The 249,739-nt window shown below is 44.7% G+C and overlaps 27 protein-coding genes and 1 pseudogene across 42 annotated transcripts; 13 read left to right on the top strand and 15 right to left on the bottom strand.

The window, feature by feature from the left end:
* Window positions 1-934: 934 nt before the first annotated feature.
* On the bottom strand, window positions 935-5,758 carry LOC122624356 (WSCD family member CG9164). Of its 2 annotated transcripts, XM_043803864.1 has the most exons (6): window positions 5,456-5,758; window positions 5,239-5,390; window positions 2,810-2,962; window positions 2,518-2,644; window positions 2,071-2,439; window positions 935-1,947 (listed from the first exon to the last, which is right to left on the bottom strand). In XM_043803864.1, exons 3-6 carry the CDS (start codon window positions 2,942-2,944, stop codon window positions 1,625-1,627), a joined length of 954 nt encoding a protein of 317 aa, XP_043659799.1. In that variant the 5' UTR covers window positions 2,945-2,962; window positions 5,239-5,390; window positions 5,456-5,758; the 3' UTR covers window positions 935-1,624. The 2 variants fall into 2 exon arrangements, with proteins under 2 accessions (XP_043659799.1, XP_043659798.1); XM_043803863.1 differs by having other exon boundaries at window positions 5,239-5,758.
* A 646-nt stretch (window positions 5,759-6,404) lies between these two features.
* LOC122623166 (ecdysone-induced protein 74EF) lies at window positions 6,405-38,379 on the bottom strand. 5 transcript variants are annotated; one of them, XM_043802146.1, is made up of 19 exons: window positions 38,227-38,379; window positions 34,498-34,781; window positions 27,634-27,678; window positions 24,711-24,846; window positions 20,728-20,931; window positions 19,654-19,761; window positions 19,442-19,582; window positions 19,222-19,374; window positions 18,985-19,115; window positions 18,793-18,876; window positions 18,212-18,365; window positions 17,737-18,137; window positions 17,339-17,680; window positions 17,016-17,235; window positions 15,564-15,686; window positions 13,660-15,086; window positions 12,935-13,599; window positions 11,098-11,450; window positions 6,405-11,032 (listed from the first exon to the last, which is right to left on the bottom strand). In XM_043802146.1, the coding sequence occupies exons 1-19, from the start codon at window positions 38,377-38,379 to the stop codon at window positions 10,145-10,147; spliced, it is 6,012 nt and encodes a 2,003-aa protein (XP_043658081.1). In that variant the 3' UTR covers window positions 6,405-10,144. The 5 variants fall into 5 exon arrangements, with proteins under 5 accessions (XP_043658081.1, XP_043658080.1, XP_043658083.1 ...); XM_043802145.1 differs by lacking the exon at window positions 18,793-18,876 and having other exon boundaries at window positions 15,564-15,770; XM_043802148.1 differs by lacking the exon at window positions 18,793-18,876.
* A 79-nt stretch (window positions 38,380-38,458) lies between these two features.
* Window positions 38,459-52,681, bottom strand: LOC122624203 (annotated as a pseudogene).
* An 8,851-nt stretch (window positions 52,682-61,532) lies between these two features.
* On the bottom strand, window positions 61,533-64,797 carry LOC122623495 (secretory carrier-associated membrane protein 5). Its single transcript, XM_043802690.1, has 5 exons — window positions 64,625-64,797; window positions 64,204-64,431; window positions 63,248-63,449; window positions 62,796-62,925; window positions 61,533-62,720 (listed from the first exon to the last, which is right to left on the bottom strand). The coding sequence occupies exons 1-5, from the start codon at window positions 64,685-64,687 to the stop codon at window positions 62,312-62,314; spliced, it is 1,032 nt and encodes a 343-aa protein (XP_043658625.1). The 5' UTR covers window positions 64,688-64,797; the 3' UTR covers window positions 61,533-62,311.
* Window positions 64,798-65,078: 281 nt separating this feature from the next.
* On the top strand, window positions 65,079-67,512 carry LOC122623593 (adenosylhomocysteinase). Its single transcript, XM_043802833.1, has 3 exons — window positions 65,079-65,239; window positions 65,492-65,682; window positions 66,265-67,512. The coding sequence occupies exons 1-3, from the start codon at window positions 65,215-65,217 to the stop codon at window positions 67,345-67,347; spliced, it is 1,299 nt and encodes a 432-aa protein (XP_043658768.1). The 5' UTR covers window positions 65,079-65,214; the 3' UTR covers window positions 67,348-67,512.
* Window positions 67,513-68,352: 840 nt separating this feature from the next.
* Window positions 68,353-70,217, top strand: LOC122623450 (P3 protein). Its single transcript, XM_043802611.1, has 2 exons — window positions 68,353-69,525; window positions 69,649-70,217. The coding sequence occupies exons 1-2, from the start codon at window positions 68,488-68,490 to the stop codon at window positions 69,970-69,972; spliced, it is 1,362 nt and encodes a 453-aa protein (XP_043658546.1). The 5' UTR covers window positions 68,353-68,487; the 3' UTR covers window positions 69,973-70,217.
* Window positions 70,218-70,346: 129 nt separating this feature from the next.
* On the bottom strand, window positions 70,347-77,113 carry LOC122623449 (anaphase-promoting complex subunit 1). Its single transcript, XM_043802610.1, has 8 exons — window positions 75,940-77,113; window positions 75,757-75,880; window positions 75,535-75,696; window positions 74,277-75,480; window positions 72,173-74,217; window positions 71,674-72,108; window positions 71,030-71,612; window positions 70,347-70,972 (listed from the first exon to the last, which is right to left on the bottom strand). The coding sequence occupies exons 1-8, from the start codon at window positions 77,003-77,005 to the stop codon at window positions 70,496-70,498; spliced, it is 6,096 nt and encodes a 2,031-aa protein (XP_043658545.1). The 5' UTR covers window positions 77,006-77,113; the 3' UTR covers window positions 70,347-70,495.
* A 212-nt stretch (window positions 77,114-77,325) lies between these two features.
* On the top strand, window positions 77,326-79,029 carry LOC122625240. The gene has a single exon (XM_043805255.1). The coding sequence runs from the start codon at window positions 77,497-77,499 to the stop codon at window positions 79,027-79,029; it is 1,533 nt and encodes a 510-aa protein (XP_043661190.1). The 5' UTR covers window positions 77,326-77,496.
* Window positions 78,925-81,290, top strand: LOC122625241 (glycolipid transfer protein 1). Of its 2 annotated transcripts, XM_043805256.1 has the most exons (5): window positions 78,925-79,063; window positions 80,222-80,427; window positions 80,499-80,554; window positions 80,679-80,936; window positions 81,008-81,290. In XM_043805256.1, exons 2-5 carry the CDS (start codon window positions 80,295-80,297, stop codon window positions 81,173-81,175), a joined length of 615 nt encoding a protein of 204 aa, XP_043661191.1. In that variant the 5' UTR covers window positions 78,925-79,063; window positions 80,222-80,294; the 3' UTR covers window positions 81,176-81,290. The 2 variants fall into 2 exon arrangements, with proteins under 2 accessions (XP_043661191.1, XP_043661192.1); XM_043805257.1 differs by lacking the exon at window positions 78,925-79,063 and having other exon boundaries at window positions 80,076-80,427.
* LOC122625243 (transmembrane protein 17B) lies at window positions 81,175-82,281 on the bottom strand. The gene is made up of 2 exons (XM_043805259.1): window positions 81,789-82,281; window positions 81,175-81,723 (listed from the first exon to the last, which is right to left on the bottom strand). Exons 1-2 carry the CDS (start codon window positions 81,903-81,905, stop codon window positions 81,304-81,306), a joined length of 537 nt encoding a protein of 178 aa, XP_043661194.1. The 5' UTR covers window positions 81,906-82,281; the 3' UTR covers window positions 81,175-81,303.
* A 109-nt stretch (window positions 82,282-82,390) lies between these two features.
* LOC122625244 lies at window positions 82,391-82,893 on the top strand. The gene has a single exon (XM_043805260.1). It carries the CDS (start codon window positions 82,425-82,427, stop codon window positions 82,788-82,790), a length of 366 nt encoding a protein of 121 aa, XP_043661195.1. The 5' UTR covers window positions 82,391-82,424; the 3' UTR covers window positions 82,791-82,893.
* On the bottom strand, window positions 82,793-86,558 carry LOC122625238. The gene is made up of 6 exons (XM_043805253.1): window positions 86,380-86,558; window positions 85,854-86,324; window positions 85,148-85,774; window positions 84,595-85,094; window positions 83,019-84,532; window positions 82,793-82,957 (listed from the first exon to the last, which is right to left on the bottom strand). Exons 1-6 carry the CDS (start codon window positions 86,485-86,487, stop codon window positions 82,914-82,916), a joined length of 3,264 nt encoding a protein of 1,087 aa, XP_043661188.1. The 5' UTR covers window positions 86,488-86,558; the 3' UTR covers window positions 82,793-82,913.
* A 100-nt stretch (window positions 86,559-86,658) lies between these two features.
* Window positions 86,659-87,370, top strand: LOC122625242 (UDP-N-acetylglucosamine transferase subunit ALG14 homolog). Its single transcript, XM_043805258.1, has one exon. The coding sequence runs from the start codon at window positions 86,725-86,727 to the stop codon at window positions 87,298-87,300; it is 576 nt and encodes a 191-aa protein (XP_043661193.1). The 5' UTR covers window positions 86,659-86,724; the 3' UTR covers window positions 87,301-87,370.
* Window positions 87,288-90,051, bottom strand: LOC122625239 (DNA-dependent metalloprotease SPRTN). Its single transcript, XM_043805254.1, has 4 exons — window positions 89,830-90,051; window positions 89,649-89,768; window positions 89,237-89,593; window positions 87,288-89,107 (listed from the first exon to the last, which is right to left on the bottom strand). The coding sequence occupies exons 1-4, from the start codon at window positions 89,926-89,928 to the stop codon at window positions 87,431-87,433; spliced, it is 2,253 nt and encodes a 750-aa protein (XP_043661189.1). The 5' UTR covers window positions 89,929-90,051; the 3' UTR covers window positions 87,288-87,430.
* Window positions 90,052-90,637: 586 nt separating this feature from the next.
* LOC122624466 lies at window positions 90,638-94,048 on the top strand. 4 transcript variants are annotated; one of them, XM_043804013.1, is made up of 5 exons: window positions 90,638-91,027; window positions 91,102-91,159; window positions 91,965-93,178; window positions 93,249-93,372; window positions 93,630-94,048. In XM_043804013.1, the coding sequence occupies exons 1-5, from the start codon at window positions 90,680-90,682 to the stop codon at window positions 93,692-93,694; spliced, it is 1,809 nt and encodes a 602-aa protein (XP_043659948.1). In that variant the 5' UTR covers window positions 90,638-90,679; the 3' UTR covers window positions 93,695-94,048. The 4 variants fall into 4 exon arrangements, with proteins under 4 accessions (XP_043659948.1, XP_043659947.1, XP_043659950.1 ...); XM_043804012.1 differs by having other exon boundaries at window positions 90,639-91,027; window positions 93,246-93,372; XM_043804015.1 differs by lacking the exons at window positions 90,638-91,027; window positions 91,102-91,159 and adding an exon at window positions 91,684-91,802 and having other exon boundaries at window positions 93,246-93,372.
* Window positions 94,049-94,525: 477 nt separating this feature from the next.
* On the top strand, window positions 94,526-98,561 carry LOC122623332 (arginine/serine-rich coiled-coil protein 2). Of its 3 annotated transcripts, XM_043802421.1 has the most exons (4): window positions 94,526-94,680; window positions 94,991-95,281; window positions 97,040-97,195; window positions 97,265-98,561. In XM_043802421.1, exons 1-4 carry the CDS (start codon window positions 94,618-94,620, stop codon window positions 98,396-98,398), a joined length of 1,644 nt encoding a protein of 547 aa, XP_043658356.1. In that variant the 5' UTR covers window positions 94,526-94,617; the 3' UTR covers window positions 98,399-98,561. The 3 variants fall into 3 exon arrangements, with proteins under 3 accessions (XP_043658356.1, XP_043658358.1, XP_043658357.1); XM_043802422.1 differs by lacking the exons at window positions 94,526-94,680; window positions 94,991-95,281 and adding an exon at window positions 96,482-96,807; XM_043802423.1 differs by lacking the exons at window positions 97,040-97,195; window positions 97,265-98,561 and having other exon boundaries at window positions 94,974-95,199.
* A 316-nt stretch (window positions 98,562-98,877) lies between these two features.
* LOC122624478 (myosin-11) lies at window positions 98,878-122,200 on the top strand. Of its 3 annotated transcripts, none has more exons than XM_043804032.1 (7): window positions 98,878-99,433; window positions 99,499-99,591; window positions 115,015-117,872; window positions 118,525-118,688; window positions 118,750-118,953; window positions 121,110-121,385; window positions 121,451-122,200. In XM_043804032.1, exons 1-7 carry the CDS (start codon window positions 99,197-99,199, stop codon window positions 121,816-121,818), a joined length of 4,200 nt encoding a protein of 1,399 aa, XP_043659967.1. In that variant the 5' UTR covers window positions 98,878-99,196; the 3' UTR covers window positions 121,819-122,200. The 3 variants fall into 3 exon arrangements, with proteins under 3 accessions (XP_043659967.1, XP_043659966.1, XP_043659968.1); XM_043804031.1 differs by having other exon boundaries at window positions 115,012-117,872; XM_043804033.1 differs by lacking the exons at window positions 98,878-99,433; window positions 99,499-99,591 and adding an exon at window positions 110,431-110,872 and having other exon boundaries at window positions 115,012-117,872.
* Window positions 122,201-122,313: 113 nt separating this feature from the next.
* On the bottom strand, window positions 122,314-166,442 carry LOC122624477 (adenylate cyclase type 9). Of its 2 annotated transcripts, XM_043804029.1 has the most exons (6): window positions 165,905-166,442; window positions 152,939-153,470; window positions 131,040-131,317; window positions 127,999-129,198; window positions 127,819-127,919; window positions 122,314-127,757 (listed from the first exon to the last, which is right to left on the bottom strand). In XM_043804029.1, exons 2-6 carry the CDS (start codon window positions 152,945-152,947, stop codon window positions 124,207-124,209), a joined length of 5,139 nt encoding a protein of 1,712 aa, XP_043659964.1. In that variant the 5' UTR covers window positions 152,948-153,470; window positions 165,905-166,442; the 3' UTR covers window positions 122,314-124,206. The 2 variants fall into 2 exon arrangements, with proteins under 2 accessions (XP_043659964.1, XP_043659965.1); XM_043804030.1 differs by lacking the exons at window positions 152,939-153,470; window positions 165,905-166,442 and adding an exon at window positions 132,947-133,286.
* Window positions 166,443-180,148: 13,706 nt separating this feature from the next.
* LOC122623563 (probable isoaspartyl peptidase/L-asparaginase CG7860) lies at window positions 180,149-181,482 on the top strand. The gene has a single exon (XM_043802790.1). It carries the CDS (start codon window positions 180,386-180,388, stop codon window positions 181,379-181,381), a length of 996 nt encoding a protein of 331 aa, XP_043658725.1. The 5' UTR covers window positions 180,149-180,385; the 3' UTR covers window positions 181,382-181,482.
* A 114-nt stretch (window positions 181,483-181,596) lies between these two features.
* On the bottom strand, window positions 181,597-183,122 carry LOC122623564 (SREBP regulating gene protein). The gene is made up of 2 exons (XM_043802791.1): window positions 182,638-183,122; window positions 181,597-182,538 (listed from the first exon to the last, which is right to left on the bottom strand). Exons 1-2 carry the CDS (start codon window positions 182,737-182,739, stop codon window positions 181,987-181,989), a joined length of 654 nt encoding a protein of 217 aa, XP_043658726.1. The 5' UTR covers window positions 182,740-183,122; the 3' UTR covers window positions 181,597-181,986.
* Window positions 183,123-183,302: 180 nt separating this feature from the next.
* On the bottom strand, window positions 183,303-185,570 carry LOC122624061 (CWF19-like protein 2 homolog). Its single transcript, XM_043803490.1, has 3 exons — window positions 184,309-185,570; window positions 183,532-184,254; window positions 183,303-183,468 (listed from the first exon to the last, which is right to left on the bottom strand). Exons 1-3 carry the CDS (start codon window positions 185,524-185,526, stop codon window positions 183,340-183,342), a joined length of 2,070 nt encoding a protein of 689 aa, XP_043659425.1. The 5' UTR covers window positions 185,527-185,570; the 3' UTR covers window positions 183,303-183,339.
* A 139-nt stretch (window positions 185,571-185,709) lies between these two features.
* LOC122623970 (E3 SUMO-protein ligase NSE2-like) lies at window positions 185,710-186,665 on the bottom strand. Its single transcript, XM_043803380.1, has 2 exons — window positions 186,492-186,665; window positions 185,710-186,446 (listed from the first exon to the last, which is right to left on the bottom strand). The coding sequence occupies exons 1-2, from the start codon at window positions 186,568-186,570 to the stop codon at window positions 185,812-185,814; spliced, it is 714 nt and encodes a 237-aa protein (XP_043659315.1). The 5' UTR covers window positions 186,571-186,665; the 3' UTR covers window positions 185,710-185,811.
* A 148-nt stretch (window positions 186,666-186,813) lies between these two features.
* LOC122623969 (dnaJ homolog subfamily C member 25 homolog) lies at window positions 186,814-188,471 on the top strand. The gene has a single exon (XM_043803379.1). The coding sequence runs from the start codon at window positions 187,058-187,060 to the stop codon at window positions 188,057-188,059; it is 1,002 nt and encodes a 333-aa protein (XP_043659314.1). The 5' UTR covers window positions 186,814-187,057; the 3' UTR covers window positions 188,060-188,471.
* A 564-nt stretch (window positions 188,472-189,035) lies between these two features.
* Window positions 189,036-191,108, bottom strand: LOC122623968 (zinc finger protein 184). The gene has a single exon (XM_043803378.1). The coding sequence runs from the start codon at window positions 191,005-191,007 to the stop codon at window positions 189,316-189,318; it is 1,692 nt and encodes a 563-aa protein (XP_043659313.1). The 5' UTR covers window positions 191,008-191,108; the 3' UTR covers window positions 189,036-189,315.
* A 286-nt stretch (window positions 191,109-191,394) lies between these two features.
* On the top strand, window positions 191,395-193,335 carry LOC122623651. The gene is made up of 3 exons (XM_043802925.1): window positions 191,395-192,340; window positions 192,462-192,777; window positions 192,839-193,335. Exons 1-3 carry the CDS (start codon window positions 191,601-191,603, stop codon window positions 193,124-193,126), a joined length of 1,344 nt encoding a protein of 447 aa, XP_043658860.1. The 5' UTR covers window positions 191,395-191,600; the 3' UTR covers window positions 193,127-193,335.
* Window positions 193,336-193,421: 86 nt separating this feature from the next.
* On the bottom strand, window positions 193,422-201,860 carry LOC122623648 (chondroitin sulfate synthase 1). Its single transcript, XM_043802923.1, has 6 exons — window positions 201,171-201,860; window positions 198,164-199,028; window positions 197,966-198,106; window positions 197,745-197,910; window positions 195,389-195,802; window positions 193,422-195,274 (listed from the first exon to the last, which is right to left on the bottom strand). Exons 2-6 carry the CDS (start codon window positions 198,926-198,928, stop codon window positions 194,262-194,264), a joined length of 2,499 nt encoding a protein of 832 aa, XP_043658858.1. The 5' UTR covers window positions 198,929-199,028; window positions 201,171-201,860; the 3' UTR covers window positions 193,422-194,261.
* LOC122623650 (alkaline phosphatase, tissue-nonspecific isozyme) lies at window positions 195,678-197,631 on the top strand. The gene is made up of 2 exons (XM_043802924.1): window positions 195,678-197,307; window positions 197,372-197,631. The coding sequence occupies exons 1-2, from the start codon at window positions 196,077-196,079 to the stop codon at window positions 197,566-197,568; spliced, it is 1,428 nt and encodes a 475-aa protein (XP_043658859.1). The 5' UTR covers window positions 195,678-196,076; the 3' UTR covers window positions 197,569-197,631.
* Window positions 201,861-216,704: 14,844 nt separating the features above from the next.
* LOC122624290 (dorsal-ventral patterning protein Sog) lies at window positions 216,705-246,722 on the bottom strand. Of its 2 annotated transcripts, XM_043803784.1 has the most exons (7): window positions 246,106-246,722; window positions 238,327-239,254; window positions 227,549-227,658; window positions 225,970-226,102; window positions 220,659-220,718; window positions 218,175-220,492; window positions 216,705-218,059 (listed from the first exon to the last, which is right to left on the bottom strand). In XM_043803784.1, exons 2-7 carry the CDS (start codon window positions 238,670-238,672, stop codon window positions 217,859-217,861), a joined length of 3,168 nt encoding a protein of 1,055 aa, XP_043659719.1. In that variant the 5' UTR covers window positions 238,673-239,254; window positions 246,106-246,722; the 3' UTR covers window positions 216,705-217,858. The 2 variants fall into 2 exon arrangements, with proteins under 2 accessions (XP_043659719.1, XP_043659720.1); XM_043803785.1 differs by lacking the exon at window positions 246,106-246,722 and having other exon boundaries at window positions 238,327-239,536.
* Between the last annotated feature and the right edge of the window lie 3,017 nt (window positions 246,723-249,739).

Genomic DNA, 249,739 nt, shown 5'->3' with positions numbered 1-249,739 from the left:
CAGCAAAGGGGAAAGGTGGGGAGTGGCTGGAAGAGGAGTAGGTGGAAGTGGAGGAGGTGGAGGTGGGTCAGGGATAGCCAGCAGGTGGGTCAGTTCCGAAAAGGGGGAGTGGCGGTTCAGAGGCCTAGTTGTTGCAGTGCAACTGTTAAAAGCATGCAGCATGGCAAATCAATTACAGGGTGTCCCGATCGCCGTAGCTTGGCTTACAGGGTGCCACCTTTAAAACCTATTTGTTGTTAAAAGAAATGTTTAAATATCTTAAGTTTATCACCCAAGATAAAGTGCAGCACACATTTTAAGCTAACAATTTAAAAAACTCCATCGTTGTAACTTTTATCTGTTTCAACGTAATAATTATAATTATTATAATAATCTTTTTAATAGTTTTCAAAATAGAAAATATGTAATTTGTATAATAACTATATATTTCTTATTTGAAGAGTAGGTTTTATTTAGTTTAATCCTTTGCACAAATACAAATGTTCATCGAAGTAGAATTTTGATCTGATTAGTGATAATAATATATATTATATATATTAGTATTAGTATTATATATTAGTAATAATATATTATTGTTTTTTCTTTGTTTTTTGTAAAACTTGTTTATTGTTTAGTTTTAATATCGAAATTTAGTCCTGCTGGCGCCATCTGTGGGTCAGTTCCTAATTGTAAAACACGAACGCTGAAAAAGGATTTTACATACCCTTCCAGCTTTCGAGAGCTTTCAAGGACTCTTTACATGAAAAGCTTATGCGAAATCAAACGGAGCTAAAAGTTCACCGAAAATAAAGTCAAAGTTTTAAAAGTTTCGAAAAAACCAAATGTGCCCAGGACATAATAAAAGCTATTGAAAGCCCATTCAAAATCCACCCAAAAAGCAAAGAAACTTCAATTTTTGGTTTTGAAATTCACTTCATTGTTTCTCATTCGATTTTTGTTTTTTTTTTTCGTTTTGTTCGTGTTTTGTACAATTATCTAATAGGCTCCGTTGTTAATATTTCACAAGTTATTGTAGAGTCGTGTATAAAACTTTTTACAAGGATAGTCTAAAATGGGACCTCAACGTGACCAAAGGATAAGTTGCGGATGAGTTGAGTTTTGGTGAGCGATGAAGCACAACATGGCCTATAATGAATTTCATAAATTCGATCAGGAATCATAATACCTTGTTGTATAGCCTATACCAAATACGTACATATATCAACCTAAAGTTATGCGTCTCTATAAAATACCATATCTAATGTTTGTTCGAACATAACAAATTTGAACTAATGCGCCAAGCGAGCAGCAAACGATTGGGAACGTTTTTTTTTGGGTTTGGGTGGAAAAACGGGACTACTTGTTGGGGCATTACTACCTATGTATGTATGTATGTATGTATGTATGTGTTTGCTGACCCCCAGTGAGATCTATGGTCCTACGAAGATGGTCGTGATGATCTGGGGATGATTTGAATTCGCGGCTGCAATTCCATTTGCTTTGTGCATCGTTGTCGTTGCAATTGTGTGTTTGTCAGTTGTTTGTTTTGCTTTTTCTTTGAATTAGTTCCTGTTGGTGGTACGAATTCGATTTCCCTTCTCGTTGCGTTACCCAGAGTTCTTATAGCTAAATGTAGATATATATCCTACGGCTCCTGACGCCCCAGCAATCCGTAGACGATGCGCCGTCGATTCTGCACCTCCGCCCGCATGGACTCCGTGTAGGGATCAAAGGACAGCAGGCGCTTCTTGCGCCGGAAGATGCCCTCCTTGCGCATGATGGCGCACCGCATGAGCTGCTCGTTGATGGGGAACTGCAGGAACTGCAGGATGGAGCGCAGCTCCCGCTCCGTGTGGTGGACCAGGTCGTCGTAGAACACCACCTTGATGCTGCCCGTGAAGTTGCGCGCCCAGCTGAGGTTCATCATCTCCCAGCCCTTGAGCTTGTTGCTCACGAACTGCTGCCAGTCTGCAATGGAAATGCCAAGCAGTTAAAACTATATAATGAATGCATATTTATGCTTGAGCCTAATCTCATAAACTCTCATAATTGGACTTAATTAGTGGATGTCCCCACATGCAAGAGACGTACATTTGCCCTTGGTGCGCTTGTAGCGATCCGGGGATGCGAACCCGATGTGGCCGCCACTCTGGCGATTGAACTCGGCGATGATGGCCTTCTCCGGATCGCGGACGAGGAGAATGGCCTTCGAGAAGGGGGCCCACGCCTTGCCGCCCCACTCGTGGGTCTTCACCAGTAATACTGAGCTGTTGCAGACGTTCTCCGCCGGAAAGCCGGTCTTCAGCAGGCCGTAGTCCTTGTAGATGCTGCCCGTCAGGATGCCCGTGGCCTGCTGGAGCAGGTACCTCAGCCACGTGTTGCCGCTGCCCGGAAAACTGGCCAGGGCGGTCAACGCTGGCAGGGATTGCAGGGCGGCGCTGACGTCACTGGGCAGGGCCGCTACAAATTGAATGGGAATGGAATGAGAAAGTCAGAATGTCAGAGAGTCAGAAAGGTCAAACTCGCAGGGTCACTCACTGTAGAAGTCGGACTTGTAATCCGCGTAGATTGGAAGATCTCGATTTATGTACTTCAGGTCGCGACACCAGCGTATCGTCATCTTGCGGCTGGGCATCGGGAACCGCGGACTATGAAAGCTGGGAAACTGCGGATACAAATGGAGATACAAATGTTGCATCAAATTGGGATAAACATGTGTGCCTGCTATTTTTGTACACTTTCCTTGAAATGCCACCGCCACATGTCAGTCGAGTGTTGCTAAGCGGAAAATTGGAAAACTGTAAGTGTGCGCCATGACACGTGGACTCACCTCGGCGAAGCGTTCGATGCGCGGCCTCTTGGGATGCGATCCGGGTATGTTGTTCATGGAGAGGAACAGGACGCCGCCGATGTAGATGATGATGGTTGCCGAGACACCGAAAAAGCGCCAGCCTTGTAGTGCCATATCGCCGTCTTTGCATTACTGAAATCGGGATTACCAGCGGGCTTATTATTAGCTGCGAATTGTGGTGGCATCATCGATGCCGAGCGCTGCTCGTTTATGTAAAAATATGTAATTCAAATGAACATGTTCGCATTAATGAAGCCAATTATCTGTGTATATTCTGTATTCTGGCCGAGAACAGGAGCGACGACAAGGAAGCGCAATCAATTTGTTGTTCTCTGTTGATTTTGTTATGACAACGAAACAAGTGCGACAGGAGGGAAGGGAAAGGGGGCGGGGAGCAGAGGCCACTTGGCCAAAATGGGCCCATTTGGCCACCTCCCTACCAGCAAGTGGTAGGAAATGGTAACCCCGACAACCCGCCAGTGTCAGTCAGTGAGACAGTCAGTCAGTGAGACAGTCGGCGGAAATGGGGCGCACTTCAGTTTTGGGTTGCAAATGGAAATTGTAAAAAGAAAAGCCACCAGAAGGCAGGCTTTTCCAGCTCAGTAGCATACTCTCATTTCACTTTGGGGCTCCTCAAATGATTGATAACTTGTCATTCGCGTTGATAAATATTAGTCGATGACTAAATACTAATCAACACATAGCACATAATCATCAAGGGTAGACAAATGGACTTTTTTCTCAAAAATGAAATTTATTCAAATATTATTTTAACATAGAATAGTCACTAGTAATAGACTATAGTCTAAGGTCTAGACTAAGAATGAAAATAATACCCTTTTAGGCCATGATAAGAGATAATCTAGAGCTGTTCAGCTAAAAAGCGACTTGTGCTGAAGAACACTTCGCCACAAAGCCCTAAATACCCCTGCAAAAAAAGGGCATCGAGGGGGAAATGAGAATAAGAGAATAAAAGCCTTGTCATGCCTTCAACGGAATTCCTTGAGCTGCATGAAACGCTCACGAAATCCGCAAAAGGACACCCCATAACACACACACACGCACACACATGTTAGGTTCACATACGCACACACACACACACACATGAGCAAGACAAGCAGCTAAATGCGAAAATTTATGCAACAGCTGGGCGAAGAGGCGGCGAGGGGTGCTCGAAGGGTACTCGTCCATGGCCAAACGGATCCTTGAGGCAGCGATAAACTCTGGCCCATCGGATGCCGGCGGAAAAGCCGCTGCATGATATAAGGCATACGGCATACCCTCTTCCTCTTCCTCCACCCCGGAAAAGCGCGGAAGTCGAACGAACACCAGCGAACAGGCCGGAACTTCTCGAACCACCCACCCCTGCTCGAGAAAATCGCGGTGCTCCATGGTGGTGGGCCGAAAACTAGTTCAGCCCTGAAACAAGACGCAAACAAAAACAAAACCCAAGGCGGAAAACAGGAAAAAAGGAAAAGAGGAGAGCGGCATAAAAAATAGGAAAGCTGAACGGAAAGGTGCACTGAGAGAAAGTGGACAGTGATAGTGAAAATGATCAGCAATAGCTACCAATCAATAAGAAACAAAATAAGACAGTTCTTAAATACAAATATATAAACACATTTGAAGTAATATTTCAAATAATCATAATGTTTGATTTTCAGACTTTTAAGGCAAGCGGCAGCCATTTCATACTAATCACGTCCAAAGAAAGCCCCAATTTGATGATGATCTCTGGGTATATTGCTTCTCTCAGTGCACACCAGAGTCTATGTAATGAAATAGCTCGGCGGCCGCAAAGGGGAAATAGAGAAATATCATAAAAAATGGGCACCACCAGCTTCGCAAGAGCGATGCGGCGGTCAGAAGGGTTGGCTGGCAATAATTTGATTGTTTTGCGGCATAAATCAGACAAAAGCCAAGCACATTAATGGAAGAAAAAACAGAAACAGAACCCAGAACCCAGAACCAGAACCCAAAACTCGGAAACGTTGACATCGCAGGTGGAACGGTGGCCCAGCCCACAGGTTTACATAATGCTTACGAGAGGGGTTCCCGAGCAAATGTTCCCTACCAAATGCGAAAGGGGGAGTTCACCATGCCCATTGCCATACACCCATACCCATCGCCATAGCCGAATCACCCAATGAATATGCATTTTGATTGCGAGAGCAAAGCCAAACAAATGTGCACAATAATCAAAAATAAGCACAGCAATGGGGCAATGTGCGATGAAACAATGCATGGGATCGAATAAACAAATGTGGCTGGCAAACGAATTCGTATCTCTGATAGTACATTCCGAATTTTTCTCATTTTCTCAGCGCCATTCGCTTGAATGTAAACAAATCATTTCGTGCGTTTGCTGTACAAATATATAGCAATATGAATGTATAAGTTGTACTTACCGATACCGATTCCGGATCCGGATCCTTGCCCCCCTTGGAACGCCGCTGACAACCACCAACCAGTCGACCAGCCGACCAGCGACCAAACACGCCCAGAATTCGCAGCTACATGTCAATCGACGAATTCGCAGTGACAATCGCAGTGCAGGAAGCTGCTGATAAAAAATGGGGGAATCACCAGGCTGCCATTTGCGGCTGTTCGGCTGTTTGAAATCACCAAGAGCACATTGGATACCAACAATAACACGCACGCACCAAACACTGGCAAAAAAAAATCACTGTGAAAAAAATAAATAAATCCGGTGGCAGCAGCAGCAGCAGCAACAACAATCGCCAACACAGGGCCAAACAAACAACAAAAAAACGGCAGCAAAACAAATGTGAACTATTTATTTGTGCCACTCGGCCCACACGTCGTATGCGCAATGCCTGGGGGCGCACTCGTCGTGAGCTGTGTGTGCTGTGTGTGTTGTGTGTTGTGCGTTGTGCGCCGTGTGCTCCGTGTGCTCCGTGTGTCCGAGAGTTTCTGTTCGGCTCGGAGGAAGTGGCATCCACACAGTACAACCCGCAGCAGCAGCAGTGGCAGCAGCGGCAGCAGAAGAAGAAGCGGCACCAGCATCGCACTGGGGGATGATTGAAAGCTTTTTTCTAGCTGGCGTTGCCACTGACGCGGAAAAGCTCCATTAGCAACCCCTTTTTCTCAGCAGCTGGGCTTGATTGGGGCTCTTTTATGGGCTCTGCGCAGGCGTCGATCTCTCGCAGAGTTTCCAGAAATGCTCAATAGGTGGCCATTGCCACAGTAACGCGCTCGAAGAAATATGTGTTAATAAAATATGCATTATTCGATTGAAAGCAAACTGAACTGCTTAGAGTTCTGCGATTCTTGTATTGAAATATGCCAATATTATTTTGAAATAATATTTCAACTTGGCGCAGGCGCCGATCTCCTCTAGAGTTTCCAAAAGTGCTCAATAGATGGACACTGCCAGAGTTATTGATTATATTTGCAGGAGTCGTTAACAATTGAAATTAATTGAATGGCAACTAAATTTAATAATAAACTAATCCATCGATTAGCATTTAAAGACCACCCATCGAAATGAAATGATTCCTTAGTTTTTTTTTACATTTTCTTCTTTTATTCAAATAAGTTCTGCTTGCCTCGATATCTCATTCAAATTTCACCTTGCCTGCGCGGGATTTGGCTTCACTTGCATTGTTTTGTTGGTTTTGGTTTTTCGTGGTTTCATTTAGTGTTCGAAATTCGAATTGGGGTTCGTATTATTTTGCAGCAACATCATACCTTGTGGTGAGTAAAAGCTGATATGATGTAGATTTGGCACACTACAAAGTAACTTGCAACCGAAGGCAAGTCTGTTGTCATATTCGTTTGGTATTTCACTTTTATTTGCGCTTCATTAACATGTGCTAATTTCTTAGTTTGTTTTCATTTTCATTTTTGCTTTTGCTTTTGCTTTGGTTTAGTTCTCATTTAGTTTAGTTTAAATTATTTGTTTGCGTATAATTTCACTATAAGTACATTCTCTTTAGTATTCGGTCAACATTGCGAAATTAGCAATTAGGAGAAAAAAAAAATGTATTTATACATTCATATAGGATTTTACACTAGACTCGTGGGACTTATTATGCGCTACCTTAAACTAATGTACAAAAATATCGGTAACTTAAGTACGAGCAATTTAAAATTTAAAATCAACAACGACAACAATCCGCGGTATTCAATGCAATATAGTACAATACAGAGTAGGTCATAATCGGGCGGTCATCTGGCATCGGTCTTCAGTTAAAAACAATCGATTAAAAATGATCCATATACATAATTGACTCACAGAGTTTTTCGTTGGCTGACAACAATTGAACCGAGAGTGAGTGGTAGTACGTAAGAAATCAGTTAGACATACTTGCATATATATATAAGGATTTATATATGTATATCGGGAATGGGGCCTATATAATGGGTGCCTGGCTAAGGGTATATCGATGATTATATGATAGCTACCTTCTGGTCAATAACACTCTCCTCTCTTGGGCAATTTGTAATTTTATCATTAACTTTGCTAGGATTTCCTATTGTGTTTACACGTTTATATAAAAAAGAGACAAAAAAAAAGACATTTTGTGGTCCCTGGCGTATGTAATTCAATTAAAATGGTTCTCCAACTTGGCATTCAATCTCGGCCTCCTCAACAAATGAACCCAGTAAACGACTAAATCAAATCCTTATAGAGTTACTCCTGCTCCATCATTCGACTGTGTTTTGAATTACATAAGTAAGTGTTGTGCTTGTCGTTTGTTTTGTCTTATTACATTTAGTTGGACTGCTTATCTGGCTGTGACCCATTTAAGTTTTGCTTTTTTGTGTACTTTTTGGTTTTGGTTTTGGTTGCTTTGGTTTTCTTTGTATTGAACCCATTTGAGAATTCCTTGTTCCTTGAATTTCAGGTTTCTTATGTTGCTGTGGACTAGTTTCGGAGAAATACATATTATTTAAGGAGGAAAAGCATTTTTCTTCGGTTTTTTACAAATACTTCAAGTATTTTAGGGCTAATTTCCCATGCAATTCCCAAAAGTGTTTACTAAACTAATCAATTTCGAGAGGTTTACAAAATAAATCATCTATTGATGATCAAAATAAATCAATTGATCGGGAATATATTTTTTCAAATTTATTTGAGTACCATTAACAAAGTTCTCATAAAAAATCAACGAAATATGCTTAACCTCCAGAAAATGGTGTCAATTTTAATTAATAATCTGTATTTATCGATGTTTTTGAGGAAAGTCACGGATAAATATTGCTTACTCGTTAAAATTTGCATGAATTTAAATGTGTTGCTGCCATAAAAGGTAGGAACACTTTCTCAAGATACTTGAATAGATATAGTATCTCATACTAAAGTTGACATTTTAATTTGTTGTGTGTGTGTGTGGGTGTGTTTGTATTGTGATCGTGTGTGTAGGTTAGTGCGCTTAGTACAGTACGATAGTTATCGATAGCCGAAGTAGCCAGAGCGATAGTAAGTGGCTTGAGTACAGCCTAACATCCTTTTTGTGGCTAGTTGAAACTACGAAACTCTAGAGTTGGGTGTCTAACTTTTGTCTACGGACTCTACCGTCTGATTAGTGAGTGCGTCTAGGGCCTGGCTAGTAACTGTCCTTAGTTAAGCGATTAGTTCGGAGCAACAATAGAAATCAAAGATAATGAAAAAGCAACAATCAATAATCGTGCTTCCTGCCTACATAGTCTTGAGATACATTTTTGTTTTCGGCGGCGGTGTTCGAAATAGATCTTGAACTGCACTAAACTACTTAAGTGCTAGAGTTGCCTTTCTTATGGCGAGATAGTTGCTCTAGTTAGAATTCGAGGATGAGGCGAAGGTCAGAGGTCAAGGGTCAGAGGACAAGCAAGGAATCAGGTGAACAAAACCGAAGGGATGCTGGGACTTGGAACTTTGGACTTTGGAGGCTTAAGGTATATAGAGCTAGTCTAAGTTTTTCGATAGGCTTAACCGAGGGTGTTCAACAAGTAAATCGCTAATCTATGCATATTATAGGCTCTATATTTAGATATTCGTATGCAGGTGTATGCCTTATGTATGTGTTTAGTGTGTTTGTTTTCATTTTCATTTCAATTTCAATTTCCCTTTTTTTTTTGGTTTTAGTTGTGTTGGAAATGGGTTGGCCTGTTCTATTTCAAAACATTTGTCCGAATCGATTAGTATTTAAAATGTTTCTTAAATAGTTTTCTATATAAGTTATTAAAGCTTTCGGTTTTCATTAGACTAGTTCATATATAGATATATAACTATGTATAATTCTGTGTATATATGTACGTACTTAAAATATATATATATATATATATATGTTCCATAGTCTCTAACAATAAGAGGTATATACATCTGTAGAGAGGCCCAGGCCCCCGCCCCCGCCGTCCACGAACTAAACGAGCAACTGATCAATAAACCGATTTGGGTTCGGATCGAGAGGATGGGGCTGCAGATAGGGATACAAATGCCGATTTTCAGAGGTACATACAAAATGAACAAACATGCGCATCGTGGCATGGACGTTTTTCAGGACGGTTTAATGTGGGAATTATCTTCTACGCGCATACATTCTCTCACAGGGCCACACAAATTTGGCAATTTTATTGAAACAAAATTTAAGAAAATATCGACAGACCCTTTAGTACACTTGCATAATGGTAAATCAATTCAAACAAAAAACAAATAAATGAAAAACATTATAATAAACCAATTAACCTCTGTTTAAAATTATTTATATTTAAAAGTGATTTTATGAGGAAAGGAAATAATTAAGGAAATATTATTGTAAATAGCTTGTAATTAAAACGGAATATAGATAAAATATAGATTGAAATATCACCATTTTGCAAGAATATACCATAGGGATCAGGATTACAATGCAGGAAAGCGAAATGATTAGTAATTGGAACCGGGGTGGGAACACTCTCTGGCTATTTGTGTGTTTGTTTCTCGGTTCTTAGTAGTGGTTGTTTCCGTTAAATCTACATGTTTTATATATATATGTATATATATATAAATCTCAATTGGGTTTTGCTTTATATGTGTATATATCGATTCTTCTGCTGGGGGGTTTTCGTTAGGGCTAAACATATATAGAATATAGATCTATATGTCCTGACATCTGCTTAGTTTTGTATATCATATACATATACCTAGTTCTTGTACCATGTCGTGTAATACTGTCCAAATTCCATTGCTTATTGGTTGTCTGCGGTTGCACGTGCTTCTGTCCCCGTCCGCGTTGGGAATGGGAATCGGAACTCGGAACGGGATGGGGACCAGGACCAGGATCGGGACCAGGAGCGGGATCGGGTTAGATTTGATCGTGATTATGGTTCTCAAAGCTTGTCTTTATCACGGTCGATGCTCATTGCTTTAAAGATGCCGCGCCCGATGCCGTAGCGCAGATTGAACTGATCCAGACTGGAGGCCCGTGGTCGCTGGCTGCCGCTTTGGTGTCCCGCGGATGTGGAGCCGCCGGCTCCAGAGCTGGATGGTGCCGATCCGCTGGGCTCCATGGAGCCGCTGGCCGATCTGGCCAACTGCTCCTCCATTTCCGTCTCACTGAATTCCGTTTCCGTGTCGCTGAACTTCCGGCGTCGCCGCAGAAACGTGCTGCAGTGCTTCAGGTCGCCCAGATTGTCGGACAGGGAGTGACCGCGCTTCCGTTCCTGCCGCTCCATCTCGGCGGCCAGCATCTGCACCTCCCAGTCGTTGTGGCTCGCCGAACCACCACCACCAACACCACCACCGTCGTCATCCATGTGCTCCACGTTTCGAGCAACTCGTCCCCTCGGATCCTCCTCCTCGTCGTCCTCATCGGCCATGTTGATCTTGCTGGACGAGGAGCTGGAACTGGAGCTCTCGCCAATGTCGAGGATCACGCTGTCCGACAGGCGGGCCAGATTGCCCGTGACATCCGCCACCATGACGGCACCGCCCGTTCCGCTCCCGCTGCCCAGGTGTCCGGTCTCCGGTGCGTCGCTCCACTCGCGATAGCCACTGCTGCGCCCGCTGCTGCGTCCATTGCCCTGGCCGGAGTAGAAGCTGGGGTGGCTCTGGGCGTGGCGGGAGCTCAGGGAGCCGGGTCCGCCGTAGTAGCTGCTCGGGCAGTTTAGTGCGTTCGCCGAGGCCGCATGATGGCGACTAGGACCCGGCGATATGCTGCGCCTGCCACCTTGAATGGGCGGCGATGAGGTGAACACCGTGTCCAGGGAGTCTCCTCGCTGCAAGCCAGTCAAAGTAAGTTCAATTTCCTGTCTAATTTGGGTGTGAATCAGGCAGAACCTACCATGAACAAAAGTTCCGCTGAAGATCCCGAACTGCTGTTGTCCTCCTCCTCCGGCGGCTCGTCGTCGTCCACCGACAGCTGGGGCATCTTCTTCTGGCGCCGGCTGATGGGCAGCACCATGGCGGAGGAGGATGCGGATGCGGATGAGGATGCCGCCGGCGCCGTGGACTTGCCCTCTATGGAGCGCAGCTTGAGCTGCAGCTGGGCAATGATGGCGTCGCGGCGCCGCACCTCACCGGCCATGCTGGAGAATTGCGTCTCGAACTTGGAGTGCATCTCGTTCATGTGCGTCTTGATCACGTGATTGATGCCGTTCAGGATCTGATTGAAGTAGTCCTGCGCCTCCGGGAAGCCTTTAAATTCAAGATCATACATCGTTGTGAGAACGTTGAACGGCGGATGTGGATGAAATTATGGGAGTGGGTACTTTGTGTCTGGCAAAGGTGAGTTTTCATTGCATTTCGGGTGAGAGGACATTCACAATAGTATTAGTATTTTCCAGAGTTTCACTACATCAAATTAGGCTGTGGGTGTTAAAGCGTTTTTAGCACTACATACTTAGGCTATTAGTACTTCAGTTAGTATTCAGTTACGTGTCAGCCTTAACTATCAAGTACAGTTGACTTCGTGGCACGAAGCTCTGCATACCAATGCAGATGTTCGGTTCTTGCGTGAATGGTTTTTTTTTACACAAAGGACAGACAAAGTAGAAATATCTGCATTGGCATCAATACATACGTACATCGTCGACAATTATTTACAAACGTCACGCATTCTCATTCCCATTACCATACAAATGTTGCACCGGCTCCGTCAAACAAGCTCAGCTGAGATCTCTATATGGTACGCGTATATATATAGGTGTAGATATATATACAGTATCGTGTTATTTAGTGGGTTTTTTTATATATACAAAAGCATTGGTTGAGTGTGACTTTGTGTGTTATGTTCTGTGCTGTTTTAGTTACATGCTCCTAAGAACTTAAGCATCCATCATGGCGGCTGTTTCATTCCATTTCGTTCCCAATGCGTGCGTGACTGTACTTCCGCCCATCACCTGAAAAGTTTCTCCGTTCTATGCGCATTTCGTGTTTTTAGCTTTGATTTATTACTTTTTAGGACTTGAGCTCGGTTTTTATATTTCGGCAAAACCCTGAGAAGGTAAGGGTTAAAAATGCAGGTACAAACAGGGGTAACTCTTTAGGAGAGCTGAAGAAAGACTTGAAGGGATTTGTTATTTTAATAAGTCTGAGGAGACAGTTGTGTTTTATAGCAATTATAAGAAAGGTAGAGTTAAGACATTTACTATTTAAGGGTGGATACGAGAGGAAAACCATATTATATTATCGTATATATGTAGTTCGAAAAGCTCAGGTATGGAAAAACGGAGTATAGAATGTAATAGAATTTAATAATGATTTCACAAATGTATAATAGGTAAATACGTTATAAAATAATACACAGTGTCTGTGTTTCGAAAGCCTTTTACACTTAATGTTATCATGCAAAGATGTAAGTAAGGATTATATCAAAAGCGGTGGCGCAAGTAGATTAGACAAGTAGTTTTGTTTGAAGGGCAGTAGTGGGGGGAGAAAGCAGGGCAAAGCGAGAGAAAGTTCTTATTGTGCGAGTACGAGTGACTCGCATACATGCGCAAGTGTCAGTTTATATAGAAGTATGCTCAAGTAGAGAGAGAGAGAAAGTGATACGAGTTACATAGCGTGTTTCTTAATCTCGAATATGGTTTTACAATCTGGAAGGTGACAAGCGTTGCATGGCATTGCTCTTGTTCTGGATCTTGGATCTATGATGCTCGATCTGAAACAGATATATTTACCTTCGATCCGCTGGATCCCTGGACCCGTTCCGCCCATCGCACTGGTCGTGTTCTGCCTGAGCTGCAAATTCAAATTCAAATCAGTGGTGGACTGGGCATGGAGGATCTGATTCGACGACGCTGAACACTCGACGACATACGAGGCGGACGTGGATGTGGATGCAGATGCGGATGCGGAGGCGGATGCAGTTGCGCCCGCTCCCGCTCCCGCTGGCAACAGCGACGCTGAGGCGCTGCCAACGCCACCAACGATTCCGCGTCCGGTTCCGTGTCCGCCCAACTCCCCCTGCAGTTGGGCGGGAAACGCGAAGCTCTCCTGCGGCGAATTCGTGGGCGTTACCAACGTCAACGTCGGCGACCAGACACTCGACGACACTCCGGGCTCCAATGGCAGTGGCACTGAGCCGGAATGAGCTGGTGCCATGGGTACCGGAAACGGAAATGCCACCGCCGGTGGTGGAGGACACGTATACGCACTGTTGCCGCTCTTGCTCGGATGCGAACTCGAATTAGCACTGCCATCGTTAACCGTACCGTTACCGTTACCGTTACCACTACCGTTACCGCTACCGCTACCGCTACCGTTAGCGCAACCATTATTCACCGAACCGAGCGCCGCAGCACCGCCGAAGGGAGATTCCTCCTCCTTGGCACTGGCGGGCGGGCTGGAAAGAGTGGAATGGAAGGTTACACTCTTCAAGAGCTTACTGTGCCTAGCCACGTACCCTTCCAAGGTCGGCTCCGCCGGCAGGCCCTGCCCCTTTTGGCTGGCACTGGACTTGACCTTTGACCCCGTTCCCATTCCCGCCCCCGCTCCCGCCTCCTCCTGCTGACCACCGCCCATCTGGAGTTTCTTGAGTATGCTCTTCAGCTTGCGCCGCTCCATGGTCTCATTCGATTCGGGACTGAGTGGCAGGGGTACGTACTGCAACTGCCTGGAGTTGCTATCCGATGCGGATGCCGATGCGGATGCGGAAGCGGAGGCGGATGCCGATGCCGATGCAGAGGCGGAAGTATTAGTGGATATCGAGGCGGAGCTGGTGGTGGACTCGTACGTGCTGAGGAACTGCGAATAGATGCCGGAGGTGTCGCTATAGCAACGATACAGCGACTCCGTGATGGGCACCTTGCTATCCGGCCCGGATTTGGAGCAGTCCAGGCTAAAGCTGCGCGTCTGCAGCGCCCGCTCCAGTTCCGCCAGCTTCTGGCGCTCATTGAGGATCTTCAATCGCTTGACGAACGGCAGTCCGCAGTACTCCGGCGACAGATCGAACACGCTCTGGTAGAGCTTCCGCCGTCCATTGCCGCCCAGTTCGGTCAGTTCGCCGTCGGGCAAGTGCTGCTCCGGCTTCTGCAGACGCAGGCAATCCCTCTTCGCGCTGGCCTGGTTCAGCTGGTTCACCTGACTGGCGGTGGAGCCGTTGGTGCTCGTGGAGCCGTTGGGCCCCTGGATCTGCCCCAGCTGGTGGTGGCCATGATGATGGTGATGATGGTGTCCATGGCGCGGCGATCTCGAGCTGCTTCTGGCGCTGCGGTGACGTGGCCGCGGATGCGTCTCCATCTGCTGCGGTATGTTGCTCAGCGAGTAGTTCTTCAGCGGCGAGGCCAGATCGTCCGGCGAACAGTTGGTTAAGCTCGTGTAGCTCGAGGACATTAGGGTGGCCAGTTTCAGCTTGGACCAGGGCTTGATGGGCGTGCCATCGGTGTCCGTGTCGGACTGCAGCGGCGTGGCCACCCGATGGCTTTGAGGCTTCACCAACCTCTTCGATATGGTGGCAATGCCAGAAGCAGAACCGGAACCAGACCCCAATCCCAATCCCAAATCCAATCCGGCTGCGACGACGGCATCCTCGGATGTGGCGTGCTTGGCCACCAGAGCCAGTGATTTGGGTGGCTCCTTCTTGGCAATGGCCCCCGTGCTTGGAGCCGGAGAACTGCTGGCTCCTCCGCCGCCAGCCTGCAGCTGCTGGATCTTCTGCTTGAAGGACACCTTCATGATGGGCTTGATCTGGGCCACCGTCAGCGATTGTCCCGGTGCCGACAAGCCGATGGCTCCACCATTCGAGCCGGGATGCGATCCTCCTCCTCCTCCCGCCTGCCCGGCACCGAAATGCGAATCGATTTTGCTGCTGATGTTGGCCGGCGTGTTGACCTAAGTGAATTCATCGGATTAGGTGGACGTTTGGGGAAAGAAAGATGGTTGGGCATGTTAATAGAAGGTACACGAGGTTAATAAATGGTGCGGGTTCTCATGCTCCTGTTACTGAAACGGGTGATTCTGCTAACCGGAGCATGAGCAATTGAACGTGAAACTTAACCGGCACTTATAACTGGCTTTTTGTTATAATATTATATGTTAATATGAACAGTTTGTACTTAGATCTGCGATGTACAAGAAATCTACATGAGCTTAGCTGGAGGTTAGTTTTAAAGTCTAACTATTGAAGGCTAAACATGAAGTGAGTTCTCTCTGACATATTCCCCTAATGCGATAGGGAAAGTTAAGCACTTGCTCTCTAGCTTTCTAGATCTATAGGTCTTGGATGCTATATCTGGTTATATTAGTTTGTTGTCTTTTGTTTTTGTTTTTTGATTTCGATATGTCTTTATAGTTTTTGTTTTGCTTTACCATGACGACGCCGGGTTCGGCGGCGTTTGCCTGCGGCTCGTTCTTAATTTTCAACTGCTGGAGTCGCTGGATCAGGGGAAAGCCTTCGCTGAACTCGCGTTCGGGCTCCTCCTGGATCGATTCCTGCGGCGATAACGTACACGTTACATGTGAGTGAGGTGGAGATTTCTGTGGTGGTGTGGACTTAACAGCTCGCTCTTCGCGATCCTAGTGCAAGACACATAAAGACACATACAAAACTACTGTTTAGGAGCTGGGGATAATTACATACAACACGAATTTATCTGGATCGGGCGTTAATCATTTCGGAAGCTAAACCAAAACCAAATGATAAATGCAAACGAACTCATGATTTAAGTGGGCAATGTCAGCGATGGTGTATCTTTCACTTTTTGCTTGTATTTGTTTGTATGTTTCATCTGTAAATTAAAATTATACATGTCTTTGTTTTGTTAACCAAGCGAAAGCAGGGGACTATTGAAAGCATCTAGATAAGCTCACAAATTGTTTTGTACAGAGAACAGGCAACCTTTTTGAACTATTCTAGTAGATCTTTTCTAAAGAGTAGGAATTACATAGTTTTTAAATGTAAGCATATAATTCGTTAATCGAAGTTTTTAAATGATCTCTTTGTGTGGAATTTTGCCAATCATGGAAAGCATCTAATCCCTGATCACTGATTTTCTGCTCCAGTTCTATATAATTTCATCTGTATAGTTTGCTATAAGTTATATATAGTTTAAATTGCTTTACGTGCTCGATTGCAATAATGAAGATCTTTGGTAGCAGCACATGTATCTTGGGTGGATTTATCTGAAGGTGCACTAACAACTTGTACAAACTGCATTACATGATGGAGTCGAAACATTGTACACATATGCAAGTGTGGGTGGTGGGTGAATGGGTGGTAAGGTGGCTTGTGGGTGGTGGGTGGTGGGTGGTGGTGAGACTATAAGTAATCGGTATCTCAGATACAACAGGCTTCAGACCGTTTTCCATTAGGCTGTTTGTGTTTGTGTTTTTGTGGGCGTGGGCGTGGGCGTGTTGGTTTGTTTTTCCATTTGTCAAGCTCTGCATTCAATGCTCTGTTTGTCTGCTTGTGGCGAAAAACCATTTAAAGCCTTGCGGATGGCATGTGGGTGTGGGTGTGGATGTGGGCGGGTGTGGGCATGGGCGTGGGCGTGGCGCTTGGTGACTCTGGATGGGTGTGGAGAACCGAGTCGAGCAAAAGGTGAAGCGGGTGAGTAAAAGAAAAGAAAGTGAAACGAAAAATAACAAAAAACCAAAAGAGCTGTGTGGTTTCCAGTGGTGACTCGGTGGTTGTAACTGTGGCTGTAACTGTAACTGTGGCAGTGGCTGTGTGGCTTCTGGCCGCAGGTGGGTGGCGATGTCGATGCCAATGCGAATGGCTTCCCATCCCTGGCCTGGCCGGGCCTGGGCTGGCTAACTCACCTGCTTCTCCTTGAGGAGCCGGAGGCGCTGCAGCAGGGGCAGCCCCGCCCCAATCGGGCTGGGCGTTTTGTCGTGCAACTCGTCCTTGGCCTCGGCGCTGTCCGCATCCTTTTCGTCCGATCGAACGCGCGACATGCGCTTCAGCAGGATCTTGCTGCCGCGCGGCGAGGTGTTGTGCAGCGGCTGCATCTCCAGGGATTCATCGCTTTTGCGCGAGGTCCTGCGGGGGAGAACAAAAGCGGCAGCATTGCCATTTGAAGTTAAAGCAATTCGCACGTTTTGCCGCCTCTCCTTAAAGGGGGTTTTGTTGTCCAGAACCTCACCTGGACTTCTTCAGCACGTTGCGGAATCCCTTGACGTCGTGCTTCAGCTTGTCCACGATCTTCTTGGAGGCACTGTTCTCGCTGCTGTCGCTCTGGTGCACCTGACCCTGGTGGTGGCTCTGGTGGTGGTGCGGATGGGCTGCCGCGTAGGCGGCCGCCTCCTTGTCGCTCTGCGCCTTGGCGTACTTCTTGTTCACGCAGCGCACCTCCATCAGCCGCTTGCGGCCCAGGGTCTGCAGGATCTCCTGGGCATCGGGGTAGTCCTTCATGGCCGCCAGAACATCCTCGCGCGACAGCGAGAAGAGCTCCGAATAGCCCACGGAGCGCACATCCGCTGTGCGTCTGTAAAGTACGCAATAATAAAATTGCTTGCTTCTTATTTTCCACCATTGACTCACTTGTTCAGCCCGTCCAGATTGAGGATGCCGATCTCGCCAAAGAAATCGCCAGCCTTCATGGTGGTGAGCACCTTGCCCGTCTCGCTCAGCACCTCCAGGATGCCATCGGCAATGATGAACATCTCGCGGGCCACCTCGCCCTTGCGGCAGATGGAGTCGCCCGGCGTGAAGATGTAGGCCTTCATCTTGAGCACGAGATCGTGGAGGAACTCGGGCTGGCACTCTTGGAATATGGTCACCTTCTTCAGCACGCTCAGGTTGACATGTAAGGCCAATTCGGTTTTCAGCTTGTCGGGCAGCAGTCCCAGTGCGGTATTGATGTCACCGCCACCCTGTATCCTGCCGCGGGACCAGCTGTAGTCGTACCACCGCAGCACGCGACGCTTCATCCCGCCGGGCACCTAAGGGGATTGGCCAGGATGCACATTACATTAGTTTAACTGGCTGGCTGGCAATGGAGAATGGAGAAACTCACCTTGTGGTGCCGCATATAGGTCTTGGCCCCATCCAGCAGGCGCTCGAACTCCAGGCGATTCGCGTTTCGGTTCGTTATCACATTGCCCACTTGGCCCACAATGGTGGCGAAGATAAAAACACCAATCAAATAGCTAACGATCGTAAAAATATACCTGCGAAGTAGCAATTCAGGGAATGGCAATCAATTAGCAGGGCACATGTAATCCGGAGAGAGACAAGGTGGCTCAATTGAATTAGAAGAAATCCGATTTATGCCACTCATTTTCTCTCCTTGAAGCACTTTTTGCAAGCTCAATCAAAGTTTTCGAAAGCTCAAGGCTGAGGTTGAAATAAACTATTTGAAATCTTTGCTGCTAATTTGTTGGACAAATATCAATGGAACTGTTCAAGGCTGTCGCACGCTTTCGAAAACTTTGATGCCAAACGCTCGTTTCGGGGCAATGTGCAACAGGTATTTATTCAGATATTACAAAATTCCAACACCAAGGCAGACGAATCGGTGGACAGCCCCCAAACAAGTTGCATGATATTCGCTGAATTTGATTGACCTTGCTAACAAAATAATGATTATCATCGTACCCATAGCTAGAGCCAAATTGAAGTAGGCGCGATTTAATGCCACGCCGCGGAATTGATCGTGGGCCGTCCACCGAAAAGTTCGGTCTGATTTCGTGAGATTGGTGGTTGAATGTAAGAGCAGAACAGAATCCCCCCATTTGCCATATATATTCCGATATATGTATATATTTATATTCAGTAATTCTTACTCACTCTGCATTCGTTTCGGGCGTGGGCAGGTCCCCAATGGTCGTCAGTGTCAGGGTCGACCAGTACAGGCTGCCCAGATACTTTCGCGTCAGGGTGGCGTAGTCCCCGGGTCGATACGGATACACCCAGTCGCCCTAGGATATGTCAGGATATATCAGAGGAGTTTTAGATAATGCTTCTCAAAAACATAATTATTATATACATATATACTACAGATCTATTTTCCTTTTTTGTACCCACCTGAAAGCCCTCCGCCTCGGAGAGTAAAAAATAGAAACAACCGAACCAGTGTGCCAGTATTAACAGGATATGAATTAGGTTAACAACGCGCCATAAATTTGGCCAAACTGTTCTACTTTCTACGATGTAATAAAATCTCACAGATCGATAAACCTGCAAAAGGCCACACAAATTAGTACCCACATTAATAATCCCACGACCATCTACTCCAGTTACTGACTTTAAAAAAGCGCGTAAAACGCAAGAGCGGATGTGTGCCCATCTTGAGCTGCAGCAGATCCAATGGTATCAGCGCTATCATATCGAAGATGAAGTCGCGCGAGTGAACATAGTGGCAGGCCAGCTTCCTGTCGTCGTATACCTGCAAACCATCAAAAGCATTGAAAGTTCAAAGGTTGCCACTTCGAAGGTTAAGTTCATGCGGATACTCACCATTAGGCCCTGCTCCAGGTAGCCTGTGCGTAATTGAACTATTATATCTAAGATAAATACAACATCTGTCATCGAATCGCAGATGAGCCAAAACGTGGGCACAGATTGCTAGCCAAAAATAACGCAGTAAATGTAAATACACAGAGCAAAATGTCGAGTTACACATGGTATTACTTATTCTATGAAAAACAGCAGAGTAAATAAAAATAACTGTTTGCCCTCGAAACTTTTCTAAGCCGAAATCAATGTTAGTTGTAAATTTGGTAATTGGACATGATCTGCCATAAAAATAGCTTTTAGCCAAGCATACTCTAAAAGAGTAAAATCAATACTAGTAGTTAGCGGCAATTGTTTTCTGTGCACACTTACATACAACAGAAAGTCGCATTAAGTGAAAAGGGCCTTTCTACGGGCCGCCTGTGCGCCTATTTTTATGGCCAGGTCAAGGGCAATTAAAACGGGGAATGCAGTTGACAATTGCAAATGTGCGGGCTAAAAACAGGATGAGGTTTTGCGGCCGGGTTAAAGGTCAACACAGTCGACTTTTGTTTGGCCACGGTCGGGGTAGCCAGTTCTAATCCGATGGCAAACACCAGCTAACTGGGCCATAAACAAACATTTGCCCAGGCCAAACTGCGTGTCTTATAATTGAGTCATTACAAGCCAAAGAACGGGAGCAAACAGATAAAAAAGCGGATAAGTATTTTTCGGACAGGTGGCCCTCGGATGCTCTTTCCCCCCAATTCTCCCAGAGGTTGGCCAACCTCTAGACAACAACAAAAAACGAGTGTTTTCCCTAGCAACGTGCCTGGTCCGGAGGCTCATTATATGGGCCACGGAGACCCAACTTCCATTACAACCAACTCTTTGGGCCTAATGTCAAACGGGTGTCGCCTTACACAAAGGACGAACAAAGGCCGCCTATCCGCAGTCTTTTCAAGGGCAAATGGGAAGTGGAAAACGGAAGGTGGAAGGTGTACAGTGTACACACCCCAGATAAACAAAACAAAAAAAAAGGGAGACAAAATAAAGGAAACGAGAAAATAATAGAGAAAACTCGGTGGGAAAACTCACCTGCAGTTCAGGAAAGCTCTGCCTCACAATTAGGGTCCATAGATTATATAGAACACATACAGTTAACATCATTAACCAATAGAAGTAAAAATTTTCATCTGGATTAACAACGGATCGTCGTTTCTGCAGATAGCGTCGTCGTCGTTTCACACTCTTGTCGACGTCACCAGAGGCACTTTCTGAACCCGTATCTTCAACAGTTTCCTATTATTAATAATAAGGTACACAAATTGTTATAATTGTATTACAAATATACAACATATACAATAATTCAATCCTTAACAGTGCCCCAAAGAATGTTATGAAAATAACATTGATTTTCTGTTTTTTTGCGATTTAAATATCAGTATTTTGATCAAAACATTCGAAATATTGCTCCAAATATAGAATGTCATATCTCGTTGAATTCGTAATTAAATTTCCAATCAAACTGTGTTTACAGATAAAATTTAATTTTTTTTCAAATTTTTTCCAATTTTTGATGATGATATTTGGATTTTGGCCGAAAATCGGTTTTCTGTGTTTTTGCGATTGAAATATCAGTATTTTGATCAGAACACTCGAAATATTGGTCCGAATATGGAAAGTCATATCTCGTTGAATTCGTAATTAAATTTCCAATCGAACTGTGTTTACCAAAAAAAATGTATTTTTTTTTCAATTTTTTTCCAATTTTTGAGGATGGTTTTTGGATTTTGGCCGAAAATTGATTTTCTGTGTTTTTGCGATTTAAATATCAGTATTTTGATCAGAACATTCGAAATATTGGTCCGAATATGGAAAGTCATATCTCGTTGAATTCGTAATTAAATTTCCAATCGAACTGTGTTTACCAAAAAAAATGTATTTTTTTTTCAATTTTTTTCCAATTATTGAGGATGGTTTTTGGATTTTGGCCGAAAATTGATTTTCTGTGTTTTTGCGATTTAAATATCAGTATTTTGATCAGAACATTGGAAATATTGGTCCGAATATGGAAAGTCATAGCTCGTTGAATTCGTAATTAAATTTCCAATCAAACTGTGTTTACCAAAAAAAATTAATTTTTTTTTCAATTTTTTTCCAATTTTTGATGATGATTTTTAGATTTTGGCCGAAAATTGATTTTCTGTTGTTTTGCGATTTAAATGTCAGTATTTTGATCACAACATTCGAAATATTCGTCCAAATATGGAATGTCATATCTCGTTGAATTCGTAATTAAATTTCCAATCGAACTGTATTTACCAAAAAAAATTAATTTTTTTTTCAAATTTTTTCCAATTTTTGATGATGATTTTTAGATTTTGACCGAAAATTGATTTTCTGTTGTTTTGCGATTTAAATGTCAGTATTTTGATCAGAACATTCGAAATATTGGTCCGAATATGGAAAGTCATATCTCGTCGAATTCGTAATTAAATTTCCAATCGAACTGTGTTTACCAAAAAAAATGTATTTTTTTTCAATTTTTTTCCAATTTTTGAGGATGGTTTTTGGATTTTGGCCGAAAATTGATTTTCTGTGTTTTTGCGATTTAAATATCAGTATTTTGATCAGAACATTCGAAATATTGGTCCGAATATGGAAAGTCATATCTCGTTGAATTCGTAATTAAATTTCCAATCGAACTGTGTTTACCAAAAAAAATTAATTTTTTTTTCAAATTTTTTCCAATTTTTGATGATGGTTTTTGGATTTTGGCCGAAAATTGATTTTCTGTGTTTTTGCGATTTAAATATCAGTATTTTGATCAGAACATTCGAAATATTGGTCCGAATATGGAAAGTCATATCTCGTTGAATTCGTAATTAAATTTCCAATCGAACTGTGTTTACCAAAAAAAATTAATTTTTTTTTCAAATTTTTTCCAATTTTTGATGATGATTTTTAGATTTTGACCGAAAATTGATTTTCTGTTGTTTTGCGATTTAAATGTCAGTATTTTGATCAGAACATTCGAAATATTGGTCCGAATATGGAAAGTCATATCTCGTCGAATTCGTAATTAAATTTCCAATCGAACTGTGTTTACCAAAAAAAATGTATTTTTTTTCAATTTTTTTCCAATTTTTGAGGATGGTTTTTGGATTTTGGCCGAAAATTGATTTTCTGTGTTTTTGCGATTTAAATATCAGTATTTTGATCAGAACATTCGAAATATTGGTCCGAATATGGAAAGTCATATCTCGTTGAATTCGTAATTAAATTTCCAATCGAACTGTGTTTACCAAAAAAAATTAATTTTTTTTTCAAATTTTTTCCAATTTTTGATGATGGTTTTTGGATTTTGGCCGAAAATTGATTTTCTGTGTTTTTGCGATTTAAATATCAGTATTTTGATCAGAACATTCGAAATATTGGTCCGAATATGGAAAGTCATATCTCGTTGAATTTGTAATTAAATTTCCAATCGAACTGTGTTTACCAAAAAAAATTAATTTTTTTTCCAAATTTTTTCCAATTTTTGATGATGATTTTTGCGATTTAAATATCAGTATTTTGATCAGAACATTCGAAATATTGGTCCGAATATGGAAAGTCATATCTCGTTGAATTCGTAATTAAATTTCCAATCGAACTGTGTTTACCAAAAAAATGTATTTTTTTTCAATTTTTTTCCAATTTTTGAGGATGGTTTTTGGATTTTGGCCGAAAATTGATTTTCTGTGTTTTTGCGATTTAAATATCAGTATTTTGATCACAACATTCGAAATATTCGTCCAAATATGGAATGTCATATCTCGTTGAATTCGTAATTAAATTTCCAATCGAACTGTATTTACCAAAAAAAATTAATTTTTTTTTTAAATTTTTTCCAATTTTTGATGATGATTTTTAGATTTTGACCGAAAATTGATTTTCTGTTGTTTTGCGATTTAAATGTCAGTATTTTGATCAGAACATTCGAAATATTGGTCCGAATATGGAAAGTCATATCTCGTTGAATTCGTAATTAAATTTCCAATCGAACTGTGTTTACCAAAAAAAATGTATTTTTTTTTCAATTTTTTTCCAATTTTTGAGGATGGTTTTTGGATTTTGGCCGAAAATTGATTTTCTGTGTTTTTGCGATTTAAATATCAGTATTTTGATCAGAACATTCGAAATATTGGTCCGAATATGGAAAGTCATATCTCGTTGAATTCGTAATTAAATTTCCAATCGAACTGTGTTTACCAAAAAAAATTAATTTTTTTTTCAAATTTTTTCCAATTTTTGATGATGATTTTTAGATTTTGGCCGAAAATTGATTTTCTGTTGTTTTGCGATTTAAATGTCAGTATTTTGATCACAACATTCGAAATATTCGTCCAAATATGGAATGTCATATCTCGTTGAATTCGTAATTAAATTTCCAATCGAACTGTATTTACCAAAAAAAATTAATTTTTTTTTCAAATTTTTTCCAATTTTTGATGATGATTTTTAGATTTTGACCGAAAATTGATTTTCTGTTGTTTTGCGATTTAAATGTCAGTATTTTGATCAGAACATTCGAAATATTGGTCCGAATATGGAAAGTCATATCTCGTTGAATTCGTAATTAAATTTCCAATCGAACTGTGTTTACCAAAAAAAATGTATTTTTTTTTCAATTTTTTTCCAATTTTTGAGGATGGTTTTTGGATTTTGGCCGAAAATTGATTTTCTGTGTTTTTGCGATTTAAATATCAGTATTTTGATCAGAACATTCGAAATATTGGTCCGAATATGGAAAGTCATATCTCGTTGAATTCGTAATTAAATTTCCAATCAAACTGTGTTTACCAAAAAAAATTAATTTTTTTTTCAATTTTTTTCCAATTTTTGAGGATGGTTTTTGGATTTTGGCCGAAAATTGATTTTCTGTGTTTTTCCGATTTAAATATCAGTATTTTGATCAGAACATTCGAAATATTGGTCCAAATATGGAATGTCGTATCTCGTTGAATTCGTAATTTAATTTCCAATAGAACTGAGTTTACCAACAAATTTAATTTTTTTTCAAGTATGATAGTTACCTGTGTTTCGGGTATCTGTCTAGTCGAGAAACGCTTCAGGAAGGAGTCTTCGCGCTTGAGCGGTGGTTTCTTCTGTATCGCCGATGAGATCTGCACGGTGGTGCGTAGCTTCATCCAGCGCTGGTTCGATCGTGTCCTGTTTTATTTGTGGGCACGTGAAAGATGGATATCGGTTAGTTGCGGATATTCGGGAAGTGTGTTTCGCAAGGGATTGTCTCACACAACGAACTACGGTAGCTAATGACTATTGTTTAAGGGGACTTAAGGGGGGTTTTTTAGGGAGCGCAACTGAAAAGATCATTCCAATAAAGCGTGCGCTCACGTTACTCGGGTGCTCTTTATTTATTTTATTCTTTTTAAAGAACGTAATCACTTACATACGTAACATGAAACATCAAACACTTACGCTAGTTGGTGATGACGAAGAAGTATGGCTACGGGTTACGGGCTACAGGTTACTGGTTACGGGTTACGGGTTACATAGTACGGATTACGGCTATGGTTACGCATACTTAGTGGCAAGACAAACATTCATGGGGGAACCCAAAAGACCGTAACGCAAACGCACGCAACGGTAACGGTAACGGTAACGCTAACATTAAGGTGGAACGGAAACGGAAACGCACAACGAAACACGAGGGAAATAGAGAGAGAGATAAATACATAGATGAGGTATATTTGTGCATGCAAAATACGAGTAATCATACATACATATATAACTATAGGTCTAGAATCTAGATAACTGACTACGAAAGCGAGATGTGTTCGAGTCGCAAACGAAATCAACTCAAATCAAATCGAATCGAATCGAATCGAATCCGAATTGAATCAAATGTAATCAAACGAAATAACAATCATAGGCGTTATGCAATCGAGAACAAATGTGGAAAATTGCAATTGGAAAACAATTTAGCGGCAGCAGAAGAGCATTGCAGCGAGACAGAGACAGACAGAGCGAAACACAGAGAGAGAGAGAGAGAGAGAGGGAGAGAGATAGATGTGGTGGATAGCAGGGGGAGCAGGGGAAAAGAGGAAGTGGCGTTCAAGTGGCCAAGAATTTTCCGCCATCGATATAAATAGCTCTTGGCCTCGGGCGAAAAGTGTTAAATGGTCTGCCAGGTGAGATTTTCTCGACGAAACTGAAAAGTTTCTCACAATTAAAAAGAAATTAAAAGAAACGAAAAGTACGTTTACTCCGGCAATCCGAAGCTTAGGTTACTCTTGCAAACTGCATAGAATATATAATTTATTTAAATCTGTTCTGAAACATTTTAAGCACTTGCCATCACATGCCTTCCACGCTCAGTTTCTATACATATTTTATGGAAGGTTCATATCCCTAAAACTTGCCATAATGTGGACACCGAATAAAATCACTTTGTTGCTGTGCAAAAGTGTAAAAGTGTGCAGTGAAAAATGTTCCAGGAAGCTTAAACGGACAATTGAAGTTAAAAATAGCACTGCATACGCTGAGGCAGCCAAAGAAGTGATAGCAAAGCGCCAGTATCATTTCAGTGCTTGTACTAAGCGCTGAAAACCCACATTAATCACGTTTAAAGTCTTGAAATCATTTATAAAGCTTAAAGAGCCGAATTCGTTAAGCTGAAGCGTCATCAATCAATAACGATTGTTCAAAATGGACGGACGGACAACGGATGAAGGTGAAATTTGGCATTACTTTTATTTCAGTAATTTCAGTTTGCAACAGCAGCGCAGCTACACACTACGAGTATATACGAACTCGATCTAGGACTATCGTACGACTACGTGGAGGGGAACTGAGGAAGTGAGGAAGTTCGGGGAAAAGGATCAGGTTTTACCACTTTAAACTTTTGCTCAAGCCGCTCAGGGTCGCCATTCAATCGTCTGTTCTGCTATAGCATCTAGTACTAGGTGTTTATTTGCATGATGTACATGTATGTACATGGATGTGGCTATATATACATATATATATATACATTGCTTATGTACAGTTCGATATTGGGGATGTTGCTGATGCGTTAATTGTTTTTGTTTTTGGTTGGGCTTAATTTATGCACAATTATTATTCGCATTCAGCATACCAAATGCCAGGCTACGGGATAAATGTTTTGTATTTTGTTTGGTATTTTATTTTTGTTTGTTATCGTTTAGGGCTTGCTTGGTTTTAATTTCGAATTTTCTTTTTCGGTTTTTCGGCTTTTTGTTTATTTTGATTTAGCTAGTTTCAGTTGGGTCTATTTACAGCGGTGGCTAAATTATTACGCATACGTCGTGTGGTACACGATGAGGTACGAAAAACGAAAGCGATTTGGTAGCAATGCAGTTAGCTAAACGAAAGACAAATCAAAGGAAAACAATGATAGCTATAGGTGTGGTTGCCGTCAGTGTAGGAGTATAGGTGTGGGTGTGGGTGTATAGGTGTGTGTATGTGTGTGTGTATGTGTGTCGGTTCATTGGGTGGTTGGGTGGTTGTGTATATCCGCCCTACAAAGTGTGGCTTTTTACAGGGTGTCACTGCTGCCCAAAGTCTGTGTGGTGGTGGTGTTGTAGTGGAGCTGCGGTTTTGGAAACTCCGCACTTCGCAAAACGCCAAAACCCTACTCTATTGTTTATATGTTCTATATATGTGTGGAGTTACTTCTATATATGCTCTATATGTATGTCTTGCTGTTTTTGCGGCCTATTCAAATGCAAAGCGCGCACATGCCGATCATCGTCATTATCATCATCAATAACAGCATGACCATCATCATCATAATCACAATCATAACCAAATCAAAAGCAGAACAAAGCTATGCGTGTGTAAGTCTATGTGTAAGTGTAAGTGTGCGTGTGCGTGTCATCTGTTTATCTGTGTCTATGTGTGTGTGTTTGGTGTTTGCGTATTGGTGTGCAGAGACAAAACCGAGAAATCATAAGGAACGCAAGAGAATAAACTTACCAATCGGAATCTGGATCTGAAGCTCCATCTCCGATACGCGATTTCCTAAACGAGTTTTGAAAGTATTTCATTTTCTTTTTGTTTCTTGCTGTTTCTTTTGTACTTTTATTTTTGTTCATTATTTTTTTTTTGGTTGTTTGTTGTTTAACATATTATCGTTTTGTATTTATTTTGTATTGTAATGTTTTCGAGGAGGCAATAGTAAAGAGAACTCGATAGAAATAGATTGGCAAAAAGTCCAAGAGACAGAGTCAGAGATAGAGTCAGAGATAGAGACAGAGACAGAGACAGAGACATGGAGAGGGAGTGAGCGAGAGGGCTGGTGTGGGTGAGAGAGACGCAGAAACACACAGATTTGGAGGCACACACACACACATACATATACATATACATATGCATGGAACTGGGTGATACGGGCCCCCTTTCAGCCCATCACTGTCCATCCCAAGCCAAGCGGAAAAAGGCTTGCTGCACGATAAGATTACCCCGCTCTATACTAAATATAATACCTACACACAGTGGCGTCCGCAGAAAAGGGGGTCTTGGATATTATATGGCTAATCCCCCACTTAAAAGTTGCTTCTCCATAATAAATACCTTTCCAATGATTGAAAACCCTGTAATATATCATATTTTCTGTTTCTGAATCACATTTCTAACCTTTAATCAATAGACGCAGTTATTTGTAACCGCAAAAGCCAAAAGCCCCCTTTAATGGGCCACTGAATGTATGTGTGGAAATGCGTATATCTGTGGATGACCCCATTGTTGTTTTTGGGGTCAGCTGAGCCATTTGTGGACTTTCGATTTAATATAAATTGCGAATGAGCTTGTTAGTTTTGGCGCTTGCCAATGCCCCGTTTCGTTTCGATTCGATTCGATTCCATTCGAGTCGAGTCGATGTGTTTCGGGTTGGTAATCTGGTTCGAAAAGGTTAAAGAGCTGGGCCCGGTATTAAATGGCATTCTTTATTGCACAACAAATCATCCAGCGAAATGTTAAAGGACTCTCCTGTTTGTTCAACACGCGTGTGTGTGTGTGTTTGTTAACCCATATGTGGTTGGCTAAAAGTGTTATTGTTTAATAGCTGCATGATGTCCGATTTGGGGCCGCCTCGGGTTAACCGGCGATTCGGCTCCTAAGCCGGATTTCAATTAACGCCTCCGCCACGATTCTCGGATCCGAGCTCCCTGCTTTCGGTCTCTGGTTTGGCTTTCGGTTCCCGGTTCCCAGTTCCCGGTTATCGGTTTTTGTGGCCATCAACCCGCAGGCCGCAGGCCGTGACCGTCCGGAATGCTAAACCATTGCGTTCGGTTCGCCACTTGACTGACTGGGCACATGGCACATGGCGGATGAAATAACAATTGAAAAATTGCGTCGAGTCATTTGGCCAACGTTCTCCAGCTGCCCACCTCTCTTCCCTTCCCCTTCCCCTGATGCCTGATGCCTTATGCCTGATGGGGATAAATTTATAACCGCCTGGGGACACTTGGCACCCCACAAAAGTATGCTACACTTTTCGCCAGCCAGCTGGATTTTAAAACGTGTCAGGATGTCACGGCAATCTAAGGATGCGCTCAAAGTAATTGTGGCCAGAAAGTTGTAATGTACATAAATCAAGTGGGAAATGATGCTCTTTAACTTTATACAAGGTCAAGGAATTTAAAGGTATTTACTTGTGATAATTTCGTAAAGTTCAAAACACAGAACTAAATATACCCTTGAAATGTTGCCAGTTGATTAAATTGTTTAATTTATTATGCAATACAACGAAGGTATTTAAATAGTTTGAGCTCCACTGATTAACTCTTATGCATAGGCAATATACATTTAAAGTAAAACATATAACTCGCATTCCAATCAATATGATTTTTCAGCAATAAATTGCATAAAAGAATGAAAATTATTCCCCCGAATGACTTGATAAAAATCACGTAAAATTGTAAACCCACCGAGAGACATTTCAGTGACACTTAAACCAAACTCCTGCTCGTAAATTTCCCGACTACAAATTCTCTTCTTTTTTTTTTGCGACACCCAGGGAGCGTGTAGATGGCTTATTAGCCATGGCTAATACCCCAATTATATGGGTCATCCCAGTTAATGAGCAACTGGGGCTGCTGACAATGCAATAAAGACGAAAATATCGGACGACGCCACCGGATGTGAGCCGCATTTCAAGTGCTTGCAAATCGAAACACAATTGCCGGAATCGAACAAATGAATTTGATTGCGAATCAAAGTTGCTTGTAAGGGAATTACTTAGGCATACGACTAGGGTAACATACGGCAGCAGGCTCTGCGAAGGTGGTTTCTATATATAGCAGGCCTCACTGTGCCCGATGCCAAGTGCATGCCATTTCGTTGGCCAAAAAAAAAAAAGGGAAAAGAACAGAAAAACGAGGATAAAACTAGATGGTGACATCCAATCGGACCTGGAGGGTGCATAAATTCTAGGCTAGCATTGAGTGTGTTGTGTTCACTTGGCTTCTACATAAATTTGCAATTTTCTAAATTCAAATTCTTTGTAAGTTGTCAGTCAGAAGGCAATTTCCCATTTCCCATTTGCCATGCACAATGCCAAAGAGAATCTGGGTGGCTGGCGTACTTTGTGGCATTGGCAAATGCATAGGCGCAATGTGGTGCCCGTGCCAGTGGCGTGCGATGGTCCCTTTTTCAAGGGGACTAATTAAAAGGACTAATTACAAAGTTCCTTGAATTCACTTTTTAGTGGTAGTAGTAAAAGGCAATATTCGTTAAATTCACTTGAGAAGAAACAGCTGGAGTGGTCAATGCATTTGCAATACATACATACTTGATGGATAGTAAGAATACAGTAATTTATGGAAGAGGGTTTATGAACCCTCTAACTACGTCACTGTGTCTTCTTTCTCTGTGTGTGTGTGTTGGTGTATTTGTGTCAAAAGTTCGCCTACATTGCAGTCAGCAGCTTAAACATATCGATTCAAACGCACACTGCCAAAAGCCACTTTAACTTTGGCTGTTTGCTGAGATTTTTCAAGCAAAAGTTCCTCCTCTTACACCCTTGAGTGTGTGTGTGTGTGCATGTGTGTGCTTAAGAGGGTGTGCGAGTGTCTGTAAGTGTGTGTGTCTGTTGGCATCAACTTGTTTAGCTAGGACAAACTTTTTAAGTTGCCCTTTGCCAAAAATGAACCGAAACTAGAACAGAAAGTGGTAAAACGTATACCCAGCCAAGACACCTCGTTCCCCCATTTCGCTGCGCTACAGTGGCACCTCCCACCGCATGACCACGCGCGCATATCTTATGCGTATGTCTAATAAATGCAAAATCCCATCAAACGCTTCTCCACACTTAATAAATGAGTTGAGTAATGCGAAGAGAGGAGGGTCGGACTTGCAAAAGTTTTGCAAGAAAACTTATTGAGGCTTAACTGTAGAGAGAGAGAGAAAGAGTGTGGGGGTGGAGGGGGGGGCAATAGGCACAGATCTGGAGCAGAGCGTGGGAGTGGGATAGACTTAGCGAACGAGCGAGCAGGCGATATTTGAGTTGAGTTTTAGTTGAGAGTTTAGTTGAGTTGAGTTGAGAGAGAGAGAGAGGTCTGGCATTCGCTTACACATCAATGATATATGGGTTATATATTTAAGTAGGTTACACATAGGTTCATACACTACGTTTTCGGATTAGTACGTTGTTAGAGCGAGAGCGAGAGAGTGAGAGCATGAGAGAAAGAGAGAGGGCGAGCGATCGATGAGCGTTAGTGGGTGGGTTAGTAAATATCGATTATCGAGGGGCGGATCGAGTACTTCGCTTTCAATGGTGATGGTGGTGAGGATAGCAAGAGTCAGGATTCTCTCTCGCACACACGCACACGCACGCAAAGAGAGTTTACACACACATATATGGGTGCACAGAGAAAAAAACCAGCAATTCTCCAATTGACCACCTTCATTTTCATTATAACAATTCTTTTGCAGGATACTTTGTATTGATCATTAATTAACTATCTTCAAACAATACTATAAATATTTCTATTCCATTTTAAAAAACCAACACTATAGAGGTTTACTACCTTTAACTACTTTAACGTATATTTTTGTAACATCAAGAACCTATTTATTGTTCTAGTTGGTAAAACATTTATAATATTATAATATATTCTAAGCAACTGCTCTTATTCGAGTGGCCAGGAGTGTAGGTGATGTTTTTTTCTCTGTGCAGTGGTTAGTTAGTTAACGCTAGCAAAACGCGGATACGCAATACGGAAACACTGAAAGTGGGACTTGTGGGTGGCAACGTTCCTCTTGATGCGCCGCAGGGAGCAGTAGTAGGCCATCACGGCCCGCAGGCTCTTCCACTTCGTTGTCTGCTGCTGGCCATTGGAGGCGTTGGCAGTGGCGGATGCGGATGCCGGGGAGGAGGCGAAGGCACCACTCCGGGCGTGATCCTCCGCCGCCACAAGATCCTCGGGGTGCTCGCTGATGAACGAGGAGAGGGTCTTCATCGCTGGCAATGGCCTGGGACCCAGCGGCGTGCTGGCGCTCTGGTCGGAGGACGGACTGTTCACATGGAGGCGCACCTGGCGCCGCTGACGGGCCTGGTGTGGATGCGGATGCGGATACGTATGCGGATGTGGATGCGGTTGTGCCGGCGTCAGTATAAGTCTATCCCTCTCAGTGTACCTTAAACTAGTGGTGGTGGTGGTGCAGCCACAGTGGTGCAGTTGCGAACTGGCCAGCGACGAGCTGCCGGATCTATATATATGTATATATATGTTCAAGATCCGATCGAGCGATGCGAAAAGCGGATACTCTGATTATAACATGCGATTTGCGAGGGCATCGACCCACGGCAGCCACTTTTTAATCAAATTATATCTAGCAAATGCAAAGGCTATCTTATTCAAAGGCTATCATTGTATCTTTTTTGCCATCATTTTATAATAATTTAAATAAATTATAAATATTTTAGACAACGAATATTATACGATTGGTGCTAAGGGCAAGAATGTGGTGAAAATGTTTAAAAATTCAAAACAGAATGGAGACGGCAAAAGGAAAGCGAATTGGATTACTTTAGGACTGTTTTCTTTTTTTTTTTGTTTTTTTGGAGGGAATGCGACTCGGCTTATGCTCTTGATTAAATTGTTTGTCCTGGCACATTAGCATTCTGGAAGTGGCGGCCGTGGCTCAGTGTGGTTGTGGTGGTTCATGGTTTCATGGTTTCATGGTTGCGTTCTGGAGAGTGGAGCTGAGTGGATTCGTGTGCCCGAAGATTAGCTCCGCCCGGCGAGGGCCCATTAGGCCAAAGAGTTGTCAACTTCTGTCCCCCGGGAAGGCGGCTCGTCCTCTTACAACCGTCTTTCGTCTTTCGCCTTTCGTCTTCCGTCGCCTTTGTTTGCCTGGGTCGAGTTAATTAATGAAATCATATACACACACACACATACTCCCCGAAAGCCTGACACTGTGACACTTCGACACACACACACACACATAGGCAACAAGGACATGGGCAATCCCGGCTAATTGTCATTGCTAATTTCCTTTTTGCCACCACAATGGCACAATAAACACAAACAAAAGTTGTGCCTCTGTGTGTGTGAGTGTGTGTGTGTGAGTGTGTCTGCCTGAGTGACAGCTCCATTCAACTGCAAAAGCAAGAAAAACTTGAAACCACAGTCTCAACATTTACTTATAATCGACTCTCGGACGGTGCGTTTAAAAGTTGTGGGGCAAGCCTATAATACATAATTAATATAATTTATTTATCATAAAAATGCCATCTTATTATTTCTATGGAAATACAAATAATAAGTATTAATTTATTTAAGCAACTTGGCATTTATAGTGTGCACTTGATAGCTCATGGAAATATAGTAAGCAAAGCTGGCCCTACGGCAACGAAACGCACTGTCCCTGTATCGAGCTTCATTTAGCCGCATATTGGACTCCTGATTAGATTAACCAAAACGCAAGCTGAAAACTTTTGAAGTCCCAACCGCATTCGCAATCACATTCACATTCCCATTCAGATTTCAATTCCCATTTCACAATGCCAGGCTTTTGGCTCCGACCGCAAGGATTCGCATGGACGTAGATGGATATATTCGGGGGCGACTTGCTAATTGGTAATTTAATTTAATTGAATCGGGCTTATTGTTGCTGCTTTTCTTTTCTTTTCTTTTCATTTCTTTCTTTCGCCTTCTGATGGTCCTTGTCTTACGGATACGGATGCCAGTACGGATGTGATGTCGCTTACGGTTGATCAAATACAGAGTACAAAAAGCTGTCAAGGCGAGCGAAGCCCAACAAAGTATGCTACACATTTATCAATTACGCTTACGGCACGTGCCTATGTATGTATATGTAGTTGCTGCACAAGTATGGGTGTGTATTGTGTAAGTGTAGTTGAGTGTTTTTTCAGTGTGTCTATGTGTGTGTGTGTGGGCGAACTGCAGGACAAGCAGCGCCGGATTATGTTTATGTGTTTGGTAACAACTTGGCACGATTTGAATAAATCATCTTTGTTATGCTCCTTCTCGTTTTTTACTCTGCTTTCAACTTGTATTTTACACGTGTCGGGATGTGTGCACTGAGCGAAAACTGCTCTCTAAAATCGGGCTTGCGAGACTTTTCAATTCTAATAAACTGACCTTCCTAACAACACTTTACTAACTTAAAGCAGTTAACATTATTAGTAACTAACTATTTATTTATGCACTAAGCAAAGCCATTTTACTGAAACCAAAAAATTCAATTTCCAATTCCCTACGCACAAATGCCATACCTAATGCCATAATACTGCTCCCTGACTTTAGTTGCAATTCTTTCGCTCAGTGCAGTGTGGGTGTGTTTTCATTGTGTAGGTGTGCGTATCGAACTCACCGCTGGCTGGGACTTTTGCTGTCCGATGAGTGCGCCGCACTGTTGTTGTCGTCATCGCGGACCATCTTGTGGTGCCGCTTGTGATAGCCACCGTCGCTGTGTCCACCGGATCCGCCGGCACCGCCTGCTCCGCCGCCTCCTCCGCCGCCTCCTCCTCCTCCTCCGCCTCCGCCGGAGCTACTGGTGCCCGTGGGACTGATGACGTCCGTGTCGCTGTTGCAGTCGTGCACCTGACGGGCCACATCCTTGACAAACTTGCCCGCCTCGTGCTCGTGCGCTTCCATCTGCAAGGATAATTGTACGTATAAGTTGGATGGGCCGCATTAATTGAACTCATTGCGATGACTGTGGCTGTGGCTGTGTATAGGTATATATATATCTATGCTGACACCCAAGCCGAGGTGTCTCATCAATCGCAATTGAGCGCATCTTAATTGCTAATTATGCAAATTCCGAAAGCCGAAACAGGGCCAAATGTCAATGATTGCAGTACAGCGGTGGGCAAACAAACAGCACCTCAGAACATGCCCCTTATAGGAATTTCCACAGTTATCTTCTCAGAATTTTATGAACCTTTTAGAAAAAGATTTATTACCTAAGATTCATATTAAAGTATTAGTTCATATTTTATTATTAGTGTTATTATAAATATATTAAGTAGCTGAACTAAACTTAAAGATTTAAGCTCTGTTTGAGTGCTATTATTGCGGCCACATGTGTACATATATGGCACCTGTATCGGCAACAGCATCGACATTCGAATCTGCAACTGCATCTGGCACTGAGCCTTTGCCATTTGGCCCACGGTGCATTTTAAATCGAATGATGTTGACGATAATAATTAAACTTTGATTTGATTGCCTGTGACACGAAAACTTGGCCTTCAGGTGGGCGAGAGTTTCCCGGCAAAACTGAAATGGGAAATGGATGGGATGGAATGGTTGGAAAACTGGTAAATGAATTGGGTGGCACAGGACCAGCTATGAGCTCTGAAAACTTTTGTCGAAGCGAGCTTTTAAAATTTAAATATTGCATTATTGATTCCCGTTCGAGTTGGCCGAGTACTGAAATTCACTTTAAGTCAATTTTTTTGTATTTCTGTATCAGATTTTAACACTTGGCAACGGCGGAGATACATTTTATTTAATTTTTAAATACAGCGCTGCGCAGCATTTTAAATTGTCACAAATTTTAATCGTTTCATTATCACAATAAAGCTTACAAAAAGTCTTGATTAAATCGGATTAAAATCTCAATACCACAGAATTATCTTATTAAAATTAAAGAAGAAATCTTAATAAGCTGTGCATTAACCAAACCAAAAAATGAATGGGTCTTGAAACCTTCCCAATCACAGCAGTTGCATAACAACGGCGGATGTTAAAATCAATGGGGATTGGGCCAAGTGAAGGCAAAGTGTGTCCCAAAAATCAATAGGAATTATCCGAGACTAATCACGACATCGCAATTGCAGCCGCAATCGAGTAAACGATGTCGGGGGACACAGGCACTTCGATTGGATCAGTGTCAGAAACCACTTGTTAGCCAAAGCCATTATTAATTTAACACCAATGGCCAAAAACCAACTTAAAGTGAGCTTCATTGGGGCAAGTTGAGGGCGTAAAGTACTTGTATAAGTACTCGAGTGCCGCAAACTTGAAAGCTTCGATTTGACCATTGGGACAGATTGACGCTGCTCGTGTCCATGCTCCCTATTCCGTATCCGTATTCGTATTCGTATTCGTATCCGTATTCGTATTCGTATCCGTGTCCATACACCGCATCCCGCAGATTCGTGTGTGTGGGTGGCTGCATGTCCGTGACAAAACTGGCTAATTCCAGTCGAGGGTTTCAATTTGGCCAACGGTCTAAATAGGGGAAACCGCATAACATATATCCAGCGGGATTTGTGCGCCGTTCCCACCAATTAGTTGACAAATCTGTTCAGTGTCGGATTAAGCTTCACTTGTGAGCCACGCACACCTGTGCCCACAATACTAGTGTCAGCGCTGGGTATTTACTATATTCGAAGGCTCTCGTGTTGCCCACATTGAAATGCCAGTAATAATGTTATTAGCTTGGTTGTTTGGAAGTTGCTTTAAATATATATCCTATTTTATTTCATTTGTAAATGGATTTACTTATTCGGATGACCCCTGCTGTGCATATAGACTTTCGATCCGAGTCACCAGCAGCTGACGCCCGCGGACATGGCAATTAATTGCGCCACAAAACTTGATTGGAATTTATTGTGGTTCTGGCTTCCGGCAACTGGTATTTGGATTTTATATTTCTTATTTTGCATTTTGTATTTTGTATTTCGAGCTGCTGCTCTCAGACTCGAACTGTTAAGCCGCCGTTCTGAATTGAAAGGACAAAAGTGACTTTGGACTGCGTTTTAATTAGCCGGATGTACATATGTATGTAAATGAATATCTATAGTGTATATATTCGAGCGGTGTATTTGCCATTTTTCTGGGCCAATTGCTTGCAGCGAACTTGACGGCAAGATGCAAACTTTTCATGATTGAGCCTTGCTTTTTTTTAATGGCTTTTACGTAATTTACCCAATTGCTTACTTGCGCCGCAAAACTATGCGGTCGTGCTTTCGAAACAAATTAAATAACTTTTAGTCAGTTTGGTCAGTTTAATGAATATTCAGGCTGATCTAGGAGCCTCGTTTTATTGTATCCACTTTATGTTTGAAATTCAGGTAACGAGCTTAACGAAGTTGGCTAAAATGATTTGCACAAAGCTGATGAAATTTGCCCGAATTCCCATTAAAATGAAAACTTGTTTTATTTTATATGTATGTATATGGTTTATCCGTTTGGCAGCACAAAAACGTAAGTTAACACACAATTTTCCCAATTATTTTTCATCACGAATACGAGTAGATATCATTCATACCTTTTTGCCCTCTTTCGGTTTAATAAAAACCAGGCTGCACTTCATGGATATTTGACAATGGTTTTGTGTTGGCCCACTTTAAAACGTAAGCCAGCACTCTTAAAATATTATTTTTACAGTTTGCTGGATTATATTGCATGTGCTGATATGGTTATGTGTTTTTCTTTCTATTTAATAAAATCCAGGCTGCATTTCATGGCAATTTTCCCAAATGGATTTTCAATATTTATTTGCAAGCTGCTTCCGACTGCGATTTTAACCAATGGCTATAGCCTCAATTCCTTTTCATACACCCATGTTTGCACTGCCCCCCCTTGAAGGCAATATCATTAAAATGGACGGACATAACAGTAAAACTCATAATCAAAAATGTTTAAATTTTATGCCTTTGTTTGTCACACAACATTAATGAGCAGCAAAGGGCGGCAGCCCAGCGGTTGGAATAAATTTGGCTTAAATGAGGGGAGCAGAAGGGCGAAACTATGCGATGTATACAATGTGTACAAAAAGTGGATGATAAATGTAAAAAAAATTAATAAATTATACAAAATGGAAGGTAGTAAAAGAAGTAAAGAAGAAGCTTTTTGCAGTGTAACTAGCAATATGTAACTGAAACTCGAGCAGCCAAAGAGTGACAGAGAATGTCCTTCTGGGAAACCAAAATCGGAATCAAAGTCGGACTGCGCTGCACGGAAATGTGCGAGTGTGGCGGTGGCAGGATGTGGGGGGCAGGGACTCAGGGACATCATGAACATCATGAACATCATGGACATCATGGACCAGCATGGAGCACATGCACACTCACTCATGGACACTCACCGTATATAGGCCCGTTGCAGTGGTCCCCGACGACGAGGAGGATGCCGCTGCCGCTCCAGTGCTGCCGTAGTTGAGCTGTGAGTGATAGCCGCTGGAGAGGATCTTCTTGTGTGCGGATGCATGCGCCCGATACGCGCTCACGCTCAGTTTCATCCTGACATCCACTCAGCAACTCCCACCGCCCGCCGCCCACGCCAGCGATACGTGGGCGTGTCCCTGGTCCGTGTGGCCGCTGCTGCTGCTGCTGCTGCTGCTGCTGCTGCTGCTGCTGCTGCCGCTCTTGCCGCTGCTCCTCTAAATGTATCTGTATCTGTATATGTATCTTTATCTGTGCGTGTGCGTATCGTTGTCTGTTGTTGTGTGTGTGAGCGCGGGCGTTTCCGTGGGCGTGGGCGTGGCCGGTTCACTGCTACCGCTGGATGTGCAGCTTCAATTGCTTCAACTGCTGCCTGTGCCACTTGTGTTGCTTTTGCAGCTTTAATCGCAGATGCAGATGCTGCTGCTGCTTCAGTTGCTGCGGCTTTAGTTGATTTTATTGCTGATGCTGCAGTTTGCTTTTAATGCTTTTGTTGCGTTGCGGCTGCTGCGGCTGCTGCTGCTGCTGCTAATGCTGTTTTTATTAATGTTGCCGCTCCTCCGGTTTCTATGCAATATTTTGGGGAAGGTGTTGCAGGTGCTGCTGCTATTGCTGCTTGCCACTATTGTTGTTATTTTATTATTTATGTTGCAGCTATTGTTGTTGCTCCTTCCGCTGTTTTTGTCACATTCAGCAGCTGCTGCTTTTGTTGCCGTTGTCGCTTTCAAGTTGCGTTGAATTGGGCTTAATTGAGTGCCCACAGGCGTCTGACGATGACGATGACGACAAGGACAACGAGGGCGACACCGTTTTCAACGTGGGCGTGGAAGCAGCAGCAGTGGGTGGAGCAGATTCGGGGGTTGGGGGTCGGGGGTTACGGGGTTTACGTCGCCCAAAGAGCGCACACAAAGCAAACTTTTTATTGCCGCCTTCGGTGGCGTTGCCGTTTCTGTTTCACTTTCAGTTGCCGTTGCTGTTGCTGTTGCTGTTGCTGTTTCTGGTCCTGATGCGGAACAAAGACAAAGGTCCCGGCGATGATGGACTGGTGGTGGCCGGTCTCCCTGGCAACCAGGACGAATTCGGGGGTCCTTCGTGGGGGCCGCTGCTCAGTTTTAGTTGGCCATAAACGATGGAGCGGCCATTGAGGCATGTAGATGGCTTTTTTTTTTGCTTTGTGAGTTGTTGTGAGTCTCTGTGCGAGCGTAGGGTCCTTTTCCACTGTATCCTTGTAGCTGTGTGTGCGTCTGTGTGTGTGTGTGGGGGAGGGGTCTGGCCAGGGGGCGTGGCTGCAGTACCGTTGTCAAGCGCTCTCCCTGGAGGATCCTTCCCTGTGCTCGCTTTTAATTGTTTGTAATTTGGTTTTTAGTGCTCTACGGTTGCTTGTTTGAATTTGTTGTAGCTTTTGGTGCTGTCGTGTCCTTTGTTCTTATAGTCGCTGTTGTTGTAGTGCTTCTGCTTGTTGTTGCTGCTGTAGTTGTTGTAGTTGCTGTTGTAGTTGTTGTAGTTGTTGTTTTGTTGGTGTTATTGTTGTTAAGGCCTCATGTCACTTTAGTTACAAGTATCTCTAGCTGCCGCTGTCGTATCCGCTCGAAGTCTCCGTTGTTGTTGCCTGCAGGCAGGGAGGAAAACATTTAGCTAAGTAAACATTAAAGTGGAAATTAATTAAAATGTCTAACAATTTAGTTGCAAACACAACACAGCACCAGCACCAGCACACACTCACACACACACAAACACACACAGGCACACACACAGTGTCACACAAGCACATCATTAAGTGTTTCGCACTGAAACGATTTAGTTTTCAACAAATTCCAAGAAGCAAAAGTCGTTTAAAGGGCAACCACATCGGCATTTGCCACAGCACACAAATACACAGGGAGAAAGGTGTATTAAGTTGGCAAACTGTGCCAGGTGGAATCTGAAGAACTCGACACTCGATAATTAAATAATGATAAAGTGAGGACGTGAACTGATGAAGGTTTAAAGCTTCTACAACTTCTTGAAGCATTCATTTAAATGTAATTTAATCCAAATGCAATCCACTAATGTGGGATGCCGCCTTCAACAACTTAATGTTTTTTATATTTGTATGTATTATATTCAAATAATAATCAATTTAGTCCGGTTGAGACTTAACAACTCCTAGAACTCCCCTTGATTCTGGACAACGAGGGCGGAACCAAATAAATTGAAGAAGAGATGGAATGGAGTGGAATCCTGGCTGACAAAGGTGAGTTTCGGTGAGGGTCAGCGCAAAGTTCATTAACTTTGTGGCAAAGTTTTTGATTTGTGTGTAATTGAACCTTTTCGCACGGACAAGTTGGCCAACTATCCAGCCACTGTGATTGATGGCCAATGATTGACGGGCAGTGGGAGTGGGAGTTGGGAGATATGCGGCCTGGAAATTATCTAATTAGTGATAGCTACTTGACCCCAATCAATCACTATGTTCGCCACTAGATCTGCTTGTCAATTGGTTGAGCTGTACAGTTTGCTACAATCTAATGAGTAGCTATACTAGATTATCTATTTATATTCTAGTTTTTTAATAAATAAGTATAGCATGCGATAAATAAGTTAATATAGCCGTTCAATCAAGATCTTAAACGGAACTCATTGCATATTCATGCGCCGGCAATTGTTTGACACAGTTTTCTAATGAATTACAATCCCTGGCCAAATCGAGCGTAAATTAATCGGAACTCGTTATTCAGCTGTTGAATCGCCTTCAAAGTCCGAGTCCCTATACAACTCCATTATTTGGCCATCAATCGGGCATCATTGCCCATTCACTGACGCACTTATTCGTTCATTCGTTCACTCGTTCATTTGCCAAACTCAAGCACTCAAACACTCAACATTCAGTTGGCATTCACTCGGCATTCAGTACATAGACAATGCCGCACTTTATGCCCCTCGGAAACGGATTAATGTTACGACCACCAACGGACCAATGGTTCCTCTCGCTTATTAAGGCAAATTGACGGAGTTATTTGGCGAACAGGGAATTTTGTGTCTCTTCAGGAGACTGTGAGCTGTGAGCTGTGAGCATGTCGCAAATGTAAATCACAAAAAGTATGAGTGTAATCGCCGCGGGTATCAGATATTGTCGGTCGATTTCCGCGGATTTACATTTTTCCACAGTGGCTGAGGGGAAGTTGCGAGAGTAGGTTGAAGCCAGAAACTGGTTTATACGCCGATTGGCCATTAAACTCGAGCAATTACAACGCTGAATCCGCGGAGCCAAAGGCAAACATTCAATAAAGACTGTAAACTGAATAAACGAAGATGGAGGAACAGGCTCCTCACTTCCCCATGCCTTCTTACACTGCCATTGTAAATGTCTAAACAAAAATCAAATTTTAACAAGCCCACTTCCATTGCAAACTATGTTCAATGGTGTCACAGGAAGCTACCAATAGCTTAAACAAAATGCCACAATATATTTTGTTCTGCCCTCAAATAGCCAAACTTGAATTTTGTTGCAGTGTACCGACAGGCTTTTAATTCAACTCGAAGAGTCGATGGATTGCACCTGTTGGCATCTTATATACACAACGATGGCACATAAAATGTAATTATAAAGCATTCAAACATCCGCAGAGTGGCGTCCTCCTCAAGGAGGACGAGGAGATGGAGGGGGAGGGAGAGGGGCAGGTCAGAGGTCGGGGAAAATCGGGGGAGGTGAAAACAAAGTAAGAGACTTAACACTTTGTGCGAACGCTTAACCAAGCTTAAGGAGCCCAAGGAGCCAAAGGAGGCGAAGGAGTCGAAGGAGTCGCTGCAAGTTTTATGAGTTTTTGCCTGGTCAGAATGGTGAGGCAGTGCCCATCGGCAATCTATAGGCTATACATGTATATGCCGCCTTATACATATACCGGGTATATATATATGTATATATCTCCGTGTATTTGCGCATTTTTCTACATAAAACTCAATGAAGCATCCACCGACTGTCGGGGAGATAAAGAGGAAACTGGCAGCGGCTGCTGCTGCTGCTGCTACTGCTGCTGATGCTGATGTGGCTCATTCCCTTGCTCCTTCCCGATTTCAATTTCAAAATGTACGCTCCATTGGGCAGTGAAGACACCCCACACCCCCCGCAACCATCCACTTCACCCCCTTGTGGCCACAAGCACACACAAAAAGTGACATTAAAAAATGGTAGCCACTTGTCAGGACGAAGGAGCACAGGGAGCACAGGGAGCACAAGGAGCGTCCAGAGGAGGGGAATATTTATCAAAAACTTATCGAGAACGCGTTGTTGCCATCGCCATCGCCATCGCCACAGTGGCAGCGGGCAACGCGGCGTATGCGTCATGTAGAATACATTCATATTTTAGAGCCCCGGCCAGCGAAAAATCAAATCAACAAAAAAGCGCCTACGCATTTTGATTGGTTTTTGGTGGTTAATTAAAGGACACGTGTCCCCGTCCGACATTGAAATGCATAACATTTTCTATTTCTTCCTTCGGTTTTTATTCCCGTCTTCCTTTTTTTTTTTTGCCACGCGTCAGCTGGGGAATTTAAATTATGAGTGATGTTGGTGGGATTGACAGAAGCGAGTAGCTACAGTGGCGGCCAAGACAGTAGTGCAAGAAATAATGTTAAAATAATTATATATAATTTTATAATAATTGTTTTTATGCAATACTAATAATAATAATATGCAATAATATGCACAACTGAAAAGGGGAGAAAAGGAGGAATATCTATGAGATACATGTAGTTGCATGTGTATCTGAATAGGGCATCGATAAATTTGCCAACAAAATACAAAACGCTGACCCACATTTCGCTTGAGAGTTCTTTTATTTTTCTTTATTCGAGCCAATTGCGATTTCAGTTAGGTTTGAACTCGCCCAGATTGTGTTTTGTCCTTTTATTTATCTTATGTTTTTCTCTTCTTTCTTTTCTTTCTTTTCCTTGCTGCGTGGTCCTTTTCGCAGTTTTCTTTACGTTCTTTTTTTGCTAAGCAATCCCTTATCAACGATTATGTCAAATGTTTGGCCACTAAGTAGCCAAGCTGCTGTCCACCAGCCTCGTCCGTCGTCCTTTCGTTTTTTTTCGTTTTTGCGCCAGGACTTTACTTCTCTGTCTTAAGACCGCAACAAGGAGCGAACAGCAAAGGCGGAAGACCAAAAACATCGGCCGTGTATGTTATGAATATGAAGTTTTGGGCTGGCCAAAGCCAAATGTTGCCATTGCCATGCATATAGCCGGACTTAAGTGAATCCGTGGGGAATCCTTGGGATTGGGATTTGGATTTGGAGTAGGTCAAGCAGCTGCTGCCGCTTCCGCCCCCCGGAAAAGCAGGGTCATGTAAATTTTGTAAACTGAGCCGCAGCATAAATTAGGATGAGGCGAGATTTGCATGAAAGAGCATCGCCATGGATGAGCCCTTCAATACCATTTCGTCATCCTCATCTCGGCCTCTGGGGCACAATGTGCTACCCATCGGGTGACGACTATGTGCTACCCACCTGATAATATGATTAATATCGATTGTGTTTGTCCAACACCCACAGCAAAATGCAGCATATACATATATAGATATTATATTTAATGCGATTTATGGCAACAGTAAGCAGTAAGCACACAGATGGTACAAAACATAATGCCCACTAAGTCCAAAATCAACATTATTTCGACTGCTAAAAAGTGACCAATAATAGCCATTGGAAATTTATATTTTCGCACGCCCCGTTTTTTGTGCAACTTGCGGCAGGAGGAATCGCAGATAAAGTATATTTTTATGGTGGAACTAATAATAGACGATGTGCCTTTTTTATGTGTATAGTAAATGTTTGAGTTGTGAATAATAATGCAGGATTTGCCAGCCAGAATGCAAAACTAATGGCCAATTTATAATTTTTTCAGCCATTGTGTGCCAAACCAAATAGAGAAAGACTGTGATTTTTACAGAAATTGAGTGGGAAAATGATTCAATCCAATTGCGATGGAAATTAACAAATAGTTTGAGGCAGTGGAGCAGATAAGCTAATGAAATCACAAATAATAGAATTCAATAACGATATACGATGTATCTTATATACCATACAAGTTCTTCAGACATATCATCTCGAAAGCATAATCGCCGTCGCATCGAGGATACCCTCGATAATCAGGCTGCTCGAGGTGGCACTTTGGTTATGCGTTTTGGCTTTCAGGCAGCTCGTTACGTGGATTGCCTCATGCATAAACATGACACTCAGTCAACGCCAGCGAAGGAGCCACCCTCATCCCGCATCCCTCATCCAGCCCATTGCCATTCCATCTCGGATCCGTTCCACTCTCGAGATGGAGCAATTTGTGCCTCTGTGATTTTGTATCAATTGCCAGTGGCGGCTGCCACGGGGGAATTGCTCATACGCCGCGTAAGCCGGCGGCGTAATAAATTCGCTGGTAGATGTGGCACCTCTTAAACCGATTTATTTATCGCCCGGCCAGAAAACCTAAAAACCAAACCAAACCCTTGCCATTCAGCCACACACACACAGACGCACACACTCGCAATAATAAAGGTCATATATCAGGCGGAGTCGGCAAAGGACTTCATGTCTTCCTGTTTGTCTTGAATTCGAATCGGGGATTGCCTGCTGGTGATTTATATTACCCAACCAGACAACCAAGCAAGCGAGCAAGCAAGGCGATATAAAGGAAACCCTTTGGAGACTATATATGCAAATAAGCCGGATGAGTGGAAGCGAGAGAAGCTGCGTGAAATTCAATTAAAAGAAAACTGTTTTCTGTTTTCCCTGTGAAAGGAATAACGCAATTACGACAGAGGTAGACGACAAGCTCATCCTCTTTTGCCTCCAAGCCGGCCATATAAACCCATAACCAAAAGCAATAAAATTATTAAGCCACACAAAGACACACGCACACACACGCACACAAGCAAACACAGGGAGAAAATGCGAGAGACAGAGTGAATAAAGTGAACTCTGGGGAAATGAGGGCACACATCACGGATCCGGGATCCTGCTGCATGAAACATGATGCAATGAACGCAATCACCAGGCATTATCATCTCCGCCAGCTCCTCCAAGGCAAAGTGAAAAATCATTCGCAGCGACGTTGAATTTTTAATGCACTTTGCCACTCGATTTTTGCGGCTTGCGACTCCTGCTGACTACTGACTCCTGAATACTGAGTTCTCAGTTCTGAGTCCTGTGTTCTGAGTCCTGTGTTCTGAGTCCTGGCTCGTCTAGCTGCGATGGCACTTTTAGTGCTCCACTCTGGCTTACGTAATCATCGACACCCCGGAGTTTGCTTTATTCTGGGTACTGGATACTGGGTTCCGGGTTCTGGGCCACCTGCTTTTGTGAATGCGGATGCGGGAGCTAGTTAGCATTCGAATTGCTCCACCAGGCGTATACGTAATGCGGCGCTTTCTTCTGCGAAATTACTATGCGACCCACTAGGCGTATGCGTATCATAGTACATTCTGGCCAACCAAATTGCCAGGCATAAATTTCGCACGAACTGTATTTTGTGTCCTTTAAATTTCGTGGAATTCATTTGTCTGTCTTAACTGGACGTATACGTAATGTATGAGCAACTAGGGTGTAGAAAAGACACAGCATCCTCACAAAGTGGCTTCTTAATACGGTTATGCAATTATATAATTTTCACTGAAAGTTATGCAAAACGCAGTTGTAAGAGAAAATGTTCAGACATCATGCGTTTTGGTTTCAAGAAAATCTCATTTTGATTTGTTAGTTACTTATGACTGCATATTATGTAGGCAACTTAAGACTTTCAGTTGCAATTGCAAGTGATTAATTAGTTCAATCAGGAATCCGGAGCTGCTAAATCCATTGCCCAGAAGTTCGCCATCGAATGTGGAATGGATGGGATCGTTTTAACGCCGCTTGCAGCTGCAATCGTTCGATAGGCAATAGTGGCAATCGCTGCAATTACCTATCGGCGTCGTCGGCGGGTGGGTGGTGCTGATTTAAGGGCCTGCGCCCACGGGCCTTGCTCCAAATGTGCGCTGGCTTGTCGCCTGGCAAGGAGCGAGGACCGAGGACCGAGGACCAAGGACCTGCTGCCTGCCTGGCTCAACAATTTTTCAATGTCGGAACTTTTCTGTCGCTCCTGCCTGCGCTGCCACAGCTTTTCCTTTTCCTTGGCCACCTTTTCAGCCGCGAGTTTGAAAAATTGAAAAACGTTTTAATGGCAGCGGCAATGGAAATTAATGGCCATGCTGTTGCTGGCTGCCAGTTGGCGGGCGTTTAATTTTGCTCAATCGCATCCAAGCGCCGCGCCGCGCCGCATTACGCATACGCCGCGTGTTCGCCGCCGACTTAATGCAATTTGGTGGCAAAAGCTGGCAAAAAAGGGGGCGGCGTGGAGTCAGGATTAGCCTGAATCGGCTTAACAATGCACGGGCCGGCATAGTAAAACATTCCCAGCGGACACTTCGCTGCGATAACGATAAATTACGAAAGGGAATTGCAGTCGGTTTCGTTAGCTTTAAAGCATTATTCAAATAACATTACTAAGCAAATTATATATATAACTGTGAATAAATTGGGTAATAACGATCAGTTCGATAACAAACGTTACTAAATTATTTTGACTGTTATCTAGTGTCAAATGTATATAATTTATTCAAAATATAGCAAAGTTTACTTAAAATATTGGGAAGTCATAACAAAGTGCCGCATTGCAAAGGCTTCTATTTCAGCTTACTTTGCAACTAAACAAAGTTGGCTTAAAGCTGGCTTTTGTTAAATCGAATAAGTCTGCGTATCAGATTGCATTAATCAAAATGAACACATAAAATACAATTAAAATCCTTTGAATTTAATAAAAGCGATTGCCAAAAGCCCATAAAAACGGATTTCATTTATTTAACAGCTGTATTAAATATTCCACAGCCATGTTCAAAATGCCAAAAAGAACGAAAACCTAACGAATTGTGGGGGAAAAATGCAAACAGCAAGGACGTTTACAAAAAAAGAATAGAGAACGTAGCACATAAAATATGCATGCCAGAAATGGTTCGTCTATCTTTAGCCGAAAAATGTATACAAAATGTATCTGTATGTATTTTAAAGGCAATTGATTTTTCGCCGGTATTTCGGTGCTAACAAAACAATCGCATAAATAAGTTATTGACAGCTACTGATTCGATTGCCGTCTTTTCATTGCGTATAATAATAATCCAATTCAACGCACAATGGCATCCCAGCATCCGCCCGTCACTTTCAACTAACTCACACACAAGTGCACAACACACACACACATGCGTAACCCCATTTCCTGTCCGCCATATTTCTTTACACTCTCAGTTCATTTTGGGTTCATTTCGAGTTTCAGAGTTTCACTTTCATTTACACCGACGTACACTTCGAATGTCTTTGCACCTAATTGCAGCGTTAAGTCGAAAAAGAGAAGGGGGGAGGTTGAAGGGGGAAGGGGGAGGGGTATGAGGCGCGAAAAGCATAAGCGGCATAATTATTTAACGCCTCGCATCAATCAACTTTTGTCTGGCCGTGAAGTGTTGGCTAATTAGCTTAAATATTTAAGTGAGGCAAATAAAATCTGAGTTCGCGTTGAACGCAGGTTACGATCTGTGGGTGTGTGTGTGGGTGTGTGGGTGTGTGTGGGTGTGTGTGTGTGGGAGGAACATACTTTCGCACCCACAGAGAGCGGCACGCACACACATAATTGGCATCAACTCGTTCGCAGGACCAATTCGTCCTTCTCCCCCTCCGCATGTCAATCCAAATTCAAATGATGAACGGTAAACAGTCGAGGGGCGTAGGATGAACGGTGGGCGGGGCCAGGTCACAGTTAGTCAGTCAGTCAGTCAGGACCGCCGCATGTGCGTCAAATTACTTCCGCTGGATTTGAATTTGTTGTTAAGGCTGGTGACACAACACTTGGAGAAATAATAAAAAGTTTCCCTCCGTGGCATCAGTCATACATTTTACACCGGGCGAAAAGTTTAGGGGTGAATTAACCTGAACTATATATCTCATCTTATTATATTTCACATCTACAAAGTTATTCAACACTGTTATTAAAATCGGTTAGCTACCGCAATTAGTAATAAGTAAATAGTAACATAAAAAATACTCAATTGTCGCATAAAATGTTAATTTTTCCTGGTGCAGCGAGAGACTAACAGTAACCAGCTCAACAAGAAACAAGAAGGACTCAGCTGGCTGAGCTTGTTTCCATCAAATGGCGCACGCACACACACACAGCCGTACACGCACACGCACACGGACACGCAATCACACTCACACAATTACGCGAATGACAGGAAAAGTGAGCACAATGCGCATGAAAGCGTAAAAAGCAACAGAGATGGCAAAGTGCCGCAGCAGGATGCTGAAATGTGTATGCAATGAGCGAGGAGAGAAATGGAAAAATTATAAAATATACGCGCACACACACTCGCACACACACACACACCCAGTGAGCAGAACCACCCACACATAAAGCATAGCCCAGCGAAAGGCAAATGAATGCCAATTAAGCCTACACTTGAACCCCAGCGTCGTCGAAGGACGAAGGACGAAATGCGTTGAATGGAAGGCGAATTGCCGCGCACCGTCCCCACTGGCAATCAACAAAAGACGCTCGTCGAAATAATAAATGCGTTAAAAAAGGCTAAACACACTGACACGACAACACATACACATGTCGCACGCACACGCATGCACACACTCGAACACTGGTGCACTGGCAGAAAATGAGACTGCCGAAGGGTGGAATCACATTTGAGTTTATGCGAACTGAGACATACATATGTGCAAAATCACTTTTTACCACTATTAGTAAGTTTATGTGCAGATATTCATTAATGAGTTTGTTTTAAAATTGTATCTGATAAGTTTGTTTAAAAATTGTATCTGATAAGCTAACGTATTTCTTTATTTTCCTCTGCCAATCAACAGCCCAAGATTAAGTAGCTTGTGAGACGAGTTTCGAGCCCATCGATCATTATTTTCAGGCTGATTTTTTTTTGGGTGTACAAGCATCCTGCAGACAAGCTTACATGTGTTCCCTTCTCGCTTTGCTCTTTCCTCCTTTTTTTTTATATTTTTTGTAAAATAAAAGAACAGTGCAGGGGCGTGACGAAGTGCGGCCAAAGGTGACTGGCTGGAAGTGGAGGCGCAATTTGGGGAGGGGGGGAGACTTCGCAGAGAACAAGCCATCTCAAGTCAAGTCGAGGCACAAACACAAAAGAGGAAATTGTAATAAAAATAATTGACAACTATTTGACATGCCTCATGTCCGCACACACGCAAAGGCCATGCAAACACCCAGCCCACCCAAAAAAAGAAAAACAAAGTGGGTTTCGGGTGGGGATGTGTTCCATGGATTTCCCCCTCCCAAAAAAAGGTCCCTGGTGTGCATTTACAGCGGCTTCTTCCCAGTCATTTGGCTGCCCTTCGAGTGGAGGAGCTGGAGTCCCCCAGCTGAGGCGAAATGAGTGGTGTGCCCACATCTTGGGTTCACATATGTGAAAAGATGATATTTCATCGGAAGCTAATTGATGGATGCCTCCCAAATTATGCCTTCCGCATTTTCACGTTCTTTCGCCAACATTTCAAAGCCAACTGGGAATACATACTATAGAGGGATGTAGTATAGGCATTATTTTATTAAAATTTGTATTTGAATCGGAAGAAGCTTCCTAGAAGCATTATGAATGCACAGAAGTTCCTTTTAGCCCGAATGGAATATCAGCTTTTCAATAAATTAGCAACGCACCATCTTACAATGTCAAAAAAATATAATATATACATATATAATATATTGCTTCAAGCTTCGGACAAGGAAACTCTGGTGGAATGGGTGATCTTATTATAGCCTTCGACCCGGGACGGAAGTGTTTTGGGCCAGGGTCTGTAACCCTTTTAAGACGAGTCCCGTGATTGATTGCAGCTCGGCCAACTGAGGCATACAATCAATTTCTCGGCGGCAGCATAATTAAATAAAAAGTGTGCAGAGCGCAAAATAAAACGAAGTAACCAGCAGATTCCGTTTTGCATAGCGCAGTAAATTATGTTTGATTGATTCGCCGTCCGAGATGAAACAAAAAACTAATAAAAAGCCGAGATCCAAGGGGCTGAGTATGTGTGGCGAACCCAATCAAAATGGAAATTAATGGCAAGGAGTGTCTGTTACAACACGGCAAAGCAAAAGCCGCCTGCGAATGGAACACGTTCCGGCTAATAGGCACGTACCACGCAGTTGCCAAGATGCGGCGATAAAGCCGGCTGGCAAATGAGTTAGTTGCCGCTCTTTGTGAGGACAGCTCACGGAATGCGGAAGTGCTGGCCAGAAGTCAGTCCACCCAGTCACCCAATCACCAAGTCACCCCCGACAGCCAGAAGGATCCAAAGGACCAAAGAGCCAAAGGACCAAGGAACCAAAGAGCCAAAGGACCAAAGCACCAAGCGGAGGACCAAATGAAGACGCCTGCCTTCCTGCTTAACGAAGGTAACAACGATTTTTATGGTTCTCGGTATTTGGCTTCACGGGTAATCGAAAGTTAAGGTAAACAGACCCCAAGCCAGCAAAAAAAAAATGAATTGGGGAAGGTAAAATTCAAGTAAATGGGTGTAAGAAGTGGAGCCGAAGCTTAAGTGGGTGATTTTTGGGGGATGGAAGGCGCTTGTTAAAGTTTTGATATGGAGCAGATATTGCGCAAAATAAGATAGTCAACGATTTTTGGGAAAATTTCAACCGAAATGGTTAAGCCACTATTATATATGGATATTATATATGAAATATCTTTCAAAGTTTGCATAACAATAGATTTAAATGAGTAGAAATCATATGTTCTCCATGCACTTGCACATTTGGTTTCCACAGAATTAATTTAAGCCCATTTATCTCTCTTAGTGATTACTACATTTTCTATTTCCCCCCATCAACTTGGCCATTATTCGCACAAAAGCGCATTGTAAAAACATGCAGTGCCCAACTCTTTTCGAAAACGATCAAATCTCGTCCCTTTTTCACACATCCCCGCGGGGCTCTTTTACATTCTCAGCAGCGTAATAACATTTATAAATAATCTCTATAAAAACCTTTTTCAACTTGGCATCCATTACGGACACATTTGTCCGGAGCTCCGTACTCTGGACTCTGGACTCCGGAGTCCGCACACCAGACTCGTTCGCACGAGGACACAGATCCTGGCAGACCATAAAATCAAATCAACTGAAAAGTAACAAAAAACTTGGCCAACTAAATGCAATTTATGAAAAAGCACACACTATCGGTGTCGGTGAGTTCTGTGTGCGCGTGTGTGTGTGAGTGACAGGGATACAATGCAGCAATGCATGCAATGCTCCTTGGGTGTATATATATATACATACATACATAAGTTTGCGTGTATTGGTGTGCCCTGAGTGCATTCTCTGAGTTGGCAGCCCATCGTCGGACTCTGTAATTTCATTAGGGCAGTAGGGCAAACACACACAGCCACAGCAGACACACACACACACACACACACATGGACAGGCAAAAGGAGAAAAAAGCTTAGTCTAAAATTGATAGTCTTGAGTTATTTTATTTTGTATTGCTGCCGGCGAAGAAAACAATATAACATTTTCAAAATATCCTTGCAATAATCTCTATTTATAAAATAATATTTTTAGCACATAAATTACTACTTTTTTTACAAACGCTGTATTTAAATATATAGAGTGAGGATACTAATTTTAAAGAATACGCGGCATTTCTCGCCGTGTACAAATGCATTTAAGTTGAGCGTACACCCACGAACAAAGTAAGGACGTGTTAAGGAGCTGAGCTCGAATTCAGTTCACTTTCACTTTGGGGCACAAGCCGGAAATGCCACCCCAACCCCCGAACCCCCGAACCCTTCCAGCTCTCGCTCTCTCCACCCACCACGCCCCCTTTCCCAGCGCCCCCCCTTTTTGGGCGAGTGCCATTCAATCAATAAAGAGGGAAATCTCCGCCCGGCATGGCATAGTTTTTCATGCCAGCTGCGAATGCACGATGAAATCAAAAAGGGCTTTAACAATACTTTTCGTCTTATGCGCGTACCATATTATGTAATTGTAGGACTCACTCAAACACACATACACTCACACGCACACAGATACAGCGTGAATGCTGTGTGTGTGTGTGTGCGAGTTGTTTGCCTGTGTGGGGGAGAAGCACTTCATTTCTTGGCATTTCCTTTTGGCATTTCGCATAAAGAGAGACCAAGAGACGCGCACACATGGTCTTCTAGGGTTTTATTATTATTGCTGTCACACACACACACACACACACCCACACACACAGGGAGAGAGTCCTTTACACAGATACATTCACACTTACTAGCAAAGATGTCGTCTGCTTGCCATTGTCCTTTCTTACAGTCGGCATCTTTGGCATTTTTCTTTTGCGCTTTCTCGCTCTCGCTGTGTCGCCTTCTCCGCGCTTTCTCTCCCTGCTTTGGCTTATTCTTATTCTTCTACTTCTTCTTCATCTTCTCAAGCATCCTGCGAATGCGAATGTGTGTGTGTGTGTGTGTGTGTCTTACTTTTGCCGCTTCTTCTTCAGTGTTTATTTTGTGAACACATTTCGAATGTGACTGGCCGAGTGTCATTTTATTCTCTCGTTCTCCACCCCCTCCCGCCCTCCTCCTTATCCAGTCACTCTTTTTTCTTCCTCTCTTTCTTATCCCTAATCTGCCAGGATTATGAGTGTGTGTGTGTGTGTGTGTGCAAGTGCTTGTGTCATTGCCATTAATTAAACACGTTTATGGCTCGACCAGTCAGAGAAAGAGAAAAAGAAAGTGGCGAAAAATATAAATAAAGTTGGCTAGGAAAACAGAAATAAAAAGAAAAGTGTATAAGCACACACAGGACCAAAAATAAAAGCGGCCACTTTGCACATTAAATTATCGATTATTACATTCATTCACAGCTCCGAGCGAAAATAGCATCAACAGCAAAATCAGCTGCCAATCTGGGCAAAAAACCTCCTCGAATCCTCGATAAAGCCAAGCCCCCTGTCCATCCACCCATCCAGCCATACAGCCATACAGCCATCCAGTCATCCAGCTATCCGGCCATCAAAGTCACAAAACGACCAGCGGCGAGCAAACAAACAAGCAAGCCAACATTTTCAGGCGGGCGGGCATACACGGCGTATGGGTAACGTCAGTGAGACAGTGCCGTCAATGGGGATTCCCCACGTCCGTCGAATGCGTAAAGCACTGGTCAATGCGATAGTGACCACTGGAAAAGTGAGCTCTGCAAACAGAAATACTGTTTCGTGCTTCATCTTACATCTGTGAAATAAGTTTACTTCGCGAAACTGCTAAACTCATACAAAATATACTTTCGTAAAATGCATTTGGTTAATGGTTTTCAAACTGATTTATTTGATTAGTTGCCAAACAAATTACCTTTGTTAAATGTATTTTCTTGTATAAAAGTGATTTATCAGGTACTTCTCAAACTAACTTTAAAATGGATTCTATGCCAACAATTTGGTGAAGAGATTGGTTGATTTTGAAAATATATATACAAGTCTAAAAACATTGAGTTCTCTTATTAGCAAACCTGTTAAACGAGTTTAAATAGTAAAAGCTCATAACTAAACTTAACCAAAGCTTAAATACGGAAATCAAATGAAATATTTCAAAATCAAGTACATGTCGCTCCTACTATAGTGACCATCACTGTATGTGCCGCAGCCACAGGGAAGTGTGTCCTGCTGAGACAGGCAAATTTATATTCGACGAGCGACAAATGGCAAAATGTTGCTTGCAACAAAGCGAACTTTTCATTCCGGTCATTTTGCAACGCCGAAACGTACAGCGATGTGGTAATTAAATTAAACCCCGATTCGTATATCAAATTAATTAAAATGCAACCATCGGGCTTCAACCACATGCCATTGCATTGTAAACTTGACATCTATGGTGAATTGGAATTATCTTGCGCTTCGAATCGCTAATCAAAGGTCCCAAGAAGTATAGAGTGTCTACCGCATCATTAGTGCCACAAATATGAGCAAATGCACACGAAAATGGTCGAGAATAGGCATTGAATTGCATTTTGGATCCCGAACACTAATTACCAGAAATCAAAAACCAAAACTGAGATGCATTCACAGAATGTCAATGCAAAACCATAACTAGTCAGTGCCTAGTCAGTGACTAATTAGTTCTAAACGTGTGAAATTTACCAACAAGAATTCGTTGATTTAACAATACAGTTTATACAATAATTAAATATTTCATGTTTTCAATTAAATTCAATTTAAAAAGCTAGTCAATATCAATAAATTTAATTAAATGATTTAATGGTTATAAAAAATAATTTAGAACATTTTGCATATCGTTTTTTCTATTTCTAAAACCGAACTTTACAAAAATGCAATGAAAATAAACTAAAACTCATTGCCTTTCGAGTATATACATATTTTTCAACCGTAATCCGGACAACTAGAAAGGGAAAAGCTGTTTGGCAAAAAGTTGATGATTTTCCAAACACAACAAAGGCGCAGAGAAGCACACATGAGGGCCAGAGAAATACGCAAAATTATTGCCCGCATTCCGACACAACACCCATAATCACTCAATTTTCAAGCCAACCCCTCATCAAAATTCCCACATCCCTTCGCCAGCAAATTCTCGACTTTGAAATGCCCATACAAGAAAATATCATTAGGAGCCGGAGCTGGAGCCGGAGCCGGATCCCGGGCAGAAAAGGGAAAACTTTATTAATAATGGAGCTAATAGAGTTTTGAGGACCAGGCCGAGCCACACCCCCCCAAATTGCACCCCCACCCAAAAAAAAAAGAAATTACAGCCAAAGAAAAAAAGGAGAGGAGAGGAGAGGAGAGGAAAGGAAAAGGAAAATTTGGTCAGTGGCTCAAGGAGCTGTAAAAATAACAAGGCGCAGACAAGAGGCGGCAGTGCCAGAAAGGCCTAAATCGAGGGTGGCACACAAGGACTACAAGGACTACTGTCACACAGACAGGGACACTAGCTCACACACACACACTGGCACACTAGCACACTAGCACACCATCGGCGCACACACACCAAAAGCGATTGAGTAATTTTTGTTGCCATCCCCCCACACAACTTCATTAGATGAATTGGGAAGTTGGATGTTGGATGTGGGATTGTTCTCTGGCGTTTCTGGCGGAGATTGGGAGCCGGAACATCGGTGTTATATAAATTATGTGAATAAAAATGCTAAACTGCGGCCAAGGAACTACCAACCACCACTGGCAATTAAATGTTGGCATTAGTTTTGCGTAATCTGTCAACTAATTGGCACAGAAACACACTCGCACACATGGACAAGTTGACTCGTTGACTTTGGCACACAAATTGGATTACAGCCGAGAACTGAATGGTTTCACACATGGCAAATGGAATAAAGAACAAAAAAAAAAAAACCATAGAATAAATTTGAAAACCTTGCAAGCATATATACAATTTTGGTTTAGTTACATATCCTGCTGTGTTTGGTCACATTTCACGCACATTTGCAGCAGTCCTTCATCCTTTTGTTGTGGTTGCTGTAGTTGTTGTCGATGCTGTTGTTATTATTGTTGGATGTAATATATATATTTATATATGTGTGTTGTTGTTGTGGTTGTTCTGTTCGCACTCGTGTTCAAACCGCACAAGAACAAAAAATCTCAAAAAAATTAACAACTGCACGTAGCGAATTTATCCCTCTTTGCATTTTTCTTTTTTTTGGCGCAGGCACATTTATATTAATATATATTTTCCTCAGCTTAGCTGGAAGGGTTCCGGTTTATTCTTTTGTATTTTCCTTCTTTTCTTTTCTTTTCTTATTTTTTTTTTTTTTGGCACTTGAGCACTTTGCTTATTATATTTTTCTTGCGCTTATTTACTTTGTTTTAGCTGCTGGCTAAATGTTGCAATGGAATTTGGTGGAACAAGAACAAAAAATATTTGTGGAGGGCGGTGTTGGCGCTGGAATCCTTCGATTCCGCTGGCCAGAGAGTTCGTTGCGGATTCAGATTCAGAATCAGATGTAGATTCGGACTCGGATTCGGATTCGAGTTGGTTTTGGTTTCGGTTGTGGAATTTTGGCTGTGGCTGTGGCTCGACTGAAGAGGACTGAAAGACCACTCAGAGGGCGATGATGATGGGAGGCGAGCGCACGCTGGCTCCGCACCACATGACCGCACTACACGATTGACAGTTTGGCACTGAGCAGGAGCAGGACCACGAAAAGGACGACTGAGCCAGGACCACAGCTTATCAGAGCCGAGCGGAAACGACACGAGCTGACACGAAGCCCCGAAGGCCCGACGCCCCGAATGCCCCAAATGCCCCTAAGAACCGAGAGTCCTTTGGTGAGTGTGTGTGGGGGTGGAGGGGGAGTGGGGCTTCCTCGCTTAAGGATATGCGCGACTGTTACAAAAAAATGTTTGTAGCCAGGCCCAAAACTCGGCCCTGTCGCCTCCGCATCGCCGCCTGCCGCATATCCTTGCCTCACTCTCCCCTGCCTCCCCCCAACTCATATGTTCATTGAGGAAAGCCCAGCATCAGCAGGAGCAGGAGCAGCACCATCAGCAGCACCATCAGCATGGCACAGGACTCCAGGCGAAGCGAAGCGAAACCCAACGAAGTGAACCGAACCAAGCCAAGCCAAGCCAAGCCAAGTCGAGCCCGAAGCGGGCCAAAAACGAATGCCGAGCCCAATTGCGAGCCGAAAGGACACTACTACCGCTCCTCAGGCGAAACAGCCCGTTGGGAAATGGAGCAATAGAATTCGGGTATTTTTGGGTAATTCACGCATTACGCGTATTATAAAAGCAAATTGATTTAAATTAAGTGACATTAGCAATTATTAAAATCAATATAGAAAATCCATTAGAATATTTAAAGTGTTCTCCAATTACCTACATAAATGGAATACAGAAATTTTCGGATGAAAAAGCAATGAGATAAATCAATTTCTACACATGCTTAATGTAAAGATTTTAAATAGATAACTATAAATATTATTGTGTAAGCAGAACGTACTAAGCTTATATTCTTCACTAAAAAATAACATTTATCTATTGATTTTTTGTTCAATGAAATACATTTGATATACATTTGCAATTCCAAGGTTCTAAACAAATAACCACTGAATGCGACATTGTAAAAAACTGCTTTGTTTGAAGTAACTCAAAGTTTATTAAATGCTAAATGATTTAGTAACTTTGCGACAACCCGGTGCACATGAAATTAACTTCCAGCTATAAAAAGTACATTTCCCTGGAAGATTTCCGCCCCTCAAAATAGTTTTATGGAAATGGTCGGCGAAATGTCAACTCCGCGGGGACTTGCAACTTTCCACGCCGCCCACCTGCATACATTAAAGTTGCAGCTCCCAGTTCCCAGCTCCCAGCTCCATTTGCCAGATGAAACTGGTCCGGATTTCCAATTAAGACAATAGTAGAATTATATCCGAGGACGGGCAAAAGAAAAACCGAAGTGCTCGCTGGTGGAATTGAATTGAATAAAGATAAAAAAAAATATTTGTCTGCCGCGGGCGATGCGCATTTCCCAGCGGGGACAAAGCCAACAGAAGACCCCACAGCTCCGCAGCAAGAACAACAAGAACAACACCAGGCCAGCCAGCACCACAGATAGTAACAGAAAGGGTACACTGAGAACAACTTTGGCACTTCATGAAATGATATTATGCCTCTATTATATATGACTTGTTACTGATTGTAAAACGGAGCTCTTCACTAAGAGCATTGATACACAGTTTGTTGATCCGGTTGGTCAAAAAGATTAAACTTAAAAATCATCAGTAAAATATTAAAGTAAAAAGGAAAAAATAGTTTGGGGAAAGAAAACGAAGACAGTATTATAGGTAATTATAGGTATTATAATGATTTAAGGCTTTATTTTAAAGTGCTTCTACACACCTTACCAGTTTCTAAACTTAGGTACTTTAAAACAAATGACATATTAGAAAACCTTTAAATACACCCTTTTAATATTTTGTTTAATTTCTGGTTAACTTTGCGAAATAACCTATTTGTTTTTCTCAGTGCTGGGACGAAGGAAGCGCCAAGTGCCATGTGCGGCGCTTTGTGTCGGCGTCTGTGTGAGTGCGGCCTTGCGGTGTCCCTGTGTGCGAGTGTGTGTGTATGTGTGTGTGTGTGAGGGGGTACTGTGAGAGCGGCGGTGCGCGGGTGCGGGGGGGGGGGGGGGGCTAAGGACGAGAGGCAGCAGCAGCAGCAGTAGAACCACGACGAGAGCACAAACAGAAAAGGCACAAACAGCAAACGTGATGAGCGCATGTGTTTTATCTTCAATCTCAGCTGAAATCATCTGCACCACCACCGCCCCCTTGCCACCGCCCCCTTGCCACCGCCAAGTAGTGAAGGGAAAGGACCCCCTTCGACCCACGCCCCTGCCGCATTATGAAGGGCAATAGGTTGTGTGCGAGTCCCGTGGACTCGGGTCGCCATCGCCATCGGTGTCGGGATAAAGTTCGGGTTGTCGGGTCGACAAACGCCTTCGGTTGCGACTTAGCTCTGACCAAGTCACTAAGCCAGTCAACCCCGCTATCTGGCAAGGACCTCTTAGACCCCCCCTTTAGATTCCAGCCAATACAAACCCCCTACCCCTCCCCTTCCCGGCCACCCTCACGCTGCGGGGCGTTTCACAGCTCGCTTTGTAACAGCAAGAAATTTGTACTTCCGCCAGTGAAAGAAGATTTTAATTAAAAGCAGCAGGAAATGTGACCCAAATAATACTTCCGCATAGTGTGAAAAATTGGCCAGGAATTCCCCCGAATCGCCATGCCCCCATGCCCGCCAATCCATGGCCATGTCCATGTCCATGTCCCAGCCCACCCACAGTGGATGCCTAATTTGTCGCAGGACCGCCTGCGGAGCGAGCGTTTAGCTGCCGGCGGGCGAGGAAAGTATAATTGAAGTGATTCCTAAGCTGGCGACTGACAAGCGAGCGGAAAGCGTTTATCACTCGAGCGGAAAATGACACGGGAAAATGTGTGTGGCTACTTTGCAAGTGGAAGGGTTAAGTTGGCCCAGTCAGAAAGTATCACTTGTCTGGGAAATGCTTAATCAAAAACGCATTTACAGAAGGATATTCATCAATTGAAGGAGTGCCTCAGAGCTTCGAGCTATTTGCATATTTCGTAAGAGATAGAAAAAGATATTTGTATATTTTATAATATTTTTGGCAATCAAATATCAACAACGAGAAAACAAGCTTAGCAAAAATACAAAAATAATGTAAAAAATGCCAAAATAATCTTCAAATTTAATGAATAACACCAACTGACCAAATATAGAAAAATGATTCAAGCAACGATGAGAAAGCTAAGTTATCATCCTACATTAAGCAAATCCATATTTATAATTGTAGAAATATACTAGTTATAGTACCATCTTTGTACATATAACTAGAAGTTGATGCATTTTCTGAACTCAAAAACATAAAATTTGTTCGCAGATTAAACAGTGATTTAGTGGAACATGACCCTAGTTTCGGTACGGTACCATAACTAGGATGAAGTTTCGGCTAGAAAGTCAGCTGCATTACGTGGCACTACTTGGTTATTCTTGGCGCGACACAAAATCAATATGGTTACCTTGTCACAGCGTGTCCTTTGACTTCGCTCCGTGAGCTCTTGGCACGCAAGCAGCGTGAAAATGCAATCAATAGCAAATCGTTGTCAGCAATTAGCGTCCGGCCCAAGCCCAAGCCCTGAAACCCGATCCCGCCCAGAAATGGGCGTGCGCCCATTTACCAATACCACGCCCACGTGGATGGGCTGGACCAGGTGGTTGGTTGATTGGGAAATGGTTGGATCGGTGTGTGGTGCGGTGGTCATGTGCGGATAGCTGAATATCCAGCTGCAACACGTGAGTGATGCGGGCTTTCCACTGAAGTGGGCCAAAAAGGATTTGCCACTAACGATGCAGTGCATCTGCTTCTGCATCTGCTGCAGCACTCTCGAGCATATTTGCTCATCATGCTCGCTTTTTGTAGACCCCCCTAACAATGCCACACACCCGAAAAAATGGGGTTTCCCACCCACTGTCACTGGCAAACCTTTCCAAGCGATTCTACGATTCTATTCATAGACTGCTCTGCGGCTCTCTCGATTGCCAGCAAAATGGCAAACAAATCGTTGCAAATATTCCCCCAACGTGGCGTATGCGCAATTTTTGCCCAAAACTAGAGACGGGGGGTGGGGCGATAAGTATACATATGTACATATATCTGCACGAGGGGATATATATTCATATATGTTTATCTGTAACTGCTTAGCTCACATATTTCACGGCTGAGTGTGTGCTGTTGATTTAATTCCCCATTTCCGAATCAAATTTGCATCTTTCGTTGACAAACATCACACTTACGGGCCAACCAAATCCAAGTCCATAGCCAGTTCAATCCGAGCTGGTCTCCCAGGATGTGGGCGTGCATCGTCTTAATGCATTTCCAGGAACACTCACTTTCGGCCATCTTCAATCGCCTTAATTACCGGCTGGCTTACGTAAACTTTTCTTCTTTTTAATTGATTTTCCTCTGAATGAGTTCTCAAACTCAAAGGGCGGCGAGTGGTTTTAAAAAGCATTCTATACTTCCTGTTAATTAGGAGACGATGCAGGCGTTAATCCCAACTATTTGCCAGTCATTTGAGGGGCTTCCCATTTTATTTATTAATTGTGTTCAGCTAAACTGATTGCGTTTCAGTAAAAAATCTATAATTAAAGCCTAATTAGGGTAAATTCAATAACTATCCCATCTCCCCATCAATTGAAAAACAATGCTTATTTTACATCTATAAGTATTTTATATTTATTTTGGAATTTATCATAAATTTTGCTTGAATTTCAAATACACATCCATAGATCGTCATTAACTATTTTCAATTCAGTTTTAAATAGGTCGTAACATAAGTTTGACTTGCAAGCAAAACAGAAACGAACAAAATGTATCTAAAAATGTGAATACTTAAGTGAATCAATATTTTATATGCTGTCTTCATGTACATAGATAATATATAACAATTACGATTACAAAAAAACACGACATTTCATGTGAGTGCAGGACAGTGAAGGCGGAAAAGGGGGGTCGGGACGTGGGACATGGACAGGGGACTGGGGACAGGGGGCGGAGGAGCAGAGCTTGGATGAAAAATGAATTTCGCTTTCTTGTTGTCTCTGGTCGAGGCGACGAGAGATAAAGTTCTATAATGTAAGCGTTAAATATATTATTTATATTATGTTTGTTATATATAAGTTCGTATATATGTATGTGTGTGTGTGTATGTGTGTGTTGCGTGTGTGAGGGAGTGGGGGTATTCCTATATCGTTTTAATGACTTAAAGAACTAGAAAACATCATTATCAGCAGCAGCAGCAGCATCATCCTCATCAGTGTCATCCCTTTCGCCTGGTTAATCTGGGTTAGTATCAGAATCCAATTATTGCACAGGACACACACACAATATTTTGGTCTAGATACTCGTATTTGGAGGCATATATCGTGCGATTAAGATGTCCTGTCTTCCCAGTCCGCTGCAGCTGTGTGTCGAAGGCATCGGAGGCCGCTTTAGTTTTCCTTTTGTTTATCATATTTCCCTTTGTTTTTTTTTCCAGTTTCAGTTTAGTTCCAAGTTCGGTTTCGCTCCGTTTATAAATATTGTTAATGCATTGTATGTTTTTGTGTTATCATTACAGTAATTATTTGTAATAAAGACGACGGCATTCTAGGAATTGTTTATGCACAAAAGCAAATAGTTATTAGCTCCATGCTCCAATGCTAGCTTTAGTTTCATGTTTTTGTTTGCTTTTATTTTGTGTTAAGCTATTTCAATGTTTATTTAATGTTCCTTCTCCATCTCCCTCTCTCTGGCGCGGCTATCATCTCTTTCTGTCCCAGTTTAGCAGGATGAGTGCTTGAGTTCGTGGTTGATTGATTGATTCTCCTTTTGATTGGATCAGATCCCCGGAAAGCAGAGCAGAGTGTTCCTTAGTATCTGCTGTTGTTGAACTGCGAGTTAATGGCCGTATTAACAGCCGAGGAGGCAGCCTCCTGGACGTGCTGGTTGCGCAGAAACTCGGTGGTGAACTCCTCCTGGGCCTTGGCCATACTGGCCCCTGTGCTGCGGTAGATCGAGTGAATCTTGGTGATCATCAGCACATTGGCCACGGCCACCGCTGTGAAACAGAAGGCCACGTTAAGGAGCAGAATGCCGACGATAATTCCCGACGCTTTGCCATCGAACTGCCCGATGGCCGTTATAAAGCCACAGTAGCCCATCTTGTTGAAGCCCACCGCCTGCACAATCGAGTACAGCGTTTGAAAGAAGTAGATGAAGAAGAAGACCATGAAATTGAAGCTCGAATCGTTGCGGAACGCCTTGTACGCCGGACGGAACCTGAAAAGAAAGCACACATCACATTATTCATGTTCCGTAAGTCGGGATGTAAGAAGCTTCAAGGTATAAACTCACCAGCAGACATATGAGGCGGGCGAGAAGAGCATCGTGTAGAAGATGGCCAGGAAGAAGGTTTCGAATTCGCCAGCGTGGAACAGCAAAATTAGACCTCCAATCACGTTGGCCAACAACGTCATGGTGTAAACTGTCGGAGAAAGCAATTAAAATAGGCACATACATTAATGGTGGCATAGTGGAATAATCTGTAGGGAAAGCATAGAAATGAATTTCAAAACGATTTTCGTACTGATAACATACAAATCATACAAATTACATCTGCTCTTCGAAAGGGGAATTCTGCACAAAGGCACGCACACCCCCAAGACCATTAGCCATAGCTATGTAGCTATATCTGATTAATCATGGCATCGGTCTGTGGACGACACGCGATGACTAATCCGCAACCTATGGCACCGCTTATCAGCGAAACCATGTAGAAAACACAGCCATAAAGAACCAATACTCACAAATCCAAATGTAGTACAATCGCTTGACCAGTTTCTGGAACTCGGGCGGTATCTCGACCTCGAAGTCCTGGTAGAAGCACGGCTTCACACAGAAGTTATCCGGCAGTGGTGGCCAGTTGTTCAGCTGTGGCACATTGCCCTGCAGCTGCTGCTCGCGGCGGTCCAGCTCGGCGGCCTTGCGGTCCAACTCCTCCTGCCGGCGCTAGATATAATAAAAATCATACTATTATCATCCGTTTTCAAATACATTTTGTATGACTTTATAAAGTTATAAATATATAAAGTTTATAAATGACTAATAAAGTTGTACTTTAAATCTCATGCCCTTTCATCTTTTGAAAAACAAAGGCAAAATACAATGATAGAAGTTCACATCGAAATCTGGCAACAGGCAAACTATTATGTTAAGACATAAGGCATTTGACCTGTAGTTAATATAACATATCTCATTCTGTACAAGAATAAAGAATAATGTACAAACTAAAGCCACCAAATCAAATGTATTTGGGTCTAGCAACTAGCATTCAACTCGTATTTCTTGTATTTTTGTGTAGGGCCGAAGAAGCCAAGTAAAGCAAGAGAAACCGCAGTTGGTACAGTGAAGATTCGGCGTGGCAACCAATAGCCGCCTCTAGTCTCAGCAAGATAAATGCTCCAAAGCGGATACATTGTCTGCAGATCCAGATAAGCCCGGTTATCTTTGTGACACTTAATGGAGAGTAAGATGTGATATGCCTATACGCCCTAATCCGGCACTCTGGCAAAGTGATTACTGTGCCGACTTTAAGGGCAGTGGAACGGGGTGGTGTGGTCTATTTCGGCCTTTTCCGAGTGTACAGTGTACAGACTCTACGAGATGTGGTTTAAGGGTAATGCGGATGTGGCCAAGCCGGCACACCGCAGTGTGCTCACTGTTGTGTGGGCGGTAACGCGAGACGCCCGGCCAAGTGGGTTACCTGCAGCTCCTCCGAGGTGATCTGTATGCTGGTGCTCGGCGCCGAGGCGCCCAGGGAACTGGTCTGCGGGGGCGGAATGTTCTGCGACAGCGGCTGGACCACCGCCGCCGTGTTCGTCGAGTTGATCTGCAGCTGCGGCTTGGCCTGCTCCTCAAACGGATTGTAATCCTCGAGGGAGACGAGGGCGGCGCCGCTCTGGAGGCGTCGCGCCTGCTGGATGGCGGGGTCCTGCGGAGGAAGTCGGGAAATCCCAATCAGAAACCGATTCATTCAACATATGTGACGAATGCACCCAGCACACACACACACTCTCACAGGCACGCACACATACACCCCCACCTTTGCGTACGTGTGCGTGTGTGTGCGATGGGTTTTTTCTTCGGCTTCCGCGCTCTCTTTCCACGCTCTTTTATCGCCTCACCGCAAACGGATTGTCCAGATTGGGCTCCCCGAAGGGATTCTCGTCGAGACCGGAGCCGGACATGGGGATTCTACTTTGGATACGGCTGTTCGATGACCAGGAAAACGCACTGACTCGCACTTTACTTTTCGCTGTGTATATTTTCCCTATGACTCTGCTCTGTTATCGATGTCGGTGTTAGTGGTGGGTCAGCATCGATAAACTATCGATGGAAATAACAGTGTGACCGTCAGCTATCGCAATAATTATGTTATTTACATTTCAAATGTTATTCATTTTATGCAAATATACCAATTAATGTATCTTATAAATACATTTTATAAAAATGGTAGCACAGTATAAAAATTCTAAATATAATTTATTTTAAAACAGCAAGTCTTATTCGATTTTCAAATTTAAATGGCAATATTCGTGTCGAGTGGAACTAGTTCAGCCGAACCAGTTCCCAGCCCTGGTGCCGCCATTCCGCAATTGGAATTCTAGTGTTTTGGGTTGCGATTCGATTCATTTACCGCTGCCCGCGTCTCCAATTCGGTTGTGTGCGATTCTGTCTGCTCCGCATCCAAGTCTAACACCCAATCCTTCCAAGAATGTCGAAGCCCAGCTACAAAGTCGGTGAGTTATATTATAAATAAACCCAATTGGACATGGAACTCTTGAATCAAATCTCCGGCCGGCAACAGGCGACATGTGTTGGTGAATCGCATCCATCCATGAGCACATGTTTCTGAGGTTAAAATAGCGGCAAAACAGAGGAAAGCACGTTGTTGCCGGGGAAAAAACGTACTCAATTCAGACCGTATGGTGTATAAATCAGCAGTGCCCGCTTATCTGACCCTATCTCCCTTTTATTATCCCACTCGACAGCCGATATCAGTCTGGCGGAATGGGGACGCAAGGCGATCATCATTGCGGAGAACGAGATGCCCGGCCTGATGGCCTGCAGGAAGAAGTACGGCCCATCTAAACCCCTCAAGGGCGCCCGCATCACCGGCTGCCTGCACATGACCGTCCAGACCGCTGTCCTCATCGAGACCCTCGTCGAACTGGGCGCTCAGGTGGGTTTCGTGCCTCTTTGGCGCTTGAGATGATTATATGCATCCTAGCATTCAAACTATATGCCCAACTGTAGGGCTAAACAGGGCGGGATCGTACATAAAGATAGCATCATTCATATACTGAAAACCATTTCAAAACATTTGAAGTCAGACCAAAATAATGTAAAATGTGCACTAAAAAAGATCTAAATACCATAGTTCCATTATAGAAAGATACAGTATTTGACTTATTGAGTTCGTACTTCTGTAAAATATGTACAAAGATAGGTATCTCCAAGCATTGTCCAAGGGCTGGTCCCTTATCATCTTTTGTTTACGCACCAATTTGAATAACAAAACTTTCGTTTAGCAGGGGGGCAAGTTCAAGGCGCCCATGATAAGAGCACCAGATTGTTACTTCCTCTGACACAGCACCTTTTGCTTTTCAATCCTCGCACATGGCAACCATTTCGAGCAAAAGCTATATCCTTAAAGTCCCCTTTTAGTGTTTAGGTATTGATCATTGATAAGTAGTATGTACTTATGTACCTGCCCATCCATCCCCATTTCCACACATTGAACTACATTTTCATTTTTCCTCAGGTCCAATGGTCCAGCTGCAACATCTTCAGCACCCAGGATAACGCTGCGGCGGCCATCGCTGCCACCGGAGTGCCCGTGTACGCCTGGAAGGGTGAGACCGATGAGGAATACCTGTGGTGTATCGAGCAGACCCTGGTCTTCCCCGACGGCCAGCCCCTGAACATGATCCTGGACGATGGCGGCGATCTGACCAACCTGGTGCACGAAAAGTTCCCCGATTATCTGAAGAACATCAAGGGCCTCAGCGAGGAGACGACCACCGGTGTCCACAACCTGTACAAGATGTTCAAGGATGGTCGTCTCGGCGTCCCGGCCATCAATGTCAACGACTCTGTGACCAAGAGCAAGTTCGACAATCTGTATGGCTGCCGCGAGTCCCTGATCGATGGCATCAAGCGCGCCACGGACGTCATGATCGCCGGCAAGGTATGCTGCGTGGCCGGATACGGTGATGTTGGCAAGGGCTGTGCCCAGGCGCTGAAGGGATTCGGTGGTCGGGTAATCGTCACCGAGGTCGATCCCATCAACGCCCTGCAGGCGGCGATGGAGGGCTATGAGGTGACCACCATGGAGGAGGCCAGCAAGGAGGCTTCCATCTTTGTGACCACCACCGGCTGCCGGGACATCATCACCAGCGTGCACTTGCTACAGATGCCCGACGATGCCATCGTGTGCAACATCGGTCACTTTGACATCGAGATCGACGTGGACTGGCTAAACGCAAATGCCAAAGAGAAGGTGAACGTGAAGCCCCAGGTGGATCGCTACACCATGCAGAGTGGCAAGCACATCATCCTGCTGGCCGAGGGTCGTCTGGTGAATCTGGGCTGTGCCCACGGCCATCCCAGCTTCGTGATGTCCAACTCCTTCACCAACCAGGTGCTCGCCCAGATCGAGCTGTGGACCAAGTCCGACCAGTACGCCGTTGGCGTGCACGTCCTGCCCAAGATCCTCGACGAAGAGGTAGCCAGCCTCCATCTGGACAAGCTGGGCGTCAAGCTGACCAAGCTGACGGAGAAGCAGGCCAGCTACCTGGGCGTCTCGCAGAGCGGTCCCTTCAAGCCCGACCATTACCGGTACTGAGCACCCGATTCGCCAACCGGTTCTGCACCCGAATCCATAGACGAATCGGACCGCGGCGCCGGGGACGACGGACCCACACTAGTTATCTATTGTTTGCGCATTTCACTGTTCACCTAAGCTCCAATAAAAACCCATCTCACGTACTCTCAGCGAGAGAAAACCCAACACAGCTCCAATGTTTTTCTTTCCCCTCCATAAAGCAAGGCATATGGGTTTGGAAAAGTCGAAACTCTGGGAAACAATATTTTTGGACCGACCTTAAATTGATGGATCTTTTTGTACTATACAAATTTGCGAACATAAAATACTTCAAAATATTCATAAATTTTGACAAACTGTTTCACTAAACAAGAATGTATTAAAAATCATTAAAATGCTTTGTCATCGTTGATAAAGATGCTTTAAAACACCTCTTCCTATTTTAAAGCACGTGTTGACTGTCAAAAACATACGATGTGTGAAGACAATCTGATTAAATAATTACAACTTGAAAAAAACAGTGACTTAACAAATTAAGATTTCTTTTAGAAACTAAGATCAAGGGCGAATTGAGACATCTGGAAGAAATGCAAAATCATTAATTTGATTAGTAAAACTAGGCCCGTCAAATCTACCAAAAGTTTTGTTCCAAATCACAAATACGTAAGCAAATTTGGCCTGATAATGCGAAACTGATATGATTTTATAGCGGAACATGGCTTCAATCTTATCTGCAACTATTTATAAACAATGTTGCAGTGGCTTAAACAGCGAAAACTTTATTAATTAGATTTAATATATATATAGAAGATTATTATAAAATCCCTTTACTTGCATCCCCTTTACATTTTCGACCTACGTCCATGCAGTTTCACGATCTTTTGCTTATCGTTATCGTTATCTGCATCATCCCAATTGAAATGTAGGGGATTCCAGATAAGAGATGGCCGACTCTCGCAGATCCCGTTGATTACCAGCTGGTGGCCGTCGCCATTCCGCTCGCACCCGCAAGTCATATCATGCCGCCATCTCGCTCCCACCTGCAATTGCAACTGTAAGCCGCTGTGTAGTGAGATTTCACGCTCATATCAGTTGGGGCACTTGTTGCGTGCGAAAACATTCCGGCCTACAAATTACATCACCCAAGTGGCGGCGAAAATAATGTCACCGCACAGACATCCTGGTTGGGCATGGGGCTACCTCCTGCTTACCCTGGCACTGGGATTCGCATCCACCCACGGCTGGACGGCCCACTTTCGTCCAGCTGCGCTCACGTTGCAGATGGAGCGCGGGGATCGGGTGCAGCTGAAGCTGGAGAATGTGGCACCGTCCACGCTGCAGCAGCCGGGGCGTTACCACTTTCGCCTGGAAAGTGTGGACACGAATCTGGCCAGTGTGCCAGGGGAGAATGCCACGATATCGCTGGAAGTGTTCAGCACGGAAACACGCGACTGGACGGGTGACATCGTGGTTAATGCCCATTTTCTGGGACAGACCAAGATTCAAGTGAAGCTGTACGATGGCCAGCAAAACACGAGTGAACTGCCCACCAATTGGAGCAACGACAGCACGCTGGACGTGAAGATCAAGCGGCCGAAACATTTGGCGGATGACATATTCCTAGGCACCATCATACTGTTGATGTCGCTGCTGTACATTAGCTTTGGAGCCGCCCTGAATCTGGACGTGCTGAGGGGTCTGATCACCCGGCCAACCGCTCCGTCGATCGGATTCATTATGCAGGTGGTGGGCATGCCCCTGCTCAGCTACGCCCTCGGCGTGTTCATCTTCCCCCAGGCGCCGGCCATGCAGCTGGGTCTCTTCTTCACTGGCATCTCGCCCAGCGGCGGAGCATCGAACACTTGGTCCGCCGTTCTCGGCGGGAATATACACCTGTCGGTGCTGATGACCACCATTTCCAATGTGGCCGCCTTCGCCACCATTCCGTTGTGGACCATCACACTCGGCCAACTGATCTTCGAGCGCGCGGGCATAAAGGTGCCTTACGGCAAGATTGCCTCCTACAGCAGCAGCCTGATCATTCCGCTCCTGCTCGGACTGCTCGTCCAGAAGAGAATGCCCCAAATCGCCAGGGTGCTGGTGCGCCTGCTCAAGCCCATCTCCGCCTTCATCATCCTGTTCATCATCGTATTCGCGATCATCAACAACTTTTACCTCTTCCATTTGTTCTCCTGGCAGGTGAGCTGTATTCTCTTGTCTACTAGTTTCTTGATACAAATCGACACTTTAAGGATATGTATCCCTTTATAGCTTAAGTACAAACTGTATCCACCTATTTGAAGCTTTAACGCTCCTTTGCAGATCGTCGTCGCTGGCATGGCTCTGCCGGGTCTGGGCTACATCTTCGCCTTCCTGGCAGCCAAGCTGCTGCACCAAAATTCAGCCGACGCCCTGACCATCGCCATTGAGACGGGCATCCAGAACACGGGCATCGCGATCTTCCTGCTCACGACCACGCTGGAATCGCCGGAGGCGGACATCACCACGGTGGTGCCGGTATCGGTGGCCGTGATGACGCCGCTACCCCTGCTGGGCATCTACCTGTACAAACGGTGCTCGGGAGACAAGCGAATCAGTGAAGCCTCCGCCTCCGAAGCGGAGCGGATCGCTGGGTCAATACATTAACATTACTAAAGCATAGCATGGCATGGCTATAGCACATCGTTTTTTGTACATATTCGTTATTTGGATAACTTATACATCGTAGTAGCATGTAGACAAGGCTGAGATGTCGGTTAAATTTAATTTGGGACCAAGGTATGCCGCAAATCTCAAGCGTATTATACTCCAGAATTTTCTACACCTAAGTCGCACCCAAACTTGTTGGGATAATCATTTTACAATAAAATGAATTTATTCATTTTTGCAAACGGTATGGGCTATTTCTTTTTAAATATATTTTATACAACGTTTGTGCTAGTTCATATCGTTAAACATTAAGAAACTAGCATACACATTTTCATTTCCAAAAAGTTCCGACTTGATTTTATAACAATTTAATTTCAGGAGTTGGGCGTCAAACTTTTATGCAAAGTTATGATTATCAATGGCGTCACAGAAAACCATAGAAATAAATGTACAATGAATATCAGGCGTAGATATCACTACAAATATTCTTGGTCTAGTAAAAGAGTATTTCCATCGGGGATCATTGGGTGCCCATGGTGTACGCCAGAAGGGCTGCCTCATCCAGAGTCACCACCTCGGTGGCCAGTGATTGAAGGATCTTCAGCAGCCCAAAGATGGTGTGCGCGCTGAGATTCAGTTGGCGGAATTCATATAGAATACGCATATAGTTAACTGTGCCCGTGCTCAAGTCCACTCCATTCAACATGTTCGGCAACAGGTTATAGTAATTGATCACGCAGAAAGCTCGCTGCAAGTCCGGTCCACTGACGGTGGTCACGTAGCTGGGATCCAGTCGCTTTCGGCTGAGGAACTCGCGCAGCGGTAGGCACAACTCGCGCGTCGAGTCCTCCATTTCCTGCTTGAAGAGCTCTTGCATCATTTGGATGAGCTCCACGGAGATGAGCGGATGCTCTGACTCCTGGCTGCGACTCAAATAGGCATCGATGAGCTTCAACTGCCACACATCGATGTTGTTCAGCATGGACTTGGTTACGTGCTAAGATCAAGGAACATTAAATTTTCGGTCAGATTACGCCAAAATGGATCCACTTACATCGTATAGCGTTAGGTAAACTGGCAGCAAATGCATGCGATCCTTAACCACGGCATTGTAGAAGAGCAGCATCATCTGGTGGCGCTTCACCAGCTCTGGGTAACTCAAAGCCGTGCCCTTGGTAGCCAGGCAGCGACTCAGGAACTGCTTAACCATGCGTTCGCTGGCAAACTGCTGTAGATCGTTCATGTCAATCTGCCAACAGATGCTCTGTTCCATCGTCAGTGTCTGGGCCAGCATGCTCTTTAGCCTGTCCGGATCCTCCAAGTGAGAAAGACAGCCCGTACGCTTCTTAATATCAATCGGTGCGCTCATCTCCAGCGCCTTCTCCAACTGATGCCAGTTGCGCGATCGCTCAAAGCACACGGGCCAATAGTTCTCGTCGTCCACCACCACCTGCTGTAGGCTGCTCAGCACCGGCAGGATGCAGGGAGCGATGGGCAGGCGGCGCAACTCGGTGGCACCCACCTCCAGCACGGATATGTTGGCCAGACACAGCTGATTGGTGTCAATGTCCCGGGGCAGGAACAGGCGCGGCTCCACAGCCAGTACATAGAGATGCCTCAGCGCTTGCAGATGGTACCTAAAAAGAATAACAATGGCTTAAGTGTGCTACCACTTTGCTGCTAACCCCAAGTCCTTACCTATTGTCGTTGCTGTGTATGGGGAACTTGGGGAAGAAGGCGCAGACCAGGGCAGCAATCGACTCCGGTGTCTTGGCAATGGTGAAGCGACCCGCGCCGAGGAACAGCAGGCCCAGCGACATGTGTATGGCCATGTGGGAGCCGTAGGTTATGTGCGGATACTGTGGTCCCACTCGCGACCTGAGATACCGAATTATGCGAAGAATTTCGCAGTTGCCGGAGCCAGCGAACACCAGTGAGATCGAGATGAGCAGCACCATCAGGCAACTCTCCACGGTGGTGCGACCGGCACATTCGCCCATCGGCGTGCCGGGGAAACCGAGGAACTCCTTGATTACCGCCCGCAGCGTGGCAAAGGCCACCATGTCCTCAGTGCCCGCGTACTTGAGGCCAATGCAGAAGGCAGCTCCTGCCATGATGTTGCAATACGCTTGCCTAGACAAGAACATCTTAGTCGTATCGGATATTAATTAATTAATATTCAACTTGAGTTACTCACGTGATGGCCTCGTAGTCCACATCATTGTCATCGGCGGTGTGTTCATCCTCGCGCGATGGGAGTCTCAGGTGAACTCGGAGTGTTTGTGGAAACTGTGCCTGGAACCACTCGTTGTCCGGTCGGATATTCTGCCACAGGATCAAGCCCCTGGCAATGGTGCGCAGCAGGAGAAAATCAGGACGCACCATGTCCAGTAGATAGCGGGAATCCGGCGGCTGCATCCATTCGGCAATAGCCGCGTTCCCGGAATTGAAGAACATAAGTCCCAGGGCGAGCGTAGCACCCGGAGCGGTGACATCTATGTTGACGGTATCGCCTTCGCGAACTTGGAACGAAGCCAGTCGGTATTTCTCCTTCTGCGAGCCGCAAATGGGTCGTTTTACTCCACCCACCATGTAGTAGTGAAGCGTATCCGGAAGTTGGAGGTCCCTCAGTCCCGCCGGCGATTCACCCTGGCCGAGGGTAACCAATCCGAGGGATAGACCAGCTGTCATTGCGTACGATTCGCGCTCCACGCTGTTCTCCATCTCAGGACCTGGAGGACGGCCAATCTCCTGGAGCAGCACCTCGGCTATGTGACGCTTTGCTGATCCTTGATAGAGCAAACCAATGCCCATTAGCGCAGCCACCTGTGTGCTTTGCGGTATATCCAATTCCATGGCGGTGGCTGGAAGCAGTGCCTCCAAGTGAACACTCAACAACTTTGTGGTTTTCGTATCCATGGAGCCGCGATGCGCAGCAGAAATGCCCAGCAGCAGTCCCACATTGGTCATCTCATCGCATTTAACCAAATACTTATAGACACTCATGAAGGACAGGGTCTTCAGGTGTCCATTCAAGCCCAAGGCCATGAGGAAACCGGCGTGCTCCAGAGCATTGTTCGCCTGCGTTTTCGGCTTGTTGTAGACAATCCAATTGGAGTCTATGTCCTGAGCCTGGGGCGAGATCTTCAGTCCGGTGGCCACACCATTGTGAAACGATGGCCACATTTGCATATTGGCAGGGAACTCGATCTGTTGCATTTCGATGGTGGTGCCCTTCAGCGGCTCCCTGCCCACCAGGCACAATTTGGGCATGGACAAGCTGTCGCTGGGCCGCGGCATCATCGTTCTCAGGGTGAACATACCTCTGCCCAGGGGCAGCGTCATTGTACGGGCACACAGTGCAAACAATTGCTTCTCCTGCTCCTCAATAAACTCGTGATCACTGGTTCCCGGCGCCTGCTGCACTTCAATGACCACCGGTTCTGAGCTGTTGAGCAGACGGCGCACTTCCTCCACTCGCATGTCATCGGGAAAACGCAACCGCAGCAGTTTTGTGTCCATGTTATCCATGTCGTCGTGGCGCAATTGGTCCGGCATATCAGCTTCGGATCCTCCGTTTGCTGGACACCTCGCCGACAGGGAATCTTCCTTGTAGACGCGCCCACAATGCGGTTGCCCAGTGCTCGTTTCTAGGAACGGCAGCTGTGCGTGAGCCGCCAATTCCGGTCGCAGGATAAGCTCATAGGTGGCCATGCTGCAGCCCATGGGCGGCGAGAGACGTGCCTCCTCCAGAGCCTCCGCTACGATCAGATGCACTGCCGCTGGGAATCGTTCAATGTCGCGCCGTGTCAAACGCATGGCCAGGAGCAGCTCCAGCATTTGGTGGCTGCGCGGAGCATCCGCCGTGATACTACGCTTAGCCCGCCGTGGATAGTTGGCCTGCACGGCATTGGGGATCTCGAGCAGCTGCCACCAATGCTTCAGGCGCTCCTGCCCATGAGTCACTAGCGATACGAGCTGCAGTAAATTGCGACTCCTCTCGTTTACGCACTCCAAAAAGCTATAAGGCATCACCTCCTCCTCGCCGACGATAATGTGCTCCAGTTGGGCAAACACACTGGGCGCCGGAACCCTCAGAAGTTCCTGGTGCAGCATCATTGCTCCGTGCTCAGCGCCCAGCAACGAGAGCTTGCCCGTGCGATTCGAGAGTTCCGGAAAGTCCAGAATGTAGTGTAGCACATAGCTGTCCAGCTGCATATCGATGGCCAGCTGGTGAAGGAACTGCAAGGAGGATATAGTGTAAGGAACCCACCAAGGGATCTATTAAATTATCCACCTACCGTTGCCAGATATGGAAGCGCTGCATAGAAGACAGCGTCCAGTTTGAGATCCTCGTACAGTAAATGCAGGCTGAAGAAGATGGCGGGTATCATTTGAAAGAGCAGCGCACTGATGTTCACGCTGTAGCTGTGGCCATCGGCTCCACAGGGAGCCAGTGTCGTCTGGAGCAGCAGGAACTCCCAGTCGTCGTCCGTGAAATCCTCGCAGTCATTGTATTTTCGCCGTTTCTTTGGCTCATCCTGAGCGCCCAGTGTGGAATTGGAACTGCAATTGGATCCGTCACCCGATCCGGTTGCAGTAACGCCTCCGAATTGAGTGTGCAACGGTGGCGTGGCACATCTGCCGAAGCTCTCGCCCGCATCCACATCCGGGACAGCAGTCAGACCCATTAGGGCGAGCAGAGTGGACCGGAATAGCAGCCATTCCTGCTCTATCGAGTAATCCCTGGATCCCGGCGGATTCCTGGCACTGTACCAACGGATCACAAAGTGCAGGAACTGTGTCGGATTTAGAACCTGCCGTAGAGTAGCCACACATCTGGTGAGCAATCGTGTGTCGTTTAGAAGAGGCAGCGCTATTCTGAGCATTCTGCCCGTGGCATAAACCAGAGTCAATCGATTGCCCGCCGGATCTCTCAGGGATTTGCAGACGTTATGTGCCTGCCGCTGTGTGTAGGACACCGGCTGCGGTTGGATGGGCGACAGCATGTGCAACTCCTCATCGAAAGCAGCCACATCCCCCGGAGCTTTTGTGGGCAGTAGACTGCTTCTTCGCACCTCCACGAAAGAACTGCTACCGGTCGGGTTGCCGCCTGCAGGTCCAGCTGCCACCGGTGTTTTCACAAGAGATGGCGCCGACGGAGGTGCCGCAGCAGCCATGGGCGTTACCAGCAGTGCGGGAATAGAGGTCGGCGCCAACAACGGTGTAATGTGCACCTTGGAAATGAGCACAGTACCAGTGTATAGAATCAAGCTGCCACTCGGATCGAGGACGGCAATCATGTGCATTCTATTGAGACCCACTGCATCCTTGGCGGCCAGCGTGGAGGCGAGTGTGGAGAGCTGCACCTCGCTGCTTCCGTAGCCGGTGAGGCGCACCAACTGAAGGCGGCAGGAGCGGGCCAGCAGGTAGCACAGAAAGGTCTGACCCACCAAGTCCGTGTGGATAAATGCTCGGGTGGCCATCTCGCAGAATTCTCGTTGACTAAGGGACAAACAATTTTAGTACTGAAAGTCACATATTTCTGAGATTACAGACGTTCCGTAGGTGTTCTCCGTCCAGATGTGCTCCAGACACAATTCCGGTTCAATGGGCTTTGCCGGCTTCACGTGCGTAATCTTGCGCATATCCTTTACGGACATGGACTGCTGGCTAATGCTGCTCTGCAGTTGACTCAATGGAGTGCCCAGGGAAGCGCGACTGAACGGGAATAAGGGGAGACCAATATGTAAGTGTTGGATGATAGGGACTTAAACCTACTTGGACTGGCCGAGAACTCCGCTGAATGACTGCGACTGGCTGAGTCCGAACTTGGAGAGGTTGCCCATGCCGGTGGTGGTGTTATTCCTGCCCATAAACGATACATTCGTCGCCTTTGGCGTGGCTAGCGATGAAACACAGTGAATAATTAGAATGCCCTTGCTGCCATTGCAATCAACTCACCTCCAGTTTGCTTGGTGGAATTGAAGCTATTGCCCGCCATCGATCTGGGTCCCAGTAGCGTCTGTCCCAGCTCCATTTGCTGGCTCACATAGTTGACCTCTTCGGGCGTGACCTTACGCAGGCGTGCAACGAAATGCTTGAATAACTTGGCATCGTACAGCAGCACCAAATCCGATTCCTCGGTGGTGTAGACCACACTGTACTCCGGCTCGGTCATGTAGCCGGTGGAGCCTGTGGCCGTCTTCAGGACGACAGGACAGGCCTCGTGCAGCGGATGCGACATAGAGAAGAGCCGCGGCATCGGAATGGACAGGTGGGATATTAAGGCATTGCTGGAGTCCTTCTCCAGCAGCAGGCCATGCTTGGTTTGGAACAGCTGCGACACAGGAAAGTCCAGATTGGCCAGAAAGTCCTCGCCGTCGTTGCAGTACACCCGCAGCGCATCCTGATCCATCACACAGATGGCGGTCAGCTGGTCGTCCTCCGACTGGACAGCCGCCTTCAGTTGCGCCAGTCGTCCGCGCACAAAACTTCGATTCAGAAAGCAGGCGAAGCGGACCGGCGTATCGGTGGTAAAACACATACGCTTGTACACCCCATTCTCGGCATCATCGTCATCGTTGAAGCCCTGCGTCCACACCACCGTGTTCCGGTGCACATACAGCTCCTCCTCGTTGTTCACCATATAGTCGCACATGGGCTCCTCGCGCCGCTCCAGCGGCGGATTTAGCAGGCTATGGGGCAGCGACGTGAGCTGGGTGGCCGCCGCCGCCTGGGGACCACATCGCTTGGTCCGCTCGATCAACTGGCGTCGCCGGGCGGCCCGCTCCTCGGAGGCCTCGTAGTCATCGTACAGCTCCCGGACCGTCCACGACTCCTGGCCGCCCGGTGGGCAGTCCTCGCCGGCCGACGAGATGTTCACATTCTGGAGGCGCTGCAGCAGCAGGTGCTCCGTGGTGGGCAGTTGGTGGCGCGCCAATGGCTGGTCATGTGGACCCGGATGCTCCGCGGACGACTGACGGCCGCGCGGCACAAACTCCAGCGGCGGTTCTGCGACGGCGATCATGTCCGCATCGCCAAGTGCATCCAGAGTTGCGATTGACGAGTTAATTGATTACAGTTTATTATTATCAAATAATTTCACCAATTATTTAAAAACTGTCATCGATTTTGGGTGGCGATAAGTGACTGATTCTATCGGGCCCGGCGGTACTTCGATATAAGTAGCGCTATCGAGAAGCCGATAACGATAGGAAGACCAGAAGAGCGCGTAACAAAACAATTACCCGTACATAACACGATGCGATTGAATAGACTTTACCCAATAAAAGCCTAAAGAAATGGCTTTGTGTATTGAATTGATCAAAAACACTGTATACTATCGATTACAATGCCGGTTGGTGACTTGCAGCAACTAGCTTTGGTACCCTATCGTACCGGTTATTTTCCCGGTATGGCAACACTCTGCATTTGTTCGGCTTTTCCAATTGGATTTAGGAGTCTGGATTTTGATTTGAGCAGAAAAACGGAACCGGAAATCCTGGCGAGAATTTGGCAATGAGCAGCGACACCGCCGGCTGCAAGCGCGTGCACAGCATCGAGGTTGAGCAGCCGCTGGAGTCGGAGCGCCTGGAGCACGGCCTGCTGTTGGTCAAGGGACGCCTGGTGCCCAAGTGTTCCACGGCGCGTCAACTGAAGGCGATCCTCGATCTGCCCCAGCATCTGTCCCAGGAGCAGCTCACCCAGCTCTCGGCCGGCGGCGAGTTTAAGCTCCTTTTCGACTTGGAAGAAGCGGATCGCGAGGAGGAAAGCGCCTGCCTCCTGGAGCTGCGATCCTGCACGGCCACCCGTACGATTAGCTTCAGTTACAGGCCCCGCCGCAGCTCCTACCGGGTGCAGCCGCTCTACCTGCTCTGCCAGGACGAGGAAAAGCCGCTGGAGCAGCAGCACAGGGTGCACTCCCTCATAGATCTCAACCTGCGCCTGGTGCAGTCCATCTACGCCCACAAACTGCACGCGGCCGGCTTTCCCAATCGCACCTTCACACTCAACGGCAATTGCTGCTCCTTCCGCAGCCAATTGACCCGAAAACAGGCGCTAGAGAAGAGCGAGGACGAGCTGTGGCAGCATTTCGCCGGCGAAATCATCGCCTGCCCGCAGTGGGGACACCAGTTGCTCCTCAAGTTCGTCGCCTTTGTGGGTTGCACGCGCTACGACGGCGACGCGGTGGTGGCCAGCGGTGACTCCTCGTACGCCAGTATCCGGCGGCATCTCAAGGGACACGCTGCGCTCGGTGGCGGCGGATTGGCGCTCTTTGGTAGTGCCCACTTCTACGCCTGGCCCACGAGCTTCGCGGAGATCGGCGACTGTGTGCGCAGCGCGCAGCGGGTGGACATCGCCCGTCTGCCGGACGAGAGCAACTACCGGAGGACGTATGGTGGCGTGTATGCCAGCACCTTGGGCGCCGTGTGCCACGAACTGGGCCACTGCTTCGATCTGGGCCACACCAGCGATGGTGTGATGGGCCAGGGCTTCGACTATCTGAATCGTGTGTTGACCGTGGACCAGCCCACGGAGCATTTGCCGCAGCGAATTGTGGACGCCAGAAGGGGCGCCGGTGGCAATACTAACTCATCCGAGGTCGGATCATCCTCCTCCGCCGCATCCGCAGGCAACCGTGCCCGCATCACCAAACTGAAATTGCAGCCCAGCAGCCAACTGCTGGACAACTATCACAACCAAAGACGCCACGATAGCTTCTATTTTGCGCGCAATTGTGCCGTGATCCTGGCCCATCATCGCTGGCTGAACTTGGAACTGGAGCCGACGGCTGCCGCCGACTTTGAAGCGGCCAATATCCAGCTGAACCGCGACACCCGGGAGATTCGGTCCAGCAGGCCCATCCGGCTGGTCGAGCTGCGCTGCAACAAGAACAGCCTGGTGGCCCACTACGAGGAGTTTGAGGAGGCATCCGTGCACCACTTCCAGCTGCCCGCCTCTCTGTGGCATCTGCTCGCGGAGCAGTGCACCCACTACGTGTTCGTGCTGACCACCAGTGGCGATACCAAGCGGCTGTCCTGCGACTCCTAGGATTGCAGCGCGGGTGGCGGAGCAGGAGCACTAGGTGAGTTGCCTGAGTCCCTGGAATATTTATATCATTTCATCTCACACTTGAATTCAAAGTCAGAGTTTCTCAAAAAATGATATCTTTAAATACCTACTAATCGCTTTATAACTAGCAAATGTGCCTAGAAATATGCCCAAGAATAGTGAGAACCTAAGATATCGTTTTGTTTGAACGCAATTCAATTAGGCAGCAATCAATTAAGTTGATAAACATGCCGTGGAAAGATTCCCCCGCCACGCAAACAAATCGCCTGATAAAACCGAAGCCCAATTGCCACCCATCATCGGTGAGTCACTTTCGTTCTATTGCCAAGTTCCTGGTGACGTTCACCTTGGTTGGTTCCACAAAATCAAACTGTCTGACTCTCGCAGTGCTGTCAAAACAAAAAAAAATAGAAAATACACCAGATTAACATAGGAATGGCATAAATTTATTGATAAGCGTTATCAGTGGATCGGTGTTACTGTTATTCGAAAATGCGTGATAGTTAAATGCTCGTCTCATTGTTTTCTTCATTAGTTTTGGTTTCAATCTGTACAATTTGGTTTACAACTTTTCAAAACTATGTTTGAAAACTCGAAAAACGGTGTTCAACTATTTTAAGTTTGCTCCGCTGTAGGATTTATGGTATTTAAAAGCATTACAGCTAGATTTGTTTTCACTTTTATTGTTAGTTGTTCAAACTAAAGAATTCTGTTATTTTTAAACATTTTTTGAAGTCCAATATGTTCAAACAGTCCGAAGTTTGAGCCGCACAAGTGCGTTTCAGCCCATGGTGCACAGCGGAGCTGCGCTGAATCAGGTTTTCGTGCTGCGCCAGCTCGGATCGGATCGGAGTGGAGTGGATTGAATTGAGTGGAGCGCTCAGTGTGGCGCTCAGCGGCTCTCTAAGATCCAAGACGCCAGCTGTGAGGTGGGTTAAAGCTCTGGCCCCCCGCAACCCGTAGCCCGCAGCCCGCCTCTCGTAACCCGTTCCCCCTCCCAAATTGGAACGTACTCGCGCGGCACTTGCTCAGGCCAGTTTCCATTATCGCAGCAGCGGAGTTCAAGTGTCGCACGAATGTAGGGAAATATATTTTTATTCCGCTCCGTTCGATAAGATAAACAGCCGATATTGGTGCACGAAACTGAGCCACTGGTGAACTTCGTTTGCAGATTTACCGATCAGTCGGCGTTGGGAGCGCTTTGGAGACGGAACTAAACAGAGCGGAGCAGAAAGGAGCACACGATGGCAGCCAGCGAGGGATCGGCGCGCATTCAGTTCAAGGCGCTGCGGGGATTTCCGGCTATCGGCGATGCCAGTGATAAGCTGGAGACACAGGCCTTCCTCGCCGCCTCCAAGGAGATAGTAACCGTCATAGGTGATAACAACGCACCCAAAGCAAAGCCAATCAATTCACTCACTGCTATCTGTTTCTTTTTTATTTTGCAGAAAGCTTCGGCAAACTATTCACACCCGTGATCAGCGACATGAACGGAAACATTAACGTAAGTTCAGCTGGGCTGGCTCCAAGCTTTCGGAGATCGCGATCGGAATTGCTTGGGATGTAGCTCTTGGTTTCCCTCAACTACGAAAGAACTCATTTTCATTGCCGTTTATTGCCGCGTTTAGAAACTGACGAAAGCCTACGGAGCGGATGTGTTGAAGTACCAGTATCTGGAGGATCTGATTGTGCTGAATGTGAACGTGGACGACTTTGCTGCCAACGCGCTGCTCTGGCTGAAGCGCGGCCTCCAGCTCATTTGCACCTTCTTCGAGAACATCTACAACGATGCCCAGGCCAAGGAGGCACTGAAGCAGCACCTGCAGGACGCCTACGAGCGCACCCTGAAGCCCTACCACGGCTTCATTGTCCAGAGCACAATCAAGGTGGGTGCATCTCCGACTGCCATTCCATTCGTTGCCCGTTTCGGCTAATTGCGATCATTCCTCGCTTGCAGATCATCTACAGCTGGGTGCCCACGCGCAGCCAGCTGCTGGGCCAGGGAGACGCCCAGGCGGAGAACATCGAGGTGCTAACCACCTTTCTGCCGCGGATGCGCGCCCATCTGGACTCGATCGATGCCCTGCTGAAGGCGCACAATTTGGACGATGCACGGAAGGTGTGATCGGCGATGTTCGCATCGTTTCTTAGCCTAGCCTAGCTTAGCTTAAATAGCTTAACCTACTTTATTATTTATGCCAATGTCCAAGTAAACCTCAGAGCCTTACTTATAAACTGCAGCTGCTCAGCTCCTCACTTCGATTCCGGGGAGCGTCGCACGCGGCGCTTTTGCTCATTGCTCGTGGGCGTTCCCACACTGGCGGACTCCTCCTCCGGCGGCTCCTCCTCTTCCAGGTGCAGCGACATCTTGCTGCTGCCTGGCTTGCAAATGACAAAGTGCACCAGGGACACGATCACCTCGAGTACAATCAGCGCGAACACGGCGTTCGTGATGATGCGTAGCCACAAGCTGCGTCCGGCAGCTGAGAGGCGCAGGAAGACCATGGCGGGCAGCAGGATGCAGGGCGTCACTGTGAGCAGCAGCCACATGGCGGTGGCGCCAGAGCACAGGTTCACAGAGTAGCCGGCGTACAGGCGTACCGCTTCAGCGGACACCGCCAAGACGTAGGCCACCAGCATGGACAGGCCCTCCAGGTTCCACAAGTAATTCAGCTGCAGGAAAGGAAGCGGGTTTAGCTGGCACATCTCCAAGGGGGTAATCTCAACTGAAGACTCACGCGTATGAGCATGTGGATCATGTAGCTCATGGCCCACACCATGGACACGTAGGTATTGGCCTGCAGCAGCATCTGCAGCACCAGGTTGGCCCGATGTGGCGTCACCGAGTACGCCATTTCAATTGGATTGCTTGCAAGCACTTTGTATGCTCGTCAAGGACCAAGGATGTCCCAAGGATGTCCCAGCACTGCTGCACAGATTGTGGAAACGGATCTCGCAAGTAGCTCGTTTGTTGTACTTCTTGCTGGTTGCCAGGGTAACGTAATCAGCTGGCAAGGACGTTTCAGCTCTGACTGCTGCGAGTCCAGCCGGTTGCAGGACCTAAGCTGCCTGCTTTCGCACTCGAAGAGGTCCTGGCGACAAGTCCTTCGGTTTAAATATTCGCCAAGAGCCTGGCCCAACTTTCTTTTCTGTCTGCAAACTATTTTTTACATGTTTAGAACATTGAAAAGGTTACTTTCCTATCAAAATATTTACAATGACCACCAAAATACTTATTAAACAAACATATCAGTGCAATTTCAAGAGATTTAGGAGGGCGGAACAAATTAGTGCCAAGATAACCATGAGAAACCGGCTAAACGGCCGAAACTAAACGAATAAAGAGCGGCAAAAGCCACAGAGACCAACTGACCATGCGGCAGCAAGGAGTGCGCTGGTGCCACCTGGTAGTCGTCGTCTTGGCCATTGCCATACGGCAGGTGTCCCTGGGCCTCAGCTCCAGCGATCGGCGCTTCCAGTGCCTGCAGACGAGCATGAAGGGCCAGACCAACTGCTCGCCATGCGCCGAGCTGTACGTCTTCAATCGGAAGTCCGACTATCGGCGCTGTGAGCACGTCAACGGGCAGTGCTACCCACAACGCACAGTCTTTCCCACCGCCCGCCTGTGCGAGTCCACCTGCCAGCCGTTCATCCGGCGGCCAACGCTGCACGAGGTGACCACGCTGCCACCGCCACCGATCGAGGAGCCCTTCCCTGACAGCGATGAGGAGTTCGAGTGAGGTTTCATTAACAAAATTCACTTTAATTCACTTGGTATGGGAATGTCGGGATTATCGGTAATGGCACTGGTAATGGTAATGGTCATGGTAATGCGCAACAAGATCCTTTGTGGAGATTCATTTCTAATGGGGCATACTGGAGCTGATGGTCTCCTCCAAGGCAGACACTGCAAGACAAAGAAAGAGTAAGTCAAAGTGGCCGGTTTCGGGACCAACACAACCACTTACGGAATCTATGGTCGTTCTGGTACACCAGCGTGTTGAGGATGTCGGCCAACGTGCGGTGGCACCGTATGTACGTCATCTCGATCTCCGCCACCTGGTTGAGCGCCAGGTACTCAAAACTCCGGCGTTCCGATTCGCCGTCATCAATGCCGTCATCCGAAAGGGTGAAGTCCAAGCAAAGGGCATCGTTGACGCCCATGTAGCTGGCGCAAGTGTTCCACTCCATGTCCAGCACGAAGACCAGATGAAAGAGCTGCTCGAGGGCGACGCGAAATGCCTTGAATTCGTCGGTCAGCATGCAATGTTTCTTCAGCCACGACAGGTGCTCGTCGTGCATGATCCTCAACTGGCGGATGTTCTTGCACTTGCCAATCCTGAGCTCGAACTGCTCACCCACAGCCTCCATAATGTGCGTGTGCAGGTTGTTGATGAGGAAAATCAACCAGAAGCGCACAATCTCCAGGCGACGGATGGTCAGGCCGAGCAAATCCAGAGGAGCGTATGGATTTGCCGTGTCGCGGCGCAGAAACTCCAGAGTCTCCAGCTTCCAGACGGCCCACTTCACCTTCAGCATCAGCCGCCACACCAAATTGTAGTCTTGCATGTGCTTGGCTGTGAGGATGCGCTGCATGGCTACTGGCATCTCATAAACAAGTTCAATTGCCTCCAGGGCCTCATAGACCTTTGTTGAATTCGAGTTTATCTGTGATATAACCGCGACATGAAGGCGTTTAGCTAATTGCGGGTAATATGGACACAGCACAGCGCAGAGCATGGAAGTGAGTACTGAGCTCCGTGCCCAGCTATCGTTCCTCTCAATGCGCGCGAAGAGTGCAGTGTAGTGGGGCACGAGTATGTAGTACGCCTCCAGCATCATCGTGTGCCGCACGAATCGCACGTTCTCGGCCAGGTGCAGATCCTTGCAGTACGCTTCCATCGCGTACTCGTTCGCCAGGCACTGTCTCTTTTGCAGAATAACACCCAGCGCCTCCGGCAACTCAGACTTTAGCTGCAGACAAGTGGAGCGCTCCAAGCGCTTCAAAATGTTGGCCAATTGAATGGGCTTCTTTCTCAGCCGATCGCGTTGTCGCTCTAAACGTCGTTGCTGCACCGGCTGGGTAAATATGGCAAAGAGATCAAGATTCCTAATGCCCTGCGCATTGCTCGCAATCAGATCGTCGTGTGACTGCTCTATGTCCTCCTCCGGCTCCGGTTCATCCTCCTCATCCGCATGAACTCTACCACAGTAAACCTCAATCTGGGTAAAAACCTGGGCGACCAGCTCATCGTGCAGTGACGGCGGTTGGCTTTCATTGTTGGTGGTCAGCATCTCGCCCAGCTTATTTACACTGGACAGCAGGTCCTGCGTTTCTCCAGACTCCAGGGCATGCTCCAGCAGTAGCTGGTAAAGTGGGCAGGATTGCAGCTTATTGAAGATCTCTACGACTTCCAAACTTTCCTCACAATTCACACTGCGTTTGCGCACGTAGCTACGGGGCTTTGCGTCCTCCTCGATACTTGAAAAACAAAATAGTTATGACTTCAGCTGGCCACAGTAGTGAGCATCCTTATGGCTTACCATATTTCCACGATGAACTCGTCAAGGCGATCCTCCAGCGTGGCCCTGCGCCACCAGCCGTCGATGATGCTACAGTATATCCTCAGGGAAAAGAGCAGCAGGGCAATGGCCAGCTTCTGGTGCGGCACCTGCGGCATGGTCTGCTTATAGAGTCTGGATAGCAAGTAGGCGCTGCGTAGGTGCGGTGGACCCTTATCCAGGATGACATCTTCGGCCAGCAGTCGCAGCAAACGCAGCTGGCGAAAGTGTTCCTTGAATTCAATCGTAAGATTGATTAGCGTATTTGTCGCGGGATCCTCAATGACACGCTCCTCGTAAGCGATGAGGAGTTGGGAAATGGGCCGGACAAGATCCCTCAGGCCGCATGCAAAGCATTGCAGGGTAATCGTTGTCTTTATGCCGTCGACCTGCAACGTATGAGCCTCGATGATGCGTTGCACTTCCAACATGTCCTCCAGCGCAGGCACCACATTAAGAAGCAGAAAATTTTGCAGCGTGCACTATAAAAGAGAAGGACTTAACAGGGAATTACATGAACGCTTTAAGTTCTTACCGCAGTCACTGTGCAGATACTGACATTCTCGCGCACAGTAATGCGACGAGTCTCTTTGTTGAATATAAAGAAACAACAACTTGATGGACACACGAACATTAAGAGGATCTCCCTTAGCAGACAGGACTCCGTGGTGGTTTTGGGCAGTGGCAGGGCCAAGAGGCCTCGGGCCTGGGAGTTCAGAAACTGCACGTAGCTCACGGCAAAGTTGTCCAGTGGATTTGTACTGGAGGGCAGGGCGTTCAAATGGATGTCAGGACGCCACCAGTGGGCGTGGATTGTACGCAAGAGCACGTCCGCGTTGCTATCACTTTGCCAATACGGAGTGGTTGCTTGGGGCGGTTGGGGTGGCGGCAACTGAAGCAGTTTGCTCCGTCTCAGGTGATTGCCCTCGTAATTGTTGAGACTCAGAACGGATGGTTGCGCTATCCGGAAGACGTTACTCTTGATGACGCGCTGCTCGGGCACGGGCGGCATGTAGATGTTGTTCCTATTTCCATTCGGGCCTGCCGCCTTTATGGCCTGCTTATAAACCATGGCCATGTCCGGGAGGCTTCGCGAGGTGCCTACATTCTCATCGGGATGCAAAGTAGTTGTGGAGTCGCAGTCCGACTCATCCGACCAGTCCTTTTGGAAAAATGGTAAGGGTATTATGACGGTGCAAATGAAACTAGCATTCGGGATGCTTCAGTCTCCAGATGCTTACACTTAAGCTGTCCGAGCTGTCATCCTCTGGCGGATCCAGGAAATCCTCGGCTAGCAGGGCTGCCCAGTCCACCTCCGTTTCGGCGGAATTGATGGCTTCCTCTAGTTTCACCTGTGTCCGTCGCTCGTCCGCCTCCATGCTTTCGATCATGGCCAGACGCTGCTGTTCCATAAACGCCCGGTTGCGCCGGATGTTTTGCACCGGATTATTGGCTATGATGAGCAGGAATTCCAGCATTGGCCCTCCAGCATGAGGATCGGGATGCTGTTGAATTTCATTCATGGCCAGATACTTGTAGGCCATCTCCTTGATGGTATCTCCAAATGATGCCATGCCCTCCACCCGGAAACGCTCCGCCAGATCGTCCAGGCTGCGTTTCACCTCCGTGCCTGTGGGGACCCATTCCCAGCGTTGCTTAGTGAGTATCTTTGATGCCGTGTCCTCCATCCTGCGCAACTTCTCCTCGCTGGTCTGCGTTATAAATTTATTAAATTGGAATAGGGATAACATCTGTTTTACAACTTACCCCCGGTTCCGACAAGTTCCTGACCAGTTTTCGCACATTCTCAGTTATGGCTTTGTCAACCTCCGTCCGGGTCCTGTCTGGCTTACTCTTTCGAGCGGTAGTAGCCATTTAGCTCCGCTTTCTAATAAAAAAAAAACAAATTAATTCTCTAAATGGCGCCCTCCGAAATGGCAACAAAATAAACGGTTCATCGGATAATAATCGATGTAGTTATCGATAACAATGGAACAAGTTCGTGGTTGATTCACCAAGGTGCCAGTTTAATCAATCGATAAATTGCAATCGAGTTGAAATGTAAACAAGCTTTTTGTTGTTAATTTAAATAGGATTTATTCGGAGGACAACATGACGACCAGTACGCCTCAGCCCACCTACGTAATACTGGGCTCAGGCGGCCACACGGCGGAGATGTGCCGGCTGACCCAGGCGCTGCTGCAACAGACAGACATCGAGCAGACGAGGAAGTACCAGCCGGTTAGACTGATCCTGGCCAACAGTGACTCCACCTCCGAGCGCCAGTTCGGGCAGGCCCTGCCGCTGGCATCCCAGGAGGCGGAATTCGTGAAGGTGCCGCGCAGCCGCAACGTGGGCCAATCCTGGCTGAGCAGCATCTTCACGACCCTGTGGGCACTTCTGTGGAGCTGCTATCTGGTCTGGCGGGATCGCCCCCAGCTGATCCTCTGCAATGGACCCGGCACCTGTGTGCCCTTTTGCTACGCGGCTTACTTGTGGCGCCTCCTCGGACGCCTGCCCTCACACTCCAGGATCGTATTCGTGGAGAGCTTTTGCCGCGTGGAGACGCTTTCGCTGAGCGGACGTCTGCTCCTGCCGCTGGCGGATCTCTTTGTGGTCCACTGGCCGGCGTTGGCCACGCGCTATGCAGATAAGAAGAATGTGCGATATTTTGGGCGCATCTTGTAACAGATTTTTAATAACATAAAGTGAAAGATCCTATAACATTAAACGGTTAAGAAACCTATATATAAACGAATTCTGAAAAACTTAAATAATTTATGGTTAGATTAGATGTGTGCTTGAATGACGTGTCGTCCTAGCGCTTCTTGCGGCTCTGGCAGAGAGATCGATGCGCCTCCAGCTGGTGGCCCTTAAGTTCCAGGCCACATTTGGGACAGCCAACGGTCTGTTTGTAGAGATTGCGCTGGCGGCGCTGACGCGGAGTAAGCTCATCCTCGCTGGACAGCAAAGTGGTCGAGTCGCTGGAGGAGCTTAGGTTGAGCTCGGCGATCTCCTCATCTGTGTATCCAGAGTTGCGAAGAATTTGCTTTGATGACGTTGATTTTGACTTGGCGCCGCGTGATGTGGAAGGTCTCGAAGAGGAGGAGTTACTGGTGTCCAAGTCCTTGAAGGCACTTGCTCGGCCGTTTTTTGGCTTAAACGATGGCGGTTCCACGCGCACCGTAATGGTGCAGCCCTCGAAGTGATTGGCCAACTGCGTGCGTTTCATCTTCTCAAAACAAATGGGACAAGATACGATGTCGTTGTCCACATTATTGGCGTAGTTTGAGCCTGAGGGAAGCACGGCGTTCTCACGCTGGAACTCCTTCAGCAGGGTGTCCTCTCCAAAAAGATCGTCAATGATGGATTGATCAGCTAATTCCGTGGCTGCTGTAAGACTGTCATTTGCGGCCGCCTCCTCATCGTCATATTCATCATCAATTAACAGAATATCGTCCTCGCAAAAGGTCAATTCATCCTCCATTACCTCGCGCTTGATGTTCTGCGTGCGCTCCTGACTGCTCATGGTGCTCCTACCAGCTGGCACCTTAAATTCATCCTTCACCGGCCGCTCTCCATCGCTATCGCTGTCGCTCAAGTCTATGACGGGCACATGGACATCCCTGACCATCACATCATCATCGTAGGACTCCCAGCTAATTAACTCGCCATCGCTGGAAAGACGACGCCTCTTTTTGGAATTATCTGTTTCAGAACTATTCTGCTGCTTGTTGGACGCAGCTCCATTAAAACGCTCGAGTCGAATTTGACGAAGTGTTGCAGGATCGGGAGCATCAGTAATATCAATAATTTCCACAGCGCTAGAGCCACCAAGACTGTAGCCCTGTCCATTCATCTCAGTGGTGGCTTTCGAACCTGATCTGGCCTGTTCACTGCCTTCGCCACTTTTGTTGAGATCGCCGAAGCTTTTGATGTTCGCACCACTGGGTCGTGTGGCAGTAGTTGGTGTCTTGGGCATGGCAAACGGATCGGATGAGAGTCCGGGATAAGAAGTCGGAGGCACCGCCTTCGCCAGGTTGCCCAATAAAGCTGTGCCAGTGGCCACTTTCTTGGCTGCCGGCTGGCCAAACCAGTTGCGTATGTCATCCTTGGGCGCGGCCACCGCTGGAGTGGACTTCTTAGCCTTGGCTTTGGACTCCGGTTTGGGCGGTTTCGATGGTTCTCCCACCTTCATGAAGGTGCCGCCACAGTCGCGCTGATGCTTCTCCCACCATTGATCGTTCGGACCGGGCGCCCGGTTGCTGGTCCGCTTCACATAGCCCAGAAAGGGTGTGCGCTGCTGGCAAATGCCCGTGCATCGCCAGATGTGGGTGCGATAGGCAGCCACCTCGTCGTGAAAAGAATGATAAACGGTGATGTTGGTTCCCGCCACCTTGTTGATCGTCCCCATAATGCGCTTAAAGTTGGGACCATGACCACCGTTGCCCTCGCGGATGTTGAGCACAAAGCAGTACGCATGGATCATTTCGTGCTGGAATAACAAATAGGTATAATGTAATACGTAATATCTATGTACATATACTCTAGGCTTAAGATGCCAATTAAGAGGGCAATGCCTAGCTTACTGCGTAATACACATTAACAGTGCAATAATCCTCACCAAAAGCGTCTCCACGAGATCCTTGCGCGGACGCAGCTTTAGCAGCGGCTCACTGAGCCGAATGGTAACCTCCTTGACGAAGCGATTGCCTCGCTGGTAGCAGATTCCAGCACACGAGTACATCTTCTTGCTCCATTCGAGGGCGACGGCGCCAAGGCGCTGCTGGAAGAACTTCTCGTCGAAGCGTACGAACATGGAGAAGATGTCCGGAGTGGGATCAACCAGCTCCCACTGCGGATGCACCAGATTCATCGTCTGGTTGAGATAGTCATCATGGCTGGCCTGAATGGCGCGCACTGGCTGTTTCTTTGGAGCAGGAGCTTTATTGTGTTGGTTTTTATTGTTAGCCATTGCTGTCTGGTTGGGATGTAAGGTGATTCGATTATAACAAGGATTTTCATGGCACACTCACCGATTTTTGTTGATTTGAGGGGTAGACGAACTGGAGACTTGTGTCCAGCTCGCTGGCTCCGTCCTCCTCGCCCCCATCTATGAGGGCCTGAATCCTGCGTGCCAGCTGATAGTCTGTGTCCTGCAGATAGAAGATTACCCAGGTTTTTTGGTTGACCATACTACCATTTCCTACTACGTACTTTGCTGGTATCGGCACTTGCGGCTGTGTTGCTGGGCTCTGCCTCAGCGTTCAGCTGGTTTTGCAGGTTCAGGGCGAACAAATAGTCTGCGTCGGTCATGATGGTCGCGTCGTTGCCGCTGGGCCAATCCTGGGCAGAATTTATATCGCAATTTGGAAGAGCACAAAAATTCTTCGAAAAAAAATTTCGCGCTCCCGTGCAGTGTGGCCAGCCTTTGACGAATATAAATATGCTCGCGATTGGCGCTGGGAATTAAGTATCGATAAATCCATGAACGATTATCGGAAATTCGAGAAGTTATCGGGAAAAGCTCGCATTGTCTAATAATTAAAATACAAACATGTTGCATTTGAAATTGAGACACAGTGATAACTATATTTCAAAACTTTCCGGTAAAATATTACGAAATTTTGGTGCATTTGTGCTATAGAACTTGCTCTTACATCAACAAATACCCATCGTTGCATAATTTAACTGAGAAATTGTATTCACTTTCGTGCTAAATATACGAAATTTAAATATTACGTGAAACGACTTAATCCTTGTTTCAAATATCAAATACACAGTGGCCAGTGTCGCTTCTAGTCCATCTCTAGTTGCAGCGCCTTTTTCAAATAGCTTTCAAAGTTCTCGGAATCTAACTGAAACTACGCATGCGCCACATATCCTGTAGTTGATCCATTCTCGGATTCTTTTGTAGCAGAACATGATTTTGGAAACATTTCGAGCCAATATTACTTGACCCAGTCAATATAAATTAACTACCAATTAACTATTCAGATGTATCGTGTTTTTAGGGAGGGGAGAAGGCGACCCCTGAGCCAAAGGAACTAAAGCCATCGATATCGTGATGTCCTACGTATCGATGCTGCACTGCCATTTAACGGCCCATCGCTCGAGGAAGCGACATTTTAGCTTTGGTAAGTGGACCGGCATCCGTTTCCGGAAAATCGCAAAAACCAGAAGTGCAGTTCTACGGGACAAGAGTTGGAGCATGAAGAAGTTTATGAAGTTCACTAGCAAGCGGCAGAAGAAGCGCCAGGGTAGCCCCGGGCAGCCCCATCCTGGGCCACTGATGTTGGGGCAAAGCAGGGTGCATAACCCACCAGGTTCAGCGCATGCGCAGCAGGCTGGAGCGCCCAGGAATGTGGGGAAGGAGTACAAGGCTGGGAGCGGCCAGAGGAACCCGACACGCATGGTAAGCTTAGCATGCTGGCCATTGGGATCTTTGGATGGCAATCCGCCGGGCTAACTTCAAATTTCTCGCCTCAGGTTGCCACCACAAGGCACTATCCAAACAATCCGAGGCCATTCGTTTCGACAGGCAACGGTAAGCCAGTAGACAATAGTCATTTATGCATTATCTCCTCGTCTGTGCGGCGTCGTAAACAAAATCCGCGGTGTACATATGTATAAACAAATTGGCCATTCAGTAACATAAACTCCAATTTGCTGACCATGGAATTGTGCTTGCCAAACAAATCCACACCGAAAGTGTAATGAAACACGTGCTCCGATTACCATATCGCCTAGCTTCTCCAATCTTCGCGAGAAAATCCAAAAGCAACAAGCTCACGCTCGCATTCCTTTGCAAAATGGCGAAAATGGCGTCCTTCTCTCTTCCTCTCTAGCCATCTCGCTCCATCTCGCTGCATTAGTGTTGGTCAAGCATGTTTGTGCGAAGAATGCGAGAAAGCGAGCCGAGAAAATGCAAAATGCCGAGAAAATATTGAATTAACACGCACACGACCGCGCACGCTACTCCGATTTTTCCCTGCAGGAGATTGGATGTGCAATTCCTAAAGGTGATCCCCAAGCGAAAAGAAAGCAAAAGTAGAAGCTATAAACTTGATGGTAATGTGCTTTTGACAAGTGTTGGAATACAATACAAATACAAGAAAATTATTAGAACTTAAGTGGTGGCAAGTGTAAGGATGGCGAATCCGCGAGCAGACCGCTCTTTTCTTATGTGTGTGAGTGAGTTTCTAAATCCTCGAGATTTTGAGTTTTGGCTCCTTCTCTCACTCGCAATTTTCAAAAACACAAACCCCGCGAGCAAGTTGGGATATCAACATTCTTTATATACATATGTACATATGCATTTGTACTGATCTGTTAACCACTTCTCTGCGCAGATAATCGGTTTGCCCACTTGCAGAGCAGTGGGAGCTACAATAGCAGCATCGAGAGCGGAAATACGATGACTAGACACGCCAGCAGCAGTGGATCCGGAAGTGGAAGTGGAAGTGGGAATAGCTACTACTTCAAGGCTTTGGAGAAGGGCTGTATACCTACTTCGATTTACCACTACCAAAACGCGCAAACCATCACCTTGGGCAGCTTCATCGATGATCAGCTATTCAAGCAAAGCAAGCCAAACTCTGGCAAATCGCAGAAGGCCAAGGAGCAGCCACCGCCAATGGAGTCCATAAAGTCAATGAATTCAATGGAGCCTATGAGTCCTATGGAGGCAATGGGTGAGACGGAGCCCTTCTTTGAGGTCACAGTCAATGCGCCATTGACGATGCCCATCGATCTCGAGGATGGGTATCCCGATGTGCCAGCGTATTACGAGGTACCCAGGGATGCGATGAAGCCACCCACACAGAATGTCGAGGCGCTGAAGCAGTTCTGTGGGTGGGCTTCCGCCAACTTGCGACGCAACCCATTGGGTCTGAAGTTCCTAAACAATGACGACTATTCCGATGATGAGGATACGTTTGCTAACCAAACGCTAAAGCCCATTGGCTACGAAATGCTGATGTCAGTGAAGCGCAGGATCTATATGGAAGGCATCTACCGCAACCAGGTGGAGCAGCTAGTGCTTATGGTGGAGGCCACCCAGTATTTGTGGGAGCACTATAGACCCGATCGCGAGTTTCCGCCAAACAAGACCATTTGGAGTGTGGAGCGCCATCAGCTGAAGAAATTGTCCTGCAATCGTCGCAACTTTATGCAACGAAAGCCAAGATATATGAGAACCAATGCGTTGCCCCAGCAAAATTCTACTTTTTCGATGCCCTCGAACATGGTCAATGAGTCTGTTCCGCGGCACTGGATACCGAATTGCTATCCCATGCAGCTTGGTTGCTGTGGTCCCATTAGTGAGCCGCCTCCTGGAAGACAAATCGAGTCGTGTCCAAACAAGTATCTATATGAGAACTGGTGGGATAATGCCAACTACGTGAACTCCTTTAGGGAGGAGTCCATGGGCTGTCCCGCGTCATTTAGTCAGTTCCAGCAGATAGAGCAGCACCAGCAGCCGTACGTCTATTCATCGGCTGGCCAACAGTTGGGGGGAAGAGTGTCCAGGTCGCAGCCTAGGCGCCCGGAGCAACAGGAGAATCAGGTGGTGATCAATTAATGAACTTACTTGCCTCTTGGTTTGCAAAGTTTATATGCATTGTCTTTCCCAGCAGACCATGCGTTACTCACGAGCTGTAGAGGAAGGACCACGTCCTGGAGGATTTGGTGGATGGGAAGAGGCTGGTGGATGGGAAGAGGCTGGTGGACGCAAGGCAAGTCCTGGTGCAAGGGGTACAAGTAAGGACAGCCATTTTGATACCTTTCTAAATTTCATTTGGTAACATTTGATTGGCTTTTTCCACTTTTAGTTGGACAGCTTGTAGTATTCCAAAGTATTCTTTGCATTTCGCACAGATTCATGCATTTCATGTGCTCAATAGAAAGCTGGTTTTTAATTTTGTATATACTTAGATGAGTAGTATTTAGCATTTGCTTGCCCTGCTTCAACGCGTGCAAAAGATTTAACATTTATATTCACTTGATTTGTACCACAGAACGCCGGCATAATGGTCAAATTGGGTGGGAGTTCGACAATGACCCTATGGAGTGTTGGTGCTAGAGGATCGGATGGACCGAAAGATGATCTCAAAAAACTCGAAGATCTCGCCCTAAATATAACAAATTTCCCACCGCTTCCCGGGCCTTCGAAAAAGTGCAGGACTAAATAATCAAAGATGAAAAAGTGCAGGACTAAATAATCAAAGATGAAAAAGCGCAAGACTAAATAATCAAAGATGGAAAATCTCAGAGGAATAGGACAATCTAGAGCAGAAATCTTTAAAACATCTTTTTGTGCCTTAGATATAGAGCCTTTTTTTGTATCCTTTAAACATATCTATTGTTAACACAAAAATTGATTTTCACTAACTTTTCCTTAATTTCACACTTACACCAAATAAAACAACTAATTTTTAACATGCACTAAATTGCCTAACCTGTAGTAGTTGTGTAGAAGTAGTTAATTTACTAAATTTTATGCAATATTTATTAACCACATTTCAGTGGCCGATCGAATTTGTGTGCCAAAACCTTTTCTTGGACTCCATTTCGTGATAACAAATTTGTGATAGATATTAATGAAAACCTTCCTACACATATTCAGGAAATAAAGCAAAAAAGTTTATTTATTTATATTTATACAAAATAATATTGCACAGAACTAGATAATAAAACCTTTACTAAAATAAATACCGACTTTCAATTTTTAACTTATTGGGATTTACAAAATTGTACGAATTGAAGAGAAGTGTATTTTAAATGTATTGACACAATTTGAATTTAGTTTTTCAGTACCTTTTGGTTTCTTTAAATCTACCGTTATTTATCAATGGAAGCAGCGAAATTATATCGATATATATCAAAAGCCTCTGGCCACACTTGCCATCTCTGACAATAGTTTCACCACTAGTTTCTGCTCAAGCAATTGATTACTTTTTTTTTGGACGCACTCGGGTGCTTAAACCATATTTTTGGCCCTAAAGAATGGAGGCCCTGGTGAATTATAGTAGTGAGGATGACCAGGAGGATGCCGGCTTTCAGATACGGGTAAATATGCCTACGCCGCAAGGCCGGAAGCAGCAGAAAATAGAACAGAATCGTCAGAGCGCATTTTGTGTACACATATGTACATCTTCCATCATTTTTTTCTTCTTCATTTTGCCCTTGCGTATTTGAAGCGTGTGTGTCTGTGTGTGTGCGAATGAGTGAAATGAAGATAACTAATCCTATCCATCGAAAAAACCAAAGAAAAGAGCTAAAATCAAACCACTAATCCTCTAATTTAGTTAAAGTATCCTAGTGCTTTAGTAAAATAATGCGAATTTGCTGTTTCTTAATAGTTGCAAAATTCCCCTAGGCACCACAACAACAACAACTGCAGCATTCGCCGCATGCTAAATCCACAAAAACAACAACTGCTAGCCTATTAAAGCTGAAGAACAACAATAACAATAATAACTACGGCTACGTCGACGCCGGCAGAGAAAGAGACCGAGAACGAGAGCGCGACAGAGATGGCAGCAGCAGCAGTCCGCGCGACAAGGAAAGAGACAGAGAGAAGACAAAGCGCCGCCATCACACTCCGCCGCTGCCGACGTCGCAGCAGCAGCAGAGTCAGAGGAGCAGCAGCAGAGGCCGCATTGATGAGGTAAAGAATTGACGTTGCACCAAATCGATATTTACTCCCCATATACATATATACCAAATGCTATTGTATTACTTACTCCATACATATGTGTGTGTGTGTATTTGGGTTGGAGCGGATGCGAATGCAGATGCGGATGCTGATGCGGATCTTCCATATGTCATATCCACTTCCTTCCGCTGCCGCAAAGGCGACGTCAACGTCGACTGCGCTGCCAGCAGCACTGACAGTGGCGGGCAGAATGTTAGCACAGTCCGCTTCAAGTCAATCCTTTAATTTGTAGATTTCAATGAAATCAAAACCAAGCATATTTAAACTTGAAAAGAAGCCCAGATTTCTGGTACTTTTTAAATGCCAGTTCTATAAATTCCAATAAAAAGAAAAAGTTAATGTAAATAATGAAAGAAAAGTACTTGGGCCAAATAATAGGACACTGCATCAAATCAATAGTGTAGCCTAGTTTTCAGTTTCCTCATTCTTCTGCAGTTCACAATGCGTTGGGCAAATGCCAGCAGAAGTAATAAATATAAACATGGAAGCGGGCAATTCGTATGAAACTACTGCATGACAGTACTTCATCGCTACAACTAAAATAAATTAATGGCAAAAAGAAGTAGGCAAACATAGAGCAGTGCGTTAAATCAATAATGTTGTCTTGGTTCTCAAGCTTATGTTGCACTTAGAAACAAAGGATAGTGAGTAGTTTAACTTTACTTGGTTTATAATTGAAATAATGTTACCTTTAGTTACAGATATAAATAGCAAATCTTGTGCTATTACTTTGTCAGTCCAACTGAAATATTCAATACCTATATATACATTTATATATATATACTGATCTCCACGATCGACTGCATGCGCTCCAACCCTTCCCTTCCAAACAGAAATTGTGTAAATTTAGACACTACCAGATGGTTATGAGCCAAAGCTCAAAAAATCAAAAGAAAGAAATTTCTGTTTTGTCGGTCCGCTTGCGATTACACATTTTGTTGTTGTTGTTCGGCCAGCTTAGTTAAGTTTACAAACTTTATATGCCCATCAATATTTAAATGACTAAACTCTACCATTTTATTATCATTGTTGTTGTTGTTACGTAAACGAAACGAAACCAAACCAAACCGAATCAAAACGAAAAATCATTTTCCAAACAAACCAGTCAAAAACAAAACATGAAAACAAACCTGACCTACGATAGTTGACGATAGACCGATCGTAGTGATCGCTCGATACCCAATAGCTACTTCGATAATGCGACAATCGATCACATTTGTAATGACCACCACTGTGTGTAGTCCTGTGTGTGACTGTGTGGCTGTGTTGGTGGGTGTGTGTGAGCCACCGAAAAAGTCAAGAACAAATAGAACAATCAAACAATTTGCAGGACACACTCACCACACATGCCCGCCCGCACACACACACACAAACACCCACCCACCCACTCACTCACTGGTGGCGCGAAAGCGAGAGAGAGAGAGATAATGCGAAAGAGAAAGAAAGAGAGAGAGAGAAAGATGTCAAGGCGCACGAAAGTGAGTATACAAAAAGCGATCAAATAGAACCTAACAACTCTCTAAGCTATCTAGGACACCCCGGAAGGACCTCGGGCCCCAGCTGGTGGCCCACAGCCCACATCCTCTTTCATTCCTCCCCAGCATCCTAGCATCTAGCATCTAGACCTAGATCCTTAGTCGACAGCGCAGATCCATAGATCCATTCGCTCTAATGTAATTCTCCTCAATGGGTTGCTTTATCCCGTTCTAGGAGCCGCAGCCCAGCAGTCGCCACCGCCAGGAGCGGGACAAGGACAGGGAACGGGACCGCGAGCGTGACAGGGACAAGGATCGCGAGCGGGAGCGGGAAAAACGCAGCGATCCAGAACGCAGTCGCGACAAAGGACGTGACAAGGATCACAGCAAGGTGAGGAAGAGTCTCAATCAACGTAGCAATTCAACATAGCCAAACTAATACCATCTGTTTTATGTATAGGGCGATCATCGCCACCATCGTACCAAAGACGGCAACAGCCACAGGGAGCGCGAAAGGGAGCGGGATCGTGACCGGGAGAGGGAGCGAGATCGCGACAAGGATCGCGACCGCAGGCGTTCGGAGAAGAGCAGCCGCCACCACAGTGGCAAGGAACGCCATCATCATCACAACAACTCATCGTCCTCCTCGTCAGCCGCCGCTGCAGCGGTTAACGCAGCATCAGTCCGTCGCTCCTATGACGACCGCAGTCGTCGTCGCCGGGACTCTCGGTCCCATTCCCGCACACCCACGGGCACGCCGCCCGCTCGTCGCCGCCATCAGTCGCAGCAGTCACGTAAATATCGCGAACGCGAGTCCAGCAGCCGCTCCAGATCTCCAAAGGAAGAACAAGTCACAACACTTCGCGGTGGAGCTGTGGCCGGAGCTCATCTGCTGCTCGGAAAATCAGGCGGAGGAGCAGGATCAACGGCAACTAATGCATCTGCAGCGGCAACGGTTGCAGCGGCCGCTCTGGCAGCTGCCAATGCAGCAGCTGCAGCCATGGCAGCCGGTTCATCTGGCGGAGGCGGAGGCGGCGGTGGTCTCCTGCCGACGCCCAACTATGCACCCAAGATACCCTCGCTGATGTCCCTGGAGCTGAGCACACCAGCGGTAGTAGCACCTGTCGCAGAACCCATCCAGCTGCCCAGTTACTACAATCCCGGCATCATCAATGCCAACCGCTATGCGGAGCAGCAGCAGAAGCGCAAGCTACTATGGGGCTCCAAGAAGAGCGAGGACTCGGCGAACAAGTGGGGCAACGCGCACTTCTCCCAGGACTCGGACGGCAAGGTGGCTTCCAAGTTTATGCGGCTGATGGGGATCAAAAATGCAGGTTCCTCCGGCGATGGCGATGCCAGTGGCAGCTGCGGCGACCAGCCGGAGTCCACTAATGGGAGTGCAGCAGGCGAGGGAAGTGGCGCAGTGGGAGCTGCACCATCGGCAGCCGCGGGCGGAACGAAAGTGCCCACGGACGTGCAGCAGCGCCAGCGAATGTTTTCCAACATGGAGCAGCAGTACGAGATGGCGCGAGCCGCCACACACACAATGCGCGGCGTGGGCCTCGGTTTCGGCTCCCAGCCACGTACTTTCTAGAGGGGATCGGAACGGAGGAGGACCGACTCCCTGCCAGGCTGTAAATACCATGCCACTCACTCAACTCATTAGTCATGTCAATATGTTTCTCCTCAACAACTTTTTGTTTGTGTTGAGCAAATGTTTTTTGATTTCAAATAAACGTTGCAACCGAATTTATGAAGTGACGTGGCTTTCTTTTTGGACTTACGTTGGATATATAAAAAGGGTTGTTAAGTAGACCCTCGGTTTAACTATTTCTAAGTTTCTTAAGAGCACCCAACTACAAAGTTTAGCGGCTCTATTTGTAAAATGCCTGCTGATTAGACTAAATAAAGATATTTTTTACAATTAACGTATGGTTAAGCTTTTGAATTTTGGCACTTGGTTTCGCAGCAGTCAGCTTTTGGCCATGTATCTTGGCGGCCAGTCTGTCTATCGCTAATCGATAGCTGACCAAAAACAATAACAATAACAAAATCAGCTGACGATAGGACGTCGGATATCGATACCATATCACAAAATAATAATAAAAATAATAATAAATAAACGAAATAATACTACTAGAACACAAACAAAAGCATACAAAGCTTGCACATTCTTTATCAAAACAAACAACCAAATTGGATTTCAATTGTGGAACGAAGTATAGAAATCAGCTTGAGTTTGTGCCACTGCCACGCAAAAAAAAAGTATCGTTTCCAAAAACTAAGCAAACTTCATCCGAAGTTCGCGATTAGCTAGCCAAAAACGGAGTGATCTCGACGAGCAGAGCCACGCCCCCCATCCACCCACGCTGCCCAGTAGAGAGCAGCGAAGATGTCGTGGCTGAACAGCAGTCTCAGCCAGCTGAAGGGCCAACTAACCAATCTGGCCCAGGAAGTTCTGGCCGAAACGGCAGGACCCGGCGACCTGGAGTATGAGGGACATCGAGCAGGCGGAGGTGCTAGCGCCCAAGAGGCCGAGCAGCAGGCTAAGACAGCCTTGGAACTACTGGCGGAGACCCAGGAGCAAAAGGAGCAGCTGGATAGGCGGTGCGAGGAGAAGGATCGTGAGGTAACGCCAACTCATAGGCACTTTTGCGGCTTCTGCACTAATGGCCACCCGATTCCCTCTTTCAGATTGCCGCCCTGCGCCGGGAACTGGCTAAAAGCAAGCAGAAACAGGAATCCAAACTGGCAGCCAGCACATCAGCTACGCGGGAACCGCATTTGGTAAGTGATGTTTGATCCGAGGGACCTGCAGCTGGCCCCCACATGGCCATGCCACATCCGGTTCCCACTCCGTCTTCCAGGAAACATTGCACTGCAGCGTGGAGTGGTGTTTGCCCGGCTTTATCTTTCAAATAAGCGATAAGCCCAGCTCTCGCTCTCTCTGTTTCGCTTTTGGCCACATATCCCTGAATTAATATTTAAACTGCGATAAGCTAGGAGTCGGCACTACCCTAGTTTTATCTGCGATTCTCGATTTTACCTGATGCCACATTGTGTCGTCCACAGAGAGAGAAAAGTAGACGCAATGTCATATGGTTATTTTCCTTGGCATGATTACAAATCGCTAGAACTCAGGGATTTCTGTGTCGCCAACTAGTTTCCATCTTTAAATAGTTATGTTAAAGGTGTTCCACATAAGACAAGTTCTCGATTCAGTTTTCGCTACCTTATGCTAACACTAGGCTCAATTTATTTCTTTTCTAAATAAATATATAGTTAACCTGATTTTGCATTTGGTATCCATTTACCTTTTTCCGCGTGCAGCGCATCCATTAGAAAACGAAATTATGAAACTTCTATTTGATTTCACATTCAGCGGTGTTTGGTGCCTTCTATTTACCTGGCTGTCATAAATCCCTGGACTCCTTTTCGATTACCCCATATGCCTGTTGGCCTTATCTGGGCGTGCTGTTAACCCTATCGCTGCCCTCCATTCGTCAACTGCTTGTTCAATTTACCGAATTATTTCTGATTAGGCAAGTTGCTATACTATACCATACAGCGCAACCCCAAGTGCCTGCTATTCCCGCTGAAACTGCAGTGCTACGGGGTTGGTGCTGGAGCCATTTGGTATCACTTGTGGGTTGGAGATCCATCTGAAGCACAACTGTACCTGAGATCGAAAAAAAAAGTTCTTATCTTCCATAGTCGCTTAAATATACAAAAAGAGCGCTTTCAACCCTGTAGAACTAGTTTCAAAAGAATACATGTCCTGCATTCAGAAATACAGGAGATTGTAACAAGAGTCATGTTTATGTTTAATCCTGTTTATTAAACGTGCTCTCATGATTTGCCTGATTTTATTTGCGCTAAGTCTGCATTTTGTTTGCAGCTTAAATAGGTAAATTGATCTTTCTAGTTTGGGCCTTCATTACTCATGTTTTATATTGGTTTCCGATTAGCTAATCGAATATGTTAAAATGAGTTCCTATCAAATATACGGAACATAAATTATAAGGGAAAATTGCATCATTTAGTATTCACAGATAAACCATATATACTCTCTTCTTATCGCAACTGAACAGTAGGCGATTGGAAAATCGATATGGAAATCTGATATACTTTTCATCCTTGGATTTTGATCTGGTTTGGTGGCCTTTTGTTAATTACATTTTGATATATACATAGTTCCTCAAGTCTCCTATTTGTAATCTGCAGCTTCTTGCGTTAGCTAAGCTTTCAATGGCTTGAAAGTTCCTCTTTTTTGTTTTCTATATTTATGGGTATATGTTTTCCCAGATTTTTGCCTCTGGGTTATCTCTCATGTACTATCTTTGGCTATCTTTTGGATCGATAGTTGGGTCACCATATTGTTTTGCATAATTGCGCCAGGCGAGCGGCGATAAGTGTGCCCTCATCCCCATTCCCATTTCTCACATCCCTCATGACCCACCTCCACCTCCACTACCTCCACCACTCCTACTGCTACTCCTCTTCCTCCTCCTCCTCCTCTGTGGATATGGCAATCTGCTCCTGCCAACCATTATCATCCCCATTAGGCGGGCATTTGGGACATCTGCATGGCATGGCACCATGCTCGGGTTATCTTATCCGGGCCAAGCTGGCCAGGATCGAGGGGGTTGGTTGGCTCGATTGGCTGGATACGGGGGCCTATAAAAGCCCGGTTCACCTGCTGGCTGGCATTCATTCGGTTCCGTGTGATCGATTCACGTAGGCCCGCATAAAGTGTTAATTCCTACTCAGTTTCTTTCTTATTCGGTGTGCTCAGTTTTGGCCTGAAAAACTACAAAAAAGAAAAACGCAATTCAAACGCGATTTGCATTTGAAAATCGTGTGACATTTTTCCTCAAAAGAGGGTCAATTTTTCTTAACATTTTTTTTTTTTTTGTTTGTTCTTTGCATTCATTTTTTATTGCCGGAAGTCTCGCGACGACTGCAGTTTTTTTTTCGTGTGTGTTCTGGTGTGTACTTTTTCGCTATTTATTCTGGGTGAGTTGAAACTTCCATAGATGGATGGTGTGTAGTTTTTTGTGTGTTCATTTCCATATGCAACAGGCAAATTAGTCTAATTGTCAAATTTGAAAGCGCAATGATTTGGTGATTTTCGGTCAGGAATTAAAACCCAAAAACCCTCGACACGCACATGGCGTTGATAATGAGCTACAAAAATTGGGCTAAATGCCAAATTAGGGGAGATATTTTGACAAAAGTCCATTGTTCAAAAGACAGTTTATTTAGGCAAACAAGTTTGTCGAAATATTTGGGTTTCATTGGTTTCATTGTATAAATATATTAGTTTACTGCTGATCATGATCAATTAGCTTTTTGTTTGTGATGTAAAAGTATGAAACCTTTATCGCCATTTAAGCACAAAAAGTTGATTAACAAATAGTTTTCTAATGCATCATCAAATCTCAGCTTCAACCAAATTTCGAGCAACAGATGGCGCCACTCAATGGCAACGAGCACCGGAAACGCGCAGTGTTTTTGAAATTGAACCTATACGTTTTGTATTCTAAGCGCCCATTGCATATATATTTTCCTTACTCAGTTTTCCGTATTTATGTGTATCGAATGTTGCGCTCCATGTGCATAATAATCGTAATTATCGTACATATCATAGAACTCCTCTGCTGATGGCGTTCATCTTGCACAGATTTCATTAGAGCGGAAATGCTGATTGGCCGCTTGGTTGGCTCACCTGCCTGGGTCAGTGGGTGGTGGTGGTGGTGGGGGGTGTTCAGGTGGTCCGTTGGTCCGTTGGGCAGTTGCTCCATTTTTCTATATTACATATATTTGATTTTGGACACGTCAACCGTCAAGAGGCAGAGCGAAACCGAAACCGAATCGAGTTCCATTTGATAAACGCGGTTTGTTACGCTCGGCCAAACTGTGTCAAATGTGTCCCAGCTGCACTTGTTACTACCTCAGTTTACCTGGAAAGCCCCCTTGCCGCCATCCTCCACATTCTACCCAATAATCGGGCGACTGTGGGCGTCATTTCCCCATTGGCCACGGATCGCGAGTGCTCCGTGTCCGATATGTCATCATTCTAAACGTTTTCATTCCTAGTTCGCCAACCCCTTTCCAATCCCTTCTTCAAGCCCCCTCAAATTCGAAATGGCATGTTTTGCATTGGGGTCCAGAATCAACTAATTGGAGGAGCTGTGTTGATAGCTTCCTGATAGCTAATGAGTGGCATTCATCGCAAAAAAGGCGAATGTTTCCAAATAAAATGCATACCATTGCCTTGCAATTGATTTAAATGATTACTCTTTAGTTTATATTCATTTTTTAAAGGCATAAATGCTTTAGATTACCTCCATGTGTAGCGCAAGTGATCCACATATTATTTAGAGCCGAACGAGCCACAATTGGTGGCATATGGCATGATTCCGATTGGGGTTCGAAACAAAGATGACGCTTAAAGATCAAGTATTATGATATATGCTGGGCAACATCTCTGAACCTATTAAAATCGAATTTACCATTGCTAGGGTAACTCTTTGTCCATAGAAATCATAGTTTTTGTTGAAAAAGGTATTTAATAATCGGTAGTAACTATTGTTTGGAGCTGTGCTTGTGGTCAGCGAAATCATTCAGCTATGATGCTGATGATGATGATGATGATAATGCAATCATCCCATGTTGTTGTATTCGAGCACGAATGAGAATGACATTTTGTTTTGTTGGTTTTTCGTCTCAACAACGGAGTGCCTGGCATTTTTGTGCAGTTGCTGTCGTCGCCCAGCCACCCACCAAACCACCCACCACCCAAAACCACCCACCAACCACCAACCACCGCATCTGACTCCAGTTTCCAGCAACTGACCCACGGCCAATGGGATGTCAAACGTTGCATGTCGCTAAGTGCAGTTGCAGTTGCAGTTTAAGTTGCTGCTGCGCTGTTGTTGCTGTCAGTGGAGACCTGCAATTATTTAATAACATTTGTTGTTGCTGATGACTGACATTGTTCGGCTGCCCGTGGGTTCCTATAAACAATCAACGAAGCGAGCGGCCAATTTTCACTAACTGCCGCCAACAACTTCAAAAACTCCAACGGCAACGGCCAAACGTGGAAAATGGAAAATGAGCTAGAAAATGAGGTGGTCTTTTTTAAGCACCGCAGCTGCAAATGCTCTCTCCGCAACTTGGCTATCAATTGAAAAGTAATTTCGAGTTTCCAGAAACAACGATTTCTTTCAAGAAGAAACCAGCCTGAATCAAAAGCAGTCTGTTCCCACTATCAAATCACACGTTATCTTGTAGAGGGAATACCTTCTGAAAGAGTATAGTAATACGAACAATGCGGGGGCCTGGTACGCAGCAAAAGTCTTGGTCCAAATCAATTTGCTGCCTGTGAATGGGGACTTTGGTTTCAGCTTCCAACTCATTCTCGTTCTCAGTCACTTCCACTTCCACATCGAAATCCACATCCACATCCACACATCCACAAATCCACATATCCACAAACCACGTCCATTTCCGTTTCCATTTAGCTTCGCGTGCTTCTAACGAGCCGAGTCAGCTTTTGAGGCCTAAACGCTGTCGCTGTCGAGGGGGGTTGCTGCTGCTACAGCTGCTATTCATTTGCCAGAGTTGCCATGGCCACTAGTGAGTTGCTCAATTGGCGTGGCGTTTAACCTTCGCCTGTAATTGCATGTGTTTGGAACCACCTCCTGAGATCTCAGTCATCAGATGCACATGCAGAACTGTGGCGCTGGGCGCAGGGGTGCTCCTTCAGGGGGATAATGTATAATGGGGACAGGATTGATTGATGGAATAAAACCCCCTGCCAGGGTTGCCATCACCATGTAGCAAGCTGTTTCCAAGGCATATGCTTATTTAACCATTTCAACTGTGATATTCGTCATAAGGAACACACTTTAAATGAAACTTGCGGATACATATGGAATGCAGATAGATCTCGTATAGATCTCCATACTGAGACAACCCCATCCCCTTATTTCCTGCCAACGCCTCTGCCCTGAAGCTCAGTTATCGAAATTGGCCAAAATGCATTTGTCACGCAAGCTGCTCGCTCGCAAATCGCCATGTTCTGGCAGATTTGTGGCATTCTTTTGGCTGATTTATATCGAGGATTGACGGATTGCCCGATTGACGGATTGCCGGATTGGCGGTGGCCTTCAATTGGAGCCCCGTACTCGCATTGTCTGAGGCTCAAGAAATACTTTAGCTCTATTCACATAACCTTCCTCTGGGCCACGTTGACAAAACGCTGCTGGCTGCTGGCTGGTGGCTCTAGGTCAGGTGTATATGGCTCCGTTTCCCCCTCTTTAGCAATTACACAGCATACCACCCACACCCCCGTGCCCTGCGAAACAGTGCCCATTTGAATCCGCAGTGAAAAATCTGGCTGAGTGGCGAACAAATGCTAATAAGCATTAAATTATGAAAAGATTTTTCGTTTGCAGGCCAGTCGGGCCGTAAATGACGAAATTTAAGCATCCATATATTTATGGCCCAGAGTTTTTGCACTGGAAAACTACTGTGGCAATCGAAAGGGGGTCGCGGAAATGTGGAAAAGTGGCAAAAATGGAAGGGGGCTGCGCTGCGTTTCGGCGTTCCGATTTTTATTGGCAAGTCGCGCTGTTGCATAAACACCGGTGACCGGCGACTGGCGACCGGCGACGACGCCAAAATGGAAATATGTTCACCTGTACGCCAAGGCAGAAGCCACAAAATGCAGCAACAACAAAGTGTATAAATTTCAAACCACGAAACTAAAAACTGCTAACTAAAAAACGACAGCCCGACGGTGTGCAGGTGAGCACACAAAAAAAAAAAAAAAAAACAGAAAGAAAATTAAAATAACTAACAAAAAACCAAAAACAAGAAGAAAAAAGAAACTAAAAACTAGAACGCCCAAATGGCCCATAGTCCATAAAATAGTCGAACAAATTGAGCGAACGAACGCAGCGATTTCCCCGCCACTCTTGGCATTTTCCAATTAGCCATTTTCCATTTCCACAGCCGCCTTTTCCAACAGGCCCCAAAAATGTTAAAGAAACCAAACTCCATTTAAAAGGCGTTCGTTTATTTGAAGGTTGCAGAAGGCTGAGGAAGTCTGTAGTTTCTCTCGTACAATTTACAATTGTCTTTCAAATCCCAAAAAAACTGTATTAAAATGTATTTTAATATTACCTTACTATTTATCTTAGTTCTTACAAATAAGTTTGTTTGTTTCTCTACTTTTAACGTAGTTTATAGATTTAAACTAAGCTTCTATTCCACTTCAAAATTGCGTTCCAAATTATTTATTCAAACACATTTCGGGTAATTTTCCAACTACGATAAGCATTGATTTCCCTAAAAAACCCACTGTGTTTGCTCTAGCTTAAATGGAAATGGGATTTGTTTGCGCACAAGAAAAGTAGTTTTCCTATTTGCATTTTCACTTAGTTATCGTTAAAGCGATCTTGGTTGGCTCAAAACGAGAACAATTGCAGCGTGGAAACAAAAAATTAGATGCTCGAATATATTTATGATCTATAAAATCTAAAATTTAAAAAGGAATGAGTGAAGCCCGTGAATAATTTGGAAATATCTATACAATATCTTGTGGAGAAGTGATCGAAAGTTTGTTATAACGCGGACAAAATATGTAGAAAGATTTATCTGGCGATGGTTGTATCTGTTCGTTAGCTTCCAAGTATCCGAGCTCCTAATCGGAACTACGATCTTTTCCTGAACTCCAGTTGCTCGCAACTGTATCTGTATCTTCAGCCTCAACTCCATCTCTAAGTACACGGGTTGACTTGTATGTATATGTACCAATATATATATACCATATATTCGCGTCTATGGGCGAGGTGTGCTGTGCATCTTTGCATCTTAAATGGAACGGTAACGAACTGAACCGCCTGTGCGACCGAATTGAAGCGCGTTATTTGAATTTGATTTCTTGTTTTGTCTGAATTTTAACAGCAACGTGTTAAATGAATGCCAACACAAGAAACAGCCGGCGGTTCGGTCTTCATCTTCATCGCCATCGCCATCTCCATCTCTATCTATCTATCTCTATGTCCATTTCCATTTCGAACGTATCCGTTGCCGTTGTCGCTGCCGTTGCCAGGTAACTAGTATCTACCCATCCGGAGATACTCGCACCTAGCCGACCGTCGATTGCCGATCTCCAAGTGCTATGTATGTGGCCTGCTCTGCCCATTTACCTCGTTCTTCAGCGACTTCTTTGCCGATTCCGATCCCGATCTCGATCCCGATCTCGATACGTTCCGATCCGACTCGATCCGATCCGAGCTGCTCCAGATCGAGCTGGATGGGCGACGTCAGAGCTTCGTGCTGTCGTCATCGATCCGATCCGTCGTCTATGAATCGCATCCGTATCCGCCATCCACATCTGGGTCTCCAGCCGCATCTCTCTCTATTCCTCCTTCGGTGACCGCTTTCTTAAACTTATGCACGTACCGCCTTTGTGTTGTGCTGGTACCGTGTTTTCCACATATTGATCGAACGTGTGCAAATAAAATACAATTTAAATATTTATTATCTTTGCAGTTCGTTAGCATCTTGTATCTGCTTGAGGCAGCGGTGTAGTTGGACCCACTCTTGGTGGGGTATTTAACCTAGTTTATTTGACCGGTTTTCAGTTCAGAATCGTCGATATGCTTGTGAAAATATTCACTATGTTTCTATGTGCACAGATCATTTTGAATGGTGTGTAAATGTAGCAGAGAGGTCGTGTAAATGTAGCTTACCAATGTATCTTTACATGTTATATCCTTACAGTAGTTAGCATTTTATTATTTAAAACTGAAGTTCCCTTGTTATAAGGACATTCCCACCCCCCTTTAGTTGCGCCCCTGTTCTGGCTGCGTTTGTGTGGCCTCAATACGGAGTGCTCTCTATTATTGCCGCCCTATAAATGGACATACTGCCCCGCTGAGGAAGGCACAAGATCCGAAGATGCAACCGAATTCGATGCGAGGAAGCATTTATTATACAATCGATCACAACAATTGGCGCCACAAAGACGCTGACTTTTGAGAGGTGTGAAGAGGGGGTGGGTACAGAGGGGTCACTGTAAAGGGGAGGGGGGGTACTGGTACTGTACTTAACGCATGTTAACGCCACTGTTAACTTGCACGCCCGATTGATATGGACGTGGAACAAGGAAGCTAAGTACAAGGGTCCCCCCTTCGAACGATTCGCTTTGCACTCGCAACCGAACGAAATGCATTTGAAAAGCGTACACCAATGTGTGTGTAGCTGTGTGTTCGAGTGTGTGCTGGTGTGTGTTGGTGTTGCGCATTGTTGTGCTGTTGTTACAGTTGCTTTTTTTCCCTCCCATTGCTGATAAAAGAAAAGCCCCCAAAACTAATTAACGCCTGCAACGTGTTTGCTGCCAGTATATAATGGCATATATCTACATTTGGTACATATACATACATATGTACATATATCACCGAGCATTGATAGTGTGCCACCCCGCGTCCCCTTCCCCTTCCCCCCTAACCCCTTTCCTGGCCGAACCAAAAAGGTGCGAAAGAGACGGCCTCTATGGGGCTCGGGGTCTAGACGGCTGTGTGTGCTGTGTGTATTTCTACCTTCATGGGTTGACTGTATTTTTATCTGCTAATTAAACACAGACGCTCGATTGCGCCAGTAACAAATACTGAAACAGAAACACTGAAAACAGCAACTGAAACTGAAACAGAAACTGAAACAGAACAGAAACAGTAACAACAGCCCGCTTAAAGTCAGCGACGTGGCCATATGGAACCACTAGAACCCCCCATACACCATATACAACATAATATCATATTATATCATATATCTTATACCATATGCCATATAGCATATACCAAACGATATAGCCGAAAAAAACTTGGAATTGTGCTTGCACAGCCAAAAGATGAAACTACATGCGTCGGGTGTCGTTTTCCTTCATCACTTGGGAAAGCGAGGGAAAACTCTGCTGGTTATCTGGATGGCACGTAATGTTAATGTCTATGTAGCCAGCTTTTTGTCGCATCCTGCCATCCCTTTCTAAGCCAAACCTTTTTCCCCCGGCGATATCGGGCTTATTTGTTTTCTTTTAACAACTTGCTATCTCCGCGCTCTCCCAAAAGGAACAAAAATGGGGGGCAACTTGGGAGACCCCATCAAATACAGTGGAGTGTCTTGAGCTGGGAAATATTTTCAACTGCAGTACGCTACTTTACTTATTAAATGGGGAATACTCTACCGATGCAAATACTCCTCTATTATGAAATTTAGATCCGAGTTCGAAATAACGTTTTCCTTACTTAGAGTAAGAATAGAGAGAGTTTCGAAAGTGCAGAGTTAAAAGGTCGTGTTAGGGTTGTCGGACTGTAGGTGTATAGGGCGGTAGGACGGTGGGGGGCGGGGCGGCAGAGGCGGTACAGACGACTGAGGCGACCGGAGAGCGGCCAGCAGAGAGCATACAACACTGAGCGCTGAGAACAAACAAAATGAGCAAAATAAGCAAATAAAGCCGTCTCCAGCGGTACAACAACAATAGCGACAACTACACCATCGCACACACACACACACACACACATTAACAATTCTTTAAACAACAAAAAAAGAAAGAAAAAAAACGAAAGAAAATAAATAAAAACAACAACAAACGTCGCTTAATTTCAAGTTAAATAGCCGACGCGCATTATTTGAGTTTTGAAATGGAGAGCAAGTCGAAGTTGCTGGCTACGTGTGCATATCGCTATACACACACACACACATATACATACATATGTACATACGGGTATATCCAAATCCATGTACCCACCATCCATCCCGCCGAGTGAGGTTATGTACGGCTGCCATGATAAATGTCTTTCCATTTTATCCATTAACCCCGTCGGTGCTATCTCCCCACCCAGATCGGTCTTTATCTCTGTTTTTATACCTTTCACATGAATCAGAGTTATGAATCACAGTGGGGCTTATGGGTGGGGCTTATCAACTGCGGGGTCATGTCCTTTGAACTTTATCCTATTTTGAAAATGGGCTCCCAGCTTACCAAACTCATCAACGTGTTTTAAATTATATGAAGTGGTATCCGTAATGTCATGGTTACCAAGCCATAAATGTATAATTCAAACGCGAAAACGCCTATCATATAATGATGTGAAACTCTAACATGACGTGCTGTAATTTGATATGCTGGCAATATGTTTCTGATGGGTCTCAGATAATAAAATTGATATTAAAGCTGGTTTGGTTTATCGCCACGAGTGTAGTTCTATATAATGTTGTATATGAACATAGAGTATCCTTTATATCATGTATCAGTATCTTCATCATCATATGTACCTATTCTTCGTTAAGAACTAGAACTTCAAACTGTTTCAATAGTTCCCACTTCACTTGAGTTCGTTGCGAAGTTATGATGATCCTTGTTCGCGCCATGTGGCCTCTCTTTCGCTCGCTCCCTCGTCGTTTGCCGCCTGCCGTCTCGCTCCCCCGCCGATGGCGCTTCGTGCCGGGCTTCGGCTGACTTCGGCTCTGGCTTCGTGTGCGGCTTCGGCTGCAGTTCCGTCGCATGCGATCGCCAATCGCTATTTCCCGCGGCGCACTGCACGCAGCGATCACTCGTCGATCGTTCGCTCAGCGGATCGGACGTACCGGTATTATCGCTCCTCCGCCGCCGCCTCGGTCGCAGTCGCTGCTCGCGTCGGTGTGGCGTTGCCACCCCCTCGAAACCGAAAGCCCATTATAAAGTTTGAAGTAAACATACATATCCTAAAAACAGAACTAATTTGTTTCCTCTCGTTGCCTTAAAATTGCATCGCGTATTGAAGTGAAAAGTTGATTTACATTTGACTCCTGTTTTTTCTTTTTTTTTTTTGCGAACAAAACCGTTTATTATTTTTTTGATTTGTTTTTTTACTTGTGAAGTACGGAACGGAATAGCTGAATGAACAAATAAAACTGAAAATATTGAGGAAAGCGGAAAATAATTCCAAAGCAGAATTTACTGCCCAGCTGCCAAATCGAAATTGAAAACCGCCGCTCAGCTGACGAGTAAAAAACTGTAAGTTGTTGCTAAATGTAATTGTTGCCGTCAGTTAATAATGCCCATTAACTTGGGGGGCCAGCCGCGTGGTTCAGGGGGTCAGGGTGGGGGGCCAGCGAGATAGAGAAAGAGAGAGAGAGATAGAGAGAGAGGGAGGGAGACGGGGCTAGTCGCAGAGTGACTTGGCTTAAACTTGAGCTAACTTGAGTTATTCCTCGCTTTTTTAGCCCCATCTCGCGCTTTTTTGTTCGTTTAAGCCCGCCTTGACTTTCGACTTTTGTCGCATCTTGACATCTCCTCTTATTAACTATGTAATTTCCTCTTGGTTTTTATTGCACTGCATACACTAAATTATTGTGTTTATTATTGCTCATTTGCCCGAACTCAAATTGCGAAAACATGGCGAAAAATAAAGTGCTCCAAAGTGTGAAATGTAGAGTGGCATTTAAATACAGAATTATTTTGTACAAGTCTATTCTTCCACTACGAAAACGTTTAAACTCCCATTTGAATAGCTCTGCTTAGATCGATTTTTTTCTTCAGTGGAGGATTAGTAAATCTCTCAAACAATTTGCTCCAATTCCCCACGATTGTTAAGTCTGTATTTCGAACTTAGTTATAAATCTTCTTGGCTAAAACACCATAAATTGTGCAGCACTTGAGATTGTGTCATCACGAGAAGAGCACGTTTTCGTAGAGTCATCAATGCAGAATGATATACACTACAGTCTGGCCAAAATGCCGCCAGACAACCGAATTCGAATTGGAGCGGAATGGGGATTGGAATTCCGCAGATAAGCATTTGAAACTTTCCATGGGTTTCCGTATCAAGGTGGAGCACGGGGCACGGAGAACCAACCTAATTGAGTTAGTTCTTATCGTCATTGTTTCGGCCATCTAATAATTTGTCACTTTCGATTATGTTGCTATCAGGCAGTCGCAGGAGATTTCACTTCTATATCTATATGGCAGTTATTATATGTAATATTAATTTAATTTACTTATTTATGTAATCTAATAGTCCATTGTGCAGTGACTCTTAGAGTTTTAAAGTCGCTTGTATGGGCACACAGCGAAGAACTTAGCTCAGCATTGTTCCCAGTGATTTGAGTGATTTGTGGGACCCTCGGAAATCTGGGATTTGCTGACACAGAATTCCCGGTATCGCCAATGTTTGAATTTCGCTGCAAACTGACGAGAGCACAGAAATGAACACCACAAACCGAAGTGCACATATCCACCAATCCAGAAATCCAGACATCCACAAATGGCCCAAAACTGGAGCACATTCTGATAAGCTCCGTTTTGAATCCAAATGCCGAACTCCAAATTCCAAATTCCGAATTCCGAATCCCCCGGCTCGGATTGCGGGATCCTAGACGAAATCAGGAGTGGCATTAACATACTGCTGCAATCGGATCGTATGGTATAATCGCATATAGTTGAGTCGGAGGGCCGTTCCCTCGGGGGAAAATAAAGCACGCCACCCTTTCGCGGCAATCGGTTAATGTTTATTTATAAACAAAGTACGAAATCCCACTGTCAGGAGAATGGGGAGAACTGCGGATATCTTGCTGGCATGGCCCCGATAAGATAAGGAGTCGCCGGGCTCTGGGAAGCAGACGTCAGTGGGGTGGCATGACTAAAGCGAAAGCGATTCAAATTAATATTGATCGAGCAATACTCCGCACACATTTGTTTATACTTCCCGGTAATTGCACACTTTTCGCCTTTGCCATGCACACATGTACACAAATACTCTTTCTTCGGCAAACCTGACTCGCCTACTAGAAAGTCATCAAGTACTGTACAGTGTTATCAAGTTCAAATTCAAGGGGAATCGAGTTCTTTGGAGGCCTATATTCACATGTTTATCAGGAGAAATGTCACCGTAAATATTACAAGGTTGAAATATTCAACGATATTCACTTAGCTTTAAATAGGACTTTGCTGTACACTAAAGCTTAGATTGGCGCTATCAAATTTCAGCTGTAATTTCATTTTCATGGCCGGCGTGACACATATGTGTGCTATTTTATTTGGGAAATATGAATGGCGAAACTATTTCTGGCGAACTTCCGGTTGCTATGCGCACCATACCATACCGCTCCCTTCGAGAAACCCCGAGAAAAGCAGCGAAACCCCAAGAAACCCCGAAAAGCGTCGACAACCTGTTGCTTAACCCCTGTGAAAACACCACCATTTTATCTTATCGCGTCGGGAATTTTCGGTGGGTTTGCTCTCGTTCTTTATGGCTACAGTGCTCAGTGCTCAGTGCGTTTGTCTCTGCCCGACCATATATCTTTCTATACGACCTGCCCATATAGGCGTCCAGATTGTATATGATATCATATCGTATCATACATACATATGTGGCACGACTCGAATCGATGATCGATTGCATTGTGGATCGTCGAGATCGGTGGCACAAATGCTGCCTTCCAGATCGCGGTTGTGACGAGCGTGAATAATATTTCCAATATTTGTTAACAAAACACAAGTGTTATTTCACACCCAAACTACATGGCAGCCATGTTCTCCGTTCCACGTTCCACGTTCTCAATTCTCCACTCTCCATTCTCGGTTCTTGGTTCTTGGTTCTTGGTTCTCGATTCTCAATTCTCCGCAGGCTGTTCGTGTTGATAACCCAGTTTGCACAAGTGTCTTTTCGGCGTTTTCGATACCCTAACCGGGCCGAGAGGGTATAGTTACACACCCATGAGGTGGAAGTGGAAGCGGGAAAGCGGAATGCCGGCCGAGCAAACAAACGCAACGCGGACCGACTTCGGATCGGCGGCTATATAAGTGGATATATACACAGATGCACAGGCATATGTATATTACGAGTCCGAGTTTCGAGTCGAGTTCCGAGTGTGGGAATGGTATTTCTGGTGGTTTCCTCTCAGGAGGACTGCTTGGGTTTGTTTACTCGCCCATGTTATTCGAAGGAATATATGTATATTCGCTCTGGGATCAAACAGTTTAATCAGCACCTTAAACTTCATATTAAGATAAAGCGAAGCGAGTTACTAAAACATTCATTTCCCAAGGATGGTTATCAGCTAAATTCAGAGAGGAGTATAAGCGGTACTACAGTATATGGTAATACCAAGTTAGTTTATACAATACCTGTTGCTTTCTTTTTTGTTTTTAGTAATTTGTTCGTATCTCTTATCTCAGCGCTCATTAGTAGCAGTTATATTGGTTATCATTAGCGAAACTGTATGCCAAATCACTAAGCCTATTCAAATGCCCGGCAATAGCGAACCTTTGTGATTCATCGCCGTAAAAGCGGAGATGTGTGCATAGACACATGCATGCCGTTTGAGGTAATTTTAATTAGCTTGCCATATTTTTTTTATTTTCAAATATTTATTTCGTGGCCCGTTTCCCGTTGCTCGTCGTCCGTCGTCCGTCGTCCGTCGTTGTTAATTTTATTTAACCCATTTTTTTTTTTACGACCGCTGCCATTTTGTTGGCGCCCGCTAAGCGTTCTCGTCATGGGTTTTATGGGGATTTCGTTGCTGGGACCTTATCGCTAGGGTCGCCAGCGTCGCAGTCGCCAGCGGCAGAGGCAGCGGCAGAGGCAGCGGCAGAGGGCAGCCATCTTTGCTCAACTCATCCATAAACTCATTAACGCGCGCATGTCTCACGCGCTGCCTTCTCTGCCTGCCTTTTTTGCCGCCGGTACTTGCACCTGTCGTCCCGCCTGAACCCACCACCCCCTGCCCCCTTCTCCGCCTGCCATTAGCGTCTGCCAATTGACCTGGTTCGCTAATGAGCCAACAGGGGGAGTGGAGGTGGGTGACCAAGTCGGCGACGCATGCGCAACAGGTGCCAGCAGATTGCCATTGGCGGCTAGGATATAACGAGCTCTGTGCTGTGCAAATCAGCCACATCAGCCAGCCAATCGAAAATCAGCTATTCTAGTAGATATTTAATAAGATATGCTGTCTTACAAATGTAGTAACTTACATAACCATCACTTGAGCAGAAAACATTGCAACTTGCAAGCATTTCAGAAAGATTTATGAATCCCCTTTCTCGTAACTAGTTAACTATCTGTGAATAAACATACAACAAAATGACCTTAATTTAGTTGCGACTCTAGTTAATATTTGTGTTTTCCCCACTTCCATCTTTTTCTCTCACCACAGCAGAATGAGGAGCCCAATGTGGAGGACAGCTGGTGCTGGGAGCCCGACGGAGGCGACGAGAAGGGTGCCACAGGCGCAGGATCGGGATCGGGCGATGCGGCGAGGAGCGACAAGGAGTCCGGCCTCGTGGACATCGCACTGGGAAACAACGATGTGGTGCGGCTGAACGAACGCATTGCGGAGCTGGAGCAGCTCAACGCACAGCTGAATGCCTCGCTGGAGGAGCTGGACTCGCAGCATGAGCTGGCCATGCAGGATGTGCTGGAGCACAAGACGCAGCTGGCGGGTCAGGTGGCGAATCTCAAGCAAGTGCAGGCGGATCGCCTGGTGGAGCACGAGTTGGCCAATGCCAGGCAGCAAAAGCAGTTGGACGAACTGCGGCAGACGTCCTCAGTCGCCAAGGAGCAGCAGGAGGAGCTGCAGCGGAGGGTGGAGCAGCAGGAGGCTGAGCTGGTCGAGATGCGAGAGCTGCTGGACAAACGTCGCCAAGACACCGCCGAGCTTATCGAACGCGTACGCCTGGCGGAAACGGAGCGCGAACGGCTGCTCAAGGATCTGGAGGAATCTCGGCAGGCCAAGGAGAAGAAGACCTCGGAGTCGTCATCGAACAGCTCCTCCACGGGCAAGCACAGCGAGGATGAGTTCATTGTGGTGCGCCAGGCGGATGCCACGGGCTCTGGCTCCGCCTCCGGCTCAGATCGCGATCCAGATGCCGACGTCACGTCGCCGCCCTCCAAGGAGAAGCTGCGCGATCGCCTCGTCTCCCTAGAAGCACAAATCTCGGAGCTGACCCTCACCAATACCCAACTGCAGGATGCCCAGCTGGAGAAGCAGCTGAGCATCAACTTGCTGGGCGAACAGCTCGTCGAATTGGAGAAGCGCTTGCGCCTCAGCGAGGCGGAGAAGGAGCAGCTTCAGCTGGACTTGCAGCTGCGCCTGCAGCAACTGACCGTACAGAACCAGGAGCTGAAGCTCCACGCCGAGGCGGAGCAGGAGGGTCACGCCCAGGATCTGGAGGAGCAACTGGGCGCTCTGCGCGAGGATAACCAACGTCTGCGCCAGGAACTGAGTACCAGCATAGCACAGGCCAAGTTCCGACAGGCCATTGCCGAGGAGAAGCAGGAGATTACGGATCTGGACGACGCGGACACGGAGTACGGCCCCTTCGAGCTGGACAAGCTGCGTGAGCTGCTCCAGGCCGAGATGGAGGATCGTCTGGCCAGCTCGTTTCCGCAGCAGAAGCTGGAGCGCGCCTGGAACTCGCTAAAGGATCGCTGGCACCGACTGGAGCTGCTGGAGCAGCGACTGGAGGATGTGCAGAACCAACAGCTGGTCAGCGAGCACGAGAAGAAGACCCTCGAGGCGGACATCTCGCAGTATATCCTCCAGTGCGATGAGCTGATGAAGAACAACGAGCTGCTGCTCAACGAACTGGACAAATACAAGCGCAACAAGCTGGAAACCATTGAGGAGCATCACGAGGAGACGATTGTGCAGCTGGAGGCCCAGTTGGAGGACGCCAGACAGAAATTGGACGCCTCTCTGTCTAGCCAACAGCAGATGGAAACCAAACTGAAATCTAGTCCACAACAATCTCCTTTGGATAGCGAGTTGCTGGCCAAACTAGAGCAGAAGGAGCAGGAATACTTGCTGTTGCAGGAGCAGTTGGCCTCCGCCAACGCGGAACTGGGCAATAGAGCCAAACTGCTGGAGAAGAATGCAGAACAGCTGACCAAACAGCAGCAGCAAAACGTGGCAGATCAAAAGAAATTGGAAGAACTTTCACACACATTGCAACGCAAGGAAGAGGATCTAAAGAAGCTGGAGGAGCAATTAACTGCGGTTAGGCAGGATCTCGATGAGAAATCCGTTCAGATGAAGATCAGTCAGGATCAGCACAAACTCCAGGTAGCCAATCTCCAAAGTCAGCTGCAAGCCGATCAGGAGAAGCAAAGAGAACTGCTCCAGCTGCAGGACAAACTGGAGCAGCAAAAGGAGCTCATGGAAGTCGACCAGAATCAACAGATCACCATGATCAAGAAGGAGCTGGCCGAGACGACCAATCAATTGGGTGAGTGCCAGGAGAGGCTAACAGTCAAGGAAGCTCAGCTGGCGGAGATCCAACAGCAGTTGCAGGAAGTTAACGAGGAAAGGACAACGTTGCAGGAGCAACTCACTAACAAGGAGCAGGAATCCGATCAGGCAAGCCGACTTCACGAGCTTGAGGCTCAGCTGCTGGCCAAGGAGCAGCAGATGCAGCTAGACCAAGCTGAGCTGGAAAAACTACAAGAGACACTTCGAGCAAATGAAGAGCAACTCCTGGCCAAGGAGGAGCAGCTGCAGGCCAAGGAATCCCAAATCCAGGCCCTGGAATCACAACTGCAGGGCCAGCAAGCTGCCGATGAGAGCCAGCAACTCCAGCAGACCATCGATGGCTTGGCGCAGGAGAAGAACGAGCTGATCAAGGTACTGCAGCAAAAGCACCAGGAGAACACGCAGTACTATGCGGAAATCCAGCGACTGCAGCCCTTCGAGCAGCAGGTGAAGGAGCTGGTCAAGGAGCGCGAGAAGCTGCAGGATCAGGTCGGCTTCCTCAAGGAGAAGTCCGACATACTCACCACGAATCTGCTGACGGAACAGACCAACCAGCGACTCCTGCAGCAACAGCAGGCGGAATCCCAGGAGCAGCAGGCCAGCGCGTTGCGGGATCTGGAGCGCCTGCGTGCCCATCTCCTGGAGATCGAGGATTTGCACACGCAGGAAACCGTGGAGCTGCAGCGCGATCTGGACGAGTCGCGCTCCCGTCAAGCGATCCTCGAGCAGCAGGTGTCCAAGTCCAGTACGGCCTACACGTCAGCCAGGTAGGAAAACAGCACGAGTTACAGCTGGGGGTCACCTTGGTTGCCTTGGTGATTGGCTGATATATTCGTCACAACGGCGATAAGCGATCGAAGCTGGCTAATTGCATTCGCCACATGTTCCCACACGATTCCAATTCCAATTGCCATTTCACCCACTGCATCCCGCCGCCGCCGGCGGAATCGGACCATGCAAATTGCCATCCATATTTCCGCATGCCTGGCAGCTCGTCTTATCGCCAGCTGGCAAATCAATTTCGAGCTGGTCGGATATCGTCACTGGGAGCTCTTGCATAAGAGTCCTTTTCTGGTCTGCGGGCACCGCGATGGGGTTCACTCCAGTTGCTAATTTAGAAGGGAGAAGGGCGAAGTCTTCCCAACAACTTGTGGAGTTTCGATTTTGAAAACTCGATTACTTTATTGAGAACTGGCTGTGTGTTATTAAACTAATTAGATGAATGCATTCAAAATGTAATGGAACTGGGCTTGGGAAAAGTGTAGATTGCAATTTTGATGTGAAAGTAAGGCATTCTTAAAATGATTAAGTTACTTGAAAAAATGCAAAAACCCAGAGCAGCAACTTATCTGAAATTCCAATGAGCACTTCTTCGAATTTCCATCGCCACTTATCTTCTTTTCTAATTATCCCCCCCAGCATCCGTGCGAATCAGCAGGCGGAGACGCTCCAGGCGCAGCACGCCCTGCTCCAGCAGCAGCGTGATGAGCTGCTGGCCAAACTGGGCCAGCACGAGGATCGGGAGCTGAAGCAGCAGGCGGCGCTGACCAATCTGCAGTGCGCCCTGGAGCAGTTCCAAAACGGTAAGAGCACACACACTTAGAGCACATCCTCGATGAGTACTAATCCGGGCTGCCATTGCAGACAAGGACCACGACATCGAAATGGCCACGCAGAGGATTCGCCGCGAGATGCAGACCCAGTTGGACCGGCAGGGTCAGCTGCAGCTGGAGATGAGCGGCCTGCAACAGCAGCTGGCGGAGGCCAATCAGGGATTGCGAGCTGCCGCCCGGCTCTCGGATCAACTGGAGGCTGGGCAGCAGACGATCGCCGTGCTGCGGGATGAAGGTGAGTGCCAGCGGAGCAGCTGGTGGTTGTGGCGATATGGGGAGCCAACAACGGGGGGCTCCCCACAGTGTGCTTACGCATCCCCGATCGATTTGACTAACCCAAACAACAAAAACCTGTTGAAGCACCTCCGGGATTCCCGGCATGTTCTTAACCCACGGTGTTGCACCCTTATCAAAATTACATACACGTACCCATTCCCACTAAGTCACGCATTAAACTGGGAAAGCGTTTAGAAAATACTGCAATTTATTTACGTTTGGAATGGGAGAGAAAGTATGCCAGTGTGTGTTTGCTAAAGGAAAGTAATAGTAATTAATGTTAAGATTGAAATTGAAATTGAAGAAAAAAAAGAAAAACAGAGAAAAGTGTCACCTCACACGATTCTCAAAGGTAAATATCAGCTGGTAATTCTGGGAGCTAAGCCTAAATATGAAACACTCGGAATTTCAGTTGGTATCGACTTTTTTGAATTGCATTTGATCACCATAAGCGCAACCAACCGAAACCAAACACCACAAAAAACAATCAACATCAATTTGAAAATAAATAACCACACAGAAAAGTACCACAAAAATCCAAAAAAAAGAATACAAAAAGAAGGGAACTCAATAAAAATTACTCGTTAGATCGCACCTACGGCACGTGGCAAACGAAAATCTGTATTGGCTGTTAACTGCTCACCTCACCACAGGTAAACCAAACTAATTTGTCCGCTTTTGCGTCCGTCACAGACTGCTGAACTAAACCAAACCAAACCAAAGCTCCAAAAAAGTATTACTCCCCAAAAGTAGTCATTTTTAATAACCCATTAATGTTGCACCACCAAAAGCACACGCAAGAACCGGGGAGTTCAACCAAAAGTACACTGAAAACAATCCCAACTAGGCGCCTTTGATGTTGTGAACTAATTAGAACATATTTTGTGTATCCTTAAGTTCGAGTATCTGTGACTTGTATCCTTAGATCTTCATGTTGTTTTAATGTTGTGCAAAACACGCTTGAAAATGTGTCAGAAAAATACAAAATAACTTAAGTGTATACGTATTCTATGCAGTTTGAATAGCTATTTAGTAATTTGTATTTATCTGAACACGTGCACTTTAAAGTAGAGTATTTGAAGCTTTAACCCCTTGTTGCCCTACACTTAGTTACTGAAACCCGTATTTGTTGTTGACCGCTGCTTACTTTTAATGTATCTTTGGCACTTATTATTTTACTTACTTTGATTATAATTTAATTATGATTGTGTACAAGCAACACAATACACATCCAGGGACAAGAAACTCTGTACTCTATAAATCGTATAAACCGTAAACCGTACCATCCGTTATCCGTAATTCGTAACCCGTAATCCGTACCAAAAAGAAATACAAAAAAATATACAAAAACCTGTACCAATTGTATCTGCAGCATTGAATAATCTCAATTTGTAAATGTGAGCGGTTTGAGCCATTTGACGCACTCACTTTGCAATTGGAGATTGCTCGAGACTGCGGCATATGCCACATTATTATGTACACACCTTATGTATAGCCTATATATCTACCGCCTTTACCTAATCTGCATGTCTGCATTTTGCATATATATAAATATATATATATATATCTCTGTACGTATCTATCCCTATGCCTCTAAATATCGTTTGGATATGCTGTCTGATCTGTTTCCGTTGTCGTATCCCCTTGTTCTCTCTCCCTTTTTTAGTTTGTTATTTTGATTTTTTTTTGTTGTGTATCTTTAAATTTGCATTTGAGCGTCCCAAAAGTCGACCAATCCCAGCCAGCTGAGAGCAGAATCAATCACCACTGACCAGTAGACTCTAGGCGAGCCATCGGAGCAGAGCAATCCAACGAGTAGGGAACCATGGCCGCGACGCAGTGAAGGATCGCCTGTACGAAGGAGCAGCGTCTGTACGGTTGAGTATTACATCAGGTACTGGTGTGCCTTAAATCCAACAACCAGTACTTATGTCATACTACGCCGTGCACGGATCGCACAAACCGCATGACCAAACCAACCACGCGCGCGCTTCTCCCACACGGATGTGCCTCCCTCCGAGCTTCACTCACATGTCCATGCCTCTAATTCAACATCCTTTAGCCCAATTCCGGTTACTAATCCTGCAACATATTCTCTCCTTTTCTCTCGCCCAGTGGAGAGCCTGAAGGAGGCGAATGGCCAGCTGGAGCAGCGGCTCAGCAGCAGCGAGAGCAGCCAGACGGACAAGATTGACAAGAGCCTGATCAAGAGCCTGCTCATCGGCTATGTGGTCAGTGGACATGCGGGGGATAAGCAGCAGGTGCTGCGCATGATCTCCTCCGTGCTGGACTTCAATGCCCAGGAGGCGGACAAGGTGGGACTCAATAAGCAGCAAAGCAGCTGGCTGGGCGCCATTCTCGGTGGCGGTCCCGCCCCAGCTGCGGGAGCAGGTAAGCCACCATTTCGAGTTAAGCGCCAAGTCCCCGTATCTGAAATCCGTATTTCCATCCATCAGGATCTTCGCGTGGCAATGAGAACCTGGTGCAGGCCTTTGTTCAATTCCTGGAGCAGGAGTCACAGCCGCAGGCGCAATCGCGACCCACGCTCCTGAGCATGACGGGTCAGATGGATGGCACGGCCACGTCCCCCGGTGCCACCGCCACCGCCACCGCCACCGCCACCTCCACGTCTGCCACCTCAGCCCATCTGCCGCCGGCAGCAGCATTTGCACCGGCGACACCAGCAGCCAGTCAGCAGGATCCTGCGGCTCCAGGCACACCGCCAGTGGGTGGCTCACCACAGTCGCTGGCCATGGGCTCCAACGAATTTGCGCCCACGCGCAACTCCAGCTCGATATTGAAAGACATCCTCAGCGACTCCTGATTGTTGTAGAATAGTCACCTCTTTATGTTGTCGCGTGTTTTTTTATTGAATAATTTTAGCATATTTTAATCCAACTTGTAAACGTGCAATCGTCGCCCGTATTCGCAAACGTATGTCCCGCATATATCTGGCTCCATATATATATATATATATATATATATATATTTAATTATATATATACCCCAAACTGTACAATGTCTGTGTGTGTATATGTGCAACGCTAGCAACTTGTAAATATGTAATATGCAACTTGAACATGTCGAGAGCAGCAGCCAAAGTAAAACCCCATGGTTTTGGCCCGTTTTGCTTGCCTGTGACACGCCTTCACAGCGGCCTTGCTAATGAGTAGCCGCCAAATAATAAAAAGAATTAACTAATTGAACTATACAATGGTATTTGAATTTGAGTTTTCACTTGGATTGTAAGCACTTGGATTCCCAGCCAAAGAGTGAAATGCAACACCATAGTTTTAAGTACATACAATATAAGACTGCTGCCTTGGTTTATTTTTATTTCTACACATCTCGCTTAGTAGGTTTGCCTATAACATTTCGATAAACTCTTTGAAATCGTTTGCTAAAACACACGTAGGACACACGTAGGATCCATTTACATTTGGTTATGGCCATGGATGGCTGCTGTTTGTATCTCAGCGTTAACAACATTTAAACATTTCTACACATCGTAAACAGGACTGACTGCTAGACTTCTCATAAATATCATTCGCTCTTTGAGTTCAATTGTTTTTTTTCTTCAGTTTCGTTTTCGTTTTTGTTTTATAAAAATATACAATTATAAATATAAATATTCATATATATATGTTGTATATATATGTATATCATGTAGTATGTACACTTAGAGGTTTCAAAAAGACAAGAAAAAAATGTACGTCTTTTTAGTTTTTTTTCGTTCAATAAATTAGTAGAAAATACTTGTTTTGTTAATATAAAAATACAATAGGGTCCATAGGTTTCGATACACATACACGTTTACATTGCAATATATTTTCACTGATTTTAGTTTTTTTTGTTTTATTTGAATTTTGTCTTATTCTTTTGTGGCGGAAATAGAGTTTTGCTTAAGTGTACCATTAGAAACTGGCAATTGCATTGCATTGCATTGCACAAAAGGTGTGTTTGTATACAAAACTTATACAAAAGGCTAAAAAATTATTTTTTCCGGCATCTTGGGGGTTGGTGTGTGTGTGTGCGTGTGTGTGTGTGTGCGTGTGTGTGAGTGAGGTGAAAGCTTTTTTTGGTGGGTGAGTGCGTGTCTTTGTGTGTGTATGGCAAGCATTTTGGTGCATACTTTTCGGTCGTTTGCTGGGCTACATTTGATGTAAAAGCTGCATGTCATAACTACATATGTAGATCGTTAAATATAACCATTTTACAACCAAAAAATTAAAAAAAAAAATTAACTACACTGGGAAACCAATTTCCACCCCATTTACTGTAATAGCTATAATCGGACGACACAATGATCAAGACATTTGGTTATGATTCTTCGAAATCAGACATAAGCCCCTGCAGACCAAAAAAAAACCCGCTTATATGGCAAAACAGACCTTCGTCTGCGAGACACAATCAGCAATCATTTAACTTTAGCTAAATACATTTATATACACTCACTGATCAACATTGAACAACAGCCAATACATACAGGTAATATCCATTCGTTGGCTCAAAAAAAATTGTTATTTAGTTACTTATATGCATATGCATATGCATATAGTGGGTTAACTCTATGGTACATTGAATCTACATACATACAATCCACATCTATATTTCGCTACTACCATTTAAAGCCACGTATTTCCATTAGTTTAATTAAGTTTAGTTACAACTATTTGAAAAAAAAAAACAGTGGTAGAATGGAAAGAAAGCATTTCGTTTGGTTGTGCAGATGAGTCAACTGGCTAGTACACTTAAATACACACATATTTCGTATATGCCGAATATTTGATGGTCTGCTTTTGGTTGGATTTGGAATACCCCAAAAAAACGCAGTTATCCACAATCAATCGTTGGATCATTCAACCAATCAATCACTAGCAACTTTAACCCGATTCTATCGTTCCTAACGTTTCTATCTATTCATATTCATTTATATCACAAAAAACACGGTTGCTTTTTTTCATTTTCAACCCCCATCCCCCTGGGAAATCCCTCGCCCCGCCCCGCGTCGCGCCGCCCCTCTGATTTAGTATCCTCTGGATCCGGTTTGGTTTTCTGGCCCCAGCTCCATACTCTTAGCCACTTGTGGTTGTTGGATGGTCTGGTTGTCTGGTTGTCTGGGAAACTTGCTGCCCCACCGTTAGAGTCATTAAATGCAATTTTGAAACCATTTTTCAAGTGCCTTGCTACCCTGCCCCCTGCCACAGTTTTCCTAAGTTTCCACTGGCATTGAGTTGTTGTTGGCCGTTGTTGTTGCGGTGCTGGTGCCAATGTCGTTGTTGTTGTTGCTGCTGTTATGGTTGTTGTTGTTGGCGAGGGTAATGGCGTGCGTGTGGGTGTGGCTGGTGGTTGTGGCGGAGGCGGAGGCGGTGGGAGCCAAGTGGCTGCCACCATTCGCCTGCAGCGATTCCTGCGACTTGAAGAGCGTGGTGGTCTCACTGGAGTGCAAGTCATCCTCCTCCTCCTCCTCGTCATCGTCCTCCTCCTGCTGCTCGTCCTGCACCACATCCTCATCACGCTCCTCGTACTCCTTCTTCTTGGTCGCCAACTGCTCCACCTTATCGGCTTCATCATCATCCAGTGGATTATCTCGTCGTGCCGTGTAGAGGAACACCTCCATGTGATCCTTGCCCTTTACATAGACACTGCCACGTGGCTCGAACTCATAGCGATTGGTGAGGAAGGGCAGGCAATCCTTGCCCACCTGGATGCGATTCGGCAGCCCGGTGGAGTCCATTCTGGAGGCCACATTGACAGCATCGCCCCAAATATCGTAGTACAGCTTGCTAGTACCGATCACACCCGCCGTCACATCGCCAATGTTCATGCCAATCCGCAGGATGAGGTTGAACTCCAACAGATCCTTGTTGAACGCATCCACCACCTCCTGCATGGCGATCGAGAACTCCATCAGGGTGTGAATATGCTCGTTGCCCGTTCCCCGATGTGATGGATCCAATCCACTGGCCGCCATGAAGGTTGACCCAATTGTCTTGATCTTCTCCACAGCTCGGAATTCCGGACGCGAGAGCAGCTCATCAAAGTCGCCAATCAGTTCGTTGAGCACTCGCAGGAACTCCTTGCCACCCAGATAGCTCTCGTCGTACATCTCATTGAAGTTCACGATCGAGGCAAAGATGATGGCTATGTTGTGATGGTTCTCCGAGTACTTGGCCGTGTTCTTCAAATGCTCGGCCACGTGCTTGGGTATAATGTTGTGGAGCAGCATGTCCGCCTGGTTCTTCATGTTCTGCACCCGGACCTTATCCTGGTTGGCCACCGCATTGCCGTAGAAGGTCAGGCGGTAGCCAATCTCGAATTCGCGATTCAGGAACCAGACCAACACCAGGATGAGCAGCAGATCCAGATAGATTTCCACATGATAGTCCTGGAACCACTTGATCTCCTGGATGAAGTTCGACGCCTCCTGATCCTGCTGCTGGTCACTCCGATTGTGACTGTAGACCATCAACTGGGACACTGCAATGCCAATGAAGCAGAGTGCTGCCAAAAAGGCCAGCACATTCCGCACCCAGCAATTGAGCTGTGTGAAATTGCAGAAGTGCACGATGCACACAAAGATCAGGAATCCATAGTGGTACTCAAACGCCTCCAGTTGCTCCAGGTCCAGGAGCAGGAAGTTGGCGATGATCAGCAGCACGGGCATGGCCATCAGAACGGCCAGGCAAATGTGCCACGGATACCAGCTGGATATGGCCTCGAAAATGCGATCGGCACAGGACTCGAAGTGTGGTGTTCCCCCGGGTCCACCTCCACGCTCCTCACGCTCCAAGTCCTCACTGGTCGTCGACTTGGATCTGAATCGATTGCTGACATTGCTCCCGCTCTGCCGGCGACACATTTGTCTGGTGAACAGGAAGAGGGCGAACACTTGGATGCCCGTGAAGCAGGAGAACAGGGTCACCCACAGCCGGAAGCTCGGCGACACCGTGTTCTGGGTCATCAGGAACAGTGAGACGGAGATGCACAGATAGACCGCAATGCCCACGAATATGTCTATGTAGGTATTATAGCGTGGCGTGGCCAAAGTCGGCGGTCCTTCCGTCTCATTTTCCGCTCCAAAGCGATGGGCCTTCGACCGGAAATCGCGCTCCAACTGCCGTGACTTGAAGTACAGACTGAATTTCCGCAACGGCGGCTTCACCAGATAGCTCCTCTGCGACCTGGCATTATCCCGCACGCAACGGATGAGCTGGAGATCCGATTGCTTGCGCAACTGCTGCAGGCAGGCGGCCAGTGGATCCGCCATTTGCGAGGAGCAGGCGGGCATCAGGAGAGGCGGTGGTGGTTGCACCGCCAGCGGAAGTCCCAGTCCCTGCACCTCGCCCAAATTGGAGATGCTGGACGTGGAGCTGGTGAAGTAACCGGAGACCCTGTGTTGACTAATCGCCGTCTGGTTGAGTGCATAGATTTGCTGCTGGATCGAGGATCTGCGCGAGTTGCTCTTGATGCCGGAATCCTTGCGCGAAGTGGCCGATGGGCAGATGCTCGACTGGCGCGAGTGTGTGGGCGGGAAGATGCCACCACATCCGCCGGAGTTGCCCGGAGCTGGCAAGCAGCAGGGACTCGTGGACGAAGTGCCCGGCTCCAGGCTATTCGGTGTGGGTCTTCCGGTAGCCAAAGTGGAGGCTCGTGGCCGCGGTAGTGGCGATTGCTCCACTGGTGGCGCTGCCTGGGAGGTACCAGCTCTTCCCTCGGTCCCAACTCCTGCTGCTCCCGCTGCTCCTCCTGCTCCGTTCACCCCTCCCGTTGACTGGCGGCCACATTGCGATCTATAGCTGCCCGAACGACCGAATGGCGATATGTCGCTCCTTGACTGGCTGATGTAGGATCGCACATCGATGATGTCGTCGTACATGGAGAACTGACCAGGGGAGCAGCATCCCCCGCCTCCACTGACGGCCGCCTCCGGCGATCGGAGCACGCTGCTGGCCAGTGCCGTGGATGTAGCTGCATGATGGAGCACCGGACGAGCGGCCGGGATGTCCAGGGTCTGGGTGCGATGGTTGGACTCTACCAAAACGGGCAGCTGCTGATAGCCACAGCCGTTGCCATTCTGCATCTGGTTGTCCATGAATGCCAACGTCTCCTCGGGATTCAGTTGGTTCTGATGGTGCAGCTCCTCCTTCTCCCGCTCCCGCTCTCTCTCCCTTTCCTTCTCCAGATGAGCGGCGGATGAGATGCTGCCGCAGCTGCTTCTGTTGGTTAAATCCTCGAATCGCTTGAGAAATCGTGGAATTTTCCACACCTTTAGCTTGATCTTCGAACGCGTTTCCGTCGCTGGAGGATTTGCCGGTGGTGGCAACGGTGGACTGACTGGCGGCTGTTCATCAGAGTCCAGGCTGCCGGGCAGCGACTTGGTGGTGATGATGATCTTGGGGCGCTCCCGTACCACAATCACCGGAGGAACGCCCGCGGCCGCCGGATGGATAATGCCACGTTCCACATCGCGGTCGCGGTTCTGCGATTTCTTGCGCATCTTCATGCTCAGCGAGGTGAGACGCGGTCGCATGGAGAGCACCGGCGAGGGATTCAGCGAGCTGGACAGCTGACCCACCGGCGAGGCGGGTGGAACGTTCGGCTGCACCACCGACACGTTGGTGGCACTCTGCGAAAGGGAGGCGCCATGGGCGCCGGGCAAGAGCAGGGAGCTGCCAGTGGCATTCGCCGGCATGCTGGGACTCAGGCTGTTGGTGCGTGTGAAGTCGCGTCGTCTTCCCACCACGAAGTACGTGCGATGACCTGCGGGATAAACAAGCTTTAGGGGATTGCCACGAGGAATTATATGCAAGGGCACACTCACCAAACACCTCCTCGCCCTCCTCCAGATAGTAGGCATCGCCCAGAAAGCTGGATGTCTCCTGCGAGATGTGCACCTGCTCCGGTTTTCCCGAGGATTCCATTCTGGAGCAGGGAGTAGGGATAAAGCAGAGGTTAGGCAACTGTAATGCTTGGCAGTGATGTAGTAGCCATGATAACTTACTTGTTGGCCAGGCTGACGTCGTTGCTCCACACATCGAACTTCACCCGCCGCGTGCCGACGATGCCGCAGAGAACGGTGCCCGTGTGGACGCCCACTCGCATCTTGACGCCCTCGTGGCGCTGGGCGTCGAAGCAGCGCATGGCATCGATCATGCCCAGACCCATTTCCACGCAGCAAATGGCATGATCCGCCCGTGGCTCTGGACAACCGGACACGCAGTAGTAGCAGTCGCCCAGCGTGGAGATCTTCTCGCAGCCACTCAGCGAGCAGAGGTCGTCGAAACGCTCGAAGAGATCGTTGAGTATCTCCACCAGCTGTTCGGCTGTCTTCGTGGAGGACATGCGGGTGAAGCCGACGATGTCCGCGAACAGGATGCTTACGTTCTCCATGCTGTGCATGTGAAAGGGTCGGAACAGGGACTTCACATCGTTGGAGGCACGTGGTCGCATGTAGTGCGATTCCGGTGGCAATCCACTGGCATCCAGACCCGACGGGCCACCCTCATTGAGCAGCATATCGGCCACTTTCGGCGGCATCACCGAGTGTATCATCTTCTCCTTCAGCTGCTTCTCCATCTCCAATTGGCGACGCACGAGGAGATTCTGACCCACCTTCATGAAGGTGCCGCGCATGCGCACCAGATTCATGATCAGCACATGCACGCCCACCAAATGCACACTCAGGTGGGCCATGATCCGCAGGATGAGTATCCTATTGCTGGGATCTCCGTTCGCCTCCACTCCCGATCCTCCCGATCCTGCTGCTTCTCCTGCTCCTCCGTGCATGGGTCCGCCATGAATGGCACTGCATCCGATGACCATGTGCGAGACCATCTCGAAGGCAATCGAATAGCTGATCGCAGTGCTGGCGCCCAGCCACAAGGGCATGGGCAACGCCGTGTAGATCAGCAGGACGATCTCCAGGCAGATGGCGAAGTGGCCCAGCGGACTGAACGCCCTGCCCGTGTAGGTGAGGAAGGCCAAGGAGGCGCCGCAGAGGAGCAGCGCGGTCACCGCCGAGGTCACCGTTCGGTGCTCCCTGTACAGGTCCCAGTGGGTGAAGCACAACGCCATGATGGTGACCAGCGAGAGCATCGAGAAGGAGCTGGAGATGGGGCGCCAGAAGTCCTCCGATCCGCCATCCACCACGAAGTACAGGCACCACATCAGCGAGCAGAGCAGGATGTACGAGAGGGTGAACCTGGAAACAGAAGAATAACCATTAGGAACGAGCTTCCAGCAGCTTCCAGAAGATGGTAACCAAATTGGATATCAAAGCTTTGCACTTTGAAGATTAATGGGTGAAGTGCAGTGCAATATGCCCCAGAAGCCAAGGACTTGACCCAACTGGGTGAGGTGGTGATGGCAAACACTCTGAGATTCTTAGCATCCCATCGCTCATCCCATTCCATTCAACTTTCGCTCGCAGGCAGTGCCATTCATCCTAATTAACGCCAACTGCAGCGAAGAAAGGCGGCTGAGAACTGGAGCGGTAAGCGGAGAAAGCCGCTTACTCGGCTTACTTGCCAAGCTGTCACCATGGGAACCTTTGCCAGTGGAACTGCATTCATCGCCCACTTTGTTCCGCTCCAGGGAGCAGAGGTCATTGCGGAACTAAACGGGTAATGCTGCCCAGATGACGGCCACCACCTGCCCACTAATCTGCGGCCATTGTTGATGGCTTAGCCAGCTGTTGGGACCAGGAGCTGTCGCCATTGTTTCGCGTAACTTTGGTTCGTAGCACCCTTGGTTTCCATCAAAAGTTGCCCAAGTGAAAAAGTGTCAGGAGCAGAGCACTGCGCTTTCCATCTTGGAAAATTCAAGTTTCGGACTTTAAACTTTTCAAGGGTTACATACCAAAAGATGGTGCAGATGGATGGACTTTTCAAGTCGCAGGTCTTAGTAAATGAAGTAGTGCAATTGGCAAATTCCAGGAATCACAGGTGATTCGATTGCAAGCATAAAAGTTAATGTGCCACCAGATTTTTTTGAAAGTTAGCTTTACCTCTAAGCAAACTTAATATATTTGGTTTCAAAATGCCCAAGCTGACAGTACTGGCAACCGAATCGATTGGTTGTTTGCCTTTTTCTGGTTCCGCACGCGAAACTGCTGCAATTGGCCGCCAAATGGCCCGAAATGGCATTGACCTGCAACTAACCCCATGCCGCATGCCCCTTAACCCATTCCTCTTACCCTCTTACCCCTTAACCCTTTTCCGCGGACGCGCCACAAACTTTGGGTGGGCACACGCCAACGGAGCATTTATGGCGGCAATTTTGCCATCCTGCGCAGTTCCCCCCACTAATTTCCCCATGACTTCGGACCTCGGACTCCCGACTCTTGCTCCCCCAGTTGCCCTGATCCCGCCCAGAAACCCATGTTCTTTGGCGTCGTGTTGATTGCATGCAGGTCCGTATGTCGGACTCCCCTGCGATTCCATGGAACCGCACACCTGCAAGGGGCTAGCGAAAAAGGGTCTATCCAGGTGGAAGGCAGTCGTTGGGGTCTTTGGGTTAAACGGAATCTCCGCCAGGTGTCAGCGAACCTGTGACTTTTAAATACATAATTGGTTGTGGCAAACTGCTCGTGGAACGTGTACTCGTACTCGTATGGCAGTAGAGCTGATATAGACACATCAATACATATTCATATTCAAACGAAGCGATATTTAAACTCGTTCAAATCGGGGAGAATAATTGGCGTTGTAAAAGCTTAAAACTGCCTGTATTCCCTTGGTAGAGTTGGCCTATTTGTTCTTTTGATTGCGCTGGCTGACAGCTCGATTTGCATAGTTGAGTACTTGAGTGAGTTGGGTGGGAGCCACGTTGATGGACGGGTTGACCCACTGGCCCCACTGGCTACACTGGCTCCACTGGCTACACTAGCTCCACTGGCTACACTGGCTACACTAGCTCCACTGGCTACACTGGCCCCACTGGCCCCACTGGCTACACTGGCTCCACTTGGATCTAGTTCTGTTTTCCATGCCACCCTTCTATGATTTGAATTACAAGAGCTGGGGGAATTTGAAACACACGCACCTGTACCGCATCCGGACGTGTGGAAAGACGCTGGCCTGGTACTGCTCCTCGAGGACCGGGGAGTCGAACTTGGGGTCCAGCCAGGACTTGGCCGCCGCCCGCTCGAAGGCCACTGGGAGCATCACGCTGCAGCAGGAGTGCCGCCGGCCAGTCTGGCTCAGGTAGGTCTGGATGTGGGGCGCCAAGGCGATCTGGATGTCATCGGTGGAGTTCGCCCGGCTATCGTTGACCAGAACGCCCGGCGGCATCGCCCTGGAGCTCACCGACTGTCGGCGCGACTGCAAGCATAAGATCGAAAAATATATCCAGTTAGAAGGGAGAATCATTTGAAAATTTTAGAAATTTAAAATAGGTATTTAGATGGTATTGCAAGATTTAATGTACCTAAAAAGCAAAACTTAAATGTACAGATCTCTTAATTTAAATTTCTAAAAACAAATCAGATACTGAGCCCTCTTAAAGTATATGTAAATGTTTAAACAATTATGCGACCTAAATAGTCAGAAAATCGCATGGCACAAGGATGGAAGTAAACAAAATTATAATTAATAACAACAAAGGGCTGAAATGCGGGGATTAGCGGATTATTCAACGCAGCAAGGGAGGCTGTCATTGCGAATGGGCGTGGCGGTGGGTGCGAGGTCAAGGGTCACGGCCGTCGGACCTTAAATCTTTGCCATTTCGCAAATGGGTCAGTGGCTTTCCTTGCTGTTATTTCCCCAAGCGAATCGCACAAAATTGCACTGAGAAACTAGCATTTTTATTGATGAAAAATATACGCTTTTTTATATTTTCCGAACTAGAAATTTACTACTTATTGCATACTATATTTCAACTGTGCGATCTAATTTTGAAAAATACTTTATACTTTATGTGTAACCACATCAAACAAACAGTGACAAATCTTCGATTTATGGCCCCTCGTAAAAATGCCTTTTAAACGCTCTTTAATTTTCTTTGCCTGTAGTATTTCCCATTTTTGATTATCACCCAAAATTGCCGCAACGCAAGTCACGCGACATCGGCTCTGATTTCTGATTTCTGACTTCTGATATTTGCCAGCTGATTTGCGATTGCTGATTTCTGGCGGCCTTCGATTTCTGGCAATCTTATCGGGAAATGGGCGAACGATGGGTGGCCAGCAAGCCAAAAGCCAAAAGCCAAAAGAAAGCAGCAGCCAAAGTGCAGCCGAAAATCTTTGTAGCAGCTAGCAAAGTCAAGGAATAAAATCAAAAACGTCAATTTTGGGCGCCCAATCACATCGCGTATACGACCCGTGGGCGGCACTCGAGCGAAACGCCCAAACAAAACGGACAAAGTTGCTAAGTTAATCATAAAAAGCATTCCCCACACAAAGTGACTTGGTCGTTCATTAAGAAGCCGCTAATAAGTCGGTCCAAAAATAGAAGTTGGTGAAATAAAAAAAATAGATAAGGTGCGGAGAAAGAAATCTAAAACCGCCCCAAACACAATCTATAATTCAATAATTTCAATAATTTCCTGAGCTCTTCCAAACATTGTTAACTATGATTGGTAAGTTTCTTTTGGCAAAAACTCTACAAATAAAACAAAATATTCGAGTATTGACTACCAAATCAAGGAGTTTGAATGCCAAACGAAGAGGTATCAAAAGGTTCTGACAAGCTTTTATCATTTGGGTGGGGCTGAGATGCAAGATACAACTTTCTTTCACCTTTTTCCCCTTTGAAGCGACTTTTGGGATAAAGCTAACCAAATCGGTGGGCATATTGGGGTTTCCTTGCCCGTTGAATCCTTTTCCTAACCGCCAACCCAGGCCAGAGTAAATATTTAATTTGCAAATTGCTAGCTGACCCTTATGTTTCTCATATTTAAGGAAATGCGGTTTTTCCAAATGTGTGTTCTAGTTTTTTAACTGCTGCACCTACCGAATAGCAATCCACAAAAATTCCATGAACGTGAGTAAAACATTTCACATATATTTTTATGGTCGGCAATGCGCGACAAAACGGCAAACTAAACAAATCACTTAAAGTCCGAGCATTTTCCTCGTATTTTCTTCGTTATTTATTGGCAATGGGAAATTTGCCTCTTATTTGAATGCGGACTTGATTTGATACGATCTGATGCGATGCGATTTGATTTCATTTGATTCGATTCGATTCGATTTGAAAGTGAAACAGTAAGAGTAACCGAAATTGAAACCGAAACTGCGAATCGATGCGGTGCGGTTCAACGAATTCCGTTGACGCGGCGCTGAATGAGAACTGAATGAGAATTTGAATTTTTTGGAGCGACGTTGGGGATTGTGTCGATTGTGCCGCCGTCGATCGCCAGCGGTAAAATAGCAAACAGCAAACAGCTGACAGCGCCAGAAGCCACACAGCGTTTGGAGAATGCAAAAAAAAAAAACAAAAAAAAAAGAGCAGGCAGCTTATCGCCTACCTGATAAGGCCAGGTGAGCGAATTGGCCGAGAGAAATGGAGCAATCGCTCAGAATCGCTGGAATCTCTAGAATCGGAGAGCCAACTAGATGTGGATCTACTTGAGATCAGTCGACGAGCTTCAAGTGGCCAAGTGGCCAAGTTGCGAATATCGCTTTCAAGTGGCCAAGGACCCGCGGCAATAATCTATGAGGTCATACCCGGAGATACCCCCTTTGTGAAGGTGGGCGCATTTGTTGTTGGACAATGCTGTAAAATTTAACAGCAAATTTAATATAAATAGCGCTCGGCTATTCCGGCAGTTGCGGCTGGGCGGCGAGATAAGATAAGAATCGCCCCCAGACACGATTCTTTGCCATGTGAACTGTCGGGGAAATCGCCTTGAACTTCTTCGGCGAGTGCACCCATTACACACTCACTCTTCCGTCCATTCACTACCTTACACTTGCAAAAAATGTGGCAATTAACAGAAATTACGATTTCGAATACTAGTATGGCAAGTAAATCTGATTGAGAGCATAAGATTGGCTTAGCTTGTTTAATGCAAGGCCTCTGATCTAGTAAGTTGTGATCATAAGTTGTTAACTTAAGCATTAACAAAGTTTATCAAATTAAATACAAATACAAACTAAGCAGCTCATAATATACATTTTACTCATTAAGCACCGATTTTTTCCAACTCTGAACTGCAAAAACAAAGGTATAAAAAGCAGTAATGCCTTCAAAGATGCTTGTGACAACCAAGATCTTGCAGATATTATATGTGGCAGATAAGAGATACGAGCGATATGATAAAATGCGAAATTTCCGAAACGCTGACAAAAGCAGCTGTCTTACGAATATTATTTCTGCTCTTTATTATCGTGCACTCTGGCATTCAAAGGATAAGATATGTATATGTATTTATATATACATGTATGTATGTATATACAATGCATATATTAGCAGACTTAATTTGACACAAAAGCTGCTGTCCATGGCTGTGGCTGCAGATATTCCTTTGATTGGCGTTCCAGAGTCCTGGCCAGAGTCGAGTCCCTTTTCTATTTACATTCGATTTAAGGGGCCTTTGTGAAGTTGGCTCAGTGGCTCAGTGGCTCAGTGGCTTGCATAATGCATTCGGCAATTGGGGACAGGAAATTGGAATTCCAACGACGATGACGACCACCACCACTACCACCATCACTACCACAACAGTTCTGGCTGGCTGCAAATCAAATTCCAAATATTTGTTTAATTAAACTCTCTTGGCAGCCGCATCAATTCCCCTGGCGAGCGACAACAAAAGCGGCAAACTGTTAAGAACTTTTTGAATATTAATTAGCAGCAAAGCCAACGGCAGAGGCGAAAGCCAAGTAGCAGCCATGTTGGCTGCCACTTATCAGCAGTTAAAAACTGATAAATTTACGCCCGCTTTTCACTGCGGCGATTCGCAGGCGGCGGTGGCAAGGGGGCGTGGCACGGATATACCTACGAAGTTACCAGCGATAAATCGATCTGATTAGTGGCATAATAATATGACTAAGACTGCGGCTTCTCATCACGTTTTAATCTATAAACGCAGAAAAACATTGCATATGTGCTACTATGAATTATTATTAATTTTTGAATATAACATAATATTATATTATATATAATATAAAAAAAGATGATGAAGATGAAGATATATAAAAAAGGTGATTTGTTTCTAACTAATAATTCAGTTCCTTTATTATCCCATCAACTTTTGAGTACAATTTTAGTAATCGCTGCTGACCATTCCATTCCGTTTCAGTTCAAAATAAAGTGCGCAGAAATATGAAGAGTGTCGAATTTCGCAAAAATACCAGAACCCTTTTATTGAGTTACTTTGAAATCTCAAGAGCGTTTGAGATAAAATTCAGTTACGACTGCTGACCGTAGAATATTGAAATTCAATCACTGCCGATGGTCAATTTGTGCGAATCGATTGCGTTGCGGTTTCCTCTATGAAAGGAGCTCGTCTCCTGGACCAGTGGTTAGTTGCACCAGGAGCGCTTTTTGGCCCAAACCCAACCCACTTAGCCCCCTTAACCCCCCGCTGCCTGTGGGGCACACAAAGGAACGGCGGGCTAGCAAACGAGTGTCCAACAAAGTCACGCCAGTGCTTCGAGCTCCGTGCTCCATGGCCAGTGGATGGTGTCATGTCCATGTTGCATTCCAAAATATGATTAACTGTCAAAACAGGGCGGTGTCCGGTGTCCAGGGGCGAGGGTTGAGGGGCGTGGCACGTGAGGCGTTGCGTGGGTCATGTGGAGGGCGGGTCCTTGGTTGCAGTGCGGCTTTCCATGTGGCTGAAGTGAATGCACTTGTGGTCCCTGCTGCACATGCCACGCCCACCACACAGCAGCCCCCCGCATCCCTCTGCATACCGACGAGCCAACAAACTCGCTCAAAGTGTAAATAAGCACTTAAATTTTTAATGAATACACATGAAGCTGCAACCGAAAGCGGGCAAGTGCTCCTGCGAATATCCTGCACGGTATGGATGAGATGGCGATGGGGAGGGGGGCGAAAGGATATAAGTTTAGTGGAATGGCGTCGCCAAAATGCAATCAAACCGAATGCACTAAACTTGTGCCCGCAAAATGTTTCACTTGGGCCACCAAAAGGGGAAAACGAAGCACTTACTTTAAATAAGGCGCAGGCATTTGATTTTGGTCATTAGTTTTAACACACCGAAGGAAATGGTCAATCAAATGGGCAATTCACTTAGGAAACAATCAACACGGGGTGCCAGAGTTGTGGCAATATAGTATTTAAGAAGTTTCCAGCATTTTGTCACAGGTTTTAAAGGGGTTTTTTCTTGCTGTGCATGCCACTTACACGCAGCGGAAAGAAAGTGGGCGTTTGGATGGCCAACTGAAATATGCATGAGTAGGTTTTTCCGAGCCCCGAAAACCTGGACCACGCAAGATTTTCCGTTTGCCCGCATTCGAAATGCACAAAGGACATTCCAAGGATAGGGACGAAGGATTCGACGGCCGATGGGCGTTGGGCGGTGGATGGAAGGGGTGGTGGTGGTAAACAATAACTGAAAATGCGATTATAACAAAGCGGCCTACACAAGGACAACAACGCAGCAACGAGAGATGTACGAAAAAGATGAGGGCAGACATGCGAACGGAGAAGCCATGTATAATGCATAAAATGGAATATAATCGAGTCATATATGTATATATAAGCACATGTACAAAGCACACACACACATATGGCACATGGCATATGCTTATATAAAGAAGCACTCGCACTTAAGCCGAAAATCCGTTGGCAACAATTGTGCGGGGTATCCCCCCCCCTGAATGCCAAATGAAAAGGCCTGCGCAACAGCATTGCAAAAACGGAGGCGGATTTCCCAACCTTCGACCTTTCGCCTTCAAGTCAATAAGCAGTGACAAAACGCCATAAGTGTGCTCTGAAAACTAAGGATTCATCAAAGGCAGTTCCTGGCAAATGAATGGTAGTCCTTGAAGGTCAAGAATGGCTGTGTTTAGATAGATAGAACTATAGATGTAATCTCTATATTCCAAATAGTAGACCTAATCATGCGCCCATGTGTGTGACTTGCAGCTCTCGAGAATCGGCTCAAATGAAAATGAAAATGTAATGAAAATAAAATGAAAACAGTGGCATTATATCGCACACTTTGAGGCTGAGTTACAGGCACCGACAATTACTTGCGCGAATTTGCGGCACTTGTGTGTGTGTGTAATAAGCTGAGAGCGAAAAAATCAATTTAAAAAGACATTGCCAAGGATAATGAGCATTCCGGAGACAGACGGTGCCTGCCTGTAATCGCCCTCGGAACGAGATTGCTACCAGCAATGGAAATGGGAATGGGAATGGGAATCGCAATCGGAATCGCAATCGCAATGGCAATCATCATAGGCCCAGTCGCCATCACTGCCAATGTCGCGCGTCCTGGGCCAAGGATTCCGCCATCACAAATCGCGCACTCAAGGGAGCTCTCAATCGCAATTGCCGAGCTCCTTCTTATACTTCGCATAAGTATAAATTCCAATAAAACGCTAATATTTTCCGCTGCTCACACATGAGGACATACTCCGTGCATGGGCATTACGTCGAATAAGGAATAAGTGGCCTAATTGCGGGAAATAAAACTGCTTAAGATAGGATCGAAGTTACTCGCATTGAACTCCATAATCCGATAAGCATGCATTCTCAACGATAATTATGATAATGGGCTAAAGGTGGGTTTACAAGGATAATTCAAGTTGTCAGTAGCAGGGCAATTTTAAAAATATAATATATTACCATTACTAGGCAAATATGAATGCGTATTTAGGTGGATAATTCCATTCATAGCTTTCAATTAAAATGGATTTTCATTCAGATTTTTGCAAATGTTTCTAAGAATCTGCTCAAGCTGATTAACTTCTCAATAAGACCTCGTAGTCGCTTATTTCTTTTGTGCTCGCAAGTATGCAGCGGAAAGTTCCGAACTGATAATTGGTTTCAATGAAGCGTTATTTCAAAGGCGATGTTCTGTCTATATATATATGTATATATATGTGAATATATATTATATTGGAATATATATATTTATTGGAAATAGAGACAGACATATATTCGCCAAGCTGATGGGTTGGCATGAGCATGAGATTATGGCATTTCCGAGCAAAGTCAACAGCACTTCCGCCGCTTCACGCTTCACTACACTCAAAGTCGTGGCTCTTTTCCGCTGCAGTTTCCCATGAAAAGCCATTCCACCCGATTTTCCCACGCGATTTTCCTTTCTTCGATGTATGCCCAACCCCATTTGCCTCAACGCCCCCAACACGTTGTCATCAAATTGTTGTGCAGCTCTGCGTCCACTTTGTTGTGCCTCCAACTTCCATTTTGATTTTAGAAATAATGCACTTTGCACCTGCCACGCCCACTCGCATCACGTCGCCCCTCATTGCAGGTGACAAGTTTTGCTGCGGCGCTCATCAGCGCAAATATTTTTTGGCTTCTCGCGTATTTTCAGCCATACGAACACTTGAAATACCCTTTGAAAAGTGGGTTTATATGGGCGTATCTGCACTAAATTTAACAAATTTTCTAGTTGCAAGTAACTTTGTAAAAGCATTTCTATTGTATTCAATTTGTGGCTATTTCTCATTACTTAAATCACACGGTTTTCGTACGCAAATACTTTTTTCATACGCTAATACTTTTTTTCAATTATGAAGTGGGTTTTTTGGGGTTTTTGCGGAACCTTTGAGAGGCCATTACTTTAAGTGCAAAGTGGCGTCAATTAGCGCCGCATTCGCTGGGCAAAAAATCAAAATTCCCGAGGGAAAGCCAGAAGGTCCTTTTAAATGCATATGCAAATAAATATGTACGTGTGCACTTATGTGCATGTGTTTGCATTCGTTATTCGTATGATGCGCTCGAATGTCCTTTGATTAAAACAGAACATTGCATGACATTTGCTCCAAGCACGATGACGACGAGATTTGGAGGAATGGAGCCATGGAGGGCAGGATAACAAGCTGCTTCCTCGGCAAATGTTTGGCAGGCGGGAAATGGGAAATGGAACATGGGGAAAGCCCTCGACAGAAACACGCAAATGCATTCATGTGGATGCCGCCACCAAGCAACTGACAGGCAATCTGGAGAACACAATGCGGAGGTGCTGCAAGGCTCAATTGGGGTGCCACACTAAGATTAGAGAAGCATTCATGGGGCCAAAAAATAAATATATTATGTTATAATATATTATTATATTATAACTGAAAACTGAAACCATTACACGCCTTAGTTGGCTATAAAACTGCACGCATTGTTGGCAAGCTGAACGCGAACATATCAAGCATACGCCACGTGGTTCCCCAGTCAATGCAACACACAAACTCAAACCCAAACTCAAACTGAAACTGAAACTGAAACTAAAACGGTAACTGAAACTGCAGCTGACGACCAAAACTGAACGTGATGATGGTGCGGATCAGGTGCCATTTCGATTGTTCTCGAAAATCCCCCATTGGGGCTTTATATAGACCAATATTAAGCATACGCCATGGTGAACGTCACTCCGCAAAGCATGACATGGAAACCGATGCCTGCAGATTGAGCTGTCTATGCTCTTTTTGTGCAATTATTTTTCAATACCGAAGCTATTGTGCCTGCAACCTAATCCGTGCTGAAAAGTGTAAACTTGTGTGTGGAGAAATCATAGTAATGTGCTATGTGCTATCTGCTATTTTCAGCCAGTTGGACTTCTGAATATCTAACAAACGCCGAGTTGTGCGTCAATGGGATGAAAATGAAGCGCTGGCATCCGGATTTTTCTGCCTCGCTGTGGAATCCACGGTTCAACCAATAGACGATCTCTGGACCACTGCGTTTGTCCACCTGGTGACGTCTCTTCAGGGCGTCTGGCAAAAGTGGCGACAGCGTTGGCAGTCTTATCAGCGCCATGGCCAAAAAGAAGCTAAATGTGTGACAAGGCAAGCTGGAAAAGAAGATGGGAAAACGGAGGAAAACAAGGGAGGAAAACGGGGGAAAACAGGGGAAAGGGTCGGCGTGGGGACAAACAAATTGACGAACAAACGTGAATTGTTGACGGTGGCGAGATAAGCGATAAGATCTTCACTTCAAGCTGGCTGCTGTGACAGATTGAGACACAAATGTAAGAAGGAGAATGCTGCCAAGCAGCTACACAGCGAAAAAAGTGTGTAATTCTTGAGGGCAGGCCAAAAATACAGCATAGACTGAATAGAATCAGCTTAAACATGGTGAACCTCTATTATTACCTCTACTATTACTTTCTGAATAAAATATATATGCTGCACCGTATTCTTTCTGCAAGTATGCACTAATTATATTAAGTACAATTTTTCCCCAGTGCATTTTTTATATGTCTTTGTGTGCTGGTGCGACGATGGCTGATAATGAGAGTACCGAGTGCCGTCAACGCTCGCCAAATATTTGAACTGCTTGGGATTGCAGCAATTGTCGCTGGGCCACAGAAGATATTGTGGCGAATAGGAACGAGTCGAGCATTTAATCTAAGCCGTTACATCTCTGCTCCCCTTGGAAAGCACATAAAATAATCGGGTTGAATTTGTATTCAATTTAAACAATTTCCTTTAAGAACTGCTCATAATCGAATGGCAACTCACTGGCCTGTAAAATAAATAAATGCACAAATTACCACCTGCTGTGTTAATGTCCGAAATGGAGAATCACCGGATTACCCGATGAGATAATGCGACAATCATTGTTCGCTGCTCACTTCGCAGTCGCTCTGCTGACACGTCACTCAAAGGCCGCCTTTCGCAAATGGTGCCGAATGGGGTTTTAAAACCCCCCGAATCCCCCTTAGTTGCAGCGCCAGTGACTAGCGGGGAAATGCGCTCATTTGCAAATGCATTCACCGAATGCGATTGGTAATTTTTCCATGATTTTCGACTCTGTTTGGCAGGGCGAAATATAATTGTGTGCATGACCTTGCACCCGCTTCTCACCTGCCACCTGCCACCCACTGCCAGCACCCCTCTTTGCGACGCCCACCACCTGCCACACCCCTTCAGTGTTAGGCAAACATCAACAAATTTATGACACTGTCGAGCAAACACAAAAATACAAAGAAAAAAACGGAAAAAAGTAGAATACAGGCGAGCGAGAGTGCTTCGGTTTTTTGTTTTCTGCTGCTCGTTTCGGAGCAGCGCATGTGGAAAATTTTGACTTTGTTTGCTCCGCTTCGTACCGCCCACCCATCCGCCCATCCACCCATCCGCCCATCCACCCATCCAGCCATCCACCCATCCGCCTAGTCACCCACCTCTCGAGATGATCCCCACAGATTCCCGCCCGCCGGTTAAACACTTTGAATGACTTTATCGCGTTTTTATCGCTGCACCATTTACCTGCCCGTCTTCGGTGCATTGAGAGAAAGCTCTAAAGGAAGCCAAGAATTCATAATAATAGTTTATCATAGAAATCGTAAAATCATAACTATGAATATTAGCAATTTGTTAGAAATGAATACCTTTTTTTCAGTTTCAAGCCATTATATTTTGTATCGCTTGAAAACTGTTACATTTTGTTCTCAGTAGACTTGTTCTCATTCCCGTTGTTGCCGTTGCCATTATTATTTTATGAGAATTGCTCTCGGGCTGACAGATTTATGTGGCAAAGGTCTCTGCCCCCCACCTGTCACCGCTTGCCCCTTCAGGCAACTCACAGCTCACAACTCACACACAACTCACAACTCAGAACTCATAACGCCGCCCAAAATGCTGCTTAAATTCTATTAAATCGCTGGCTCAGTTCGCCGTGGCTTGAAAATTCATGGGACGCGTTGTTGTGCCAAGTTTATCACGTAGCCGCAACGTGGGCACCCAAGATTCACTCCACCAACCACTTCCCGTTCCCGTTCCCCTTCCCGTTCCCGTTGTCATCCCAGGGAATCGGAATGCAGGAGTACTCCTCCAGTCCTAATGAGGCAGCTCGTTGGGATGTCGGCTAGATGGTCTGATGGCTAGTTGGTTAGTTGGTCAGATGGCCAGTTGGCCAGTTGGTCAGATGGTCAGCAAACACTCGGGGAGATTGCGTGCCGCAGAACTTAATTGATTGCCCAAAGGTCGGCAACTGGCATCCCAGAAATCCACTGCCAGCCAGGAGGACGATGGAGTGCCGAGATGGAACAGCTCCTCGTTTTGGAATGCGGTGCTACAGGGGGGCAAGGAATATTATATCTTTCCCAGCCGCAATATTTAATATAAATATAAATGCACTTGTTAAGTGAAATATTTGTAACCAATTTTGCACATTCTTCACTGTTTCTAGCTGACTGCATTTGCTCATTGATAAAGGTAAATCATGGCCATCATTACTCGACATTGATCGACAATATCAACTTTATCAATAACCTCCCATTCATAGCCATCGATATTAGATAGTTAACTAGCAATATAAACTTGTCTTACAGAGAGGCTAGCTTATCAATATTGTTAATCGGTTGCATATGCAAAGGAAATTATCTAGATTGCACAATACTCATCAATGATATTGATGCAGCGCATACAAACTTATCATATGGAACTTACATATGGAAAACGATTTTACTCTTATCTTGCAGTACGTTAAACTCGAAAAACTTCAAGAAAAAGTGCCCATCTGCTTTCCACTTGCTGTGGAACATTACGTTTGTTATTGGCTATTTCCTTACTCTTTTAGATTCAATTTTCCCCACAATTTCCTCAATGTAACACCCATAATTTCCATTCGGCAGATGGTGGATAAACCCTTTTTGGGCCTTTAATTTCGTTCGATTTCCACTCAGCTGCCTAGGAATCCATTAGATTCTGCACCAGATGCTGCTAATTTCAATTGGAGTCCAGTCTCGATTTCCATTTCGATTTCGATTTCTGTTTGTGTGGTCATAAAATGTCTCACAATTGCGAGAAGAATCCCAAATTCCGGCGGGCAATCACATTAACTGAGTGCATTTGTATGCTGATAACATACGAGTGTAAGAACACATTTTACTCTAATACCGATGGCCGCGGTGAACAAACAAACTAATTTTCTATTGAATAACAAACAACAAACAAATCCGCAGCGGCATAAAGAAGTTAAAGGGGAGGGCTAGTACTTTATATGTGAAGGAGAGCAGCTACAGGGGAGAGTCAGTAAGTTGAACCCTTCCAAGCAACGAACTATATAAATATTAGGGATAAGAACTAAGCAATCAGTAATGAAAGTAATGTCAATACTTTGATTGTTTATTTGAAAGTTTATTAGAGGAATATGTATATATTATATTATGAAAATTTGTAATAGTCTCCACTGTACTCAAGAGAGAGGGCGGTATATTAAGCTCACACAATGTCCATAAAAATCCGATGCCCATAGGTTGGCCAGCAAGTCGAGATGCGAGGAGATGAATCGAGATGGGCCCAAGGAGATGGATGATGAGGTGGAGATGGAAGTGGAGGTGGAGATGGAGGTGGCGAGAGATGCTGGACAACCGCAGAAGGCAAATTGAAAATAATGTATCCCGGCCAGCGAAATAGGAGTGGCACGAGGATGTGCCAGGATCTGGTGCAGGAACAGGAGTAGCAGCGGCAAAAAAGCACAAGGAGCAGCAGCCAACGCGAGGAGGAGCTGCAGCCATCATCCGTCGGCCACTTGAGATTGTTGCTAATTTAATTGGATTTATTTGCTGCGTGCTGGAAATTTATGATAAGGCCGGGCCAACGGATGACAGCGGACTGCCACGGATGCCATGGATGCCACGAGCGGCCTCCTTATCTCTGGCAAATCGCTGAAGGCCCTCGAATGGGATATCCAGATTGGGGTTGATGTCCCCGAGGAGAGCCAAGTGGGCGGCGCCCCCTAAATTGAATTTTCGGCCGGGGCATAAAAGTTCCCAGGAAACAACGACCAAATATTGATGGGAGTTTCCCCTTCCATATGAGGAAAAAATAAAAGTAAATGTAGGCATTACATTTGATAGTTTAGTTGGATTCATCTATAAGAGATATTTCCCCAAACAAACCGCTCAATTTTGACCATTTCTATTATAAGCTTTAAATACTTTAGATATAAGCTATCATTCTCATAGGTACTCAAGTAATATTCTGTGGCTTCCTAACATTTTATATATTTAGGGGGCATTCAATATTTTATATATTATTTTGGTATAACATTTAATAGATACTTTTAGTATCAAAGTAAAGGATTACTGCCAGCAGCAGAAGAAACTTACTTTTAGGAGACTCACGGTGCACGATGGCTGGTTCTCCCAGGATTGTGGATTACGAAGCTGAAGGAGATGGGAAGGCTGCACTCCACTTGACATTCCTTTGACTGCTCGCATATTGCAAATGACGTTCGACAAATCCCCGTTGGTGGCAGCTGCAGGTCATAGCCCGCCCACTTTGCACCCACCAGCCACCTCATTTCAGCCTTTTTGATGAGTTGCAAAGGCGGCTGACGTAATGGCGCCGCCCTCTTATCAGCCCCAACCCGAGTTTATTTTTATCGCACTGCTGATTATGAAATTCTTTTGGCAAAGGCTCTGTGGGGCAGGGGCCAAGGTGCCAAAGGTTAAAGGTGAAAGGTGAACGGTAAAAGGTAAAAGGTGAGGAGTGAGAGGTGAGAGGTGACAGACCAACAATGCAAAGCAATCTGTCAAAGGTGTCAAAGCCAAATTGGGCCGCCACAGCAAATGAGGCAGCAATAATTTTTCGACAATTGTTTGCTTTACAATCCGTGGCAGCTGTCACGCTTCATTTGACAACAAAAGTCGAAGGGGAAGGCGCGAAAATCGCACAGACCACACTGTACAATGAACAATAGACTCATAATTTTATTGACAAATTTTCAATATTTTAAAAACTGCCAAAGTCTTCAGAACTTCTCTTTAAAGAATCGGTAGCCAGCCAAGCTGTAAAGATTTGTGCTATTATTTTTATGACTTATAAAAGTTTCTGCAAGGTGTTAATAATTTTGGTAGATCAGCATACATGTTTGACTATCACAGCATATACTATGAAATTAATAACCTTTTCAAACTTTTTGGCCAAAGTGTGCTCTTCGCGGCAAAGTGTGCCATCAGCTCTGCTGTCACACCTGGCGTATGCGTATTTATTTGCCATATGTGCGCATTTTAACAGGGCACTTTGCGTGTCTCTCCCACTGCCAGGCTTTGCCACTTGTCGCTGGAAGTTTATAGCTCATTATGGGGCTTAATTGTCGCCAACAGGACGATGGATCCATGGGAAGAGCTGGTAACCAAAGACCGAGAGCCAGAGATGCGGAGAGATGAAGTTGAGACGACAGACTTGGACCTGGGCGAAACTTTTAATTGGAAAACTTTCTGCATACGCACAGATAAACGCGCCTCAACGCGGCAGCTCCAGCGGCCAGGACACTTGACAACCCATTCCATTTCGCACATCCCGCATACCGTATCCCGCATCCTGCATCCTGCCCCACTCATCTCCTCATATGCAAATGCATGCAAATCAGGATACAAACGGCTTAGTCCTGCCCGCGACTCGACGACATTGCCATAAATGTTTTATGTTAATTTCGACAGCTGCTGCGAGTGCAAAGGCGTCGCTGGCTTCCCCATAATGATGCGGAAAGATCGGATAGCTGGATGGGCCGCAGGACGAAGGACGATGGCCAAAGGAGGCGCAAGGAGACCGAGGAAGCAGGACCTTTGCCTGGATGACGTCTTCAAGACGCCCACTTTACGTGGAAAATGCCGGACATCAGTAATTCCTTTGAGTGTTGTGGCCATAGACTTATAAAATACGAAACAAGGATATCCCATTTTTGTAACTTTTACCGCGAATCTAATGCATAAGAATTTCCAAAAAAGCCAGCAAATCAATCGTAATTGCCTACAAATTGCCCATTTCCTGAACTACAACCGGTTAACGCTGCCCTCCTATATCAAATGTAATTTAAGTGGGCCAATGTCCCCCTGCTGACCTTTCGGATTGCGGTTCAATGAAGGTTATGGCGATTGGAGATTACCAAGAGTGGCTGTAAAAGGGGCGTGTTGCGGTGCACCACCTCTCATTATGACCTTGGCCCCGCCTTGACCCCCGAATATCCTTAGCCCAGACAAGGACCTGTGCTGATTCGATTGGAAATGGGTGATAGAGCTACTTCGTCTAGCAATTTGTTTCACGTTGCTAATATGTCTTTGGAAAAATCTCATATGATATTGCCACGCTTTTGTAAAAGATTTGGTGTACTTATCAGTTATTCTTATTTTGATGACGAACCATTAGTTAATGTTACATTTTTGTCGATTTTTAGCCATAACATTAGAAATATTGCTCCAAATATGGAATGTCATATCTCGTTGAATTCGTAATTCCCAATCGAACTGTGTTTACAGATAAAATTAAATTTTTTTCCAAATTTTGATGATGATATTGGATTTTGGTCGAAAATCGGTTTTCTGTGTTTTTGCGATTTAAATATCAGTATTTTAATCAGAACATTTGCAATACTGGTCCAAATATGGAATGTCATATCTCGTTGAATTCGTAATTAAATTTCCAATCGAACTGTGTTTACAGATAAAACTGAATTTTTTTTTCAAATTTTTTCCATTTTTTGATGATGAATTTGGATTTTGGCCGAAAATCGGTTTTCTGTGTTTTTGCGATTTAAATATCAGTATTTTGACCAGAACATTTGCAATACTGGTCCAAATATGGAATGTCATATCTCGTTGAATTCGTAATTAAATTTCCAATCGAACTGTGTTTACAGATAAAATTTAGTTTTTTTTTTAAATTTTTTCCATTTTTTGATGATGATATTTGGATTTTGGCCGAAAATCGGTTTTCTGTGTTTTTGCGATTTAAATATCAGTATTTTGACCAGAACATTTGCAATACTGGTCCAAATATGGAATGTCATATCTCGTTGAATTCGTAATTAAATTTCCAATCGAACTGTGTTTACAGATAAAATTTAGTTTTTTTTTTAAATTTTTTCCATTTTTTGATGATGATATTTGGATTTTGGCCGAAAATCGGTTTTCTGTGTTTTTGCGATTTAAATATCAGTATTTTGACCAGAACATTTGCAATACTGGTCCAAATATGGAATGTCATATCTCGTTGAATTCGTAATTAAATTTCCAATCGAACTGTGTTTACAGATAAAATTAAATTTTTTTTTCAAATTTTTTCCATTTTTTGATGATGATATTTGGATTTTGGCCGAAAATCGGTTTTCTGTGTTTTTGCGATTTAAATATCAGTATTTTGACCAAAACATTTGCAATACTGGTCCAAATATGGAATGTCATATCTCGTTGAATTCGTAATTAAATTTCCAATCGAACTGTGTTTACAGATAAAATTGAATTTTTTTTTCAAATTTTTTCCATTTTTTGATGATGATATTTGGATTTTGGCCGAAAATCGGTTTTCTGTGTTTTTGCGATTTAAATATCAGTATTTTGACCAGAACATTTGCAATACTGGTCCAAATATGGAATGTCATATCTCGTTGAATTCGTAATTAAATTTCCAATCGAACTGTGTTTACAGATAAAATTGAATTTTTTTTTCCAATTTTTTCCATTTTTTGATGATGATATTTGGATTTTGGCCGAAAATCGGTTTTCTGTGTTTTTGCGATTTAAATATCAGTATTTTGACCAGAACATTTGCAATACTTGTCCAAATATGGAATGTCATATCTCGTTGAATTCGTAATTAAATTTCCAATCAAACTGTGTTTACAGATAAAATTGAATTTTTTTTTCAAATTTTTTCCTTTTTTTGATGATGATATTTGGATTTTGGCCGAAAATCGGTTTTCTGTGTTTTTGCGATTTAAATATCAGTATTTTGACCAGAACATTTGCAATACTGGTCCAAATATGGAATGTCATATCTCGTTGAATTCGTAATTAAATTTCCAATCGAACTGTGTTTACAGATAAAATTGAATTTTTTTTTCAAATTTTTTCCATTTTTTGATGATGATATTTGGATTTTGGCCGAAAATCGGTTTTCTGTGTTTTTGCGATTTAAATATCAGTATTTTGACCAGAACATTTGCAATACTGGTCCAAATATGGAATGTCATATCTCGTTGAATTCGTAATTAAATTTCCAATCGAACTGTGTTTACAGATAAAATTGAATTTTTTTTTCCAATTTTTTCCATTTTTTGATGATGATATTTGGATTTTGGCCGAAAATCGGTTTTCTGTGTTTTTGCGATTTAAATATCAGTATTTTGACCAGAACATTTGCAATACTTGTCCAAATATGGAATGTCATATCTCGTTGAATTCGTAATTAAATTTCCAATCAAACTGTGTTTACAGATAAAATTGATTTTTTTTTTCAAATTTTTTCCATTTTTTGATGATGATATTTGGATTTTGGCCGAAAATCGGTTTTCTGTGTTTTAGCGATTTAAATATCAGTATTTTGACCAGAACATTTGCAATACTGGTCCAAATATGGAATGTCATATCTCGTTGAATTCGTAATTAAATTTCCAATTGAACTGTGTTTACAGATAAAATTGAATTTTTTTTCAAATTTTTTCCATTTCTTGATGATGATATTTGGATTTTGGCCGAAAATCGGTTTTCTGTGTTTTTGCGATTTAAATATCAGTATTTTGACCAGAACATTTGCAATACTTGTCCAAATATGGAATGTCATATCTCGTTGAATTCGTAATTAAATTTCCAATCAAACTGTGTTTACAGATAAAATTGAATTTTTTTTTCAAATTTTTTCCATTTTTTGATGATGATATTTGGATTTTGGCCGAAAATCGGTTTTCTGTGTTTTAGCGATTTAAATATCAGTATTTTGACCAGAACATTTGCAATACTGGTCCAAATATGGAATGTCATATCTCGTTGAATTCGTAATTAAATTTCCAATCGAACTGTGTTTACAGATAAAATTGAATTTTTTTTTCAAATTTTTTCCATTTTTTGATGATGATATAATATTTGGATTTTGGCCGAAAATCGGTTTTCTGTGTTTTTGCGATTTAAATATCAGTATTTTGACCAGAACATTTGCAATATTGGTCCAAATAGGGAATGTCATATCTCGTTGAATTCGTAATTAAATTTCCAATCAAACTGTGTTTACAGATAAAATTGAATTTTTTTTTCAAATTTTTTCCATTTTTTGATGATGATATTTGGATTTTGGCCGAAAATCGGTTTTCTGTGTTTTAGCGATTTAAATATCAGTATTTTGACCAGAACATTTGCAATACTGGTCCAAATATGGAATGTCATATCTCGTTGAATTCGTAATTAAATTTCCAATCGAACTGTGTTTACAGATAAAATTGAATTTTGTTTTCAAATTTTTTCCATTTTTTGATGATGATATTTGGATTTTGGCCGAAAATCGGTTTTCTGTGTTTTTGCGATTTAAATATCAGTATTTTGACCAGAACATTTGCAATACTGGTCCAAATGTGGAATGTCATATCCCGTTGAATTCGTAATTAAATTCCCAATCGAACTGTGTTTAAAGATGAGGATTCTATTTTTTCACATTTTTTTGCAATTTTTGATGAAAAAATCATGTTGTAACCCACATTCTCCCATTCATTTATTCGATGTGTCTTGTTTCCAAAATGAACTGCTAACAGCCGAGCTGTTCGTGTGAAAAGTGACAAAACTGGTCGAGATACGTGTCATTTTGCCGTGTAACATGTTGTTCTGTTTCGGGGTCTTTCGTTCGCCTAGTTTGTGATTACAATATTTTTTACGGCATACTTGCAGGCGCAGATCCTTTGCAACGACATGCACGTATATCCTTGGGCGCTGCAACCGTGTTCATGTGTACACGTTTCACGTGGAGAAGTTTCGTTCGGTTGCCAGTTGTCCAGTTTTCCCGTTTCCTGCTCTTCTCCCATCGCAGTTTTTTCCCCATTTTCCACACAGTTGTGATGGGCGGCTGCCTTTTTCCTACCTGACCCACAGCTCCTTGTTGGCCACTTTTGTTTGCTTGCCGTAACTTTAGTGCTGTGTCAATTTCAGGCCACGACATTGCGACACTTTCTTCGCCTTCTGGTTTTGCGAGGGGAAGCCCCGCTGCCTGCTCCACTTTCCCCATTGTTATTGACTATTTATTTTTCATTTAGTTTATTGCGGATCAGGGCTGGCTGTTTGTCTTTCGGGGGCAACACGCAAAAAAAAAGAAAAAAGAAAAGCGGACACAAGACACAGATACAGATACATAGAAAGACAGAGGAGTGGAGTGGAGCAAATCGCGCTAATGATTCGAGGCACCTGGCACCTCTCCGCCTTCATTAAAAACGCATCAATCAAGGGAAATCAATGCCCGGACAACAACAGATTCGAGCTGCCAAAGCAGCAAGCAGCGATGATGATGATGCGGACGATGGGAATAACCAGAGTGGAAATAGAAATGGACAAATGGACATGAGGATGTGGTTAAGGATGAGGATAATTCAATGACAATGTCATGGGCGAGGACAAGTTGATGGCAGGGCGGCCTAATTGCCAGACGCCATAATCATCGCCATCATCATCATTACCATCAGTGGCATCCATTCGAGTCGAGGCAAATGACCAAGGCACTCATTAAGTCCTCAATTGAATCGTTTCGCGTTTCGAGTGCTCCTAATCCGCAACTGGTGCACTCGGCAATTAAAGTTAAGCATTCACCCGGCTAAGTATCTCAATTTCAGACTCAGCCTCTTCTCGGGATTAACTCACTTCTGATGGAGCACCAATTGTCCAACTGGTAATGATTTTCAAGTCCCATCGCTCTTTCTATTCGAGGGTCGCATCTCTAAGCTCTCCAAAAACCGCTTTCTATCTATTTTCTATTTATTATCTTTATCTAGAGGAAAGCGAGTTTAATTTGAACTTGTTTCTGGAACTATTTATATTCCTCTAGATGTATATTCATCGAAAGCGAGGCTTGTAATCTTTGCAAATTTCCCTTAGTTTGGCCTACGATTTCCCCATTTTAGTTCGTTACTTTTTGCCTGTCATCCCATCCCTCGCAGATCGCGCATACGCCGCGTAAGCCAGCGCAGAATAACATCGAAATTCGCATTTGCAAATTTGTTGCTCCCGCAGCTAACTTTTCCCTCCGACGAGCGGGTTGAAAATGCAAATATTCTCCCTAATAACATGCCAACCAGCAATTTGACCGAAAAGCCATGCACAGCGAGAAAAAGTCATATTCTTGATGAAATTACTGGGTAAAAATAATGAAAATAAAAGCGCCAATGTTAATTTTCGTTTATATCGAACGTGAGAGTTTTTTCCATATCGGATGGAAATGGACTGGTTCATGAAAAAGGATTTTTATTGGTAAAAATATAGTTGCCATTAAACTACATTTTCATTGCTATTTTCTCGCAGTGCAGTAGCTTTGGAGCGCTGGAAGTTGCGTTCCTTGGCTTCTGTGCAACTCGGACGTGAATGAGCACGTGGATGTATGGATGTGCCTGTGGACGTGGACGTGGATGTGGATACGGACATGGTCGACCCACTTAGGAGTGCTCGCGATGGAGACGCCGGCGTGGTTGTCGCGCTCCGTTTGCTGCATAAATCATGCGGCAAAAGCACAAAGTCCTGCCAGGACGCGAAATGGCAGTGGGGTAAGTTGGGGCAAGTGGGGTGGCTCAAATGAATTTGTAAACAGGTGCAAATTAGGTCAATATTTATGTCTGCGTGTGCGAGCAGTGGGTGGGTGGGTTGGTGGGTTCCGTGCTTGTTTATGGCGACAGCTGCTCGACTCCGTTATTGCCGCCTGTTGCTCACGATGCTGCCACCCTATAGGTATGCTCCATATAACCGTATACTCGTATACTCGCCACATGGAGTCTCACATACATAAACATGAGGCGATGGCGACGGCAGACGATGACGATGGCGATGGCGATGACGATGACGACGTCAGTGACCCAAAATTCAAATGCCTATGCGGGAAATGCCAGCAGGAAGTGGCAGTGGAGAAAGGGCAGCTAAGGAAATGTAAAACCCACGGAACGCGGCTCCAAAATAATCGTAAAGCCACCATATAATCTTAAGGTCAAGAACCGATGGCGTTCGAGATGCTCCAAGCATTTGTATTAAAAAAGGTTAACGAATGCACTTAACATTCCCAAAGAATAATACATATTTTTGCCCAAGGATTAAAACAGAGAGAATAATTTAGTAGCAAAAAGTTACTACAAAGAGTATAAAAATAAAAAATAATTTGTAATACGAGTATGATTGTTAGCATTTCTATATTGTGTGGATCTGAATTGCATATTATTATTAATATTAAGTATTATAAGCCAGTTGCTTTCCATCCAAGTCACGTTTAAATTGGCCGTGTTATTGTTGAAAAAAGGTTATAATTTCTTATCTCTCTTGTAGAAAATGGGCAATTCGATTTTTATCTAGCATTTATTGCAGTTTATTCCCCCTGCCAATCACCCACTTGTATATGTATAAGTTTATAGTTCAAGACTTTGTATGTGAAAGCGACCTCTTCTTGTTCTTCTTGTTATGAGCACAAACACACTAACTTAAATACACACACACGCACACCACTCTGCTCACAAATAGGTTCTTGTGTCTCTGTGTTTGTGCGGTTTTTTGCTTTTAATGTGTTTGATGCTCTTAAGTCTTTTGATAGAATAAACTGAAAATCGATTTTAATTCAATAAAAATGGAAATTCTGACCCCCGTCTCTTTAAAAAGGCTGCCTCGAAGAAAGGCTCTCTGTCTCGCTCCTTTCATCATCCTTAAGGACGCACTGCACTAACTATAGATCTAATATATATTTTGATATAAAACTTTTCTTCATTCCCTCTTAATCCTACATATCCATGATATATTTCCATAAATATAAGTACAATGTACAATGTATTACGCGCACTTTTTAGTTGAAATTGCTATAAGCGCACTCTTTTTTTCTCTGTGTAACTGTGACTTTGGCTTACCTCAGACATTTCCTTGATATTTTCGTTTCGTTCGAGTTCAACGGAATTCTTCAACTTTCCTTGATGTTTCAGTTGAATGTTGTTGTTGTTGTTTTTGTTGTTCCTGCAGCCTTTGTTGTTGTTGTGTCTGCTGGTGGCGGTGGTGGTGGTGGTTGTGTTGTGTTTTGTATTACTATAGCTGCTGGTGGTGTGGGTGGTTTGGTTTGGTTTGGGGTGGTGGTGGTGCTGTGTGGCGGTGGCTGTGGCTGTGGCAGTGGCCCTAGCCTTAGCCCTAGCCTTGGCCGTGGGCCAGTGTGGCGCCCGTCGCTGCTGTTGTTGTTGGCTGCCGTTCTTGCAACATCCACCGATCGCCTCGCGCCCACATGGCGTATGAGTGTTTTTCGTGGCCGCAGCCCAGTGGAGACTGGAATCGAGTTTGCTGTGCCGCCGGTCGCCGCAGTTTCAGTTGCATCATGAATGCCTGCAACAAGTGGCCGGACATAATAACAGCTGGCGGCGAGTGGAGCGCTGCCGCCTCATGGCTGCCACATGCCTGAAACACAGATGGAGAAACAATCAGTAAAAATATATACAAATCAAAGCTAAAATCAATACAACATAATCAATATACAAATTAAATTAATATTCATAATAATACATATTATTACGAGGTTTTTTAACCAGAGCTTTGTTAAGTCTCAATTGAAACAGAATAATAAATAATAGGTAAACTAACATTTGAAAAACCAAACCCATTAAATAAATAATCGTGTTTATTTGACATAGAACCATCTGCCGCTGTCATTTCTCTGAGTGTAAGAAGAGCGCGAGCGGCAGTTAATCAATCAATGATCGGGCGATCAATCAGTCAAACAATCAGTCAGCACGCACCGAGATACCTGTTCTGATCGCGTGGCAAGGGGTGGGGAGGGGGGTTGTGGCAAAGGGGCGGGGGAAGGGGGGACAGTTGACGACCTTAGCGACGAGTTCAAGAATCTTTCGGTGATAAATTTCAAGTTTTATTTTTCGCTGGCTTTGTGTTCATCGATTATCGTTGGCGGCTGTTTGTCTGGCTTTTAGAGAGAGGTTGAAGTAAATATATGTATATATAATAAATATACATATGTACATATGTATATGCATATGGGAAATGAGGGGAAACAATTAGAGATATTGAGAAAATCGTGCAAGGCCCAACTTTGCCGCGACTCAACTTTGATTCAATTTGTCGCCGCTTTTAATTAGCATCTAGTCGCATTTCCAATTCTCTGAGTCTCCATCTCCATCTCTACATCCATCTCAATCTCTATTTCAATCCCAATCGCCACTTGTCGCCATCATCGTGGCCAAGTGCTTATCCAATGCATCAAGTTGTTTGTCAGTTTCCATCATCGCTCAGCAAAACTTATTTTCCAAGCTATTTCACAAACTTTAGCTCAACGAAAAACTTCAGACATCGTGAAACGCGGCGGGGTGGCAAAAAAAATTACTATCCGAGCATCTGATGTATGAGCCATGAAAGTTGAGCAGATTTCCAGTGACATGGTTTCGATAAAACTCTATCAAGTTGTTGCTTTCGGAAAGTGTGATAAGTGCATTATATACTTTCTCAAAGAATGATGTCTAAATTGTTACTTTAATATTCATTTTTGATTTAAAACTTGTGAGAAACTTGGTGCTGCTTAAGAAATATATGTTAAACAATGTGTAAACAGTTGCCCATAGAAATTGAATACTTCTTTCGTTCATTGCTTATAATAAGTTAGGCAATGTGACTTATGTGTGCATTTTAATTTCCGGAAAATGTGGAATAATTTGGCAACAAATTGTGGCTTGTCTTGCCGCCCGGAAAATATTTAAAATTGTGATAATCAATTGCCGCTCTCGCATTTATTTCGTAATCCTACACACAACACACAATTCATGGCCATAATCATGTGATGGGCCATGCAAGCGCACTCATGGCGCAAAGTTGCGAAAAGTCCGATTATCCTTATACCCCCGGAATGGCCGGAACCACCCGGAACCACCCGGAACTCCCCGCAATCCGCCCAGAAGTCCCCGGAACCCTGCGCAACCCCGTGGACAACGGGAAACCCCCGTCCGACAAACGGAGATGGTAATCGGGGCACACATAATGCATAATAATGGCCCCAATGATAATGATGATGTGCTCATGAATCCCGCTTGTTTGGTGGCTTCCGCTCCAGAGGAAAAAAAAAACAAAAAAACGAGCATGGAGAAACATGCGGGTGGGGCATTGCTCCACAGTGGGTGGCCACGGGGGGTGGGAAGGTCGCCAGCAGGGGCAATAATCATGTAATGATACTGCGGACAAATTCCACTAAGCTGCTAAACTCTACGGAGCAAGTTGAAAGAGCAAGCTGAAGAAGCTAAGCATTAAATCAATTGATGTTTTACGTAATTCTTACATGGGAATTGACCATTTCCAGTTTGGGTTTCTAATTCGCCAAGCAATTAAATGTAAAGTCTGCAAACTATTACTCATTGAGTTTACACAGAAATCAATGAAACCGTTTTTACTACTTGTTTACCATTAGTTTATACAACATAAAAAGCGCCGGGGAACATAAGCCCATACAAAACGAAACATTTTCGACTTAAATTGGCTCTCAGGTGGGATTTTGGCTGCTATTATGGCACATATAAGTCGATTGCGAGGAGTGATAATAACATTTGTGGAATGCCAGAGAATACCTGGAAATTTTTGCACTCCGGCCAGCTTGTAATTCGAATATTACAATGACTTAACCCCATCGCCCTTCGATTACATTCCCTTTTTTTTGTTTTTTTATTATCACTTTCATTTTGCGCCAAGTGCGACGAAATTCTAGAACGTCGAACATCGAAATTGTAGCCGAACAAGAGTGCCAGCCAGTCAAATAAAACCAGACACTCGTGCCAAAAATTTACGAGAACAATGAACATCTGTGAATCCGAAACAAAATGAAAAGGGAAAGTGTTCAAAAGTGTTCTTCAGAAGAAAGTTCGAAAATCCCTTCTGTCGGTCAAAGTCAAAGCTTTAATGGCGCGCGGTGGAAATGTGGAAAAATGGAAATGTGAAATGTGGCAATGTTTTCAAAACGGTGCGGTTAAGCTTAAAAGTTGGTCCTCTTGTTTGGCTGTTTGGTAGCCGAAGTTTGAATAAATTGTTATTGCATTAGGCTGGGGCTTTGACTTTTTGCCTTCAACCATTCATTTCACTTTGCAGCGATACATTATTGAGCATGAAACCTCATCGCGTTATAATATAATCCATTTATGTACAATGTATTATTTATTGTTTTGTTTTAGGTTAATTATAAGCTATTTAAAATACCACATCGCAGTGCACTGCTACAATTTGCCAATTGCTGAAATTACCATAAATAATTATATATGCGACAGTTTCTAAACTTTAAGTGCCGAATATAAGAGGTAATTAACATTAATGCCCAGCCCACTTGCTTTTGCATTTTTACTTCAAACAGCAGGCACTTAAGCCCTTTTTTACTATAACCTAATTGCCGATTTACCAGATAGCCTAAGTTCCGACTTTTATGGCCGACAGATATGGCTCTGGCCACGCCCCCAACTGAAGCCCCTGCCACGCCTGCTCATTTTAGTGATATTCGAAGGTGTTGCCAGTTCAGGCGATGATGAGGTTGCTCCGCTGATCTCGGGGGGCGTGTAGATCGCAGATCGCAGATTGGGCACTTGGGCACTTGGCATTGTGGTTTGTGGATTGCGGATCCGGGCATTAACAAGTGCAAACACTTCCTTCCTGTCGATTTAGCTGTGTCGTTGCCCGAGATTCATCACTGCCATTGCCAGCAGCGGCAGCATTATCATAATTATTTATTGTAAATCGTTCGCATGCAAAGGAGAGTGATTACTTCCTGTTTTCCTCACATATAAACATATATGTATGTACCTGTACATATATTTATATGCATATGTGTGGTAATGGTGCAGCTGCAGAGATGCCGCGATCGGTGGCGGTGTCTCTCGGTTGTCTCGGTTGTGGATGTCTCGGATTACGGCACTTGCTCCGCCGGTTGCAAGTCGATTCCAAGTCGGCCACTTGGCGGGCTTCCCTTCTTGCCGTTGAGATGCCAATGTCAAGTCGAGATCTCCCCACGCGATATCGGTGCACATTGTATATACATACATACATATATGCACATATAGCTTTTCGTCTGAGCTCCGTCTGCGTCGTAATTAATTTGTATCAGCACTGATTGCACTTGTCACGCCTGCGGCCCATTGCCCATTGTGCCGGTGGTGTAACTAGCTCACTTGCTCGAGTCTTTCCCCCACAGTCCATTCTTTTGTCTAGCTCCGAATGCAGAGAAATGATCGCAGTAGTATCTTACAGCCGTTTTTTCGCAGTGCACTGCCTTACAGTGCACGCCGTCTTGTGACGCATCGCAGTCAGCAACGAAACAGTAGAAGAGTAGAAGAACAGCAACTGCAGTAGATAGAACTCAATTCCATATTGTTTATACAATATTTATGGACGGATTATGTCATTTGACAAGCGCAATTGTTTGCTCATTTACAGCTCCGATATCGGGCATTTGAATGAACCCCTGAATGAACGGCTGCAGCAAGTGCCGAGTGTTAAGTGCCAAGTGCAACGGCAGGAAGCAGACGCCCAGACACGATAGAATGTGAATGTATATATATATACCATATATCTGGGTAAAGTCCCCAAGTTGGACAATGCAATCGCAATTTGTTGTGTGCAGATCGATTAGGGTTGATAAATGCGATGCAAAGACTTTGATACTTCTTGTCTGGCCACCGGGAACGTGTGGGTTAGCACTGTCGATAAGAACGCAGATCCATTAGGTAAGAGATCATAAAAGTGCCGCTAACTATATATATTCTAATTATTTAATATTGACTATAGATGTATGTTATACATATTTGTACACTAATTAAGAATCTCTGCGATTTCTGGATTTCCACGGATTTTGGTAACCTTTTGGTTCCATTAATCGTGCCACTTGACTAAAGTGAAGCCCCAATAGTGAAGCTGTCCCAAAACGATTCATTGACTGATTGCCCCACTTGTTGGGGTTGCCGCTGCTGCTTGATGTTGCCGCTGTGATGTTGCTGCTGCTGCTGCTGCTACAGTTGCAGTTGCAGCCACTAAACGCGTGGCACTTTCCGATTTCGCAATGTGCGGCTTTTTTGGCTTTTGCGGCTTGTGCGCCGTGATTATGCACAAATTGCTCATTAACATTTGATATGATACTCGTACGCTGCACTACCAGTGTGGTAGTGCGAGTGGCGCAAAGTCATCATCATCATCATCAGTCAACGCATACAAATGTGCCACACACTGGGACAAATTCTCGAACAACTTTAGAATTTCGCTAGGAGTTTAGCAACTATCTCAAAGATACAGAAATGAGCTTGTTGATTTGAGTGCTCAAAATGGTAAAAGCTCTTTCCTACAGATACTTGGAATTTTCAAAGTATATCTCCAGAACTTAGCCCATTTTACGTGACCCGCTTTGTGGCTGTGTAAGATCTCGCTGCTCGAACAATGAATTGTCGACTTTGGCACTGAACTGATTTCGATTCCTATTCTCTGGTCCTCAGGGCACATTGACATTCACAACTACACTCACATTCGGGGGAATACACTCACAATCACGATTAGTGCGCCAGACAGTAAGCGCTCTATAAATATTTAAAGCGAACTACGTGGCATACTTTGTGTGTGGCATATATGTATATGCGACATATGCGTCTATATGTGTGTATTTATATGGAAACTGCATTCCCGTATAATCACTATAATCACTTGCTAAGCCAAGACTTAGCCAGACGAGACTAAGAACAAAAGTCAATGCAGCTGTTTCTCTAATTGAGGCCAGGGGCGTGGCAATCGGGGGCTCTTTATGGCCAGAACAATGCAAACTGCAAGTGAGCCTCCCCAATTGTGAGGTGTAAAATAAACTGTGTACCCGGTCAATAGCTCTCTATAATTATCAAGAAAAAATTAATTATGGAAGAAAAACACTGGGCAAACAACTGGCGAATCGGATTTCAAATTCGTTAAGTTAAGCGAACGTGGGATAATAAAGAAAGAAATAAAAAAAAGGGAGCTTCGAAAGAATATACATGTATGTACATACAGGGGGTGCAGGGTGATCTCCAGTGATCCCTGGGTGAATCAAATGATCCCAGTGATTCCATGCCGTGCGGTAATTACCCCTAAATGCGAATGGAAACATTCTCATTTTTATGAGGCACACGCTGGCCGGCGAGACAATGTGTTTATGGATCGGATCGGAGCAGATCGGTGCGTTGATTGCTTTATTCGCAGCGGAAAGTTCTCCGTCCAGGCAGTGGATCCAGCGGATCCATCAAAGCATCATAGCATCATCAGCCTAATGATAAGCGGAGCCATCATCAACAGCTTGATTAATGCTAATCATCCGCCACATGCCGAGGGAACCACCAGGAATCCGGGGGCATTCGATGCGGAAAGAGATGTGCTTGTGTAATGCGGGGAAATCGAAATGCATGGCAGGGAATTTTCCGCGGAAAATCGGAAGCGGTGAGTTTATGGGGAAATGTTAGATTTCCTATCAATGTGGAATGGAAAATTGAAAAACTGTGTAAACTAAAAGGTGGACAAGAATGTAGTAAAAGCTCAATGGAAGCCAGTGGGTTAGAGATTCGTGATGAATAAATCATCATCGCCACGAAAATGGGACTGCAAATGAGGAGCAAGTGTGCCATAAAGCGGCGTGTGAAGTTTTCCCAGTGGTCAGTTCTTGGGGAATCCCCCATCCCCCCTACACACACACACACATAGCTTTATGGCCTAGCGCTGACCTCGACACGTCCTTGACCTCCGCACATCAAAAACACACCCAATTCCCTGGCGATGGGATGCATGTAATTGGAAGGGGATGGACAGCTTGTTATTGTTCATGTTGCTGCCACATTAAATGGGAATTGAAAAATTCATTTTTAAACATTTGTTTACATGACTCCAACAGAAGAAGAAGAAGAAGAACTGAGGGAGTGGGGCGGTGGGAGGTTTCGGTTTGGTTTTGGTTTTGGCTTTGGCGCTCATGAACTCGAAGCACAAAGTCGAAAAGTTGAAAGACAAATAAACGACGGAAAAGTGCAAATAGGCGAAAAAACGGCGGCACCAACAACAATAAAAGACACAGATTAACAAAAACAAACATAAACAAAAGAACCAGATACAACAACTAAATATAACAGCCGTTGAGGGGTAATGAAAAAAGGCAGAACGAACACCAATCACAGTCAAAACGAACTTTAAATACACTCAGCTACTAACTAAAATATACGCAGTAATAGTAATATATACCAATCATTTGTTGAAACTCCTTCTTTGGCAATTTTATTAACTGACGCCACAAGATTCGAACAATAAATCCAAAAATAGTTCAAATGCTTATGTCTCCTTTGATAATATTATAAGAAATAATTTCAAATTCAATCATTTTTCCACTCTATGAGTCTTGATTTTATTGCATTTTCCATAAGCTTTGTGAAAATTAGTGTTTGTATCTTATATTTTAAATCTGCTTCAAGATTTTTCCAGAGTGCTAGTTTAAATGGAATCGTGATGATATAAAATCGCTCTGCTCGCTGGTGAATATGGGAAAATGTAGAACTTTTTGTCGGCGCCATTGACAAGGTGTTTAAAAACATGGCAAACTTTAGCGAGATAATTTGTGCACTTATTGTTGCTTTTGCTGAAATTTCTGGCTGTTTAATTTTCTGCCAATCTGCCAATTAATGGTGTTATTTCTGTTGTTAGTGTGGCGTACAATATTTTAACAATACCGATTTATTTATCTGGTTTTTATGCCCCTCCCCTTAATGTTTATTTACATTTGCTTTGCGAATTGTTATTGCTACTGTTGAAAAAACTGTTCAGTTTTCAGTTCTCTGTTTTTTTTTTTTAAGCGTGTCGGTTTTTTCTCATTTCTCATTGAATTTGGGCTTCTGTTGAAGTTGAAGGCTTGTGGGAGATTTTGTTCTCGAAGTTTTAGTTTTATTTTTGTTGTGTTTTGTGTTTGTGTTTTATTTTTTGTTTTATGTTTTGCAGAGTGACAGCTGTTCACAAGTGTCTGGCCAGAACGGAAAGTTGAAACGTCAGTTGCAGGAGCCTCTGTGTTGGCCAAATGTAAACCGATATCCCGGGGCTGCTGTCACCAGAAGAAGAAGAAGAAGAGGAACTCGAATCCTCGAGATATACTCGTACACCCAAACTCACCGATGCAGTTGATGCCCACGAAATGAGATCGGCTATTTTTAGCGCCTTATAATTTATACTCAAATAAAACTTGAAGCAGGCGAGAAAAGTTCGCAGTTGCCCACAAATCAGATATTTTTGTATCGCCAAGTGCCACTCGGTCTGTTTACTCCCGATTTTAGCGCCCTCCGATCCCAATTCCCAATTCCCAACTGAATTGCCACCCCTCCCTCTCTCTTTCTCTCTCGGGGGCATGCCAACTCCCCCTGACCCACAAAGTGCCCACTTTTGCTTATTTGTAATTGATACTTGATCTGGTGGAGCGTATAAAAGCCACTTTAGGCGTTGCCATTACGTCACCTTGAGTCAGCCTTAGCTTCAGTTTCAGTTTCAGCTCCAGCTTCGGCATCAGATTCAGATTCAGCATCAGATTCAGATTCAGTTTTAGCTGTAGCTTTAGCTTTGGCGTCATAGCCGCAGTAACAGCTGTAGCTACAGATACAGATACAAAGATACGGATTCCGATTCCGATTTCGATTCCGAGTTTGAGAACGAACCCCAAGCGAAGAGTAACAAATTAAAATCGGAAAAATAAATGCCATGCACCTCATTTTGCATGCCCTACGCTTAATTTAATTTATTCCCCTACTAATAGTTGTGCTTTACATTAAATATTTATTTACTTTTATGGCATTTTGTAACAAACTCAGTTTTATATTGAAATTACATATATTGAAAAATAAGTGTTTACTTGGTCGTGAGACTCTGATTTGAAGTGAGTGTATAGCAGGGGAAAAACTCCAAGCCGAGTCTCAATCAAACCAAAAAGAGACATCTAATTCGGCTCAACTCAGATCGGCAGTTGAGATCGCGTCGACAGCAGCAGCATTAGCAGTTGCCACTGCACTCGGAAAAAAAGGTGAGCTAAATAACAAAGGCAAAATAATAAACATTTTATTTTTTACACTTATTTGGTTAAGTTTTCTGAACTCTCCTGCACAATTCTCTCTTTTTTTGCCAGTGCATCAGGTTTGAGCCGAAACAGCTGTTTCTGCCATGGATTTTGATTTTTTCAGAGCTACTTTTGAGACGCCGTCGCTGTTTGACGCTCTTCACGCTTCGGAAATTTGTTCGAGAGATTTTCAGCGACAAAGTCTGAAAACTGAAACTGGTCTGGCCACCACCAGCCCCCTTTTGGCCCCGCCCCTTTTCGACCATTCAGCCCACTGCCATGTGTGTGCGAGCATTGAAAAGAAAAACATAAATTTTATACGAGTAATTTAAAAATTCATACAAAAGTTCAGCACAGCCAAGCGACACGAAAAAAACCGTGTTTATTATTATTTTATTTTTATTTTTATTTGATTTGTTTGCTGTTGCTTTTGGTGGTGGTGGTGGTGGTAGTGATGTTGCTGCTGCCATTGCTACTACCACTTGCTGCTGCTTAATTAATCAGTTTTAATTTTAATTTTCCATAAATAAAAGCAGCAAATTGTGGCCCATTGTTGCCGGCCAACAATGCCACGAAAAGTTGAATGTCAAAATGGAAGCGACCCTTCAAAGGCACAGAAAACTGCAGGGGAAAACCTCAAAAAGAGCTTGGTTTTGGGTGGTCATTTCTTTTTTTTCCCCCATTTATGTTACTTGTTGTTGGTGGCCTTTTGCCTTTTTCCTTGCCAGTTGTTTGTGTATTTGCTGTTTTGTGGCAAGGACCTCAACGCACGAGCAGCAGCACCAAATGTCCTGCGGTAATAAAGTGAAGAACGAAACTCGAGGCAAGATGAAAGCCAAGGGGGGAAACCCCCTCCCTGTTCGACGAGCATAAGAAGCAGAATCTGGGGAAAAGCTGCTGCAGGAAAATGCATTTGAATGGACTGCAACGCAGGTGGGGGGCAGCCGGGGGAAATGGCACAGTCGGGGGATTCCCCGAGGCGGCAGGGAAAATTCGTTCAAGGCAGGTGAAAAAACAGGTGCACAGCACAGAAAACGGATACAACCTTTACATTAGTGGGTTACTTAGCCTCAATGGAAAAGGTGGCGGACTGGGGAAACCCCACGTTACTCAGCTCAGATATTGTTAAAGCAAAACGCAGCTTACTTGATCAATGTAAAATCAACAGGAAATGGGTGGCAGTTATTCAAGTTTAAAGTAAACTAGTTCAAGTACTAAATGTACTTAAAGCTGTAATGAATATTTTATTTGCAGTTCGCTGTTTGCCAGTAGCATTACTTTTTGCACTGAAGTATATGAACTTTAATATCAAATCGTTTATCAATCGCTTGGTAACATTTATTTCACTCTCTATAAATCAAAAATGTATTAACTTTTATGCTATCATAAAGTAAATACAATACGCCAGAGAATGCGGCGATCCTTCTTGTTGAAAAGAAATGATAAGCCGGCATATCAATGGAGGGAGAAAGAGAGAGAGAGAGATGGAGAGGGAGAGAGAGAGGGAATCCATAAATAAAAGATTGATACGATTTTAAATCAAGCAGTTAAATCGTATGATGTTTACACCCCCACCATAATCAAAGTCATTTGAAAAACTGCTGCTAGGCATTTTAAAACAGCTCTGTGCTCGCATTCTATTTGTTTGTTAATAAATCAATAAAAATATTTCACATCATCTGGATAATACCAGATGAGCATCAACATATCAATGCCAACATTGAACTTTGTCTATTGGACTAGCACTTGATAAATCCCCATTGAATTTTATGTCTATTGAACGAATTGTTTTTAATGTGGTATCTCAGCAGCAAGCAGTTTGTATTTATTGAGCACAGGAATTTTGCAAGATTTTGGCTAATAATTGATAAATATTTCTTAGCTCGTATTTTTATGGATGCTGAAGAGCCAAGTAAAGTGCTATCAAAAACATGTAATGTACAAAGCGTTTAAAGCTGCTTCTAAAGGTGGTTTATGCATAGCTCTCAAATTATTTGCATGGGGAAAGCGATTATTCGTATAATGCCAATGCAGTATGGCATTTTTGCCAACTTAACCCTTTCCCCTTGCAAAATGTTAAGTTACAGCCTTTGTTTGCTACTTTTGCCGTTTGACGTTTGCCGTTTGACGTCTGCTGCAATTGCATTATTCTGAGCAATTTCCACTTGTCTAGATTGCTGCTAAGAACCATCCACTGCCCGCATCACTCCGCTCTTAACCCCTTAAAGCCCTTGGCCCCACTGCACTCCATGGGCTGTCAAAGCGCCAAGCGTTTTGTTTGGTATTGAAATTCTAGACAAGATTGCGCTTAACTGCACCCCGTTCCGCGGAATGCGCCTGCAACTGCGTTTAGTTCGGAGATACATCCATGGAATGCAATTTTCAGCCCGCCGGAAGGGGTTAAGAGGGGGGTTTTGGGAGGGGGTTCTCTAGAACGGAGCTGGTGGCGCGTTTTCACCGCAGACAAACAAGCGACTCTCGGTCATAACACACTGCCCCAGGAAATCCCACGCGTTTTCCACTTTCTTTCCTGCCAGGATCTGCATTGTAGCTTCTGGCCATTAACCCACTGAAGGCCAAGAGCATTTGGGGAAAACAATTTCGACATCGATGACTCGAAATCCTAAAAACCGAACCACACTTTATCATCATCCCCCTGCCTTTGGTTTTGGCTTAAGCTTTTGGACATTTTATGGACGGGACAGGGGCGTCGTTTCGTTTTGTTTCGGAAAGGGGGACAAATGCTGGCAGACAAAATGAAGCTGCAAACAGTAGTTTAGTTGGCAGGTTGCGTATATCTAACACCCATTAATCATGGTTTTCTGTTGCTAGCATCAATGGGAAATTCAATCTTCAACTTGGCAAATGTAAGATAATTAATTATTCCATTTTACATTTGTATATATTTTTGTCTTTTCAGAAGCTCCAATTGTTAATCTTAAATCCTAGCTGCGCCCTTTTGGCCAACAATGTTTTTGTGCCGGAGTGAAAGGGAGATAGTCGCAGAGAGAAAGAGCGAGAAAGGAAGTGTTCTTTAAGCCTGGTTTGAGCTAATGCAACAAAAGCAACAAAAACATAAAGCAAGCCTCTCTTACGTTCTCTTTCTTACCCCGTACTTCTGGAGAATGGGGGTATGTGCATATTGAAAACGCACAACGTTCAAATCCCGAACTCCATTTCGTACAGATTTGAAACAGTAGAAGCTTAAACGATTAATACATTAAAATTATATGATTGTTGTTTTAACGACTCCTAGACTTTTATATTCACAGCCATTATAGACTTAACACCTTGATCTCGGGATCTATCATATACATAGTTTTGCACCAGTTTTGGGATACAGATTCCTGACTATATAATTTCTACTCTCTTTAATATTTTTGTTAATATTATAGATAATAATGGAACCAATTATTTACTTTATTCGCATATTCATAAAAAGGGTATCGCACAACTGCAACTCTTCTTGTTCTCTCTCTTTCTCTCTGCGTTCCCTTCGCCGGCGGTTCGGCCAAAGAAGATCGGTAGGAAGAGGAGAACGCGAAGATCGCTTGCAGTTTTCTGTATCTCCCAAACGCTGCCGACGTCGACGGCGACGCAAGCAGCGCACTTGTAGAGTGCACCGCGTTAAACTGAAAGGCGAACCAGAAACAAAAACAATAACAATAATAAATAACAATAATAAATAACAAATCACAGATCACCAGTAGCAAATAGCTGCGAATGAACTTGACTCTCGATTTACCAAATCGAATTTCCCATTTTATACACTTACTTGTTTTCGCTCTCGTTTCGCCTGCTTCTTTGTTTTGTTCTGTTAAAACACAAAACAGAAAGATCTCTCGCTCAAAAAAAAGAAGAGGGAATGACAAAAATCAAAACAAGAGTCGAAACTAATTAAAAAGCAAACAAAACTAACGCACGCACACACACACGCACACACACTCGTACGCACAGTAAAAAAAAGTGAAAACAAAAATTAACGAATTAGTTGAACCACGTTTAGTTGTTGTTACTATGCTTTTGTTTTGTTTTGCACGAATATTATAAATGGCAAAGAAATAAATCCAAACACACGCGCTCGAAAATCAAAAGTCAACATTGGTTGCTGCTGCTGTTGTTGTAGCTGTTGTCGTTGTTGTTGTTTCTGCTGTTCTTATCACACGTTCTTCGCTTTTCTCTTTTAAGTCTCGTTTGGTCTGAGTTTGGTTTTGGTTTTAGTTTCAGTTTCAGTTTCGGCTTCAGTTAAAGTTTCTTCGCTCGTTTTGGGACCGCAGCCTCCAAGTTTTTCCGCCGAACGTCCGCCACCCGCGACTTCGAAGTTCGGAATGAAATTTGGAGCGGAATCGCAGCGCAGCAAAAGGCAGCGAACCAAGCACGCACAGTGGTCCAAAACCGGCTAGAATGCCTTGTGCCTGGAATGCTTGCGAAAATGTGCTAAAACACTAACTAATTTGCAGGAAAATAACGATAACTTATGCGCTGCTTACTATTTGGTTTTCCACTGTGCATTACAATTAATAATAATAGTAGTTTTACTAAATATATTGCATGAGATTGATCGACATCTTTGATAAGCCCCACGTTATCCCCCGTATGTGGTAACTTGACTCTTTTTTATATCTTGTACCCAGCACAGTCTCAAAAGCATGCCCTAGACCATCCGCCTTTGCCCCACTGTGCGGCGTCGCGAACAAAACACAACAGGTTCGAACGCAGGTTCGGTTTGATGCGGCACTTCGAACCTGGTTCGATGGCCAAATCGCTGCAGTGGCGCCCCACCAAAATGTTGCATCTGCAGTTCGACGCGAGTGGTGCAGCTCCACTTATTACTTTGCTTTTAAAAAGCCATTTTCCACATTTAAGAAGCATTTTTAAAGGTTGTTTAAAAATGAAACACAATGCAGTCTTTGTGTTTGGCTAGCATTCCAAGTTTTACTTAATTTAAATTTCGAAAAATGTATAAAATTAAGTCAAATGAATAACAAGAAAGTAAGTATCCTACGCTCCAATACTGTGTAAAATTATAGTTCTCTATTCAAGGTGCTAAAATCGTCTACTTAAACTTAAAATCCAAGTTAACCCATATACCCTGGAAGGCAAAAGCGGCAAAAGAGTGTTAATAAATGTGCGACTTAATTATTTGGGAAACATAACTCAATTCTCCACCAACTGTTGATTTCGGACCATGGAAAGGAAATTCGTGCCACAAAAAGGCACAAATTATTGGCGGCCCTACCCGAATCAACTGGCGACTGGACGTGACCCTTGACGCTGATTGGGATTATGGGTTATGATTCAATTTGGAACTCGAAAATAGCCGGGAATGTTAATCAGCTGCCAATTAGCTGTCTGTTCAGCAGATCCCGGACTCCAAGCTCCAAGAATCCTCCAATCCCAGAATTATGCAAAAGCCCAACGAATGCAAATCAAATTCCGCAGAAAGGGTAGTCCTGTTCCCGACTTGACTTTCATGCATTTTATTATATTACTCGCAGCCTTAGATTATACATATGTATATTTTATTGTATTTATTAAGAAGAATGTAAATTTATTAAATTATAGAGAACATATGACTATTATTAATAGTTTAGTTCATATTCACATTTTAATTCGTAACATTTTGCATTACATTTATATTAATAGCATTGTGGGAATTTGACGAAGAGTCCCCTATGATTCTTTGATTTTATATGCAATCTAATAAAATGTTTTTCTTTTTGCAAGGACTCTGTACTGAGAGGGCAGCTTAGGAGTTTTTCCGCTGCGGAAACCCCTTTCTGCCTTATAAATCTCCCAGGCTGTCGAATTAAGCACTTCCCCCGCTCACCATCTCGCTCCGGTATTGTTGGCCATAATTCGTGGAAACTTTGCCATCCTGTCAATTAGTAGAAGTCAGCAATTGCAGTCATCCTTGGCCCTCAATATCCATTGCTCCCACTGCCACCCACTTTTCCCGACACTGGGCAAACTCATTTCGCAGTAAATTAAAAGACACTGCCACCAGTGGCAGTGGCAGTTGCAGGTGCAGGTGCATGTGCATGGGGAAAATGGGGAAAAGTGCGGTGGAAATCGGGTCAAATCGAAGGGTATTTAAAGGCTGGAAGTGTATTTAAGCTGTCTACTCTGTGCCTGGAGTTGTGGAAAAATGCCACGTTGGCATAAATAATTCAGAAAACAGAAACAGAAGACAAAGGCAGGCGACAGCTGAAGTACGAGCGGCAAAAAGGACACCCAGGACATTTTAACCATGTCCTTGTGGAGCCCCACTGACAAATGACAAATGCAGTGGACTTAATTACATCTCCGCAATCTCAGTCATCCCGGGGAAAAACTCTCCACTTGCCGTCAACGGGTTTTGGCATCCGTTTTCACTTTCAGGCCCAGTTCCCAGTCCCATTTCCCATTTCCCTTTTCCCATTACCCAACGCCCAGGTGCGAAGCGGCAGGTGGGTGGGCGGAAAAGCCGAGCGGAAAAGCGAGTGGAGAGGACACCTGTTGCATCTTGCATTTCAAACGAGTGCAACGTTGACTAATTGCTGCTTGTTAACAGGCCCAGCCAAAAGGGGTAATTGCGGAAAATTGAGACTCTGAAATGGCGGAAAATGGAGCAGAAGATGGAGGCTTCGGCCTTGAAACATGCCACTCGATTGGTGGCCCAACGTATAGAGAAAATCAAAATCCAAACAGCCACAATTATGCGATTCTGTCAAATGCTCCAGTTTTCTGGTGGAATTAATCTATATTTCACTCACCAACAGCTACCATTGTAAATATTCCTTTGTTTTAGATTCTTTTGAGACCATAAAAGAGAGAAAGTGTATTTAGCTTCATTGCCGTCTCACTGGAAAAGCGAAGGGCGATGGCAAGTTTTCTCGTGGCTGCACCTTAGCGCATCCTAATTACAGGACGCTTTGATCAAAGTTTTCCCTTGATTTTCCAGCTAATCAAAAGGGGTTGTCAAAGCCATTTGCATTCACTGGGAGAGGCCCTGATGTGACTGGAGATAGAAGCAACTGGAAATAGCGCCATCCACTGCATTACAACGTTTACAATGTCAAATGAAGGTAACTACTGTGGGTCTTAACCAAATCAGAAAGTTTAGATTCAAAAGACTTAGCCCACTTGGCCCACCTGTTGGCCACCGAGTCGAAAGTGCCGAGTCCTGTCTAGTGGTAATTTAATTTATATGATGCCACGCCCACTCGCTGACCCGCCGGACGCCGCCCATTGACGTGGATATTCTATAACGCTGACTCGTGCAGTCGCAGCTGGAGCTTCTGGTAAACAAAATGTATTCTAATTACAGACCTGCAGCGAATGTCCTTGGCCCACTCACTGCGCCACTGAGCCACTGAGCCACCAACGAGTCATCGAGCCACCGAACCACTCAGCACCACACCCCATCAATTGGCATCATGCAGCTTATTTATTTACGACGCACTTGCGCCACTCCACTTCAGGTGGTGGTGTCCCCTGCAGCGACCATCTCCATGGCAGGAACTATCTGAGCCAAGTGCCATAACAGTCAACAGCATTCGCCAGATTCAGATACATAGCTCACCTTCAAACAGCATAACCACTAATTGCAATTGTTTAAAAGAAGTGTGGCCAAACTATACATTGGGATATTACTAAACATAAATAACCAACTAAATGTATATCACTCCTTCACTGCTCTCCAAATTCGGCCTGCTTCATCCTTACTGTCCGCTTTATGACGGAGTCCATAACTTTGCTTTAATGCAGTTCCAAAAATCGCCGAAAGTTATCCGGAATTAAGCAACGGGTACCTGGTTTTGATGGGCGGCGCAGGAGGATGGGGATGAGGAGGGTACTGGAGCTTGGGGACTTATTCCTGAAGGTGCTTGGGAGTGCATGTTGGATTTTTACGATGGCATTGGGTGCGTCATAAAGCGACGCGGATGCAGGATGCCTCCTTGAGTTTTTCCTTTGACAATTTCACTCACTGCTTCGTGTTGAAATATTTAAGGGGACTCGTGAATTTGCTCAATAAAAATTCAACTTTCTTGCCACTTACATTCGCACACACACACACACCAACACATACCAACACACACACACCCACATACGCATAGGAACGCGAGCACATCTTCAATTTTCTGGCCACGCTGCGTATACGTAATGCGTCGAAAAGTATGCTATAAATTTTGAAAATTCAGCAGCTCATCCGCTCCACCGCCCCCCATTCGCAGTAATTACGGGACACGCCCCTTTCGCATACGCCCACATTGGCAGCTCGCAGGCAACAGCGATATCGTGTGGGCGGGCCGCAGTGGGCGTGGCTGGTATCGTTTTGATCAAAATGAGTTAAATTCCATTTTCATTCGCACACACACACACACACGTAGCCCAGTATGCAAATATGCGATACATTCCGTCTCGCTCACCCATCCCTCGCCCTGTCTCTTTCCGTTTCTCCGGTTTTTCTCTGTGTGCCGGAGAAATGTGACCGCATTTGGGTGTCCAACTCCCGTGGGGCCATTAAATCAATAGACAAAGACATTAAAGGGAATATTCAACAGATTGTCGAAACATTTCCCACGGGACGGCGCCTTTTATGTGGACATAAACATATATTATGATCCGATATTGATAGCGTGCCATGTATTTGGCAGTTGCGAATGCTTATTGAATATTACTTGGCTTCCAAGGCGTTTGTGCAAAGTAAATTGTTTTTTTCAACAAACAAGTGAAGTGTTTCCTATCAAAATAGTGGAATTATGTGGAATTCTCAGAAAGAAATGGAATTGGGCATCAATTTTTAGACATCCCTTGAAACATGAAGATATTTTATTTATTTCGCTGGCATTCAGAAAAGTTTTCGCATTCCACTCGACAGTATTCATATTTTACATGAAAGTTCGAAAATCTCGAAATGAATCGTCCTTGCCATGAGAGTTTTATTACAGCTGCATATGTAAGCGGGTATATAAGCACTCACTGTACATACGCCGCTGTCTGCGTTACATATAATTTCTGAATAAGTTTCCAATGATTTTATTTTATTGTTTTCCCTTTGCGAAGGCCACCACCAAAATCACTTAAAGTTCGGGACTCGGATGGCCAAAAGCCAAGAGCAAAGGCGAAGGCGAAGGCGCAGGCATTAGGGTCAAGGCTGTCCTGCCATGAACTGCCCCACCTCCTGACCCCCACCTCCTGACCCCCAACTCCTGACCCCTAACACCAGAGCCCAGATCCTGGTACGTGTGTGCCTGTGTGTATGTGTGTTTAAGTGCGTAGTCAAAAGGCAAAGCGCAGAACGCAGAACGCTTCTTAATTTCCTGCTTCGAAATTAATGCCAATAATTTGTTTGGCGCAACCCAAAAAATGTGAGCCCACCTGATGGCCTGGCAATTATCCTTGGTATCCGGTTCCTTTGTGCGAGAGTCCTTTTTGGGGCTTGTTTGACCACCTGCCAGGCGGCAAATGCAACACAAACAATTAACATGCCCCCTTCATTAGCATGAAAAATTAACCCACAAGCGCTTCACAAATATACAAAGATTCACTGGGCGACAATGGGCCCGAATAAATGTAAATCTCAATTATTTAAATGACCAATTTATATTTACTTGTAAGCTAAATACAATTCTAGTAACTGCTTGCATATATGAGCGCATATTTCTAAAATATTTCTAAGTAAACTATTTTTTCGCAGTGCAACTATGTAAACTGAAAAGGGACGAAAAGAAGTGCGTAGACGTGAATGGCACGGGATTCCAAGTCGCAGTCCGGCGCAATTGGAGGTCCCTCAATGACAATGCGATGGAGTAGGTCCGGGCACCCACCTGTTCGGGTGAAAGTAAGGTTTGATGGGGTTTGGGGGTGGTGGGTGGTTTGGGGAGTGGGGTGGGGGTGGGGGAGCAGTTTGGCGCCCGAAGGCCATCGAAAGCGGCGTAATGCGTGCGTGCCCACAAACGTGTGCTCAACATTTATTATGGACAGCTGCCCGTATTGTCCCTCGCCAATTTGGCCGGCTCCTTCGTCCTTTTCCCCTCCTCCCCCCCACCTAACCCCCCTGCAACTCGATTTTTCCAATTGCTGTGTTGTTGAGTGATTGAGCATTTGATTGTTCGCATGTAAATTAAGGAAAGCGGATCAAGGTTTAGCCGAGGGTTTACCAAATTATCAATAAAACTGAAGCCAAACCCAAAGCAAAATATGTTTTGTAAAACACTAAATCTAAAATTGAATTCGAAAGAAGTGTAGATTTGAAGCTGGATGGTGGAAATGCTTAATATTGTAATACCAATGCATAAATCTATAACAATTAAAGCAGTTCTCTCGGTTTATCCAATTAAAATATTAATAATTATAACGATGCATGCGCAAACCGAGATTTTCAGTAAATTTCCCAACCAGCTTCTTCGCGGTGAAAGTGGTTAAATTGGGAGTTGGGCGATGGGGGTTGGGGGTGGTGCAGGTGGGTGGAGCGGATTAAGATGGGGCTGGGAAACAAATGAATTCTGAAATCCAATCGGAACGCAGTGCACGCACATGAAAAACAACACAAACAGAGAACCGAAAACCGAAAACCAAACTGAAGCGAAACAAAACAAAACAAAACGAAACGAAAAGCGTATCAAACAGAATAAAAAGAGTGTTACAATCGGGGCTGGAAAAGCGAAACTTTCTGCCCGTGGGGCGGCAAATTTTGATGGGGCAATGGGTGGCGGGGGGTTGGGGGTTGGGCGTGATAATTCAGCTTGCTGCCGCATGCTGCAAGTTCAAGGTCAGCGCCGCGGGGCAGCCAGACACGAGCGTCGTCGAAAGCGTTATTGCAGCCGCGCTGCTGGATCGGCGCACTATATCGCATATAGAAGAATATGGGTGGCGAATGGCTAATCCCCATCACTCAGCCAAATGACGGATGCGACTTGATGTGACTTTGTAAAAAATATGGGCTTGCAAATCGAATCCAAGGCGACCCGAGCCATATATTAATAGATAGAAATATACAGCCTCGACTGGGCCATTATATGAAGAGGTTATAAAGATTATATAAATATAATTAGATATTAAATAGTGAACTTTAACTTAAAAGCTTGTTTTCTATAGCTCTTTGTCGATATAGTTTAAAACACACCATATACACACTGTTAAACTTCCCATTCACCTTAAGGATGCCGTTTCTATAGAGGCTGCTAGAAGTTCCCGAGCTCTTCAATTCGAACATACCTCAACAGAATTTAATACCCCTTGCTGGCTACTGTCATATAAACTAAAAAAAAAGGGTGGGGGAAAGTGAAGCGGACAGCCGCGATAATGAAACACAAACTCTCGTCTCAAGAGCCAAAAACTGAAACTGACAATCGAGTGAAATGTGAACGAAGGGGGCGCAATGGGCGGTGGGCGTGGCTGATGTGTGTGTGTGTGTGTGTTGGCACACACAGGCAAACACAAACAAAGAATGCACATACACAGAAAGCCGCAGCAAATTTCGGGAGTAAGAGCTAATAAATATGTGCACAGGAAGAAAATTCAGCATCAATGAATTCAAATTATATTAAATACTTATTTTAAATAAGTTAATATAGGATTTTAGACATCAAAAGACATATTTAGACATTTTTGAATATCTTCCCTTTCATTCGGTTTATAAAACTTAGTGCGGGGCATCACTTTAATATTTTTTCGACAGTGTACGAGCCTCTGCCATCGCAGACAGGACAATTGAGCGACAGGCGATGGAGGATCAGGGATTCGGAGGATTCGTAGGACTCGTAGGATACCGGGGCACAGGACACAGAGGAGTGACCCGAGGACGTGGGCAATCAAATTTCCACCAAGGCAACATAACACATAAAAGCCAAGTGTTTGATGTCCTTTGTCCAATGTGGCTCCTGTTGGTTTTTCCTTTTTTTTGTCGGCGCTGGGGTGCCAAACGTAACGTAAAGAGTCCTGTCCGAAAGTTTTTGCAAAAATGTGGTGCTTATGCGGAGGCACTCCACACGTAAATTGCTATCACAGAAAGTAGAAGTGTAGATATCCTGGATAAATATAATGCTTAATACAATTTTTGCATTTTTAATTTGAATTGAGCTCCATTCTGCAGCCATATGAAACTCTGAAACTATAATCCGAACTATAATCATTTGTAGAAACACTCAATGTTGTGTTGCATGAACCGCATGAAGTACATTGGGCACAGCAACTGGACACACAGGTACATACATACATATGTCCATACATACAGATGTGTGCCTGGAGAGCCTGGAGTCAAGCCATTCTGCGTCCATGTAAACCATGTAAACAGCCGCAAAGCGAGTTCATTGCCACCCACAGCTCCACCGAAACCATCCAAAACCACCCACGTCCACCCACCCAGCAGTCCCTTGGATCCCCATTCAAAAAACCCCCCTGTTTTCTGGACGCCCCTGTTGCTTGTCATTTGCTGCTTCATATTTCTTCATTGCCATAATGAAGCCCAAAACAGAAGGCAAAACAGGGCAAACTGCAATAACAGGAGAAAAACCAAAAAAAAAAAAGGAAAAGGGGGGGAAAGCAAAACGAGTAACGGGTATAAAAAAAGGACAACCACCGGGCGAAGTAACACGTAAATTAATCGCAATTGCAAAAGTTATTTGTTACCCCCTGCAATTTACAAGGGATTTCACACAATTTTCGAGAGGAAGCCAAACTTTCTGTGCTTTGAATCATGGGAAAACAGTTTATTTTATTATTTGCCCCTTACATAGGTATTGAATATCCACCCGTTACTCGTAGAGTACCATATAAAATATATATTAAGAACATATCACATATCTAGTCCTATTCCCAACACAACATGGCACTTTATTAACCACAAACTCAAGCCGAAATCAGACCCAAGTATTTTGAAATTGAATTAGTTCTAGGGGAGATTGAATAGAACTCAGGAAGCTATTGGTAGCAGATCCCAGCTGCTTACCAGCACAAAAGTTTCGAAGGAAAGGGAAAACTTCATCATTCCCTGGTAGTAGTAGTGTAGTCACACTACACTGTATAAAATATATTTATAATAAATATAATATATCCCGAAAAATTCTAAATTAAACATGTCACAGTTAATACACCATTTTTTATTATCTAGATTGTAATACTTTAAAATATATAAAATATTTTTAATCAATTTTAATCGCGATTAGGTACAACATCTATAAAATGTACCACCTCTCCGTTTTTCGTGTGTAGACCAGCTTTAATTGCTATCAGCCAAGTCCTGGCCAACAATAAGCCAATAGATGAGGTCAATTCACAACAATCGATAAAAGTGCGCCAAATAGAAACTTCATATATATAGTGTATATATAGATGTATATATCTGTATAGATGTATTCAAATTGCTGCAGTCGTTGGAAGGGCGAGTTGCTTGCCAATGGCAAGGAAATGAAGTTATAACACGCAATTTGGGCTCAACAAACAGGCATGAGATGTCGATAAATTCAATTATCCAGTGCCAGGATAAACAGATAATATCCAATGTGGTGAGTTGGCGATCGCCTGCGGTTTATTCTAAATTAATTTTCAAGTGGCCGCCTCGAACGGAAAACGGACCGAAAGACATCAAATCAAAGTCAAGTTAAAATCTAGGGCAGATGGGGGGGTTTGGGAGATTGGGGGGTTGGTTTTCCAAGTAGACACGTCTTTCAAACGGAAAAACAAAGCAAAATAGATGGCCAAAAGGGAGCTGACAATTTAATTTGCCAGCCAGGACGTACAAAGGACGCAGGACAACGACCTTGCCAAGTGTCCAAGTGTAACCGATACGGCAACGTGGATTACAATCCATCCTGAATCCATTAGGAATCAAAACCAACCGAAATTTGCCAGACAATCAAGAGTTTAATTGGGAAGTTACTTAGTGCGGCACTGCGAAAAATAAGTCCCAACTGTTAGAGTGAAAAGCTAAATGTTGTTATCTTAATCAATTCTCTATTTGAGTTGTTTAATAATACAAGACCCACTTGAAGTTTCTTCAACGAATACCAGCAGTTTTTATTCTTGGCCCAATAAGAACTATTTTTGGCTCTATTGATGATATTTTCCATAATCCAAGTACTACAGTTGTAATATTTAAATATATTTCCCATACTTTAGTAAACTTTTTAACAGTTTATAGAAAACCGGCGTAATTGTTCTCTGTTTTGCCAGCCCAGTTGAAAAAGGGCTTAATTGGAAAACGACTTGAGCCGAGAAGGTGTTTTAAGCAGCCGACTCCTCGGGAAATGCCAGAGACAGCAAATTATCCGGTTTCCCACTGGATGGCTGGGCTAAGCCGGAAGGGGAAGGGGGAGGGTGGAGGGAAAATCGGCGGGAAAAGTGGAAAGTGGAAATGGAGCCCATTGAATGGCAGCTGTAAGCCGCAACAAAAGAGGCTCTCTGGCGTCTTTGTCGCCATTGTCAATGTCACTCCGGTTCCAATTTCCGATTTGCGATGCCCGTTGCCCGATTTCTGATGCCCACTGCCGCTGCACTTACCCAAAGGAGTCGACAGGTGGATCTCAGGTGTTGCGACCTTGATCCCTGACGGGGCTTTGGATATTTGGGACGATGGTCGCCCTTTGGACGTGGGTTGTCCAATCAGGCTCACGCTTCAACGCCAACGCAATCATTATCGTAGCATACTTTTCAGCTGCCACTGCTACAGGAAGTAGCTGATAGCTATCCTCTGGATGAAAGGAACACCTTCAATGCACGTATTGTTACCTTAAATTAATTGCGTTTACTCAACTTCTATATTAAATATTATTTTACATTGCATCGTTTCAATGACAACCCCCAAACGTATGAATTATGTATTTAAAATATACTGAAAACTAATTATAATTGATTGAAGAAACCCAATATATGTGCAGATTGAAATTTCGCATAATTAATATGTCGAAAACGCCTAATTTTGCATTATTTAATGGCACAGTAACCAATACTGTTGTGCGCAATTAAATACTCATTAAAATAAATTATAGTTAAAACCAGATTGCATGCATTTGAGATAAACTTTAATTTAAACATATAATTCTATTTCGTTGTGAGCAATAAACTGCTCATTAAAATGCGTTAATATGAGGGGTTTGGCTCAGCGAAGAGCCAATTTCATTGTGGTACTTAACACATATATATTATATTTTAATTTGTATATTACATCTCCACATGCAGTTGCACAAATTCATTGAAAGGGGTTAAAGTATCTGAAGGACATTTGAGCTTAATCCGGTAATGAGCTTTTGGCTTTACACCAAGTGGCACTCTATAATCCTGCATACCTGTGCATCCCCATCCCCATCCACATTCATATATACAACCTTTCTGTTATGAGCATTTCACACCCAATTAGATCGCTAAGGCCAGAAGGTACGTGAACTATTACCCCGGTTCCTTTCCCATATCCTTCAGCCCCTTTAATCGCAGCGCGCTGGACGAGAAGAGTTCATTGGGGGCAATAATGGCGATGATAATGACTATGATTACGATGATGGGGGTCATGCGAGGACGACGACTGACGACTGACACAACCCATCGTTGCTGGAATCGTTAACAATTTCTGACATTTTGATTTATAAATTCGAACCCACCCGCCCAGAGTCCAACTTCTATTTCACCGCGTCTATTGTTCCTGCAGCTGTTTCTTTGGCCTTTTTTGCGAGCTCCTCGCTGCTGCACAAAGTGAAATTTACGTTTGATCCCCAAACGATTGGAGCGGGGGCTTTTCGGTGGAAAATTGGCTGCGGAGCAGCAGAAAAAAAAGGGGAAAATGGCAAGAGAGGACTGCCAAAATTGCTCCATCGGGCCCCCAGAGAAATGGAAGAAATTATAACGAGAAGGGGGTCAGAGTCAAGCAACGCCGTGCTCACGTTCGATGCCATAAAATGTTATTATGCACTCGAGTGTGCACCGAACATGCCGATGTTCTGGTGCGGGAGTCCCCAGCCATATAAACCAGTTCACGGCAATCCCGACCAAGTTTCAAGCGCCTTAAACAATCGAGAAAACACAAAGCAATCTTCTATAAAATACACCAAAAAATATATTTAATAATGATATAAATATAGGTGTATATCGATCTATAATGACCAATAGCTACGTTAAATATTTGTCTATGTTAAACTATTAAACATCTAATTTATTTAGGAATCAGAAAACTGAAAGAGTGGCATTTTTTGCATTTTTGCACTACTCACACTCAAAAAAAAGTTAAGGTACTCACCCCTTTCCTCGAGCTCTTGCCACGTCAGAGCTGCCAGCTGGTTGTAGCTCCTGGAAAATAGCTAGCTCAGGCACTTCCTCCAGTAGGTCGAGATCACATGATTGATATCCTCTGCTGCCATGTTTCACATATCACTGCACCACTCACTCACAATTGGTATTTAAAAAAAAAACATCGAAAAAGTGGTTTGCTTACGTAGGACTTTTGAGAAGCGCAGAGGAGGGCACCTATATTTTGGTATTATTTAGTATTAAGTATTTAGTATTATTTAGTATTTAGTATTTAATACTATTTTAGTATTTTTTATTTAATTTTTTAGTATTTAGTATTTTTTAGTATTTAAAATTTAGTATTATTCATTATTTCCTTTTAATATAACGTAATACTTTCAGCTATCTTACTTATAATTTAATAATTTCACTTTGAATGCCAGCTAGAACAATAGAAATAGAATAGTGTTAACTAAGTATAACTATTATTTAATAATATATAAGGCTGTTTTTTGTTAAAAAACACCCGGGTGTTTGTTATTGCCGCAAATAGAGTGCTGTGACACCCGGTGTTTAGCGGGTGCACTTAGAGTGCCGGTGGCTGGCTGCAGTTCTCTGGTAGGAATCTTCTTACCTGAGTGAATTGATCTTTTGTTGTTTGAGGCGCCACCGACGGGGGGCGCCACTTGTGACGGAATGTAGATGGCGTCGCCACAAGTGAAAGAACTCGCCAGCCGTCGAGTGTTTTGATAAAGCGTTTCGCTTTAATTGCTTCATCATCATTGCCGCAGTGGGTGGTAGGTGGTGCATGGTGGATGGTGGATGGTGGGTGGTGTCATGCCCCGCAGGGTGGTGCACTTCATGTGCGTGCTTGACTGTGGTTCACTGGTGAAGTGACGCGCACGGGCAAAGACCATTGAACTTTAACATGTCGCTGGGAATGAATGGGGATGGCTATGAATATGACATGGCCATTGGCCACAAAATTACCCATTCACTATTGAGTGATGTTGAAAAGTAAATACGGCTAATAGAGGTATTTATAGAAAGAACTTCCACATCTGTTGGGGAAATATTGTCTCTGAATGAATGCTCAATGTCTTCAAATCACAAAAACTCCAAAATCATATCGATCAAGAAAGCTGAAGAGTGTGAGTTTGTAAAGAGCAATATTTATTTTTGTATTCCATGAGCCTTTCCATAAAACATGGCCAACAAGTTAAGCCTGTTTTCAAGTGAGATTCGAAAAAGTCGGATGCCACCACATATGTATATGTATGCATGTACCTTATCTTCAGGTTCACACGCCCATTTTAATAATTAAGCTCGAAAAATCTACCTCACGAACAATCGGATTATTCGCCTTATCAAAGTGCATGTGAGGGAAAACAAAAACAAAGGGCAGATCAAATCCAATCCACCTCGACTCGCGAATACCCTTACAGATAAAATTGTGAAAAATACACCATGCATATTATAATATATGTTATATGTACTCTCAAATGTTCTAACATAAGTTTGTGGTCTCTCTTATCTGAAATATGCACTTGAATAGAATGTGTGCATACCTAAAATGTCGTGGTATAAATATTATATTATAAATAAATATTACTATTTACTTTATATTCAAATGCATATTTCAGATAAGAGAGACCACAAAACCACTGAAAACGCAAGCGGATCAATACAAAATAAATGGCAGACCATTTGTTTACCCTACCCACAATAATATATATTATTAATATAGATTTGATACAGATTTGATTCAAACTTAAATGAATACAAATTAAAACATATATGTCAAAAATTTCTAGGCTTGCCATTGGGAAATTAATCAAAAGTCGATTTGGAAATCATTTCAGTTGGCAATGGACTCCTCCGGCAGGGAATTATCTGCGCCAACAATGAAGTCATAAAGACAAAGAGAGTATAAAACAATTCCCCAGCAATCGGAGCTCCAGACATAAGCTGCCCGAGTTGCCTGCCACATCGGACTACCCGGCTAACTTTGTAGTGTCAGCATAAAATCTCCGTAACTCCATCGAACATACCCGAAATGCCACGCCCAGTTCTGCTCATCCACGGGGGAGCCGGAGACATATCGGACTCCCGAATCGCTGGAAAGTTCGCGGGCATCAAGCAGGCCCTCCGCTCCGCATGGGGCCAATTGAGTCCGGACAATGGCAAAGAAGGCAGTGCCCTGGACGCCGTGGAGGCGGCGGTGCGCAGCATGGAGCTGGACGAGAACTTCAATGCCGGCTACGGCTCCTGCCTGAACACCAGTGGCGAGGTGGAGATGGAGGCCAGCCTGATGGAGGGCCGGGATTTGCGAGCCGGCTGCATCACCCTGCTGCGCGATGTGATGCATCCGATCACAGTGGCCCGTCGCCTGATCGAGAAGCAGCGGCACACCTTTCTCGGCGGCGCAGCGGCCCAGGAACTGGCCCTGGCCACGGGCAGCGAGCGACTGCAGCCGGGTGCACTGGTCACCGAGGGAGCACGCTTTACGTTGAAGGAGTTCCAGGATCAGGTGGCCGAGGGGAAGGATCCCTTCTTTGCGCGCACGGAACTGGCAGAGGACAAGCCGACACCGAAAACGGATCCCAGTGGCGAGACGGTCGGAGCGGTGGCCATGGACGCATCGGGCCAGATTGTGGTGGGCACCTCCACCGGCGGCATCACCGGCAAGTGGCCGGGTCGCATTGGGGACACACCCATTCTGGGCAGCGGCACCTATGCGGATAACTACCGTGGAGGCGTCTCCACCACGGGACATGGCGAGACCATCATGCGTTACAATCTGGCCCAGCGCATACTGGCCGCCATGGAGTACCAGGGACTGTCCGCCCAGGCAGCCGCCGACAGGGAGTGCCGCGAGATGACCAAGCGGCTGGGTGGCACTGGTGGCGCCATCGTTGTTGGCCACTTCGGCGATCTGGGCATCAGCTTCACATCGCGTCGCATGGCGTGGGGATATGTCCAGGATGGCACCATCTTTTACGGCATCGAGGGTCAGGTGGTGCACCAGGAGCCGTTCACAGTTTCCACGTAACTAAATTCGGAAAACCTTACCTTAACCATAACAAATAAAAGGGTTTGTTAAATGTCAGAAACAATGCATAAATTCAAAAAGAAAATATAAAGATAAATTAAAGTTGACCACAATATTGCTTGTTATTTACACAACTAGGCATGGAAAAATAATTTTATTAGACAGACTCCTGCTGAAATACAAAAATTGCACACTTCAATGGCTTATGGCTAGACATAAATTATTTACAATAGTACGTTATAAAATGAAATGAATGAAATGGAAAAAACATAATAGAGAGCTACTCGTTATTTACAATGTCTAAGTAAGCTAAATATACAAACTGAATTCAATTTAGCATACGTATGTTCGATTATGTTTTACAATTATTATTCATGAACAGTTTACTATAAATATGCAGCAAATAAGAGAAAAAACGTATTATTTCTAACCTAAAGCGATCCCTGACTTAGTAAAATATTGCCAACGAACCAGCTGATGACTAAAAACTTTCTCATTTCTAGTTCGAGGTAAAGCTCATCAGTTGAACGTCTATATTTGCTCCGGCCGAAAGCTTTGTACAGAAGGCAGAGTCATCGCATTGGACGGTGGACGGGATGCGGTGGTCAGCTGCGACTGGCTCCCTGGGGCGCCACATCCCGCTGGGATTCGTGCGCCTCGGTTAGACCATAACAATGTTTGGCTGCCGGATCGCGGTACTTGTTCTCGTGCTCCACGGAGTGTGAGTTTGTACGACATTTGACCAGGCAAAGCTCGAAGTGGTCCGTCACGCTGGCGAATATGTACTTGGGCGTGTTGGGCGCCAGCAGGACGCGCTCCAGCAGCGGCTGTTGTCCGGGGTGCAGGCAGCAGGAGACGCAATACTCGTACACACCACAACAGTGGGTGCTGGTGTTGCACGTGCGGCAGCTGTAGTATCCAATGCCGGGCAGCTCCAGATTGCAGCAGCCGTTGGTTAGCACCTCCTCGCGTCGGCACACGAATCCTCGTTCGTCGGCCAGCCATTGGCGGCCCTGGACAGAGTTGCGGCAGCGTGCTTCCGGATCGCCGCGCGTGCGATTGAGCTGCTCCTCCGGCGCCAGGAGCTGCTGCGTCCACAAGAGCGGACGGGTGCGCTGCACCATGTACTCGTCATAGTGCAGGCCCGAAAACGAGTCCTGCGGGTACAAAGGCAACTCAATTAGCCACCGGTTTATGTCACTAATAAGGTTAGACTCCAGGAGCTAAGAACTGCGAACTGGAGCACGTGCACTTACCCGATCGAAAAGGTGTCCGAATCCGTAGATGAGCAGCAGTACCACCAGCACTATGTACACAATCCGGCGTCGCAGCAGGCGTGTCAGGGCGGCTGGCCACATCCTGGCCAGAACCTAGCGCTCCATCACAGCACCCGCCGGGTGTAAGTCTCCAGGGACACGGACATGGCAATGGCCACAATCAGGGGATTCTTCGGGTCAAATGCTACTGGCGCATTGGATTCAGTTACTACTGGGATGCCTTCAGCTACTTCTTGGATTGTTGATGAACTTTTCTAGGCGAATGGCCTGTTCGCAACAGCTGTCTTCCAATTGGCCAGAGGAGCTATCTTTTCTTTGCGTTGCAACATGATGTGTAATCCATTACTGACGCACTATAGTTCGCTATGTATGTGCCTTAGTGGTTAACTTATTTTTTTCAATAAATGGAAGCACAATTTCCTAGCAGGCACAAAAACAAGTTGCTAAATATTTATATATTTCAGTCAGCTGTTAGCCAGTGTTGCAAATTACAAGTTAATACAGTAAATACGCAATACGGATCGAGAGACATTTATTGTTATCGATTAGTCTTATCGAAGTTTAAAAATTACCGGGTGTGAATATTCATTTGAAACGGTTTTTTAAAATGTATAAAATTATATATTACATTTTCATGACTTGAAATGATCTTAACATATCTGTTTTGTACAATGTATCGTTTTAATTCTGAGTACAGTCAAATTTCTTCCAGTTTTCAGCAAAGGCTTTTACCTTTCCGATGGGATTCGACTCCTTTCGTGGCTTTCGCCAAGCATTCGGATTAAGCTCCAGCATTCCCCCAAGGATTTCCTGAAAGTACAAAGTGCAATTGGCATACATTTATAAAAAACAACGCGAGCAATGCCAACGAACCTGGGCAAAGTTGGCCGGAAATCGATCCTCGTCCTCGATGACGTGCGCGAAGCCCGAGTCCATACCGAAGTGAACCCACACGTAGGGCAGTCCCTTGGGAATGGCCGCACGCAGGGACTTCTGGCGCAGCGAGACCAGCTGTTTGTTGATGCACCACTCCTGCTCCGACTCCTCGATGGCCTTCTTGAAGTAGAAGGGCGCCATCTCACCTTGGCTGGCGGGAATGGGGATGCAGTGCACGCTGAGATGCGGTCGCCGGTGCAGCTTGTTGGCGATCTCGTAGAAGACGACATCCTGACGCCGGGCAGCGAACATGCGAGTGAGTGCCTTTCGGAAGTTGCTCATCTCCTCCCAGGCATCTTCGTCTAGTTGCGTGCAGCAGGATACATGCTGTAGGGTCGTCAGAATGCAGTGACCGCTCTGGAGGCCCATGTACCACGGCAGACTGAGGTAGATCTTATCACCCAGGGACACCAGCAGCTGTTTGTCCAACTTGGCGGAGTCAAAGCAGCGCTCGCAGTTGTCCAGAGTGGCCGCCAGTTTCTCGTGTTCCCTGATGGCGCTCTGCATCTCCCGCTTCTCGGCATCTCCGGCGGAGATCTGCTTGCGCACCTTGTCAGCAAATATGTCCTCCAAGTCATCGTTGGGATTCTTGTGCTTGGACACAATGTCGGCATACTGCAGGTTGGCTTCTGCGGCCGTGGCGTGCTTCTCCCGCTCAAACTGGAGATTAAAATGTGTTACTATTTAGTAGTTGCTTTTGAAAGTTCAGCTTACCATTTGCTTAATGTCATAGCGGTCATCATCGGCGAAGTATCTAACACGCTGGCCATCCACGTGGGTATCCACCTTCTTGCTGCTGCGTTTTTGTCCCCTCCTGCCGCCGTACTGTTCGTTTGGATCACCGGACTGCACCAGCGGACGCACGTTGCCGCTCTTATCCACCTTGGTGAGCAGCACATGCTCTGCCGAGGCCTTGGACTTGGCTGGCCTGGCATTTGCCTTCGGTAGTGATTGGCCGGAGGCAATAAACTCTGCTCGTTCCTTACGCGCGGCTTCCAACTGCTGATTGAGTTCTGCCGCCAGTTCTTTTTTTCCTTTGAGTTCTGCCTTGATGGCCTTGCCGGCCAGCTCATTGATCTGTTCGTCTGTGAGGCAGGAGGGTGTGGACTTGGTCTGCTGCACCGCCTCCTCCTCTTCGGAAGAAGGAGATGTGGCACTTCTGGAGCGAGATCTGCTTCGTCTTGGCGGACTGGGAGCCTTTGCGCCTGGTTTTCGCCAACCGCGCGAGGACCCTTGTCCAGAGCTGTTGGAAAGCGGCTTGGCCTGCCGCTCATCGTCATCCTGTGGCTTCTGGAAGCCGGGCAGACCCGTGCCATTGCTTTTCCAATAGGGATTAAGCTCACGGCCACTCTTGGCCGGATCGTAGGCATCAATTTGTTGGGCTTTCTCGTTTGGCTTCGCTGGCTCCTTGCGTTCCCTGGAGAACGTCTTTAGAAGGAGAGCCTCGCTGGTCATCCAGTCGTCCCGCTGAGTGGGCTCCTTCTTAGTAACATTGTCTGCCGCGGGAGGCGGAGGAGCTTCCACCCACTCGTCGTCGCTGGCACTTTCCTTGCGGCTCTTCTTGGACTTCTTCTTGCGTCGCTTGCGCTCCTTTTCATCCTCACTGGACGAGGAGGAAGATGATGTGGAACTCTCGCTGCTACTGCTGCTGCTGCTGCTGCGATGCTTCCTGCTCTTCTTCGATGACTTGGACTTGGACCTAGACTTGTGCTTGGAACTCTTCTTCTTGGACTTTTTGGCGGGCTTCTCCAGTTTCTTGGCCACCGCGGGCAGCATCCAGTCGGCTTCGCCGCGGAGTTCCTTCTGCCTTTCCCGCTGGCCACGCAGCTCCGCCCGCTCCTTGGCCTGCTGCAGCATCGTCTCCCGAGCCTCCCGCAGCTCCTGACGCGCCTTGTCCTTCTCCCTGCCGCTTTCAAATTGTATGTAGCTCATGTTTAATCTGCTGTTTCTTTTTGTTTACCAAAACATTAGTTTTAGAGGTGGGCAAGTCCACGCAACAGATTTATCGGTTAATTCACTATCGAAAAACAAGTTGCGATATTTAAATATCATACATTTTGGTTCTTTTGTTTGTAAAGTTTATTCTTCACAAAACTTGACGTTGTATTTACATCTCTAAGTTTAAAGGAACCTATTATATTCATATTAGTCGACAACAATAAATATGTATTACTAATACAGATGAAAATGTAAGAGCCTAGCTCATCAGAATTCGGATCAATCCTCATCGTCATCCTCCGAGGCAGTGCCATCCTCAATTTCTTCGGCCATTCGTTGTTGTACCTTTTGCCGGACATTGGCATCCTCGACCAGGTGCGCTGGCTGGATGTATTTCTTGTTGGCACAGCCGAGCACCGGACATAGGATGCCAATGTTGTCCTTGATGATCAGCATCACCGAATCGCGGTCGTAGATGTGGCCGCACACTTTGTTTCGCACGGGGTTCTTCATCAGGGCCTTGGACCAGGGATCGTAGAGCGAGAAAATCTCGCCGCCGGTCTCTTCGATTCCTTCGATGATAAGGTCCTCATCCTGGGCGGCGCCATTCGCTTGGCCATTGACCTCCGCACCTAGCTGGGCAGCTGCAGATTCCACAGTTTTCTTGAAGTTCTTAAACTCGGCTATGTTCTTGACATTGATGCGCTTCTGCTCCACCGCTTCGGAGCGCTCCTTCCAGTCGTCCTCGAACTGCTCGATGGTGGAGCTCGAGTTTTGCACCTGCTGCATAGCCTGGTTAAGTGATTGGTGCTTGCTCTTCAGACGGATGAGATTCTCGGCGTGCTCCACGCGCAGACGCGCGCTCTCCTCCAGCAGCTTCTGGATCTCCCCGCCATCACTGAAATCGGACGCGACTTTGGTGGGTTTTAAGGGATGTCTCTTTGTGTAACATTGCTCACCATCTACCATTTCCCTGAAGAACTTTGTGTTGTCCACAAAAGTGGTCAGTGCGGTATCCACATGATGATTAAATTCCATTTTAAAGCCTAAATTCAATGTAGATGCTGTGGAATTGCAGAGTATTTGGAGCCAGATGTTTAAGATCGATAGTTCGATAGGCAGGCTATCGAGGCTCAAATCGTTATCTTGCGAACTGTTAATACTTGGTCTATTACCTTGAGTTTTAACTTTGGCATTGAAGTACAATAAGATAGCTGCTGCAGTGACTTAGAGTGACCATTGGCCGACTTACGGTCATACTTACCCGCCAGCCACCGTAGTTATCGGCGCTATCGGCGTAATCGGCCGAAGCTAACCTGGTTAACGAGCGGCGGCCAACTTTGCAGTGGGACAAACGCCGAGCAGACGGACGAGCAGCGCCAACGCGACCGCCACCAGTTGCTCCGGTCCAATCCCATACACAACCAATCCGCTCCGATCCCAGCCAACGTGTGCCAGCTGTGCGCCACCACTCGCCCAGCTGCAACTCCACCTCCACGTGTCCAGGGTGAAAGCGCTGTCCAAGATGCGGACGCACGGACTACTGCTGGTGCTCTTGGCCCTGCTGCCCACGATGGCCCTAGGCTTGCTGGAGGGCCTGTACTGCGGCAAGGACAACTGTTACGACGTGCTGGGTGTCACCAGAGAGTCGTCCAAGTCGGAGATCGGCAAGGCCTACCGCCAGCTGGCAAGGCGCTATCATCCGGATCTGCATCGGGGGGCAGAGGCCAAGGCGGCAGCGGAAACGCAGTTCAAGCTGGTGGCCACCGCGTACGAGATTCTGCGGGATGAGGAGTCACGCACGGACTACGATTACATGTTGGACAACCCGGATGCATACTATGCGCATTACTATCGCTACTACCGGCGACGCGTGGCGCCCAAGGTGGATGTGCGCGTGGTGATCGTGGTCGTGCTGACCATTGTATCCGTAATCCAGTACTATTCCGGCTGGCAGCGCTACGATTCGGCCATCAAGTACTTCGCCACGGTGCCCAAGTATAGGAACCAGGCCCTGGAAATAGCTCGCGACGAGATCCAGGAGAAGATCCAGAAGAAGGGCAAGAATCGTATGTCCAAGAACGATCAGCGCGATGAGCTGGAACGGATTATCCGGCGGGTGATCGAGGAGAAGATGGACGTAAAGGGCGGCTATGCGAAGCCCACGCTCTGGGATGTGCTGTGGGTGCAGCTGATCATCTGCCCCTACACGATACTCTCGTTCATTGCGTGGCACGCGCAGTGGTTCTGGCGATACACGGTGATGAAGCAGCCGTACGGCCGGGAGCAGAAGCTCTACCTCATCCGCCGGCACCTGGGCATGGGCCAGCATCAGTTCGAGGCGCAGGAGGACAAGCTGATCGAGGAGTACCTGCACCTGAAGCTTTGGCAGCGCGATAATTTCGTCACCTGGAAGGCGGAACAGGACGAGGAGATGAAGAAGAAGCTGGCGGAGAATCCACGATACAAGGCCTACAGGCGATACATGAAGAACCACGGACCCGGCCGCATCACCTTCGAGGATTAGCCGCTGCCGTGCGATGTTCAAGTTTTATTGTTCCATCTAAAGTCTGTTGTGTGCGTGTTGTAAAACCGATCCCAATTCCTCGCCCTCGGCATCCCCATACCGTCTAAATTTTGATACATTTATATATATATATAGATATTTTTTGTACACCGACTAAAATGTGAATTATGTTAATGCCCCGGTGTCCGCCAAAGGGCGAAACGTTGACCCCGCCGGAGTGATCCGCCAAAACCGGTTCAAGAACGTGGCCAAGTTCGGTTCTCGTCGACACAGTGCCCACTGGCTGGCGTGAACGAACCACCCTAGAACAATTATCCCCCTACCTGCCTGGTCACAAAAACCACGCCGTGTTCGCGTGTTTCCAACTAACTTGACTAACCCGATTACTGTAATAAACTAGATAGAATTTAAACGTCTCTCTTACTGGTTGTTCACTGTGCCCGGTTTGCACAGTTGTTCTGTATAGCCAAAAATTCGATCTCGTGGCACCAAGGCACTCGGTCTTCTTTCGCTTTAAACAGCATCTTTCCGTGCTTTTGTTTACACAGTTTGCTTAGAAACAATTTCGTTTTCTTATTGTGTTTTTTTTTTGGATTGACGTTGTGGGATCTGAGCTTATAGTTAATCTTAAGTACGTGCCTCGCAGAAAGGTGAAGAGTAAAGAAGTCTGGATTTTTCAATTGTAGCCTTCAAATAATGTATGTTTATTTGTTTTGCGGAATGCTGACTTTAGTTTCAGAACCTAAATAATATATATATAATATAGCTCTTGGAATTCGGAATTCGCAGTTGAAGTTTGAGAATTTTTATTTGGATATCTTTTTTTTAAGTTATCAGTTGGTAAAGGCGTTTAAAAACATCAATGTAACACCATTAAATACTAAAATAATGAATATTTATTATTATTATTCCGTTATTTTAATGAATAGTTAAACAATAAATCCTTTAAAGTATCTAGAATCTAAATGCCTATTATAAACTATTTATTTTTGAAATTGCTCCCCGAATAAAATTCCTATTAAGTAATATTTCATTTTCATATAAAATTTTACTTCGATTTACAACCATTTTCCATAAAAAACTGCCCATATTTTGTAAGCTTTCTATCCGAATATCTTTCCATTTTATTTACACCGATTTCTTAGAGTTACGCTTCTAAGCTTTGTTGTCTAAAAACTACGGGGTGGGGAAGTTTGGGGCCCTCGTTGTGTGGAGACCGCCCCTTAGTAGTGCGGTGAGTTGTCCCGGTAGTAATACTAGTCTATCATGTACTTGGATTCGTCACCAAATTCCTCGGTGTCCAGCAGGTCGCCGACCAGTTCCTTGACAGAGTGAACGCTTTGGTAGCCATCGACGTACGGGTAGGGATCGTCATGCTGCAGCTCCTCGCCGTCAACGGCCTCCTCCTCCGCGTTGTCCTCATCGTTGAACATGAAGTCATTCGCCACGATGCACTCCTCGAGAACCTTCGTCTGCTCCAGCACGACGGAATCCAGCGAGAAGGCCTCGGGGATTTGTTGTTGCTTGCGCATCTGCTCCTTGCGCGCTGACTCTTTCCGGGTGGAATTACGCTGGTGGCGATTGGATGCATCAGCGGATGACGATGAGCCCGATGCCTCGCCGCTGCCCGAACTGCGGTGCTGGTCCATATGCGCCGACAGATAGCTCTTCTTGGTGAACCCCTTGTCGCACTGCGTGCACTGGAACTGCTTCTTGCCGGTGTGCGTCCGCCGATGGACAGACAGAACGTGAGCGTAGGCGAACCCCTTGTCGCACACCTCGCACACATATGGCCGCTCGCCGGTGTGGATCCTCTCGTGCTTCTTGCTGCTGCCAAAGTCCGAGAAACGACGCTCGCAGTAGCGGCAGCTGTAGGGCTTCTGGCCGGTATGGACGCGCATGTGGCGACGCAGCTCAACGTTCGAGATGAACGCCTTCTGGCACACCTCGCAGGGATACGGCCGCTCGTTGTTGTGGCGCCGCATATGGGCATTTAGCGCGTGCTGGTACTTGTACGTATTGCCGCACACATCGCAGATCTTTGGCGAGCGTTCGGAGTTGCGGCGTTTGGTCGCGGAGGCGGGCTTGTAATCGTCGTCCACGTCCACCGTCAACGTCAGTCTTTCCCGCTTGACAATAGGCGAAACGCGACGGTAGGAGCGCTTTCTCAACTGGTTGGTAGACTGAGGCGGCGGCGGTAACGGTGGGCTGTCCACAGACTCCACCATGAGCGGCGTCTCGATCTCGTACAGGTGCTCCGGAGTGGTTTCGTCATCCCAGGGATCCAGTCCCAACATCTTGTCCTGCCCCTCCTCATCCTGCTGCTCTTCAGAGTCTTCTTCTGGCTGCTGAGTAATGGGATCCTGCTGTTGCAAGTCATTCAAGGATAAAACCATGGCTCCCTCTGGTATCAGGGAAAGCGCGTCCGCCTCCGTCTCCTCCTTGACATCCTCGTAGTAGGAGGGCTCCGTGGTGGTAGTTATTGCACTGCTTACTGAACTGGAAGAGCAGGGTTCCACGTTTAGTCGCTTAATTTTCAGTGTTGCAGGCAGCCGAACTTGGGCCTGTTCCAGATCAAGCTTAAGCTGCTCCTGCTGCTTATCGACCAGAAGCGGGGCAGAAGCGGCCACAGTGGCGGCGGTGGCGGTCGGGGTAGCGGAGCTAGCGGAGTGAAATAGCTTCTGGACGGCGGCGCACTTCTCGTGAAAGCGATAAGAGACAGACAACTCCAGATGGCACTGCTTGCAGATCTTGTCCGGCCAGCGCTGCAGCTGCGCCGGGCTGCTATCCAGCTGCAGGCCGGTGCAGCAGCGGATCTTGTCCAGAATGAGCATATGAGGAGACTCCGGGTCGTGGCCATAGATCGAGCTGGCCTCGGGCTCCTCCGCCAGGCAGACCAGGCACGCCACGCCCAGGTCCACCACCCGCGGCTCCAGGTTTTTGGACATTGCGCCGATCTCGGACTGAAGCTGCGTTCTGGCTGTTCCTCAGGCTGCTCCCAAAACTCCACACACGCGCAGCCAAAAAAAAAACACTTCTATTGGAATAGAGATGGGACTTGCGTGTTTTTCGGTACCTGATACTCAGGGCGATCACGGGAGTCCCGCAACTATCGGTTGGGTTAAACCCTTTATATGAAAAATGTATAGACCCTTTTCGCTAAAGGAAATAACTAGAAGCGGTATAATCAAGGTCAGCTATTATTAGATTATTTTTTTTCATGATTTTGTGGTTTTATTATTATTTCCATGTTTAGATTACCCACCTCTAGCGATTAAGTTATCGATTGACGATTTATTTACTTTTATTAAATTAGAAGTGACTTAGTTTGAGCAAATTGAGCATTTGAGAAGGAACTGTTTCTTATTGCTTTTATTGGCTTACATTACTATCACTCAATTTGGTGTTTTTTACGTGCCAGTTTACATTACTACATTCAACAGAATTTAAATTGTGGTATTTCGCGCCTATCGATAGAACAGCTTATCGGCAAACAGAAGATTTGTGTTCGACAGCAAGACTAGTTGATTTAATCCAATAAATGATGGATTGTAATCCGATGTTGCAGTTTACCCAGCAGCTCGTCGAGTTTTTGACCAATCCAGAGAAGCTGGAGGAGTCTGGCGACGATGCAGCGGCTCCGTTGCCCTTCAAGAAATGCGGCGAGTTGATCCGTTACCACAGCGAGGATCTGGCCAAGCAAGGTGACTTCAGTTTGGCGGCCATCTCGCGTTACTGGGGGAAATATGTGAAAGATCAGGGTCTTAAGCTGCGCCACGATGCCGACCAACTGCTCCCCGGCGAGAAGGAGCGCCTGGAGTTGATCGAGCAGTCCCGCCAGTGGCGCTTTCCGCTCGTCGAAATCACCGTGCCGCACAAGGAACGCTATTGCCTCCGCTTCGAGCGCCGCCCGCTCATCGCCCATGTCCTTAACTCTGTGCTCACGCTGGGAGAAGAGTACGGTCGTCCCGCAAAGAACAAGCATTCGCTCACCATGAGCCTGCAGTTGCAAGCCGATGCCGGAGCTACCGATGGCGGCCAGGATCTGCGCCACTATCGACTGCAGCAGCTCTACAAGATCCTGCTCCGCCTGGTGGACTACTCGTCCTGGCGCCTGGTGGAGCCCAATGACCGGCAGGAGGACACCCTCTGTGTGAACGTCGAGTTGGAAAAATGCTGCAAGCGCCAGCAGCCCAGTGGACATGTGTGCCTCGTAAGCGGTCCTGTTCTGGAGCCGGTGAAAAAGACCGCCACCGGATTGACCGTTGACGAGTACTTGGAGTGAGTATATCAGTACATGCTCAATAACTTTATTGTCGACACTCAAGATATTTAGTGGAGTTTACCTATGTAATTGCATCTCTTTCTTTCTCGTGCTCATATATTTGTTTGTTTAATGCAGACTGCGCTGCACGCACATGCGTCTAATGGCTATGCACCGCTCTGGAATCCGTCCGACGGGAATGAGCAGCCTTGACGCGCTGATGAAGCGTCTAGGGGCAGCTGCCGTGATCGTGGATCTCTTCGAGGTGCGCCACACCAGCGCCGTGAGTGTGGTGCGCAATGGATTGGGCATTTGCAAGGGGGCTGCGTACATCCTGTACAATTCGGCACGCCTGGAAACACTCTTGCGCACATTTGGCAATCAGGTGAAGGCTGGCGTTTATGCGAAACTGCCACCGCTGGAGGAGATTGATCTCAGTGTTCTAGAGGATGATGTATGCGAATTTTGTTCCTTTTTCGTCATTTTATTACATTCTTTATATTCTTTTGGCGCAGATTGAATGGCAGTTGCTTTATGGATACCTATTCACCTTCCCGGAGCTCATGGAATCCTTGATGGATCAATTGGCCAAGGGTCATTGCGGTGTCCATCTGCTTTTGTGCTATATTGAGAACCTGGCTGGCGTCTTCAGTCGCTTCTACCGTCTAAAGAAGATCCTTGTCCAGAAGCGCGATCAACTGATGCCGACCTTGTACGCCAGAATCTACCTCATCATGGCGGTAAGACAGGTGCTGAATAAGGCTTTGGCAGTCCTGGGCATAGAACCGGTGGACTACGTATAAAGATTTGCTGAGCATATCTTCAATACGACCCAAGAAGAGGCTAATGCGTAACCTGACTTAAACCGAATGCTGTCTCAACAGTGGCCGGTAATAATATATAGACAACGTGTGATCTTTTAAATAATCATATAATAGATATAACATACTTACACCTCTAGTTTTACCAATTATAATCAAAATAATGCTTATTGCTGGATACAGTTATCCACTTTTATAAAAAACAACGCTAGAACGTTAAATAAAAGACTTGGTTTTTGTATTGATACAAAAGCTCATTTTGTACAATCGAGTAGTTTATTATTAAAAGAAGTACCGACACAACTTTTATCATTTAAATGCGGTTTTCATAATCAAATCAAGAATGACAATGTTTTTTTTTAGTTTAAACACTTAATTATGCGACATTTTCTGAAGAGGAATAATCTTGGATATATGGCTACATCTTAATCTACAGTTGAAAACCCAACCAAAACGCATTTCTAAAATGTTTGACTTAAAATCATTAAATATAAAAAAAATAATTTATTTCGAAGGGACTAACAACCATTAAAATACTTTGTATTTGCTAATAATTATCTATATATGCAAATTTACATTGGAACAAGGAGTTTGTAAACTTTTGAAGTTGACAGCATTGAAACATAATTTAGTTTTTGCAATGTTAATTTTAATAGATTTGACATGGAATTTATGCTTTAACTATAATAGTATCGACAATTTGAAATGGTTAAGCGGCTTTGGTTAGAAAACTCAATTACATGTACAATAATGATAATGATAAATAATAATGATTTTTGGTGACTAAATGTATTTGCCATAAATGTAATTTCTTAGCATACAAAATCTATTTTAGGTTCATTTTAAGACTAAAAGGTATGTACCATGTTACGAAAGTGTCCATAGATATTAACCCACTAACGTTTTGTCTCGGTAGCTTTTTTGATCCTTATAATTTACAGATGTTTCACCCATCTCATCTTTTATGGCCTTACATGTATGGACTTATGGATCGTTAGGGACTTACCAATTATTTAGGCATATGGGCTGGCACACACCCTCATGTAGGAAACATTAAGCATAATACTATGTGGCAGGATCGCTGGCGGGGATTACTGGATCTGGATGGGATTGATCATCACCTGGCCTGCTGTTGCTGCTGCTGCTGTTGCTTTTGGCGATTGAAGTCGGCGGCAAAGTGGACATTTTCGGGACTGCTGTGGAAGAGTTGCTCCATCAGACGCGTGCTGCCCAGGGAGTTGGCCTTGGTGCCCAGGCACATGTTGTACTGCGGCGCGTCCAGCTGCACGTCGCAGCTGATGTCATGGTAGATGTGGACTAGCGTGGGATCCGGTGCACGAAACACACTCAGTCGGCGCCACTGTTCAGCGGCCTCGTTGTAGTCCATGGCCAGTTCGGCGGTGTTGGCCAGGAAGCCGCGTTGCCTGGTGCCCACGCGCACAATCTTCTCCAGGAACTTGACGTCCTCCAGGCCCCAGCCGGTGATGTCCTTGTCGAATCCATTGATATCCTCATCGAGTATGTCCGACTTGTAGATGGCACAGATGCCGAATCCAAATTGCCGGAAGTAGCCCCGCTCGTCGTCGATCCTGGGCGTTTCCCCCTCGTCCTCGGATTCGCCTGCACCGCCGCTCCTTCTCTGCGGATCGTACTGACTGAAGACGATGGGCAGGTAAACCTGCTTGCCCCGCTGCGTGTGCATCCTCACGCGCTGCAGCGTCTCCACCTCGAAGACCATGTCCACGTCGATGAACAGTATGATGTCCTCCTGTCGAATGTACGATGATCTGGCGGCCACGTCCAGCGCAACGCCGCGTGAGAAGGCGCTACTTCTCTGGATCCAGTTCACCTGCTGGTACACATGCCGGGCGTGCAGATCGTGCAGCAGCTGCAGGTGATCGCCGAGCTCGTCCGGCGACCCGAAGATCACCACCAGCAGGTCGCAGTGCTGTTCGCCGCGCACGCATACGCGCTCGTAGGTGCGCAGGAAGCGCTCGAAGGTGGCCAGGCGACCCGCGATGGGCAGGACGAACACGATCTTGTCCTGCGTCGGCGACAGCAGTCCGCTGGGCATCGTGAAGTGGCTGCTCAGGCGGGCCATGCTGTTTTGGAACAGGCTGCCCAGGAGACCTGTCGACGGAAAAGCACAGATGTTACGTTCCAGTAAAGAAGAATCAATGTAAGGAAGCAAACTGCCACATGGATAGATCTTAACTGTGATCATTACCCATAGTCCCTACTCACTTTGCTGCAGGGTGACATTGTAGAAGTCCTCGTCCACCTCCTTGACAAAGATGCCCGTAAAGGCGCGCTGGACATAGAGATGCCTTCGCACCGGAACGGTCATCTTCTTGCCCCGGTACTTTTTGTAGATGAGCAGCAGGTCGAGGATCATGTCCTGGCCGTGGAGCGCGTCCAGCCGATGGTATCCGTAGAGCAGTTCCCGGAACTCGATGACGCGACCCCGCTGCCTGGAGTAGTTGTTGATGTTCTCCATCACCTCGGTGATGGCATCCTCCAGTCCCTCCCGCAGCGCCGAGTCGATCTTCTGCTTGGGATTGGCGGAACTGGCCGAGTACAGGCTGCGGGCGATGAAGGACCAGTCCAGTAGGTCGTCGGTGCTTCCGGGCACGAATTTATTCAGTTCCGGACTGATTCCTACGGGAAGTGAAAGTGAAGAAGGGATTAGACGCAGCTTAAGGCCCTTCAGTCTCAGACTTATGGAGGCATATCATGCATATCAGTCACTTGGAACTGGGCCAATGCAAATGTGCTCTAATGGAACCACGCCCCACCAGGTGGTGGTGCTAGTTAATTTTCCGGTGGCTTAGCTTGATACTTCCCCAACGGAGTTGGCCTTTAAAACGAACGTCTGTCGGCGGCGACAGTCAGATCGGATTCGGTTTTCCCCGGCCGAAAGACCCGAGTCAAGATGTCGCTCCCATTCATGTTCCTGCTGCTCGCGCTCATCCCCATCCTGGCGCAATCTGTTGCCTTGGTGGAGCAAGTGCAGCCGGCGGAGGAGCTGCTGGCGTCCCATTGGCTGAGCCAGGCGCAGGCTCAGTTGTGCGAACGTGTGGCCAGGACCAGGGACTCCATCGCCGATGTGCGGCAGGCGAGGAATGTGGTGATGCTCCTGGGCGATGGACTGTCCATCACCACGCTAACGGCCGCCCGCATCCTGAAGGGACAACGGCGCGGAGGACGCGGGGAGGAGGCACAGCTGGCCGTGGAGCGATTCCCCTTCGCCGGACTGAGTAAGACGTACTGCGTCGACGAGCAGACACCGGACTCCGCCTGCACGGCCACCGCCTATTTTGGCGGTGTGAAGACGCACAGCGGCACAGTGGGTCAGAGCGGCAGTGGTGAGCGGGTGGACTCCGTGCTCCAGTGGGCACAGCGCGCGGGCAAGGCCACGGGAGTGGTGACCACCACCCGGCTGACGGACGCCAGTCCGGCGGGTGCCTATGCCCATGTGAGCAGGCGCGGAGAGGAGCTGGAGATTGCCCGACAGCTGATGGAGGAGGAGCCGGGACGGAATCTGAACGTCATCCTGGGCGGTGGTCTGGGAAAATTCGCCGACGAGCGCCGGGATGGCAAGGATCTGCTGGCACAGTGGCGCGAATCCAATCCCAGTGGCTGCTTCTCGCGATCCCTGAAAGAGCTGCGGAACTGCAGCGATCCCAGTGGTAACCTTCTGGGTCTCTTCAGTGACAGCCACATGTCCTATCACCTGGCCGCCAGCAAGGAGCAGCCGCGACTCTCCGAAATGGCAGCGGTGGCCATTGAAAAACTGGAGCAGAAGTCCCGCGAGAATGGGAATGGTTACTTCGTGTTCATTGAGGGTGGGCGGATCGATCATGGACACCATGAGACCCGGGTGGGTTACGCCCTCGATGAGATGCTCGAGTTCGATGCGGCTGTGGAGACGGTGCTCCAGATGACAGATCCGCGGGATACCCTGGTGGTGGTCACCGCGGACCACTCGCACACGCTCAGCATGGCGGGTTACGCGAAGCGGGGCACACCCATCCTGGGCATGGATGCACAGCAGCGGGATGTGAACGGTGTGCCGTACAGCACCCTCAACTACGCCATCGGCAAGTGGCAGAGCCTGGACAAGGACGGTCGGCGGGAGAGTCCGAGCAAGACACTCAGTCCCAGTGAGTAATCCCTATGGTTCCGCATGTGATTGTTCCAAGTAACCCGCTTATATTCCCTGGCCAGCATCCTTCACACCCAGCTATATCCATGGAAGGAAGGGCGTGCACTCTGGCGAGGATGTGGCCGTGTTCGCGATGGGTCCGCAGTCGCATCTGTTCGGCGGCGTCATGGAGCAGAATCTGCTGCCCCATCTCATGGGCTATGCCGCCTGCATGGGCAGTGGAGTCACCCTGTGCAACCAGGACAAGGACTTTGCCTGATTGTTCGTAGTTTTTCGGATAAATTTTGGTTTTCATTTGTTTTAAATAAATGTTCTTGTAGTGCACTCCTCACTTTGTATCGTTGCTTCTTTGTTACTTTTCAGCTTTGTATCTTTTTATCTACCTTTTGTATCTATTCGTGTAATGTATCTATCTATCTATCGTTTGCAACCCACCTAATATGTTGTGATCCTGGAAGTGCCTCTTGGTGGAGTCGCTTTCGGGGGAGACACTGGGCATCATGTAGGTGCTCTCGTCCGGAACCTCCAGGTACTTGGCCATCCGCTTGATGTCCCGGTGCAGGAGCAGCGACTCCTGCCGCATCTCCTCCGCTTTCAGACCCTGTTACGAGTTATTATTCATTGACATCCCTTGATTTTATAGGTAGTAGACTTACCTGGACATAGGAGTGCAGGCGGTACATGAGCGGCGCCTGTTTGATGGGATGCAGGGTGATGGCGTTGTGGATCTCCTTTCGCTTCAGTTTTCCCGTGTACGCATTCCGGCCACTGGAGTTGTGCCGCAAGATGTACTGCATCTGGATATTTGCCAAAGGAAAGGGTTATATTTAAGTTAAAGGGAATAGTTTGCCCACCTCGTAGTTCCATGTGCAGGGTATGCCGGCGAACTTCTGGACACACCGCCCCACCTCGACGTCCTCGTGGGTGCTGTAGAGGTTCTTCAGGCAGCTGGGGATGTGGGGCGCCACGCGGCGCAGCGTCTCGCTGCTGAGGATTACCCCAGGTCCGCCCATGCAGAAGTTCTCGTCGAACTCCAGGGAGAGCAGGCCGAACTCCTCGCTGTTGCCCTTGCCCGCCTGGCCGATGAACTGCGGCTTGGAGCTGTCGATGGAGCGCAGGAAGCGTTCCAGCTTGTCCGGCTCCATGTAGACATCGTCGTCCGCCCGGATGAACCACTCGAAGCGGTCGATGTAGTGCTCGTACATGTAGTACAGCATCATGAAGGACTTCTTCTGCGGCGGATAGCGATCGTCCACGTTCTTCAGCGCCACCACGGGCAGGTCCTCCGAGTAGCTGCCCTCCGAGCTGAAGAAGGCCATCCGGCCGGGCACCTCCTTGCCCCACGTATCGTACACCGCACGCGCCCTGCCCTCCAGAAAGCTCTTCGCCGTCATCACGCCCACGAAGACCAGATTCCGTTGCGAGTTCTGGATGGTGTCCTCCTCCCGCAGCCCAATGATCTCCGCCGGCGTCTTGAGATTCGTCGGCCGCAGGCTGCACCGCTTCACGATCTCCAGTGCCAGGTAGTTCTTCAGCATGGTGCCGATGCAGAGTCCCAGCGCAATGCCAAAGAACCCAATGATCAAAGTCTTCCGCTTCGTCATCGTGTGCTGCAGCATCTTGGCTCTATATATGTATGTATATATCTAGGGGGCTACACCTAATCCGAATCCAAATCAAATGGCAGTGGTGTTCGGGGGGCGCTGCTCATGGGAATTCCTGTGCGTGGAGACGAGAGAAAAGGGGAGCGATCTATAAATTAATGGCTCGTGCCAGCAGCCGGAAATATTACGCATACGCTCTGTATGGCTGCGCTGGGAAAAATATCGTAACATATATTATTTAAATTAACATAAACTACAATGAGTATCGAAATACAAGGGAATGTTCCTTAAAGAAATATGCAAAATAAATAGAAATATAAAGGAGCATATTATAAAATGATTGTTTGTATAACTAATATGTTTCTCTTTGTGTATTCTTCCTAAACTACTTGGCTGCCAAACAGGTAACCCTTAAAGTTTTATAGTTTCGCAATTTTGTTTAATGAATACATATGCATACAATAGAAGCCATGGAAAAATCAATTATTTTCTCAGGAATCCGATTTAGTGTAAATAACTAAAAGTCGAATTCACTTCCACTCACGCAGTGAGTCGGGTGAAATGGAAATCTGATGTTCGAGTGGCTCCGCAAACATTTGAGTTCGTGCGGCGTTTGGTTTTCCTCGAATTGTTTTCCATTAGCCTCGGATGCACTGGTGTCCGGTGCCCCTTCCTCGCTCTGCGAGAGAGACGCGGACACTTGAGCCGAGATTGAGATGGAAAATAAACGCAGCACCAGACAAAGCCAGACAAAGTAGATGTGAGTGCCGTGGAGAATCTACGAGATCTATTTATAAATTGAGATGACTGCGTGGGCGAGCCCGGTAAATGGCACTTTGTACAATTGGAGATCCGATCTGTCTGTCCGTTCTGTCCGGGAATCTAGAGCTCTGCGGACACCTTGCCGGGAGCCGCGAATCCGAATCTTCGCCAGTGCGTCGGCCCCATGAGTCTGAATATAGTATGAATATAGTGAATATGTGTATAGCCGAATGCTAATTAAATAAACAAACAGCTTGGGAAACTATTTGGTTAACAAATCAAAGGCCGGCCGAAACGAAACGAAAATTGGAGCACACATTGGAAATAAACAGGAGGCACTGCCTCTGCTTTATATTTATATTGGCTTTCAGTTGAACAGCGGAAAACCGAAGGAAGTCTTTGAATCTTATGGTCAATAACTCATTTCAAAGTAGAAAACATTTTCGATCACTGAGAAAAGCAAAGCAAAGTCCCTTTTTTGTTTTAAAATGATTTATTACTGATTATTAGCAACTTTATAACTAGTGTGAATGATGTGCAAATAGCAAATATACATTTTCTGAGAGCCAGCGCTTTGCTGGTGCATTTCTCGCAGTGTAGCTTGGACGCACAAGCGTTCTGCTCGCCAGCTGACCTTCTCCCCGTCCACTGAGTCACCTGTACAGGTGGGACCTACATAGGTGTACCTTTAGTGAGCTGCTTATGCAACCTGCGGTCTCTCCGATCTCAACTAAACTCGTATTTTCTATAGCCGCTGAAGCTAAAGATAAGGGGCATTGCTTTAAAGAGTGCTTTGACTTATTGAATATGTATTTCGTACCATTTTTGCCCATTTTGCTCTTATCTGTCTGAGAATAATCAGCAGGGCCGGTGGAAGGGTATGAGAATCCAGGCGGGATCGCAGAATTCGTTTAATGAACTTTTTAATGCCCAAGTGTTCGGCCTGAGTCTCGTTTCGGATTCTCGGACCTTGACAGCAAATTGCCGAGATCTTAAACAAGTCTGGGTTGTTGCCCATTTTCGCCAGGGGACCGAGAGATTTCTCGGACTTGATTGTATTTCTCTGCTATTTTTAAATGTTTGGCTAGCAAGAAGAAAATAACTTTTAAAGGGCCACATGGCGATCATTTGTAATCTTAATGCGCTTATATAGAATTTTGATAAGTACATTTTGTACATATATTCCAATCAGATTAACCCGAAATCGTCATGAATTCCTCGCGAGCTTCGGTGATTCAATAAATTCTGCATTCTGAGCGGCACAATAAGATGCCATATTGGTTGATAACTAATACTATATTTATAGTAAGTGTAAGAGATGATTGAATGAAGCAGTAGCAACTGTGTACTATTGTCAATAATGACACAGATAACAAAGATACAAGCTACCTAATCTCAGTATTAGATAGTATTGATAAACAAGTTAGGTATTCTCTGCCCAACTTGGAGTTCCACATGTTGGCACGGACATGACTCAAATGGCAACTCAACTCACCTGTGCCAGCCAAGTGATCCGATCAGGTTGCCGTCGAGTGCAGGGTCAGCACTTTTGCCGCTTTTTGCCGCTCTTTTTGCCGGTTTAACTGGGTGCTGCTTGCTGACAATTCGCATCTATCGGATGATCGGATACATATGTACATATGCATATGGCGTGCAAGTGGAGTGGTAGTGGGAATGGCAGTGGGAGTGGGAGTATCCCAATTGCGAAGTGGAGGATCTTGACTAGGGGCACGCAATTGCTGAGAGATAACACTCCCATACAGACACACACACACGCACAAACTCACTGGCTCACTCACAGATACGCGGTCACGCACACAGCGACAATTCGGCGAGCAGACAACAACACAACACGCTGTTTTAATTATTATTAGCCTTCGCTGTTGTTGTCACTGCTTATTTGGTTTTTTTTTCGCTGGTTACGACGATAAGTTCGCAAAGGTCGTTTCACGAAAAAAATGAAGTTTTCAACACTTCAGCCAACATGCACGGAAAATAATTAAGCCAACTTCGTAATATGCAATTTCACTTTTTTCCTTCGCGGCGGCGAATTAAATTATTTAACAAACTGTTGCGTTTTCGGTGTTCATTTCCCCCCATAAATAATCAAACAGCGAGCAGCGAAAGAAGCGCCGAAAAGCGTTGAACGCCTTGCAAGAACTAACCAATCCATCCGAAAAGTAGTCGCACCACCGTCCACGGGCTGCGTCGGAATCGAAATCGGAATCGCTCGACCGAACGGCCACCTTTGCTGCGAAAGTATCTCTCAGATACTTTTCAGCTCTCTCCCTCTCCCTCTCTCTCTCTCTCTCTCTCGTTGCGCCAGAGATGCGCCGGTGATCGCAGTTAACCGATCACTGCGATCTTAAACGAAAGGTAAGCATTAGTTTTTCTTACCTTATGATCAATAATAATGTTTGGGAAAACAGTAACAAAAGTAACTAAATGGAATAGAGCGTTTCGTATTTAAGAGATACTCAGTATACTACCAAATATTTACCGGTTATATATCAAATAATTGTCTAAATTATCCTAGTTCATATATGTGTAAATCTGTTAATAAAAATAATTATATACAATAACTTCTTATTGGCAAAATTTGGTCAAATTTTGTGAAATGTATCGATTCAACAGTTTTTTCCGTGCGTATCTCTACTTTTCGAAGATGTCAGATACAGATACAGATGTATCTGTATCCGAACGCAGAATGTTGAGTGGCCTGCTATCCGTCTGCTTGGTAATTCTTTTTTGTTGGGCTCATGGCAACATGTGGTCCGAAATCACTCGCTTCGTTACTCCGGTTTATAGTTCGCAGAATTCAATTCCCTCAAAACGTTTGCCAAAAAATTAGCAATAAGTTCATTAAAAAAGCTGCGGCAGTATTAAAAATATCAAAATATGAAATGAAACTAGTATCTGAAGTACAAATATGGTTCTCAAATATTGTGAATTCTTGTTAGGAATTTTTTTAATTGATCTTAGCATTTTAGTATTTATTTTGGACATTCGATGGCGCCACACCGCGAAAGCGCCCTCTATTTAAGTGATGAGAAACCCAAGTCGTAGTTTTATAAATACCCGCCTAGCTGGCGTCTTTGTGCAATGTCAAATGTGGAAGGAAAATGTATATGTAAAAATACTGCAAATCTGCTGAATATTTAAACAAAATTACTTAAATATTTAAAGTAGACAAAGTTCATAAATTGGTAATATGAAGTTGTGAGGTTTTGAGTTAAGCAGGGTTATAAGCCGAAACCTCCTTGGGGAATAATTTCGCTTGGGTATCAGATGAAGGGATCTTAGCCATCGCACTTAACCCATTGAGGGTTCCCCTGTCGAGGTTCTCACCTGGAAAACCGCCCCCTTGCAGCCGCCCAAAAAGCGATCAATCATGATGGAAATCTCTGAGCAATCACTAGCTAATGCTGGGTATAAAAAATGGCTATGGGAATTGCGAAACAAATGCGTTCCAGCTAAACTGACAGCGGCGCATAAAATTAGCCACGCTAATGGGAGGCGAGTATGCAGGGGGTTAATGCGGAGCGGGTTAATATGTGGCTATGTTATGTTGTGCCTCGTGTAAATCACAAGTAACACTATAAATTTTTGCATTTCTAGGTGCTCAATTCAGTTCTGTTCTGTTCTTTTTTTGTTTTGTTTGTTTTTTTTTTTTCTATTTGCTGCATTCAACATTTGCTTAATGCCATCATAAATTTTGTGCTCGCATCCGATGGCAATAAATACATTAGCAATACTTCAAGTTTGAAATACGAAAATGCGGGGGCGAGGGCGGCTCATTGAATTTCAAAATGATGCTAAATGCTAAAGTGAGAAAAGCTTTCAATTGAATTTAATGCGAAAAGTTGATATGCAAATGCGACGCGATCGGTGCGGTGCGATGTTGTTTACTTTATTTATTATTTATTTATTTATCTATCCATCTATTCCGCTGTCGTTTCGCTTGTACCAGTGCTACATTTATATACATTTTATCTTTAATAAATGGCAACATTTAGCAGCCTACAGTTTTGTTTTGTTTTTATCGAATTTATCGCGACGACTTCTTCGCGTTTTGCCGATCAGCGAACCGGCTATTAAATGCCCATTAATCACTCACCTTTTCGCCCCATCTCTTTCGCCGCCCCTCGCGCCCTCTCTTTCTACGTGACGTTCTCAGGAATATTAACTGTTTTGCGATGCATTTCATTGACTGAACTATTTCTTAATTATTTATGTAAGTATGTAGGTAATTCCCTACTTATTTTCACCCATTTAATTGCCATCGATTATGTCATTGGCATTTGTTAAGATATAATTAAGCACTTGGGTACCTTATAGTACCTAATTTTTCATTCTTAAATTGTTTTTTATGATTTATTCCACCCTTTTTCTAAGATTGGGAAATCGGTTCCATTTTGCACTCTCAATTGTTTATGCTTCTTTGCCCATTTATTTATACAAGCATATACATATATATTTATTTACAGTGGGGCAACGAAATGTGCAACTCAGCGGCGGTAGCAGTTGTTGATTTGCCACCGTGCGTTGTCCAGCGTGCCCCTTCCACATCCCCTGCCCCCACCCCACCAAGTTGCCACTTTTGCTTGTTGTTTGATTAAATTGTTTCAATTGTAAACGTTGCTCGCAATTTGTCAAGTCCAAGTGGCGTGTTTGTGTTGCCGTTGTTGCACTGGTTGCTCTTGTTGCTGTTGTTGTTGTTTGTGGCGCGTGGCGCGACTTCGAATTAAGAAAACAAAAAGCGCAAGATTGGAGCACGAGTGCAGTGCTAGACCGCGGGGATACCCATTAAGTTGGATATGTGTATAATAAACTGTATTTAAAGCTGTGATTTAAAGTAGAATGACACTTGCTGCTGGTTTTTTGAAATGCTGCAAAGGGCTTTTAATGTATTTCCATAATAAATGGTATATTATTTAACTATAACAATTTGCTACTAAGCAACATCATATTTTTATTTAATTGAAATAAATGTGTAGGTGTGTCTTAAATGCCCAAAAGTAACAAAACAAACAGCGGTCTCAAATTGCCAATGCTTGTGCAGTTTGTGCTCCTTTTCGAAACTAATCACGACTAATGAAAGACAACAACAACGGCAAGTAGCAATGGCTTTTTGGGGTCGGCCACGCCCCCCAATATATTATATTCATACCGCCCCCGCAATCGGTTGATTGACAGAGCGCCTGCCTGGGCACGGCCAAAAAACAATCGAAGCCGCTTCAATCCGGACCCACAAGTAGAGACCCAGGCCCAAAGTCGCACTCATGGTCCCAGTCGCAGTGGAAGTCGGCCCAGTTACCGATATATATATATAGATATATATATATATATAGTGTATATATACAAACTGTCCTCGTTTGGTCACCGGCGCTGTGCTGGCCATAATTTAAGCAAATGTCGTGCCAACGACAATGAAGTCGCCGCGGAAAGTCAGCGATCACGCTCCGAATTTCTGGCTTCGATCCATAAATACCCTAGACACTCTAACCACATGCTTTACATTTGAAGCATACCGTGTATTGCTGTAATTTTTAATGGTTAAGTAGTTACAAATATATGATGATTTTGAAATTCTCTTTGGTATTAACTATAGAATCCAGTACTGAGCTAGGCGAAGTTGCAGATTTCCTTCCTGTTTTGCGTTGTGTGGCCCAGCACGACATTTTATTTCTCTACTTGCGATTAAGTGACCCACCTACCAACCACCCACCGAGCCACCGAACCACCGAGCCACTGCACCACCGAGCCACTGCACCACCGAGCCACTCACCATTGCGCCACGCCCCCTAGCCGCCCACAATGCTAATTGGAACATTTGTTACATGGATATATGTACATATATTGTTTTTACCTTCGATCAGCCTGCCCCTTTACAGTGGCAGTATTTATATTTATTTTATTATTCCTTTTCTTTATTAGTAGTTTAGGCGGAATTTGATGATATCGTGATTTCATTTCCAGTCAATCGATTCAAACCAGAAAAAGTTAGTTTCCGCATATAAAAAGATTACTTCAATAAGCCATTAAAAGATTGTGCTCGTTTGTTTATAACAAAATAATTCATATTAGCTCTGTGGTCAAGTTATGATAAAAAAAACATTGTTAAATGTCGAATTTTTGCACTTTTTGATTATGATTTTTGGATTTTGGCCGAAAATCGGTTTTCTGTGTTTTTGCGATTTAAATATCAGTATTTTGATCAGAACATTCGAAATATTGCTCCAAATATGGAATGTCATATCTCGTTAAATTCGTAATTAAATTTCCAATTAAACTGTGTTTACCAAAAAAAAATAATTTTTTTTTTAAATTTTTTCCAATTTTTGATGATGATATTTGGATTTGGGCCGAAAATCGGGTTTCTGTGTTTTTGCGATTTAACTATCAGTATTTTGATCAGAACATTCGAAATATTGCTCCAAATATGGAATGTCATATCTCGGTGAATTCGTATTTAAATTTCCAATCAAACTGTGTTTACCAACAAAAATGAATTTTTTTTTTTAATTTTTTCCCATTTTTTGATGATGATATTTGGATTTTGGCCGAAAATCGATTTTCTGTTTTTCTGCGATTATAAAGATCAGTATTTTGATCAGAACATTCGAAATATTGCTCCAAATATGGAATGTCATATCTCGTTAAATTCGTAATTAAATTTCCAATTAAACTGTGTTTACCAAAAAAAAATAATTTTTTTTTTAAATTTTTTCCAATTTTTGATGATGATATTTGGATTTGGGCCGAAAATCGGGTTTCTGTGTTTTTGCGATTTAACTATCAGTATTTTGATCAGAACATTCGAAATATTGCTCCAAATATGGAATGTCATATCTCGTTAAATTCGTAATTAAATTTCCAATTAAACTGTGTTTACCAAAAAAAAATAATTTTTTTTTTAAATTTTTTCCAATTTTTGATGATGATATTTGGATTTGGGCCGAAAATCGGGTTTCTGTGTTTTTGCGATTTAACTATCAGTATTTTGATCAGAACATTCGAAATATTGCTCCAAATATGGAATGTCATATCTCGTTAAATTCGTAGTTAAATTTCCAATCGAACTGTGTTTACAGATAAAAATTAATTTTTTTTTAATTTTTTCCCATTTTTTGATGATGATATTTGGAAAATCGGTTTTCTGTGTTTTTGCGATTTAACTATCAGTATTTTAATCAGAACATTCGAAATATTGCTCCAAATATGGAATGTTATATCTCGTTGAATTCGTAATTAAATTTCCAATCGAACTGTGTTTACCAAAAAAAATTAATTTTTTTTTCAAATTTTTTCCAATTTTTGATGATGATATTTGGATTTGGGCCGAAAATCGGTTTTCTGTGTTTTTGCGATTTAAATATCAGTATTTTGATCAGAACATTCGAAATATTGCTCCAAATATGGAATGTTATATCTCGTTGAATTCGTAATTAAATTTCCAATCGAACTGTGTTTACCAAAAAAAATTAATTTTTATTTTAATTTTTTCCCATTTTTTGATGATGATATTTGGATTTTGGCCGAAAATCGGTTTTCTGCGTTTTTGCAATTTTATTATCAGTATTTTGATCAGAACATTCGAAATATTGCTCCAAATATGGAATGTCATATCTCGGTGAATTCGTATTTAAATTTCCAATCAAACTGTGTTTACCAACAAAAATGAATTTTTTTTTTTAATTTTTTCCCATTTTTTGATGATGATATTTGGATTTTGGCCGAAAATCGGTTTTCTGAGTTTTTGCGATTTAAATATCAGTATTTTGATCAGAACATTCGAAATATTGCTCCAAATATGGAATGTCATATCTCGTTAAATTCGTAGTTAAATTTCCAATCGAACTGTGTTTACAGATCAAAATTAATTTTTTTTTCAAATTTTTTCCAATTTTTGATGATGATATTTGGATTTTGGCCGAAAATCGGTTTTCTGTGTTTTTGCGATTTAACTATCAGTATTTTAATCAGAACATTCGAAATATTGCTCCAAATATGGAATGTCATATCTCGTTAAATTCGTAGTTAAATTTCCAATCGAACTGTGTTTACCAAAAAAAATAATTTTTTTTTCAAATTTTTTCCAATTTTTGATGATGATATTTGGATTTTGGCCGAAAATCGATTTTCTGTTTTTCTGCGATTATAAAGATCAGTATTTTGATCAGAACATTCGAAATATTGGTCCAAATATGGAATGTCATATCTCGTTGAATTCGTAATTAAATTTCCAATCAAACTGTGTTTACCAAAAAAAATTAATTTTTTTTTAAAGTTGTTCCCATTTTTTGATGATGATATTTGGATTTTGGCCGAAAATCGGTTTTCTGTGTTTTTGCGATTTTATTATCAGTATTTTGATCAGAACATTCGAAATATTGCTCCAAATATGGAATGTCATATCTCGTTGAATTCGTAATTAAATTTCCAATCAAACTGTGTTTACCAAAAAAAATTAATTTTTTTTAAATTTGTTCCCATTTTTTGATGATGATATTTGGATTTTGGCCGAAAATCGGTTTTCTGTGTTTTTGCGATTTTATTATCAGTATTTTGATCAGAACATTCGAAATATTGCTCCAAATATGGAATGTCATATCTCGTTGAATTCGTAATTAAATTTCCAATCGAACTGTGTTTACCAAAAAAAATTAATTTTTTTTTTAATTTTTTCCCATTTTTTGATGATGATATTTGGATTTTGGCCGAAAATCGGTTTTCTGAGTTTTTGCGATTTAAATATCAGTATTTTGATCAGAACATTCGAAATATTGCTCCAAATATGGAATGTCATATCTCGTTAAATTCGTAGTTAAATTTCCAATCGAACTGTGTTTACAGATCAAAATTAATTTTTTTTTCAAATTTTTTCCAATTTTTGATGATGATATTTGGATTTTGGCCGAAAATCGGTTTTCTGTGTTTTTGCGATTTAACTATCAGTATTTTAATCAGAACATTCGAAATATTGCTCCAAATATGGAATGTCATATCTCGTTAAATTCGTAGTTAAATTTCCAATCGAACTGTGTTTACAGATCAAAATTAATTTTTTTTTCAAATTTTTTCCAATTTTTGATGATGATATTTGGATTTTGGCCGAAAATCGGTTTTCTGTGTTTTTGCGATTTAACTATCAGTATTTTAATCAGAACATTCGAAATATTGCTCCAAATATGGAATGTCATATCTCGTTAAATTCGTAGTTAAATTTCCAATCGAACTGTGTTTACAGATCAAAATTAATTTTTTTTCAAATTTTTTCCATTTTTTGATGATGATATTTGGATTTTGGCCGAAAATCGGTTTTCTGTGTTTTTGCGATTTTATTATCAGTATTTTGATCAGAACATTCGAAATATTGCTCCAAATATGGAATGTTATATCTCGTTGAATTCGTAATTAAATTTCCAATCGAACTGTGTTTACAGATCAAAATTAATTTTTTTTTCAAATTTTTTCCAATTTTTGATGATGATATTTGGATTTTGGCCGAAAATCGGTTTTCTGTGTTTTTGCGATTTAACTATCAGTATTTTAATCAGAACATTCGAAATATTGCTCCAAATATGGAATGTCATATCTCGTTAAATTCGTAGTTAAATTTCCAATCGAACTGTGTTTACCAAAAAAAATTAATTTTTTTTTCAAATTTTTTCCAATTTTTGATGATGATATTTGGATTTTGGCCGAAAATCGGTTTTCTGTGTTTTTGCGATTTAACTATCAGTATTTTAATCAGAACATTCGAAATATTGGTCCAAATATGGAATGTCATGTCTCATTGAATTCGTAATTAAATTTCCAATCGAACTGTGTTTACAGATAAAAATTAATTTTTTTTTCAAAATTTTGTCCAATTTTTGATGATGATATTTGGATTTTGGCCGAAAATCGGTTTTCTGAGTTTTTGCGATTTAAATATCAGTATTTTGATCAGAACATTCGAAATATTGCTCCAAATATGGAATGTTATATCTCGTTGAATTCGTAATTAAATTTCCAATCGAACTGTGTTTACCAAAAAAAATTAATTTTTTTTCAAATTTTTTCCAATTTTTGATGATGATATTTGGATTTGGGCCGAAAATCGGTTTTCTGTGTTTTTGCGATTTAAATATCAGTATTTTGATCAGAACATTCGAAATATTGCTCCAAATATGGAATGTTATATCTCGTTGAATTCGTAATTAAATTTCCAATCGAACTGTGTTTACAGATCAAAATTAATTTTTTTTTCAAATTTTTTCCAATTTTTGATGATGATATTTGGATTTTGGCCGAAAATCGGTTTTCTGTGTTTTTGCGATTTAACTATCAGTATTTTAATCAGAACATTCGAAATATTGCTCCAAATATGGAATGTCATATCTCGTTAAATTCGTAGTTAAATTTCCAATCGAACTGTGTTTACAGATCAAAATTAATTTTTTTTTCAAATTTTTTCCAATTTTTGATGATGATATTTGGATTTTGGCCGAAAATCGGTTTTCTGTGTTTTTGCGATTTAACTATCAGTATTTTAATCAGAACATTCGAAATATTGGTCCAAATATGGAATGTCATGTCTCATTGAATTCGTAATTAAATTTCCAATCGAACTGTGTTTACAGATAAAAATTAATTTTTTTTTCAAAATTTTGTCCAATTTTTGATGATGATATTTGGATTTTGGCCGAAAATCGGTTTTCTGTGTTTTTGCGATTTAACTATCAGTATTTTAATCAGAACATTCGAAATATTGGTCCAAATATGGAATGTTATATCTCGTTGAATTCGTAATTAAATTTCCAATCGAACTGTGTTTACCAAAAAAAAATAATTTTTTTTTCAAATTTTTTCCAATTTTTGATGATGATATTTGGATTTGGGCCGAAAATCGGTTTTCTGTGTTTTTGGGATTTAAATATCAGTATTTTGATCAGAACATTCGAAATATTGCTCCAAATATGGAATGTTATATCTCGTTGAATTCGTAATTAAATTTCCAATCGAACTGTGTTTACAGATCAAAATTAATTTTTTTTTCAAATTTTTTCCAATTTTTGATGATGATATTTGGATTTTGGCCGAAAATCGGTTTTCTGTGTTTTTGCGATTTAAATATCAGTATTTTAATCAGAACATTCGAAATATTGCTCCAAATATGGAATGTCATATCTCGTTAAATTCGTAGTTAAATTTCCAATCGAACTGTGTTTACAGATCAAAATTAATTTTGTTTTCAAATTTTTTCCAATTTTTGATGATGATATTTGGATTTTGGCCGAAAATCGGTTTTCTGTGTTTTTGCGATTTAACTATCAGTATTTTAATCAGAACATTTGAAATATTGCTCCAAATATGGAATGTCATATCTCGTTGAATTCGTAATTAAATTTCCAATCGAACTGTGTTATTCTAAAAGATAATTTTACAAAGTCCGCAAGAAAAGGAAGAGGCGTCATAAGAATTGGTATCTAGCTGTGCAAATCGCTTATTATTTAAGATTTTGACCATTTTTAGTTAGGTTAAGATAAGAAACGATCAAAAACCGACATTTTGGAAACGATCCAAAAATGGTCAAAAAGCGCATAATGGCAGCTCTGGTTTCCATATCTCTGGCCCATGCAACGTATAGCATTTTAGCATTTTCTTTAATTAATGACTCAGTGAGGTAATCAATTTGTAATTTAATTTGCAATTTTATTTACATAGCAATTGATTTTGATTGTTGCGTTACAATTACACAGCCCCGCGGCGATCGGCTGCTCGCAAACTTCCCCACTGGGCGAGGGGCTCCCATTGGGGGAAGTGGGGGAAAATGGGGGAGGCGATCGGCACAGAAGCAGAGACATATAGCCATCCAGTCCGACCAGATCGGACCCAATCCCCGATCGAAGGCTTTGTGTTTGGCTCAAAGCGACTGCAATCGCATGCGATTTGCATGCAACTGGCACTGAAACATGTTTCCCCCTTTCGCGGGGAGGGGTAAAAGGTGGGGGTGTTGCGGTACTGGCTGCTGGTCTCATAAATAAATCAAGTATCAGCATCTGACACCAAAGCCAAGCCGAAGTTGTGGGCACCCTACACCAAGTATCTATGAAGTACAATAGCTTACACTTCAAGATACTTTCTCAACTGCCTAACATACCAATCCGACTGACTAAGCTAGCTGTTTTATCTGTGTATCTAATGCATTATTCTTAAGGAGTATGAAAGGCGAAGCATTAAGCATATAATATGCAGACTTGTGAAACTTTCCTCATTATTTCAGATGGAAATTGTAAATGGCAAATGAATGCAATTTCTGTTTTGTTTACCAAAACCAAGCTGATAGCTTTCAAGCATCATTCATACATCATCCAAATGATCGAGAATCGAAAACAGAATTCCTGGCTGCCATGGAAGTGCATATACCCCGCGGAGATCAGAACAGCAGGAGGGCATCCAAATAGATGAAATTCCAGCGGCGAAGGTGTTAAATGCCAGCGAGTGCAATTTACATCATCGATTTTATTAGCCGGCAGCGTTTATAATTCAATTAAAGTGAAATACTTGCACAATTTCCATTCCCTGCCACATCATGTGGCGTCTTTCCCCTTCCTCTTCCCCTTCCCCTTCAGTTCGATTCGTTGGCATTAAGTTCGCTTGTTCCACAGCCAAATCGGTGGCGGTTAATTGGCGCATTTTGCTGATGTTTATTGAATATTATTATGATGTTTATGGCTTTTGGCTGTTATTGTCATGCTGACAAATTAGTTTCACACTTTGCCGGCGAACCGCCAACGCCCCGAGCGAAACACCCACTCCATTTCCATTTCCATTCCATTCCCGCATCCACATCCACGTCCACATCCACGTCCACATCCACGTCCATCTGGGCATCCAATCCGGGGTTTTCATTCATGACTACTCCATGCCGGTTCGCTTCAGTATGGTTCATTCCATTCCGCTTTTAACTGTCCGCCCACCGTCTTTGGTTAGTTGCTGCACTGAGAAAATATCATAGTACCCAATACAAAGCTTGTAATTAAAGCAAACATTTTATTACTCCTAGACAACATATGTATCCCGTTAAGTATGCAACACTTTGTGTCACACTTTGCGGTTCTAGTTTTATATGCTTCTTAACCAAAATGCACTTCATTTTCCCCAGTGCATTTATTTTCAAATTTCAGAGTTGGAAGCGAACACTAAACACTGAAATCTGAAATCTGAAACTGGAACGGAGCGTTCCACTTTTGGCCGGGCCGCCTGCATTTATAATTAGTTCCAAATTTGTCGACGCCATGATTTGTTTTGGCTCCTTTTTTGGCCATGTCCAGGTCTACGTCCAAATTGGTTTTTAATTCATAAAATCGAAAAAAAATCGAAAAAAAGAAAAACAAACTAAATAACAAATATCGAAATTGAAATTGAAATTTCGTCTGTCTTGTAGTTGTTTTGCCTTTATTATTATGTCAGATCGCGTGGCCAGGGAAATAATCAACATTTCAAACATTCACATTCGACGGATGGCTCGAATTGGAGCGTGGCATTTGGAGAATTTCGGTTCGGGGTTCGTGTTAATTTTACGCAGAAATCAGAAATCTCCGGCATGCTAATCGAATCGGTTCCACAATTCTTCATCCATACATCGTACATCGCAGTGGGCTGTGGGGCTATTCTGTTTATTTCCGATGCGAATCTGTTCATTTGATACCCAATTTGTAGTGAGCTTTTATTTTGCCCACCTTGTCATGAATAGTTTGGTAATTTCACTGAAGTTTGGATGGCTATATGTGTTTTTAATCAGTTGATTTCAGTCTTAACTGATGAAAATCAATACCCATTGTCGCAGAACCCAATCCGGAATAATCCCAATAACCCGAGCTGATCTGGGCTGCGGAGCTTGTTGGGGCAATTAGCCGGCGACACGAGTGTCAACATGATTTGACCTCCTTGGGGCACATTTGTATGCAATCAGTTAACAATCAGCGTTGGATGTTGCCAGGCGATCCGTGAGATACAAGATACATTCGCGCTGCAAGTCCGCTGATTGGGGGAGTGACACACATTGATTCAAGTGGGCAGAATTCGCCACTGAGGGCAGGAGCATTCGATATGGGAGTGAATAGTGTAGGAAGGGATAATGATCAAAGATATATATTTATGACGAAGAGCTGATTATTGATAAGAGAACCAGTTGAAATGCAACTCCATAAGTTCATAAGTTCCATCTATTTGATATACCGATTATAATGGCGTTCGATTTGTTGCCATTTCCATTTCCATTTCAGTTAATTCCGTTTTAATGATCTCGCATTGCCTGATATATGGATCAGAGCTTGGCGAGCAGATCGCCAATTGCAGTGCTGATAGATGAAGTCATCGCCTGTCTTGGCGGCGATTTCTCTATCCATCTGTATCTGTATCTGTATCGGTATCGTTTCCTCCATCTGTCCGCAGCGCAAGTGCGCTTGTATCTGACAGATACGTACGTACATTTGCGATTTAGCCCAGGCTCGACTTTTAGCCATATCGGAAAAGACCTGCCAGCCTCGCGTGATCTTGTGTAGTCCGAGACTTGGATCCGATAAACTGTTTCGTGAATGGGCCAATCGGGTGCTGCACTGCGAGATAATCGTAGTAACCATAAGTAATAAATGTTTTTACAGCGTCAGCTCATTTCAGACAAAATGCATCTGGTGGATATTATTCCATTTTGATGGGACATTCTGGTCTTTAAGTGCACTCGTTTCATGATCTATTTGAGCGTGAAATCGCCGGCGATCGCCAATAAAAGTGTATCGCAAAGTCGTGGCCAAACAATCGAGAGGTGAATTGATTTCAGTGAGTGCGGTGCAGTGACAGCTGCAATCAAAACAAAGTTAGGCAAACGTTTATTCACATTGTATATCAATAAAGTTTTACACATGCTTTGCATATTTGCGGCAATTAACCGCGCGACTGCGAATGAAAATCAGACAGCGTCGGATAATTGATGATTATGAGTGTGAGTATGAGTTTGAGTATGAATACCAGTACGAGTTCGAGTTCGAGTACGTCTATGACGGCGATATTGAGTGCTGTTTAAATGTCGTGAGCGTGTTCGGTGTGACACATAAATAAGCGAGTACAGATATCATCTCTGCGTTGGATTTTATGGATATTATAGATACTATGAATATTATGGATACTATGGTGTGGCTGATCCGAAGGGTTTGGCCGGGCCAACTCAATCAACTGATAGCGCGCCGAAAATGCAAATGCCAGCTTCCAGATGTTCCGCCGATCGATTTTCGAGAGATAGTGTCAACACGAATCGTGGAACGCCAACACCAAAACCAAAGCCAACACCAACACCAATGGCAGAGCTCATTGCTTGGATCTAATCTGCGTCCCATGACTGTGGCTCGGATCTCCGCCGATCTGGGCGTCTTTCGGTAGCCGCCACACCCACAGCCAGCACCTATCACCTCCCACCACCCACCCACACACGTTACACCGCGAGAAAATATAGCTTCGCTTATATTACTAACATTGCAAAGGAAGCTTTGAATTGTTTAGCACTGGCCAAATGATTCTGTACTACTGATTCATAAATGAAATCGATCTCCACTTTATTATGTTCAGCGAGTTTTCAGCACGTACAAGATCGTTGTGAAGTATTTCTCGCAGTGCAGCAAAGCCAGAGTCACAGGGCCAATTGTCGTGCCACTGGCCGCGCCCCTCGGCAGCTCAGAAACGGCAATGGCTAAAGTATATTCATTTGTTTGCCAATCAGCCTGTCAATAATTGTCAACAAGGTGTGACTATGCCAATATTTAATTATTCGATTTCATTCAACGGCAACAACATCACCACATCATCACCAACATCAGCACATCAGTGCCAACAACTTGGTATTCGAGCGGACTAACTGATTTCACTTCGCTAATCTTTTAACCAGTCAGGTGCTGCAGATCGAGGGTAACTCTAACTTCGAATCAAATTTGACTGCTTTCGATTCATAGACAGCATTTTGATGTGTTTCCCAATTCAGAACATACGATCCAATCGAAAGTTTGCCCGGAAACGTGAAGAGCTCTCGGGCCCCGAAAAAAGCATTTGACAATCAGCATTCTGGGCCATAAGAGTCATTTGGATAATTTGGTGTGTCGGTTATAAAAAGCGAGATATAATTGCTCCATAATATAATTTATGGGCTTAATTGTCTGCTTGTCTGCGGCGAAATGCCATTTCGAAAATTCGAAAATTGAGTTGGCTAATAAAAGTGGTCGATGTGAAAAGAACGTTGGCCCACAGATCAGTAAAACGAGCACAATTTGATTGTTATTGTGTATATATATATGAATGCATATATATTTGGATATATTTCGAATATATTTTGTCTATATCTTAATTCACTTTTTTGTATTTGCATTTTTTGTTCCTTTTCATAGTTCGAATTGGATTTGTTTCGTTGCTATTGCTTTTGCGCATTGAACAAAAGTCTAATAAACTCATCATTTAAGTCTCGATTGTCGTAATTAATAAAAAATAAACGATTTTAGATGATTTTGTAGTTTTTGTTTATTCTCCATGTGTGTGTTTTGTTGATGGTTTTTTTGATTTTTGATTCTCAATTTTTGTTTAATTCGTAAACACTAAATTTAAGTTATTAGTACAAGTTTGTTTAGCTCCTCGTTGAATTAAATATTTTTGCTCGCCATTGATCAATGATTTAAAATTAATCAATCAGTTATTAAATATAGAATATTTATATATATATATATATTTTTATACAAGCTACAAAAAAAATCATTACAATAATAATAAACATAAAATAATAATAAGAATAATTTAATAGAATAAAAAATTAATACAATTTCTGTCTGTGTATGCGTTTGATTTTCTCATCTTTTTGTTTCTTTTTTCGTTTTTTGTTCTTTTTCTCTTCATGTGTGTATGTGTGCGATTGTGTATAAATATGTATGTGTACATGGCATTTTTTGAAATAGTTTTCGGTTTTTTTTTAACAAATTTTGTACATAATTATTGAAAATGTCTCAAAAAATGTATTTTAATTTAAAGGTATACTCCTAAAAAGAAATACAAACATTTCAATGTGTATGTGTGTGCATGTTGATGCTAAATGTATGTGTATGTGTGTGTGTGTGTGTTGGTGTGAGTAACAATTAGTACAAAATAATTTCACATTGAAAAGCTGCGTTTTCAATTTCCTTCATTTTCTTGCTTGCGAAAAACATATTTAAAGCTAATTATATTTTTGCCATTCAGTCAATCAGTTGAAACTTTCGGGTTGCTAAATTATATTCATCGATACAAATGTCGATTTAACCACGTGATGCGTTTCCCACTGTTTTTTTGTTTCTCATAAATTATATAGATATATATGTATATATAAATATATATATATAGATATATATGTATATATAAAAAATATTGTATATATGTATAATCAGAATAATTAGATTTAAGTTAATATTCCCACGACAACTGCTGCGCCATCGATTCGCTTTCAATGTCCATTTAAATTTCAATTTAAATGAATTGAAAAGGTTTAAGTATTTCAATAAGTCAAATATGCGTGTGTGTGTGTGTGTGTGTTTTCAAAACTCAGTACAGTTTCAATTTCGAATTCTTTTTGCTTTTGTTTTTGGTTGTGGTTTTTTAAGGTATCTTTTTTTGTTTGTTTTTGTAATAAATTAAAATTTTATTTTAATGTTTTTGTTTTTTGTTTTTTGGGTGTTTGGTGGGGGGAGGTGGGGGATTTGTAACGAAAAGAAATTCCGAAAATGCTTTCTATAGAAAATTCTGCGCTGGAGAATTTAAAGCAAACTGCACTGGTCTCAATGTCCTGTTCCAAGGACCTCATTAGCTCTCTCTTTCCCTCTCTCTACTACTCCGTTTTCCTCCGTAAAATATATATATTTTTTTGAGATTTCTCTCCATCGCTTTTCCCGCCGCTTTCAAATATATAATACAAGTTCTCATTGCTGCCACATAATAATAACAACAACAACGATCTATGCAACTCCTTGCACAAGTGTGTGTGTGTATGTGCTCGCCTGTGTGGGTGATGTGGGTGTGAGTGTGTGTGAGTGTGTGTGTGTGAGTGGTGGTGAGCGAGTGTAGCCACTCGTTCGCCTGCCGCCAAGGATCTGATACTGGATTGGGATCCCATCCGCCACGTGGAGCCGCTCAGCTGGAGGAGCGCTGCTGGTGGTGCGGCTGCCGCTTGTGGTGGCGCCTCGATCTCCGGCACTGGGTGGAGCAGCACTCGTCGATGGCCGGAGCCGCTGCGTCCGGCTTCTCGAAGAGACGCCGCTTGCTGGTCACGCGCGTCTGCTGCTGGCACGTGGAGCGGGAGCAGCGCTTGCGGTCGCAGTTCACCTTGGAGTCCTGCAATGGAAACAAAAGGAGTACATAAGTTAGTAAGCAAATCATTTAAGCGATAGTTCCAGAATTCCAGTGAAGGAATAGAAATGCAATAGAAAGTAATTATGTGGACACTCACCTTGCAGCGGCACTTGATGCACTTCTGCTCGCCGTGGGACATGAGGATGGGGTGCCACTCCTGGCCGTTCTCGTACACCTTGTTCACCACCTTGCAGCCGCCGTTGGCCAGCACCTCCTCAGCGCTGTGGCTGGGCGATCGCTGCATGGCCTGATCCTGCAGCACGTTGGGATTGTTGGGCGCCGCCTTGTGGCCGTTGGAGCTGCTCTGCTTGCCCTCCGGACAGATCTTGCAGCAGGCCTTCTTGTCGGGGCGGTAGGCCAGCTTCTCGCTGCACTGCAGCGGCGGGCAGACGAGCCGGGGACAGCGGATCTCGAGGGTGAGGGGATCGCAGCTGCAGGTGGTGCACGTGTCGAAGCCGTTGGGCGGCAGGAATGGATGCCAACTGGCGCCGGCGGGATGGAACTGCTCGCCCAGGCGGCAGCCGCGTCGCTGTTGCAGCAAGTCGGTGGCATTGGTGGCTGGCGAGGATTGCGCCGAGTAGTCGGCGGCCTCCTTCTTGGGCACACAGCTGGGACAGCACTCCCCCTCCCGCTGGAGCAGCTGCTCCGTAGCCTTGCACTTGAGGGCCGGACACTTGATGACCTCGCAACTGGACTGGCCACGCAGACAGGCGCACATCTGGCAGGCATCCTGGGCGCTGCGCCACTGCTCCGATTCGTTGTAGAAGCGGCCGGAGTGGAAGCACTTGGTCTCGCCGTTGACCAAGTGGTTGTCATTGTGATCGCCCGGCACTGGCACATTGTTGTCCGTGTAGACGGGGAAGCAGTGGCCCGGCACCTTGGTGCTCTTCAGCTTGCCGCGCAGCAGGAGCTGCTTGGAGTGCTTGGAGTGGACCTCCAGATAGCAGACGCTCATCTCCAGCTTGATCAGTTCGGCGGACGGCATGCTGAGGAAGAAGCCCTCCAGATAGGAGCCGTTGAACTCCTCGAGCAGCTTCCTCGTCACCGGCGCACCAATCGCCTCGATGGGCTTCTCCTCCAGATACAGCTGCAGATCCTGGGCGGGCACACCGCTGAGCGTCACCTCGTAGTGCAGATTGCACTCGTTGTCGATGGACATCCAGGCCATGCCCACGGCATGTGGATTCTGTGCCTCCGAGTGCTCCTGTCGCTTCAGCAGTATGGGCTCCGCCGAGTCCCGAGCATCGGCCACGGGTCGCGGTACCAGACGGCCACGGATCAGGCTCGTCTCGTGCTCGGTGGCCACATTGACGCCCAGTTCGCCGGCGTACAGGGACTCGAGGACCTTGGGGCCCAGCTTCTCCACACTGCCAATGGCCTGGTTGAAGTTGAAGCTGGGCGTCAGATCCTCCAGCTTGGCCTTGCGCTTGCCCTGCTCCTCGATCAGGCTGATGTTGGGCCTGTCCCGGGTGTTCACGTGCTCCGTTTCGATGTTGTAGGCCAGCGATCCGTCGGTGTTCAGGTAGACCCACGCCAGGCCGCTGCTCTTGGTCGAGGATTCGGCACTGTGCGGCGCCAGCAGGGTCTGGAAGATCTCGCAGCTGGCCCGGGTCACGATGTGTCCCTGGATGCGCAGATGTGGGTACTTCTTGGACTCGACGGTCAGCAGGAGTTTGCCACGCGACATCAGGCGCAGATTCTGTATGGAAATGGGCGACGACAGCTCCAGGACATTGATCTCGGCGGAGGGCTTGCGCACCCGTGGAATCTCATCGAAGATCACCTCCTTGCGTTCGGCCAACTCGATTTTCACACTGAGCGCGGCATCGGCGTACTCCTCGGCACCAAAGACGCCATTGAAGACCAGGGTGAGATGCATCGATGAGGCGGCGCCGCTGCTGGTGGACACGATGGCTGTGCCACCGGCTCCGGCCAGCTGGGGATCCGTTTTGCCATCGGGCAGCGGTGCCTCCAGCAGCGAACTGAACAGCTCCGTCTGCAGGGCCGTATACTTGGCCACCTTGCCGGCCAGCGCCAACTCCGCCTGCTGCTTGTTGCCCCAGAGGAGGACGACATGGAGGCGATCGTCGCGCAGGATGCGCTTGTAGTCACGTGGTACTCGTCGCCACACACCGCAGATCTTGCCGGTGGCATTCTGATAGACACTCAGGGTGCCCGCCAAGGTGGTCTCCAGTTGGTGCTCCTCCAGGATGACGCCCGCATCGTCGACAAATTGAATGGCACGCGGACGACCGATGCGCGATGAGGTGTAGAAGGAGTAGTAGAGGTTCTTCTTGTGGAACAGGAAGCGGGCGGTGGCCACCACGTTCTGCGGATTGTAGGTGGTGTACATGGACTTCATTTCCTCGCCCTTGAGGAAGTAGGAGGTGCGGCCCGTCAGCAACGCAGCGTAATCTGTAAACAATACCAATCAAATGGAAGGTGGAGATAGGCCAGGTGTTAGATATATATGCTTTCTTCTGAGTATCGAATGGGGGAGATTTGGATTAGAATTTTCCGCAGGATTTGGCGGATTCTACGGAGTGGGATCTGAGTGGGTGTCCGGGACTCTTGTACTTACGTTTCATGTTGCGCTCTTCCTCTTCGTTGGGCACTGGCACATCCAAGGCGACATCCGTATCTGGAAGATGGAGGGAATACAAATGGAGAATGAGATGCTGCTGGGCGATAAGGTACGACCTTAAATGGAATTTAGATAGCAACAAATGCATCAAAGCAGCCGGACCGCCAGCCATTCACCATCCATCCATCCATCCTTCCATCCATCCACAATTTGTGGACACAATTCCGGCATTCAACCAAAATTCCAGTTGAATGGGTGAATGGTGAATGGCTGAATGGATGGACGAATGGACGGAATGCCAGGGGATCGGATCATCATGAATGGCAGTGCCAGCACCAGGTAGAGATGCCACCTCCGAACTAAGACCTTCCTATTCCACCTCTCGCTTCCACCCAGGTGGCATTCATTAATCGTGCATAAATTGAGGGCAGGTAGCAGGCAGAAGGTAGCGTCTCTCGAACGGGAAGTCTAACCTACATCTAACTAGGGAAGTGCTTTGTATTTGAGCATCTGAGGATCTGAGCATCTGAGGATCTGAGGGTTTCGCTTCCCGGAATCCACATGACACGTGAAATTTGGCGTGAAAGTGGGTGGACGCATTTCCGCTGTCCCGCTGATTGACACCCCGCCAGAGTTTGCGCATAAATCACCATCATCGATTCCGAATCAGAATCAAAATCAGCATCGGATTCAGAATCAGAATCAAAATCGAAATCCGAATTGGAGAATCTCAGTCAGTTCGTTAGAAGTGGCAGTTCAGCGACAAAAGCTGATTAAAGATGGAGAAACTGAGGACTGAGGAAGACTGAAGACTGGACCTGGACCTCTGATTCTGCGCGCTGTCGATGATGCCGCATTGGCATTTCGATTATTTTATGCTGCTCCTTCCACTTCAGCGCAAATCCCCGGCCTTTAAGCCGCAAAAAAAAGAAAGAAAGGGAGAAATAAGGCAGAGATATATACGAAAAAAATCAGGGGAAAAAGGAATGAACTGAACGAGAACTTCGGGCCGGCATCGCATAATGAAGGGCGACAAATCTGACACCTTGTATAGCATTTTATTGAGAGCCCCTTCTTCCTCGGACTCCTCCTTGGAGTCTTCCTCGGAGTCTTCCTTGGAGTCTTCCCCCTGCTCTTTCTTATTCTTCTACTCGGCGGCTTCTGCCGTCCGATCTTATCGCCTGATCTTAATACGAGCCACTTCGCCAGCCAGCCAGCCATCCAGTCATCCAGCCATCCGGCCAGCCAGTTTTGGCTTTAGACTGGGCTTTTTTCCCTGCCCCCAACTTCTCGAATCGCTTCTCGCCTTTTCTTTTCAATTTGTGGCTCTACATTCTTGGGGCTTATTGGTGGTGTCTCCTCCACGGAGTCGCAGGCATCTCTGCCCTTGAATCGCGCTTGCAGATGAATGAAATTTTCGTTCGTTTTTTTTTTTTTGATTTTTTTTCATTTCGTAGGTCTTTGCTGTAAGCCAAGATAAATGAGTTTTGGTGCGCACAAAGACGACGACACGTCGAGCGGTGCACAGTGGATGGGGTTACCCCTTGAGCGGACAAACGAACTGGCGGACAAACGGACAAGCGGACATGCGGACAAACGGACAGAGAGACAGTATATGAGCCGACAAAGCCGCGACCGAAAGACAAACGACACCTCGGCATTGACTCAACGCTTTGGTATGTGGGGCCGGCCCCAAAAGAATCTCGGCGGCAGCTCATTAACAAAACTGAAGACTTGGAATGGGGCAAACAAAAACACCAAAAAACCGAGAGAATGAAAAAAAACAAAAACAGAAAAAAGAAACAGAAAATAGAATCGTTCGAAAGTGTTTCCCAAATGTGCGGCATTTGAAGATATACTCAGGTTTCCACAGAAATGCCGAGCACGTGAGAATGATTTGATAAATCAGTCTCGAATATCATGTCATATTACCAGGTGTGTGGGATCAACACCATGAGCCCTCGTAAAAGGGGACTAGCTGGAGTGGGGATGTGCCATATAAAGTAGTATGTTGAGCAGTTAATGTACGAATTAAATCGTAAGAGTTCTCGATGGGCAAACCATTAGGAAATCATCCAGTTCAGTATAAACGCTCCCCAACTCTTTGGCCCCGGGAATTTTACCAAGCAGCAAGAGTATAAAATGCCATTATAATCTCCGGTTTAGATCATTCGATTCAGATAGGTTTTCGGTTTTCGGAGCCCAAACCGACGCCTTGTTAGCTCTATTTCTCGGCCTTATCGCGATCCACAATCTCAACTCGGGCAACGAAAATATAAAGGCCGTAGAGTGGGAATATAATAGACAGTTCCGTTCCGTTCCGTTCGCCGCTGCCGCTTGCGATGCAGAACCGATAAAGATACAGATACAGATACAGATACAGATAAAGATAAAGTTGAGGATTTTATTGTTCGATGGCGCACCTCACGCCCGGCCATAAAAATGAATTTGGCCCGGCGATCCTTTTGTGGCACAACAAAGTTGCTGCTGCTGCTGTTGCTGGGCTGAGATCTCCGATCTTCGATCTGGATTCCGATCTTCAGATCTTTGAATCTGGGCATCTGTGGATGTGGAAATGGAGGAGAGAAAAGGGCTGGACCGACCACGACCACCACCACAAAAGATGTCATCAAGTTGAATTGTCAACTCTGGCGACTCCGCCTAATGGGATCGATGCGATGCGATGCGCTGCGAGTCGTTTGGAGTCGATGGAATCGAGAAGCATTAACTTTTATTGTCTACCTGGGGATATGGCCCCGATCGGCCATCTCTTTCCACCTTTCTCTCAAACGGCGACCGCCCGCCGTTTGTGGCGGCAAATGAGATAATTTAATAAGCGTTAAAATGCCCGAGTTATGTCATTATAAAAATGAACGAACAAAAAATGCCAGGCATAAATTAATGCCGCTTGCTCTGCTTGGATTCCGCGGAGCAGGAGGAACTGGAGGAGCTGGAGGAGGGCACAAGGAGCAGAGCCAAAAGATTCGAGCCCAAAAATGGACATTTAACGAAGGTAGGCAATTGTTGATGTTGATTATATGGCCATGTCATGAGCTTCAAGCTCCAGGCAGCGGCTCTGCGGGCCTGACAACTTGCCCAGGACGAGCAGCAGCTACAGTGGAGCTTCGCATCTACACACTCCATTCAAATGTGCAGTTTCAGTTCAATTTCAAGACTAACTGCTGATTTCTAATGTTTTCTAACCGCAACTCAGCTGGAAGCAGTTTAGTTTGCTGACTGAGGGCCACTTCTGGTGGCTAAGATAGCAGCTAAGATATACTGCCCCTTTTTTTTTAGAGTGCATCTATAATATGCGGAGTATGGGGCAAAAAACCAAGTTAGGCAAAAAATAACTTTGGAAGCGATCGTTGCGAGCCGGGCTGCTGTACTCGCATTGTTGCTGCTGTTGTTGCCGCGAAATATTTGTACAATAGCCCAGGCCATACTAGATGGCTAGCTGGCTAGCTAGTGGCTAGATGCTAGATGGCTAGATGGCTAGATGCTGCCGGATAGATGGCTAGCTGGCTAGATGGCCGACTAGTCAGCCGGTGACTGCGTGAGAGCCAAAGAGTCTCGCTGGAAAAGCCGCGCCCGTGCCTTCTAACTATTTATGGCAAACGAGTTGCGTTGCGTTGGGAGTTTTCTTTTTGGAAGCAAAGCAACAACAAAATGTACAAAATATAAGCAAATTTTTAAGTAAAGCTAAGTAAAGTAGGGGGAAAAACGAGAAGAGAAAACCAATGAGCAGCGTGGGGAAAAGTGAAATTGTTTTCGGGTTGGAAGGTCCGCGGGTCAACGGCTCTTTGCATAAGCCAAATGAAAAATTGCCGCAAAACGGAAACTAATGATGTGATGCAGCGACCGCCTTAACCCCTCAGCCGCACCGTGCCGCATTCCGCCCACCCCCCTCTCTCTGCCCCATTCCCGTTCGGTGGCAACCAGTTTGCCCCATGCCACACAGCAACTTCCAGTAAACCAGCAACCAGCAACTGGCAACCAGCAACTGGCAACCAGCAACTGGCAACCAGCAACTGGCAACTGGCAACTAGCAACAAGCCAGCAGCAACATGCAACATGCAGCAGCAACTGGAATTCAGACAGCACTCGCCTGATTATGTGAAAAATGTCACAGAGAAAAGAGCCACGGAGTTCGTCACATTCTATCGAAATTTGTTATAACAAATAACGCAGTTCGATTTGATTTCCATTCAGGCCAATACTAAATTAAACACACATTTTGCAGAGCTATGCTATATACACAACTCAACTGAACTGTGGAAAAAAGTGAAAGAAAGCGACTGCTGTTCGGTGTTTGAGTCTCCGAGTCTTTGAGCTATTCAGTTTTAGACTTTATAACTCCCGGTAATTGGTCTATTAAGGCGCTGCGAATGCGGCACGTGCGCCCCCAATGGGACCCCTTCAAAGTGCTCAAATAAATACTTGAAATACATTGTACCGCCCGGCGGATCCGCCACGATAATATTATAAACCCAGGAACAGCAACAGCAACAGCAACAGCAATAGCAACAACTTTAGGCGCCGCTGGGGCGATATAAAATAGATTGAAAATAAAATAAAATAAAACAAAGCGAGCGAACTACACGAAAAAAGCATGGCACGCAAATAAATAAATGCAAAAGTCAACGAAATAAAAAATGAAACACAAAAAAAAAACAAAAAAAAACGAACTGAGCAAGAATGTGGCCATTATCCGAAGTAGTGGACCAAGGAATAGGAATCCGATTTGGATTCGGAATAGGAATAGGAATAGCAATGGGATTCATCGGCGGCGGCGACAGACATAAAAACGAAATATAAATTGCGTAGCGCTGACCTTCATTTCGGGCCAAGTAATTTTTCATAAACAATTTACGCGTTTCACTCAATACATATAGGTATAGGTATATGCATATATATACAAGCATATATGAGAGTATATATAGCGAGGTGTTTGGGGGCATCGTCATAACGTCTTGTTTTGTGTGGCAGCTGCCGTGGATGCTACGCATAATTATTCATGGCTGTGCGGACAACGAGGGACAAACAGATAGATATATCTCGAGATATGGTGGCTACTATATGGTGGCTATTATAGGGGCGATCTGGTCAGATGTGAGCTAATCCGCGATTTATGCGATCAAACAGAACGTTGTCGGTGTCAAAATATTGAAACATTAGCTGATGAATTACGACTGCACCCCACATGGCATATGCATATATCTACTCTGATTTTTGCCTGGCATTTGGCTTGAGGTGATGCATTTGTTGGGATCGATGTGGAATCAGGATCAGGATGTCTGGGACTTACCGTTCCGATCGCCGGGACAGGTCTTGCAGCATTTGCCGGGCAGCGAGATGGGATCATCGCATTTGGCCGGCGGACACTCGTTTTTGATATTGCGACACTGGACGCGTGCAACGATGCGTCGCTTCTTGGGTATCTGCAAAAAATACACAAAACAAAATGAGTAAGGAGAGATATTAAAAAAATAAAAAGAATAATAAAAAGAAACATTATGAAGCGTAAGAAACTAATTGGAATTAGTACGAGCAGTGCAGATTCCCAGGCCTGTCAGCTGCCACACTGATTTATGCCCCGTTGGCCAGCGAATCTGGTCTAAATCGCGGCTGAATCGAGCTGGCGATCGAGATCGCGACCAGATATATCGGCGTCTGGTCTATATAGATATAGAAATTCGGCGTGTTCGTCTTTTGATTATAATTATATCTTTATGAATTCGCCAGAGCTCTTTGGCTGCTGCTGCTTGTCTTTTTGATGTTCCCCCATCGCCTTTCGTGTTTCGTGTTTCGCTTTTCTGTTTTTTGTGTTTTGTTTTTATTATTAATTTTTATTGGTCGCCAGTGCCGCTGATGATGATAATAATGATAATAACGATCATCATGACGATGGTGTAGCCGCTGTGCTTAAAGTTCAACAGCAGCAACATGTTTTAAATAATTTTATGATGTGCTCATTTGCGACGCTTGCAGCCAACATATAAACATAAATTATAATTAATTCATTTCAAAGCTGACTTTTATGCAATGCACATTAAAAGTTGGCCAAAAAAGAAACATCACATTAGTGATGCATACTGGAGCACTGGAGAAGTCGCAGTGATCCATATATCCGCATGCATATAGAAGTAGTACCTATCTGCATATATATACATATATGGATATATATTATATAGTACATATCTGGCACGTCTGGTCCATCGCAGACTAGCAACAACAACTCACGCCCGCCCGGTGGCGTCAATTAATTTTCGTCTCCCGACTACGGATACGCATCTATATCTACGTAGTATAGATACATCTGCATCTGTATCGGTATCTGTATCTATAGGGGACCTCATGTTTTTTAGGCGGCGAGGACACGAGTGTGACATTTTTATGTGTCGCTTGGGAAAATTGCCCAGCATTGCCCTCGTTCCCTGCTTTTATTTTTTTGGCTTTATTTTTGCCTTGGTAGTGCAACACTTTTGCGTAATTCAATCGAACATCCACGAAAATGCTGAATTCCGAATTTCGAATTTCGGTTTTTGAATTTGGCAAGGTCCGTTGAATCCGTAGAATCTGTAGAATATTTGGCTGCGATTCGTAGCAGAGCTTTAAAATCGATATTAATCATGCGTGGAAATGCCATTAATTAGGCGAGCAACACAATCATTTTCATTTCGCATTTTTAGTGCCACTTTTCCCGCATTCCCGGCGATTTTCCGCAGCTTGTTGCGCATGTCACCGATCATTAGTCAATTTTCGTTATTTTGCATTTGAATTGAAATCTTTTCACTACTACTTAGGACTGCTGTGACTAACTAACTTGATAAATATTTATAAAAAAATTCCCTTTAACTTAATAAATAAATGTTTCATGTACTTACCGCTACACATTCACACTTGATGCAGTACATCACTCCGAAGGGTGGACCCAAATCCGCATACCAGGTGGACCCCAATTCGCGCAAGACTTTGCCAAACTGGCATTCGGTGACTGAAATGGAGAAAAAAAGGCAAAAATAAACATCTCATTCTGTTCGGTTTCCTCAATTGCCATTTAAGATCTATGGCATTGTACGTATATGTATGTATGTTTACTATTTTTTCAGGTTGCTGGCGCCAGTGCAATTTCCATTGCAATTGCCATTGCCTCTATATAGATTTGTATATATATGAACAGCCGATGCCTATTTATCATCAGCCGGCGATGATGCGAAGCGGGGCTAATAATTATAATGAAAATGCATAAAAATTCTAATGACAGACGCCCACAAGGAAGATGAAATGCAATCCACAAGGGGGATTGCCAATCGATCAGCAGCTAATTAACTTCAATCGAGCTCCACGCAGCTGGAAGCCCATCTTCGTGCTTATTTCGTTTTTGGTTCAGGTTTTCCAAGCCACTTCCTTGCCACACTCGGATACTCAGATACCCAGATACTCAGATACTCAGATACTCGGATACTAAGATCCATTTCGGGTGGGCAGACCGCTGCAATCAGAATTGCAGAACGTTTTCAGCCAAAAGCGGCGAAACGTACGTACAAATCGGAAAAAAAAACAAAAAAAAACAGAAAAACTGGCGCCACATTCGCTGAGAGGCGTTGAGTCGCTTCCGGCAGCGTTTTCAATTACAAATGCAAGCCAATACACTGAGAGATGTTTTCTCCTATGAATTCGCGACTATTTCAGAGCTTTTACCATTGGAGTTCAGTGCACTAAAAGAACTTTGTTTTAAAGCATAAAGCAATGTTTTTTGGAAGGGAAATCTTATAGCTTCGGCTTAGCTACAAGACTGATGCCCGATTAATTGCCGTGTAGCTAAGTGGATTAAGCAGCAGCGGCGTCTCCCTCTGGGGCGCCAACAAGTGTCAAATTGTGGGATTAGATCGAAAATACGACCACGAGCAGCTTCATCAGCAGCCATCCACTTTGATAGTCTCAATTTCATTAGCATCATTTTTGGGATTACGTTTTTTTCGCTTCGAACTTATATACATACATATATATATATATTTTTTTTGTTAATTGGCTGCGTGCGAGCGGCAAAACTTTGCACAAAATGCCACAAATCGTATGCAAATCGAAAACGCGACGCGTTATATTATTAATATATGTACCTTGGTCGGTGTCGCGGCAAAATTATGCTAAAACTTTTGGCGCCACTCATAAAAAATGTAAACGAAACAAAAGGAAAACGCCGCCCGCCGATAAAGTAGGCAGAAACGACCAAAAACGGCAACTTTCGTGGTCGCATGGCAATGAGTTTGTGGGGTGGGGAAAATTAATTAAATTAAAACCAAAGGTCGCGTCAAAAACGCGCCAAAGTCGCGGCGAAAACGCACCGAAAACGCAATCGTTTCGCAATTTATATTCAAGTGTGTGACGGACTTCCCACGTTCATAGATTTTCTAATTGAAACCTATGCAAATGCATGGCACTCGAAATGCCACATTTTGAAGTAATATCATTTGGAGTAAGTAGCAAGTAGATATTTTTCTGTGTGTAGCCAATCAACGGCAGTTGACACCTGTTGTGAGCTGCTGTTGTTGTTGGTGCTACTCGGTGGCTCCCCCGCGGTTATCGCACACATCATTCACACACGAATCCATATCTCTGCCGTATGCTGCCCTGATAATCGGCCAGCTCCTTTGGCTTTTTCGCATTTGCTCGCCAAATGGCTGGGGAGTAGTAAAAACTAATAGACAGCGCAAGAAGCGGGAGCGACAATAAACTAATTAGCTGAATACACGTGATAGCTGGGTATCTCCTTCAGTTGTTGTTTTTGCTGCACCCAAACCACCTGAAGCACCTGAGCCAGCTGAACCCCCTGAACCACCTGAGCCACCTAACCCACTGAGCCACTGAGAGGAGCCAAGAGAAGCAGCAGCAGCAGCAGGGAGACCGAAAAGCAGCGCAAAACCACCGAATCTGGTGACGGCGCCATGGCGTATACGTGATAAGTGGCGCTAACGACGCGCGACGTTTATCAATTTTTGTTGTTGTTGGGGCTGTTGTTGTTGTGTTTGTTGTTGTTGGCTCTTGTCATTGGCGCCAGTTTTATTTGCGTGCGAAACAATTTAAATACAACAAGAACGCATCGGCGAAACAATGAAAATAAGCAGCGAGCGCAATAGATTTCTATAGTAAGTAGCAGTGGATCGCTGCTTCGGGGGCACATTCATATACTCGCAGTACTATATATATATATATATGTACATATATGGCGATAATCCGCAGGCAAAGCCAATTAATCATACTGCAAGTCTTGATCTCGCCCTGTCACACATTTGAGCAGAAAAGTGTCTCGCATAACAATCAAATTAATAGATTTTAATTGTGTCTCGCATAACAATCAAATTAATAGATTTTAATTAAATAGTAATGCCATTCTACAAATTCCAAGAGCTCCCCAAAATGATAAGTTGTTAACTCAAAAAAAACCCAGAAAACTAAACAAAACAATTGAGCCTAAGTAAGGTGTGATTAAGACCATAATTTTAATTGGGGAATGCCATCAAATGCTAATGATATGGAAATGGTGCAAGAGTGGAAAAGTGTTTGGCGCTATCTCGCTTGCTCGCTATCTTGCTATCTCGCTCTCCTGACACTCCACTTCCTGTTTTTGGGGCTCAGCTGTTGGTTTTTTGCCATTATTATTGGCATTGTGGCAACACACACACACACACACACACACACACCACAAATTGTCTAGACACATTTGATGTATGACCGCAAAATCATAATAATAACAATTACAATTTTGCTGTTTTTGTGCAAAGTTTCGCTGTTTGTTTGTTTGCCCATGCACTTAACAGCGAAACGAAACGAACCGAATTTTGATTTTGATTTTCATCGGTTATGGGCGAATTAATTTTCGCTGATTTCCATTTGATTGACAGAGCTGTTTGCGAATAACATCGAAATTTTTGCGCAATTTACGAGTGAGTAGCCGTGTAAATATTCTGTGCAAAAATGTTTGCGAAATGGCAGCGTGGGTGAAACAACAACAGCAACTCACAAACACACACACACACACATGCTTTATTTTTAAGTTTAATTTAAGACGAAATGTCTAGAAATAAATTTCATACTCGTTCGCTCATCCTCGTCGCCTCCCTTCAGCTCCTCCCCAATTTTTCGCAGTGCATTGACTCACAATGTGCAACAAATTATGGTGCATGAGCGCAACAAAAAGCCGAAACTCGAAAGTGTCTGGGCAAACATTTGTGGCATACGAGTCATTAGCAAACAAATGTTAAAAATACTAAAGACATCCTCGCTGCCAGCACTTTCAGTTGCCAGGCGACAATAAACATTCAAAGAAAAATCCAACAATTAAATGAATATATAAATGAAATGAAAATATATTAGAAACTGTTGAACATCAGCTTAGGAAGCCCTTTGAATTAGTTTTAAGCACTTGAAAATTTTAAGCTGGAATATATGAAATATTCTGCGACCAATTTGTGTGGTGTGCCACTTCGCATTGCGCGGCATTAAGACAACAAACTAATGGTCTCCATTTCTGCTGTGTGCTGCTGCAATGTGCTAATTACACTCGAAAGAAAAACAGGACCCACGAAAAAGGCCTAGCAATGGGCGGGGTGTTGGGGGGAGGTGGGTGGTTTTTTGGGTGGCTTTTGGTTGGCTTTTTGTTGGCTTTTTGTTGGCTTTTTGTTTGCTTTTTGGTGGCCAAAAGGAAAATGGACCAGAAGATTTTCGCCTGTTGCCAAATGCGTTGCAGTCGACGGCGCAGTCGACGTCGCTGACTCACATGACGCAGAGCCAGCGGCGTCGAATTGTCGGCTATTTTTTGTAGACACACACACACATATGTGTCCAAATATATAGACATGTATATAGCTTATGTACATATGTACATATATGTAGCTGGCTATATACAGGGACAGCGCGAAGTGCCTTTGAAAATTTTGGCGCTCGTACGCGCTTTTAATTGAGTTAAAAGATCAGCACAGATATCGGTGCATATAGCTTTCTGCGAGCTATACTAGATATATAGACCAGGCCGAATCTGTTTTCATTTATCTATAGCACGCACACACATATGTATGTGTTTGTTTCTACTCGCATATATGTATATTTATTTATTTTCCCTCGCAACATTTGTTGTTTTTGTTGCTGCTCTTGTTTAATGTTATTTTTATTTTGCGCCTTAATTAATTGTGGCAAAATAATTAGCGCAAATGTTAAAGCTCAACGCTGGCCATCATAAAATCCAATGAAAAGCGGGCAGCACATTAACTAAATGTTGATATTCTTTTTGTTGCTAGGCGAGGGAGGAAAATCTATCTGAGTTTACGGAAAACTGATGATTGCACTTTTCGGGTTCTCCAACATTTGACAGCTACGAGTGTTGAACTGTCAATCAGTCCGGCGGTCAATCAGTCCAGCGGTATTGATGGGATTGATGGGAATGAGTTGGAGGCGGCAAACAACAAAAAACGGGGCGATAAAACTAAATGAAATATTTGTTCAAATGGTTCGTTCGCCAGCGCGACTTGTTTGTTTTATAAGCAATTAAATTATTTAAGTGCAAAGCAAACAGTACTCTCTTTTTTTCTAATTTTTTCTACTTTTTTTTTTCTGTTTTTTTTTGGGGACACGCCAGTTCTAATGAAGATTTCTAATGGTTGATTAAGTGCGTCGCTCGCAGACGTTGCACTGCGAGAAACGGGTGCACTGACTCTGTTCGGTTGCTAAAATGCAAACACTGCCACTTTGTTAATGGGCGCATGCATGAGTATGTGCAACTGCCACCCGATTTCGCCCAGTGTAGCTGGAGGGGAGTCTTGTCATCATCGCTTGTGGTCGCTTGCTCGCTGATAATTTATGACAGCCGCGGAGAGGGAGGGGTGAGGGGTGAGCGGGGGGGAGGGGGGCAAACAAACATCGGTTGGCGGTGGCAACAAAGCAAACAACAACAAAACCAAACCGATGGGCAAACATGACCCTCCGCTCCTCAGCTGCCCCACCCACCCAGGTGTGACACCCACCCACCGCCACTACCCCCCTCTCCCCCCTTACAGATTGCTGCAGGGGGGGAACAAAGTTCAAAAGTGAAAAAGCCGCTGCGAAACGCCCCAAAAAGCCAGAAGACCAAAAAAAGGGGGGCTCGTTCAGTTCTTGTGCTTGCTTCGGTTTCCCCTCTCTCTCTTTTCTTTTCCTTTCATTTACTTTCTTCTCTTTTCTTCACCTTTCTCTTCTTTCCACTTGCGTTTCTTCAATTCTTGTGGCCAAGAATTGCTAACAAGAAGAAACGAACGCAAGAGGGAAAGAAAGCCATTTCCCTACGCTGCATTTTGGCTTATGTAAAAGGAAAGAAAAGCAGTTGTGTTGGATAAGCACAAAAACGCAGAATGATTCAATAATTTCGAGTAAATTAAATGCTATAATTAATTAAATTGGTATAATGCTATAATCCCTGGATAAACTCATTTGCGGACTGCCATAAATCGTTGAATAAGATGACTGCAATTCGGATACCGTCTGTGAATACCAAACGATCTATGGTTCATTTATGTATATAGTATCTGTAGTATCTGCAGTATCTGTGTTGCAGCTTATGTATGTATGTATGTACATATATATGTACATTTGTATCTTCCTATTTTTCCGCTTTTGTTGCGTGCGAGTTTGTTTGTTTTGTTCTTTTCTCGACTTTTTGCTATTTTGGAACAGTCGGCAAGCAACAACAACGAGGACCCGTCCTGGCCGTAAACATTTTCAATGACTATTTTTATTTTTGGTTTTAGTTTTTGCATTTTTCATACAGCCCCCCTCTGCCCCTCCCCCAACCGCCAATATGTATGTATAGCCCACTGCCATTCGTGTTCGTGTTCGCCTTCCTTCCCATTTACAAACCAAATCACGCGACTGCGACTTGCCCCGCACAGATGTCTAAACCAACAACAGCTACAACAACGACACCAACAACTACACCAACAACAACAGCAAGTTGTTCTTGTTGCTGGCTAATTTTAAATGCGCTGATAAGTTGCACAAATATGCTGAGGATGTATTCTTTTTTATTTGATTTGTATTTTAAATTTACTTTATTTTTATTTTTGTATTTCTGTATTTTGTATTTTTTTGGGGTTGCAATGAATGGGCGAGCAACAACAACAACAACAACAAAAACAGCCGGCAAATACGCGTCACGCGACACGCGATTTGCGGGCGATTTTTGGCGATTTTTTCTTCTTGTTTTGGTGGGCGTTTTTGCAGCGCAAAGAGCGAAAAACGGCGAAAAGCGAGGAAAACCAAATCGAATACAAAACTAGAAGCTAGGCAAACGATTTGCCCCATGTGCGACTATTAAAGGGTAAATTTAATTGTCGAGCTATGCAATTGCATGCCCAATTGCCAATGGTTCGGTTTGGCGGCAAAAATCGCCAGCAATTTTGTATACGAAACATTGAATATTATGCAGCCTACTCATTATCATATTATATTTGTTTGCCTTGGCTGTTGAAATGCTCATCAAAGGGTTTATTTTGCACATCTATTAAATATTTTGACTATATATTTGGTATATATGATGCATTTTTAGGCCTCTTTATTGTTGTAGGCTTTCGGTTGTTGAGTTGTTGAAACAGTCTACAATGTTGTTGATTAATTCAAAGCGATTGCTATACTTTCGAGTGTTGTTGATTTCTAGTTGTTGAACTAATCAACTGTTAATGAACTACTGTTGATTAGCCGTAGGGGTTTTGTACAATAAATTGAATGCCCCAATCCCATAAAATAGCCATAGAAACATGGCAACTTGATGCTCGGCCACTGATAGAAGCCCCAGTGCGCTTTCAGATACCGCCTATCAGCGATCCGCCATTTAGATGATGCGTGCGAATGCATCTCTCATTTAGAGAAAGGCCCCATATGAGTTGGGGCTAACAGGGGGGTGTGCATGTGGCGCTGATTGCGCCTTGATAATTAATGCATGGCAAGAATGCGGCATGTGCTAATGAAAGGCATGGCAAGTGCCACCGCGAGATGCAGATGCACATGCAGTTGCAGTTGCAGTTGCAGATGCAGATGGATGGCGCCCATAAAAAAGGAGCCCGGCACAAATCTGTTATTAGCTGTCAACTTTTCACCATCAACATCAACATCACCGTCCCAGTCGCAGTTGCTGTTCCTGTCCCTTTTCCGCTGACTATGCCTATCTCTTTTTAGGTTTCCTGTCATTTATTTCTATTTCCATTTGTATTTGTATTGGTGTTTGTATTTGTTTTCTTTTCGCTGCCCCAATCAAATTGCAACTTCATTCATTGGAACGGAAACGGCGTGGAGCCTACGGATTCGATTCAATGAGATCGTATCGTATCTATTTTGCCTACGCTCTTGGCCAAATTAATTTACGCCAGACACATGGGCTGATTTGCTTTTTTTTCGGTGTGTGTATTACTTTTTGGTTTCGTTTTTTTTCCCCCATAAGTTGGCTTTTTTCGGGGTGGGCGAAGCGGAGTTTTCTGCAATTTGACACCTTGTGGGCATTAAGTGCTTCCTCTGCCCACACGCTGCGGCGACGCGTCTGTGTGGCAAATGCAACAAATTGGTTGCATTTCGCCTGGCACCGTTGCCTCCTCCTCGTGTCGGATTGGGGATTGGGGATCGGGGATTGGGGATAAGAGGGATTGGGGATTGGGGATTGGTGGCATCGCAGCCATTGGAGGCAACTCCGGACCGGGCCAAGTCCCCCTCTTTGGCCGGCTGACATGCGACTGACAACGACGACGGTGGCTCATTTCGGGTGGCTGTCGCAGACGGCCCCAAACAAACGTCAGACAGTCTTTGGCTTTGGCTTTAGCTTTGGCTATGCCTTTAGCACTCCCCCCCTTACTGGCAACACGCCCCTGGGCCGCTCTTTCTTAACGTGTTTCGTGCCGATCCCCCCACTTGGCTGTACGAGTATGTGCTATACCCTGGCTTAAAGTCCACTGACTAGTTTGGCTAAGTGCTTTCCGAAATATAATAACCAGGCTAAGCCAAATGAAAGCTCTATAAAATGCATCAAATATAATGAATTATATAGAATAGGCTCCAGTTTTATGAGCAAAAATCATCTGCTAAGCTGGATCTAATTGGAAAAGCTATGTTCTAAAGACTTGACCAAATTGCTGAAGTTTAAGGGTTACAGATTCTGAAGTATTTAAAGTATCTGAGCTTCAGAGTATCTGCATATCTGAGTATCTGCATATCTAAGTAACTAAGTATCTGAATATCTGAGTATCAGAGTATCTGAATATCTGAGTATCAGCGTATCTAAAGTATCTGAGTATCAAAGTATCTTAATATCTGCGTGCCAGAGTATCTGCAGCTTCGGCGTTGGCCATGCAGCTCCTGCTTCTCCCATCTTCTTCGCGTTTCGTTTCGTTTTCCGCCGCTGATCATGATATGTTTGCCGAGATCCCAAAACGAAACCAAACGAAACGAAATGAACGGAACGATTTTTTGCCGTTGCCGGCGGCTTGTTGAGACCTCTACGCTGCTCTACGTAGGCACATCTTGATCTTTTTTCGTTGCCTTTTTTCGGTTTTTGTGTTGCCTCTTTTTTTTTTGTTTTTTGTCGGTCGGTTTTTTGGTTTTTTCTTATGTTTTTTTTCCGCTGGCTTTTTCGCTTTTAGCCTGACTGCGTGTGTGTGTGTGTGAGTGTTGTGTTTTTACACGCATTCATTAAAAATAAGTTAACAACTTTTTAACACCTAACTGGGCGGCAGACAGTTGAATAAATGAATTATGCTGACGAATGGCGGCACCGTGGGTAGCTGATGGGAATGGTATATGGTCGGATATGGATGGAGCATGGTGGAGCATGGAGCATGGAGCTTGGAGCTTGGTAGTGACTGGTGGATGGCGAAGGGGTCGGTCAGCTTGTTAATCAGTTAAATTAAATGCGAAATGAACAAAACGAATTGGCTGGTAGTTAGCTGGCTCTGTCTGCGTGGTCTTTGACGTTTGATTAGCCACCAGTTGGGTTCCGAATCCAACAAAAAACACTCAGAAAAAAAACTGGAAAGGGGGGAAATAGCAGCGGACGCCCAAAAAAGAACTGTTTTGGTATAGTTGTTGCTACTCTGCCCCGTGCGTTGGCTTTTCATTCATTCATTCTTTTTCTTTAAAAATAAAAACGAGAGACGTCGACGGCTACGACGGCGGATAAGTGTGTCTGTGGTTCGGGGGGTTAGAGGGGGTTATGGGGCATGGGGGCTCGCGGCCATATAACGACTAAATTATGCTAAGACTTTGTATAAACAGAGATCGCGGGAAGTGGGTGCCCGAGTTGTAGGTAGGATGCAAGCCAAGTTGCGCGTGGGCGTCAAAGTGTGCCATCTGCGATTGCCCACGATCGTGGCCCCGAACCAATTACCGAGCTCAACTCATTTAGCCGTTTCTGCATTATGAAAACGACCAGCGATTTGGGCGAAACTTTGATGAACGACTCTGGTGATTGGGAGATGAGGTTTGGCCCAAGAATTTTCCCATTTAGCTGGCTTAGTTGCCGAGTTATCTTGCTGGGTAGTCGGTAGTCGATATAAGAAGTTGTAAAACCATAGATCTGCACGATTAACTTTAAGCGCTGCTGTTGTGCAAAATGCACATAAAGTATGCATTCTGCACATTCGATATTCGTTCCGGTTCCGGCACAAATCCCGGGATCTACGGGGAATCAACTAAGCCCTAACATAACCTGTTAATCATCATTACTATCGAGCTGCTGCCGCATTTGGTGTGTAAGCCGAGTAACGTTTCAAAGTCGCTGCAGCGTAAACCGCAATCTGTTTATAATTGAAAATGCAACAGCGGCAGCGGACCAAGAAAAAGAAATAGTAAAAAAACTAGGGAACATAATAGTATGCGATATATATGTGCATATATATATACAAAAGGGGGGCAAACAGGAAATGCAGCTAATCAAGCGTGTGAGTTGCAACAAATTGCACTTGGGTGCCGCTTTATAGTCCATGGTCTATGGTGTATGGTATATGGTCTATGGTATATGGTCTATATAGGAATCCGCTTTGGGTATACCCATATCATCTTGGTAAGCGGCTTACGGACGCCGACGCGTCTGCGCAGCGCAGGCAGCGAGCGGAAGGGAATTCCCGCTTTCCGGATTAAAAACTGGACAATAAAAAAGAGGGAGTGCAATGCTATACCATGCTATGCAGTCGGGAATATCCCAGGTCCCGAAAACCCAGGCGGGATTAGAGGTGCGAGCAGGTCCCGCCTCGCCACCGGCTGGAATTCTACCTGTGATTACGGGGCACGGGGATTTCCCCGCACCATATAAAAACATATATAACCATATAGTCATATAGACGACACGGCGTATGCGCAATGGCATTGGGAACTTATGCAATCGCAGCGGAGGTAGAAAACTAAGTTAGTACCCCTTGAACTAAAGATATGATATGATTTGATCCTAACTCGAAATATTAAAACACCTTTTTTGAAAACCCCGATGTTGATGTGGAATATTGTTTTTCCCACCTTTGATAAATAGATTAGGAATCCCAACTATTTGAGCAACCGGCGCTGTTTGTTCACCGGCAATGGGAAAATGGGCAAAGCGGCGATGGTGACATTTGATATGATAGAGAGATGTGGTAGTTGGGAATAGTTGGAGGTGACTTACCCGCTGGTCGGTTGGACCGCCTGCCCGTGTCGGACTCCTCGAACATGAGCGGCGCATGCCGGCGGCCCTCCGTCACGCCCGCCAAGCAGACGAGCATCAGCAGTCCGGCGATGATGAGCAGGTGGCTCAGGTGGCTCAGGTGGCTCCGTTGGCTGAGGTGGCGCAGGATGGGGCACTGTTCCCGGCTGGTGGTGGTGGTGGGTACTCTGTGGCTGGTGTTGGCTTGGCATCCTTGTGGCTCCACTTGCGCATCCTCGCTGTGGCAGCAGCTCCTCTCCAGGAGCGGTACTGTGCCGGTGGCCGTGGCCCACTCGATGCCGCTCGATTTCCTCAGCTTGTTGGCCATGTTTATGATGATGTGTTTTATATTGATGTGTATTTTGTTATTATTTATATATGATTTGATTTGATTTGGACAAACCGACGACCGGCTTGTAAGAAGGCACGTTTCACAGTATGCACAACAAGAAAAAATATATAAAAACAAAGGTCGCCACGCACACACTGGCACTGGCACACACAATGGATATAGATATATCAGGTGTATAGATAGATATAGAGTATAGAACCGATTCTATGCCCGATTCTTGTACTTCTCTTGCAGATTAGATAACACACACGCGAGTTTCGCGCGCCGATTTATTGGATTTATTCTATTTGGCTGTTTTTTTTTGTTTTCTGTTTCGTATTCCTCATTTATATTTCTTTTGATTCTATACTATTTGATTCGGTGTTTTTTGTTTTTTGTTTTTAGCTTTTTGTTTTGTTTGGTTTTGTTTGTTGTGTTTTGTTTCTATTTAGCGGCTGCATAAATTTGCGCTTTTCGTTTTCAGTTTCGAGACTTGTTTTCCTTAGTTATATAGTTATATAGTTATGGTTATATAGCCATAGTAGATATGGTATAGCACTGGTCTGTTTTCAGCTTGCTCTGGAAAATAGAGTCGATCTCGTATAAGGGGTATATTACGACAACGCGAGTTGAGTATTTTGGCGTTTATTTCGCTATATGCGTACTGCGCTCGGCGTTCAGCGTTCTGCGTTCTCGGCGACTTTTTATCTACTAGATAGCTGGCGCTGCGGGCCGCCGTGTATATGGCGATCGGATCGGATCGGGAATGAGATTTGAATTTGATTTTGTATCGGATCGGATCGGATCGTATCGTATCGGATGGGATCGTATCGGATCGTAGAGCTCTCTCTCTGAATTTTCTGTTTCTGTTGCTGTTTGGTTTTTACTGTGCTCTCCGTGTTCGTGTTGTGCGGCTGCGAACGCTTGGTAAAATAATGTTCACACCAACAACGCGGTTGAATAAATAAACTACCAAAGCGAACGACGTCAGCGTTTGCGTCGACAGCGACTGCGGCGGCGACGGCGACGCAGGCAGAGCGCGCTCTCTCTCTCACACACACAGCGACACGATCGGGATCGGCTTGGCTTCGGGTGCGCTCGTGTTTGTTTTTCGCCTGCACTTTTCGCAACTGCAGGGCAGGTGTGTGCGTGAGTGTGGGCCTGTATGGGCCTGTGTGTGCCTGTGTGTGTGTGTGAGTCGCGTGTCGAGCAGAGATGCTTTTGCTTTTGCAAGTTGAATGAGCGGCGAACTGCGCGGCCGGCGTCGCTGTCGCTGCCGGCGCAACTGCAGCCACTGCAACTGCGCGTGCGCAACGCGCTTAACAACACTAACACTCGCAACGCTGGTTGTGCAAATTTCGCTGCCGACGTCGCTGCGGGGGCGTGAGCGGCGCTGCCCAGCGCATCCCTACCGCCCTCCCTCTCTCCCTCTCCCTCTCGCACTCCCCTGCCCCTCTCGCGCAACCGTCCAACTTTTTGGCCAATCAAAAAATGCACATCGACCATTTTATCAAATTCCGAAACACGGAATGGAAACCCCTCGTATCTGATATCTGATCCTTTTCAGGAAGTGTTTTCGAGATACTTTTGGATTTTCTGAACGCAGCCTTGCGTGCTCGCGATCCTTAAAATGTTAACATTTAACAACAACAAAATAAAGTAATTGAAAATAACAATAATACAAAAAAAATATTGTAAAACAATATTGTGTAATATTTGTATTTTAGAATAAGTTAAAATAAAAGCTAAATAAAATATAATTTTAATAATGTAAAAGAAACATTACTTTAGGTTATTACATAAAGCATCATTCCATATCCCCTTTAAGTAGCCACATAGTACGTTTTAGTCCCTAAATAAAAAGAACTATTGATGATTGTGAATTTCCTTGGAAAATGTGAGAAAAAAGTGTCAAGTGGAGAGTCGGACAGTCAAGAGAACGAAACGCAACGCAACCGGCCTCCAAAAATAAGATTGATTAAATGAGAAGGAATTTGCGTGCCATTCTGCGAATCTTCGCATTTGGCCTTGCCACAAAAGGCTCCTCACTTGGCCAAATCGGCGCAGCGAGTCCCTTTATGGCCGAAACATTCCACACATCCCCATATCATCGCACAGAAGTGTCCACACATAAGCATACAGCAGGCGGCACGTGTGAGCGCAATTAAAAACCAGAACCCAGAACAGGCGGAAAACGGAAAACGGATCACAGGCGAAACGAGGCGAACAACAAAAAAAAACAACATAAAAAAAATGAAGCATCGTCAACTATATATTAAGTATTGCTAATAAATAATGCGGGCGAATATGACAAGCTGAAATATTCGAATTGGAGCTGCCGCCCCAAAACAACCATATATACATACATTCATACATACTATGTATGTATGTACATATATGTACGTATTATGTGGTATGTGACAAAATTTCTGCGGTTTTGCAAGTGGCTTTCGTTAATTAATTGGCTTGCTTTCCGCTCCTCCCCTCCCCGCCCCCTTCCCATCGCTTTCCATTTCATTTTGATTCGTTTCTATATTTTATTTTGGACTTCAGGTTCGATTTTATTATCACCCCGCGATATCGTTAACAATCATTTGTGTCACATTTTAAGTATAAATAAAGCATATTAAAATAGTTTTCGGCTTAGTTTATTAAAAGCAACCAAATCGAATCGGGCAACCAAGAATGTAAGGCGTATGAAATAATATCCACCAAAATAGACGGCATCAACAAAAGAAAAGAAATGAAATGAAAATAAAATAAAAAGATAATTTCATATTTGATATACTCATCAAGTCCAGGGTTCCCTAAATCTCTCGCCTGATCTCTAGTTTAGCAGGGAAATTAAAATAACCATCTTAATTGGCTGCGCTGCTATATTTAAATAGATCGTAATGGTATAATCTCTGCCTCAATTCACAACTTTTAATAAATTTAAATATATGGAAAAAGTCAGGTAAGCAGTGGGTGTGTGTGTGTTTCTTTCCCATTTAATTGTATAGAAATATTTATTTTTGATTGTGATGTGTTTCGCGTTGGGGAACATCAAAGAAAATCGACTCATGCCAAAGGACTTTTGGTTTTTCGCACACTCGACTCTGTTGGAAAATGAAAATAATGCATTTGCTGTTTCCCCATTTTTTCTTATAAACTAAACAAATTGCAACTTGATTGTAGTATTTAAAGACAATTTCTTTGTTGCACTTCCGCAGCATTTAAGTGGGCATTTGCCCAGCCGAGTGCCGCATATTTGTGCCACCCATTTACAGGGTATCTCGCCTGCTCTACTGCCAGTTGTATTCCCTTCAGCTTTATTTATGTTTGGCTTTTTGGTCGCTTTTCCTTTTGTCAGCCTCATTTGAGGCGTCGTCGTCTGCAATTTGAAATATTCCTATAAATGTTTTGGCCTCACGGCCCCGCCGCAAACAAATAAAAACAAAAAAAGCATACATACATCCAGTGTGTATGTGTATATGAACGATATCTGTCTCTTGTCTATATAGAAAAAAAGGAAAAAAAAATGTTAAATGTCTGAAACATGCGTACAAAATGCCATTGCAATAGCAACAACGATAGCAATCAACAATCGCCAAGAAAAGCGAAGAGGAAAACGACTGCGAGAAATATAAATGAACCGAGAAACAAAAGCAAAATTCAGCTAGACGATCAGAAAACAGCAAACAGAAAAATGCTTTTCCTTTGATTTATGTAGTTTTAGCTAGCTCTGTCGACGTCAACGTCAACGTCAACATCAACGTCGACGTCGACGCCAGCATAGCAGCAGCATGACACACACAGCATATCTATGTACGAGTATGTCCATGCAGCCATATAGCATGTAGCATATAGTCTATAGTCTATAGCCTATAGTATATCTGAACAATCTGTGCACAGTCAGTCGGGCGGTGGAAAATACACTTTGTACGCCAGTGGAAATGCCCGCTGGGCATTTTCCTTTAAGGAAAAGTGTTGCCTTCCGGCCAAGTTGTACTTTGAACGGGCCAAAAGAAAATCGGCAGGCTATGTTTTCCTTCCCTTATGAACTACGCAAACTTTGCCACAAAGTGATGGAAAGTGTGTAGTTTAGATTTTCTTAAGCGCCTACAAAAGATGCAGTTAACATTCCCATGCGAGGTTCATTGGCAATTAATATTACGGCACCCACCTTCCAGTTTCAATCGCGAGCTGCCACCCATTTACTCGTATATAAAAATGTATCTATATACTCGTATATTATATAGCAGCTTCTTATCAGTCGATTGCAGAGCGGTTATGTCAGTGCTGCGTCGGGTGTTCAAGTTTGTTTACAGCCCCACATTGTGGCCTATATCGGGCAGACAACTTTGTTCTGTGGGGGCTGGCGAACTTGCAAACTGACCAACTGACTAACTAACTAGCCGACTTAGTGACCAACTGACCAACTGACTAGCTGACTAGCTGACTAACTGATAAACTGACTAGCTGACTAACTGACTAGCTGACTAAGTGACCAACTGACTAGCTGACTAACTGACTAGCTGATTAACTGATAAACTGACGATCTGACTAGCTGACTAACTGACCAACTGACTAGCTGACTAAGTGACCAACTGACTAGTGTACTAGCTGGCTAACTGATAAACTGAGTTTCCCATTTGCCGCCTCAGCTGGCAGTTCGATACTCGATCGCCGCTCGCTCGGCCACATTGCGCATACGCCGCGTAATCCGATAGAACAGTAGCCGGTGTGCGAGTGCCGCTGAGTGTGAAACTCTTTGACAATGCCCGTCAAGGTGTCAAAGCTTCCAACCGCATTCAGCCAGCGAAGACTACGTAAATCAAGACGTTAGTTCATAAATTCGATTCTCAGTGTGCTCATCTGTGAGTGTGTATGTGTGTGTGCTTGCATGTGTGTTTGTGTGTTCGTTTGTAAATTATTTAATAGCTTGATTGACAACCGTGAGCTAAGAGCTAAGAGCTAAGCCGATATGCGACCATAAGGTCTCTGCTTTTCGATGCTTTGCGATGCCTTGCGATGCCTTGGCGAGATCTTGCGGTAGGCCCGATTGTTTGCTGTTCCGAGACGTTTGTAACTGTCAATCATAAATTAGATGCCAATCAAAGCAAATCACAACACAACGGCACAACAACACCAGCATCGCAGCATCAGCGCCACAACAACAATAACAACAACAACAACAACAACATCGCCACCAGCGCAAAATGCCTGCATTCATTTAAATGGCAAATGGCGAACGGCAAACGGCAAACGCACACAGAAAGACATCAAATGAAACAGAAGCGGCGAAGTGACGGCTTTTGACTGCATAACAGGCCAGAAAGTATGCACACACTGAGAGAAAATGCAGGCTACATAGTCCGCACAACATATCGGCGACTTGGGAGATCAATTTTGAATGTTTCACTAGTAATAATGCTACGCTAACAGCTAAAAAGCCAAAATTGTTCAGTATTTAGTTAGGTATTTATGCACTGTAATAAACAAAGGGATATATATGATAAGGTCATATAATGAAGTATTTTAAACCTTTATACGTCCATAAATATTTGTATATTCCATAATATTATATGTACGTTTTTTTATCATATTCTAAAACTCATTTAAGTGCACCACATAAATATGCACTTATGCGTGTGTGGCTGAGTACTACGAGTATTTCACAGCAGTCACATGCAATTGATTTGATGGTCATCGAAGCCAGAAGGTCCAATCACTTGAGACATCTATGTGGACCAGTTAGAAGCAGTGGAAAAATCAAGAGTGGCCGAGTTCTAAGTTCCAAGTTCACACATTTGATGAATGATCCCCTATTAGTTGAAAATAAAAAACTAACAAGTTGAAGTAACTGAGAAAACCTTTAGATTGAGTGTAGGATTTCCAGGAAATGGTGTGTGATGCGATTGAGTAATTTTCCGGAGGTTTCATCGATGGAAAGTTCACCATAGTTTGCGGCCCTCAGAAAGCCCCCAGATGAAATGAAATTCCATTATTTATAAGCTGACTAACCCCGCATACAAAATACAAAGTGCCACCCTAGCAACAGAGATTCGTGTAGCTCTTTCTCCCTTCGCCAGTCCACCTGTCCCACTCGCACCCTTTCTTTTTCCTGTTTCCGTGCGAGAGCAGGCCAAAAATATCACGTATACGTCATGTGTGCCTTGTGTGTGTGCCTTGTGTGTGTTTGTGATGTGTGTGCGTCGCGTAGGGCAAACGTGAGCAACGTAAATGTTTTGTTGTTTGCCAGACAAAAAAAAAAAACAGCAAGTAAAGTGGCAGTAAAACCGCAGTTAGCCAACTGGCCAACATCGTTAACTTCCTCGTCATCATCATCATCATCATCATCATCACTTCGAGATCATCGAACGATCAAACAAAATCTCAACCGATCCGATCCGATTCGATTCGATCCGGCGATCGATTGTTTGATCAGTTGATGGATGGAATTGGATTTGGATTTGGATTTGGGTTTGTGACTGCTCAAGTTTGCACTAAGTGACGGCATTTTTGTCGGTTTAATGGTGCAAATAAAATAACTATTCATACATACATACGTTTCCCATTACGAGCAAATTGTGGTTAGCCATTCCAATGGTTATCATATCAGTGCCTGTGATTATGATGGATTTCCCGGGCCCATTTAAACGCTTCACCACTGTCGCCATATCTGGCGACTTCGATCGAGAGTGATCGCGAGTACCTGGGCCGCGTCATCGAGTACGGCAATCTGCTCGTACTCGTAGGTACTTGCCCCCGCCCCATTTCCTCTGCCACGCCCTCGATTGGAATCATGCTGCAAGTCGGCAACAATTGCCATTCGATTGGAATTGTAAATGGTTCGCTGTTGCCTTTTCATTCTCCGGTTCTGCCGCTATTCTGCTGCTATTGAAACGCTCTGGAAATTTCATCATTCGCCCGATCAATCGATCGATCGATCTATCTATCTATCTATCTATCTATCTATCTATCTTTGTATCTATATATCTTTGTATCTGTCTAGCTGGCCCAACTATCCAGCGGTCTGCCCCTTTTCCGTTCTGGAACTGGTCCGCATCGAATCGACGTTCGATTGATTTTTCCCATTCTTTTTGATTAAGCTTTTTTCTCTGTTTTCGGGTCGCCCTTTTGGCGTCAGATTCGATCTAAACACAGTAATAATAAAAGAAATCATGCCCCATTCCTGGGTAATTGTCTCGTTTTTGGGGCGTGTGTCGCCCCGATCTCGACGATATTGGATAGGGATTGGAATCGGAATTGGAATGGGAATGGAATTGGAATTGAAATTGGTCGATGACATTCCATTTCAATGCGATCATTAAAACCGAAAGTGACGGACTGATAATCGCGAGGGGAAGGAGCTTTCAGGTTGCAGGTAGAGGTGGCGCGTACGTTGCGCGTCATGAATGTATTGCCTAGACACTTCTTATTATTACCTTCTTCTGTTCAAAAGCTAGCACTGCCAGCAATATCCATATGTATTACTTAAAGCCTACTAGCAGCATTCGATTATAGCCATTGCTGTGCAAAACGGCGAGCCTTAACATGCCGAAACGCAGTGTAGTAGTAGTGCAATCAGTATAAGTACTATTTAACGATTCGCCCACGCCCATACACGCGTATGTATGAGTGTCGATTAATGGCGATTTAAGCTGCAATTTCCACAACTAATAATCATAAGTGTAAAGCATAATTTCCGTTTCGCTTTCTGGCACTTTTCACGTTCTTCAATGGCAATTTAAGAGCTTCATTAAAAACCAATAACTACGACTGTAATTGCACCGCGCGCACATACGTTTCACAGAAAAAAAAAATGGCAAAAGAGGCAACAAACAATGAAATAGAAAATCGAAATATGGAAAAGTTCAACAAGTTCGTTTCGTTTAAATGTATAGATGCATATGGACATATGTATGTATATGATTTATATGCAATACGTCGCCAAAAACGCGCGCGCAATTTTCGAATTGACTTCTGATGGCTGGCAATCGTTATCGGTTGGATTGTCGGATTGGTCATCGATTGCGGTGCGCGTTTCGCGGGCGTCGTTCGTTCGGTCGTCGCGATCTTTGACAAACTGAAGTTTCCGCCATATAATCATATAGACCTAGATCTAGAACCTAGACACAGACGCAGAAGCAGACAGAGACGCAGACGCAGACAGAGACGCAGACAGAGACGGCGGCAGCGACGGCGACGATGGCGACGGCAGCGCTCTCTCTCTCTCGTGCCGGCACTCTCCCACTGTCGCCACCCACTCTCCCACTCTCCCCCTCTCCCCCTCCTCACCCCACGAATCGCCAGCTCCAAGCGGATTCTCCTCTCCCCTCCCCTCCTCTCCTCTCATGTGTGCCCATGTGTATCCCATTCCAAGAGCAGAACGTTAGGATCCGAGATACTTTCGTTTCAGTTTGATCCTCAGCGATTTCTAATGAATCTATGCCCAGTTTACTAGGTTTTGCTAGAAACTCAAAGTGATTTAACATCCCATATTATCCAATCAATTTTATGTAACCTTTATTTCAGAATTTTCAGGACGAATGAGCACTTGGTGCTTTAGTTTCCATTGCATTTGCTAACAACTTATACGACTTAATGAACATTTACTACCATTTACTTGGTTTCTTTTTTTTCCAGTGCAGCCTGGCATTTGAAATGTTTTCGCATGGCGGACAGAAGCTTTTGGCAGCGCCACGCCCACCGCCACCGCCAGCGCCCCACGGTTGGTGAGACGAGCAGTACAGTGAAAACTAACCTAGGACAGCCCGCAATGCCGTGGCTGTGGATGTGGATGTGGATGTGGCAAGGCGGAAGGAGCTGTATCCATTACTACCGCATTTGAAACTCGAGACAGCCAGAAATATCCACAAATATGCCGAATATTTTGCGCCTTTGTTGCGGTGCAGCAAACAAACAACATTTGCTGACGTCACGACGTCACGATGATCCATCAAAAAGTCCAGAAACAACAAATGGCATACTAATGTACGAGTATGAGTGTGAGTATAAGTACTAGTACTACATCTAACTGTTGGCCAAGTTATTTATTTGTGTTACTGCATTTCGCTGGCTAAGTGCTGGCCGGCTAAAAATAGCCACTCGCCAAAGTTGTAGAACATTTTCACCGGCTCGGAATGTGTGTAAGCATGAGTACACACACCATCGCCTACAACACACACACACCATCGCATCGCCTGGTTGGATCTCAGAAGCATTTGGATAGGCCAGTGGACAATGGCCAGTGGACAGTGGACAGTACCTTCCCATAGTCGAGTGCAAACAATCTGGTTTCCCTTTCAATTCATATTCTGTCACGATCGAACGTCGAAGTCCCAGTCCCGACTTTCTGAGTTTCTTACATTCTGAGTTTCTGACTTTCTGACTTTCTGAATTTCTGAGCTTCTGAGTTTGTGAATTGCTGAATTTCCGACTTATTTCTAAGCGGTCGAGGCTGCGACGTGATGGAAATCGGCGAGAAGCTCGAAAATGGCAGTGATTTCGATGGAAATTGGGCAATGCACCGCTGGCGAAAGAATAACAATGATTGCAAATATATATAATATATAAATAAATATTTAAAACCAATATACATGCATAGAATATGCCATGGAAATGCGACTTCTTAGCAAACAAATGAAATTAAAGTACTACTTAACTTAGTAAACAATTAGTAACTCAACTACGGCTCCTACAGTTATCAATTTGATTATTTATGGGATTAGCGACTCGCTCATTTTCAGGGCCATAGTTATTTGAGCTGCTTAGCCGCTTAGTTGTTTTGGCCTTTTTGGCTTATTGGCTTTTTGGCTGTTTGGCTGTTTGGCCAGCGGCTGACACGAGACGGGAATGACCCCATAAATATTTGCCTGGCAGCGCGCATTCGCTTAGCGCCAAATCAGCTGCAAATGCGGCGGCAATTAGTGCCTTTTGGCATGGGCGTTGGTCCAAGGGGGCCACAATAAGGGGATGAGGGGGGATGGCACAAAAAGGGGGGCATTCGGCGCAAGCGAGTTGGCAAGGTAAGCAAACAAAGCAAACAAACCGGCGGAGAAGGAAACAAACAAAGAGCCACGGGCAAACAAACAGCACGCGATCAGCGAGTCAGGGGCACGTGCGGGGCTTATCCTTATATACAGATACAGATACAGATATCCAGATACAGATACAGCTATAGATATCCAGATATACAGATACAGATACAGCTATCCAGATATACATGTATAATATATACATATACAGCGCATATAGCCGGCCACATGATGCAAATTCAATAAATGAATGCAATCTAAGCAAATGCAAATGTTTATAGCCACCGTCCGGCGGCAATGCTGTCCAAAATAAAAACAAAATAAATACAATAAATCCGCAAAAAAAAAGTGAGTGGGCAAAATAAAAACAAAAAACGCAGACGGGCGGCTGGGCTAAAAAAATAGAATTTTATCAGCGATCGCATAGAGGCGCGTGATCTTGCCAGAGAAAAATAGAAGCAAGTCGGTGACGTTGATTGTGTGGCTGCTGCTCTTTCCACTGCACAGCAAACATTTCTTTAATACCACTAACAATAATATAAACAATAATATTTAATATCCAACAAGAGCAGTTTCTTCGAAAATTCTGCTTACGAATCGGGGGCAAATGCTGAATGGTCAAACTTGTACTTAACAATCCATCGTTCTAGTTCATAATTGTACAAAGTTGGTTAGGATTTTGTATATTTTCGTATGCTTTTAACACATAATTGCATTGGAAAGCATTGAGACATTTCTTGCTGTGTGACGATGATGATGAGGCTGGGAATGGGAATGCGAACGAGGAATGGGCATGACGACGCTATGGATGTGGATGTGGCTGTGGCTGTGGACGAGGATGCAGACAACGACGTGGACGTGGACGAGGAGGAGGATGCTAGATACTAGATGCTAGATGCGAATCGAGGTGATGATGGCGATGAGTCAAGCCACGGCGGCGGCAATAGATAGTCACGGCCTGAGTACGAAATCCGCAGATAATTAAGACAATGCCGCAATGGCCAACCAGACGGCACAGTGAGCATCGAGCATCTCAGCCAGC

The sequence above is a fragment of the Drosophila teissieri genome, chromosome X (genome assembly GCF_016746235.2).
Source record: "Drosophila teissieri strain GT53w chromosome X, Prin_Dtei_1.1, whole genome shotgun sequence".
Taxonomy (NCBI): domain Eukaryota; kingdom Metazoa; phylum Arthropoda; class Insecta; order Diptera; family Drosophilidae; genus Drosophila; species Drosophila teissieri.
The sequence above is the reverse complement of the archived record's forward strand: the minus strand, read 5'-3'. Positions and strand labels throughout refer to the sequence as shown.

Coding starts and splice junctions, on each gene's coding strand:
- LOC122624356 (XM_043803863.1), bottom strand. CDS start 2,944: ATGGCACTACAAGGCTGGCGCTTTTTCGGTGTCTCGGCAACCATCATC. Junction 2,440..2,517: donor TTACAAGTCCGACTTCTACA/GTGAGTGACCCT, acceptor TTCAATTTGTAG/CGGCCCTGCCCAGTGACGTC. Junction 1,948..2,070: donor CAAGCGCACCAAGGGCAAAT/GTACGTCTCTTG, acceptor TTTCCATTGCAG/ACTGGCAGCAGTTCGTGAGC.
- LOC122623166 (XM_043802146.1), bottom strand. CDS start 38,379: ATGAAACTGAGCGTGAGCGCGTATCGGGCGCATGCATCCGCACACAAG. Junction 19,762..20,727: donor AGAGCTTTCCTGAACTGCAG/GTGAGTTTTCCC, acceptor ATTTTTGGCTAG/CAATCTGTGCCCACGTTTTG. Junction 15,087..15,563: donor CCGAACCCGGCGTCGTCATG/GTAAAGCAAAAC, acceptor GAATTCACTTAG/GTCAACACGCCGGCCAACAT.
- LOC122623495 (XM_043802690.1), bottom strand. CDS start 64,687: ATGTCCGGCTCCGGTCTCGACGAGAATCCCTTCGGGGAGCCCAATCTG. Junction 64,432..64,624: donor ATCTGGACAATCCGTTTGCG/GTGAGGCGATAA, acceptor CTTCCTCCGCAG/GACCCCGCCATCCAGCAGGC. Junction 62,926..63,247: donor ATTGTACTACATTTGGATTT/GTGAGTATTGGT, acceptor TTTCTCCGACAG/TTTACACCATGACGTTGTTG.
- LOC122623593 (XM_043802833.1), top strand. CDS start 65,215: ATGTCGAAGCCCAGCTACAAAGTCG. Junction 65,240..65,491: donor GAAGCCCAGCTACAAAGTCG/GTGAGTTATATT, acceptor CCCACTCGACAG/CCGATATCAGTCTGGCGGAA. Junction 65,683..66,264: donor TCGTCGAACTGGGCGCTCAG/GTGGGTTTCGTG, acceptor ATTTTTCCTCAG/GTCCAATGGTCCAGCTGCAA.
- LOC122623450 (XM_043802611.1), top strand. CDS start 68,488: ATGTCACCGCACAGACATCCTGGTTGGGCATGGGGCTACCTCCTGCTT. Junction 69,526..69,648: donor TCCATTTGTTCTCCTGGCAG/GTGAGCTGTATT, acceptor GCTCCTTTGCAG/ATCGTCGTCGCTGGCATGGC.
- LOC122623449 (XM_043802610.1), bottom strand. CDS start 77,005: ATGATCGCCGTCGCAGAACCGCCGCTGGAGTTTGTGCCGCGCGGCCGT. Junction 75,881..75,939: donor TTCCACCAAGCAAACTGGAG/GTGAGTTGATTG, acceptor TTTCATCGCTAG/CCACGCCAAAGGCGACGAAT. Junction 75,481..75,534: donor ACGGAGAACACCTACGGAAC/GTCTGTAATCTC, acceptor TTTGTCCCTTAG/TCAACGAGAATTCTGCGAGA.
- LOC122625240 (XM_043805255.1), top strand. CDS start 77,497: ATGAGCAGCGACACCGCCGGCTGCAAGCGCGTGCACAGCATCGAGGTT.
- LOC122625241 (XM_043805256.1), top strand. CDS start 80,295: ATGGCAGCCAGCGAGGGATCGGCGCGCATTCAGTTCAAGGCGCTGCGG. Junction 80,428..80,498: donor GGAGATAGTAACCGTCATAG/GTGATAACAACG, acceptor TTTATTTTGCAG/AAAGCTTCGGCAAACTATTC. Junction 80,937..81,007: donor TTGTCCAGAGCACAATCAAG/GTGGGTGCATCT, acceptor CCTCGCTTGCAG/ATCATCTACAGCTGGGTGCC.
- LOC122625243 (XM_043805259.1), bottom strand. CDS start 81,905: ATGGCGTACTCGGTGACGCCACATCGGGCCAACCTGGTGCTGCAGATG. Junction 81,724..81,788: donor TGATCCACATGCTCATACGC/GTGAGTCTTCAG, acceptor CCTTTCCTGCAG/CTGAATTACTTGTGGAACCT.
- LOC122625244 (XM_043805260.1), top strand. CDS start 82,425: ATGCGGCAGCAAGGAGTGCGCTGGTGCCACCTGGTAGTCGTCGTCTTG.
- LOC122625238 (XM_043805253.1), bottom strand. CDS start 86,487: ATGGCTACTACCGCTCGAAAGAGTAAGCCAGACAGGACCCGGACGGAG. Junction 86,325..86,379: donor GGAACTTGTCGGAACCGGGG/GTAAGTTGTAAA, acceptor TTTATAACGCAG/ACCAGCGAGGAGAAGTTGCG. Junction 85,095..85,147: donor GTATCTGCACAGTGACTGCG/GTAAGAACTTAA, acceptor TCTCTTTTATAG/TGCACGCTGCAAAATTTTCT.
- LOC122625242 (XM_043805258.1), top strand. CDS start 86,725: ATGACGACCAGTACGCCTCAGCCCACCTACGTAATACTGGGCTCAGGC.
- LOC122625239 (XM_043805254.1), bottom strand. CDS start 89,928: ATGACCGACGCAGACTATTTGTTCGCCCTGAACCTGCAAAACCAGCTG. Junction 89,769..89,829: donor CAAGTGCCGATACCAGCAAA/GTACGTAGTAGG, acceptor TTCTATCTGCAG/GACACAGACTATCAGCTGGC. Junction 89,108..89,236: donor ATCTCGTGGAGACGCTTTTG/GTGAGGATTATT, acceptor TTGTTATTCCAG/CACGAAATGATCCATGCGTA.
- LOC122624466 (XM_043804012.1), top strand. CDS start 90,680: ATGTCCTACGTATCGATGCTGCACTGCCATTTAACGGCCCATCGCTCG. Junction 91,028..91,101: donor AGAGGAACCCGACACGCATG/GTAAGCTTAGCA, acceptor TTCTCGCCTCAG/GTTGCCACCACAAGGCACTA. Junction 91,160..91,964: donor ATTCGTTTCGACAGGCAACG/GTAAGCCAGTAG, acceptor TTCTCTGCGCAG/ATAATCGGTTTGCCCACTTG.
- LOC122623332 (XM_043802421.1), top strand. CDS start 94,618: ATGGAGGCCCTGGTGAATTATAGTAGTGAGGATGACCAGGAGGATGCC. Junction 94,681..94,990: donor ATGCCGGCTTTCAGATACGG/GTAAATATGCCT, acceptor AAATTCCCCTAG/GCACCACAACAACAACAACT. Junction 95,282..97,039: donor GCAGAGGCCGCATTGATGAG/GTAAAGAATTGA, acceptor ATCCCGTTCTAG/GAGCCGCAGCCCAGCAGTCG.
- LOC122624478 (XM_043804031.1), top strand. CDS start 99,197: ATGTCGTGGCTGAACAGCAGTCTCAGCCAGCTGAAGGGCCAACTAACC. Junction 99,592..115,011: donor CTACGCGGGAACCGCATTTG/GTAAGTGATGTT, acceptor CTCTCACCACAG/CAGAATGAGGAGCCCAATGT. Junction 117,873..118,524: donor ACGGCCTACACGTCAGCCAG/GTAGGAAAACAG, acceptor TATCCCCCCCAG/CATCCGTGCGAATCAGCAGG.
- LOC122624477 (XM_043804029.1), bottom strand. Junction 129,199..131,039: donor CACGTCCGGATGCGGTACAG/GTGCGTGTGTTT, acceptor TTCTGTTTCCAG/GTTCACCCTCTCGTACATCC. Junction 127,758..127,818: donor GGAGGGCGAGGAGGTGTTTG/GTGAGTGTGCCC, acceptor TTTATCCCGCAG/GTCATCGCACGTACTTCGTG.
- LOC122623563 (XM_043802790.1), top strand. CDS start 180,386: ATGCCACGCCCAGTTCTGCTCATCCACGGGGGAGCCGGAGACATATCG.
- LOC122623564 (XM_043802791.1), bottom strand. CDS start 182,739: ATGTGGCCAGCCGCCCTGACACGCCTGCTGCGACGCCGGATTGTGTAC. Junction 182,539..182,637: donor TCGGACACCTTTTCGATCGG/GTAAGTGCACGT, acceptor TTGTACCCGCAG/GACTCGTTTTCGGGCCTGCA.
- LOC122624061 (XM_043803490.1), bottom strand. CDS start 185,526: ATGAGCTACATACAATTTGAAAGCGGCAGGGAGAAGGACAAGGCGCGT. Junction 184,255..184,308: donor GCTATGACATTAAGCAAATG/GTAAGCTGAACT, acceptor TTTAATCTCCAG/TTTGAGCGGGAGAAGCACGC. Junction 183,469..183,531: donor TTCCGGCCAACTTTGCCCAG/GTTCGTTGGCAT, acceptor TTGTACTTTCAG/GAAATCCTTGGGGGAATGCT.
- LOC122623970 (XM_043803380.1), bottom strand. CDS start 186,570: ATGGAATTTAATCATCATGTGGATACCGCACTGACCACTTTTGTGGAC. Junction 186,447..186,491: donor CTTCAGGGAAATGGTAGATG/GTGAGCAATGTT, acceptor AACCCACCAAAG/TCGCGTCCGATTTCAGTGAT.
- LOC122623969 (XM_043803379.1), top strand. CDS start 187,058: ATGCGGACGCACGGACTACTGCTGGTGCTCTTGGCCCTGCTGCCCACG.
- LOC122623968 (XM_043803378.1), bottom strand. CDS start 191,007: ATGTCCAAAAACCTGGAGCCGCGGGTGGTGGACCTGGGCGTGGCGTGC.
- LOC122623651 (XM_043802925.1), top strand. CDS start 191,601: ATGATGGATTGTAATCCGATGTTGCAGTTTACCCAGCAGCTCGTCGAG. Junction 192,341..192,461: donor ACCGTTGACGAGTACTTGGA/GTGAGTATATCA, acceptor TGTTTAATGCAG/ACTGCGCTGCACGCACATGC. Junction 192,778..192,838: donor TCAGTGTTCTAGAGGATGAT/GTATGCGAATTT, acceptor CTTTTGGCGCAG/ATTGAATGGCAGTTGCTTTA.
- LOC122623650 (XM_043802924.1), top strand. CDS start 196,077: ATGTCGCTCCCATTCATGTTCCTGCTGCTCGCGCTCATCCCCATCCTG. Junction 197,308..197,371: donor GAGCAAGACACTCAGTCCCA/GTGAGTAATCCC, acceptor TTCCCTGGCCAG/CATCCTTCACACCCAGCTAT.
- LOC122623648 (XM_043802923.1), bottom strand. CDS start 198,928: ATGCTGCAGCACACGATGACGAAGCGGAAGACTTTGATCATTGGGTTC. Junction 195,803..197,744: donor CCAGGATCACAACATATTAG/GTGGGTTGCAAA, acceptor CACTTCCCGTAG/GAATCAGTCCGGAACTGAAT. Junction 195,275..195,388: donor CAATGTCACCCTGCAGCAAA/GTGAGTAGGGAC, acceptor TTCCGTCGACAG/GTCTCCTGGGCAGCCTGTTC.
- LOC122624290 (XM_043803784.1), bottom strand. CDS start 238,672: ATGGCCAACAAGCTGAGGAAATCGAGCGGCATCGAGTGGGCCACGGCC. Junction 226,103..227,548: donor TCAAGTGTGAATGTGTAGCG/GTAAGTACATGA, acceptor TATTTTTTGCAG/ATACCCAAGAAGCGACGCAT. Junction 218,060..218,174: donor GCATCAAGTGCCGCTGCAAG/GTGAGTGTCCAC, acceptor TTTCCATTGCAG/GACTCCAAGGTGAACTGCGA.